General features: G+C 41.1%; 5 protein-coding genes and 5 long non-coding RNA genes across 41 annotated transcripts in view; 4 read left to right on the top strand and 6 right to left on the bottom strand.

The window, feature by feature from the left end:
* LOC310743265 overlaps positions 1-4,083 on the bottom strand; it is an 18,330-nt gene extending 14,247 nt beyond the window's left edge. Inside the window, exon 1 of the long non-coding RNA XR_014538916.1 lies at positions 3,994-4,083. This is a non-coding gene — a long non-coding RNA (uncharacterized lncRNA). The remainder of the gene's footprint in view (positions 1-3,993) is intronic.
* Positions 4,084-13,812: 9,729 nt separating this feature from the next.
* On the bottom strand, positions 13,813-25,811 carry LOC310743270. Its single transcript, XR_014538921.1, has 3 exons — positions 25,765-25,811; positions 16,299-16,383; positions 13,813-13,831 (listed from the first exon to the last, which is right to left on the bottom strand). It is a non-coding gene; the product is annotated as an uncharacterized lncRNA (long non-coding RNA).
* A 4,911-nt stretch (positions 25,812-30,722) lies between these two features.
* On the top strand, positions 30,723-55,448 carry E2F7 (E2F transcription factor 7). 4 transcript variants are annotated; one of them, XM_083573317.1, is made up of 13 exons: positions 30,723-30,981; positions 31,620-31,712; positions 35,652-35,930; positions 38,525-38,693; positions 41,606-41,893; positions 42,864-43,022; positions 44,008-44,145; positions 44,489-44,683; positions 46,146-46,212; positions 47,450-47,918; positions 48,912-49,155; positions 49,831-50,258; positions 51,417-55,448. In XM_083573317.1, the coding sequence occupies exons 2-13, from the start codon at positions 31,620-31,622 to the stop codon at positions 51,591-51,593; spliced, it is 2,706 nt and encodes a 901-aa protein (XP_083429443.1). In that variant the 5' UTR covers positions 30,723-30,981; the 3' UTR covers positions 51,594-55,448. The 4 variants fall into 4 exon arrangements, with proteins under 4 accessions (XP_083429443.1, XP_083429440.1, XP_083429441.1 ...); XM_083573314.1 differs by having other exon boundaries at positions 48,909-49,155; XM_083573315.1 differs by having other exon boundaries at positions 30,790-30,981; positions 31,612-31,712; positions 48,909-49,155.
* A 46,604-nt stretch (positions 55,449-102,052) lies between these two features.
* CSRP2 (cysteine and glycine rich protein 2) lies at positions 102,053-117,988 on the top strand. 2 transcript variants are annotated; one of them, XM_083573378.1, is made up of 6 exons: positions 102,053-102,538; positions 110,853-110,971; positions 113,619-113,787; positions 115,245-115,374; positions 115,724-115,817; positions 116,254-117,988. In XM_083573378.1, exons 2-6 carry the CDS (start codon positions 110,860-110,862, stop codon positions 116,328-116,330), a joined length of 582 nt encoding a protein of 193 aa, XP_083429504.1. In that variant the 5' UTR covers positions 102,053-102,538; positions 110,853-110,859; the 3' UTR covers positions 116,331-117,988. The 2 variants fall into 2 exon arrangements, with proteins under 2 accessions (XP_083429504.1, XP_083429505.1); XM_083573379.1 differs by having other exon boundaries at positions 102,390-102,522; positions 110,839-110,971.
* Positions 117,989-118,892: 904 nt separating this feature from the next.
* On the bottom strand, positions 118,893-166,169 carry ZDHHC17 (zDHHC palmitoyltransferase 17). 2 transcript variants are annotated; one of them, XM_083573359.1, is made up of 17 exons: positions 165,875-166,169; positions 154,956-155,059; positions 152,196-152,318; positions 150,332-150,409; positions 148,607-148,751; positions 146,582-146,646; positions 144,956-145,118; positions 135,913-136,038; positions 135,412-135,554; positions 133,730-133,830; positions 130,202-130,326; positions 128,987-129,052; positions 127,017-127,110; positions 126,029-126,112; positions 125,623-125,780; positions 123,773-123,867; positions 118,893-121,989 (listed from the first exon to the last, which is right to left on the bottom strand). In XM_083573359.1, the coding sequence occupies exons 1-17, from the start codon at positions 165,935-165,937 to the stop codon at positions 121,851-121,853; spliced, it is 1,872 nt and encodes a 623-aa protein (XP_083429485.1). In that variant the 5' UTR covers positions 165,938-166,169; the 3' UTR covers positions 118,893-121,850. The 2 variants fall into 2 exon arrangements, with proteins under 2 accessions (XP_083429485.1, XP_083429486.1); XM_083573360.1 differs by having other exon boundaries at positions 128,990-129,052.
* LOC310744073 (uncharacterized protein) lies at positions 131,635-200,863 on the top strand (the record flags this gene model as incomplete). Its single annotated transcript, XM_083574816.1, has 4 exons — positions 131,635-131,658; positions 132,523-132,574; positions 198,450-199,626; positions 200,779-200,863. 4 exons carry the CDS (start codon positions 131,635-131,637, stop codon positions 200,861-200,863), a joined length of 1,338 nt encoding a protein of 445 aa, XP_083430942.1.
* Positions 166,830-173,254, bottom strand: LOC310743251. 2 transcript variants are annotated; one of them, XR_014538899.1, is made up of 3 exons: positions 173,096-173,254; positions 171,717-171,841; positions 166,830-168,615 (listed from the first exon to the last, which is right to left on the bottom strand). It is a non-coding gene; the product is annotated as an uncharacterized lncRNA (long non-coding RNA). The 2 variants fall into 2 exon arrangements; XR_014538900.1 differs by having other exon boundaries at positions 166,830-168,525; positions 173,096-173,245.
* Positions 177,962-184,094, bottom strand: LOC310743250. Its single transcript, XR_014538898.1, has 3 exons — positions 180,641-184,094; positions 179,937-180,508; positions 177,962-179,865 (listed from the first exon to the last, which is right to left on the bottom strand). It is a non-coding gene; the product is annotated as an uncharacterized lncRNA (long non-coding RNA).
* OSBPL8 (oxysterol binding protein like 8) lies at positions 187,367-258,172 on the top strand. Of its 24 annotated transcripts, none has more exons than XM_083573339.1 (26): positions 187,519-187,785; positions 204,117-204,204; positions 208,612-208,648; positions 213,946-214,083; positions 228,358-228,505; positions 230,852-230,922; positions 231,436-231,462; positions 233,077-233,172; positions 234,998-235,099; positions 236,255-236,458; positions 238,044-238,128; positions 239,403-239,571; positions 241,799-242,024; positions 242,951-243,135; positions 243,861-243,942; positions 245,241-245,339; positions 247,031-247,127; positions 247,381-247,479; positions 248,629-248,726; positions 249,970-250,059; positions 250,554-250,690; positions 250,974-251,159; positions 251,472-251,559; positions 252,272-252,371; positions 252,634-252,736; positions 253,877-258,172. In XM_083573339.1, the coding sequence occupies exons 5-26, from the start codon at positions 228,370-228,372 to the stop codon at positions 254,010-254,012; spliced, it is 2,616 nt and encodes an 871-aa protein (XP_083429465.1). In that variant the 5' UTR covers positions 187,519-187,785; positions 204,117-204,204; positions 208,612-208,648; positions 213,946-214,083; positions 228,358-228,369; the 3' UTR covers positions 254,013-258,172. The 24 variants fall into 24 exon arrangements, with proteins under 24 accessions (XP_083429463.1, XP_083429450.1, XP_083429444.1 ...); XM_083573331.1 differs by lacking the exons at positions 228,358-228,505; positions 231,436-231,462 and adding exons at positions 205,765-205,847; positions 206,762-206,818 and having other exon boundaries at positions 187,578-187,785; XM_083573324.1 differs by lacking the exons at positions 187,519-187,785; positions 231,436-231,462 and adding an exon at positions 187,378-187,469.
* On the bottom strand, positions 217,613-226,256 carry LOC310743244. 3 transcript variants are annotated; one of them, XR_014538891.1, is made up of 3 exons: positions 225,974-226,256; positions 224,038-224,141; positions 217,613-218,167 (listed from the first exon to the last, which is right to left on the bottom strand). It is a non-coding gene; the product is annotated as an uncharacterized lncRNA (long non-coding RNA). The 3 variants fall into 3 exon arrangements; XR_014538892.1 differs by having other exon boundaries at positions 224,052-224,141; positions 225,974-226,255; XR_014538893.1 differs by lacking the exon at positions 225,974-226,256 and adding an exon at positions 225,011-225,151.
* Positions 258,173-288,358: the final 30,186 nt, after the last annotated feature.

The following is a 288,358-nucleotide window of genomic DNA, read 5'->3' as shown; positions in this document are numbered from 1 at the left end:
AGATGTTATCAGAGTGCACCAAAGGATGCAAGGTAAAAGAATGTGGTAAACCTTTGAATTGCAAGGCTTGCAGGAAAGCCAGAAACAAGGGATTTAGCCACCCCAGAGTGGAGAGGGTGACCACAAGGCCTTTTGAGCTTGTGCATGCAGACCTTTTAGGTATGCCACAGCCAAGTCTGGGCAAGGCCAAATGGCTGATGGTGCTGACAGATGATTATACTAGGAACGCATGGGCTTTCACGCTGAAAGCTAAGGAGGTAGCAGCGCAACTGATCAAAGATTGGGTTGCGGAGGTGGAACAGAGGTTCTCCACCAAGGTGCAAGGTTTCCAGTTTGACCGTGGTTCTGAGGTCACTGGGTCTGCTCTAAAGGGTTTCTTTCGCCAGAGGGGGATACGTCACAAGGTGACTTCTCCTCAGAAGAGTGGCGTGGCAGAGCTGAGGAGTAAAGCTCTGGTTCGAGCATCCGAGATTTTACTGGATGACTCTGGTTTGCCTCACAGTTTTTGGGGGGAGGCGGTAAAGATGGCCAATTTCATGATGAACAGGTGCTACAATGCAGTGGTAGGTGACACCCCATATTTCTTGCTCAACGGACAGAAGCCACAGGTGCATTTCTTCCGTTCGTTTGGTTGCAGGGCCATGGTGCCTGTACCAAAGTGGTTGCAGCAAGAGGGTGGTCCAAAATACCAGGAAATGATCTTCTGTGGGTATGAACCCGCGACAAAGGGGTGGAGGTTTGCGTACCCAGAAGGTGATCAGACCAAGCTTCTGGTCAGTAAGCATGCTGAGTTCAAAGAGCAGCAGGGAAATAGGTCAAGGCGCAAAGTTAGCCATGACACAGTCTCAGATTGTCTGTCTGAATCCGAATCTGAGCAGGAGGGAGAGCCAGGTAATGGTGATCTGGTCGATGATCAGGATCAGGACCAGGGGAAGGCGTCTCCACAGATTGTGAAAGGAGTGTCCAAGAGTGAGCCCTCATCTCCTGTGCGCATAATGGAGAAAGCTCACAGACGTGTCAAGTCAGAGGGGGACTCTGATGAGGAAGACGCACAAGCTGGCCCCAGTGGGTCAGGAGAAGAACCCCAGTTTGTGCCCAGGCGGTCTTCACGGGCAACAAAGGGAATTCCACCTGAGAGGTTTCAGGTCACAAATGCGTGGGTTGGTTTCGCACAGTGCGAACCTGAGGTTTGTGAGGTTCAACAGGTGCCTAACAACGATGCCAGGAAGGGGCGGAAGGCAATGGGGAAGGTGTTGAACACTCAGAGGTCCTCTCAGAACGTGATTCGAGAGGGGGTGTTGGGAGTGGCTCAGAACTTACAGGGTTAAGAGTTCTGAGTGATGACGCCTCACATTCTGAGGGCGGGGATAGAACACTGGGAGTGGCCAGTATCTCTGAGAGAGAGAAAGACGCACGCAGTGTGAGAGAGAGTCGACATGAGTTGCGTCTCACCGGGAAGATTTACGATGTGTTGATCTGTACGAGAATAAAGACTTTAAGATAAGGAGAGCTGCGTGTCAGCCTGAGTTATTGCCACCACACGACAGAACGTTTCAAGCTTCTACTTCCGCTGTGTTTACTCTGCTGGAGTCAAAGGTCTTTGAGAAGGGTCAGAGCTGCGCGAGGGAAGTGTGCCGGACCCCCCGGACTAAATTGACTTCGAACATTGGGATCCAAAACATTCGGGAAGTAAGCTGTTCAAATATATTACAGTTGTGAAGTAGGAGCTACTTCACACGGGGCTTCAATCCACAGGGACAATCTTATGGGTCCTTTCCACCTGCTTGCCCGTGAGCAATGATTAAATGGGAAGGATCCATATGCTTGGCCTTGGTCACATTCTCCTGGACCTTCAAATGTTACAGCATCACCATGGGATGAAGCTATGGAAGAATGGCTCCCATGCCACGGCTGCTACTTGGTTATGTCCCCTGGATTCTTCCATCCTAACTTGTCCATCTTGTATGCAAACACTTTGTAATATTGGGTTTGAGCGGACCTGAATTCAATACCATATTGCTATGTGGGTGCATCTAATTTCCGCAGCTACTGAAGGCCTTGAACCAACTGGGAAAACTCAGGCAAGCTGGTGCTTGTATCTGCCAGTCTTGGACTGGACTCCATAGGGAGGAGACAAATGACTCAACAATGACTGAATCTCATTATGTTTACTATTGTGTTCTATGCTAATTCTTATTTACTATTTCAGTGTTGCTATAACGATGTGGTGTCTTGTTATTACTGTCAAAATGTTTGCAAACCTCTGCAATTTGTTTATTCTTAAAGATGCCCTGTGCTGGATAAGAAGCGTGCCTGAAGGTATAATGCACGTATCTAAAACAATTTGGGGAAGCAATTATTACTACCAATGTAAGAGAATTAAATCTACGCTTAATTCATACAAATAAATAGGCAAATGTACCAAAGGAGGAAAATGTGTTGGGTTTGACCAATTTTTGCTTTGTGCTAGTTTGAAGAAAATGCCTCTTCTTCAATGTTGTCTCACATGACATGTGCCTATTAAAAAGGAAGAATGCTTTGTTCTTCAGAAGTGTTTTATTTAGATATGAAGGTGCGCATAGGCGGCACAATGAATTTATATTAACGTATGAATTAATCTACATTTATTGATGTTTTAATAAACTAAAATAATATACTAAATCAGTATTATTTAATCAAGTGACAGCCCTGTAGAAAGCAGTTGAAGACCACAAGCACAAATAATTTAAAATACTTCATGCAGTGCTTTCCCTTACCTCTTGCAATTTGGAGTGATGCAAGATACTGCCGTTTGTTATTAAACATTCACTGCTCTTCTACTACAACATCAATGAAAAGAACATTTGCTACAAAGTGATGTCCAACATCCTGTGGCACCTTTAGCTGGACTGGTCCATATTTTGCAACCATGTGCCACTCAGGCTCTTCAAGAAAGTGCAGTAAAGGTGGTTCTGTGTCATCTCCTGTTTAGGCTACTGACTTCTCTAGAAATGCTAAGAACGAAAAACTTTCAGAAGTCACTATAAACTGACTTGTCTAGCTGTTTAATGACGCTTGTCACAGAGTAGTGCCGGGAATGCAAATGTAATGAATGGTTTTAGGCAGAGTATCATGAATGCATACCCAACATTTTCACCTCATCCATATTTAGCAACCTAACAAGTTAATTTATTTTTTAAAAAAGATTAACAAAGGAAAAAATAGAATTAAATGGTGAACCTACAAATTAGCATAACTTCGGTGATTTATTATTCTCCTTACAGCAGCAGATTCATTCATATTCACTGGTTTTTCGCTTCTTATCATGCGTCCTCTACACTGCGCAGTTAATTTAATTCTCTCTCTTACACACACACATCAATGCGTAGATATGGATTTTGGATAGCTCCACTTCTACAATGATCTTTCCTCCTTTTTCCAGCTTAACATCACTCTGCTGTTTTCACTGACATACATTTTGATTAGCCAGTAGTGCACCTGATTTGAAAAGACGTGAAGAGAGAATTGATGCAGATTTGGTATGCGATATATCCTTTTCCTACTGGAGCGTTTCAAAGTGCAATAGTGGTAAGTGGTACTTTTTTTTTTCCTGTTCTACTGGTGAAAAGTAATTTCTCTCCCCCACTCCTGTTCCACACACACACCCGCCACCCCACTTGAGCATCTCCTTAGAGATGCCATAGCAACTGGTGTGACTCTTTCCAACTGTGGAGGCTGAATGCATACAGAAAAGCGACATTCTGCCACTGTTCCTACACCCAGCTCTACACTTTCATTGGCTCAGTGTGTGCTAAGCCGCTGTGTGTTCTGATGCATGCAAAAAAGCAGTGTAGAGGCAGCTCATATGTATACAACTGGCAAGTGTGTAGGTTTTGTGAACCCTGCTGCGCTCTTGCATACAGTAGTGCCTGTAAACAACAAAGCACCACTTGCTGGGAGGAGATCTAAGGGTGGTTCAGAGAAAACACACACGGGGATTGTAGGGCTGCATACCTGTTACGAAGGCTGTGCAGCACCCGCAATCTCTGCCAAGCAGGAACAAGACTCCAAGGGGACTCCAGGCTCTCACCCAGGGTTGTGTTTCTGTTGGGAAAAATTGAGGCATAGCAGAAACTAGCGTTTTTAAGACATATGGTTTATTGTACACATATTTACACCTAGAGTCTTCAGTAGAGAAGGTGCAGAACATTATACCCCAAGATTCTCATAGATGATAGAGAGATAGATATACGGTAGATCTTCTGCTAAATACTCATTTAAACATCCTTACAATATCAATGACTTCCTTTCTTCTCTTTCCATGGTTCATTTTGCATACCATAAATCCCTGCATATTTTACATAAACTAAACCATGGGTAGGCAAACTAAGGCCCCGGGGGCCAGATCTGGCCCAATCACCTTCTTAATCCGGCCAGCGGACGGTCCAGGAATCAGCATGTTTTTACATGAGTAGAATGTTTCCTTTTATTTAAAATGCATCTCTGGGTTATTTGTGGGGCCTGCCTGGTGTTTTTACATGTGTTGAATGTGTGCTTTTACTTAAAATGCATCTCTGGGTTATTTGTGGGGCATAGGAATTCATTCCCCCCAAAATATATATATATATAGTCTGGCCCCCCACAAGGTCTGAGGGACAGTGGACCAGCCCCCTGCTGAAAAAGTTTGCTGACCCCTGAACTAAACCATTCAGTATTCCATTATTACATCCATCAAAATTTACTAACACTGTTGAATTTATCTTAATGCTGCCAGCGTTTTCAAGTGTACACAATTCCCCCCCCCATATATTCAATAAACATTTTCCAGTCTTCTGTAAACGTATGTTCTTCTTGTTCTCTTATTCTATATGTTACATCCGCAAGCTGTGCATATTCCATCAGCTTAAGTTGGCATTCTTCTTTAGTTGGGACCTCGCTCATTTTCCATTTTGTGGCTAACAAAACACAGGCTGCAGTAGTGGCATACATAAATAACCTTTTTTGAGACCTGGGAATTTCTGTCTGAATTATCCCCAACTAAAAGGATTGTGGTTTTTGGGGGGAATGTACTTTTGAACATTTTTTTCAATTCATTGTGGATCATTTCCCAATACTCTTTTACCCTTTTACAAGTCCAACCCAAGAATATCTCTCATTGCCCCCCTCTCATAGCTTCAGCAAGTGTGGGTCCAGAGCAGCAGTCAGTCATGGCTCCTGGTTCTGCAGTGCAGCCTCCAAGAGGTGCCAAGATGCTTCTGCCTACTTCCTCCTTCTTGTTCCCAGAACCCCATTAGATTTCAAAAGGAACACATTTTCCCATGACATCACACCCCCTGTCATCCTGGCAATCTCCTGTCCACTCCTCAGGATCCCAACTTCAATCAAGTATGAGACGATGTGTGCAGAACTAGGTATACACACAATGGAATATTGGATGTGGGCTGGCGCTATAAAATACTGGTTGCATTGCCATTTTCATTGCTAACCTTCGAGTCTGCTTTCTGGCTTACTTAAAGACTCTTATAAATCCAGATGGTTCCAAATCTTACATAGCAAAATTAGATCTATTGGTATCGACTTGGAACTCTTGTATAATTCAGGTGAGCAATATATTTATCGCAACATTCAAACCAGATTAAGGGACATTGAAAAACAAAACATTGTGTCAGCTGTAAATAAAATGTGCTCCCCCAAGTTTGATGGTTTAAATACAACAGATAACAGGGTCACTTGTATTTCAAAATCAATAATTCCAGTCCAATGCAGGGCCTTTATGTTAACCCGACTGAACGTTTTTCCCCTCAGCTTTTGTCAAGGGCAGATATTGAAACATCCCCAGAAGCGATAGACATTGTGGATGTTCTTTGAAAGTGCCGGACACTGTAGAACATATTCTTTTCTACTGTCCATTGTACAAATGCGTGTTATCCCCTTTTTTGGGTAGTCTAACATCACGTCACAATGATTCTATCTGCCTGACATTAACCCGGAAGTAACTGCAAAGGTGGCTGAGTTTTTGTCACTATTTAGCACTATTTAGCAGGAAGAAACTCCACTGAAAATCCTCATTATTACGTATTTTACGTGGTTGTTTTTGTATATACAGTGGTACCTCGGGTTACATACGCTTCAGGTTACATACACTTCAGCTTACAGACTCCGCTAACCCAGAAATAGTACCTCAGGTTAAGAACTTTGCTTCAGGATGAGAACAGAAATCGTGCTCTGGTGGCCCGGTGGCAGCAGGAGGCCCCATTAGCTAAAGTGGTGCTTCAGGTTAAGAACAGTTTCAGGTTAAGAACGGACCTCCGGAACGAATTAAGTACTTAACCCGAGGTACCGCTGTATTTCAAAATTTTATATATGAATTTTTATGATTGCTTTCATTTGTAATGCCTAATAAAGGTTTGGCAAAGTAAAGTAGCACACGCCTCAGAGGGGGATGGGGACAGTTCTTCTGCATTGCCAGTGACCCCTAAAGGCTCAGTACTTGGCTCCTCATTGTTCCTAGAATCATAGAATCAGAGCTGTAGACTTGGAAGGAACGCACCAATCTTTCACCCAATGTGGGGCGACCTTAATGACTCTGCAACCTTAATGACTCTGTCCCTCCACCTCTGATATACCCAACTGTCAAGGGGCAGTTGTGGGTGTGGGACTAATCCATACAGCCCTACTGCTCCCTTACATGTGCTTTTAATACTTAAAAGCATTTGTCTGAATTATTCTGCAGCCTAAGAATCCTGGAGACAAGGGAAGGTATGGGAAGATATTTGGCCTGCTTCTTGAATTCCTTACTGAATGCTGTAGCAGTTGTGCAGGTTCTGCTTATAAAAACACACCTTGCTTGGACTTAACTCACAGTTCTGCTGCTTGACATAACATATGCAGGCACCAAGAAATCTGCAGAGATCAGGGCTGGACCACTAACAGGATCTTGCTCCCTGTTCAGACAACATGGTGTTCGTGTTCAGTGTTTGTGTACATGTTCAGACCACAGGGTCAGAAAAGTGTGCAAAGTGGGATTAAGAGGCTGAACTATGAAGCAGGGAGACCCTGGATTGAATTTCACCTGATAAGGTGCCCTATAGACAAGACACTAAATCCTAGCCTCACCACAATGGTGCATCTGCAGTATAGGCATCCTAATAATGACCCTATGGATAGCATCATTACAGTAATACCTCGGAAGTCGAACGGAATCCGTTCCAGAAGTACGTTTGACTTCCAAAACGTTCGGAAACCAAGGTGTGGCTTCCAATTGCTCAGGCGCGTTGGAAACAATAGCGGAAGCCGCGCCGGACGTTCGGCTTCCAAAAAAGTTTGAATACCGGAACACTCACCTCCAGTTTTTTATCATTCGGGAGCCAGAACATTCGACTTCCAAGGCGTTCAGGAGCCAAGGTATGACTGTATATAGTTTAGCCACCAGAAAGCACTGGACCTAGTTGTATCTGGGTAGAGTCAGGGGGTTTGTGTCGCTGCCTTCCATGACACTTACATCATAGGGTTTTATTGTGAGGACTATTATTCACATATACATTATATTTGTATGTGCAATGCTTTGAACACTCTAAAGATGATGTATAAATAACTATTATTCATCACTGTGAACCCTGTATGAATAATACCAATCAAAATCTCAAAGTACAGTGGTACCTTGGTTTAAGAACAGCTTAGTTTATGAACAACTTGGATTAAGAACACTGCAAACCCAGAAGTAGGTGTTTTGGTTTATGAACTTTGCCTTGGAATAAGAACATGTTTTGCTTCCTGTTGAGTGTGTTCCATTTGTAAATTGAGTCCCCTGCTGCTATGGGAAAGCACGCCTTGGTTTAAGAATGCTTTGGTTTAAGAATGGACTTCCAGAACAGATTAAGTTCGCAAACCAAGTTACCACTGTATTGTAACAGAGTAAATCCCCTGTATTCAATACAGATTGTTACTGCCGATTTAATAATATAGGTTCATTGATGGCCTCAATATAATGTTATCAATATACAGGAATTTATATGCTGATGTCTGCAAAGTTTGCAGGATTTGGGGGAACAGGCATAATGGGAATAGATCAGAGAGGAATGGTGGCCCCACGACAACACCCGAATTCTCAACAGAAAATAGAAGCCAGCTGCATGGCAAAAACTGTAAGATGTAGACCATAAAAGATGAGAATTGTTATGAAATTGGGGGTTGGAACAGATCATTTCAAAGGTGCCTTTTCACACTATGATTCTGTTGTTCTGATACTGGAATCTGAACAAAAGGAAGATTGCTAAAGTGGTAAAACCAGTGAGCCAGGCCTAGCCTGGCATGTTCTTTTGTTAGTAAAACAGGGTGATATGTTGCCATGGGAACTAACTGTTACACCATCTTTCGGATCAATTAAGAAATAGCCAGAGACTCTTCCGAAGTGGGAGAGCCATTTTGTAGAAGGAAGCTCACCTTCCTCCATCCCTTGGCTGTCATCAAGTTTTCTGAGCCTCAAGAAGGAAACAAAAGCAAAATTTTGAGGCAGCCTGAGAATAGATCTGTTACAAAACCATAAATTTAAAGCAGATTACTTCCCCCCCCCCCCAAAAAAATATCCTGGGTATTGTGACTTGTTAAGGGGACAGGGAATTGTAGCTCTGTGAGGGGGGAACTGCAGTATCCAGGATTCTTTGGGGGAAGTCATGTACTTTAAATGTGAATTGGATGTGCTTTGAATGTATGGTGTGGATCTGTAAAGAGTCCGAGAACCAAGCACTGGGCTATGAAAAGCTAACAACATTTTGGGCTACTAGCTGTCTCCCTGGAAGAAGTGGTATTTGAGTGTCTGCTTGAATGTTTAACCCACATATGAAGTGTAGCCGTCCAGGTGTTGTTGAACACCAACTCTAGTCAGCCCTAATGAGGGATGATGGGAGTTGTAGTCCAATATAATTTGGAGGGCCACTGGCTTAAACTATGCCTTCACCTATGCACAGCCTTGTATTTGTGCATAAATACAAAATACCACAATTTCCCTAAGGCCTCCTTTCAAAGGAAACGAAATCAAACTCCTCCCACAGGACACAGTGACATGCCACACACTGCCCACACTATCTAAATGTGGGAGCATGCCACAGGCACATACAGTGAATGTTCATCAGTCACAATCTCACAAAGGGAAAGGGACAGACTAAATAAAGACCTCCATAGAAAATGCAGCTCACAAACTATTGTCGAGGAACAGGATGCTGAATTGTTTGCATCAGTGTAATTGCTAGTGTAGCAACCGTCCTTCGTAGACATCACAGGATCTCATTATTATTGATAATATTAGCAATGAAGTGCATATACCTGGTACTGTACAGATGGAAGCGCCACAGTAACTTGGAGCAGGGCTTTCCTGTTGAGATATGACAGGAACTTGCTCTCTGCGCTTTCTGGAAACAATAGAAAACATTTTTGTTCAAACAAGCTTTCACAGCTAGATAAATAGGTATCTGCTGTGGATGTCCATTTTGTATTATTGTAAAAGATCCATCTTTATTTTTGTGTTGTTTTGAACTGCTTTTAATTGCTTTTCTTAAATTTCATACATCACCTTGATATAAATATATGGAAGGAGAAGGAGATGTCTTGTATTCAGACAGGCATATTGACCTCTGCAAGATCTGAAAGTCCTTGAGCACTACCTCTGATCTTGTTGGATAGAAAACTAGATTTAGAAATGGGTTCAAATCCCACCTCAGTAATGAATGGATATGGCTGTGTTGGCTGATTTGTTTATTTCGCAGCCGTGCGCTCTCTTGAGTGGAAGTGAAATAACCCTGACCTTACTTCACAGGGTTGTTGTGGGGATAAAACACAATATTGGGTTTGAAATTATCACTCATATTAAAAGTAACCTATTACAATAGTAACATACATGTCAGGGAACTGCCATCGGAACTAGAGGAGGAGGCGAGGCTCCACAGCGATGCTGGAGAGGGGCCAAGCAGGGAGAGAGGCAGGTCTCCGGCTGGGGAAGAAAATTAGCGCAACACCAGGGATAGAGGGGGGCCGATGGGGGAAGCAGAGAGGAGGCTCCAGGACTCTTCACAGGAGACCAGCGAGGAGAGCACAGGTCCTCCGCTGCCCACACCCACCCTGCGCAGAAGACTTCCGCGCAGGGAAAGTAGGCGGCGACTTGGCGTCAAAGAACTTCTTTGCTGGAAGAGGTTCAAGAAACGCCCACTGACGGATTCTGCTAGTGACTGAACAGCCACGGAGTGGCAACCTAGCCCAGAGCGGGGGTAACTTACGCACAAGCAACCCCTAAAGCCATTACAATACACTAAAAATGTTAATGTCAAAATCAAACCAAAATATAAAATTGGGAGGATAGAGGGTGACAGTGGGAGTAAAGTTATCATTGCTAAAGAACAAAAAATCTCAATAATACTGTAATTTGAATTCATTTGGAGGCACCATCTTTGAAAAGTCACCTTCGTTTAAATTCTTGGATCTTGCTGAAGCAGCCATCAAGCATGGCAATTACACTGACCCCTTCAATGTTACCTTGGTTAAACATTCCTCAAATTTCAATTAGTTTTGCTAACTACGAGAGTCCAAGTGAGCTTCGGGCTGGTGACTGGAGAGTAGAGGCTCTGCAGCTCATCCCCAATTCTGTGAACCATTTGTTATGCCCTGTGAATATAAATTTATAGATGTATGACAAATCAGTGAGTGAAATACAACTGAAACAGCTGAGATGAAATGAATGGCATTATTCCCTAGTCCAGCGCTTTGGTCTGAAGGATGGTATTTACATCATCCTTCAATTTACAGCCATCCTCTTTCACAGTTTCATCAAAGCTGTAAGGATAAAAAAGAACATCGCAAAGTACAAAAAGAAAGGCTGCCCTCTCCCTATGCCCTACCTAAGATAAGATGTAAAATTAAATTGGCTACATCAAACCATTTCCTTGCTGATTTTACAGCCACATAAGAAAACAATGAGATGAGATGTTCTGGCACTGAATAATTTCATTGGGTCAGAAAGATGTACTTAGGAAAAAAAATGTGAGAAATAAGTGATGTAGAGAATTCCGCTTTACAGTGCAGCGTGTCTACACCATATAGATTTACTATAGAAATGGTGCTTAATTTCTTAGAGATGAGGAGCCAGATCTCAAGCCCACTTATAAGTAAAGCCCTTTGGTCTGGAAATTATTTCATTTATTCCCAGATGTGTGGGCTATGGTTCAAATTACTCAGCAGCAGCAGGAAAGGGAAAGGATTACATTCTGTTATGAAATTCACTGCTACAGGATGGATTAAACTGGATTAGACAAATTCATAGAATAAATGTTTGTCAATGGCTCCTAATCATCCACGATCTGAAGCAGAAGAGGCCTGTTGCTTCTGTCATGGGCTGAGTGAGTTCTAGCTCCTCATCCCCAACACTTGACTCAGAAGACCAGAGTGTGAGCTGTTAACCTGGCAACTACCAACAAGGAGAGGCCTGCTGCCATCTTGCACTGAGCCAGCCCTTCCAAGTGTCCATATTTTCCAGGGACAGCCCTGGATTTACAGAAGCAGTCCTGGTTTCTGATTTGATCCTGGAATGTTCCACTTTTCCTTAGGATGTCCCTATTTTAAATGGAGAAATGTTGGAGGGTATGGAGTTTTGTGACCCACAAGCCGAGGAGATAAGTAACTATACAACCTTTAGAAGACATCTGAAGGCAGCCTTGTGTAGGGAAGATTTTTTTTAAGTGTTCGATGATTTATTATGATTTTATATATGCTGAGTGGCTGGGGCAACCCAGTCAGATGGGCGGGGTATAAATAATAAAATGATAGTGATGATGATGATGATGATGATGATGATGATGATGATGATGAAATAGGACATCCCTGCCTAATGAAGATTCCACACAAGTTTAAATATAAATAAGCATTTTCCTCTACAGCTGGTCCATTGGGTCTTGTCCTCCCACTTCTTCTGCTTCATTAGTGTGAAGATTATTTCAAATCCTCGGTTGTGTTCAGCAAACTCATCAATACTTCCCAAAAGGCTATTTATGAGGCACCTGAGAGTGATTCTTATGGTTAGGAATGCATTACAAAACGAGATTAAGTGGGAGGATAGTGAGTCTCAATAGGGCATCTATTAAGTGGGATAGTTTAGAGATATACTTTCCTGCTCAAGGTGACCCTAAGCCCCTCAGTGTTAAATATAGGGAGTAAATTACAGGTTAGATCTTTCCATAACTGCCCCTGTAGTTTTAATACGTTTCTTTTTAAAGGCCTCAGGTGGGGTTTTAATGATAGAGAATGGTGTTGTTCAAGAGAAATGAAGAACTGGGAAATTTTGCTAAGCCTACTATTAAAATTCTATGAGGCCAAATTAAGCTTTGTGAGCGATTGCAGCCAATATGGGTATTAGCCTCTCCCTCCCTCTCTCTTTTTTGAAAGTTTCCTCCACTGATCTTAAAGCAAGTTGGATACAGGTTCTTCTCTGCCTTTTAAACTGCTGTTGTGTGTCTACAACTAGACTGAAGGAGTAAACAAATGAAAACTAATAACTGGAATATAAATACATTATTTCACTACATGGAAAAGAGAACTTCTTTTTCCTCCTTCAAGACACAAAGGCATTCAGGCAAACAGGAAGAAGTTAATGGCTCTTCAGTCAAAGTTCTGCCTTTAAGTCTGTGTGTGTGTGTGTGTGTGTGTGTGTGTGTGTGTGTGTGTGTGTTGGGGGTGGGGTTGGAATTGTTGGATGCAATTACGTTTGGATCAAAATTTGATCCTCAAAAATAAAAAATATGTTTCTTCTCCTCACAATGGACTCTCATATTTAATTTTCAGGGTTACGTTAAAGACCTCCCTTGTACAAGTCCTTGGCAGTTCTGTTGAGACCACTTCAAGAGGCTGAAATGGTTTCTCATGCCTTCCTTTTATTTTGCTCAGCACAAAGTGGATGGTGAAATTTGATAGCATAAGGTGCAATCCAACAGGCCGAGTCACTGTGCAGCTTTCGTTACTCTCACTTAAGTTTGCACAAAAGCCCCTTCCCCCGCCCAGTTTACAATAAACCGATTTGAGGAATTCCCACATACCTACGGAATTTGTACTGTTTCCCAAAGATCAGTTATCTCAATACTTACTGAATATACCACAGGACATTGTTCCTTGTTAAGGATGAAGGAGGGGAAAATTCACTGCAGATGGAAGTGGGTCCAGAGCAAGGGAGCAGTGTTTGATTTCTTAACTATAGCTTAGAGATATTGAACCTCATGCTATAGTAGCCCAGTTCAATGCAAGATGCACATATGTGTGTTTGAGTGAACTGGATCATGCTTATTACCTTAGGAAACTGGGATTATCACTCCAGTCCTGATAAGGAGATCCATACATGTGTATCCCTTGCTAAATCAAGAACTATACATTTACCTTTGATGTGTACAGATGCTAAATATGCATGTGGATCTGAACATGGATCCAAATGTGGAAATGGCCTATCCACAGTACATTATTTTAAACTGGATATGCATTCAGAAGCACACCTGCACCCATGACCCCTACATTATGCTGCTTTTGCCTACAGCTGCATCAGAGAGCAACTGAAATTTCGGAACCATCGCTGCTGTTGTCCTGTTGTTCTTCCATACTGCTTGCTTGGCATCTTGATGATCTCATCTTGATTGATACCTGCCACTTTCCCCCTTCATGTGAAAGCATGAATGCGTTCCTGTTGAAATAGATTGGTACCCAAGAGCTACTGGATTTTATAGCCTAGACATCTTTCCATTTCCTATGCATCTACTGTTGCCTTTATAGGGTCATCCACTGTTTTTTCAGAACCACCAGAAACAGATCTTCTCTCAGTAAAAATGACCTGAAAGGCACAAAGGAGACAAAGGTAGAATATAAGTGTAGCTTTTTATAATGTCACGCTTTTGAAGAAGTTCCTAGATTCTATATCCAACTGCAAGGTTTTTTAGACTCTAATCAAATTCTAGGATCAAGTAAAATTAGTGTACTGCATACATATAAGCTAAAAAAAAATGTACTATCTTGAGAATTCTAGATGGATACACCAAATGAATGAATAAACTTCACTTTGAGAGAAAGGAAGGAATTACCATAGTAAATGAAACATTTAGCTCATTATCCTCTTTCCAACAATGACTCTACCAGATGCTGTAGAGCAATATTTCTTTTTTTAAAAAAACTGAGTTAGTAAGATAATCTTTGAATATTTCTCAAAGTTACTGTACACATTCAATGCTTTGTGAATTTCCAAAGCACTGCAGATTTTTTCAATCAGGTCAGAAATTCAACCATCTCCTGCTTGCCAGCTTGTTATCCCCTTGTTGATTGCAGCTATCATGGTTCACACTTCAGGCAAGTAAAAGACATTGGAATCATGGAGTCAGAAGATCTGGACTAATTTTCTGAAATGAAGTGTTGAGTGGTGGGGTAGTTTTTTATCACAAATTGACTGGTATCAGTGCAAAAGCTGCATTGCAAACATGTACCATAGACACAGAAAGCAAAGATTTTCTACCCACTATGAGCTGATTGTTGCTTGAGACCAAGACCTTGTACAAGGGCTGATTTGTTTACTTTTTTTTTTTAGCAGCACAGACATCAGCTTCCTGTACTTCACTATGCTTGTATTATCCCTGATTCTCCAGGGACAGCATGAAAACTGTTCAGACATAATGGAGGAGGAGAATCTTTCTGCAGGGAGCTAGCCCTTCAGTGGGAGAAAGATACCTCTTCCCCCCAAATAAACAAACAGCCAGTGGGATTGCTGGCAGGGAAAAACACACCTCCTTCAAAGTGGGTGGGCGGCAGGAGCAGAAAAAGTTTTTAATAATAATAATAATAATAATAATAATAATAATAATAATAATAATAATTTATACCCCGCCCATCTGGCTGGGTTTCCCTAGCCACTCTGGGCGGCTTCCAACAAAACACTAAAATACAATAACCTATTAAACATTAAAAGCTTCCCTAAACAGGGCTGCCTTTAGATGTCTTCTAAAAGTTTGGTAGTTGTTGTTCTCTTTGACATCTGGTGGGAGGGCGTTCCACAGGGCGGGTGCCACTACCGAGAAGACCCTCTGTCTGCTTCCCTGTAACTTGGCTTCTCGCAGCGAGGGAACCGCCAGAAGGCTCTCGGTGCTGGACCTCAGTGTCCGGGCAGAACAATGGAGGTGGAGACGCTCCTTCAGGTATGCTGGACATTTGTATGAGAAAGGGAATAGCCTTACAATCACCCCTTCCAATTATTAAAAGGGCTACATGAGGACCTGTGCAGAGAAGCTAAGAATTGTGCAACATGGAAAGTACTAAAATAACTATTAGCGAACACAAACCTTTAAAATGCTGGTATGCATGGGCATTAGCAATGATAACATGCACTACTCTGTTCTACTGGCCTGGACATTGTCGCTAGCACTGCTCCTAGATCTGATCTGGGGAGAAGGGTACTTAGCGATGGGGCAGAGAGACAGCCAGAAAACCACCACTGACTTTGGCAAGGGAGGAGGGTAACTCCATCAAGCTCCCTCCTTTCAGGATTCTAGCTGCCATCAAGTCAGTTGTCTGAGGGAAGCACTGTGTGGCAGGAGCTAACCCTGTCTTCCTGGCCTGAAGGTTGCTCTGTTGTTGTTGGATCTGATCTGGGGGTGAGGGCAGGGACTGCAAGACAGCCCAGAAGTGCCACTGAAATCAGCTATAACTTCAAGAACTGTAACATTAAGAACTTGAGCTTGCTTTTATCTCCTCCCTCCCACTTGTTTTTCCTTGTATGCCATGTATTTTTCTGCTCTGAGCCTGAGATCCATCTTAGAACTGGCTTAGAACTAGAGCCAGTGTGGTATAGTAGTTAAGAGCAGTGGACTCGTAATCTGGGGAACTGGGTTCGCGTCTCTGCTCCTCCACATGCAGCTGCTGGGTGACCTTGGGCTAGTCACACTTCTCTGAAGTCTCTCAGCCCCACTCACCTCACAGAGTGTTTGTTGTGGGGGAGGAAGGGAAAGGAGAATGTTAGCCGCTTTGAGACTCCTTCGGGTAGTGATAAAGCGGCATATCAAATCCAAACTCTTCAAACTCTTCTTATGTAAGCCGTTCTGAGGGCCTCTGATTGGATAGAAATGCTGTATAAATAAGCAAACAAATATGAACTTATGGTTTAACTTATTATTTAACATGGAGGTTTCTTTGAAACAAACAAAAAAATCATGGAACAAGCCTAATTTCTCAAAACAAAACAAAAGGAGGGGAAGGGGAAAATAATGTATATATTCATTTCTTAACGAACAAGATGCTGTTACCAAAATGAAGCTTACCTCTCTTGAAGGCTGTTGAATTAAGACTCTTTTTATGACAGTTGATCTATGATAGGTTTTGGGACATAAGCACTTTGAATTGAGCCTAGAAATTAACAAGTAGACAATGAAAATAAATTAATACCGGAGTCTTTTGCTCTAATAGTCTCCAGGTAAGAAACAGGTGGCAGCATTTTCTCACTGAATTTTTTTACACACTTTTCACGGACAGCCTCACATAAAGTGTCTTATAAGCGATATAGTCAGAACGCTGCTAAGACCTGAATTTCGGTGTCCAAGTCTTTCTTCTCTTGGAAGGGGTATAGCCACCATGCCAGACTAGGCTGCTAAAAAAAGCATCCCTAGTCACTACTATCATTTCAGTATTCAAAAGCAGGACTGAATCAAGTAGCACTCCCAAGGCGCAAACCTATTATCAGTGCGACACCATCGAAGGCAGGTCATTGTACTCCTGCTGCTGGTTAAACTAAAATACTGTTATGTATTGAAGTTCTCACCCTGGCCACCAGGAGTATTGTATATGTAGTTTTCACTCAGGTCCACGTCAGTTATTTTAGGCGGGAAACCCTGGGTTGTTGTTGATACAATGCTGACAGCCGGCTGCCTATAAAAGCAGGCCAGCTGAGCTGTTTGCTGTTCAGTTCTGTCCAGCTTACAAATAAAGAGCTGCTTTGGAAAAATCGCTGTGTCGTCTGATATGTTCGCCCACAACTTAACAAATACTATGGAAAATACTTCCACCTTATCTGGATGAAGTGTCAGTTTGTTCTCCTTCATCCCTTTCTTTACTGCCCCAACATTGAGGAGATTTCACCCCTCCCATATCCAAGAATCTCCTGATGAGTCTGGTGATTCTCCAGAGAGAAGGAGACGTGTTCTGCTCTCTACTTATTCTGCTCCAGCACCACATCAAAGAGTCAGTCAGTCAGTCAGTGTGTCGGAGAGAGAGAGACTGAGTGTTAGAGATCGTGTGTATAGATAAGGTTGCTGCTAAGAGCAGCTGCAGACACTCAGTGCAGTGCAGCATTCATTTATGCTTAGACCTCATTTAGCTCTGTATATAGTTGTATAATAGTTGTAGATAGAATAAAGAAGTTATTCTACAGAGCTGCTCTCCAAGTCGTTTATACTCTGCTATACTCTGCTATACTCTGCTGTGCAACGACTGTCTACTTGTGGAAGTGAATCCGGTGCTCACAACTCTAAGCTGTGAGTCCACAGCACTTTGACCTGTTCCTGTGCAGAAGGTGGTCTCTGGAAGTGCTACCCAGCTCGCCTAGCCCAGTCGGGGCTGAAGTGTATGAGTCCAGTTGGTGGCACTGGCTCAAGGGCGATGCTGACAAACATTTCAGTTTGATTTCCACTATCTCCTTAGGATCTGATAAAAGTGAGAGACAGAGCTGAACAGGGCTTTTTTTCAGGAGGGACTCAGTTCCATCACCTCTCAGATGGGTGCCGTTGCCATTTTAAGAGAACAACTGAGGCATTCACGGTGAGTTCCAGCACCTCTTTTTCTAGAAAAATAGCACTGGAGCTGAGTATCATTAGCATGCTGGTGGTAACACTCTGGTCCCACTCAGTAATTTAATGCAGGTGTTAAAAAGCACATGGGGCAAGATGGACTCTTGCTGTATCCCATAGGGCAATGGCTGTGAGGCTGGCCAGCAGTAATTCTTAACAACTTTTTGGCTCCTGGCTCTTAGAAATCAGGTCTTCCCTTAAAGAGGGCACGTGTTGCGGTGAGACCTGGCAACCAAACCCTGTCTTGTGGATGCATATGATTGGATAGCCACAACACCCAATTGGTAGGTCCCTTGATGCTGGGTTTAATCAGGCCGATGAGATGCATGCTAAACAGATCAAGTTTATACCTATGCAGCTTCCTCTTTCAGCACGTGCATTCGGAACATCAGCCCACCTCTCCCTATATTTAGGGCTGTGCGCTTGACCTTGCTATGCCATCGTGTGTCGTCTGTCGTTGGGACAGGGGCACGGCAGGAATTTTCCCCACTTGGCTGATTGGCTGGTGCCATTTGGGTTTCGCCTGCTGCGTAGCAAATCGTCACAACTTGTAAGGTTATGAATAGGCTCTTGCTCAGGTGATAGGGATGGGAAAACGCTCTCGCCAATCCTATGTGAAGGGTATTCCGTTAAAGGAATCCAGGGACTCAATGGTTTGGTCAACCCCTGTGAGGGGGTTGTGCTTGTGCCTGAGTCTAGGGGGGCATTTGGGTGGCGGAGCTAGCCTGTTCCCGGCTTTCTGCTTATCCAGGTTTTCACCCTAGGCTGACCTATGCTGGTGCCCTGGGTCAGCGCTACCTGCATGGCAGTGAGCTAGTCGAACCAGAGCCTATGCAAGCACTCACTTGCTGTAATCAATAAAGTTGTGGCCTAAATTCTGCCAAAAACCAAACCAAAATCTGAGTCTTGTCTGAATTTATTTAAGGGGAGGTTTAAAGGTCTGAACACACAATTGACCAATGCTAGTTGTAGTGTTCCCCAACTCCACTCACGAGAGATAACCCAGAAGACATCATGCATGGTACTGAATGCTACTGAGAATCCAAAGGGATGAACTGCCCCACCAATCTCCCGGTGCAAGTCATCCAAGCACATTCTTCCTCACAAAGGATTCTGGGTGTTGTAGTTTACCCCTATCAGAGTTGCAGTTCCCAGCAGCCACTAACAAACTACAGTACCCAGAATTCTTTGAGGGAAAGAATGTGCTTTGAATGTGCTTTAATGGCATAGCGTGTGCACAGCTCAAGGCAGTTTCGGTATCAAACCAGGATGGAAGCTAGACTGAAAGGGATCCAAATAATCAGCTTCATCCAGGAAAAAAAAATATAAACAATGCCCATTATAATGTCTATAAAAGCATGTTTCTATGCTTGGTCAAGATGAAGACAATGAATTACATGAAATGGTGAAATATAATTGCCGATACTGGACAGAGGTTGGGGCACATGAATCAAAAATGCCTGCAATAACAAAACTGTAAGTGGAAGAGGGAGGGAACATGAGCATAATTTGCATAGGTGATCTGTTGGCATGCATAGCCTCATACACATGCACTCAATACACACGCACCCACACCCATTTGTTCTTTAACCATGAAGAACTGTAACTGCTTTCTTTAAAACCTGGCATAATTTCAAAAAGCAATTTATGGGTTTGACAGGATCGGAGACAAAACAAGCAGAAAACCTCAGAGTTCATGCAGATCTAGGGCATGCGCCCCTGTGGATCCCTGATTGTGTGTTTTTAGGCCTTTGAATTTGCGGCACGAGCCATTCATTCACGGGATGGCTTGAAAAGAGGGGACTGTTCCCTAGCCTGCAGAATTGATTACCTACCCTTTCAAGAAAAGAAAAAGGGGAAGAAGAAGAAAAAAAAAACCCAGTGCTATCTATTTTAAGCAGCATGTCATTTCAGCAAACTGCAAGCTACGTTAGCGACCTCTGTCAGCCCATATTCTGCGGATTTCACACAATTATAAGAGGTCACAGAGCTTTGATAATTATTTTCACTTTTCACCTGCTTTACCAAAGCAGCTGTAAGAGATTAATTTCAAGCTATGAGTGAATTCCCAGAGGTATGGGGAGCATCGGATTGCACAGGCTGCAGCTCATCCACTCAGGCTAGAGACAACATCACTGCAGCATAATTACGCAGTTTATGTCTGCAATGCCAATGGTAGCATTAGCACCCCAGAGGCTAAATCCTAGATCAAGATTCCAGACATGGGCTCTTAATTTTTTTTTTAACCTAACTACAAAAAAACATACACGACAGAATGACCGTGAGCTACAGAAATGCTTCACAGCTGACCACAAACAGATGTTTCAAGGTTTCATTAAAGACGAACACTCAACAGCCATTTAAAATGAATCTGGCTAGCCGTCCTTATGACAGCTATCACTTTATAATAGGATTAGATTTGTGTACAGGGTCAATAGTTAAAAAGCTTCCCTTGCCAGAAAACCTATGAAGCACAACATTTAAATCAGGCTGACTAACAGTCTCTTCTGGTTAATGATGAAGTCTTTGTACCACTGATATTTGGCTTATAAACAAATAGCCCAAGCTCTTTACAATGAGCAGTCTGCACTTATGTGGGTTTTTATCCTGCCCCAAAGCTTTGGGGGTGAATAATAATACATTAATAAATCCACGTGAAGCTTTTGAATATGGTTAGATTCCATCCATAGGGCCAGATACTAAGACCTAGTACAGTGGTACCTTGGGTTACATACGCTTCAGGTTACAGACTCCGCTAACCCAGAAACAGTGCTTCAGGTTCAGAACTTTGCTTCAGGATAAGAACAGAAATCGTGCTCCGGCGGTGCAGCAGCAGTGGGAGGCTCCATTAGCTAAAGTGGTGCTTCAGGTTAAGAACAGTTTCAGATTAAGAACGGACCTCCGGAACGAATTACCTAAGTACTTAATCCAAGGTACCACTGCACTAGGATTCCCAACATGGAACATGTAGAAGGCATCACTATCCTGAGGAAAGTGATATACCTGAATGAATTATTTCATTTATTTATTACATTTGCTACAGATTCCCAGTGTGAATGCCAGTCCTTGCTTTATAACCCTGCTCAGCAACTACTGGTACTTTTGCTGGTGGACCCACACACTTATTTCTATACACCGTTTATATAGCACCTTTCAACACAGTTTCCAAGGTGAGTTACATCATAAAAACTTTTTAAACAACAACATTAGAAACAAACAGCAAAAGAAATTCAGTTTCCAAAAGCTTGGCAGAATGGGAGTGTTTTACTTGCTTCTGAAAGAAAACAAGAGAAGGGGATCAATGGACCTATTGAGAGCCTTGTATAAATTGGGAGCCACTACAGATAAGACCCTGCTCCTTTTAGATGACACTCAGAAATCCATAAAGGGTGGCATTTGGAGCAGGGACTTCTTCATTTATCCCCAGATCATGTGTGTGGCCACTCTGCCTGAGGGAGTGACTTCACTCACATGTTTCTAGCAACCACTTTGAAAAGGTAGGTGGGGACAGCTCCACCCTCCAACATAACCTGCAAGTGAAGTTATGTTGCGACAGCCCTCTGTGCCCTGCCTTTCACAACTTGTTTGACAACTTTAAATTCACATTTGGCCCAAGGGCTGACAGTGGATGAGGTGAGCCTACTTTACATGTCGTTTACCAGTAGATGGAGCCTGACAACTGTCTATTTCCGTTTTAGTTAAGGATATCCCTAGCATGCAGTGATGTTGTTTTAGAATACTGTGTTTTGCCCATTATTAAATGAAATTCCTCCCAACCTTAACCTGTTGAATGAAATTAAGGGTACCTAACTGTAGAATCTGGACATATGTCAATAAATTATTTCTACCTGGAAAATTATGGCCACCATATTTCTTAGAAAAGTGCAGAAGAAGAATACAAGTTCTTCAACAAGAAGAATACATTACTCAGAGGTTCGTTTCACCTATATTTGTAGGAAGCTTTACCAGAGATTTAACCAAGTAAATGACAGGTGGATCATGGAGCAAAATCCAATGCAGATATGCCAAGAATAAAATTTTGTCTTGAGAACGTACTAGACATGATGGTACATGTTTTTTGTTTTGTTTTTGTTTTTGTTTGTTTATGTATTTGTTATATGTTTGTTATTGTTATAAAAACCTTTAATAAAAAATTATTTAAAAAAAAAAAGAGAACGTACTAGACATGTCCTTCCCATATTCACTTATAGAAACTACACTGTTCAGATCCATTTCTTGTGCTCCAATCCTTAGGATTTATGTTTGTCCAAATCACCTTTCCTGCATTCCTCCAAATTACCTTTCATCTTATTTTCGAATGCTTCAGAAATACACTCTAAAACAGAACTGCACATTTAAGCACACAACCGAGTTATGACTTTCTCTGTAAATGAACTCCAGAATTGTTGGTATGGAGAGTGTCAGATGTTGGCTGATCGTACATATTAGCATTCAAGCTAGAGGCATGAATGAGAAAAGAGTTACTAATTTTCAGAAAATGCTCAGGGAAAAGGCACACAGTTTGGAACAGTAGTTACTGCATTAATTTCCAGGAAAATATTCCTTCCCTGCAATTTATTTAAAAGCCACCATGCCCTACATTCAGTTGGTCCACTGCAGAGATTGGCTATTGGAAGGGATTGGGGGGGAAATAAAAAGTTATATCGTGGTATTTATTGGAAGAATGGCTCCCAGGCAAAGGTAATCACAATAAAATAGACAATTTCAATATTTTCACAATATGATCTTTTTACACAGCCCTTTCCCCCTATATGGTTAAACCATGTAGATTAAGTGTCACAAATGGCCCTACACCAATTTCATTGCCTCATTGAGAGTGTTGTTCTACTCAGAAGTAAAAAAAGGTAAAGATAAAGGACCCCTGGACGGTTAAGACCAGTCAAAGGCGACTATGGGGTTGCGGCACTCATCTCACTTTCAGGTCAAGGGAGCCAGTGTTTGACCACAGACAGCTTTCCGGTTCATGTGGCTAGCATGACTAAACCGCTTCTGGTGCAACGGGACACTGTGACAGAAACCAGAGCACATGGAAATGCCATTTACCTTCCCACCGCAATGGTACCTATTTATCTACTTGTACTGGCATGCTTTCTAACTGCTAGGTTGGCAGGAGCTGGGACAGAGCAACGGGAGCTCACTCGGTTGCATGGATTTGAACCACCCATCTTCTGATCGGCAAGCCCAAGAGGCTCAGTGGTTTAGACGACAGCACCACCTGCATCCTTAGTAAACCTAAAAGTAAGCCTCATTGAGTTCAACAGGGACTACTTTCAGGTAGGTTGGTATAGGATTGCAGACATTGCATACATTATAATTATATTCAGTCAATAAATTTCTTTAATTAACCAAAGTTGTCTACTCTTATCCAACTTCCATTATAAAGTCTTGAGAGAGGATAAAAACATTTCGGCTGCGATCCTGCAAAGGCTAGAGTATCAGCAACTGTGGACTGTATTGCAACTTTTGCCAAAATGTTAGCAAAAATTCAGCGTGGGTGCTTAATGGAAGCCTGAGCTCTTGATACAGTGTTCTATGACAAGCAAGTGAGTTTTTATGCGATGATAGCTGATCTCTACACAAATGTTCACTGCACATATATATATAAGTCTCATGGTTAGCTCATGTTTAAACATTAAATACGTAAAAATGCCAAATTTAATTTGAATAAGTACTTCTATAAATATTTTCAGGGGATAAAAAGCAATTTATATTCAGAGGCATTTTTAACCAAGAGCAAAACCAGCCAATGCACCAGGTTATTCAAAACAGTATCGGGCTCTTTCCAGCTGTCCAGCAAAGAGATGGAATAGCATTTAAATCAGCAAGATACATCATATTTATGATCACTAGTGGATGCTGACAAGTGCTTGGACCTCTGCCTCCCTGTCTTTCACCAACCAGAGATTTGCAATTGCAATCAATATATAGTCACACTCTGCTAAGAACACACATACACACACCACAGCTCATGCAATATTTTACTTTAGCATCGAAATTATGTCAAATCAGTGTCACATTGTGGTTGTTTAATTACAGATCAATTAAATCCATCGTTTAACAGCAATATGTTATTAGCCATGGTGAAAGTTCACAGAGCTAGGGCAAATATCCAGTGTATCTATTGTGTCAGTGTGGCAGAAAGTGAGTATCACCATAGAATAGCATGAGGTTTCTGTGGGCGTTTTGGCAATGGTGAAATTGCAGATTAGGACAGGGTGAGTAATGCAGAAAAAAGAGCTTGAGATGATCCGAGCTTGCTCTGTTGGCTAGCCTGAAGGCAGCAGATGTAAATGGTGCTTGGATGACAGAATGCTTCATAATCTGCACCATCATTGGGAATTTAAGGATATACTTCTGCATGGTGAACTCCCAGAAATGTTGGGAACCGTCCAATCTATTTATAACCAGTCATACATCATTGTTTGTTCAATTGTGAGGGTTCCCCCCCCCCAAAAAAAAAATGTACATGGTGTTATTGTGACTGAAAATGTCTGGTATAGTTACAGATTTCTAATCAAATAATTTAAAAAGATTAAATTAAACATTTTAGAAATCCATTAAAATAATTTTAAAAACACAAATAATGTTTTTGGTTTTTTTAAAAAAAGAATGACTGTCTTTCTAGCAAGTTACAACATACTGGAAACCTTAGTAAGCAACTTTGAAAGGAGAAATGTTTGACTTTCTTGAAAGGAATGACTACGCTAAAAAAAACCCTAACAGTTTCCTGTTGTGGTTATTAATTTCCCCATCTCCCAGTGATCAGAGCTGTTCAATTAAGCTAAATTTGAAGTATGTGTTTGATCACTTTGATACTGAAACTAAAAGAAGAAGAAATAAATCAATATTTTATCAATTACCAGTAGTTAAGACTTGTCAGCCTGAAACTGACTTAAGTAAAAGTCACAAGCAACCTGAGAAGGCAATAGAAGTAACCAGCCGAACAAAAAAGGAATGCTGAATCAGCAGACTTCCATCTAGGCGACAAAAAGGAAAACACAGAACACTAATATCCTTAGCAACACAGCTTATATGTTCAGTATCGCTTGGATGTTTTCCTCCCCCAAAGGGTCTCACATTAGAACTTCAGTTCAGCAGTTTGGCTGCACTGGCATTTACTTCCCTGAATGACTTTATGGCGTTTTTTAATGTGTGTTGTGAAAATAACGGCCAATATTAAGCAATTACACGGAATCATGGGTACTACTATTACTTGTAAATCTCAATTAAAGGAAATTCAGTCGACCAATCCTGTGAGTCTTAATAGATTAACTGATCAAATCTACATAGGAATATACTAATGACTCTCAAGAAAAGAAAAGAAAAAGTACTGTTATGGGATGGGATGGTTTGGATGATGCCTCTGGTTTCCAACTAGGTCTGTAATCTTGTATCTGTAAGAAAGGAGTTTGTAGTAGAAGTGGCTGCTGAACTGGTCAAACCAACCTCTTTGTTAAAATAATGGGCCTGGCCAAGTCTGTTAGGCAACCATTTACAGTGGTACCTCGGGTTACATATGCTTCAGGTTACATACGCTTCAGGTTACATATGCTTCAGGTTACATACGCTTCAGGTTACATACGCTTCAGTTTAGACACAATCCGCTAACCTAGAAATAGTGCTTCAGGTTAAGAACTTTGCCTCAGGATAAGAACAGAAATCGGGCTCCGGCGGCGCGGCGGCAGCAGGAGGCCCCATTAGCTAAAGTGGTGCTTCAGGTTAAGAACAGTTTCAGGTTAAGTACGGACCTCCAGAACGAATTAGGTACTTAACTCGAGGTACCACTGTATGTGCCTAAAGAGCTGGTAAAGTACAGATGTCTTGCCATAGAGACAACTGGCTGGTGATCTCTTACGGGAGGGCTATAAATAATAAATTGTTGTTGTTGTTATTTTATTGGGGGGGTAGGCATCCCCCACCTCACCTGACTGGAGGCTGCTTTATCTTGTAGGCAGGAGAACAGTCCATGAGATATTCTTTGTTTAATTGGTATGAAGTTGGGAGCTGGAAAAAGACAGAGAGTGTTGTTATCCAATCTGATAGTGTGCAGTAATGGTCGTCCCCCCATCAATGTAAATACAGTAGTAGGGCAGTGAGAGAGGCTGGTTGATTGTAGCAACAATATACAAGGAGGGGTGGCTATCTCACCTGTGAAGGGATATTGGGATTCTTGAGGCGGGTGGGTTGGTGGCACTGCTGGTACAAACACTTAAATGGGCATTTTATCCTCACAACAACCCTGTGATATAGGTTTGTGCTGAGAGACAGTGAATGGCCAAAGGGCACCAAATGAGCTTTATGGCTGAATGGCGATTTCAAACCCCTTTTGCTCAGGAAATGAAAAAGAAAGAAAATGCTGCTGCTATTATGAGGCATTAATACATAACCACAGCAAATGAATAAGGTGCTTGCTTTTCAACTATTTAAATCTTTAATTTATCCGAGCATGAGCATCTGAACTGAATTGGTGTAAATCTTAAATCACCTTTGCTCCCCTGCCAGGTCTGATCTTGCCCTGAACGTAGTATTGCCGCCCTAAGATCAGCTGATGAAAGATTTACAGTTAACATGACTCACCTACAATTTGTGAAACTTGGGTTCTCCCAAGACTGAGAGCTGGCATTAGAGGAGAGCAGAGCTCTCATGTCTTTAATAGATATGTGGCAGGTAGATGTTAAACAAAGTAAGCCTTTTGTAGTATGGATCTACAATTATGGGGAAAGAATTGCCAGTTTGATAGTCTGTCTGTCGGACATCTTATTACTTGTGCGTGACCCATTTTATGTTTGGGTCATGTGCAAAAAAGGGTAGATATCTTCATGTTACATTAAGTGTATGAAAATTTTATGCAAACTTGTGTCTGATTTGGTGAGTGCCACAGAGGGCCCTAGGGATGCGGGTGGCGCTGTGGGTTAAACCACAGAGCCTAGGACTTGCCGATCAGAAGGTCGGCAGTTCGAATCCCCGCGACGGAGTGAGCTCCCGTTGCTCAGTCCCTGCTCCTGCCAACCTAGCAGTTCGAAAGCACGTCAAAGTGCAAGTAGATAAATAGGTACCGCTCCGGCGGGAAGGTAAACGGCATTTCCGTGCGCTGCTCTGGTTCGCCAGAAGCAGCTTAGTCATGCTGGCCACATGACCCGGAAGCTGTACACCAGCTCCCTCGGCCAATAAAGCGAAATGAGCGCCGCAACCATGACTGGACCTAATGGTCAGGGGTCCCTTTACCTGTACCTTTACAGAGGGCCCTATCTGTGCCAAGAGCCAGGAGCAAGTGGTGAGGCACTGGGAAAGTGTTATGTGCCAGGTGGCCTGCCCTGCACCCTCTAAACCAGCCTGGTGTCCTTGGGTGTAGTGGAAGATGCTGTCTTGTCTAGCGCTGGGCAATATCAGCTTTCAACATCGCAGTGCATTACCAGGCAAACATCACAGTTTGGCAATATACCATGATGCTGAAAAAACAAGATGCACTGGCCCCTGCTCACGAGACACCGGGTGAAACTGCCCCAGCTCTCATCCTTGAGAGCAGAGGCGGTTTCACCCAGGCTTGCAGGCTGGGACAATGCAGCTTGTCCGCCCCCCCCCCAGCCAAGACAGGCAACTGCGCTCCCCTCAGCTGAGCAGTTTCACAGACCCTCCACCCCACTGCCAGCTTGCAGGAGCCAGCGCCGGGCTGGGGGCTCCTTTAACTGCTTGACTGAGGCAAGGGCAGCTGCACACTCCTCAGTTGAGCAGAGGGGGGAACAAGCTGTATCGACGCCTCACTGATACAGCTTGTTTCTCCCTCTCTATAGTATGATGGCAGAGTGGGATGGCCAGTGCCGGATTTATGTATAGGATAAGTAGGCTGAAGCCTAGGGCGTCTAAATCTAGGGTGCCTCGCCTGCCCACCCACTCCGCAGCGGGCAGTCTTCCCTCTCCCAAAATTGCAAACACAAGACTTCATTCGAGGGCAGGACAACTTGGGCCTCTAAATCTATGGGGCCTCTCCAGCCTGCTCACTCCCCAGTGCTGCAGTCTCCTCTCCCAAAATTGAAAACCCCCTGCTGTGCAGATAATGGAGAAAGCTCATAAATTGTATCCCTTCTGGCATCCTGGCCAACTCTATTACGCTGGTGTAAACCCTGGTGCACCAGAAGCCCAGAATAGCAGCAAATAAAATTCGCTCATACGTCAGCGACTGATCAGACTTGTCAACCAGTTCTTCCAGTCTTCCTAAATTATAAAGCTCCAAAATACAGGCCAAAAGAGAGCAGGTCTGGGAAGAGCGAGGCATACAATGGGCACCACCAGTGAAAAGGCCCTGCTCTGTGTAACTCCTGCCCTGTCATTTGATAGGGTGCCCACTTGCCCTCATAGAATGCTCTCGATTGGAGTCTCCAGGTCCAGTACAAAGGTCATTAGAAGGGAGAGCAGGGACCTTGAAGTTTCCAACAGCTGTTAAGCAAGCAAGCAAGCACACAGGTCACCTTTGTCACAGTCAGGACACCTATGTCCTGGACCAAAGCACTCATCAGGAGAGCTAGGAGATTCAGGTGAGGGTCAGATGCCTTGTCAATCCCAGCAGGTATATAACAGGAAGACCCAGCCAGGCCTGCGGCCTGCAGTAGTTCAGTTATTGCAAAAGTTTTTCAGCGTTAATTTTATGCATTTTTTTAAAAATCACCATGGTATTTAACAATAATATCTTACGTTATTTAAAAGAGAAATTGTGAATTGCAGAATTTTAAATACCCGTCGTCATCCTTGGCTTCACTGAATTTTGTTTATAACGCTCTTCCACTTTCTTCTAGTTGTGTGGGTGGGGGAGGGGGAGGGGCCTCACAAGTGGAGTAGCCTAGCACTTCTCTTCATCCAAATCCGGCCCTGGGGATGGAGGTTTCACCCAGCGATACATTGCTGGTGAAACCACCACCGCTCCTGAGTCCCTATGCTAGCATCGCCCACTGGAAGAAGGAACTCTTGACTCCCTCCAGGGGACGCTGCTAGCAGAGGGACTCGGGTGCGGTGGTGGTTTCACCAGCAATACACCACTGAGTGAAACTGACATCACAATTTGCTCCTCATACCGGTCCTGGGCAATATGTCACCTAGGCCTAGTCATGTCATCAGGAGTGAAGATTCAGCTGCCAGTGCAGTTAGCTTTGGGGATGAGTAGGTGCCATGTTGTTATTCTCAGGTAGCAAAATGTATTGGACTGGCTCTGTATAAAGCTACATTTAGAGCAAAACAAGTGCATGGGTGAGGATTCTAACATCTCCCTGTACCTCCTCAGAGTCCATATCCTGTATATCTTTCTCCTACACCAAGCTCCCATACTGGAAGTAAATTCCACTTGAAATGCTTGGAGACAGGAATGTAAGTGTTGGTGGTGGGTGCCTCTTTTGCTCTCAATGTCAGATTACTCAAAAGTCATTTCATACATGGTTAGGGCAGACCAAGATTTAGACAAATGAGTCTGCCTGTTGTCACTGTGTGTCCCTGATGTTAGTGAGGCTGAGTTGGGCCCAGGTGACATCTTCTCAAGACAGCTCCATGTTCACAGTTGCATCAAGTCAACCTTGGAACCTGCCTTGTCCAAACTTGATACTTTGCCATTATCTGGGTCAAAGTCATGAAAAAGATTGCTGTCTATCCAACACTGAAAAGCACCTTAGTTTCCAAAGTGTGTGAAACCGCTTCTATATCTGGCACAGCCAGCTTGTCTTATGGGTCATGCTGTTCCCCAGTTACTCGTTTGGGTGTCAGAAGTGTACTTCGTTATGCAGCTCAATCTTTAACAGGCAGTCAGGCTCTATAACTAAGTCACTACCACTTAGATTTTTAAGGTTTAAGGCTTAGGGAACACATAGATTTGGGCATGGACAGGGGGCTACATTAAAAAAAAAATCCCCAAAGAGATGCAACCTTTTTGAATACTTCATATAACTTTGATTTCTCTCTCTCTTTTTAAATATGGGCATTCTGCTGTACTTGGTAGGGACATCTGGAGACTAATAAAATTGCTTTCTGGTCCAAAGCTGCTACATAAGCACACATGTCAATATGGAACGATCCAACAGGTTTCTTGCTACAGGTGTGCAGCTAGTCATAGCTTTCAGGTAGAGAACGTACTCACAGCAGCGCAACCTCCTCACAAGCCTCCCCAGCTTACAGATGAGCACTTTTTTACGTGTAGGAAATCCCTAACGTGTGAAGAAGCAACTCTGAATGAAGGGTTCATCCAGGCTTCCTTTTGTGCCGCATTTCTAGCCACAGGGCGCCTGGCTTTAATCTGACCTGATGCATTAAAAGGTGGGAATCAAGTGAAAATTCTGCCAGCCAGGCAAACTGGGCGCATTTAAATTATTTATCAAACTGCACGTCTGAATGTGCCTATTTTCCAGAAACGCTTGTCTGCCAGGAAAACAAAAGGGCGCTTCGTTTTATTCTGTATTTCCCTCTGGGAAAGCTCCGTACTTCCTGTCATCGCTAGGCGATTCCAGGCGGGGCCCGAGCTGCCAACGGCAGACTTGCAAGGGAGGGAGGAAGCCGAGCGGTCCCGCCACCCTTCGCAGCGTCGCCTAGGATCAGGTTTCCCCCCCTTCAGCTTTCCCCATCTGTTCCCTTGCGCCGCCTCTCATTATCCGGAGCTGCCCGCTTCTCCTGCCTAGCGACAGCGGCGGCGGCGGGGCGGCCCAGGTGGCGCAAGGTGGGAGGAGGGCGGCAGAGGCGGCGGGGAAACAGCCGCAAGGCTCCCCACCGCGTCGGCGCGGGACCTTGGGACAAGAGCGCGCCGAATGCCGCGCCAAACTCGCCGAGCCAGGGCTTCGATCTGATTGGCGGGAACGCCAGGGGGACGCCCCGTCGGAGAGAGCCTGATTGGCCGGATTGTAAAAATATGTTGCAGGGCGCCAGAATAGAAGCTTTAGCGCCTAGTGGAATCTCGGGGCTGCGGGGAAGCGGCCAGTGCAGGCACGTCGCAAGCGCAAGCAAGGGAGGAAGGGCGCGGGAGGTCAACGCCGAATTGGGGCGGGGGGCTCTTTTTCTTCCCCTTCGGAGGCACCCCCATGAGCCTCAAGCCCGGCTGCGGCTTGAGCGGGCCCGGAGGCGCTGACGCGAAGGGCTCCCTTTGAGAGGACAGGAAGGAAACTCGAGAAAAAATGTAAGCTTCTTGAACTTTTCTTGCGGGGCGGGAAAAATGGGAGGTGGGTCTCCCGCGCTTGTGCCGCCGTCTTCTTTCCTACGGCTGCACCGAGGGGGCGGCCGAGCCAGAGGCTTCATGGCGGGGGGCGGGAGACCACCTTTTTGGGAGGGGGGCCGGGGTCTCTCCCGCTCTCAGGGCGCGAGTCTCGCTCAACCGCCTTGGGCTGCGAGGTGGGCAGTTTCTGTCCCGCTTCAGTTTCAAAGCTGGGATTTCACTTCCAGGTTCTTTGCGCCAAAAGTAACTGATCCCGGGGCGAACACCCTGAGCTCCCAAATGACAGATTCGCCCTCAGAAGATCCCCACTTTTCGGGGACACCCACCTCCTCTCCCAGGCCAATTTCTACCTAGTCTACTGAATCTGAAGATATTTTAATACTGTAATATGTTTCTTCACCGCCGCCTTGGCCCCCAATCTGACCCTTCTATTATTTTGGGTTGTTGTTTTTTTAATTTAGTGTTTAGAAAACACTGTGAACTAAATAAGCTTTGCCCAAATTATTTTAGGTTTGAAGAGGACCCGAAAGCTGATTTTTTTTTTTTTAAGGTGGGAGATGATGTAAGGTGCTGACCCTCTTGTGCAACTTTCAGTTTTACAGATGGAGGTTAACTGCTTAACGCTAAAAGACCTGATCAGCTCGAGACATGGAAAAAGGGATTTTATAGATGAAGATGGGGAAAGTGCTCAAAAGGTAAGCAGGTGCCTAAACACCCAGTTCAGTATTTTCAAATCTGCTCACGGCAGTCAGGCTTTGTTCTAAACTGTGTTCTCATTTATTAAAATCATGGTGAAACTTACAATACTGTATTCCAAAGTAGTAAAACCTACCTGTAATGTCCAACTCAAAAAAACAAAACCATTTTAAGTATGATTATAGTTAGCTCCATTAAGTTTAAAAATAAAATTGTAACAATATACATATTTAATCACTCTTTCAGTTGGGCACTTCTCTCAGAAACTTGCAAAAGATCTTCCCCTTGGTTCTAATTTCACAGAAAGCCAGTTTCTCCACCCTGCCCTTTAAAGGAAATGAGGAGTCATTTTTTTCTATTAATGAGATTTTGTGCAAGACATTTGCCATATGGGCATGGGATTATGGACAATCCTGTCATTCCTGATTGGATGTTTGTGGCAGACTCTTATACCTGTGAAAGGGTTGAAGCTGATGCAGTACTGTATCCTACTAGTGCTCTCACTGAGCAAAATGGATTGATACCTGGTTTCAGATATGAAACAGTAAACCTGAAGAGGTGCTCCTGATTAAACAGAAAGCACAGCAAGAAAAATGTCTCCAGTGTCAAGTGTTTTTACTTTAATGCAGTGGTCTGGATTTGAATGGAGCAGTGGCATTGGGGGAGGGGTACTTAACCCTTTATCTTCCAACCATTCTGAAGCTGCTGTTAACCAAATGAGAGGAGTGGAGTTATATGCTCCGCTGCAGCTTCAGAGATGAGCTTTCCTTCCAGGAAAGGGCTGTTCCGTTCAAACTGGGACACACACTCTTGGCAGTTGCATTAAAGCAAAAACAGAATACATCAAGAGATCTCCTGTATCAATGAGGCGTACAAGTCAATGTAATGGATTGGTTTCTCCTGAGATGCTACATTCTATGTTGACTGGAACCTCACATTATATCTAAGGGGGGAAGCACAACCTTCACCTCAAAATAGCACTTTTTAATCTGCAAAAGCAGTGACTAGCTGCTAGTGGAACAATAGGCCTGGAAATTTACAAGCAATGTGTGTGTAGAAGCCAGAAGAAAGCTCAATTAAGTATACAAATAATCTTGCTCTCTGATTCAATAGTTTTAAAGCATTAAAAATTTTTTTAAAAAAATGCTTGTCTCAGTTTGCTGCCATTGTAGGTATTAATCAGTTCAAGTTCTGCAATCACTTTTGGCTCTTTTGACATTGTCGGTTATCTATAGTAGATCTCTAACACTAGCTAACCAAACAGGCAATGTAAGTCTATATGACTGTTGACTGCTGTGGTTATATTCCCACCAGAAAAGCTAGATAGATGTCCCAGTGAGGGCAGTACAATTTTTTTCAGCCTTGTAAAGTTTCCAAAAGCAGGAGGTTTAAGTAAGAAACATGGTACTGGTACAGCAGTGTGCATTGGCATGACCATATTGGTAAGATGTATTAAATCTGAAGTAGCAGAAAACTAAGGTGTCTTGCAGGAGAAACGCAGTACGAAAGAAAACTCAATTTGGCCCTCACAAAGTGAGTTCTATAGGATGGAATAAGCAGACTAAAGTTTGGGCCACAGCTGAGAGGGAATTCTGTGGCTTCATTTGCATGTCACAGTAAGCCAAACTCTGGTTTATTGGGACCTTGCAGCCCCAGTCTATTTTTACTCCTGAGCTCAGCCAAGGTTGGCTTAGCATGTCATTGATACCTGGGTCCACGGTTATGCTTTTCCTCACTACAACTTGTGTTTAGTGAGAAGAGTCCTTAACTACAAGCCTGGGTTTGAATGACACCATACAGCACATGGTTAGTGAAGAGGGAGCTGAAACATGAACCTGCATTTGTGTGGGATGCTAAGTCAGACTTTGCAGGCAAAGTGACTTGTGGGCTTTCTCAGGAGCCCACTTGCACGGAACCTTTACCACAGTGTGTGAACCAGGCCTGCGTCTCTGGCATTTAAGTCAAGCAAAATATGCAATAGACCAGATTAGTGAGTCTGTTAAATCCCTGCCAAATGAACTTAATCACTGGTTAAAGAATACATGAGTCAGTATGATATATCACACAGAACAGGGATGAGATACTTGTTCAATAGACAGTTTTCTTCAGAGACTTGTACAATCATACCTTGGCAATTCCCACGGATAGAAATGTATAGTTTCAATGTGAAATTTTCTCCAAGTGCATTCATCAACTTAGCAACTATTTTTAACCCAGTTAATTTGATTTTAATTGAGATTTTTTAAAGAGAATTGTGTGTATGTATTTTTGTTATCCCTTCCAGAAAAGAGTGAAAGCATTGCACAATTTAAAAACTGGTTTTCCCCTGTATTTTAAGTATTGGTAACCAATATAAGATTTCAGAATGTACAGAAGTAATTTCCATAGGTTCTGTCATGTTCTTCTGTGACCAAGAAATAGTATCCTGGACATAGCTGTCAACGTTTCCCTTTTTTTAAGGTAAATTCCCTTATTCCGAATAGGATTCCTCGCAAGAAAAGGGAAAAGTTGACAGCTATGATCCTGGATAGGTTTATGAAAATGTCAAGGGCCTATGCTGGTGAATGGCTTCCACTGCGTTCTATGAACAGGGTAAATAGGCTTAAATTTGACACAAGTGGACTCTCCCCACATATTGTGGTCATCAGAGTCTGGGACAAAAAGTTGTCCCCCCCTCCCCCCCCGGGTTGTTCCAATCCACTGTCTGGTTTCAGTCCACTTTTCACCCATTTACATGAAGGGCGTTTAATCCTATGGCAAAAATTAAATCGCTAATCTTAGGAACAATGCTAACCTTGAGCATTGTTCCCTGACCATAAAACTGTATTTTGGTCTCTGCTACTGGACTGACAGGTATTTAGCTCAGGCACAATATGTTTGAACAAAATGCCTGTCATTGTATTGGGTGAAGCGTGTTTAGAGGGAGGGCCTGTGTGGCTGTGTGATAACTTGCTCTTAAAACATCCTAGCACCTCAGGGTAGTGTCCGTTGGTGGGGGCTGGGATGTGAGGGGGGTCACAGATATTTATTTCATTTATTTTTATTTAACAAAATTTACATACTGCTTGGGTGTAATAGAGCCTCTAAGTGGCTTACATGAAATATTAAAATTTACAGTTAAAAACATTTTAAAATGATAGAAAAATTAACAGTACAAGAGACTGAAACACCCCAACTTCTACATGTTGGGATGGACCTGCCTAAACAAAACCTGTTTTGAGCAGGTCCCGAAAAGAGCCAGCAGAGGTTCTTGTCTGCTGTCAGTAGGCAGGGAGTTCTAATATGCAGGTATTAAAATGTCACTTTCTTTCAGTTGTGGAATAATATTATGTGGCAGCTGTAATGGTGCCAGTTCCCCAGACTGAAGCAGTTGAGTGGGCATGTAGGAAGTAAAATATAGTCGTACCTCGGAAGTCGAATGGAATCCGTTTTGGAACTCCATTCCACCTCCGAAACATTGGACTTCCAAAATGCAGCTTCTGATTGGCTGCAGGAAGCTCATGCAGCCAATCAGAAGCTGTGGAAGCCCCATTGGATGTTCAGCTTCCAAAAGAACGTTCAAAAACTGGAACACTCGTGTCCAGTTTTCGATTGTTCCGGAGCCGAAACGTACGAGCTCCGGGGCATTCGAGAACTGAGGTACGACTGTATAGTAGTAGAGTTCTTCTAAAGTGCATCGCTTTATTTCCTGCCTATATGGCTAAGGTAAAGCAATGCACTGGATATAAACTTGTCTCCTTCCTTTGGGACACAAGGGTCTGGGATGAGGTTCTCTCTCAACTCCATCCTAAATTTTAGCCTGTGTATCTTGCCCCATAGATCTCTATGGGAGCCATTTGGGAGCAGGCCACCGTTTCTTGGTACAATAGGACCACAGCATTGATTGGCTGCTTCTCTGCCTTCCAGTTATCTCCAAAGCTATCTTTTCTTTCTAATAGGAAAACATATTTGATCGACCCAGAATGACCCCAAAGACTCCCATGAAAAATGAACCCATTGATTTGTCAAAGCAAAAAACCTGTACCCCCGAGAGAAGTCCAATTACACCTGTTAAGCTGACGGATAGGCCCCTGGCAGATCCATGGACCCCCACAGCTAACCTAAAGATGCTTATTAGTGCTGCTAGCCCTGACATGCGGGACAGAGAAAAGAAGAAGGAGCTCTTCAGGCCAATTGAGAACAATGAATTTAATGACGCTTTTCCCGATTCCTTGCAGGTAAGAGAGACTTTCCACAGCACATTTGTTTTGAATTAGTCATTTATTATCTGTTTAAACTAAATAATATTTCATTTGTAGCTGTCTCGGCACCTTCGTTTATCTGATTTGTGGACAGCTCTCCCAAATTGTTCTGATTTGACTTTTTGCAGCCATTCTCCTATTTCTGCTCACATAACCAAAGTGCCACTTCCTTTGTTGTCTCTTCGCCTGCCATTTTGAGCTGTACTGTCACATATTACTTCCTCTGCACAGCTGCTTCACGGGGCCACCAGCATAGAAGATTTAGAGAATGTGAACCTTCCTTAGAAACAAGAATGCATGGGGGAGCAGGCAGACTCTTTGTGCTTTCCAAGTGACACGAGCAAGAGACTTAATTTTCTAAACCTTCCCCCCCTCCCCAAAATATTACTGCCATTACAAATATATTGCACAATAAATGACTACCAGCTGTTGTGTCACTGGAATCATGAATTAAAAAGATGTAATTATGTATACATAAAATGTGAAAAAATTCTACTCCTGTTTTTCAGAAATCCTCATGTCACCAAGTTGACCCCTCCCTGGTTCAAAGCGGGGTGAGGGAGGGGCGTAGGTGGTAGATTGGGATCCACTGGTAGATCTCTAGATAGTTTGCAGCAGAGCAGTGATTTCTGGCTCCCAATTGTTTTACAAAAGCAGTAACAATGTTATTTTTTAATTTATTTTATTTATATACCGCCCTTCATCAAAAGCTCCCAGGGTGGTGTGCAACATTAAAAACATACTTTATGGAGCATAATAATAATATAATACAAAGAATAACAACATACAGCATAATAATAAAACAATCATAATCATAGCCCGTACAACTTTCCCCTCTGAAATTAGGCTGCCGAAATGAAGAAAGCTCATTAGCATGAGTTAGACTTTGAGCTCGGTTTTTGTACTGAAAAGGGATTCCTTGGCTCACTGTGTATCTTACACCGGACTGTTCGGTACATCCTCGGGTTCCAGCAGCAGGAGGCAGAGGAGCAGTGTGGGTGGGCACTGGCTGCTGCCCCAACCTGCCCATGCCGTGTGTTTCTGCTGCTTACGGAGAATGAGAGGGACAAGGCGCAGGGAGCTCAGGGTGGTAGCAGAGCCAATACACTTGCTGCTGCACACACGCCACCCTGAGCTCCTTGGATCTCCCTCGGTCAGCCCCTGTGACATGCAGCATTGGGAAGTCAGGGTAGCAATGTGGCCCCACCCTGCTGGCTGCTGCTGGGTTCTAATAAAAAGCAAAGGAGGTCCAGTGAGCCTTATGCTACCCATTCGTGGTTTAAAGTACACTCCGATCCAGCTGCTGCATTGTGCCTCTGGTGAACTTCTCCAAATAATGCTGGCTGTTCCCAGTTCGAAGCATGATTACTTGTACTCACTGGCCGTATTAATCTTGCTCCCCTTGGATAAAATCAGCAGTTCCTGTTTAGAAACGCTTTCTGCAAATTCTTTAAAATACAAAGGCATAGATTCCAAAATCTGCCCCCACCATGCAAGGTCCATAAAACATAGTGCTACCTAAGGCAGCCAAAATCTTCCTGAGAATGGTCACTCCCAGAGCCAATCTAGTGAGAACCGCTTTCATACATTATTGCTTAAAATACAACTTCAGGGGGTGGGGGAATGAAAGCTGCAGTTTCTTTCAGCATTTGAGGCTGTTTTAACAAATATTCCTTTTAAGAACCACTTGTTGCACTGCAGTAGCCCTCAAAGTTATTTACTGGAGCCGTTCCAGCATCTTTTAAGATTTCTCTTAGGTGCAGAGGCCAATTAAACTCACTATAGTGTAAGAGGCTTCAGAAGTTTTCTTTTGTGGTACGAAACCTGGCCTTTGGGGTTGCTAAAGATCTTTCTCTCAAAATTGCCCTCTTTCCTCTGCATCCAGTTTTCCTTGTGTTGTGCCTTTGGGGCTGTAAGCCTGCAGGCATCAGAAGGGCTACAGCTCAGTGGCAGAGTATCTGCTTGGCATGCAGAAGCATCTACAGGTAGGGATGGGAATGTCCCTTCTGAAACCCTGGAGAGCTGCTGCCAGTCAGTGTGGGCAAAAGCTAGATGGACCAGCTACTTGGCTTAGTAAAAGGCAGCTTCCTATGCCCCTAGGCCAATTGTTTTTAATTGGTATGGGGTGCTTCGTGAAGTTTAAATGCTCTACTCCTCTAGAGATAGGTGGAAAGGCTCCCGATCAAAACTAATGTGCAGTGTTGCTCATTACGTTCAACACTGGACCAGTTTTATCCTTGCCGCCTTGCAAACCACGACATTCCCAGTACTGTCCTGCTTGTCAGAGGAGCTACCAGTGTCCAAGACCTGTCCGCCATGCTGCTGTCTTGGCCCAATGGTCAGGGGAGATGGGAGTTGTAGTCAAGCAACGTCCGGAGGTTACTTGGCTATCCTTGATCTACAACTCCACTTTCTAGAATTGCTTAATACCTTATGCATGTATTTCGTTTTCCTGCTGAAAGTCCAGATCTTACGTATTAAAAATACAACATGTATTGCTGGTGCCGTGCTATATAACAAAGTGTTATTTAAAAAACCAGGCAACCACAACCCATTTTATTTGTTTCTAGTGTGGCACCGTAGATGATGGAACAGTGGATGAATATGAAAAGCAGAGACCCAGCAGAAAGCAGAAAAGCTTAGGGCTGCTGTGCCAAAAGTTCTTAGCCCGCTACCCCAGTTATCCTTTATCAGCAGAAAAAACAACAATTTCTTTGGACGAAGTGGCTTCTAGTCTTGGTACGTATGCCAGGAAGCAATACTGACTGCAGGAATGAATGCTCCGGTTGAACTAGATAGTAGCCCCTTTAAGGCAAGCAGTTCTCCTTACAAACCCCATTTAAATTAACTATCCCCTCATGAAATTTCCCATGCATTTCAGTGGTGTTTCCATGGAAGAAGGTACGGGGGGGGGGGGTTGGCATAAAAACTCAATGACTGAAACTGAAAATATTCCCCCCTGATGCTACTTATCAATTATCTGAAACAGGATATTTAATATATACAGCACCATGTTTCTTATTGGATGTAAACCTGAGGTGCAAAATCAGATGGACCCAAATATGTTTTATTTAACTAGATTTGGGCTGTAGCATTCTATGCATTTCTTGTTGTGAGCTGCCCTGAAAATTCTGTGGCCTATAAATTACATTAAAATGGCCTGCACACAAGTATTTGGAAGAGCACGTTTCTTCCAAGAATTGTAACTGCTAGGTCTTGCTTCTAAGCAAATTGTTTCAGGACTGAAATAGAAAACTGCTTTGGGGGCAGAATTTGCTCAGTTCAACTCCTGTAATTTCGAGTTAAAAGGAGCAGGTTGCAGATAATAGGGAAGACCTCTGTCGGAGAGCTTGGATAGCCACTGGTAGTCATAAGAGGCAACACTGGGATATGTATAAGGCAAAGCAGCTTTTTTAATGTTCCAGTAAGAGTAAAGCAGTATTGAGCTCAATAGTCTGATCTGGCACAGAAGGAAGTTTCACATAAATATGTATAAAGTTATTTTTCATCTTTCTGTTTGCATAGCATATTTTCTTAAAATGGATTTTTGACATGGTGTTGTTAGGGCAGATTTGTGTAGCCTTTTGCTAAAGGAAGTTTAATGGAAGATGTAATGAGATGTGACAGCGTCAAGAAATATTGAGCAGGGCACTAAGTCATTTTCACTATAGGCTCGCCGCCCCAGATCTGCTGCTGAAAGGGGGGGGCACCTCTCCGCTTCCACTTGAGCACCATTTTCATAGTTCCCTAAACTCCAATTAATAGTGTCATCTGTGGCTTAGCCTGTGAGTGATGATGCAGGGACACTGCTTGGTCCCAGCTGTAAATCTTCACCTGGAGCATGAATAATGGGTGGGTGACTCTACCACAAGTTCGCGGTACCATCCCCTTTCCCAGGTGAATTCCAAGCCTTGTTGAAGCGGACGTCGACATTGTAATTCAAGGGAGCTCTACATCACAGCGACAACTCAACTACACCCAGAGCCCAACAGTTTCAAATCTTCTGCCTGTCCATCCTAGAATAGTAGTAATAAATACTTGAAGGAGGTGGGTGGCAACTGTGTTTTAATACAAAGTAGGCTGCCTTCTCTTGCCCCATCAGCATACCGCTGCACTGCTGTCCACTCCGAATAACCCTAAAGAGCAGCCAATGTAGTGCCCATCAGATCTTACGGACTACAAGTCCAATCATCCCTGACCATAGGCTGTGTTGTTTGGGGATGATGTATGCCAGGCATCCCCAACCTACGGCCCTCCAGATGTTTTGGCCTACAACTCCCATGATCCCTAGCTAAGAGGACCAGTGGTCAGGGATGGTGGGAATTGTAGTCCAAAACATCTGGAGGGCCGAAGGTTGGGGGTGCCTCATGTATGCCTATAACACCTGGAGGGTACCACATTGGCTACCGCTGGAATAACTTTCTCTCTCTCTGAGGACTTGACTGCAGTTTACAGTTTAGTAGCATTTCTTCTGTTAACGGGGATAATTTATGGATGTTGCCATGCAAATTTAAGGATCGTTGCGTAGATTTTAATGCTGTAACAAGCGCCACAAAGCCACATGCTGTTTTTGACTAAGTAACTATACATTATTTACTCTCTTATTGGGGGTGGGGGAGAGACAGAGATTCTAACTACGTGAAGATTTCCTATCACCGCCACACTAATTCCTCAGAAGGCGGTGTTGTTAGGAACTCTGGTACTTTTGTTTGTCCCTTAAGCAGTGGCAAAGGCCGCTTAGTTTAACACTGGGATGGTAGTCAGCAACCTGTTCTCTCTTGTTCTGCGTGACAAACTAATAACTGCCTAATTGATATTTTAAATTAAATTAAATGTCTAGGTATAGACAATCATGAGCTACTTCTCACATAAAGCTTTTCATTCCGGGATTGGCTTTTTTAAATGATAACGAGAGTGTCTAGACATGAAAGGATGATGTAGGGATTGACTATTCATGTAGCACTTCTCAAGCTGAATGCTTCCACCTTGAGGCACCCAAACGAAGATAAATCATTTTAACAGAAGTAGCTATGTAGGCTACGATCCATATTGTGAATAAGCCATAAAAGCCCTCCTATAGGATACCTCTGAGCCAAAGGACCTGGACAGGTTACTTTGAACACACAGTCCTATGCAGGCCTGCTCAGAAGCGGTCTCCGGGGTGCCTCCCTCAAAAACAAGTTGTTGAGGCTGAGGGGGAGACAATATGCTTGGGAACTGTTTTTAAGCCGGAGACACCATATTAACCCTCTGGTGTTACCTAACACACACATGCCAGGCAGACCATGAGACATCACAGACGCTGTGATGCAAATGCTTCAGCAAGAATTATGTGAAAGTCTCTATGACTTGTATAATATGGAAAGTAGCCCCGAAGAGACCAGTTTTCTCCTGTTATATAACTTTACAGCACATCTCTAATGAGCCACTGAAAAGTTTTGCTCTTTTGACAGCTGTTGTGTCTGTATCTTGTCTGGTTGCTAAACAGTAGAACACGAGTCCATAATTGTGTTCCTTGTTTTGGAAGTAGAATACTGTACCACCATGACTTGTCTTGTATTGTGCCCGGGAAAGGGAGTTTTGTTTTGTTTGGTATATTTTGCGATGTTTTGCTTTTATTCACTTTGTCTTGCTTTTCGTTCCACATCTAGGGGTTGAGCGTAGACGAATTTATGACATAGTGAATGTCTTGGAGTCTCTTGATCTCGTTAGCCGAGTAGCTAAGAATCAGTACTGTTGGCACGGTCGTCACAGCTTGAGTCAAACGCTCAAAAACCTCCAGGAAATAGGAGAGCTGCAGAAATATGAAGAACTTATGGCTTCTTTCCAGCATAAAGAGCTAGACCTTGACTGTAAATTTGGAGAACACAAAAAAGAGACCTTTCTAGATTTCCAAGACCGGCAGTTGCTTGACTTCTCGGAGACAGATTGTCCGTCTGGTAAGTTAGCAAAGGCTACTGGCAGAATAAGAGAGAGGTCCTTGCCATCATCAACATGTGACAGGTGTTCGATTTTTATTTTTGAAATAAATTACTGCATTGAAACATGATTGTATCTTTTGGGGGGACAAGACTTCTTTTCGTCCAAATGGTGGAACTATATCAGGGTCAGCTCTTGCGTCATTGCCATCTCCTGTTGCCCCAAACGCTGCCCTGATATTGCAGATAATAATAATAATAATAATATAATATATTCATACCCCGCCCATCTGGCTGGGTCTCCTCAGCCACTCTGGGCAGCTCCCAACAGAATATTAAAAACACAATAAAACATCAAACATTAAAAACTTCCCTAAACAGGGCTGCCTTCAGATGTCTTCTAAAAGTCAGATAGTTGTTTATTTCCTTGACATCTGATGGCAGGACAATCTACAGGGCGGGCGCCACTACCGAAAAGGCCCTCTGCCTGGTTCCCTGTAACTTTGCTTCTCACAGTGAGGGAACCATCAGAAGGCCCTCGGCGCTTATCTCAGTGTCCGGACAGAACGATGGGGGTAGAGACGCTCCTTCAAGTATACGAGGCCAAGGCCGTTTATAAATGGTGCTATATAAATGCTTTTATAAATAGATAAAATAAGTTATCCGACATATCCTTTTTCTTCTGGTGCTTCCTTCTAACTTCTGATTTCACTCTTCTTTGCTCCTATATTATACGCAGAATAAAATCCTCAGATTGTCCTGCTTTCCACATACTCCTTCAAGATACTTTGCTATGACCTTCCTTCTTTCCTTAAGAGAGTTAAAGTGCAACTGCCCATCTGCTACAGGCAATTATTTTCTGCTCATTAAAAAAACCTGCTTCCCAACAAGGAAATGTTTTTCTTTTTTTTCTGCTTGAGAAGCCTTCAAAACGCTTTCTTGGCTGTGATAGATGTAGCATGCTGAGACTTGGGTTGTGTTTGTAATACAGCGTCTGCAAACAGCAGAAAGGACAAGTCGTTGAGGATTATGAGCCAAAAATTTGTCATGCTGTTCCTCGTCTCCAAGACCAAGATAGTTACTCTCGACATAGCAGCGAAAATATTGATAGAAGAAAGCCAGGATACAGCAGATCACAGCAAGTTTAAAAGTAAGATTGTTTCTGGGATGAATTATCATTTAGTCACTGCGGAGAATAACAGTCATACTGACATCACAAGGGAACATACTTGGTTTTTCAGATTTTTTTAGGGGGGTGGGATTCATATGGAACACGATGGCCCTGCATCATGTCATGCAGGTGATACAGGAGCCTAGTTCAAACCTTAGCCTGTGCAGGATGCAAAGTGTGTGCATTCGTGTACACGAATATTAAATGATTACTTGGCCACTGTGCACTGAAAACAGATTTTTAAAACTAAACGATAAAATGATCCCCTGTGGTCCTGCCTAAAATGAAAACAGCACACAAAGCTCTGAAACGAAATTTATTATCCTAGATTGGGTTATGAATGTATTTTAAAGAAGCTGCAATCCTGCTGGATTAAAATCAATTCATTGATTTATGTAGGACCAAGGTTTGAACTCAAGGACTATAATATAAAACAATTAGTTTTATGGTTTTTTTCTTATTGAATATGGCGTATTCATGTTCCAGATATAAATCTTTATGCATAGTAATTTTGCTAGGACATTCATCCACCGGTCAAGAGTAATAGTTCAGACCACATCCACTCACCCCAAAGACCTAAAATATATTATATTTTTTGTACCCAGTCCTCATGGGGAGCCAGTGTGGTGGTGTGGTTAAGAGCGGTGGACTCGTAATCTGGTGAACCGGGTTCGCATCTCCGCTCCTCCACATGCAGCTGCTGGGTGACCTTGGGCTAGTCACACTTCTCTGAAGTCTCTCAGCCTCACTCACCTCACAAAGTGTTTGTTGTGGGGGAGGAAGGGAAAGGAGAATGTTAGCCGCTTTGAGGCTCCTTCGGGTAGTGATAAAGCGGGATATCAAATCCAAACTGTTCTTCATGATTTGACTTCTGGGTTCTCTGGTAGCAGTTCTTCAGCCTGGTTAGTTACATCTTAATGTAACATAATGCATTTGTTCAATAATTAAACTTGTTTTCTTTTAGCAAAGGTACGGAGATTGTACGATATTGCCAATGTCCTGACAAGCCTTGGGCTCATCGAGAAAGTGCATGTAACAGAAGAAAGAGGTCGTAAGCCAGCCTTCAAATGGATTGGGCCGGTGGAGTTCACTGGAGACAATGGTAATATTCTTATATTATGTCATTATCACTTATGCATTTCTTACAGCTTTAACAGCACCAACCTGCCCCAGGTTGGCGCAAATGGTTTTTCATATTTTTGTAAAGGAGACTTGAGTAATGTGAAGAATAGAAAGCCCAACCCTTAACATTGCAAGGGTACCATCCAAGGGGCCTCAGTAGGCAGCTTCCGATTATAACTGTTCTACTTCACCTGCAAAGTGTCTTGCTTTGTCAATGGAACTGGTTTATTGCCCAAGTGATGCTCCAGGGCTTCTTCATGTTGAGCGTGGCTTGCGAATCATCCTTTGGCGAGCTGATTTTAACGAAGAATGCATCTGTTTAGGTGGCATAAAGATGGAGATTCCGACCTGTGCTGCTTTGACGAAAGCGAAAGGGGCGGCACGTGTCCCCCATCAATCCTGTACCAGTAGGAAAGAGCGGCTCTCCCGACATGCTTCTTTTGGCGCGGCTCAGCCTTCCGAAGTGGCCAAGAGGAAGGCCAGCTCAGAACCCAGCAGCCCACGCAGGGGAAAACAAGGTAACCTGGGAAGGGCTTGTGCTCCTCCAACCCACCAGCTCTGCTAACAAGCTTCCAGCTAACAGCCGTGCGTCTGTGCATCTCTTTTCGGGTAAAGCAGCTCCCTTTCCACAAGCTTAAACTTAGAGCGCGCTCCTTTTGTTAGAATTTGGCACAGACAGATTAAAGCCCTTTAAATGGAAAGAGAACATATTATTTTATGGTTGCTGGTAAGATGGAGCTGGCTGGAACAATCCTGTTTATAGTACTTTCACACTTCAGCACTGTCAGGCTTTATAAAGTGATTTGAAGGTTTTACTAGAATGGCAATTGGCCCATCTCTGCCTGGTGCACGGCGCCCAGCTCAGAAAGCACTGTGTTACCTTGGCCTATGGAACAATAGAGTTGCCTCTCTCCAACTGCGAAAAAACTGTGCTTGAGTGTAAGTTGGAGGTATCGGGGCTGAGCTATAGAATATGTTTAAAAAATCAGTCTGAATTCCAGGCCACCATTTTCACGGGGGGGTCCATAAATTCCTGGGATAGGAAGGAGGAAACAGTTTCTGCAATTCCACTGAACCTCAGAGACACTTGGAGGGTACAGCTTCAAGAACAATCCTACACAGGACCCCCCCTCCCAGCTCAAAAGAAATGTGTATCTATATTGTGATGTTCTTCAGGGCCTTTTCAAGGATCTCTGAAGTGCAGCACAATTGCGGGAACTCTGGGCTCAAGAGAAGAGCTGGGCTAGACCTGGGATAGCTCAGTTGGTAGAGAATGAGACTCTTAACCTCAGGGTCATGGGGCTGAGCCCCACATTGGGCAAAAGATTCCTGCATTGCAGGGGGTTGGATGAGATAACCCTCCTGGTCCCTTCCAACTCCACAATTCTATGATTCTATCATGCTTAGCTTTGGAAGAGGAGCTCAACGTGAACATGCTAGAGAGCTGTGGGGTGAGTGGGAAGATGATTATTCTCACAGTCATACGCATTCCCAAGCTCAGCGGCGAGTGGGGAAGCATCCTGGCAACCAGATGTTTTAGCTGTCGACGATGACCAGCCAAAATTTGTGGGCACCTGTATTTTCATATAGGCTAGAGAAGGGACCTGCAGTGTCCAGCCTACTGCAAATCACTTTGAGGGTGACGGTCATCTGAAATCTGATGTCAAGTGATTGAAACTTCAGGTTGTGACTTCAAAGGAAGAACTGGGAGCGTAGCGAAGAATGCTCTCAATACTTCCATTGCAGCCCCATCTGAGACAGAGCCTAGAAAATGCATAATTACCAGATCCTATATACATGGTCCCTGAAACAGTACTCATCAACGGTGCTGCCTGTCTTCCTAAGTCTCTCTGTGCATTCTAGTTGTTTCTCAAGAGAAGACATGATTGGGTGTTTGCATGGCTGTTTCTCATACGGTACAAACATAACCGTCACCCGTTGGTAATTAATTCAGCGTTCTGCTTTTCCTTCATTCTTCAGATGACTGCTGCTCCAAAATGATAAATCTAGCATCTGTTTGCTGCCAGAAGATGGAAGATGACGCAAGGTATGTTGTGGATTTTAAAGCTTGATACTCTGCTAAAGCTTTGGTCTGCATTAAAACGAGCTTCAGTCTTCCAAGTTTAGCTGTTGTGCAACATCCATATGTTATGAGAACAGGCCATGGTTCAGTAACAGTTTGTGCCTTTGCGTGTTACACAAAGAGTTTCATGGGGTACAGCAGCTGCTCCAGTTGGATTGCTCATTAGACTTGAACAAATTTTGGCTTTGCACAAGGTGCAGCACACAGAATAAAGTGAACTCAGGGTGTGATGTTTCCTTGATAGTTGTGAAAATATGCATCCCACTAAGTGAAGTAAACAACTATCTAACGTTTTAGCAAAGGTAGACATTTTGAAGCTCTCTAATTTGAAGTTTTGGTTGCACTAAAATATAATGAATGGCACCTCCGAAAATTATCTGTGCTACCATGGAGAGACTGAATAACAAATCTAAAGAGGAAGCTGGATTTAAATAAAGCTTGTGTTACCCAGTGGCCATTTTATCCTGATAACACAGGTGTTCTAATATTGCGATGGATTAAATCCAAGGATGTGGTCCTTTATGTGAATTTAAAGTTGAGTAAAATGTGTATGGGACCATCTTAAATTTAAACACGGCAGAGACAGCTTGCTGAGAATCTTGTTTGGCCTCCAGTGCTCGTTTCATAAGGCAAATAAAAATTCCTGAAATGAGTACTCATCATTGTGAGTGTTGTCATGAATAACACTGATCAGCTAGCACCTTGGCCACACAGCTCTTTATAGAGTGTCAGTTCTCCTATTCTTTTACAAGTCTAGCATAAATTTTAAACCCCTTTTACCTTTTGCACAGAAAATTGCTCATGTAATAACATGGTGACTTATCACATAATGTTCTAGTTAGTGTCTGAATCTAGGTGAAGCTAGTAAAAAGGGTGGCAATGGTGGTAGGAGGGTGTGGTTTTTTTATTTGGCACTGCCATTTTGTGACAGAACAGATTGTTTATTTTAATTTGTTTTTCTCGCCCTTCTGGTGTGAAGGCCTTCAGTGCACGTCAGAATATTGCAACAAGCCTTCCTCGGGCCTAATCTTGTTCATTGGATTTTTCCATCCTAAACTGGAATAAATAGACACATGCATGCAAACCTTTTGGTGATTTAGTTCTTTCCTAAGCCAGTAGAATAAATCAGGTTTTTCTTAGTAGAGCAAGAATAGCGTGTTCCATGGTTCTAGGCTAACTATCTCTCCCTTTGTCTTTATAGCAAAGGTCTTGAAGCGGCAGGAAACCTGGGCATCATTTCCCCTTTCTCTGTTCTTTCTGGAGACTCAGACTATTGTCTTAACACCTTCCCTCCCTCAAATGCAAGCTCAGACACGTCACAGCCGTCTCTGCCAAATAGGATAAATGACCAAGGATTATCGGCTTCCAAGTCAGAGACTGGCAAAACCACTGTGCTCTCCAGCCAACCTTTTGTTTACTTGCCATCTCCCTCTCTGTACATGCTGTGCGGCAGTCTTCATGAGAGTCTCTCGAGGGGAAGTCCTCCAGAAAAGGGAAATTGGGACCTCAAGGGCCAGGCTTCACCCTGCCCATCAGAAGGGGCCGAGTCTCCACTTAAAGGTCAGAAGCGGAGTTCCCAATGGCGTGTTCCTCCCACTGAAGAGGAACCGACGGCAAAAAGGCAGAGTCTGGAGCAGAGCGATGGTCCCATTTCACTGGTGGTATCTAAGGTAAGAGAAATACATTGGACCAATATCCAGGTTTTGACTGCAGCAGGAGAAATGGAAGTTTATACTTGAAATGACCCTTACCTAGACGAATTAGCATACTGCAGAGAACTAGGCAGCATTCATTGCCCCTGACGTGTTTGCTGTAAAGCGTGAGGTATTTGCTTCCCCTCTGTGCTGCAGAAGTCATCATAGAGACATGTGATAAATGGCAAGGAACGTTTTTTTGGCTAGCGCAGTTTGTTAAGAGCGTGGTGCTGAGAACACCGAGGTTGCAGGTTCAGTCCCGATATGGGACAGCTGTGTATTCCTGCATTGAAGGAATCTCTTCCTTAGGGTCCCTTCCAACTCTATGATTCTGTGTGCAATCCCTCCAGTATTGGAAGAGGAAAGCAAATAAATGAAACGTCTCTTAGAGTTTGAAGAAGTCAAAATGCCATTTGGCCCCCGCCATTTGCTCAGAAGCACCAATCCACCAACACCTCCGCAATGTGCCACATGCCATGCACATAAGCCTGGATGAGTCATTCCAGTGAATCAAATCAGACATTGTAGCAGAAGGATTCCCTAATGAGTGGATTTGGATGCAAAATCACTCCCAAGTTATCAGTCAGACTGAGCAAGGGCAAAACGCTATCTCTAAGTCATTGCCCACCCAGCTTCCTGTTCCAGATTGTGGCAGTCCTTGCTGTATCTCATTCAGAAACAAATAATTGGTTCTTACTACTTTGTCATTTTTTGCCAGTTGCATGAATTAACTCCAGCCAGTTCTGCATTGGAAATCAAAGCTTCATTTCGTTTTTGGGTTTGGTGGGTAGGGGAGGACCCTAATAAAAAAAAGGTATTTTATGATAAATTTATCCCTTGATCAACTATTTTTAACCTTTCAAAGCTAGACATAATTTGTGCTAGGGTCCTAGTCCCATAATAGAGCTGCACCTCTTTTGTTTTGCATTTCTTTAATGAAATGAATTGTGCATTTGTTTTTCTTAGAAGAACGCTAAGCCAACAGATGCAGAATCTGCCTCAGATCGTAACTGCAGTCCCATTGACCAACTTCAGTCCAAAGCAGGGGTGCCTGCTGCTATAGAAGCTGCTAAATCTTTGGAAACTTGGGAGCAAGAAAAGCCTTTTAGGAATAAATGTTTGAAAGAAAATGCAAAGGAAAATGAACAGACCTCTCAAGAAAATGGCAAGCAGTCCTTCTTGCCACAGTATCTCTATGTGCAGCCTGCAGCTGGTAAGGCTACTCTTGGGAACTAGGTACTGATGTAGCATCTAGCCAGAACATACTTTAAACTAGGTGCATGCAAAACGCCGACCGATTACTAGGTAGGGAGGTGGAGTTTCCAAATCGAAATCCTTTCACTGTTACCTATCCCCTTTGTTGTAGCATAGCTTGCCCCAAGTCTGGGGTGGCATGGAGAAGTCGTGCTATCTATCTACTAGATCATCTCTACTTCGTAAAGCTTAGCAGAAGCTGTCCAGATTTTTTTATTTTTCAAGCTTAACACTCATGCCCTGTAGAAAGAGTAGCGGGCAAGGTAGTGCCCCGGATGCTGTGCCCCCCAACTCTCAAAAGCCCCAGCTACTATGGCCACCGGGCCAGTAGTTTGCCAACGTAATCTACAGTAGAGCTGGAGAACCCCTAGCCCATGAACCAACCTTGGCCCTTTCTCAAGAGAAAAGGATATACAGTGGGTGGAATTCAATGTTGCGTTTCCCCAGTATTTTGGTCTGGAGGTTCTCATCACACACACACAACACACACACATCAGTTTGGGGGAGGAGAACCCCATTGTGCAAGCAGAAGTCGAACAGGGCTTACACTGGTGGGGCCAACTAGGCGAATCCCACCAGTTACTGTCTCATCTAACTGCAAATGTCTGCCTCTGTTCTTCTCTCTGTTGTTTAGGATTGAATGGGTTTAATTTCCTGTTTCCTGCCAACCAAGCTCCTGGTCCCGTCAACCTGTCTTCAAGCCGTTTGCCTTCGCTTAACGTTCCCTGTATGATGGTTCCATCTACGGCCTTGGCACCGTTCCCTCTCATCTATTCCCCGGCAGTCACAAGCCAACTTTCTTCCGCTCCTGCCGGCTCCTTCTCAAATGTCACGTGCATGAATTTCAGAATGCCTGGCCTGGCACCTACAACACCTGTTTTCATTGGGACCCCAGCAGCAGTCGTCACTCCAAATTCATCACAGCTACCAACGCTGGAGCCGCACCAGCAGATTCAGCCAGCTGTACACCTGAGCCCTGTCCTCGGGTCTGCCTGCGGCTCCGTTAAAGCAGACTCGCCGGTTTGCATGGGGCACCCAGTCACCCTCCTGAAATTCCAGCAGGTGAGAATGCAAAGATAGGGTGTGAATGAAGCTCAGATTGGGAGCGCGTAAAATGCATCTGTTTAAACCAAATCACCTTATGTTTCAAAACTCTGGCGCTTTTGTGGCAGCTGAAGATCATAAAATTGCTAAACGTTTTATTTTATTATTTTGTAAACAGCAGTTCCTATTTATGAAATCAGCCAGGTGCTTATTTATAAATGAAGCTAGGATTTAGGATTCTCCTCCCCTCACTCGCGCAGGTCGAAGTCACTCATCTTTATAATAAGCTCCAGCACATATATGGACTTAAGACCTACACAGGTTTTATGTATTTATTGCTTTTTCTCCAAGTTGCTCAAGGTTTTCCTCTTCTTTCTTTCATCCCTACATCCCTGCAAGGTGGTTTAGGCTGTGACTGGCCACCCATTGAGTTTCATGGCTGAGTGTGGATTTGGTCTCTGGTCTCCCAAGTCTTAATCTGACACTAGCCCCTAGACCACAGTAACTCTCTTGTTGATTTCAGTAAAGAAATTCCTTATATTGAGTGTCACCCAATCAGGAACCATGCAACTAGGGCGAATTAATGCAATCCTATACAACTGAGTCCATGCTTAAAAGTTAAGCACTCTTGTTTTAATGTTAAACATCATCATTCTCTGGAATGCTTGTGAGTGGAGTCCAGCTTTGTTTTTTTGACTGGAGCCTCTTAAAGGCTGGGATAATTAGATATTTGGGTAAGTGCTGCTAATACAGGGGTTGTCCTGAACTGTTGATAGTGGCATACATTCATTCATACAAGATTTGAATGGTTTCTGTTCTGTGTGGTGGTCAAATTCAAATAGGCTGAGGGACAAACTTCCTTGCACCCATGGTTTTTCCACCAAAACAGCTTTAATGGGGGAAGAGACCGGTTATAAGACCATGGCTATCAGCTAGAAATTGCTCGCTCCGTTCAACCTCAATCTGCAACTCATTTTAGTGATCGCAGAGGCAGGGAACCTCAAAATGATGCTGAACTCTTTACAGCCTCAGCCGGAATAGCCAAGGGTCAGAGATTATGAGAGTTGTAACCTCGCAGTATCTAAAGGGCCACAGGTTCCCCCCACCTCTGAGCTAGATGAATTGGATTTGAGAGAGAACAGCTACTGAATTGCTTTTGTCTCTCCCTACGAATAGTCTTCTGCAGCCCCGCTGACTCCTAAGAACATGCATTCCACACCCCAAGAAGTGTTTTTCAAGACCCCTGGCAGCCTTGAAGACCCTGTGGCATGGCGGAAAAGCGAAGGCAACCAGAGCAGAACGGCAAGCTCTGTTCAAAGAAGATTAGAGATCTCCAGCAACAGCTCTGACTAATCCCGCTCACAGCAGAGGTGTGGGCAGTTTAGGATGCAGAGCCTTAAACTTTTTTTACAGAAATAATCAGTTATTACACAAAAAGGAGAGAAGAGGTTTTGAAAACAGGCACACTTGCCACTGTGCATTTGCCCACTACCCTGTTGACATTCTTCGTCGTGAATCAACCCAGCTGTGGAAATACTAATACCCGTTAAAATCTGAATTATGTGCATGCTGATACAAGGGAGCGTCAGGTTCTCTTTGGGAAGTTTATAAAATTGTATTAGTGATCAGTTATGTGAGCAGGTTTACCAGGGTCTGTCCAAAACTGGGGGAAGCTGGCTAGCACTTATATAGGGGAAATGCTCTTTTACAAACATGTTATCCTGCTTAAGTATGCAGGATAGGCCAAGGGGGACCTCTAAGTAAAAAAAAAAAGTGTAGGAGCCGGTGCTTCTTTGCTACAACATTGAAGTATTGCAACTTCAGAAAAACAGACTTTTGTGGAGTACTTGAATGTTATTGATGTACAGTTTCCCCTGCACTTGTTAAAAGCGGAGACGTCTGATAACTTACAGTAGGAGTGAATGTATTCATGTGAAATACTTTAAGACCAAAACAACTGTGAAGTTTAAAATATTTCAGTGGGGTTTGTATTAGTGAACTTCGTAGTTTCTCTGTGTCCTTGTTTTCTGCACAAAACGTACCAGCCAATTATCAATTGATAAAAAGGCCTGTCCCCAACACTATAGGGGGTGTAATAGGTTGCTTCAAGAATAAGGAGTCTCTGAAGTGTGTATGGTAGAAATTCATCCCTAGTTTAAATATACAGTGGTACCTTGGTTCTCGAACTTAATCCATTCCGGGAGTCCGTTCGACTCCCGAAACCGTTCGAAAACCAAGCTGCGGCTTCTGATTTGGTTGCAGGAGTTTCCTGCAGTCAAGCGGAAGCTGCGTCGGACGTTCAGCTTCCCAAAAATGTTCGCAAACCAGAACACTTACTTTCAGGTTTGCGGCATTTGGGAGCCAATTTGTTCAGGAGCCAAGCCATTTGAGAACCAAGGTACCACTGTAGTGTAATTCTATACTTATCTACTTGGAAATATTCCCCATTAAATAGAATGGGGTTTACTGCCAGGTAAGTGTAAAGGATTGCAGTGACAATCCCATATACAGTGGCACCTCGGTTTTCAAGCATCTCTGAAGCCGAACACCGAAAACCCAGAAGTAATTGCTTCGGAAGTCGAATGGCTTCCGCTGCATTTTTTTTTTTTTTCTCCATTGACTTTGCTGACCGCCCTTTGTGCCTCGGTTGTCTAACGTTTCAACAGTCTTCCGGAACGGATTACATTTGACAACCAAGGTACCACTGTGTTTTTCTTACTGAGCCAAGGTTCAATATACGGCAAAGCATGTTCTGTAATTCTGCCACTGGCTCTGAAGCTTGAAAGAAATTGTCGTTAGTTGGGCAGATTTGCCTATAATGTGGACTTGTGTGAATTACACAATAACAGATCTAGTTTTCATCAAGATAATCCTTTGAGCACAGTATTTATGGCATGAGTGGCTGCTGAGGAAAGATTGGATTTATGACAGAAAGAAATAGAGGATCTGTATCCCGGCATGGAAATAGAAAAATTAGGGAGTGATCAGTGAAAGGGTTGCATTAATTTATGGGCCACTCTTCATTTACTTACACCATAGAAAGGAAACAAGTCAGTTTAGAGTCTGCTGCTGGAAATGGGTTAACTTTTTACAAATTAACTGGGCAGTGCATACTTTTGCATTTATTTCACCAGTTTCCTAGACTAACGTGACACTCATTGCTGATTTTAAAAGAAAATTCATCATGATATTTTTCATTTTTAAATCAAGTAAATAGATAGTGTGGCTGGCTCTCTCTTCTTCTTTTTAACCTAGGGATGACTTTGTAGCCATGATGTACGTTTCTTGAGGTCAGAAAAGTTTTCTGAACTTTCATTTCACCAGGTTTAAGAAAGAACAATGGTTTTGTGTGACAAGATATTTTGGTTCATTTAGTTTTGAATAATGAATGTGTTATGAAAATTAAGTAATTAATTTTAGAGCTGCAAAATAATTTGGGAATATTGTATTTTTATGTTAGAATAGACCAATAACAGCCTTACAAGGAGTGTAGTGCAACTGAATGTTTCTTAAATCTCTTTAGTTCAATCACAATAGGAGATTGAAGAACATGAAGGAAGAGGACCTTAAAACAAAACTTTTTACACTACAGAATTTTCACGTTTTTGTGACTTTTACCCAATGCATTGTTTTATGCACCCACATTCAAGTTTTCCCACATGAAGTGTAATCTTCTGTTTAGTAACAACTGTTGCCAAGCATAATTGCGGCAGGTGCCTGATTTACTGGTGTACTCAAGTCTGTTCCTCTTTTGCTCAAAGGATACTGTTTCTCTTAACAGAAAGACAGCTGATGTGCCTGCTCTTGATTAGTAATCCCTCCTCCATATGCATTACATGTGGCAATAAAGGGGTGGTTCTCAGCAATTAAGGCCGATGGAAAAACTCTTGATTCTAAAACATTAAAAGACGGTATGTCTTGTTTTTTCATGATCAATAGAACTATACATTCAGTAACCAATACAGTAGTACCTCGGAAGTCAAACGCCTTGTGACTTGAAGGTTTTGGCTCCCGAGCACCGCAAAGCCGGAGGTGAGTGTTCCCAAATGTCCAACATTGGTTCTGCAACTTCTGGGTTGCAGAAGCTGTGCCTTGGTTTCCGAATGTTTTGGAAGTCAAACGGACTTCCGGAACGGATTCCGTTCGACTTCCGAGGTACGACTGTACTTGCTTTCTTGGGCATATTTTAGCTGCGTTGGTGACAGCATAGGAAGTGGCGGGGGGGGGGAGGTGAAGTGATTGATTGAACATCCAGCATCACAGAACTACCAGGGCAAAAAAGCTATCTGTAAGGCACGAACATCTGCAAACCGCTGCCACTTTATCCCTAGGCTGGAAGTTTAAGACTGTAGCTGCGCTAGGCTTGCCGCTACCTCTCTCAGCTGTATTTGCAAGCAAGGTGTGGGGAGGAGAGAGAAGTTAAAGATACTCGGGTTGCGTGAACTGGAGAATCGGCTAGATTCAAATTTTCTATGCACCAGCATGAAGTGAGACCTGTTGCATATAGCTAGCGAGAGGGGAGTCAGATTTGGTGGCAGCCAAGGTGAACAGGCCAAGGTTTGCTTCTGGGGCTGACCTTACTATTAAAAGACTGGTTGTAAACAGAAGCAAGTGTGAAACTGCAGCTTTTGGTGGTGAAAGCAGGAGCCTGCAGGTCTGGTGACCCAGAATGTGGTGTTTTGTCTTTTGACTCCTGTTTCACAGAACCTGTGGCAAAACTGCTTCAGCAGAGGCAAGCATTCATTTGCACTGATGCAAGTGCTCATGCACTGACCTGTGCAGGATTTCAGGGCTTGTGAAAAACCTTAACTCTGGTACTATGGCACTAACCCGTTTGCAGGGGGGAGAGTGTGTGTATAACTTAATACTTGAATAATATAATATACCACGTTTACGTATCTCAGTTCCTTTTGTAAAAGGTGCTATTTCTGTATTTAAAAAGCTGTATTGTTTTTGATAATGTAAAGCTGCTTCATGTTTATAACATTGCACTGCTAGTTTATTATCTTTGTATTAACGTCTCAATTGCTTGTGGGTCTTCACTGGTTAGAAATTGCTCTCTGCCTGTCTTAGGTTCTTTGCTACACTCTGCATTCAAAACTATTAAGAGCACACACTATTTGAACGGGGGAGGGGGGCATATTTTTATACTTAAATTAGATAACTCCTAATCTTTGTAAAATAATAAACATAAAGCCAAAAGTAAAAGGGACTGCTTCTTTTTGTTTCTTGCAAAACCACCAGCCACCATGTATTTAATAATTCCTCAGCTCTGAACGCAGTTGATCACAGCGATCCCATGCATCTCTTCCCTCTGACGGGGCCAAATGAGATGCAGTTCAACATGTACATTATAAGGGCTCCTGACATTTCTCCCCACCACAACCACTTTTTATTAAAAGCATCTTACATGGGCAACCACTTTGGGTTGCAGCTGCAGTAGAGGAGGGACATTTAACCCCAGGCTATTTTATTGGCCTAAACTGTAAAGGTAAAGGGACGCCTGACTGTTGAAATAAAAAAAATTCACTTGCCAGCGATGAGGGAGCCAGTCTGGCCTCTTGAGGAAGGGCATTCCAAAGCCTGGGAGCAGCCACTGAGAAGGCCCTCTCCCATATCTGCACCTGTGGTGGTGAAAGGGCAGAGAAAAGGGCCTCTTCTGAAGATCTCTCAGCCCAGGCAGGTTCATATGTGATAATATGGTCTTTCAGATAGCCTGGGCCTAAGCCAGGTGGTCATAACCAGCCCTTTGAATTGTGCCTGGAAATACACTGCTACATGCCACCCCCAAGCTCCACAGCAGTGTGAGATTCCAGGGAGTTCCAGGCACACTTGACAGCAAGTCTGTGTTTCCTTTTGGACAATGAGGCACAGCGGAGACTGCGGTGTCTTTATGATATATGGTTTGTTTTTGTGATATATGGTTTGTTTACATGTACAGTGGTACCTCTAGTTACGAACTCGATCTGTTCTAGGGTGCCATTCGCACCCTGAAAAGTCCGCAACTAGAGCAGCACTTCTGTGCAAGCACGAAAGCACTTCTGCGCATGTGCGAAGCGCGCATGGTGAAACCCAGAAGTATACACTTCCAGGTTTGCCGGGTTCGCAACATGAACCTATCGCAACATGAGTTATGAGATATGACTGTATATACAACCCAAGAGGGCCCCTGATTCTTCCATACGGACAGCAGCATCCTTGCCCTGCCACTTACGTTGCTCCCTCAAGCCACATCTCTTGCTAACCTATTCCCCTGCTTTTTGTAACACTGGGAGAGGCCAGATTCCCCTTTAATCCTCTTTTGTTAACGACCCATTACCCCAGGCTAACTCATCAAAGGAAATAATCATACATGTTAATTTCCTAGGCCTAGAAGTGTCTAATACACAATTTAGGAAGCTTGCCTATGGAATTAGTCTTTCTCACATGCTAATTTAAGGATTAGAAGTGTCTACTACACACTAGCTTTGATTACATTCTAAGACTTGGGGGTCTGATACACAGCTTTAACACACAAGCCTTAAATAAATTCTAGCCTCTACAAGTCCTATAACAATATATATCTACGGACAGTCAAGTTTTTGCCAGCAGCATAGACTGAGTTACATAATGGTCCTAAAAAAAACCTAGGCAAAGAACACATAAGACTTGTCAAAGAAGTGCAGCCCATTCTCTTTGAACAATGTTTCTTAACCCATAGGCTGCATACTCACAATATATTTAAAGCACGTTACTTCCTCCAAAGAATCTTGGGTACTGTAGTTTTACTCTCACAGAGTTACAAGTCTCAGCACCCTTAACAAACTACAACCCCCAGGATTCCTTGGGAGAAGTCATGTGCTGTAAACATTTGGTTTAGTTTGGCCTACAGTCACCCTACATGTATGTTGGCAGTTCTAATACCTGACAAGAAAAGCTCCCTGAAGTGTGAAACTGCAACATCGCCGTTGTTTTGAGGCCTGTGTTAATTGTGTGTGTATGTTCTAGATATTGGGCATGAGTATTTTAATCAAATGAGACATGAGGCTTCCAAGAGTTCTGTTCTCTTTTTGTTGTACCACTCCCGATTCAAAGAATTTGTCTTGGCTCACCACACGATGGCAGTAGTGCTTATGTGACAAACTAGAAAACTAACCATGCATATTTTTAAAAGGGCAGAGAAACATCCTAGTTTGGATATTTCTGGGTGACCCTCTATAATTTTTAGCAACATCTCCTTTGGCTATCCTGCAGCTCTAAGCCTCAGACCAGTTGCTTTATTTCCTGATAATAATAAAAATATTTTTTATTAATAATAAAATAAAATGTAAAGCAAAAGTAGCCCATGCTGGTCCATAAGGGGGAAAAACCTCTAAAATCCACAACTGGGGGAAGAACTTTGTTTGTATCGTACTTTGAAAACCACTTAGAAGCCAATCTTGGCATTGAACAGCAAATAAATAAATACCAACCAAAATGTCACAATATTGGGACAAGCTTTTGAGCTCTCTTTTAAAATGAACAGATATGGTGACTAATAAGATACAGGTTAACAACAGTAGCAGATATGGGTACAGTGATACCTCAGGTTATGAACTTAATTCGTTCCAGAGGTCCATTCTTAACCCAAAACTGTTCTTCACCTGGGGCAAAGGTCATAACCCGAGGTACTACTTCCAGGTTAGCGGAGTTTGTAACCTGAAGCGTTTGTAACCCAAGGTACCACTGTATTAACATTAGCATTATCACACAGCCAATGTTGTGTGGAACATGCTGTCCGCTTGTTTTCTTAAATTCTCTCAAAACATCCCGTCTACTTTATGGGCTGAGTTTTTGTTGCAATGACAACATGCCAGGTGACATCAATGGAGCTTCTGTACTGTTTTTGCTAGGGGTGCCAACCTGAATACAATATGGGGGGGGGGGAGGTAAGCCCCGCCTTGCATAATCAAATCACATGACACTGCATGCACGCTATTTGAATCGCCATGCCCAACAGCTTTTTTGGGGGTAGTTCCTATGGGTTTGGCATTCCTACAGCTGGGGGTATACCCCCTCCAGCTTTGCACAGGCTATGTGACCTAGAGTGCTTGCAATGGTTTGAATTCCGCTGTAGTAAAAGCCAGTGTGAGATTATCATTTTTCTAACCCACCAAAACATAGTTTGCTTGAAACTGCTCCCACAAAGAAATCTGAAACCAAGAGATTTTTGTGACGTGGGGATGGGGGAACTACTTAATAGTCTAGTCTGGACTTTAGCAGCACCAAATTGCTTCTCCTAATGCAATTTCCAGGAGAACCTTTGTGCAATCTGTACAGAAAGTAGCATATTCGTGCTTGCCTGCGCTTGGAAACGTTTCAGCTAATTTCATTCAAACGAACTGAATGTAGCAGAATGCTTCTGCATCTCTTATTTTCATTCCCCATTTTATTGGCCCATTGATTCTATATAATAACATTCCTTGGTGCTGTAGGTGAAGCCATGGGCTGCGTCAGCAATAACCCATAAATCAATCTGAGAACTGATGAAGACATTGGAAACCTCTAAAGTCCCACACATTGTGACAGGGTCATCAAATTTATAATAAAGCAGTGCAGCTGCTCACACAGGAATCAAAACTTGAATGGCTATAATTAAGCACCAACTTAATAGTCAACTGTTTCCTTTTGCATAAATTGCAAAATGTTGGAAAATGTTAGAAAGTACATTTCACATAAGAACTTTGATCGTAAATATGCCTGGCTTTTAGAGTCCCTTCTTTATCAACATGTCCTTCCTTTAAACATGATGAAAGCACCCAAGAAAAATAAACTGTAAGAAAGGATTTCTAAGTCTTTACATATGTAGAAGAACTTGAGATTGCTTGCTAAAGTTCTATGCTGCAGTAAATATATTAATTAATTTAAGTATTTTATGCTGATAGTCAAATATATATGTTGGGGTTTACAAAATACAACAATAAAACAGCATCCAATAAATCTGACAAATCAATAAACCAGCCACAGTAAACTGCAGTAGAATCAGCACAACCAACAGGACAAAGGCAACCAGCCTTTATATAAACAATAAAAAAAATAAAAAAGTCAAAGCCCTTATGAAACACTGTCCAGCTATCTCTAAAACAACAACAGGGAAGAGGCTACCACAAAGAATGCCCCGTATTTCCTTCCTCCACTGTGGGGATCCTACATACAATTTATTACATGCATATTATGTCTCTCCAGAATTGCAGTAAGCTTGCCCTCTGCAATGTTGGGCTTTCTTGTGTTTGCAATTATGGAGGGTTATGATTTCTTGAGGATTATTTTTCTAAATATTCTGAGCCCAGTGCTGGTTTGAATCACATCTATACATCCAGATGTCTCAAATTCTGCTGTACTAGAGGATCACTTGGCTGTCATAGCTAATGTAGAAGATGCATTCCAATGCTCTAATCCAGCAAAGGAGGAATGAATAAAACACCTGCCTTATACTGAGTCAGACCATCTCACTTAGCATTGTCTACACAGGGCACTGATCTCTGGTTCCTCTCCCAGTTAGCTAAAGCTACAAAAATAGCTTTTGTATGCTGATTCCTTTGTTGTGGGATGCATATGCATGTCCAGATGCTCATCTGCATTGCAAGGTGCGTTTGGAGTTGAGTCATCAATGCAGTCCCCATTTATGCAATAAAATACAAGGAGAGGGGGGGACACATTTTCAGAGGCAGTGGAATACAGATAGGAATGCACATCTCCAAGCAGTGTAAACGGAGAAATCGAGCAAATTCTGCTCAGGCATTTTTCCAGATTCTGAACAAATAGGTGAACTAATGTGAATGTCACAGTGTTACCATATCTCTAAACCCTTGCAGCATAAATTCTGTCTCCGCCATGCTAAAATATTCCAACAAGCTTCAGTTTCTCTGACTGCGAACATACCAGCAGCAAGAACAGGCCACAAATGATTACTTCTCATTGTTCCACTCTGTAAGAAACTTGCAATTTTTCATGTTTTGTGGACAATTCAAAATTCAATATGCTTAAAATAAAAAATAAAAAACTTTCTCCTGACATATATTCTATGAGACTATCAGTCTCCAAAGGACTGAAATAAATAGGCTCAGCATGGAGCAGCCGATTTGTGTTTAGAATTTGGAGCAGCCATAAGATAATGCATTCAGGCTTCCAAATGTGTAAAGATTTATCATAGTTTCCCCAGAGCACTTTGGGGGTTGGGTTACAAGGAGAATATAGAGAAGGTTTGGAATGTATTTGTGCTACAAGCGTGGGCCAAGTTTCTGTCCTCTCTGCTTAAAGCTGCAATTATTTATCAGGTCCACTGATCCAATTTTAGTTGTTTAATAATGTGATGCGCCATAATCAAGCAGTTACAGCCATAAGCTTTTCCTCTGAGCAAAAAGTTGAATGCCTCAGAGGTTGGTTGGTTGGTTGGTTGGTTGGTTAAGGTAAAGTTAAAGGGAACCCTGACCATTAGGTCCAATCGTGACCGACTCTGGGGTTGCGGCACTCATCTCGCTTTATTGGCCGAGGGAGCCGGCGTACAGCTTCCGGGTCATGTGGCCGGCATGACTAAGCCCCTTCTGGCGAACCAGACCAGCACACAGAAACGACCTTCTGATCAGCAAGTCCTAGGCTCTGTGGTTTAACCCACAGCGCCACCCTATGGTTGGTTGGTTGGTTTGTAGCAAATGTTTATGACCCACTCTTCATCTATATGAAGACCAGGGCAGGGTACAAAACATAACAGAAAAATAACCCACTGATTCATAAAATGTAACACTACGTATAAAATGGACCATCAAACAAACAGGGCAGCTACAACAGACCAAGTTAAACAATGATCAGTTGGTGCTGCTTACTGTATGAAAAGATCACAGAATAATAAAATTCTGCTTCCCTGGCAGTTCTGACTTATAGAGTGTTTGGGAATAGTCAAGAGTTTCACCCAACTAGTTGTAGCTAGTTGTAGACTAGCAATAAATGGAGCCCCACAGGTCTTCAACACCTATAGTTGAGTATCAGAGCCAGAGCACATTATTTATCATAATAAGTCAGCTATGGGCAAATGAAATCATGTGCTATGCTCAGATTTGGGTTATGATGGTCTTCTGCCAGCACACGGATGTGTTTCCCCCTGACTACTTTGGCACCAAACTTATATTCAATTCAAATCAATGAAGGGGTTCTACTCATTGGGGGACATCACCCACTGAGAACATATCCTCACTGGGTTTGAAGAGGACCAGATCTGTGGAGGAGAACTCCTCTGTTTATACTCAGCCCATTCATTTCAATGGATCTTGTACATCAAATGTTTTCATACTGCCTTGAGGTATGTCGGCTCTGCAAACGTAGAGGAGTGGGAGCTGGTTTCTTTCAACTGTTTGCTCTGAATATAAAACATATTAAGTAAAGAATGTCAGATGACCTCAGCATTCCTATTAAAAAAATCTTTTCTACATATTGTATGGATTATGGCCCACCCATAATACCTCTAAAAATGAAAGCTGATTGGAAATGGTAGTTCCAGAGATGTACAATGGTGCACTCTGCAATTTCTTAACATGAACATTAAAAAATCCATTTGAAGGTTTAGAAATGAGACATTGCCAGCTCTAACCCACCTTTCTCATAACCCTGTGTGTCCACAGAGAATGCCTGTTGGATCAAACAATTTTCAGCTGGCATTAATCACATCTTTCCCCCACCCTTCTTTCAGGCTGTTTCTCTCCTACCGCTTTTACCTTCACAACAACTCGTGAGAGGTAGGCTAGGTTAAAAGATGATGACTGGCTTAGGATCACTCAGTGACTTTTCTGACTTTAATATGGACTGGAGCTTGGGTCGCCTCAGTCTTAATTCAACTCTCCAACCACTATACCATGCTAACACTTCTTAGCATAATTGCAAGGTATTCATCACCTCCTATCTCTGGTCACCTAGCTCACTAGGAATCTTACTTATTCTGGAAATTATTCAGTGTCGAAGGGCCTTCTGTTTGTTGAGAGTAGGGCTAGCTTTGAGCACCACAAGCATGTGAGTGTCTTCTGCTCACTTCCTTTAGCACAAATGTGGAGTAAATGCAATCATAGTCTTGCTCATTGAGCTGAGGGAGTATGAAACAATAGCTCTCAACAAGATTTTAATAGCTCTCAACGATATTTCTTATTGCTTCCTTGTGCTGAAACAGTCTACTAGCAGCATATTAAACTAAATCATGCTGAAACGTCAAGGCCAAAGTCCAACAGCTGACTTTTAAAACAATTCTTGCCAATATTCTCACAGATTCAGCACTAGATAAAGGCACACATTTTAAACTTATTTCGTTTTAATGGTTATTCCTGGTTCTAAATGGGATTTTGCTGCTAGCCAGGGAAATTAAATGCTGCAGGATGCATGAATCATTCCTTATAGAAATGATTTCTAGCAAATCATGTTGAGGCTTGGAGAAGATGACTTTTCCCTTGTGTCCTGTATTTTTCTTTTAAAAGATCCAGGTAATTGATTGTTTTAATTAATGGCTGCAATTACTAACGGAATTAGGATAAAATATGGGAACATGCAACAGATTGGTGGAGCAAGTAGCATAAAGCGCAGAGATGCAACCAGCCCAGAGCCAATGGTGCCTTTCTGCGTTCTGAGGGTTTTCTGCTTGGTGCAGCCTGCGTGAGCTTCATTAACTACGAACCCAAAATCTTGGGATCTCCTCCAAACCTGTGCCAAAGTTTTACAGTCGTTTTGCAGCAAAACTAACCCCTGGCATTTTGCAGTGCCCCCAAACTGAGTAATTGACACTCAAGTTATGGATCATAGGTATCAGCCAAAAACCCAGTGTTGTCCAATTCACTCCAAAAACTTTGGCACAGGTTTGGAGTGGGATCCCAAATTTTGGGGTCTCAACATTCCTTGCCAGTATAGAGTCATTCTCAGCATATCCTATGCCCCTCCTATGGCCTGGAGGCTAGGAATTGCACTGTAACTAGCCTCCAGGCCATAGGAGGGGTATGGAGATATCTACTCACACCTAATCAGCACATCTCCATTGCTAAGAAAAAGCATGACTGGCTGACCACCATAACTTTGCCTGGACATTTTTAAGGTTATCACCCACACCTTGAATTGTGCCTAAAAGCTGACATCCGCATTTCTCTACAGATAAGGGACAGGTGGGAACTCTCCAATATATATTTTATATAGCTTGTGAAAGTTCATATGGAGAGAAGTGCTAGCTAAAATATCCTGGAGCCAGGCCATAAAGGGCTTTATAAATCAAAACTAGCACCACAAATCGTGCCGAGCAGATAATCAGTAACCACTGCAGTTGCCACAAAGGTGGCCTTTCACAGCAGCCCTGACCTAAAGACATAAAGCAGCTGAAACATTTCCAATTGCTTTTTCTTCCTGGGGGGCAAGGGGGAAGGGAAAGAATTCTTCATGCCTTTGGATCAGGCTGCTGTAATCACAAAAGCAAAGTCAGAACGAAGGTGGCAGCAGGCTGGATATGTTATCACTGTCTTCTTACCTGTTATGATGACGACGACAATGATTTCTATACCACCCTATACCCATTGATATCAGGGCCGTTCACAACATAAAATTTAAATATAAAAAACACAAAATACATAATAGAAATATGAACAAAAACAAACCAACACAGTGGTACCTTGGTTCTCAAACTTAATCCGTTCCGGAAGTCTGTTCTAAAACCAAAGTGTTCCAAAACCAAGGCGCGCTTTCCCATAGAAAGTAATGCAAAATGGATTAATCCATTCCAGACTTTTAAAAACAACCTCTAAAACAGCAATTTAACATGAATTTTACTATTTAACAAGACCATTGATCCATAAAATGAAAGCAATAATCAATGTACTGTACTATAAAATAAATAAGACAGTATTGTAGATGATCAAAATTAAAATATATTTTTTTCCCTTACCTGCACTGATGATAGTCATTGTTTGGATGGGGGCTTTTATCCATTTCCACAGTCACACAATCAATCAATCAGTAGCTGAACTGGGTTCCACACAGTCACAAAAACAAATTAACCGAAAAAGCCTCAAAAACAAAAACACAAATAGCAAAAACAAAAGCGCCAAACTTAATCCGTTCCAGAAGTCCGTTTGACTTCCAAAATGTTCGGAAACCAAGGAGCAGCTTCTGATTGGTGCAGGCACCCCGGAAACAATAGCCGACAGCTGCATCAGACATTCGGCTTCTGAAAAACGTTCGAAAACCAGAACACTTACTTCCGGGTTTTCAGCATTTGGGAACCAAGGTGTTTGAGTACCAAGGCATTTGAGAACCAAGGTACCGCTGTAATCCCTCCTTCTACAACCAAGTGCTATTCTTCTAGAAAAAGAGGTGTCACCATGAATGCATCCCTTGTTTTCTTATAATGACAATGGCACCCCCTGTGAGGAGCCAGAACTGAGTTCTGGTGAACTCCAGCTGAAAAAACGCCCTGTCCACAACCCATTTAAAAGGGCATTGGGTGTCAGTTAGCCAAAGGTAAAGGTAAAGGGACCCCTGACCATTAGGTCCAGTCGTGGCCGACTCTGGGGTTGCGGCGCTCATCTTGCTTTATTGGCCGAGGGAGCCGATGTACAGCTTCCAGGACATGTGGCCAGCATGACTAAGCTGCTTCTGGCGAACCAGAGCAGCACACGGAAACACCGTTTACCTTCCCGCAGGAGCGGTACCTATTTATCTACTTGCACTTTGACATGCTTTCAAACTGCTAGGTAGGCAGGAGCAGGGACCAAGCAACGGGAGCTCACTCCGTCGCGGGGATTCAAACCGCCAACCTTCTGATCAGCAAGTCATAGGCTCTGTGGTTTAACCCACAGCGCCTGTTAAAGACGCATGTCTTTGCTTGGCACTTAAAGGTGTATAATGAAGGTGCCAGGCGAACCTCTCTGGGGGAGCCACTGCAGAAAAGCCACTTTGGAACCAACTTGCATCACCCAAATAATTTTCAGTCTCATATTGATGTGCTTAGCAGACAGAGAGATCCTCAGTAGCTGGAGCAGTTCACACTCTGGGTAAAAAGGCATGAATGATGGCAGCAAGACCCCCTGGCACAACCTGTAAATGATGGTACCCTGTGTCCATCTCTTGCAGGATGTGGCCAAAACCTTCCACACCAAACCAGTTATGAAAACCAAAGTCTGCTGATGAGCTGAGCGACAGAAAAGACAAAAGAAGTCACCAACTGGAATCAGGCTTTTGCTTTTTCCCCCTGGTGTTGCAGCCTCCTAAATGCAGACTGTTCCTGGAACTTTAATCACAAAGCGTATAAAATCAAAACAAGCTCTTTTGTCACCAGGAGGATATTCATCAGCATTACTTTGTTATGTAAAGTGCCTCAGGCAGTGGTGAAGATTGATCTGGCTGCATTTATGTGGCTGTTAACTGTGGTGTTCTTCCCCCTGCTGTCAGGCAAAACAAACAGGGGCTAAACAAAATAATGAACCACACACAGAGAGAGAAAGGCTGCTAAAACAAGCCTCTGGTGTCATTGGGAGCCACTGGCATGGATAGTTACAACAAAGAGTTACACTGCTTAGCTCTGCTTCCCCGACAGGCTTCTGACATAATAATCCATCCTTAATTCATGGATGTTGAGCACAACCACCCTTTTGCCGCCGGAGCTACAGGCAAACACATCCTACAAACGGATTTTTTTTCCTTGGTGGCATTGTCTTCTGGGTCCTTGTAGCACCACCAGGGGGCTGAACGTGGCACTCACTTGCTGTGCAGCTTTGCTTGTGCGCTAGCAGAGAAGTTAAATGTCTTTTCTTTATCATTCAGAGGAAATGTGTATTACAGTGAGGGGAGCAGCCTTGCAAACCTGATCCTTTAAAATGGCTTCGGCATGGCGAGAAGACAAATTAAAGTTTGTTATTTTGTACTTCTTATAGCACATATTTTTGGATGCTCAAGGTAACAAACACCGGTCTTCCCACCTCCATTTTATCCTCGCCACAACTCTATGAGGCACATTGGACTGAGCAGCAGTGAGTGGTGCAAGGTCATGGGAGTTGAAGCCTGGGTCTTTGTGATCCAAATCCAGCATTCGTCAAGGGCTTTTTTTCAGCAGAAACTCACCAGAACTCAGTTCCTCTCAAGTGGGCACTATTGCCATTACAGTCAAACCTCGGCTCCCAAATGGCTCCGTTTCAGCTCCCGAATGACAGAAACCCAGCTCCGGTTTTCAAACGTTTTTTGGAAGACAAACGTCCAACGCAGCTTCCACTTGAGTGCAGGAGGCTCCTGCAGCCAGTCAGAAGCCGCGCCTCGGTTGTCGAACATTTCAGAAGCCGAACGGGCTTCTGGAACGGATTACATTCGACAGCAGAATTTTGACTGTATAAGAGAATAAGGGAGGCATTCGTGGTGAGTTCCAGCACATTTTTCTAGAAAAATAGCACAAGCCAGGCATGTTGGTAGCAGGTGGCCCAGGTCCCCCAAGTGACCTACATGCCAATAATAAGAATTTTTTTAAAATTTTAAATCATGTACAGTGGTACCTCAGGTTACATACGCTTCAGGTTACAGACTCCACTAACCCAGAAATAGTGCTTCAGGTTAAGAACTTTGCTTCAGGATGAGAACAGAAATTGTGCTTTGGTGGCGCGGCAGCAGCGGGAGGCCCCATTAGCTAAAGTGGTGCTTCAGGTTAAGAACAGTTTCAGGTTAAGAACAGACCTCCAGAACGAATTAAGTGCTTAACCCGAGGTACCACTGTACACAAAAAGTCAGTGGGGAAAGGCCAGAGCTCAGTGGTAAAGCATCTGCTATCCATGCACATAGGCTCCCAATTTCAATCCTCAGCCTCTCCAGGTAGGGAGAGACACTGGCAGTCAGTGTGACCAAAAGTCTGCCTCTCTATTAGGCAGCTTCCTCTGTTCCTAAAAAGCCTCTCTGTGAGTTAAAATGAATAAACAGCATATAATGCCTTCAAGTACAAACCCTAACATATAAAACAAATACAGTGGTACCTCGGGTTACAAACACCTCAGGTTACAGACTCCACTAACCCGGAAGTAGTACCTCAGGTTAAGAACAGAAATTGTGCGGTGGCGGCACAGCAGCAGCAGGAGGCCACATTAGCTAAAGTGGTACCTCAGGTTAAGAACGGTTTCAGGTTAAGAACGGACCTCCGGAACGAATTAAGTACGTAACCAGAGGTACCACTGCATTCAAAAATCAGCAGATAACTGCATGATGTGCAACACAAATCCCTGCCTGAGATTTAACAAACTTTATAAATTATAAACTAAAATGATGGCTGACAAAAGACTATAAACAGGCAAAAATGCTCAAATCTGTTTAAAAGCTGGGGAGAAAATAAGTCTATCACTGTAAAAATAGCAAAGTTCTCCAGAGGAACTTCCCTGGGAAGAGCTTCTTGCAGCTGGGGGGGTCATCACTGGAAAAGCCCTCTCCATGTATGCTCCAAAATGCAACAAGAGGGGATTCTCAGCGGAGGGACTCTGCAGATGAAATTAATGCCACGACTATGAAATTAACTATCTGAAATATACTCGGAGTTGAGAGTGGATTTCATGCTCTTCATTCAGCTCATTTGTGGTGAGGAGGAATGTCTGCTTTATATACATTATTTACAAAATTGGCCCCATGAGATTGGCTAATTCTGGGATTCTCCTGTAGGCCAATCAGGTTGCGGATTCACTTCCACCTGGAGCTGGATTGGGTGGTTCCTGTGGACCAATCAGACTGCTGCATTCTGTATCCTATTGTTCTAGGACCAATCAGACTGCTGCATTCTGTATCCTATTGTTCTAGGACCAATCAGACTGCTGCCTTTTGGATCCTATTCAACTCAGTACATAACACTATCCATTTTCCTTAAGTTTAGACTCAGTACATAACACTATCCATTTTCCTTAAGTTTAGATTTTTACTCTCTTGCGGTGGTTATATTTTTGGAGAAACGAACCTTCTTGATCATCTATCAAGTCATGTGAAAAACTATCTAGCAATACTAACACAGTTACCAAAAACATATGCATTAATTAGATAATCATGTATTGCAGTGTAAATCTATATCTATGGCTATTGATGTTTTTATATTTTTTTAAAACAAAATACTTTTTAAACGTCATAGATAAAGAATTCTTAGCTATAAATAATATACCAGGCACCTGATTTTAAACAACATGGTGCTGAGTTTCCATTTGACAGAAAACATTATCGAATTTTAAATGTATCACACTTCGCTGAAACGCAATTCAGTTTTAAAATGTAATCTAAAACATCTCAATTACATTAGACATTGGCATGGAGGCAAATTCTGTCTCCTAAGAATATTTAATTATAGTAAATCACATTCCACCTCAGAAATGGAACAAAAACACACCTGGGGAATGGAGGAGACTGTTTCATGAGAGATACAGGAGAAGGAAGCGAGAAGGCAGAATTAGCTATCAATGGCTACTATTCAAAGTGGATATGGTTTCCCTCAGTTCTCAGAGGCCCAAGCTGGGAATCACAAGTGGAGCAGGTACTATTAAACTCAAGTCCTTCTGGACTTGCAATAGGCATCTGGTTGGGCACTGTGAAAACAGGATGCTGGGGCTTGGTGGGTCTCTAGCTTGATCTAGCAGAATTATTCGTATGTTCTTATCTCTTTAAAGCATCAGATGCTCTTATATGTGTCGATTTCCAAGTGAGAAGGCTTTCTCTGTTGTGATATGACTTCGGAGAGACTCGGTGGGCATTCCAGCGCCAGATGAACACTTTTTTAATCTCCCAGGTTTAAAAACAGTAAGCTGTGAGTTTACTGTTTTGAACCTCTCTTTATTTTTCTCTCTGCTGGGAATGTTTAGGCTGCAGGCTGTTTTATTATATTGGTGGGGGGGGTTAATTGTATTTTATCATGTTATGCTTCTGAGCTGTTATTGAGCGGCCTTCTATAAATATAGTAAATTATATAATGAAATAAATAAATCATGACCATTTTCTGATGTCTGTTGAAAGCTGCTTGGGGGATAAATCCCGGAACTGAAAATATATATACCGTATATTAAGCCCAAAGAGATACAGTTAAGGATTTGATATCAAGACACATTAATTACATGTGTGCCATGAGATTTAAATACATCATGGCATCCAATGGTACCGTACAAGCAAAACACCAAACATAGTTTGTAGAAAGGCAAGGAGAGCGTTAAAAGGAATAAAAGTGTTATTTTTCAATAGTTTTTCAAGACTTCACAAGCTAGTTAAACAAACAGATAAAAGAGACCTAGAAAGGAAGCATATCCTATCACCAAAGAGCCATTTTAAATAGTAAAAATATACATCTGGTAAGAAAAGAAGGAAATGCGTATTTTGTACATTCTGTAAACTTCTGGGCTAGTGTGAAAGTTGATATCAGAACAGAGAAGTCCCATATATCCTGCAAATGATAACAATTCAAACAAACAATCTGAAAGCCACCCGCACACTCCTCTCTACTCTTATGAACACTGACATGAATGCCTTCAGAAATGTAGAAGCGGTTTGTCTTGGAAGAGTTATAGAGCAGGTCTGTATTATATTTATATTATGTAATTTCTTCTGTAACAACCAATCTGTATTGCAAATGCACATTATCTGCATCGGCGAATTTACAACTCTGTTGTCTCTTGTAAGCTCTGCTCACTTTGTTCTTTAAATACATGGTTCATACATTTTTTATTCATTTTCATTTCTATCCCACCATTCCTCCAATCAGGTAGCTAACATGGCGTCCATATTGTTGAACCAGAACTCCCATCAGCCCCCATATGAGCCCAGTAAGTCAGCAATTTGGGGAATTGTAGTCCTACAACATGTTTTAGATTATGTTTGCAATTTTTTTAGTGATAACATTATCTTTCTATCTTTTTTGAAAAGCGCTTTGAGGTTCTCTACAATTAAGTGGTATATAAAATTTATGAAACAAACAAACAAACAAACAAACAAACCACAGCTGTAGGGCACCGTGTTGGCTGTCCCCGCACTACCTTCTGACAATGTTGTTGCTGTGGGAGAGACCAAAGAATGCAGTGCACATTCTAAACCAATATATGCGTAGGTTTTCTATCTGCACTGTAGATCAAACTAGTCATGTGAAAGCAACTTTGGCCTGTGGGTGGTGTCTTAATGGACTATGCATTGTAGTAATGCTACAGTGTGTAGGGAAAAGAACCAGTGGGAATGCAGGAGAGGAATAGACAGACGCTAGGATTTATTTCAGAGACAGGAGGAAGCAAGAAGGCCAACTCAGGTAGGTATACAATGTAAAGTTAAGCCACAGAACAGGAATGAACAGGATCCAGTAATGGCATTAGACTTAGTAACAGCATTAAAAGTCTCTTTGATGTGCCTCTCGCTACACCGTCCTGGGATGTGCAGTTCTATGCCTCAGGCTCTGTCACACAAACCCTGGTTGTATACAGCTGTGAGGAAGCAAAAGGTGACTGCTGTTCTCTCCATGGTTCCCCTTTTTCTGTAATCTCCTTATTCTCTCTGTCTATGCTAATATTCAACTCTCCTGGGAATCACCTCCCAGTCTCCTCAGACCCATCCCTTCTGGGCAGCTGGAAAAGGGTAGAAAAGGTTTCTGCTATAGTTATCCCACAGAGAGGCTGCACCAAACAGGATTACACTTACAAATGAGCTATGCTAATTTGAAATAGATGAGTTCTATGTGATTATATCTCAGATATCACCACCATTTTGTATACGTGTGGGGAATGAGAAACCAAGGTAGGATTTCAGGGAGATGTAACTGTGGAATGAAATTCACACACACACACACTCAGGACAAGTGTGTTTGTGTACACACACACTTATCCTAAATTCCACTGAAATCAATGGGAGTTTCAACAAAATATGTTTAGAATTGTGGTGCTATGCTACTTTTCAAGCAAGGGGTAGGAACAGTAATGTCAAAAGCAGTTTTGTCAGAATATAGGCATTGGGGGAAAATATTCTGCAATTGCAAATCAAGGCTCACAATCTACCCAGTGGGGTATACAGTATCATGCGTGCATTTCTTGAGAGTAACCCACCATTAATACCACCACATGGCAAAGCACTTTTGAAACTGAGGGGGAATTTAAAATTTATTGTGGGTGGTGGGGCTGCTGTTCAAGGAATCAAGCCTAAATCCCACTGAGTGCTCCCAGGCTTTTTGACTGCTGCTAAAGCAGCTTTCTGGATTGTGGCCATGGAGTTTTACAAGACTGAAAGCCTGCTTCGGGTCTCTTTCCGCCACTTGTTCCATTTTTATTTTTATTTTGGAAGAAAGGACAAGCCCTCCTTTTTGTCTTGTCTGCCTTACAGAGCTCCACTCAGTAAGTCAGAAACCTGTTACCATCATATGTAATGCTTCCTGCAGCTTGAAAGGTTTTTAAGGCCTCCTTCCTGCCTTTTATATCTGGCAGCATGATTTTAACAGAGCTGCCTTTGTTGGCTTCTTTCCTTATCTTACTCACACACAGGTATTCTCTACCTCCATCAACAGAACTGGGTGTTTCTTGTACCAAAAAGAATGCTGGCGTTCCCTTCACCTCCACTTGCCTTCTGCCACACAGTTCAAGGAATCTTTTCAGTCAGGCTGGCACCTGAGCAATTCTGCTCACACCTGTCTCCCTGGACGCTCTGGCCTCATTTTAACCAGCAGGCTTGTTTTTCAAAAGAGTTTCCATCTTAATCACCTTGCTGGTATTTTTATTTTACCACAGCAATAAAAAAACAAAACAGCCATGTAAATAAGCCCACAGGGGCTAACAGCCCAATTCACACAACTACTCTAATGCCCCCTTATAGCCATACACATACAGCCTAACAGAGCAAGGTTTAAGAAAGGAGCAGAGGAGGGAGAAGGAGGCATCTGAGAGTCACAACTTTCAGCCTCTCGATGAGGATTGAGGGAGAGAGAAGAGTCCCAATTCCTAAATTGGCTAGTAGCATTTTTATGGGCAAATCTGAACTTAATAATCAGCACAACAGGAATACAGTGGTACCTCGGGTTAAGTACTTAATTTGTTCCAGAGGTCTGTACTTAACCTGAAACTGTTCTTAACCTGAAGCACCACTTTAGCTAATGGGGCCTCCTGCTGCTGCCGCGCCACTGAAGCACGATTTCTGTTCTCATCCTGAAGCAAAGTTCTTAACCTGAAGCACTATTTCTGGGTTAGCAGGGTCTGTAACCTGAAGTGTATGTAACCTGAAGCGTATGTAACCCGAGCTACCACTGTATGTTATTGCCGTCTGATAGCTGTTGGGGTACTGAAAGTTTTCAAGGTTGTGATAGCAAGAGAGAATTTGTTATCTAAAATGTGGATCTTCTTCCTGCTATCCAGGCAGGTAAGTGAGGAGAGAGATTAGCCTGTCTTGGGGGCCTCTCTGGCAGGAGCCCCAAGGCATTCCAACTTCTTGTCTGGTAGCTGTAGGGGGGGGAAGAGAAGGCAGGAGAGATGTTTCATTAACATTTTATTTCCTGGCTTTCAAAAGAAGTCCTCTGTCTGGTGCTTTTTGTTTGTTTGATTAAGTATAAATTCAAAAAGTAATAACAGGAAAGAACGACAATGTTGTGCCGTGCACATTTTACACAAATGAGACAGCATTCAATAGATTTAGCAAGAGCTGACTTCCTGGCTTCCATAACAGAGGCCTTTTTGTCACCTCTTCAACCTGAAACGGAGCTTCCTTCTTAGGTGTAGGCTACCATTCTTACCTGGTACCTTCGTTACATATCTTTAGGCACCAAGCAAAAACATTCCTCAACTCCCAGGCCTTTGGCTAATTAAACAACTTATGGCCTTTTGAACTGGGGGAAGGAGAGCGAGAGAGTATTATTTTTATTTGTTACAATAGTATGTATTTCTGTGTGTTTGTATCGTAAACTGCCCTGAAATCCTCAGATAAAGAGCAGTATAGAAATTTAACAATAAATATAGCAAAAGCTGCCCTTTAGGGGTACAATCTCCTCACTCCTGCTGTATCTGTGGATCCTCATGAAGATGCCGACAGGACATGGAAGTACAAGAACCATGGCCCGTGAAGGTTGTTTTGCACTTAGGGTGATCTTTGGATAAGGATTATAGACCAGGCCTGTAGAGCAAGGATGTGGAACCTGTCTCTCTCAAGCTGTTGTTGGACTACAACTCCCATAGGCCATGCTGGCTGAGCCTGAGAGGACCTGGAGTCCAAGAACATCTGGACAGCCACATTTTTCTCATTACTGCTATCCAGAACCCTGTACTAGCCAGAAACAGACTTAGGAACTCATTTGCACCAATGTTGCTGTTCATTATGGCTCAGTATTTGAATATCATGATTTAAAGTCATGTCTGAAGCCCATGGCATAAGCAACACACATAAATAATAAATCAGTCACATAAATCTGAGCAGGATTGCAGCTGGAATTATTTCTACACAGAAAACAATAATATTTCCAAGATGAACACTTTAATATGAATCAAACTTATTTCAACTAAAATATGATGTACTAGGATACATGTATATGCAAATATAGGCATATACATGCACACACATACAGAGTTCAGTATGTTATATGACAATGAACTTGCTAGACTGATAAGTGAAAATCACTTCCAGGATTGTGTCAGTTTGTAATTCTGCATGATTGATGACCCAGTTATAAAGAGGACTTCTCTACTTTACGCTGATCGGTCAGCACAGCACAGCTTCAACTCATTCAATTTTATTTTAAGCACAGTGAAATGCCCTCTTCAAGAAAAGCTCATAGGGAGCTGTTTCATGGTTATATACTTTTGACATTTATTAACTTGAAGCCAATTCATAGGTCACTTTTTTCCAACGCTGAGATTAACGTTCACCTCATTAAAAGCACCATGTGAAATGTTCCTTGAAAAAAGCCCCACAATCATCTGTTTCACTCCCACCATGCACTGGGAATCCAATATGGATATTGATTTCTCAAGGTGTATATTGAGAACAGCCAGCCATACAGCTAAGTAGAGCTTAAGATTTCATTTCTGAAAAAAGACTTTCCTCTATCAGGAAAAAAACACGAAATTTTCAGAGCATTTCACAAGACAAGCAAACTTCATTTTAAGATTTATCACAAGTATCAAATCAGAACAAAACCCATAATTAGAAAGACCCTAAAATGAAAAAACTTGAAATTAAATAGGGTGTTTTACTGCAACTTTATAAAGAGACAAACTTAATGGCAGTACTGCTTGTTAAAATTGCTGAAGGATAAGTACTGATGATACAGTCTCCAGTGATAACATTTTCTTTAAAAGAGGGTAGCTCTTTTTTTTATCTTGCTCCCATATCTTTAACAGCACCCTAACATACAAAAATTAAGAAGAGAATGAAATTATGCAGAAAGCTTCATCAACTAACTTTCTCTGTTTCTGGCCGCTATTAAATGCCCAGGAAAAGGGCCAGTAAAAACCTGGCAACCCTAGTTAAATTGCAGTTGCTGTTAAGACAAAAAATAAATCCTTTCCTTATCCAGTCTATAGTCTGAATACATAAAGACTGCTTCCTACATGAAAAGTTTATGGGTCCAAGCAAAATATTCCAAATGTTTGGATAATGGGTGCTATAATTCCACTATATATACGGTACCTTATTATGGTTTTTAATACGTTGTGGGAATCTGTGTTAATCAAAACTTCTACCTGTTTCACCATGTTTACTATTATAAAGTTAAAGAGATGTTTGAGGAGATGGAGGATTCAGTTAGTCAGTTCAATTAATTGTGTCTAGCGAACAGCCATTACACACATAAAAATAGTAAGAACAATACTACTACTACTCATAGTGATTTACATTTCTACTCCCCGACCTTTAGTAGGAGATGGAGAATTGCGTATTACATATTACACATGAATGGCATACAGTGGCACCTCGGTTTAAGTACTTAATTCATTCCGGAGGTACGAATTCGTTCCGGAAGTACGAAGTACTTAATTCGTTTCTTAACCTGAAACTGTTCTAACCTGAAGCACCACTTTAGCTAATGGGGCCTCCTGCTGCCGCCGCGCCGCCGGAGCCCGATTTCTGTTCTTATCCTGAAGCAAAGTTCTTAATGTGAAGCACTGTTTCTGGCTTAGTGGAGTGTGTAACCTGAAGCGTATGTAACCCGAGGTACCACTGTATTAGTATGTACATTACCGAGCTAACTAGTATAACATATTCAATATGTTTCACATATCTAACAGGACTCGAACAGTTCAACACTGGAGGCAAGTACCATGGAAAAATATGGCATAATTCAACCCCCTTGGCTGGTGTATGGTAAAAACAGTTCTCCAGGGCTATTTGGTAAATGTAAGGGGTGGCCAGATCCAGCTGTCCAGTACTGCTCAGAGCACTGCTGTTGCCACCTACCATCACTGCCAAGTATCTCCACCAAAGCCTAACTCTGGAATGCTGGGGGAGGCCCCATGAGAGGACACTTTGCCTAGGACTCCCTCAGACCTGGAGCCAACTGCTTTTGTTTTACACTGCAATTATCGACACGTTTTTCTACCTCCATGTTTCTGATGTTCTCCAGAAACAGAGGGCTGTGCCTTCCGCTCTGTTTGTTGTACAGCTTAGCATTCACATGCAGCATAGCCAGATATCCTCTAGGGCATTAGTGAATAATAATTAAGCGTTTTGAAGAAGAGGTGTGTGTGAAAGAATCGTACATGTGGAAACCATCACTGCAAACCTTCCCACTATTTGGCTACCTTTACTGGAATAATGCTGAAAGGTACTTCTCCTCCGAGTAGACTATGCTCCTCTTACTTTCCACCCACCATATTTTAATACTAAAGAGCTGCTCAAGAATTCCTACAAATTGTGTGTGTGCCATCTACATCAGTAGAGGCCTGCCCCCTGCAACACTGCTCTCCCAAGTGAAAATTCAAGGAAAGTTGGTTAAATTCTCCACCGTCCACAGCTCAAATCCACACCCTTTCCTGTCCCCCACAAACTTGTATTTCTTCCATTTGTACTTAAAGAGACTCCTGGAGATATTTCCATCAACCTCCTGTTCTCTGGCCAATTTGCTCTCTGCACCACTCAGGTAAACTGAATCCAAAACGATATTGCTAAGGCCAAGATGGTCCCTCCCATCCATCTCCAGGCAGAAAAATCACTTGTTTGTAGCATAAATTTTTTTTTTACTTAAATCGTTTTTGTTTTAAGAATGGAGACTGAAAGGACTTAAACTGTTTTTAAACATGTGTCTGCCAATCCTGCAGTAGTTTACTTCCGATTGATGCTGATGGAATTGGAAAAGCCTTATTCTGAGAGGGTGGAGGGAAAGATGCCTGAAGGATTGCACCCAGATGATGAGCAGAGGGTTCAATCCTGCTGAATTTGATGTTGTGTGTGGTGTGTGTTCTCCTGCTGGGAACAGGCACATGCAGCCAAAGCTCGCTCTTTCTGCACAACATGCCACCACCTGACAGCTCCAGGAGGTGTACCTGTTCAAACTGGAGCAGTCTGTCTTCACTTGGTCAAAGCCCAGTTCCATCCAAATCAACCCAATTTGGTTCAGGATTTGGACGAAAGTGCCTCCCCCTTTAAGAATTCTGGGCACCGTTGTTTACCCCTCACAGAACTACAACTCCCAGCAAGTCTGAACAAGCCATCTTGCAATCCTGTACGTATGCACTGGAATTCAGCAAGACCTACTTCTGAGTAACATATGTTTATTGTGATGTCTCTAGAAATTGTGACATCTGTTGTAAACTATTAGGTATTTATACCACTGAAATGTGTTTACTAGCCTTTCTTTGAACAGCTGGAGGACAGGGCGAGAACCAGAACAGCGGGAGGCCGCATAATTTTTTCTGCCAGGAGACAAGCAACTGTGACAGCAGAGACCGCTTCTGAACCCAAGTAAGACACCTTGCAGTTTAATTAGGTGCTGAGTACAACTGCAACTGCTTAGGTGACTACAGTATCTTTGCAAGGGAGGAGGTTGGGGAGAAAACCAGAATAACTGGGCCACATCTCTGTGAGATCCTAGAGCACTGCCACGTCTACTGATTGCCAGCCCCCACTGGTTTGCATGCATGTTTATGTGCATGTGTATATCTATATTGATAAATTGATAATTCTTCATTTACACACTCCAACCATTTGGGTTTTGGCCCCGAGGAAGAAAAAGGCTGGAAAATTTCAGCTTTGGAATGTGGGGGACATTTCAAGAAATTATGAACAAATTAAACAGGCCTTAAAGCAGAAATGATAGCTGCGGTTCAGTTTCTTTCTCTCTCTCTCTCTCATATATATATATATATATATATATATATATATATATATATATATTCACAATCTCTTTGGCTGTTTCAGGGATTCCTTGTTTTGCACATATGCAGTTCATTTGAAAGGCTCTTTCTATTCATATACCGTAGGAACAGTAGGGAGTTGTTTGTATATGAATCTGTTATGTTAATGATGTAATGTTCATTAGATATTCTGCACTAATGGAAGATTTCTGTAAACTGCAGTGAAACAACAAGCCACACCATTCATAATCCCATGGTCAAAAGTACTGATGTGCACATTTATAACATCACATTAAGACCTCAGTTTTGATTTAGTTATTTTAAAAAAACCCAACAACCTGGAGATGGGTATTAACAGCCTTCACACCTGTAAAAAGCACAAGCCTCCATTTTGTCTGTTATGATAACTAAGGGCTGGTAACATTTGCTCTTGAACCATTCGGGTGTTTTTTTCCAAAAAGTACATAAATACCTGCATGCATATCCAGGACAGAAAAGGATAGTGAAGGGTCAATAATTGAGGGAATGGGAGAAGGGAAAACACTTCCAGATACATTTTGTCAAGTTCTGCCTGTTGGTATGGATGTCAAACAGATGATTAGGAATAAATATTTAAAACTGTGGTTATTTGGGATTCCAGCATTTCTTGGCATCCCAAACACATTTGTTTGATTGGAGTTTTTGTACTGTGGCGCTGGAGGAATGACCTACCTGCCTTTGATGGGAAAAGTGATCAAAATACGCAACTTAATACTGTAAGGACAAATGGCGAAAAAAATTTAACAGAAATGGTGCTTTTCAAGGATGGACCTTCTTGAATAATCTTTTTAAAGGATTTTGAGGATTTACAGCAGGTTATTTGACGAATTACACCTTCAACCTCTATTTCACACACAAAAAGGTCCCTTTCATTAGAGGATTTAATGACTGCTAAGATTCATTAGCAAAGGTAATTTTGGCCTAATTAGCCCTCTAATGTATCTGTTATTCCTTGCAGGAATATGCCCTTAGAAATTAGTAAAATGGCTTATAATTTATGTTAATCACCTTAATCTGATTTGTCTTTAATTATACATGCAGTGGGGGATCTAATAAGAAAATGAAGGGTATTCTGAAAAGGTCCAAAACTTATGTAAATTAGAACAGAAGCAGTATTTTATTTCTTCTTAAAAGGGAATGTGTGGGATGTGTGTGTTAAGCGAAGAATAGTAGTTCAGTTGTGGAAATGTAAAGCGACTTTGTTACAAGGACTTTGCTGTGTCGAGTCTGGTTTATAAATATTATAATCATACTTAATACTTGGAAATTTTTACAGTATGATCATTCAGCCCACTTTATGTACGTTATCTGGTAATCTTGTTGTAAAGGAATAAAAGTTCCCCAACTGCGTAATTAACATTGTTTTAGCATTTGAGTAGTAGGAAGTTCTGGAAAATTTAGCAGTTTGTGACGTAAATAATGAATAGAGGTCATTTTCCAAACTCTGCTACGAGCACTTCCTCCAGGCGAAAAATTTATTCCAGGAAAAGAAAATTGCATTAAATATGGATCTGTAACATCTGGCTAGTTTAAGGAATGACTGAGTCAAAGAAGTCATAGGTACACATATATAGATCATCCACTTTTATTTATGGTAAGGCTCCTGTGTCCTTTCCTGCAGAAATTCAGCATTTCCCAGTTGTGCCAAGAAAGGCATCATTTGCCGAACTGCTTCTTGTGATATAGGCACTAAAGATGCAGAATCCCTACCTGGTAAAAAGTACACATGCACACTGATTTATTATTAAATGTCTATCCCACCCTTCCCTCCCAAAGGAGCCCAAGAGTGGCAACCTTGCGTCAGGATTTGCGTGTTTGGTGGGGTGTGTACATGAATGTTGAACCGAGTACACAGCTAGAAGGTAGAGCCAAAACAAGAGAGACTCACGGCAAGAGCAAACTGCCTTCATCTGGGCAGGGAATCACTGTCAACCTTTTACAGCTCCAACCGCTGGCTTTTGCTCCATGCTGAGTTTTGACGTGCGTTTCAAAGGGCTTTCCCTTCTGCTGCTCCCTTTGTTTCACATCCACCTCCGTTCTATTCCTTTCTCGGTTATTTCCATTAAGTGCCGTCCACAGAAGGTCAAGGAAGGCCAAAGGCAAGCAGGAACCGATGACTGCCAAACCAGAGTAAACGGTTCATGCTCCGAGGAGGAGCCACATGATTTTATTCTTTGCAGAACCACTTGAACTGGTTATGGGATTGTAGACAGACGGAGGACTGCACTTTCGATGACATCTGCTAATCTCTTCAGGAGAGTGAAATATGCAACAGGAACTGCAGTAAGTTTGCAACCCATCAGTAATTTTTCTTTGCTTACTTTGTTGTCGTCATGATGTGCCATTGCACATTTGCCAATTTGGCATTAGACAATGCTGTTCCTTTGATTACCACCAAAACAAACAGAATCGTCATATTTGAATAATATTTCTTACATACACAAGAATTTCTTTATAAGTGAATAATTGCAAGGCTGCTCTAGTGTTCTATGTGTGTTAAACACAACACAGAGAACAGCAGATATATATTTCTAAAAACAATACAAAGTCAACACATGTGGCAGAGACCCATTCATTCAGCTGGGAAAGCCCATCAGAACCAAAATGTCTTCAGTTGTTTTCAGAAACCATTGCGCCTGTTGTATCTCAACAGAAATGCTATTCCACAGAACTAATAATGTACAAATAATGAATGAAGTTTTAACAAATGTTATTTTCATTTCTTCGTTTTTCGGGCCTTTATGCCCAATAATGAGATGGTGGTGGTGGTAGTAGAAGTAATTTTATTATTTGTACCCCACCCATCTGACTCGATTGCCCCAGCCACACATTGAGCCTGCAACCTTTGGAACACTTGGAAGTAAATTCCATTGAATGGATTGGGATTTACACTTACTCCTGTGTAACCATGCGTAGGCTTATGCAGTGCAGTTAAAATAGAATATCAGCCAGCGGGCTCCCCAAGTGTCTACAGGTGGCAGTTTTTGTGGAGCTGCAGTCAAGTTTCCAATTGACAGAAGAACCCCAAGACACCAAGGTGACTTCATGCTTTCCCAAAGGAAGTCTAGTAAGGAATTCTTATAGCTCTGAAAGCTAATCACATCTCCTGAGGCCGTTCACATGCTGGATTGTCTCCAAAGTTCCACTGTGCAAACTCAAGCACCACAGATTTATGAAAAATCAGAATACAAGCACAGCTGTGGTGTGGATGTGAGTAACTGTAGATGGCATTTGACATTACTGTTAATGGTTGTTATAGTTATTACTAAATTTTACCATTTAGGCTGTGGAAAACTTGTGCCTTTGGGAATCCATTTACTTGGAGCCTTTATCTAGGCAACATGACCATTAGAGGCAAATTCTCCTTCGCTCCATTATTAACAGCAGTACTATTAATAAAGTCTGGTATTATGCATGTGGCAGTGATGTCATAGGGGAAATCTGTGAAAAGCCAGTGTTTGCATGGCAAGCAACAGTGTTAACAAAAGGCAGTGCTGTGCGGCAATAGGGCTGTAGCATTTCGGAACTTGGCAAATGTGAACCAATTAAACGTCCCTTTACCCTGTGAGGTACATCTATAAGCAGTTTAGCTCTCTAAGTACCGTAAATTAATCCCAGTGGCTAATCTGTTAATCCTGGTGCTCGCCAGTCATTCTCTGCTAAGCACATTGCTCTCCAATCCAACACCAGTATTACTGGCACATCAGCGGACAGATTCAATATTGCCTGCAGGGGCTTGGAAAGGATCCTTACATGCAGAGATTCTTGAGGGAAGGGAGCAGGGCTCCAGAGCCAAAGAGTATTAGCAGTTAGGCAGGGCTTCCAAGCTGGCAGCAAGCACAGGCCTTGGATTCAATACTGGTGAATACCAAAGGGAAGACAGGGTTCCAGAATGGTGAGATAAGAACAAATGTTGTCTAGGAACTCTTGCATTATTTTATTATATCTTTCAGGCATCAGATGTGTATAATCTACATGTTATCTAAGCAAATGTAAATGTTAAATATGAGTTTCTCGGTCACTCTATGATGAAGATACTTCCTTCTTCTTCTTCGGCGATCGCTTGTAGCCGAGTAAGATTGTCTTCCATGAAAACGATCTTAACCATGAGTCAGTGACTGTGGAGGCCAATTCTAGATTCCACAGTGGGATCATAGGTTTCCGGGTGGGAGTTGATCACGGTGAGGGTTTGCCAGATGTGCCTTCCTCTTAACTCGTTCTTCTTTTCGTTCTGAGTTTGTGCTTCTTCAAAGTCTGCAACACCTTTGGGTAAAGGCTGTTCTCCAATTGGAGCACTTGCAGGCCAGTGTTTTCAAGTAATCAGTGCTTATACTACATTTTTTTAGATTGTGCAGTGGAACTCCCCCCTACTCTTCCTGTGTTCTACTCAGTGGCGTAGCGTGGGGGGTGCAGGGGGGGCGGGCCGCACCGGGCGCAACATCTGGGGTTAGGGCAAATCCATGGGTTAGGGGGCGCAAATCCACGGGTTAGGGGGCGCAAATCCATGGGTTAGGGGGCGCAAATTACTTGCCTTGCCCCGGGTGCTGACAACCCACGCTACACCACTGGTTCTACTGTTGAAGCTTGGGAGGAACCCAGAACAGATTAACATGGGAGAGGAGAAGAAGTTCCATTATGCAGCCAAATGTCCTTGGCTGATGGGATGAGTTAGTTGAAAACCTCACAATGTTTTGTTGTATTGTATTTGTTATTTGTATTGTTCCTTTCTATTATTTGTAGTATCTCTCACTCCCCTGATTGGTTCAACACTAACACTTATTCCAGTCTAACTTGGTATAAGGCAATTTACTATGAAATATCCTGATGGGTAACATTTTGGTTTTAAGAAATACATACCGGCAACATGATCCAGCCAATATTAAACAGTTTTAATGCCCTATATAACTGTGTCCGTAAATGTCCCATTAAAATAAATGGGATTTATACGTGGTTGGGATAGATTATGGTTGGCACACAGGCAGTAGTTTTACTTGTTTTATTTTATTTACTTAATGGGATTATATGCAATTTAATCAACAAATACCTCTAAGCAGCTTACATAAAACAATATAAAATATTCATTAAAAATACCAATAAAAGCAAACATGAAAAGCAAACATTTCTGCTGAACTTTACTTGCCTAAACAAAGCATTTGTCAGTGGAAGCCAAAAAACAAAACAGAGAAGCTGCCTGCCTAATATTCATAGGCAAGGAGCTCGAGAGAGCAGGTGCGGCCACGCTGAAGGACTGATTCCTTGCAAGTGTGGAATGAACATTATGTGACACTTGTTTTAGGCATTATGTTTGAAAAGAAGGAAAACAGATGCAGAAGCCACTTGGGTCTCCTCTTCCCGCTTTCCATGCAGCTTTTAAAGCACTATTATCCGGGAAGCTGCACTTGGTAGATGTCAGACCACTTTAGACTGGGGTGGAAATAATTTCACAAACCAGGGGTTTCTGTCTATCTTGCCTTTATTGCTTCACACAAGAAGTTGATAGTGGACATTCAGGGGGAATTATGCAATTAGCACTTCTCTTTTGAATTAAGCTGAAGTCTCTCTCTGTTAAAACAAACCAACAAACCCCAAAGCAATCTAATTCTTCACTGAACAGAGGAGGAATGGTATTTGCTTTATCACTGCAATAGAGGAGGAATTTTAGCATTTCTAGATACAGGAGGGAGGGGGGAATTCCCCTCGAACACTCCTGATGTCAATCGCTCCTGTCAGTAATTTGATTAATGTGGAACCTACAAAGGCAACAATGTAGTCCGGAAATCTTTATTAGCTGTCACTTGCTACCTCAAAGTTAATGATTGTTAATGATTTATTAACAATTGTTCCAACCCCAAAATGAGTTCCTCTAGCAATTGGATGAAATTATATAGGAAATTACTATGCTGTGGCACATCAGATAATTGATTCCCCAAGTGTACATTTAGAGATGTAAATTGCACAGGAAAAAGCAGCATAACCATTACCAGAACTAATGACTCCTGGAACTTGTGATCTTGTTTACCTTTTATTTTGTGCTTCTGGAACAGACCCATGTAACAGCCATGAAAGGCAGCATTATGTAGAGCAACATCTGATGAAGGCCATCAGTTTAGCTCCCGTCCGTCTCCTGACTAGGAGAGAATAGTCTTTTCATGCTACCTGGCAGATGTCAGGACAAGATGCATAATTGCAGTGGCACTTTAAAAAGAATATTTCTGCTCTAATAAAAACTAAAGAATGGGATGGGCTAGTCATCAGGTTGTTTTTGCCTAAATATTAAGCAACAGTGCTGCACAAAGATCAAAGTCTATTGTCTGGATTGTTGTGTTCTCTACATATTGCTATGAGTTTGGGGGGACAGGGCGTCAGGCTGAATGCCTCCCCCCACCCTTCTAAATCCTGGATCCAGCAATGATTCAATTGCTGGAATAGTCAGGCCAGCCTGGTAATAGCCTGCTAAAGTTGGATCATTAAGGGAAACAAAGGAATGACTCTGTGCCAGAGGGCAAATGAATGGGTCTCCATCCCTCAACTGTCTGTCAGTTAGAAAGACAAAAGGCCAGAGTTTGCTGCAATGTGAGCTAGAAGCTGGGAGGGCGGGGGACCAACAACAAGCGGATGATCAGAGAGCCATGGCTGATTTCTGCTTGAATCAAAGGAAGAATGAACTGGGAAAAGCAGGAACCTTGTGGGGTGTTAATGCTTTGAACCCCTCCATCATAGACTATATATGTTATATATAATTATATAATATATAATATATAATATATATATAATTATATAATATATAATATAGTTATATATAAAGGTAAAGGTAACCCTGACCGTTAGGTCCAGTTGCTGATGATTCTGGGGTTGCGCGCTCATCTCGTGCTATAGGCCGAGAGAGCCAGCATTTGTCCGCAGACAGCTTCCAGATAATGTGGCCAGCATGACTAAGCCGCTTCTGGCGAACCAGAGCAGCGCACGGAAACGCCGTTTACCTTCCCACCAGAGCAGTACCTATTTATCTACTTGTACTTGATGTGCTTTTGAACTGTTAGGTGGGCAGGAGCTGGGACCAAAGAACAGGAGCTCACCTCATCGCAGGGATTCGAGCTGCCGACCAGCAAGCCCTAGGCTCCATGGTTTAGACCACAGCGCCACCCGCGTGGTGTATATATATATATGTATATGTATGTATGTGTGTGTGTGTGTGTGTGTGTGTGTGTGTGTGTGTGTAAATAAACCATGTATCATAAAAACACCACACTCTCCGCTGTGCCTTATTCCCAAAAGGAAACACAGACCTTGGGTAAGCGCCTGGAACCCCTGGAATTTCACGCAGCTCTGAGACTGGGGTGGGTTATTGCCGTTTTAGATGTTCAGCTTCCATTACATGTCCATGATGAGTGCTGGCAGAATGTTTTCCCCCCATCTAGATGTTGAAATATGTAAGGGCTAGCAGAACATTGGTAGCTTAGAAGGCTGCCTAAACCCACCTGCACATGTCTGTCTGCACTGGAGGTCCAGCTGTGTGTTCCACCTCCATCTCAGGTGCCACTGATGGGCATGAGGGACAGGGTCTTTGTGGTAGTTGCACCCAGCTTGTGGAACACCTGACTATGAGAATTCACTAGCCTCTTCTCGATAAGTCCTCAAGTGCAACTTGTGCTTTTTTAGATGTGCCTTTCTGTGATGAAAGCAACTATTTGTATTTTTAGTTATGATGTTCACTTGTTGTTTTTAATATTTGCTACTGTCACTCGTGCTGCTGTTCCACAACAATATACAACCTTGTGCAGACTTACCTGGGAGTAAGTCCACTGAAGCTAGACTTCTTTCTGAGTAAACATGTATGGAAAGGTGCTATGTTTTTTATGTTTGTCAACTTTCCTTTGGCTTTTATTTATTTATTTTTTATTAAATATTTTCTTGATTTACAAAAGTGTTTGCAATGTCTCTCTCTCGTATTCCCCCCCCCCCCCATGTAACATTTTTACAAATCAGTTTCATTTGTTGAGACATTAGGAAGAAAAGGGGGAAAGAGGTGGGGGAGAGATGGCAATGTTTCTATTTTACATACTATATTTCTTTCCTTTCCTTTGGCTTTTAATGTTATGAACCACCCTTGGTGGTCCCATGGTAGCAGACTAAACATATTTTAATAAATGAAAATAAATACCTAAATATTATCTAAAGTGCTACATAAACTGGAGAAAAATTAAGAAATATGAAAAACTTTAATATGTAAATCCAAAATAAGAAGAAACATATAAAGGTTTTCATCATGCAATTGGATCTTGTTTAGCAAAATTGGTTCCTGAACTGAAAGGTGAGTCACACTGGGGGGAAAATCTTCAGATTATTCCACCACTTCCAGCAAGCATTGTTAAAACATGTCAGCTGTAGTTTTAGCAAAGGCTGCCTGGCTCTGGTATTTATAAGAGCTTCAAGCGAAACTTGCTGGAAGTGAATAAAAGGCATATGAAAACGAATCACAGTTTAAAGAAACTGAACTTAACTGAACTTTTAAACACTGATCAGCTGAGGAACTAATTTATGCTGCAATCCTATCCACATTTAATTTGTGGATGGCAGGGCAACAATTCTGCTCTGAAGTAGGCCCTTTTGAGTTCTATTGTTATTATTTTATCCAAGGAGCTCAGTGGGATATATGGTTCTCCCACACCACTCTAATTTTATCCCCACCACAACCCTTTGGGTTTGGTTAGACTGATGATGATTGCTGCAAGGGCACCCAGTAAGTTCCTTGGATGTCTCCTGTCCTAATCCAGCACTCTAACTGCTACATCACTAAACAGCTTAGAAGCCTGTTTTGGCATTAAGCAGCATACCAATTAATAATAAATAATAACCACACTGCCTTACTTTCTACCGAACTCCAGAATTAGCTGTAGGCATTGTGACCCTGGAGTCAGATTTCTCATCTTAAGGGGATGAGGGCAAGGACTCTGAAGCAGAAGGGAGAGGTCAGCCCCAGAAATATGTCCACCAGAAGAGCCATTGGTGCTGTTGTCATGGGCCTGATACAGTATTGTACAGTGGTACCTCAGGTTAAGTACTTAACTCGTTCCGGAGGTCTGTACTTAACCTGAAACTGTTCTTAACCTGAAGCACCACTTTAGCTAATGGGGCCTCCCGCTGCTGCTGCGCCGCCGGAGCACGATTTCTGTTCTCATCCTGAAGCAAAGTTCTTAACCTGAGGTACTATTTCTGGGTTAGCGGAGTCTGTAACCTGAAGCGTATGTAACCCGAGGTACCACTGTATTCCTCAGACGTGGAAGACTCCAGTGCCAAAGGCCCAGTCAGACCAGAGTTTCTCCTGCCCTGTCACAGTAGCTGATGACAGCGAAGGCTGAAAAGCAGAATGTTGCAGGAAAGGTGGTGCGAACAGTTAGGCTGCACCTACTGCTATTTATCTTATACGGGGTCAGTTTCAGCTTGCTGCTTGCTGGAGCTCTGCTTTCGCATGTTTCATAATATGGTGCAGCACCTTGTCTCTTGCCTACTCCTTGCCTTATGCCCAGTCTGAGTCCAACCTTGCCTCAAGTCAATGCTTGCCATGTGATGGTAAGTTCTATCTCTGACCTGGAGCCCATCAAGGTGTGCAGGAGGAATCAGAAAAAATGCCTCCATAAAAACAGAAGATCACAAAAGCTAACTAGTTTGTGCGAGTTCCCTAGCTCTAGGCCAAATTACCGTATAACCCATGTCTAATTGCAAATAAATATAGTTTATTACAGAAGTGCAGTTGGATGGATAAGGTAGCGAATGGAACAGATTCATATTAAATCACAGCAAATGCAAACTTCTAGGCAAGGAGTGGGGAACTTTTACCCCTCTAAAATGCTGCTGAACTACAGCTCCCATAATCCCTGACCCTTCCTTAAAGTGAGGAAAAAATATCCTTTTCTGTAGTGGTTGCTGACCCTATGGACCTGTTCACAAGATCACACTGTTGCTAATACTCTCCTATTACAATAAGCATGCTTGAATTATTAACAGGAGGTATTATTTGATTAGGGACGCGGGTGGTGCTGTGGGTTAAACCACAGAGCCTAGGGCTTGCTGATCAGAAGGTCGGCGGTTTGAATCCCTGTGACAGGGTGAGCTCCCGTTGCTCGGTTCCTGCTCCTGTCAACCTAGCAGTTCGAAAGCATGTCAAAGTGCAAATAAATAGGTACCGCTTTGGCGGGAAGGTAAATGGCGTTTCCGTGCGCTGCTCTGGTTCGCCAGAAGCGGCTTAGTCATGCTGGCCACATGCCCCGTAGCTGTACGCCGGCTCCCTCAGCCAATAAAGCAAGATGAGCGCCGCAACCCCAGAGTCGGTCACGTCTGAACCTAATGGTCAGGGGTCCCTTTACCCTTTACTTTATTCTTTGATTGCTTAAAGTGCTAGTATTGGGGACATGCCCAGGTCTCAATGTTGAAAGAGACCAGAAGGGGTGTCAGGGTTGTACATGGGAACTTCAGGCTTGCATGCCGTCTTGCGCAATCCATAACACTTTTCCTAGCATAGTATTCACTGCCACACGTTGGGTCAACATTTCCCTGTCTCCCTCCATAAAGATCTGTTTCATCAGCTGTACGCTGCAGATTTTTAAAAATCCTCCCACCTCCAGCCAAGGAACAGCAGTGGCTGTACAAGGAGGAGGAGGGATGCGATTACTGAATATACTCAGCTGATAAGTGCAGTAAGCTGGAAGCCACCCTGAAAATTAAGCCCAATGTCGGCTCGATTCCCTTTTATTACTATGCTCTTTCCAAGTATAGGTGTGTCTGCTTAACATACAGCATCATTCCATTTCCTCTGCTCTGTTTTCCTTGCTCAGTTCTCCCCACTCCTTGCTTCATTATTCACTTGGCTGACATAGCCTGGATGTTAAGTTGTGGGTGAACATATCAGACGACACAGCGATTCTTCAAACAGCTCTTGTTTATTCAGAGGCCAGAACAGAACTGACTGAAGGCTTCAGCCAGCCTGCTTATATAGAGCTCCACTAGAACGCAACAGTAACCATTTTCTGTAACTATCCAATCACTGAACGTCACTTTCAATCCCTTATTTGCATATGTGGACCTGAGTGAAAACTATCTACAGTATCCCCCTGCTGGCCCAGGGTGAGAACTTCAGTACATAACACTGGACATTTACTTTTGTGTATGCATCAACTCAAATATTTGATTGTTTTTGTAATTTTGAACAATATATTTGCACTAAGATAACCGTTCCCTCATTTGAAACTGTTGCCTTCTTAATTTGTATTATATATTTTCTTTTTTAAAAAAAAGTTGTAGAAAAATTGTATCTGAAGAAGACAGAACTTTGAAGAAATCCCACTATTTTTCCAACTTTCATTTTCAGAGTCTGTTCAGCGGGAATGGGAGGGATCAACTCAAGAAAATGTAAACAGATCATCACTAAGCTGGAAGTCACACACAATTCCCTCAATATCAAGAAGCAGCACCAAGCTTGGAATATAGCCGAAATGCATAAAGTGAGTGACATCCAGATTGATCACTGGGATAAAGTTCAAGACAATGAGCTTAATTGGAGTCTGCTTTGTGAAAACTAAATAAAGCTGACGGTCCTGAAATGACAACTTGAGACAAACAGCAACAGTTGCTGCACCAGTGAAGAATACAAAAATACCACATGCTCAGTTTAGGAGTGGAAATAGTTTCTAGGTCAATTCACATGGCAGAAGTGCTTGGGATATGCAAACTGTACTAGGGATCAGGAAGCTGCGTTCCCGGTGGCACTTCCAAACCTATTTCACATCTCCATTGGCAATTAGGATTAATATCTGTTCAGGAAACTTAAGTCAGACTCAGACTATATGCACTGAAAATAATGAGCTTAAATTAAGCCCATTGATTTCAGTGGTCCTGTTAGAGTAGGACTAACATTGAGCATCAACCACATTTTGAAATACAGTAGAGTTTACTGGAATAGACTTATTCCTAATTATTGTGTGTTTGTGTTTTATATGAAGTTTGTATATTGTTTTATTATCTTTCTGGCTAAGATTGATTCAAGGTCCCTGCAGAATCCTCTTCACCACCCTCTTTCACTACTTGCTTTGCAAATTGTACAGGGAGTCCTGTCCACGGGAAACAAAAGCTATAAAATTTCCTTCTGGCCTAGAGCAATAGTTTCTGAGATGTCTGGAAATAACTTAAATGTGTATCTGATACTGAAAGACAGTAGCAAGATTGACAGTTGCTACTCCCGAAATAATGAATACTGGCATTGCAAGGAAACTGGTACATTATTACATGGGTTCTGAAGACACCGTGCACATAAACCCTCTGAGACCCCAGCTAATAAAAGTACACCTAATACTGTCTGTGGGAGGGAGTGTTCAGAATAGTCAAAGCCCTGGCGTATCATAGCAAATCTAAAGTCAACAGAAAGTCAGAAACAGAACAAAGGAAATTCATAAATAGCTGCGTCTAGTGCCAAAAAAAATTAAATGGAAGACTTTATCTATTTTCCCAAAAGTACAGTGCTCTGTATTTTGAGCAGCTCTGGAAAGTATCTCATTTTTGCCAACAATAATAGACACCTTTAATCAAATATAATCCCTTCCCTATGACTTATGACATATGGCTACTTAAGACAAAATACAGCAGGCATATCTACATTCTATAACCTTAATTACCTATATAGTCATATTTAAAACATAATAATTCATGATTATGCTTCGTCTGTGTTTTCCATTATACATTTATTTGTCCAGATAGTCTTCGGTATTTTTTTTATAACTGAAATGGAAACAGGGACTTTTAGTCCATCAGTACGTTGTGCTTTAAAGAAGCAGGGGAGGGAAATGAACTGTTGCAAGCAGATGTGAACAATGCACCGACTTGCTCTGAAATATTTGAAATTGTAAATGAATCTCTTTCTCTTTCAGTTCCTTAGAAAAAAGAGAGTCATTCAAAACTGTGAAAGAGAAGAAAAAGGATATGGGCTACATGGTGAACTGAGTCAGCATTCAGCAGAGGAATAAGAGGGCATGAACCTAAGGTAAGAATAGTTCCCAGCTCTGAGGGGAAAAAAACATTGGAACAAAGGCTGAATTGCATTCAGAATGGAAATTGCCACAGGTCCTCATAGGTTATCGCTGCACTGACCTTGGGGTTTGTGACTATCATTACTAGAAGTGTCATTTATAACCTATGTGCTAGATCTGGGGTTCATAGTCCTATGTGGACATTAATGCTCCTGCGTTACTCAACACAGGAGCAAGGAGTTGCTGAGTAACCCTGACCCCCATCCTTTGTGTGAAGAGTGCAGCCATCTGTTGCGACGGGGCTTCAATGCAGACTGCTATAGGTAGCAAAGGCTTTTACATAAACGGAAAGCATGTGCAACTGGAGTTCTGGGTCACATTGATCCCTTCACACATACAACTGTACGCAGCAAGCATGTCACTAAAAACCATCAAGCTCTTCATACAACGGCTAAAGGGCAGGTCTACCTTGGCAATGTCCCCCTCTCCAGTTTTGAGTAACAGGAGCATTAAGGCCTGGCTACTGATATACTTTGGTTTCTGTGAGTGCCCTTCCAAATGGTTAGCCTTACTCCATCTTGCACAGTGAGACGAGTGAGTATCAAGTGCTTCAGGTAGTTGTTACAAAGGGTACAGTTATGATTTTAAAAAGGTAAAGGTAAAGGACCTCTGACAGTTAAGTCCAGTCGCGAACGACTCTGGGGTTGCTGCGTTCATCTCGCTTTCAGGCCGAGGGAGCTGGCGTTTGTCCGCAGACAGCTTCTGGGTCATGTGGCCAGCATGACTAAGCCGCTTCTGGCGAAACCAGAGCAGCACACGGAAACACCGTTTACCTTCCTGCCAGAGCGATACCTATTTATCTACTTGCATTTCGGGCGTTCTTTCGAACTGCTAAATTGGCAGGAGCTGGGACTAAGCAATGGGAGCTCACCCCATCGTGGGGATTCGAACCGCCAACCTTCTGATCGGCAAGCCCTAGGCTCAGTGGCAGTGGCGTAGCGTGGGGGGTGCAGGGGGGGCGGGCCGCACCGGGCGCAACATCTGGGGTTAGGGCAAATCCATGGGTTAGGGGGCGCAAATCCACGGGTTAGGGGGCGCAAATCCACGGGTTAGGGGGCGCAAATTACTTGCCTTGCCCCGGGTGCTGACAACCCACGCTACACCACTGCTCAGTGGTTTAGACCACAGTGCCACCTGCGTGTAATGTTTACTCTCATACAAAAACATCTTAAACAAGAAGTGTCAACTTAACCGCTGAATCTTGTAGACAATCAGGATTTTTTTTTTCTGTCCAGGAAATGAGGGGGGAAATTCTTCTTCCAAACTAAAAAGGGGGGGAAGGGGGGGTCCTAGTATTCATTGGGAACAACCTCCAACTGAACCTGGCTAGAAGCTCTCTAACTACACACTTGAGAATTGATCTGGCTAAGGTAGGTAATTGAACTTGGAATGTACAAAGCGCAGCAACAAATACAGACTCTCACTGGAGAAGCAGTGAGAGCAACAGGATTTACAAATTAAATAAAGCTTGTTTTATATTAGGAAATAGGGGAATAATGCCATAAACCACGAAGAAGACACAAAAGGAGGGAACAGTTTATGTGTGTGTATATCCAACGAAGAACTAAAATGGAACAATGGGTCATACGGGATACAGACAAATAGAAAGTGAAGGGAGCTATTGAGGAGGAGCAAAGAAAGCAGTACATATTATCCCACGTATGAAAAGCAATACAATGAAGCTCATAAAGTGTATATATACCTTTTACACCAGAACATCCTAAAATAAGATATGCATGTATGTTCTGCCTTCTGGGCTTCCCAGAGACATCTGGTTGGCCACTGTGGATGCTAGATTAGATGGGTCTTAATCTGATATGGAAGGGCTGTACTGTTCCATGCTTTTACCTTCTTAAAATGAATCATTAGCTTGCTTATCTTGGGCCTGATCCTCAGTTCAGCAAGGTGTGCTAGAATCAATATCCTCTAAAACAAAAATTCATTCTCCAGCACACCTGTAAAACAGAACTGTAGCTGAAAATTCTATGACCCTGTATTGTATGTCCAGTAGGGTGGTTAGAATGTGATTGTCTAAAACATCTGGATTTGTTTGTTTTCCAAATATTGCTTAAGATAGTTTCAAGGGAGGAAAAGGAGACAGGGAAAGAAACAATAGAAAGGAAGTAATTAGAAAAATCTATGGAGAGTTCTTAGAATTGCCGCTAGTGTGGTGGCTCTATTCATTTTTACTCAAAAATAAGTCCCACTGCGTTCATTAGGGCTACTCCCAGGTAAGTGTGAAAAGGACTGCTGCTGGAAAATTGAATGAAGAGCAACAGAAGAAATATTGTGGACTGTTGTTTTGGATTGTAGCCTAAAGCAGAAAAAACAGAATAGGGAGAATAAGAGCTCAAAAACATTTCCAGGGAATGTAAGCCATATTTCCAAAGGAGTGGTGAGCAAAAGAACTTTTATTTAAACTGTCAGCATTTATTTCGACCAAGAGCTTCAGCAGAAAGCCTGCAATACTCTGCACACCTGGGGATTTCGAGTAAATGACTTTATTATGCATATATCAAAGGCTATTCAATGTTCTTCCTGCAACATCAGCTTCCATAAACTTTACATTTGCACAAATTTATTTTGCTTTCAGGGAATACACTTCTTACAGGTGATGGTAATAGAAAGTCTATAGATCACTCAGCTATTTATTAAACCTTTTAGGTGACAATGAAGGTAACACACATGCAGGCAGCTGGGAAAAGATAGCATCGGATAATGTCCAGACACCAAAGCTAGCATACAGTCAAGTGCTCAAGCCAAATGCCTTCCAAAATAAATGTGTTCCAAAATATGATAAAAAGGTTTCTGAGTTTGAAGCGATCAAGCTCAGACATCCTATCTGGTAGGGTTGCCATGGCGGAAGAGATAGTGAACAAAGAAATCATCACCCAAGATGAGGGGGTGTGGCCTAGTCAAGTCTAGCCAAAACAGCATACTCTACTATCTTAACCCCTTCATGCAAAGCATGCTGGTTTATATTTCCCAGACCAATCAATCCAGATTCTGAGTGAAAGCATTCCAGAATGATATAACTGCACAACCCTGAGTTGGGAGATTCAGAAGTAGAGGTCCAGCTTTTGGCAGGTGCTCACAAAGTAAATCAGTAGCTGCCCAGGGCAGTTCAAGGACTGCATTTAATAATTTGGTTACTCCCTGTCCTGACTGAGAGGTACAAACACTGACCCGTGACAGTTTCTGTTGTTTAATACCACAAAGACTTTCCATCTCTCCAACAAGGAAACAGCAGCATGACCAAATAGCAGTGCAAGTGTATCTTACAATATTGTTCTGTCCTATCCCTTTTGTTGTTTAGCCTACTGAACATTTATACAATTAGAAATTATTTCCACAGAAACTGCATTTGCTCTATTTTCTTCTGAGCAGTCTCCATACAAGTTTTTCCAACTACAGAGAAATGCACTGTACATGCTCTGATCAGCCACAGAAAGCTGCCTTTGTACAGCATTATAGGAGTAAGTGTTACATAACTATTCCCTTTTCTAAGTGGATGGCGTTGTTGGAGGACAATTACCGAGCAAAGTGTTGAAAACAGATTATCATCAGTACACAAAAGAAGCTCTCACTGTCCTTGTCACTCTTCGGCTACTCCAGTTCTCTTCACAGTAAGGGGGAATTGTTGCCAAGGTGGTGCTTTGACAAGTCCTCTTTTGGGTACAAAGCTGTTTTACCTCAGTAGCTGAGTCAAGAAGTAGAGCATTGTATAAACTGCAGGAAACAGAAGTTTCCGTGGGGTGTAGTGGCTTGTATGTGGGACCAGGACTCAGGAGCCCTAGATTCAAATCTCCACTCAATCATGAAACTCACTTTGAGTCTGTCTGTGTCTGCCTGTCTTTCTCTGCAGTAGGTTAAAATGAGGGGTGGGAAACCATGTACACGATCCTGAACACCTTGGAAGAAGACAAGTTGCCATCTGGCTCGCCAGCAAAGGAACATCAACCTGCTGCTCCTTCTATCACTAGGTGGTGAAACAGAAGTCAGTTTAAGTCAGTAGTACTACCAGCTTCCACTAGCTCCTGAGTTATTTCACTGGGCAGCCTCCTCACTTGAGGCCAAACTAAGTCTTTGAGCATAGGTTCCAACTCCCTGGGGCCCTTAGGTGCCTGAGCACACACAACAATTTCCCATGAAGAGGCTGAGCACCCATGAACTCTGCATGGCACCCATGGCCCCAGGCACCCACAGTCATGGGACCAAGTTGGCACTCCTGTCTTTGAGCAACAGGTCTTGCCCCAGCTGCACACCAGTAGTTCCTGCACCCCCATCCTCCTGCATGATCAAGCACTTAAGCTGCTGGTAGTAGTCCTATTGACCCCTTGGGGTAGAGTTTTATCCTCCCAGATCTCCAGATAGGGCTGTGTACCTGCATCCCAAAGCACCCCACCGTGTCCCCTCTGCAGCCTCCAGAAAAAGCTTGGTCTCTTCTCTCCTTCTTTCCTCTCCACCTGCTCCACCTTGCTCCCTCTGGCTCCTAAGGCAATTTAAATGGCCCAGCGCTGGTGAGCAGCCATCTGTGTCCATCGTTCTGTTATGCCGCCTGTTGACTAATATAGACAGTAGACCCACTTTCCTTAAATCAGTGGGTGGCAGCCACTGGTGCTCAAATCACAGCTTTTTAGAAGGCTACTGGGGGAAGGCAGCATGATTAACTCAAAGTGGAGTCAAGGATTGACACTTGTGGGTTTCTTTTAATGATACCACCACCTTTTCGCCCATAATTCAAGACCTGACAGGCTACATTAATGTAGAGCGGAGTATGTTTGCCTCTACTCCACACAATATTTTTCCTGCTGAAGGGGCATACATGTTACTTTCCCAGGGTATACTGAAAGTATAGAAGCCGATATAAACAGGTAATTTAGCCATGACCTTCCTAAACAAGATTAAAGCTGTTAACGTGTACACCATCAGAATAAGTATAACTGCCTTTTAGAAATCAGTGGTGCTATTTCACCTTCCCCTTCAAAGCAGTGGTTAAGATTAGCAAGTGTTGAATTATGCTGCAAAGGGATTTTGAACTATATCTTCCTGGTATCAGGAAATGCCAGAGTCCCCATATGCCCGCCATAAGGCCAACATGCATGTCGGAAATATCTGAGGAAAACTAGATATTATAGAATCATAGAATTGTAGAGTTAGAACGGGCCACATGGGTCATCTGGTCCAACTCGCCTAATACCCATGACATCGTTTCTATTCTCTAAAGTTACAGATATTTTGCTTAAAAGAAAGAAAGAATTTAAGCTGGGCAGTGGAACCAATCTTAATAGGTCCCTATTATTATTATTATTATTATTATTATTATTATTATTATTATCCCACCTCTTTCCCTGACAGGGGCTCAAGGTGAAATATGAAATAATAACAGCTAAAAACTTGGGATTTGTTATTAAAAATAATTGAACACACATATATAAATCTGTTCAAAACATACAGCTAATTACAATAAAGACAGCACAGTACCAGCCTTTCATTAATAGCAGTCATTTCCACCAAGCCTGTTGGAATAAAAAGGTCTTCACCTGCTGGCAAAAGGGCAAAGAGAGAGTTCCAAAGTTTGGGTGCAACCACTGAGAAGGCCCTACATTCCTACCAAGCATTCCTGGGAGGGTGGCAGGACCAAGAGAAGGACCAATAAATCTCAGAACCCAGGCAGGTTTGTATTAGGGAATGCAGTTTTTCAGATAGCTTGTACCTAAGCCTTATAGGGTTTTATAGGTCATCAGCAGCACTTTTAATTCTGCCTGGAAACAGACTGATAGGCTGTGGAGCTATGGTAACAAGGGAGTTGCATGCTCCCTATAACTCGCCCCAGACAACAATCTGGCTGAAGCTCTTTAAGCCAGTTGAACTGCACTGAGTTATCAAAATCAGCAGCAGAATTGGGCAATTTCAGAGAGATTAAGTTTTAGCCCAGGAGCTAGCAACCTTTAGCCTGGAGGGAGAGAAGAAGTGCAAGCAGAGAAACATTGGGACAGGGGGAGGCCTATAACAGATGGAGGGGCCATTCTGTAAACAGTCAATCAGACCTCTGACAAGAGCAATCTATACCCACCCCAAAAGCCTGCTGAGTGGATGAGAGGCAAGAGAAAACGGTTGAGAGAGAGAAAAGATGGCTCTGCCCAGTTCTGGCTGCTGACTTTTGCCTTGCATCCAGCTTCTAACAGTGTTATAAGCTAATGCAGTCTTAGACTAAGGTCCTCCCCAGACAACCTGTTTATTGATCATTCATCCTGGTTTGCTTGTACAGAGCTTACACAGAGGTTAAATTATATCCAGTCTTTATTGCACATCAGTTCCAATTCATTTGTGGGGCAGTTATATGACAATGAACAGGCAGAGGGCCTTCTCAGTAGTGGCGCCCTCCCTGTGGAACTCCCCCCGCCCTTCCGATGTCAAGGAGATAAAGAATTACACAACTTTTAGAAGATATCTGAAGGCAGCCCTGTATCAGGAGGTTTTTAATAATAATATTCATTCATTCCCTGCCCATCTGGCTGGGTTTCCCCAGCCACTCTGGGCGGCTTCCAACAAAATATTAAAAATACATTAAAACACCAGTCATTAAAAACTTCCCTAAAGAGGGCTGCCTTCAGATGTCTTCTAAAAGTCAGTTGTTTATTTCCTTGACATCTGATGGTAGGGTGTTCCACAGGACAGGCGCCACTACCAAGAAGGCCCTCTGCCTGGTTCCCTGTAACTTCACTTCTCACAGTGAGGGAACTGCCAGAAGACCCTCAGCGCTGGACCTCAGTGTCCGAGCTGAATGATGGGAGTGGAGATGCTCCTTTTTAATGTTCGATGTTTTTATAATGTTTTTATATATCCTGTAAGCTGCCCAGAGTGGCTGGGGAAACCCAGCCAGATGTGCAGGGTATAAATAATAAAATTCATTCATCCCACATTTTAAAAAATGCATTTCCCCATCACTTTCAACAAAGTGGGTTTGTTGCATTAGGATGTCACAGACCTTTAATAAACGTCAACCATACTCACCTAAAGTTCCAGCATGTGCTTGAATACCTTCCACAAAACAGTCACACCCTGGAGACTCCCCCACCCAAAAGGTTATTCATCACTGTTTTAGCTAACAGAATTCTTCACAGTACAATATTACAATGATATAATAAAACAAGCTCAACTTTTTAGAGAAATACCTTGTCCTAAATTATATTCCCTACTGCGAATGATTACTGGAGATATTGAAATTCTATGGAACAGGTTCCTTCAATGGAGCTTGTGTTGGGCTAAGCTATTCAAAGCGTTCTGTCCAGGGTTCTCAGATCTTTAATTTAATAACCTCCTTATTTTGCTGTGCTTATCACATCCAGGTGCCATGATAGCATCTGTACCTGCGGTCTGCACTACACATTGTTTCTCTAATTGCATTTAGGATTACATATAAATTGCATGCTGCTCTCACCTTCTTAGATAAACCTACTAGCATCTCAAGTGGAGTTTAAACTACGGGCAAATTTTTTAAAAAAAAGAATTAAAAAAAGATATCATCTCTCTAAACATGCTTCCTAAGTTGCTGAAATATTTTTTCTTTAACTTTGTACTCAATACATTTAACAAGCAGCTCTGTTCTTCATGAGGATGTACCATATTTTTCGCTCTATAGGATGCACCGGACTACAAGACGCACCTAGTTTTTAGAGGGGGAAATCAAGAAAAAAAATATTATTTCCCCTCCCCAGCCCCAAAGAGCTGCGCGCAGCCTGTCCGCTTCTCCCAGAGCTTCTCGGGGCTGCGGGGGAAGCCTGGGTTTTCCCCCCCCCCCAGCCCCAAAGAGCAAAGAAGCCAAGACAGCGAGCGGGACAACCTCTCCAGCTGGGAGCTAAACCTCTCCAGCGCGGCTAAAGAAGTGTGGCTAAAGAAGCCAAGGCAGCGAGCATGATCCATCCCGCTCGCTGCCTTGGCTTCCTCTTTAGCCTTGCGCAACCTCCCCCGGCTGGAGAGGCTGCTATGGCAATTCCCCCACCTCCTGCAAAAGCCCACAGGAGCCGCGCACCCTTTAAGGAGCGCACGGCTCCTGCGGGCTTTTCTACGAGGAGGGAGAAGGGACTGACTGGCCGTGTCAGTCCTTTCTCCCTCCTGGGGAAAAGCCCACAAGAAGCTTGTGTGCAGCTCTTGGGGGCTTTTTCTGCCTGCCTCCCCCCTGCATTCGCGCCATAGGACGCACAGACTTCCCCCCTTAGTTTTTAAGAGGGAAAAAGTGCGTCCTATGGAGCGAAAAATACGGTAAGTTTTATTGCCGACAGAATCATTCACCTTTAAGATTGTTATTTAGCCCAGTCTACTGGCCAGTCTTCTTTTGCCACATTTAGCATTTTACTGTACTCTGTGTGATGGATGCTAGGATATAAAGAGCACCATATTAATTGAAACAAGTTTGTAAATCAACCTGGAGAACTCCAGAGCCGTTAACAGATTTGAAATCACTCCAATACATATAATTGCCTTGGTTTTAACAAGGTTGTGTCTATGCTAGAGACCTTTAGGCATTGCCTTTTCTTAGTCACCTAGATGTGGAATTAAAACAAGAGTATCTTCACAGCACTGTCCCAGAATTTAGAGGCTTTTATGATGTTTCCTTGCCATGGCCTTGGTCTTAAGCTAAGAGTAGGAGTAGGAGACCGCTGAGCCTAGAGCTGTGGTGATACCAGCTGAGGAACTTGACTTATGGCTACAGATGCACCAAACAGTGCCTGGAGCACACCAAGCTGGTGGTCACAAAAAGGCAAGTGATTGTGCTCCTCTTCCCTTTGCTAGATGGTTGGGGTAACTTTCAGTGGCTGTGTGTGCACTGTAGCTTTAAAAGCATATAAAAAACACATTACTTCCCTCAAATGATTATGTGCACTGTAGTTAAGGGTTGCTTGGAATTGTAACTCTGTGAAGGGTAAGCTACAGTGCCCAGAATTATTATTTTTTTTTGGGGGGGGGGAATGTGCTTTAAAGGTACAGTGTGTACATGGCCAGCAACTCATCATCCTACGAAAATAGGTCTATTCTGCAAAATTCTGCAATGGAAGTGGGCAGGCCAGCAACAGTTGCTCCTAGGTGGGAAACCAAAGAGGCTGCAGGTATAAATTTACCAGGGTTCTTGATATTTTCATCTTTCCACAGCAGGACAAGTGATGTGGATTTTACCCTGACTTGAGATTTATACTCAAATACTGCCATTAATTTTGTACATGTCCCATAAATGTATCACGAATAGGAAACAAAACAGCTTGTTCAGCAGCTTCCCAACTGCATAGAACACACACACACAAAAATAATTTAGAGTGAAAAGCATATTAGCGTTCATCCTTATTATCCATATGCCTTTTATACACGAATCCATTCATTGTTTATATAAATGTGATTACTTTGGTCTCTGCAGTTCAACTCCCCCCCCCCCCCAATAAATAATAATCCTTCACTTAGAGCAATTACATTTTTGTATGAAAATACTTACCTTCAATGGAAGATAATAGTTTTCTATTGTGGCATTATTCAGAAGTTATGCCTGTGTGACAAAATAAAACAAAAAGAGCTTTGTGTTTAGAAATACTCAGCTGATACAAAGACTGATCCTCAGAAGTTCTGTTGTACAGACTGAATTAGGGCTTTTTAGTATATCAAGAAGATAAGTCTAGCTGCAGGGCAGCTAGTGTTACTGTGTGTGGCACGGAAGGAGGAGCCACATTCCTGATCTAATTCTTTTTATTCAGTTAATTCTTACATTAATTTGCTGCTGTGCAAAGACCCAGCCTACATAGAAATTTCAAAAAGAAAATGTTCACAAAATGGTAGGACATTGTTCTTGGGGAATGGACAACAATATTTATCTTTATGCTTTTCAAAGGGCTGGATGAGCACTCAACTTGGATATTACAACTAGGGAAATTCAACCTCTAAACTACAGGTGGGGAACAGCCCGTGGCCCACCGGGTCTCTCCATTTAGCTTGCATGGCCATTTTGACCAAACCACACCTACCTGCCCTAAACCTGACATATGCTATCAGGTGTGGGGCAGGTAAGGGCCTGTGGTTTGGTTGAAAGGGTCTTTCCAGACCCTACTTCCTAAGTGCTGATTGTTGGGCACTTTGGAAAGCACTGTGCTTGGTGCTGCAGAGCACTCAAACATCTGACAACCAGCTGGTTGTGAGGTGCTTTGGCAGCACTGTGCTTAAAGAAGAAGATGAAGAAGAAGAGTTTGGATTTGATATCGCACTTTAACACTACCTGAAGGAGTCTCAACGCCGCTAACATTCTCCTTTCCCTTCCTCCCCCACAACAAACACTCTGTGAGGTGAGTGAGGCTGAGAGACTTCAGAGAAGTGTGACTGGCCCAAGGTCACCCAGCAGCTGCATGTGGAGGAGCGGAGACACGAACCTGGTTCACCAGATTACGAGTCCACTGCTCTTAACCACTATATCACACTGGCATTTCCCAAGCACAGGGTTTGTAAAGCCCACCACTTCTGGTTATTGGTCCAGTTATTGGTTGGTTATTTGTCCAGTTATTGGTCCACGTCCACCTTGCCCTGGAATATATACTTCAGTCAGCAGTAGCTCTCTGGGGTGTAAGGTTTTCTCTCTGTCTCCCAAATCTTGCTTTTCAGAACGGGTGCTAGACTCTAAAGAAACCTTTTCCAACCTGGTGCCATCCAGATTTTGAACTGTGGTCAAGCTGACAGGGAGTGAGGGAAGTTATAGTCCAAATTGTTTAGAGAGTACAAGCATAAAGAACACAGCTATACTGAAACAGGGACATAACAATCTGCCATCTCAGACCAAAGGCAAAGGCTGCGGCTCAGTAGAGAATCCACTTTGCCTGCAGAAGATCTCAGGTTCAATCCCAAGCATCTTCACAGGACTACGAGAGAAGTCGGAGAGCTGCTGCCAGTCAGTGTAGGCGAAGCTGGCCCAATGGGACAATGGTCTGTCTTGGCATAAGCCATAAGGCATCTTCCTAGGTCTCATGTAGTTACATTTGTTTTGCAATTCAACTGTTACACAAGTCACTCAGAGAGCGTTATGTTTTAAGGCAGCGTACAAATGTTGTAAATATACGATAATAAGAACAATAGTCCAGCACAGTGCTTGCCACAATGGCCAACCAGGTCCCTTCAGGAAGGCCACAAGCAGGGCTCAGAAGGCAATATCTTTCTCCAAAGAAAAAAGACATTCCAAGCTGATTTTACTTTTTAAGCTGTAAGCCGTACCAAAGAAAAAAGACATTCCAAGCTGAGCCACAAATTTGAATCTTTATTTCCAGCGGGCAGTCAACACTCAAATGGAGAAGAGAGCTTTATTTTCCTTGTCCAGCAGGAAAAACAACCCCCACCACAAATTCCGACTACTAGACACAATACATTTTTTTTTAATTTCATGGGGACCTTTATAATATAGAGAAGTCTGGATCTTCAGGAAAGGCTCTGCTTTGGAAAGCAATGCATGTCGAGCTTCCTCAGCCCTCCCCCTCAAGTCTGTACTGTAAAAGGGGAAAACATCAAAGGCCTATTTCTAATGGGCGGCGCCGCTGGAACGTGTGAACAGTTGCGGGCCGTCAGAACGCTCGCGGGCGGGGGAAAGCGAAACGGGAGCGAGCGAGGGAAGGCAGCCCTTTTGGGCGAGGGCGCGCCGAGCTCCTTGGCGTCGGCCGCTGGAGCGCGCAGGGCGGGGCCTCGCGAGCCGCGGAAAGAGAAAGGGCGGCCCAGAGGGAAGGGGCTTGCTCGGCTACGCTCCGTCGCAGCACCGCCCCCTTGTGGGACGCTATAAACAGCTGCAAGGGAAACCCGGCGGGCTTCTGCGGGGCGCGCGCTTGTCGCACTTGTGGCGGAGTTGGTGGGGAGCCCTGGGAGAAAGAGCTTCCGAAGCAGCTGGTGGCCGCGCGCCCAGGTAAGACGCGGCGGCGGCGCTTCGTCAGCGGCTGGCTTGATTTTGTTCCCCTTCTGTGTTCGTCCTCCACAGTCTCGCCTTTCTGCACAGGCTGGGCGCTTCGCTTTCCTAGGTTTTTAACGGGGGCGCGGGCCACGCTGGGCTGGCGCCTCTGAGATACCTTGTGCCATCTCTTTCGTAAGCGGGCGTCCAAAGCGGCTGGAAATCTCCTGGCGGTGGGCATATCCACGACCCCTGGGACGCCCGGCTCTGTTGCTCCGCGCGTGTGGATGCTCCTGCTGCTCTTCTGCGAGGAAGAAGAGGAGTATAAATCTCTGCACATGCTCGGAGAAGCGAGTTGGGTTCAGTGTATTCCCGTGTTTTCGTGGGCTCTCTTGGTCCTAACCCTAGTCAGAGGCAATTTTATCTTCTCCCTTCTCCTGCCACTTCTCCCCCCACTTTGCGCAGCCATCGCAGTTCATGGAAGCCGGGTGTGAACCCAGCTGTAAGCTGTGCTTCTCTCAAAGCTTTGCATATAGCGCCCAGCAGGGCCCAGTGTTTCTGGAAAGGTGAACGTTTCAGAATTGAACCCATTTTATGGCAGCCTTTTCTTCTGCTCCTGAGCACCTTTTGGAAAAGTTTCACTGGGAACTTCGGGTGGGGTGAGATAATGAGGTTAAAGGAATTTGTTTAACTCTTGCCTGGAAGCTGCTCTGTTTCCCAGCTCCCTGTGCTCATTTGTAAAGTTTGGCTTATTGGTGAGAAAGCAGAAAAGCTACTCGGCGCACTTCTTGTTTCTAAATGATGCTACGTCTAGTGATGTGAGCGAGCAGTGTGTCTGGAAACGGGTTCCCTTTAACGAGCATTGGGTAGAGTCTCTTGGGGACATACAGCTACCTATGGATAGTTGACTGCTATCCTGTTAATAAACCAATTCTTAAAAGCTTATTCAGGTTGGCCCTGCATACTAATCTATAATGGAAGAAACTACTGCTTGGTAAATATCCATGTTACGCTGTAGGTATTTTGCTTCATTTATAGATCCTGTTGAACAATCTTTGGGCAGTTTGTTTTTCCAAGTTTGTGAAATGGCTCTTTTAATAGGCATGGATTAATTAGGAAAAGACCAGCTACGTGTCATAAACCCCTTAGTGGAAAGCTAAATGCTGTAGGTAATGGGATTTAGTTGCAAGTCACATGCCCTGACAGCAAGTTCAAGTCACCTGCTTGTTAATTGTCTTGACCCCAAAATTAGCTACTGCCAGGTTGAAGATAGGCTAGTGGCAGGTTTTTAGTCTTCTAAAAATGAGTGTGCAGCTGTTGACATAAGAAGTAGAACAGAATTGCTGCAAAATCCATTTAAAGTAGGTGACTCTGGAGACTTTTTATTCCAGTGTCTGGATATATAGAATTTAGAATGTATAAATATTTATTGGCTATATGCCATTGTAGTAGTAATCTTGGCCAGTATACGGTATTCTGCTTTTCAAGAAGCCCTTTTATGAGAGACAAAATGCATAACTGTCTCCCTCACTGCAAGGATTTGGTAAACTTCATGCAATACCCCTTCTTCCACACTTTTAAACCATTTTCTTTGGGTTTTGTTTGAAATTGTTGTAAGCAGCGCCAAATTGCTTTTTGACTGAAGAGCGGTGGTACAAAATATTGTAACAGATAATAGTAGATGCAAGAGTTATGGCTTTTGGGTTTATAACCCCATAATTGCTTACGGGGGGGGGACTCCCCATTTTTTTGCAACAGATTTTTATTTCTTCAACACCTAAAACAGGTTCTGTCATGAACTGCAAGAGTCAGGAGGATGGAAATGGAAAACTGAATCCCATTGGCCCTTGAAGGTAGTTGCATAATTCCTTGGCTCTGTCATGCCTGATTCTTCAGACTTGTTTAACAGCCTGGATACTATCCTGTAGAACAGTGTAGATTATTTTCTAGCCTAGAATGCCTTCTCTGTGGTTGCTGTTGGATCAGCACTCTTAAAGTTACTCTAACACTTTTAAAGTTTAACAATTAATATATTTACATATTTTGTTGTTGTTTTTTAAAGCATTTTTACCTTGCCTTCTGTCACACTCAAGGCAGTTTACAATGCAAAATTAGATGCCACAAATTAAAATAACAAAAACAGACATAGTAGCACCACAATATTGTATGGACAAACAGAATCAAATGTGTGGGGACTACTAGAATTACTGAGATCTAGAATCTGTAAGGAGTTAGACAGGGTATTTCTTTTCTAGCACAGCAAATAGTATATTCCTCCAAGCTGGGAGAACTGGCATTGGAATGGTAAATACATAAGACAAATTCATTGAGACTAAAGCTCTCAAATACCACTAGCTATGCTGGTTCCCCCTTCTGAAATTACGGTAGCAATGAAAGCTTCCTTCTTGGTGGAAAAAACAGTAGCTTCGTGAGGACAGGGAGGTATTCCTCAGAATGACAGCATAAAGCGATGTTTGTTTTTTTAAAAAAATGCATCCTGTAATCTTGGTCCTGATCTTGCAGCTGCTACTTATCTTTCTGTTAAATATGCGTGTTAATTGCAGTTGTTCAAGTAAGGTTGCATCTAGTTTAGCCCTGAGAAATGCCAACTTGCTGAAGATCTCCTACTAAACTCTTTGCCAAAGCTGACTTCTTATTCCCAAATCATATGTACTGCTGAATCCAACTGCACTAGCAGGCACTTTCTGCTTACTAGGAATTTCAGAATAGTTCTAGAGTTGTAATCCACAGTAGATCTCTTCTGTAGAGAGAGATTTTTCAAATGGAGCAAGTTGTGTTCCAAGATGGACCGCTTGGTGGTTTCCGAAGTCTCTCCTGCAAGTGGTTCGTGAGTGCCGCCTTCTTGTAGACTTGTATTATTATTTATTATTTAGTTAATTTTCTGTACCAACCCTCATCCGAGAATCATAAGGTGGTTTACAATACAAAAACACAAAAATATAAAACATTCTGACAAACAGAAATAATACCCGCCCAGTTTAAAAAGCCATAGGTTGCCTAATTAGCCAAAGACAGGAGAGAAGAAGAATGCTTTTGCCTGGCACCTAAAAATATGTAACTAAGGTACCAGGCAAGCCTCTCTGGAGAGAGCATTCCACAAATGGGAAACCGCTGCAAGAAGGGGAGATTGGCAATTGGCTAGTAATTAGATTTTCCAAACTGAGGGAGGGTTTTTTGAGGACTGCTTTTACCACTGCCTCCTTCAAGCAGGCAAGGGCCCCCTGTCTCACCAGGAAGCATTAATAATCTCCTTGGCCTAGTCAGCTGTCTCCTCCCTACTAGTTTTTATCAGCCAAGAGGCTGACTGATCCCAAGCACCTTATCCACCCTTACTGAAACTCATCCAACATAACCAAACTAGACAGTGCTCTGGACACCTTTTGAGATTCACCTGTTGTAACATTGGAGTCAAGGTCCAGGCGGATGCAAGTGATTTTATCCTTAAAATGCTTTGCAAACAAGTGACAGCGAACTACCATCTGTTCTACCACCTCCACACCAGTGTTAGATTGCATTCGACTGGAGTTTTCCTCCATCTGTGTTCAAGCTATCTTCTAGCTTGCCTCATTGCCTGAAGCTGTGGAGTATACTAAGGAGCCAAAAGGGCTCTATGAAGCAGGAGAGGTTGCTCAGGAGTGATCATGTCAACAGCCCAAGCCATTTGAATGTACCAGAGATCAGCCAGCACTTTGACAGGAGTGCAAATCATAGCAGCCAGAAAATTCCCCAGAGCTGTCTGGAAACCCATTGGATCCATCAGCCTCTGAAGGGTGGACCATCACATTAGGCCTATGAAGAAGGGAAAAGGTGCCGGAAGCCTAAATCTCAACAGGAAGTGATGTGACCATGACAAGGGATTGTGATATCAATAGCACCCTCTTTCTGCCCAGCCGAGAAAACAAGGTCCAGAGTGTTGCCTGCTACATGCAGTGGCCAATGGCATGTTGGGACAGCCCCATGGTCATGGCAGCCACCCCAGAGTCAGTCACCTTGGCATGGATGTTGAAGTCCTCCAAAACTAGCAGTCTGGGAGTCCTCAACATCGCCTCTGAGACCAGTTCTGTCAGTTCAGGCAGGGAGACTGCTAGGCAGCGAGGTAGGTGGCGTTAATTGAATACTGCTTGACAGGTGTATCAAAGCACTGTATTGTTAGGGAAAGGATTTGAAGAATGGTAGCTTAGAACTCTATGCTGCAGAGCACAATTGGCTCCACATCATGCAAAGGTTTACTGCAGTGTTCTTAAATATGTTATGGGCATGCCATTACTAGCTGAGGGCACATCAGAAATGGAAACAATTACTATAGTAAACCAAATCTGGATGTATATTAAGCACATTCATCTTGAATATAAAGCCCAAGTACAGATATTGGTGTTAATAATGAATGTTGACCAAGTGCCCTCAGCTGCTTATTAGAAGTCAACTCTCCTGACATCTGTTGATAAAATTGGTTCAACGCCATTATTTCCTCTTCTGTACCAAAATGAGTATTTACATTAGCGCAGACATATCGTATGGCAGTTGTGCAGTTCTGAGAGGCTGCGTCCGTGCATCAAATGATGCTACACTTGCCACATGTGCTTATATGCATGCAAATATAAATGCAAAAGTTTCCCAGTGCAATCTTGTTCTGATGACTTGTTTGTGGAATGAGTACCAAAGGCAGGGCCAGCCTACTCATGGAGAATTGTTTTTATGGGAAAGAGAAATAGCCAGACCAGGCAGTTGCCATTTCTTTGTCCATTACTGTTACTATTATTGTACACATTTGTACACCACTTTATGGCATAAAACCATTGAAGCAACATATAGGGTAAAATACAGAATAAAATACAGAAGCACAATAAAACGAATTCAACAAACTCTTAAATTTTTTTTTCATGAAAATGGAGAATTGATCTTTCCTAAATAACTGGGTGACACCTCAAGGAAAGCTTTTCTAAACAAAAAATGTATTCAGTAGGTGCCTAAATATCATGATGCTACATGCCTATCTGATTGTGGCTGAAAAATGAATCCGGAGAGTTGGGGCTAAAAGCCCAGTGCAGACTAATTGAACCTCTGTGTCAGACATATGGTATTCTCAGCAGTATCCTATCTGAGGAGCACAGTCGCTGTACGGGAGTGTCTTGGGCAAGACGATGCCTTAGATATTCTCGTCTCAAGTTTAGGGCACTAAATAGTAAAAACAAGACCTTGAATTGTGCCTGGTAGCATTTTGGCAGCTAGTGCAGCTCCTTCAGCAGAGGATCTGTGATGTTGATGGGGTACCCCAGTCTAGCTGCTGCATTCTGCACCAGCTGCAGCTTCCAGATTTAGACCAAGTGAAGCCCCACGTAGAACACATAGCAATAATCCAGTCTTGAGGTTACCAGTGCCAAGGTGAATTCTTTAGAGTATGTGGTCTTCAAAGTGGAAGGAAATGAACTTATACATACACATTAAAGTTGGTTGCCAACAAAGGAACAACAGAACCCCAGTTAAAATTAAGTTCCTAGTGGGTTTACTCTTTAGGAGATGCTATAAAGTGGGAAGGAATCTTATACTGCAAAGTTCTGGAGAAAGGAATGCAGCTTATATCCGTCTTAGGGTCCTGTTTGCTATGATTGATATCAGCTGCTACATAGTAGTGCAGCCAAACCCTTGGATAAATGTAATGGAATCCCGACATTTTAGATTCCAGTGGTGCCAAGAATGACAAAATAATAGTATATGTCGTAAGTAACCGTTTCAACCTCATCTTGACCATTATATAATGCCAAATCCTGGAAAAGCAGTATTAAACTCTTGAGGACTCTTAAAGGGATGTGCTAAGTAGTTAAAATTAATGTTGCTACCTAAAATGGAGCTACTAGGGTCATGCAGAAGAAGACTTGTAATTGCTGGGTAGGGAATGCACTAAAATGTCCTGATCTGGATTAATCATTAATCTTCTTTTCCTACATTCCAAGAATGGTTTACTCTATACAATGGTCACTTAGCTGTGCAGCTCTGCTTCGTAAGATTTTCTGGGTCACTCTCTCCATAACGACTAAGCTGAACTTGGGTTCAAGCTATCTGAAAAAGCTAATAGAACAGCAATGATTTATAGAAAGATTCTTTTATTTGTACACTTAAAGGAGTTGGCTGCTGTTGTTTTTCGCTGTTTATCCAAAATCATTAGGAGTTGGGCCAGGTTCACAATGTGACCCGACCCAACACACACACACGGAACTGTGTATCAGAGCGACCTTGTCTGCAAGGCAGCAGCTCCAGTATTTCAGCTACACAATATGTGTTCTTGAAGCATCAGCGTCAACGGAAGTGGTTGCAGTTACTATTTCATCTGTGAACTTCTGTCTTACATTGTCTGGTTTGTCCAAAGGGCTATTTGTCAGCAAAAAGAGCTGTTAGATAAGGATGTATGGATAGGTATCATTATTTTCTGGTGACTGGAATGCTGTGCCCCTTGAAACTTTACTAACTGAGAGGTTAATTTGAGAAAAGGTGATTTAAACCAGTTAGTTGTTAAATAAAAGATTAAATAAAATAAGATTCCTAATAGAGGAATCTTCACAATCAGCTTCAAAATCTAGCACAGTCGTACCTTGGATCCCAAATGCCTTGCAACTCGAACATTTTGGCTCCCGAATGCCGCAAACCCGGAAGTGAGTGCTCTGGTTTGAGAACGTTCTTTGGAACCCGAATGTCTTACATGGCTTCCGCAGATTCTGATTGAGTGCAGGAAACTCCTGCAGCCAATCAGAAGCCGCGCCTTGGTTGTTCGAACATTTTCAGAAGTTGAATGGACTTCTGGAATGGATTCTGTTTGACAACCAAGGTACGACTGTAGTTGAATGAAATTGAAAAACTTCCCATTCAAAAATTAATGGCCCATGGAAGACGGGCAAACAAGATTGCCTTATCAGCAGCTCAGAGGGAGTTTAGCTTCATTGAGTATCAATAGTTTGAGGCCTGAATATCTTGGGGGCAATTGCTGCTTCCAATGTGGACTTCACTTGACTTAGACTCTTCTAGTTGTCTCTCACCCACTAAACAAATGTTTAGTGGGACAGATGTTCTCTCTGCCCCACATCGCCCCCGCTAAGCAAGCAGAAACTGTGTTTCAACAGGCATACTAAAAGATTTTTAAAAGCACCTTTTATTAGTTTTTCCTTGTTTGTTCTTGGGCTGCATGTTAAAATGGAAAACAAAGGTCACCTTTTCGCCACATAGAGATGTTCCATTTACCAATTTTAAAAATTTGGATACACCTTTCTAAGCAAATACCCACTCCAGGCAATATTTTAAAATATTTGTTTTCCTTTTTACACTTTCTAGTTGTGTGCTAACCCCCACTGGAGGATAGAAACTGGCTTTGTGTTTTTGAGGCATTTCTCTCAAAACTAATCTGTGTCCTTGGTCAGTAGAGTTTAATAATGTTCCTTGCTCCTTTCCACCCCAAAATATATTTTCTTTTGCGCCTTCAGGATCTGCTCATGGTTCCAGCTTGCATCCTTCTCTCTTCTATGGAAGAGGGAGCTGTGAAGAGTTTACTGATGTTGGATTAGGGAGACTGCACCAGAGACATTTAGGAGAATGAGCCATTTGCTATTGTCCCTTGCACCCCTCCAGTGGGGTATGGTGCTGCACATGTTCACTTCCTCTGCTGATTGGAAAATAGGTGTGTGTGAGAGACAACATGCACTGGGGCATGCTGTTTCTGGTTCCAGTTGTGTGAATGAGGGTGAGGTTACTCCCCTGCTTTCTGAGCATGATGGAGTTGTCTTGAACAATTGCTGCACTCCAGTGGATACTCCCAACTCTGCTTTCATCACATTGCTATAATCATTCTCTTACACGGAATATCTATGGAATGCTCTTACGATGTTGTAAGAAATCTATGCATGACAAATGATTTGTTCCCTTAAACCTAGTATGAAGGCTTTACTGTTTGAGAAATGTATGAAAACTTACCTCAGCCTGCAGTTACTCCGGGCTGTAACTCCCAACTCTCTCCCCCGCCTTCCCCCCAGCAGCAAGATATCTATGACAAAAGTGTGTCTCTCTCTAAATGTAAACGAATTGTGAAAAAGACTCTTAGGAATTGAAAATGGAGACGATAGACGTACCCTTCCCTGTTCATTTGTTTTGTAACACACACAAAAATCCTTAATAAAACTTAAAACAAAAACTGGTGGAGTGGGAGTTGGAGGGAAAAATTAAGATTGTTCTAGAAAAGTTATTGTTATTTTCTACAAATGTTAGCAAAGCTCCTGCTATGGAAACACAACCTTTACCTTGTTGCTAATTGCTAGCATCTCTTTTGCAGACTCAAAATGCCAAACTGGGGAGGTGGCAACAAGTGTGGGGCCTGTGGCAGAACAGTGTACCATGCAGAAGAAGTTCAGTGTGATGGGAGAAGCTTCCACAGATGCTGCTTTCTTTGTAGTAAGTACTTTTTTCAGCTGAAACAGTGAATGGGCAGTGCAAGTCGTGAGCAGCAGGACCATAATTTTTGCTATTCAGCTCCAAAGACAATCTTATGGCCTCGAGGAACAAACAGTGTAAAATACCAAGCACTATCTATGCTGCCTTGAGCAATCTTGAGTTCCTTTCTTCTCAGGATGACTCGAGAGGACTGTATCTTCAGCAGAGGAATGCAGTAGTCTTTGTCAGGAGAGCATTTTCAGACACTGCATTACCACCACAGGAAGTGGACCTACTTGAATGTCTCATATAACTGAGCACATAAACAATAAGAAGCTGCTCTAGCTGTTCTTTGGAAGAGAAGTGGACCAGCTCTGTCCAGTACTGAGAGTATTAAAAGGACTAGAATTAGCGGGATTCAAGACTGAGCTATATCACCATCTTTGCAAATGAAAGGCTTAGGTCAGTGGTTGGCCGGTTATGGTCCTCCAGTTGTGTGGGGGCTGCAACTTCTATTGGCCTCAGCAAGCATGGTCAATGGAGTTGTAGTCTCAGAACATCTGGAGGGCCACAGGTCCCCCATGCCTGGTTTAGGTTTTCACTTTGCTACATGTTGGTCACTTCAAATCAAAGCCACCATTTCAGTTGGCTCTGAGCTGAATTTATATTCTAAGATTAAGCATGTTAACAAAATACCAAGTTTAATCCATAAAAATGCCTGTTTCACACTGTAAGTTGTTCCAGCAGTTTACATTTTAAAGATCATTTTGTGAGAATTCATTAGTTGGCTCTCTTCCTCATCCATACCAAATAAGTTAATTGAATGATCTGGTTGATTTTCTATTTCAGCACAGTGGAGCCAAAATTCTGTTGGGCTTTGGCACAGGAGGCTGTTGATTGTCTTAAATGAGCAGAGTCTATGCGATTATGTTTCAGGCCAACAGCTTATTGAAGAATTGCATTTTTGTACTAAAAAGCATGTTCATTAGATACTAAGCAAAGGATTGCATCAAATAACTGCCTTGTGATGCAGCTGCCACAAAGAAGAGCAATATTGTTGTGACATTAAATGTGGATTGTAGTTTACCCAAGCTCATGTCATGAAATTAGTAAGAGCAACAAGCAATTTGGGTGGGGGAGGCAGGGCCTGGAATTTTCAGTAGCTGCACTTCAGGAAAAGCAGGGCAGTTGATAACAGCTGTCAAACCTCATGGTAGCAAGAAAGTCAGTGAGCTAAGCAGCAAGGCTGGGAAGGTAACAGAATAAGCTCAAACTATTTGCAGTTTAGGTTCAGGATTGCTTCTTCCTGTTTAGGCTTAGACATGGAAAATATGAAGGGATAAGTTTCTGAGGATGCATAAAGAATTCAGCTGTGAAGGAATTGGTTATCTCATTTGGCCTCTACAAATCTAGGATTAAAGGCGAGAGCCCTCCTAGTCAGAAGGTATGACTTTTCCGGACAACTTTTTTCATGAAACTAAACAGTGTCTTGTGAGATAATAATGGAACACATTGTACACTATACAATTCGACTACAGGAGTCAAAACCCAAAGTGTGGCACTGCTCTGCTTCAAAAGGAAGCAAAAACGCACACAATAGAATCTAGTTCTGCAATGCATCTTGACTCACATTTGATGTGGAATAGTGATGGGCAGGCGAGACATGAGCAGAAATGCATTTGTATCTTCGTAACCTTTGCAATGCCAGTTAAAAGGTGGGTACTGTATTTTCATTGGGCGTGAGAAATGGCTAGTGCTGGTGTCAATCCTCTGTGCTGTGATCTTGACTGCCACTCCCCTGTGGCTGCAGTGTGCAAAAAATTATAAGAGTGGAGATACATTTGTGCACCTATTGTTATGTCACATTTTGTCCTGATACAGACCATTAAATGCAAAAGCTCTTGCAGTCTTGTGGATCAATATATATATTTTTCTTACTAGGTGAGTTCTGAACTGCCTGTTTCTGGTGATATGCAAAATACTGAATTTTGAAGTGGTAGTGGTGTTAACTAAAGCATGTTGCCCTGAAGTAAACTTCTTGAATGTGAATGGTGGAGAGCACATGGACTCTGTTGTGCTGAGTGCTCATATAGAACTGCCCATATTTTCTCATTAACAGAGAAATTCTGGCCTCATTCCCAGGAAACAGAACAAGCAACTTAAAATTGTAAAAGCAGAAATAGGTTACTAATGGTATTTCAGGACATGGATTTAAGTTGGGTCAGTATTCCCAGTAAGTTTCTCAAATGGAGTACCCATAGAAGGTGCACTAATTATTTTTTTTTAGTGTCTCTAGTTATGGATACTTTGTAAAGTAAAAGTGGGAACTGTTGCATAATTAAACATGTTGTGTGGTTTTAAAAAAAGCAGGAGGGAAAATTGCTGACCTCAGTTCCTGGCTTCTTTTGTAGCCTTGTTAATTAAACTGCATCAAGCTTCCATTCTGTAAATGTCACAATTAAGAATGGGAAGTAGGGACAAGTCCCTCAGCAGAGCAAAATATAATCCAGCAATTCAAAAACATTCCCCTCTTTTCATTTTCCAGTAGTCCGCTAAGGTTTAAGAACTACCAGAAGCACTTCCCCCCCCGGCACTTAATGTTCCTTTCTGTTAATAAATAGGCATCCGTTTTTTGAAGAAGTAAATTATTTATTTCTTTCTTTTCCAGTGGTCTGCCGGAAAAACTTAGACAGCACAACAGTAGCCATCCATGACGAAGAGGTCTACTGCAAATCATGCTATGGAAAGAAGTATGGTCCAAAAGGCTATGGCTATGGCCAAGGAGCAGGCACTCTTAATATGGACAGAGGGGAGAGGCTGGGCATCAAGCATGACAAGTAAGTGTAACTTGCATTCTACTTGAGCTACTTGTAACTGCAGCTGGCTGTGTGACCCTACATGAAACAGCCTGCAGCCATGCTTTTGTCATGTCTGTATTGTGTATTGTCCCTAAGCAATGGTGGAATGGTAAAGTTCACTCTGATTATATAACTAAGCCTTCATTATTAGCAGCTGTCCAGGGAACAAACATCTCTGGAAATGAGTCAACCCTGGTTTGCTCTCTGTGTGTAATAGTGATTCAGTTTTCTCAGAAAGCTGTTTATTATGGAAGTGACGCAGCTAGGCTCTGCTGGCAAGTGTTTTATAATTAAGGGTCCACCTCTTAAATCATGTTATGTTACTTTAGAATCTCATGAATATCCAGCCTAGTATATATAATGGGGTAAACCAATGCCTAATTCACATGTGACACCAAGCCATGGTTTGGGCACAATGAGAATTGTGCTTGCTTGCACTTCCTCCTCTCTTTATGCACTCGGCTTCAGTTGCTTCCTCTTGAATCAAAACCAGTGCACATTGGCTTGTGCAGCAGCAGCAGCAGCAGCAGTTGTGGCTTCAGTAAGCCAGGAGCATTGGGGGCGGGTAGTAATTGCGAGCAAGGCTTGGTATTTCATTTGAACAGTCTCAACATGTTGGATGCTGAGCAGTTCCTTCTGTTCAGGTGAAGGCTTCAAAGCCTTGATATTATGCCTCAGATGAATTTATAATTCTCAAGGCTATAGAGCACCTTCACTGTAAAATGAAAAGCCATGATGTAGTCCACCATAACCTCATTGATTGTAGTAGGATTTTCAGGGCCCTCTAAATGGATAAGAATACTTGGCTGGTGAGGGCACCTCCCAAATGACAGGGGATTTGTTTTAAAGACAAACAAGCCACAAGGCAAAAAGAAACTCAGATCTGTAGAACGGCTGCATTTTAAAGAATACAGGGAATACTGTGGCAGTCTTTATCATAGCCAGAACTTCAGGCACAAATGAGGCTGTATTGATGTGGGCTTTTGATAAAAGTTGTTTTTATAAATTCCAGTAAACTTTAGAGCAAAAATCCTGATGTGAGGCAGTCTTAAATAAGTACATTTTTAGCAGTGCATATTTGTAAACCTAGCCATTGTTCAAACTAAGGGATAATTTGCGAACATGGCTGTCTTTAAAAACCTTTCATATTACAGGTGCGAATTGAGGGGAAATCGTTACAACAGCATTGTGAGAGTTCAGTGAATCAGCATAGAGAAGTATAACTATGGGCTAGTATGCATCTAAACCAGGTTATTGGTTTGTGGTGTTTCCCCCTGTTGTTTTTATTATGTATTTTGTGTTTTTATTTTGTATTTTTATGTTGTGAACCGTCCTTTGATCTATGGATGAAGGGCAGGACACAAATTTAATAATAATAATTAATGGATTCCACTGAAATTGGATATTCACGCGAGGGCAACTTTACTTTATTTTAGCGCACCTTCTCACCGACCTACAACAAGTCCAAATACTTCAAAGTTTGCCCAAAAATTTGGAGGAGCAGAGAAATGTTCCAGGTGTGGTGATTCTGTGTATGCAGCCGAGAAAGTAATAGGAGCTGGAAAGGTAAGGTGGCATAATGTTGCAGATACCTTGCCAAGCAACACTGACATTTTTCAGATTCATTAATTGTAGATAAAATCTTGGCTTGTTAAGAGTGGGGTAGCTTGCTCTCTTACAAGAGGTGAGCAAGTCGATCTCTTTGAGGAGGAAGAGATTTGCAGTCTTGAGACAGTGGCCAGCTGAATCCAGTTTCTCAAACATTTGTACTTAAGTGCTTTTTACTAATAGATCAAGCTCATATGAATAGCAAGATAACTCTAAGAAGACAACTTTTTTTTGAAAATAAAGATTTGGAATTTTTTTAATGGTGCAATACAGAAGCCTAAAATAAATGTGCTCTCTTTCTATCTAGCCTTGGCACAAAAACTGCTTTCGCTGTGCCAAGTGTGGGAAAAGTCTTGAATCAACAACTCTGACAGAGAAGGATGGTGAAATCTATTGCAAAGGTAAGAGGCTAAGGCAAATGGCATAAAAATTGCTTGTTCCGGTGAAGAGTTGTATGGTTTGATTCCAGGAAGGTGTGGCCAATAGGTCAAAGGAATCTATTCTGCAACTGTTCTTTAAGTGGATAAATAGTTTCTCAATTTAAGTGATAGTTGGAGAATAATGAAGGTATCAGGTTTTCAGCAAAGGAAGTAAATCTTAAATCATTGCTGTGGATGGTGTAGGGACAACTATTTTACACCAGCCAAAAGGATTTGTATAGCAGTTTCCTTCTTTTAGAAGTGACAGCTCTATAGGTATAAGGAATAGTTTTGCCCTGGAAAACAATAGAAACTCATTTTAAAAAATGTTCTGTAAATCTGCTCGAGTACCTGATTTTATTATTTCACCAAAACAACTGCTAGAATTGAACTGATAGTCTACTATTTATCCTTGCAGGTTGTTATGCGAAGAACTTTGGCCCCAAAGGATTTGGCTATGGGCAGGGAGCTGGTGCTCTGGTTCACGCTCAATGATTCGTTAGTGCCATTGCACTGAAATGGTTCTATAGTTACAACTTAAATGCCACTAATTACTGTGAAACTGATAACTAGTGTCCTATGCCGTTGCTTGTCTTAAAGTATTGCATTTTCTCAAGCCTTAAAAGCACACTTTTTACATGCACTGTCAATTGGGTTCAGTAAATCTTTTTTGCTTAGAAGATTAGTGTGTTGAAAGGCCCCCTGGAGAAAATTGTTCTGTTTCTACTGCCTACAGATCTGCATCTATATATTGCTTTGCCTGCAACATTTAAAGCATGGTATGAGTTGCTTGCTGCCTAAACAAGCACTTCATCAGGCAATAGGAAGACTGGGAGTAAAAAGCATGTTAATCCATTATAGCCAAGTCTGTCATTGTAGATTTGCAGTAGCCCTGCTCAGGCATTAACCTTCCCAATTATGCTCACTGGTCTTGCCTACTCCACTCTGGAGAAGTAACTTCTAAAACAGGAACCTGCTCTACTCATGGAGTCCATAATTTAGAATCCTGGTGTTACTCCACTAAGTATAGCAGGCTCCCTTCTAGGGAATGATGGGATAATGGCAGAGTTAAGGCCAATAAGCTGACAACCACCCATCCCTTGCTCTGCCCCTTTTATAGGGGATGAACACCTGAACAGGGCTAGTGCAAAATGGCCATCATAGCACTATGTTAACTGTCCATCTCAGTAGTTTCACAGACAACATATGTGAGGTTACCTTGATGTCAGAAAGGCAGCAACTTCTAAAAATGCAACTGAGGTATCTTCTGCAGTAGATCTCTGCTCTGGCTATTCTAATTCATGGTATCCTAAAGAGAGACTGGGGGGGACAGGACCATAGCTTGACTCACAAGGAAGTTCCCTCCTCTCTCCTTCCCTACTCCCATTTCAGCTGCACATGCTGTTTGGGAAGAGGTTGGATGGAGCACAGGGGGAACTCTATGAACTCAAGTTTACTATAAGATCCAAGTCTATGATATATACTGCAGTTATGAGAACATTAAGAGTCTGGAGTAACTTCTAGAAAGCCTCAAATCTTGTTATTACTCTTTGAATACTGATGTTCTGAATTGCTTGTAGAGTTAGCCCTACAACTATTGCTACTCTATCCATAATTGGCCAGGGTTATAACATTTTGGAATATACACAGTAACAAAAATGTCATTTGTGATTCAGACTTCTGCAAAGGGACCAGTACTTCTAACCACTTACTAGGGTATCTTCAACATTGTGGATGAGGCAAGTTCACCAAGGCACTAATTTCTGGGGACAGGGGAAGAAGCAGACAGGACAGTAACTAGAAAGCGTAGGGAAACTAAGGTTTCACTTGTTAAACAGTTTCTTGTGTTATAGACAAAAACAATTTTTGTCAGATTTTATTCATTTGGTAACTTGTTCCCATATCCCTACTCCATAGTAGACTTCACTACAGAGATTTTAGACATCTAAGTATATATGAACTATGGGCTTTGCTATTTTTGCAGTATGAACTGGGATAATGGACATCTTATTTCAAGCCAAGATGCTATTTTGCTTTTGTTAATCATGCAAGTTTGCTTGGTATGCTTATGTACATGTGGGTCATTTTGAAATTTTTGAAGCAAGGACAAAGTATGCATGTCTCAACAATAAATGGTTAGGCTGCCAAAGAAATGACTTCATATCTCCTTTCAACGTCATCTGTGTGCACAGCACAATTCTGAACAAGGATCCCCAAATCAGAGTACTAATTATTCTTTAACTCTGTGTTCTTACAACCATATAATTAACAAATCGAGGCCAAGGGCATATACAATAAGAGCAAGAAATGCTTATGCAATAACAACAGTTAAAGCTATTTTCACTACTTAACCAGTCATTTTGGCCAAACTGCAGCTACCTGACAAACTAGAGATCTGCTGTTCCCAATCTAAGCACCACAGTAAGTGTTACTATTCTTTCATAGCAAAAAGCAGCTCTGTCACCCACCTCAGAAATTATTCTTTTGCCTCCCCAGCTTTCAGTTCAGGCTGGGGGTGCAAAAGGAGAGACATGGCTTTAACTTTGCATCACCTCTTCTCCCCGTGATATCAGGTGGGTGCAGTGCAGGGCCGGGCCTGGACCAGTTCTTGATTCAACTAGCCCACCCCCGCTATAGAGCATAATTGCTATTAAAGCCTTCCTGCATGATCTTGGCTCTCAAAGGCTGGAGGGCAGGTGGGAGAGGGAAAGTACAAAGTTGGTTTAAGAATAACCTGTGGATCAGAGCTCCCCAAACTGTTTCTCGCAACATGTTAAGTGTGTCGCATGAACGCTCCCCGCACTTCTCCAGAGGCTGGAAAACCGAAGAACTGTGTGGTGAAATGATGCATGTCTACAAAGTGTCACCAACATGCAAAGTTTAACTCCAATACTGAAAAAAAATGCTCTGCCAGTCTACTTACTGAGGTAGCAATGGGCTCTTTGGCTCCTTTTCTGCTAATTAGAAGGTTACTCCAATCTCCTAAGAATAAATTCCTGAGTGTTCTGAGCAGGAGAACAAGAAACTCTTGCTGAAGTAAAGACAAATGCTAGCATCTAGGAGACAAGTATTTATTTGATTAATAACTTACAAAAAATGACAATTTTAATTTATGTAAGGAGTGCTATTTTTATTAAACATTTTACAGATTTTGTTCACCATGTAATACATCAACATTTTGACAGTAGTAAAATAATGCTTGGCACAGTTATAAATAAGGTAAATTAAAAAAATACTCAGTTTTAAACAATGATGCTCTTATGCATATTAACTGTTAAAACAACTTAGGAGAGCATTGAGAAACTTAAAACCTGCAAAAAGAAAATAGCTTATGTAGGGCAGAAACAAATTTTTCATTTGCTTGTTCTGAATAGATCAATGAACATCTATCCAGTATATTTGGATCGCTTTCATGCAGCCCTCTAGAATGGTGTGGTCTGCTGCAATAAATAACAGAGTTCTTGGTAGAAAAAAATGCTGCATAGATACTCCCCCCCACCCAATCTGTCAGATTTCAGAAAAAAACCCTTCAGTATTTCAGACTACTAGAATTATTCTAGCTGCCTCAGATGTAGAACCTTCTTCTGGGCAATTCTAACTCCATTATATTTTCTTTTTGCAGCATAGAGTTAAGCAAAATTTACACCCAAGTATTTTGGCTCAACTGAAGTAGGATTTATTTTCACTATCAAGGACACAATTATTTGTACAAGGAATCCATATGGTGCACATTACTGTAACTTGCAAAAGAAATATAGATGTATATTACACAGATTTTTCTGGAGCTATGAAATATATTTAGCAAATAGATTACGGAGGGCTTTCAACATCAAATGAGATTCTGCAGAGCTACGCTTTCTCCAAAAGGGAGTCAACTCCATGTAATGTAAAATAAGAAATAGATGGCTCTGCTCAAACATGTTCAGCTTGAAACTAAAGTTTACAAGTAGTGTTGTAAGAATAATATATTCTTATTATAGTTCTAAGTTGTATCTGACAAAATGGCACAGGCCTCTTTTGCCATCCCTGCACCCAACTTCATTCTCTTTCCCTCAAAAATAGTGTGTCAAAGACAAAGTTGAATTTTTCCAGTATTAAACATTCAAGTACACTAATGTTGCACTTCTGTAAATCTTGATATCTGGTACTTGCAAACTATGCACACCTGGTGATCAAAGAAACGGCTAGAGGGAAAATGCCTACTTGAAAATACTGAACATCAACTATTTACAGTTTCACTGCTCCTCTTACTAAGGCAAGGGGCGGGAATACCACTAGATTGCTTTAATACCTGTAATCTGCATATTACAGGAAATGCTAGTTTTGCCAAGCATCAAACATGCAGTGAAGTTGCAGTGTACAGTGCCTATTAACAGCAATATTGATCATTACTAACAAGCCCATTAGATATCTTCCTACATTTTTGGTTGGATAAAATGAAATGAGCAGCTTTTAAATATACTAACACACACACACACACACACACACACACACAAAGAGAAAACTATTTGATAAATTATGTATATACAGATAAACATTCTTTACACTGGTCTCGATCATCTGTATTAAGGTCCCCTCCCCAAATCCCCCTCACAGGATTCTCGAACCACTATGTTGCTACAGCACTTAAAAAGAGAACTTAACCGATTTTTCAAGTCTCTCTGTAAACAATAGTTAAGGAAGCAGTGAATAATCCACAAGGAATATATAAAAATGCTGTAACATAAAATCAGTGCATCACATTCAACAACATAAAACTCTTCTGGAATGCAACTTCATACCACTCCTTACCTTTCAAATATATCTGGTTCTGGTAACTTTGAGACAAACAAAAGTTAAGGGTGTTTTCCCACTTGTCATTACCATATTCTTCAAGAAGCCATGTAATTTTTCCCCCCACTTAAATCTGCTACAAAGGAATTATAACTTTCTTTAGCTTGAATTCCATCATTTTATGTAAAGCAAAAGAGTTATTTGTTAATCAGTTTTTACTTCTCCAGCAGCCACATTCAATTTAACTGCAGTCATATCCTTCCCCGCTCCCCTATTACTGAGAGCTGGCCCTTTCACTCTTTGGTTCCACCTACATGACTTTGCACATCTTCCAACGCTCCAATGACTGTAGACTACCTCATGCAGAACTGTACCTACTACTTAGGTACCAGCATTTCACTGACTGCATATATTATACGTATTTATTTAGTTTTTGCAGATTATTATGCTATATTTTGTTTTGTGGTCTAATTTTCAAAAGTCGTATCATGCACCTAAGTAGGGCTTTATACTGGACGAGAGAGATGTAATTTTGTGCAACTTCACCCACCCTCCCCGAATATACATCTTCACACAAGGCTTATTACGAGTAACTCAATATATCGGAAACAAGACAGCTTTAACAGCCAACAGCCATTACATTTACGTAACAGTTTTGTGACTAACATCCTTCTGCGTCCTGCTTCCAACAACTTCACGCTTTATGGTGGATTCCCAATAAGACCACATGATTCTTCGGAGTACTGAATGCACATTTTCAATGCACATAATACTATAGCAAATCTGTACAAAAATTCCATTACAGGAAATATAATACATTGATCTCAAAGTCTGGCTGCTTTGTAAAATTTGACTTTAATTCCAATGAAATTGTTCAAATTATGAAATAAATATTTCATGTTCAGCACAGCATGACTTTAGTATGTTTGTATTTTAACAATCTCATGCTCCATTGTGAAAGCAGTTAAAAGGAAAGAAAATGGCGTGAATATGTCTTTGTGAATCATTCCCACGGTAAGGACAGTTAAAATCCCTTTCTTATCTTCCTCCTCATTGTCAGGATTGGCAGTTTATTCTGTCCTTTGATTACATCTGTTAATAAAACTGATGTAGAGAAGGTACCATTAGATTCACTGTTAGCTCTATTCATAGCATGCTACTGTTCAAGGGATGTGGATTTGAGAGAAACAAATTTTCAGGCACCACTCAGATACGATATGCTCACAGGTTTGGAGGTGGGTGTTACACTAGCTGGTAGCCACTTCCAGTTGTTTGGTCATATTCTATTGTATACTGCCTTGTCCAGTCCACAATAACAGGACGAAAAAGACCGCAGCATCTGAATTCAAAGAAGTCTATAATGTTTCTTATGCATCCATGGCTAAAAAATACAAACAGAAACGGTTACATAAATATATGTTAGTTCAGCAAGTGCAACGATGTTAGTCAACATTAATGAGGACTCACCCCCCCCCTTACGTATAACTGTGCTTGTTGATACTTACAGAAACATTCACTGCTATGGAGGAGTGAAAAGCGTCAGCTATCAACCAAGAAGCCACACAGGGTTGTAAACTCTCAATAGGAAGTTTTAGGAAAGCTATGATTTCTTGGCTTCAGTTTATCTGCCCCCTTTATAATGGGGATAATACTTCTGACCTAGTGTATTGGGTTTGGGGAAGGACTGATTACATAGCACATGTGAGATATTACAAATACCCATTTAAATTGGCTAGAACTGAGTGAATTCATGGTTCTGACGGAACACAATTCACATATCTAATGTGGTTGCACAGTCTGGCCACTCCCACAAGTGAGAGTATGATCACTATTTCATCAGATATTCTATAAGTCTCTGGATGCTGCTTTCAACAGCTCTGGATATGGTCATGTTCCCCCTAAAACAGCTTGCCAAACTTTTTATGTTGGTGACATACTTTTTAGACATGCATTATTTTGCGGCACAGTAATTCAGTTTTATTAGCAAACTGGAGGTTAAACTAACCCATTTCCCCAGGAGGAGCGTAGGGAGTGTTTGCATGGCACACCTACACACTGCAGCTGACACACTAATGTGTCGCGACACACGGTTTGGAAAGCTCTGCCCTAAAAGTTCAGGTCTGTGGTTTGTGGGTTCTCATGGATCAATTACTATCGCCAGAGACAAAAGTGGTCTCAATGGCTTGAGTGCCTTTATAGCTTTGTCTGATGGCCCACTCCTTATGGATAATCCGACTTCAGTGGTTTCCTCCTTGTTAACCTTATTTAGACAACTACTGGAAAACTGTTATATGTAGGGCTGCCTTTGAAGACAGTCCAGAAACTGCAGCCTGTGCAAACAGACTGCTGATTAGACTTTTACTTTTTGATGTTATTAGATTGCTGCTGTTTGATCATACTATTGGTGCCCTTAATTCCAAAGGAAGAAAGATACACAAGAGGAAGAATAAGGCAGGGTGAACGGGATAAAGAGGTTTGGGGAAAGAAGAAAATGTAGGAGTCTTTGTCAATTATTAATGGGATCGTAGAGAAGAGAAAATGGGACCAAATTAGGGAAAGAGAAAGCAGATGTCTGTGTACTCTAAAGTATTTTTTTCTAAGGAATAATCTTTCATTTATGATAATGTTTATTTTGAATGTTACTAGGTGGCTAGGATTTTTTGTGCACGTCAGTACTAATGGCGTAATTGCTTCCAAGAGAATCCAAGTATGTGAACAATATGAAATGGTAAATATTTGCATATGCATGCATATGCATGAGGGAGAGAGAAAATGAAGTGTATGCTTTTTAGTTTTAGTTTTGAATTTGAGGGTGCTAAAAGAGAAATGTGTTTCTGCTCATGTTCCAGTTATTTGTTTAAGGAAGTTGTAGTCCACATTTCAATTTGTATAAAATTCCCAGAGCAGGTAAACTATACAACAAAAAATACTTTTGATACCCTTCAAACAGTTTTCCCAATCAAGATCACAACTCTAGCTCAGCTGCTTTCCTGGGAACAAGTGGAAAGAGATTCACATTTCTGTGGCTACCTTTTAGGAAAGGGGGGAAACAACCCAGTACACAGAATCCATTCACATGCGCTATTTAAGCTTTCCCTAACTTGTGAATACCACCCGCATGTTTGTATAAACACATTTCCATGTCTCTTTATCTATGTACTTACTTAAATGGGCTTTCGATAGATGTTGTCGTAACTTTAAAGTGCTTATATCGTCTTGCATTCATCCTTTCATTTGTAGTAATACCTAAACAAGAGATCTGGGAGAAAGGGAGGAGGGGAAGTATTCAGAGTCTTTGAAGATGTAGCATATAAACCCGCTAAAGGAGGCATGGGGAACTTCCAGCCCCTAATTCTTATTAGGCCTGGAACAGGTCCCAATTTGGTCCACAAGGTGGTTCCACCATGTCCATCTGCCCACATCTGATATCATATACACATCAGGCGTGGGGTAGGGAGAGATGCAGCTGCCAATATACAACAGGGAGCCTTTAAGCACTTTCCCAACTGCTAATTAGCAAGGGAGACTTACTATCACCACCAATCGACTGTCTACTGGGATCAGCAGGCCTGCTGGTATAGACTGTGCTATGCAGCTTCTCATGGGGCACTCCACAGCACAGCAAACTGCCTGTTGAACTCGATAGTGCAGCAAATCCAAATGGCCTTGAAGTGAGAACCTAGCAGCTGACAGGTAGTGACGTAAAGCCCACTGGAATAAGATGCACTATCAAAACCCCTAAAGGGAAATCTGTAGCATAGGCAATCCCTGCAGAAAGTGGAGGTTGAAGCCAGAACTGTTCTGCTGTAACTTCAAGACCACCTTTGACAGCTTAGTACAAAGATGGAACAAGTTATAGCTAAATGGAATACTTTTTCTGTATTGCATGCTAATGTTTGCTGTTAATGCACAAAAAAAACTTCTTTGATACACTGGATATATACTGATGGTTGCTCTGAACCATGATGAACTTAATAATAACTGTGAGTTAACAGGTTCAATGATTTATTTTCAAAAACAGTCAAGCAGTAACTTTGGGCCTGCTAAAGAGAAAGTTTGTCATGTTAACATTTTCCTTTCCCTACCCGACGAAACATTGTTAGTGTTATATTACTTTGCCTATTATTTTGAGACACTGACACAAATAGGCTGTGCTTGGATTATCATAGTACATCTTAATAATCCAAGATAAGAAAGAGCTTAGCGCCTCCATTTCTGCAAGTGAGGGAACATGCCAGGACGTCCCAGTTAACAATAGTTTCTTTTTGTGTCTTAATTGCTGACCATCATTATCTAAGCAAACCCTCACCCCCAAACACTAATGGCTACTTGGACCAATTTCTTTAGTGAGACTTTGCATGCTCTGAACTTGCCTGGGTAAAGTCTTTATTGACTGTGTAAAAACAGTCAATTGCGTTTCAGTGATGCAAATTCCTTGCCAGCAGAACAGCTGCATCCAATATGTACTTGACGCCAAGTCTTTTCTATTCTCCTGTGTGTTTCTGTCACTCATGATCATTTATGATAAGAGATACATGAAAACAGATTTGAAACTAGCCACTTATTTTTTTCAACATTTTTGTATACCAAACCCAACCAAGTTCCATAGTGCTGGCAATCAAACCTGGTGGCACCCAAAGGCTTGGGAAATAAGTGCATTTCAAGCTTGATGCTTTGCATTAAAGAGAGAAACAGCCAAGGACTTCAATATGCATTCAGATCCTCACATATGCAATGGAATTAACCCCCGGATTCTCAGGAAGGTTTCTGTCAGCAGAATGAGGAGGTAAGCACTTTTCAGTGATTTCCCATCTCCTCTGCAGCCCTCCCTCAACCCCAAATCTGCTCTGGAGAATCTCCCATCCCTCTGAAGCAGATTTAGGAGGCTGGGTGCAAGGGGAAGGGTGGGGAAAGTTCTCTTGTCCCTATTCAACTGGCCTTACTGCTTTACTGTCAGTGAGCAACACTGCTGAATGCAACCCTGCTTGTTTGCATATTAAGTGCTTTCTCCTACCTGATACATCTGACACATTAGCAGCACAGCCACCCACATGAAGTGAAACACGCTATTCAAAAACATCCAGAACATCCAAGGTGAACAGGTGGCTATTTGTGTAATATATGTCCAAAATCCATCTGCTGTGTAAGTAGTGTGACAGTGGATTCCCCAGTCTGGAATTAAAAAATACGTATCATTGGATTAGAATATGATATCATTGGATTAGAAAATGTTCCTGAACATGAGCCTGCAGAATACAGGGCATGTTGCATGGGGAACATTTCCAAAAGCATTTTTTATGAGAAAAGAAAAACCCTACCAGGGAACAATCAAGGTATAGGTTAACCTTCACACAGAACATTGCAGTCACAGTAGGACTTAAACTAGGCATTAAGAAAATGGTTCAGGAAACAATACTCACAAGAGATACATCCATAAATCATCCAGCAAATCATGAATAGTAAAAAGAATAGATAGCCCATGAAGTAACGATGGTTGCCAGCTCCTGAGAAGAAAGAATGGAAGTAAATGTATTTGTTTTTAATGCTGTTTTAACAAGAGACCAGAAAGGGTCTTCTAGTAATACATAATATATAAAGCATAGCTTTCCCTGCCACAAGACTAGGAGAGTCTAGAAGAATCTTATTTCAGCACGGCAATGCAGTTCATCACATGTTTTGCAAATAAAGCACAAGCTCCCCTGGGGAAAGAATTGGGAAGTATTCAAGAAGTAAATGAATAAGTGAGCATAAATATGCAATATGCAAATATACAATACAAAGCTGACCTTCAGCCCAGTAACCTTTTCTTCTCCAAAATAAAACTATTTCATTTGTTTATGAATACTAATATTACCCTGAAATTTATTTATTTATTTGAATATTTATAAACCACAAACTCAAAAAAAAGAAAGTGGTACACAATAAAACTATTAATGCATCATAAAATTGTAAAAGAAAAAAAGACCAACACTATATCAAATCAGTTCTCTAAAAATGCTCAGGCATTCTGTTGAGATGAATCCATTTGGAAGTGCTTCAAATGCAAAGCTTAAAGACTGTGTCTTAGCTTCACAGTCACTAAGATTTGTGACCATACTTGCTTCAAGATCACCTACCAAACATTCACATGAAAAACCTGTGTTCCCACAAAAAAGCAACCCTGCTCTCTGCTGTATTCATTTGCTATACTGCTTTAGCTCCCAGTGACAAAGACCGTTGGAGGTCAAGAGGCAGGCTGAGCTTGTTTATGTTTCTAAACTATAGAATAAAAAATGTTTGGCATCTTCTTGGTCTGATAGCAGTGGTGAATACATGAATACTAAGAAACTGTACTATGCTAAATGCACATACTATTTGAGATTGAAAGCTAAACATGATGGAAATTTTCTATTCCTTATCAGTACTTACCTACGCAGTTACCAACCCAGGGGCAGTGATGATCAAACTTGGCTATACATCGATTGCACACACCACAGTGTTTGGACCTCACCGGTTTCCGTATCTGTTCAACAGATTTTTATATGCATACAATGTAACCCGCTTTTCATATTATCAATCTTTAATACGAATTTTGAACACAATGTTGCTATTGTTGCTTCTACTACTCATGCATGTCATGATACCAAGAATTTAAGAATGTAACCACGTGGAGCCTGTAGTTCTAGCTTCACCTAGCAAAAACATACCTCCCTTACTTTAACTTTCCTCTAAACAGAAGCTTTGTATTTGTCACCTACACCCACTAGACAAGTCTTATATCCTATACACAAGTCTTACAGCATTTGCAATCGCCAATCTAAATTAAATTGAAACAAGAAAATTCTCCTTTTCATTGCGAAACAGAATTTCCCACCGTTCTATTTACTGCCGACACTGAAACTCTGAATTAGAGATCAAAGAAACTGATGACGATACTGATGGGAAAGCTTGCAGAGTTTACAAAAGATTAAGTATTTTGGTGATTTTTATCGTCTGCAGTTAGATCAGTTACTTATGGGTGGATGCATAAATAACTTGTATTCCATATAGAAAAAACTGAGCAAAACACTGCTGTAATGCTGTCGGTGAAAACATTTCATCAAAACAAATGTTAGCGCACAAAATACATTTTATCTTACACCTACAACGCTTAACATTTGCATTTTAAAAATAGTGTATCTATCAAGTAATAAACAATTTGTCTGAAATACAAAATACTCAGATCTGTAGTCAAGACTATCTTATCAATGTCCCAAAGTAAGAGAACACTTATGTTTCACCATATCTCAAGTTCTTAAAAGATTTTCATACAGAGCAACAAGTTTTTAAGTACCATTATAGTATCAAATAATTTATGCAACATGATATATGGTATTTAGTTTTAAAGGTTTTATATTAAAGAGTCCAGAGTTGCATGTATTTAGATTCTGGATAGGAATATAAATGTATCATAACAATCTCACAATTCCTGTATATTTTGAGAACATTATTATATAAAGCACATTCTGCTTACTTCATTACAGATGTTTTAGATAAGGCAAAACTTTTACTGAAGTGCCAGTTGATAATAACTAATGTTGATATTTACTTTATACACACCACAAACTGAACAACTAAATTTCCTACAAAATATCCAGTATAAGATGTGTGTGTATCTAAAATGGCACTGTAAATTTAATCTGAAGTTGTTAATGGAAGTATTTTCATGGTTTTGCTCTATACTCGGAGATCTATGCACTTGTTTGATTTAGTCACAATCTGAAGTAGTCCTGTTCTCTCTCCTATTTTTAGGATTCTAATCCAAGGTTGTCATTCTAATCCAGGGTTGTCATTAAGATACATAGGAACAACAATAACTTTAAGAATTACTAGGAACTCTTGTATTGCTCCTGCTAAATACTTTGGTAGTGGAAAGTCTTACCACAGGGAGTGGCAACAGATACCGTAGCACACCTAGTGTACTAGAACATATCTTTTTCTATTTGAAGCTCTGGAACGGTCTGCTGCCCAGATTTCTATACTGACTTAAGAGAGCCACTGTATTTTGATATAAAAACCTGTGGGTGTTTTAAGTTAAGCTTCTACCCAAATCCATCTGAACTTGTGTCAAGGACATCCCACTGGAATACAGAGTCCTAACACGGTGGGACAGGGACTCCAGTAAGGAATTTTGATATCCTGCTTTCTTCTGGATCCATCACAACCACACTATGGACTTGCCTTTTCCTATCCCTAGGAAGCGTGGCATTCATAAGCCCAAATACTGGCTTAGTATTTTAGTTGGCAGAGGCTCACTTATACCCTGTATGAATATTGCAAGGTCAAAGAATACACACATTTTCTAAACAGACGTGATGTTAAAATTGGTAATTTAATTACATGTAAGCAAAAAAGCATACTACCAAACAGGTACTGCAGAATATACTAAGGTCCAGACTTCCTGTCTCTGCAAGTTCCACTATTGTCTGCAGAAAAGCAAAAAGAAGAATATTTAATCATTTAAGAACCATATTCATACATGCTTCATAAGTCGACAAACTTATGTCATAAAACAATTTGTTAGCCTTCAAGGTGCCAGGAGATTCTTCGTTGTTTTTACTGCAAAAGCTACCCCACTAGAAATCCAAACTTCTATTAACACACTCAGATTAGTTTAACACCATCTCAGGCTTGGGCAAAAAGATCTTAATGCCATTTTATTCACATCAAAGAAATTCGGCACCACTAGAGCCTACATAAACACACGTGTAATTGGTTCTGCCCCACTTGCCTCTAAGATACAAGGGGACTCTATCCAGCAGCAAGATCAGTAGTTTCTGGCTGCTTCTCAAGATTGCACCAGCATTAGGGCTGTTGGGTCACTCCCGTAACAGGCATATCCTTCCCAACCTCAAAAATGTATCCCCTTGCATTCAGTTTGAAGCCGTTACTACCACCCTACGTTCTGCTGCGGTGACATGAAGAGGATAGCTGGGATACATTAAAATCTCCCAACACACAGAACACTATATCGGGAAGGAGAGTATACAGCCTAGTCTTTTTTCTGGACGTGCTGGTTTCCTTTCAAGGATGACATCTTCACCTTCATTTTCAACTGGTTCAAAAACAATTACACCATGTGATGAGTAATCTGTCTGGGCTTAACCTTCAAGGTGCCACAACTCTTTCCACAATTATTTCTTGGAAGTTAAGATGCATACTTGAGGGATTGTGTGTGTGTGTGTGTGTGTGTGTGTGTGTGAGTGAGAGAGAGAGAGAGAGAGAGAGAGAATGTGTGTGTATCTACACACACACACACACACGCACACAAGTTTTAAACAAACACCAGAAATATCTGGATGACCTCAGCAGATTTCTCAGTAGCAAAGCATTCACTCTGCTTAGACTACAATTACCTCTGATGTTCTTAAATGGAACAACTTGGCAAAACAGAGACAGAAACAATTTTCAGCAACTCTCTGTCGCCTCTGCAGCCCCCTGTGCCCCTCTGCGGGAGGCTGGGTGAGGGACACTTTCCTGTAATTGCTTTGATTAGAAAACACTTTGAGTGTGTACACAGAAAATCTAAACAATATCTTCAACCACTAACAAGAATGGACTGTTTTGCTTTTTACCTTTTTCTTTTGTTCTTCTGTGGCTTTAATTATTCCTGGGTCTGATTTCCAAGATTTTCCAAAATTGTAGAAAAGTGCAACACTATTAGCAAGAAATGGAAGGTGGATGAACACAAAATTTAGATGTATTAAATGTTAAGGAATTTAAATATGTTTTCTTTCCTGTTAAAAATAATTATTATCTGAAAATAATAGAATTCTGCAATACACTTTTTTTGTTGCTAATGCATTTCACAGGGAATGTACTAGATGCACGTCAAGACATCTAATAATCCTTTTTTGTCATTATATGCTGTTCAAGTGTATCATCTTGTCTTAATTAGTTTGATAGCTCCAAAATTAACAGTGCAACATTATAAATGTTCTCTCAGAAGTCTGAATTCAGTTGAGCTTATTTCCTAGTCAATGTGTTTAGGATTGCAGCTTTTGTATCTCTTTAAATCATTTTCTGACAGAAAACATTCAAATGGTCAACCATTTTTTAATATATTTTTTACTGTTTATGCCTATTAGTGGCCTGAAATTCCAGCTAAATCACAAAAAACACTCTATAATAAAAGAGATTATACAGGGAATGATGAATACAATAATAATCTCTTTTGGGGGGAGGATTACATTCATGTTAAAGATTCCTCGCCAGTATTTGAATTCCAGCTGCTTCACAATTTGAAATTAACTTTGTTAATACCTAGGTATCTGTATTTTCTTCACATTAATTTGCACATAGTAAAAGCTAATTATATTTTAACAAATATTTTCTACCATGAAATTACAAATGGCCCCAGTAGCACCTTTTCTGCTTCAGTGCCTCAGCATTTATACACTCCATTGCCAAGGGAATGGCAAGCTCTAAACACACACACTTAAAACCTATTTAGCTAACATCACAAATTTCAATGGTAACCCATCAGTTTCAAGTACAAATATGACACATTGGAAAATATTTTTAGCATATGTAAAGGGGTTCTATAGCACTGAAATCAATGTGGGAAAGAGTTCCCTGAAGTTAGAAAGCCTGAAAAACCACTGTGTTGTTGCAGATCATCAACAAGAAAACAATGAGCCTTAAACTTACAAGCCTGGTTTGCACATTAGTGCCAACACACAGCATGTTGGTGCAACACGGCTGAAACTGTGGGTGCTTCATTCCCTGCTTGTTCCTGCCATGCTGCTAAGTGCTATGTCCAGATCCAGACTCATGGTTTGTTTCTGAGAGCAATTCCCGCAGAGGCTTGGGAGGGAAGCTGCATGCCCGCCAGCCGTATGGTTGGCGGGGCGCAGCTGGTGGGCGGGCAGGGAAAGGGGAGGCCGCCGGCAAAGCTGTGCAGCTCCCCCACTCGCTGGGGCGCCCCTGAGAGACCGGCGCCCTGGCGCGATGCACCACTAAGCCCTATGGGAAAGACGGCTCTGCAGACAAAACACCAAGTCAAACCATGCACTTGTTTCTCAGCAGTCTGGTAGGAGGAGCACACTGCGTGTTCACATTAAACCATACTTGATTTAATGTTATATGCAAAGAAAACCATGGTCACTTAAGCCCATTTAGCCAAGACACAAATTTCAATTGGACTTCATCACCTTTGTGTAGAAAAATGTCATTATAACAGGGCTTTTGAGTCTAAGTCTCATGCAGTTAAAGCTCCCAAAAGAATACGGTACAGTCATACCTTGGAAGTCGAAAGGAATCTGTTCTGGAAGTCTGTTCGACTTCCAAAACTGAAGTGTGGCTTCTGATTGGCTGCAGGAAACTAAACCACATGTTTAGACCACTAAAAAGAAGCTAGCAGAGAAAACTGTATTATGTTCTACTATGAAAAAGGAGATGCCCTTAATTGTCTGTCTGGCATTAAACCTCTGACAGAGAGATGCTTTCAAAACTGGACAGTATGTTCCTGTGACTAAGAAGCAAGAGATAGGTCCAAGCCAAAGGAAGAGATTAGATGGTTCCCCCCTACCCTTGTATGGTCACATTTGCCTGCTTTTAGTGCTCTACACAATGTGCTAACAGAACTACCTCTGCGGTTGGGCCTCTGAACTTATATAAGTGGGGAAAGTTAAGAAGACATTGCTACATGAAATGCAGACATTTTGAAAAGCACTTGCTTTAACAGGAATAGAGGACAACATATCCTTTATCCTAATAATGGTGAGGAAAGTACGTAAGAGTACTGAGGGGGATTGCATGGTATCATCCAACACAAATTTCTCTCTTTTATAGGTTGTCTTTCCTGCTGTTATAGGCTATTATTGAAGCTAACCAGATTCCCTCTTATGTTAAGGTTTATAAAACAGTATCAAAGCCTGTTTTGATGCAAGGTTAGAAGGGAACCCTAGACAGCACAGAAATAACTAAACAGACCTCAAGAGTCCCAAGTGGAATGCAGTGAGTAAATACAAAATATTACTTTTCATCATAATTCTAGTGACAAGTTAAAAGTCAATTCTAGATATTTAAATTAATCAATCTGGATGCCCTTTTATTTCTGATCAAAACATATTCCAGAAACAGATTTATAAAAAGCTGCCACAGAGACATTTAGTCAGATATCACATTATTCTTCCTACTGAGAAGAAAGAAGGTACTGTTCTCTGATGCAACTGATTTCATCAAACTGTAAGACATATGAGAATAAATTCTTACCCTGACCACAATTTTTCTACTTCATTCTATAAAACAGAGCACATGTCATATATTTTTTTCTAACAAGTTGCAGACAAGCTGACTGACAGCAGAACTTGAATGGCTAGAAGAACTAATAATTGAGGCTGGCAACATTAATCAGTTAAAGTAAACTGACATGTAGGATTTAGAGGGGACTGTTCTGGCAGCACCCACATCACAAACGTAGTATCTACTTGTACTCTGCTATAATGTCATTAAATGTTCATAAATATTAACTTCAGAAGGAGCCAGTAATCGGGATATGACAATCAGCACAGCTACTGAGAAAGCAAAGTCAACATGAGCAAGAAGGAAACACTTATGTAGAGCCAAAAAAAAGGAAGAGACTGAAAGCAAGGGGTAGAAGACTAGGACTAAATATTGCTAGGTTTAAGAACTTGTTCAAAAACATCTTATTTTAACTTATTTTGCCACAAATCAGTAAAACCTGTGAGCTTGTGTTTTGAGTAATTTAACTAATGGGTATACACACACACAATTAACCATGTTGTCTGGGGATAATGGGAATCCAACAAAAGATTCCCCATCCCTGCCTTATGTAATTAAGTCTGTCCCCTTCAATCTGTATGTCCTACTATCTGCTTTTACTTGTTCCATCTGGCCCAGTCCCCTTTTACTTACTGTCATGCTTCACTCCCTCTCGTGTTCGCTTGTCTCCTGCTTCAGCTTCACTGAAGTCCCTTAACCCTTTTTCATGACCAGTCTGAACCATAAAACTTCCACATCCTCTTGCTAAAACTTCAATTTCTTAAAATTCTAGCCTCTTAATTTTCTTGAATGTGAGCACTGGAATATAACCCACTAAAATGAAAAAATTCAAATGCTGAGCACAATATAAAGGATATCGTTCCAAAACCAGAAAAACCATGTCACATACATCCAGAATTTTGTTGCTAGGTAGATTCCAAGGGGCAGTGCACTATGCATTGAGTGATCAAAGAATGATCTGTGAAACAAAGAACATAATAGGTTATTGCATATTCAAATATGGGTGTGCTAGCTCATTCACAAACAAGTAAATATAGCCTTATTTTTAAAAAACAAAGAAACAAACACTAGAGCTTTAAATAACCTGTCCGTTTGCTACAAAAGGTCTTAATAATCTAAATTACTCAACAACCAGCAAGCACTTTTTTAGACCTCAGAATGTTGCAAGAGTTCATAATTACAAGGTTCAGAACATGAATCTGTTCAGTTTGTAATGTTCAAATGAAGAAGATTTTACATATGCATGATCAGAGTTCAGGATGACCAGGCTGCTTTGTAAGCATGTTCACAAATGTTGTTAACCACTGCATTAAATTATTAATTTAAATTACGTGACCACCTGAACAGACAGATTTTATTTTTTTGTTTGTTTGTAATTTTTGCTTTTTAGGTCAATTTTCCCAATTGTTACTTGCATACATATTACTTATCCTGTCCCCATACCAGGTCTAAAACAGTTTCATACTCCTGCTTGCATGTGTTTTGTCAAAGTAGATTTGGAAATAAAGTTTTCTTCTAAAGCCACATTTTGACAGCAGTTAAAAATAAGGCTGAACAGCACACTCAGCAAAACTCAAAATGATAGTTATTTTAACAGACTTTGAAGAAAAAGCCAAACCCAGAACATGAGCTGTAGTAATATAATCTCTTATACTTACACAAGAGATTCCAGTGTTTAAAATATTTATCTGACATGTGCTATATTACACTGACAATAAATAAATTTAAGATACTCAACCATGCAAACTTTCTTTGTTTAACAATGTTCTTACTACGAATGGATTTCTCTTTGCCATTAAAATTAGAGTCATAAAAATTAAGAGGCATATACAGGCTATCATTGTGTTGCACAGGGTTTCTGCTCCGAAACCCTGTGCTTGTCAGTGGAGCCCGTGTAAGCCCACCCCACCCCTTTTGTGATGTTTTTGGGCCCCTTCCAGGTTCAGAGCCATGCACATATGCACAATCAAGTATCATTTGAACATGCCTAAACTGGGCATTGCCTGTAATAATTCTTGTCCTTTTTTATCCACTCAATGAATACTAAGATCCCTTTAAAAAAATCCAAAAATATCCTCCTTAAAGAAGTCTGCTTATTACAGACCATTACGTTATGGAAATAAAAGAGTAGGGTATTTTCATTTCTATAGAAAATAAGCTAATCATTTTATTGAGGGATTTCAATATTTGGTTTGTGAAAGAGAAAACATTAATGTTGGGCAGGCAGACACATTTTCATACAACACAACTAGTTGATGATTCATAATGTGACTGATGTGGTATTTAAGGTTCTTTTTGCTCAGAGCTAAAATATGAATGCCACTTCAATCTAGCACAGTAGGTCTCCTATAAACTAACTGGAAGACAGGATGGAAGGGCATCAAAACACAATTTTCTTTACTTATCCTGAACAATCATTTAATGGAAGAGTGATTTAGGTAAAATATTTCCCCCCAAGAGCGGGGCTTTTATACATCTGTCAGTATTTTATGTAAAACCAAACCATCTACTCCAACATATTCCCTAATTAAATACTTACTTGGAAAGAAATTGAACCATAGCCCAAACACCACCATACATTAGTCCTTTAATGAGCCAAGAATCAATATCAAGGTCGGCTATAAACCCAACTAGCCAAATAACTAGGAAAGGTGTTCCCAGCATCACTTTCTGACGAAATTCCTACATAAAAAGACAAACAACAATTAATTAGCCTGGATCTTTATGAACTGTATAAAAAGTTAGTGCTTCATTTTAACACTCAGATACTGCATAGCAAGTTTAATATGTACAAAGAGGGGTTTATCTGCAAGACTAGGAAGGATCCTAGATTCAGAAAAATGGAAGATGCCTAGGATTGGTCAATCATTTCTCACTGCAGTGAGAGGAGAATGGCAAATTTGGGGATGAGAAAGACGCGTAAACCCAAGACTCCCAATACCTCCTGGTATAAACTGTAGTGGGGTGTCATCTAAGCAGGGTCAGAAATTATTTTTAAAAGAACACATTACATGAGTCATCACTTAAAGATTCTTCTCACCTTATCAGCCCTCAGCTTTCTGAGAAATGATGGATTGTCATACCCCTTTGCCTGCCTTGCCTCCTGTAGATGATTTATCATCCAAACATTTTTTCTTTGCTTTGCTAAATCAAGTGGTGATTCACCCTGTCAAGAGTATGAAAGATTAACAATTTTAAAAAGGAAAAAAAGCACAACAATTTCACTTTTAGAAATAGTAACTTAAGCATTTAAAACTATTTAAGAGTTTTAAAACATGTAATATTACTATGTTGCTGTTCTTATAAAGCATTATTTTGGTTGCTAATTTATTTTATGCTACGGAGAGTTACTTTCTTCCAATCTTTTCTCAGTTTAATCAGTTTCATCAAATGAAATAACATCTTTGCTATTTCTGTGTATTGAAACAATGAGTTCATTCATTATCCTTAGTGTGCACATGTAATAATTAATGGGAGTTTAAAAGTTGCTTAGCTCTCTAGTTTGGAATAATTGGTTCTCCCTCAAATATTAACAAGCAGCAATATCCATTCATGGAATTTCACAAACAGTGAACAATGCTTATTGCTTAGTTATCAATGCCATGTACATTCAGTTGGTACAGATGTTCAATCTCTACCTCTTGTGGACTGCACGTGTAGGTGTGTATTAGGTTGTTGTTCTGATGCACTTACATGCAGTGAAAAATCAAAACTATACTTGCTTACCCTACTCCTACGAGATTTTCACATTTTGGATTTAACACTTTGATGGGTAGAGTCACACACACCTAGGTTCTACCAGAATGTTCTATATATCTTTTACTGTGTACAGATTACATATTTGTAGGATTCTACGTATGTAAGCCCTAAAGCATGTGGTTGTTAGAAGCCTTTCATGGGGACCCAGAGCTAATCAGGATTACTCAAATGTGAAGAGAGTGTTCCTTTTGAGTTCAGACATGCTCTCTGGCTTGCCCAAACTCAGCACTAAACAGGTGGTCCTGCTTACTGCTGGCCCCATTATTTTAGCATTGTTCCAGGTTTAATGAGGGTGGGAGATACTTCAGAGAGAAGGTTGGCAAACCACTCTCTGAGTGCCCCCTCCCTGTTAAACGTCCTGGAACACTGTTAAAAGCAGGGTGGGATGTGCTTCAGAGAGTGATTTCTGAAGCATTCTCTGAAGCTCCCCTTGCCCTCCTTTAAACATTGCTACAGCAAGGGATTTTGACATGTAGGTGAAGCAGTCCACCTGTATGCAGATGGAACATCTGCATGCGTGGATCTGGTACACACATTAAAAGCACATGGAAACAGATAGGTTTTTCACAATTCACTAGTACTCTAAACAACCACCACTAAAAGTCTAAAAAATGAAACAAACTAATGTATTGATTGCGGATACCTGATTGGCAGCTTGTATTATTCACCGAGCATTCAGAAATACCTTTACTAGCCAAGCAATGACTAATTTTTATAATCTCCTCCCCAATTCAGAAGGTTGAACAAAATGCCCTATAATAGGTACCCATCTACAGCTATTTTAGGCAAATGTGATTCTCCATTCTTCCTCCCCACCCCACCCCCAGTGCATGCACTGCTAACAATTCGTGGTTGCTTCCCTGAGCAAGCCCCACCCACTTTGCGTAAAATAACAATGTCAAAGGACAAAGATATGTGAAGTTATGACTCCAACTGCATGAGTTCAGAGCAAGGTAATTCCTTTAGATCACTCTACTGTAGAAATCCTCCCTATCTAAAAAGCAAAAGAAAACCCCAAAATGAAAATTGCCTCACAATATATGGGGTTGTACCCTAAATCTATCACAGTGATTTCTTACAGAACCGTACTGCCTCAAGAAAGAAAGAAAAGGTTGTGACTGTTCTTGTAGTATAGAGGAGGCAAAAAACAACCAACTGAAGGTACCTCCAGCTCCAGTTTTGCACTCCTCCACTCTTCTACTGAAGGTAACTCCCCTCCTAAACAAAGCATTCATGGAGGCTTGAAAAATGGCTGAATCCTCCATCGTTCGGCCCCCGCCTAAAAAAAAACGAGACAGGTACCAGAAACTGAAAAATCACCCAAGGAAAGGCAAATAGCCTTTGAGACAAGAGTACAAATGCCAAGGAGTACACGTTTAAATTCCAGCATCAGTAGAGACTAGACACCTAATCAGAGTTAGGCATTTAATTTCTATTGATAGGATTTGTGCACCAAAACCTTATGGGTGACTTGGAAATTTAGCCCAATGATGATCCCGAAAGCAGCAAAAACCAGGCAACAATATTTATTGGTCTCCAAAGGGAGAGTTTCCTTCCACTTGAACAGTGTATTGAAAAAGCTTAGGCCACAAAGATATCAATTTACCAAACAGGACTTTCCCCACCAGAAGCAAAAGAAATGAGCTCAAAAGCACCAATGCCCTGCTAGTCAGTACATCCACTCATTTCCTATATTTGCACAGCTTCGGAAACAATTATCAATGATACAGGGTGAGTTTTTTAAAAGAGGCCCCATGGAACATGTGTACTCTGTATTCACAGGGCCTCTTTTAAAGGACTCACCCTGTAGATAGATAGATAGATAGATAGATAGAGATGATGATAGATAGATAGATGATACATAGATAGATAGATAGATAGATAGATAGATAGATAGATATGATAGATAGGAGAGAGACACCATACAAATCAACTAACCAAATTTGAGGCTTCTCTCAGTAATATGAAGCCATGGATGGGGAACCCTCCAGAGCAGATGGGGGGAGAGGGGCAGGGAATGGAGGACTGACGAAAATTCCCTCCCTCCCAGTTCTGCTGACAGAAGCCTTATTGTCAGCTGTGGGAATAGATACAATAGGTGACTCTTAAAAGTAGAATTACAGGTTACTTTTAGAGGAATAACTAGAGTTGCAAAACCAAAGTTAAAAGTAGATATGTATGCTTTTCTTTCAAATATATGGCAGGAAAAGACCACTATATATTAATTACGAATATATACCATGTTCTATATCATAGCAAATGAGATCTGAATCACCAAAAAACTTCCTAACATAAGCTTCTAGTGTATATTTGTATTTTTACCTAGCAAGTTCTTTAAAGCCACTCCTGTAGCACATTCACTATTAGTATGCATACTTTCCTATTATTTTTCCTGGTCCCCCCTCCCCCATAATCACAATATCCAAGATAAAAAAAAGTAAAATTATATCCATACTCAGGCCCTAAATTAGATCACACCAAGATACCTCTCATATTAGTTTTTTTTTAAAAAAAGAGGGAGCATGCTTTTGCTCACTTCGGTGCCCTGATGTCTAACAAAGGCACAATACTGCCTGTTCAAAAATAAATTTATGTTACTGAAGTCATTATGTACTTGCTATCCAATCAAAAAGGCAGGCTTTTCTTTTTCTTTTTAAGTATTAGGTTTAAAAGTGTCTCAGAGGAGATGTTCCAGTAAAAACAAAGAATTCTGCAAGTTAAGGGCATAATTTATTATAAGACTTATCACGCCTTTCAAGGATCAAGGGGGGGAAAAACCCTTAAAAGGCTAAAGAATGACAGTAACTTTATCCCTACAATTTAAGCTGAGCGTCAGAAGATACAGCCAGAAATAAAGCAACAGTTTAAAAAAAACGTTATTACTCCCCTCAAAGGGTATACCACAATTCAATGGGTATGATCTGCCACCCTGTTGCAGGGCTTAAGATTCTACAGGCTTCCTCTTGTTACAAACAACCAGTAACATGTTTGTATCTCTTACAATTTAGAGAGGGGAAAAGAAAGAGAAAATACTTAAACCCACCCCGAGGCCCTAGGACAGGCAGAAAGCCAAGATGATACTCATGAAAAAACTGAGATAACCTACAGGGAAGAAGCTTGCCAAAGTACCCTACTACTCACTTGACTATTTCATTACATACTTCTATTATACACTGGCCAAGGTACCCAGCCATATGCCTAGAAACTCCATGCTAAAACTAAAAACAGCTATTTGATTTCAACCCAATCAAATCAAAATGACGTTCCTGACAGCTTAAAAGGCAAATTCAGGCAGAGGGAACATCCAACTTTTCACTCATTTCTCACCGCAGCCTGGGGAAGTTTGCTTTTCTCTGTCAAATCCCTCTGATAACCACATGTAGTGTGAAACACACACAAGAAACCTAACAGTCCATTTTAAGAAGTTTACTAAGGATGGTGGTAAGAGAACAAAGGGGAAAGGGAGAATGGTGATTTAGGAAATAAGGAAAACCTTTTAGAAAAACAGGCTAAGTCTATGATCTGTATACTCACAAAGCTAGGGCCTTCATCATAAATAATGCAGCATCTTGGGTGGTCAGAGGGGAGGGTAATGGATGACAGAATGTTGGTAACATTCCAGTTTTTAGGGTTCTCAACCCAAGTAAGATTTGATTGACAGATGGCTTTAAACAGCCGATCAGATAAGTGGCACACAGCCAAGAAAGGTGCTACCACCTTTGGGAAGTTGGGAGATGGGGCTGATAAGACCTTAATGACTGCCAGATTTAGCCAACTTCCCTGCTAGATAACAGGCTTTCCTTAGTTGGTGTATTTGGACTTGGTGTGGAGCTACATGGTATGTCTGCCTCTATGTCAGCAGTGGCAGAGGTGTATGGTGGCAGCACTGGCCATACTGAGTTCTCCCACCACCAAACTCAAACACATCTTCACTGCAGCAGCAATGATGAGTTGACTCACACCAGAGGCTGGCAGCACAACTACCATTGGGAGCAAGGCCAGTCTTACTACCAGAACCACCAAGAGTTCTCTTATTGTTAAGCAGGAGGCAAGGCTGTGTCACTGGCTAATACTGGCAAGGTCAGCTTGTAAGGTGTGGAACTTGAGCAGGGTATCCCAGAGGAGCTGTCAGATGCAGTGTATATCTCACCTGTCACCTGGGAGCAGCCAGACTGCCTCAGTGGGACAGATGGGAAACACGGATCACTCCCAACAACCAGCTTGATCAGTCACCTCCTACCACTGAAGTGTGCTGCTTGGTCATTTTAAGAACAACTGCTTAAGAATTAATGTTGGACTTTGATTCCCCCCCCCCCCCTTTTCCTTCCCTTTTTCCTTGTGCACCATATTTTTGTAGATTGCAAGCCTGTAGCCTTATTTTAATTGATTCCATGTATGCCACTCTAGAAGCCTTTTTAGCTGAAAAGCGAGCTACAAATCCTCTTAATAATAATGATGATCTTCAGTATCCTTTCCTCAAGAGAGGCAGCAGCATGGCAGTGGTGGGCGCTGGGGAGGAAAAGGAACAGCAACCAGCAATTCTCTCTCCTATACTACCACCACTCATCCTGTGAAAAGCCACCAGCCCATCACACCAAGCACATGAGATGGGATTACTTTGAGCTGGCAGTGGACCCAAACTATGCCATCTGCCTGCACTGCAGGAAGCAGCTGAGTAGGAGGAAGGTTCCAAGGCATTGCATCACCAGCAACTTTATAATGTACTTGCACAGGCAGCACCAGTCCTCTTGATTAGGGAAAAGGCAGAGCCCAACAAGTCAATCAGGAAGGGCAAGAGGTGCACACGGCAGAATGACTCTCAAGCTGCCCCCCGCCCCCACAAACACCCAAAAAAGCAGCAGCTCAGGCAGTAACAATGCAGGATACGCGGTAGGGAAGTATGGATCCACCAGATGAATGCTTCCAATTCCTATGCCAACCTACTACTCAAATCACTTTTCTTGCCGCTTTGTGTGCACTGCTACCTGGGTGCCCATAAACAAAACCACTAGGAGAAAACTGAATCTCTTCAGCCACCCCACCCGCAAAAAATCAACTTTAAAGGCGGCTAGTACAAAAACCTTCTTGTCTAAAATTTGGCAGGTTCTAAACCTAGGGGGCCTCATACCTCCCCTTTTTATAACAATTGCTGACAAAACACATGGGGAAACAGAGGGAATCTTTTTCTTTTAGCCATTTCCCAAAAGGCTACCCTTTGCAGGAAGAGTCATCCGCTCAGTAAGGAACAAATTTTATCCAATTCTCTTAAAAAAATAACACTGAAGATTATCTATAAATATAATTTAAAGGAGCGCAGCACTAAATCTCCTGGACCTATTTGCAGGCTTTATCCACTCTGAATAGGCTACAACACCTGCAAATTTTACATCCAGTTCTGTCAAAAGGGGAGAAAAGAAAGGTACCATCATTTTTTACATTTTCCTTTAACAGTGAAGTGGGTTCAGCCTCAGACCCTGCTCTGAATCAGGCAGACTCTGGAAGCACACACTCAAGTTGGTGTAACATCTTGACAACACTTTCCCAGTCTGGGCAAAATGGGGAGCTATGGTTAGTTAGAGGTTTCCTGCTTTGTTTGCTCACACCATACAGGGAGATTTGAAGTAAAAAGTTCATTCAGACCTCAGATACAATCAAAGATGGTCACTGTGTCACTTCAACTGAATTACTCTTTTTGAAGACACAATGCCCTTAGAAGTCAAAAGCAGCTCACAACACATAGTTCGCAACAGCTAACAGTTCAAGGAGTCACCTTTTTTCATATTGCATAAATCCAATTCTGCATTAATATACACCAGTGTTTTACTGAGAGTAGGATCGGTATACTTTTTAGACATCCTAAAAAAGTAATTCAGCAACTAGCTCTGCAGGCAGCTCAGCCAGGGAAAGGCAATGATGAATACTTCTCCATTGCCTTCTTTGCTTCTCTTCCCAGCCTTCTTTATACGGCCCAGAGGGAGAGAGAGGAATAAGGCCACTTTCAAACTTTTGCAACCTCCTTTCTCCTTCCCTCAACCTGGGCCATTTGAGGTAACATGGGATGAGACTTTGTGCAAGAGTTCTAAAGATTAGGATAGGGAAGAAAAAATGAGTAAAGGTGTATATTCTTTACTCTTGCAACACTTGCTTTGCAATTTCAAGGAGCACAAAGCAAACTACAGCAACAGGTCACCTCAGGAGTCTGAATTTTGCTGGCTGCAACTAGTACTCGCCTGAACCCTACAGGTAGGCCTGCTATACGTCTGGAAAATTCTGACATACCAGGAAATTGGATGCCTAAAATGGAGTCCTGGGGAAATTTTTTGAATTTTAAGAAATGTCTGAAATTTCCTGTATGTATGGAAACCCAGTTTTTTATTTCTGTTTTCTGTCCCCCACCCCCACGCCCCACTGAGTAGTGGAAGGAATGTCCCCTCTTATGTGGGAGACCCAAAGCACGCTTGTGACCCCAGCCTCCCCACAAGCAGCAGCCCCAACTGAGGAGGAGGAGGAGGGGAGCGCGGAGGACAGTGGAAAGAGGGCAAGAGCAGTCCCGAGCATCCACCAACCATCAGCAGAGGGAAATAAAGATGACTCAATTATGCTGCTCCCAACTTCCTCCTCCCCTGAGAGCCACTGCGTTATCTTCTCGAAGCTGCCATGGCTGCTGCCTCGAGGAAGACAATCACTCCCCTTTTCAGGATGCAGAGCAGGAGGCAAGGAGTCCATCTAGAAGAGAACAGGGCACCTGTGGCTACTTGCTCTGGAGCAGGTCCAAAGGAACTTATCTCCTCAGTCCCACTCTCCCAAAGCAAGGGGTGGGGACTCTCAACAAGGAATCTCCCTTTCTTTCCCTGCTAGAAGAAGAAGAATTAGCTCTTGGAGATGCTGGGGGGGGGGGAGTGTTGGTCTTTTTGGTTTTTTGGGAGGAGGCCGTGCCAATGACTCTTCCCCCTGTTTTTTTCCCTTTGGGAGTGTCAGGAATTTTACTTTTTGAAATATGGCAAGCCTACCTGCTGTCCTAGATGCATTTAGATTACAACAGTTGTGTATTCTTAATAGGTGGCAATATTTTGTATCAATCCATCAATATTTTTACCAACAGGCAGTGTAGCAGAACCAATGTGTACTGTCCACTGTGCACAGATTAGGGTGCAGAGACAACACAGACATACGTCTACTCTACCCTGGGTCTATTAAGGATAAAGAAAAGAGAAAAAACAACAGGTAAAAGGAACAAAACAGCATGGGCCGGCAAAATATGGCAGAATACCTACGATTTTGCACAATACTTGCAAACAAAGAGAGAGAGAGCTTTTAATCCCCAATACAGAGTCAACAAAAGGCACAAAGATACATAATTTCTTCTACTGTACTGACTGGAAGGGAGGGATTATTTAGCTTCCTGGTGCAATCAAGTGTAAGTGGCCTGCTGGCGGCTTCCAAGAGATACCGGCTTCAAATTTTTGAGAAGTATTAACCTGCAGCATTTTACTAATATTATGAATAGGAGCTTTCAGTTCAAGTATCTGACCACTTTTGTTTATTCTCTCTTCCAAACATTTCAAAGACTAAATAAAATATTCTCCCTGCAACTCTTATCTGCCAAGATGGAGAGAGCTTCCTGTGTTTTCTCTATAACGTATTAATATGGTACTTTATTTATGTATGTGGTTACATGTTCTTATATGTTGTTTCTTTTTATTGGTATCCCATTGCTTCGTATGAAAAAGTATGTCTGCAGAAAGGTACCATGGCATACTGCTGCTTGCCATTAACTGAAGAGAAAACACAAATGTTCCAGACTAGAGGAGCTGTATTTAGGGAGATCTAGAAGTAAACGAAAACATATTGACAGTAGAAAATTTTAAGTGAAAATTGCTTTGTATGAAAGCAATGTTATAAACACTGGGTTGTATCCAACTGGATTTAGGTTGGTCATTAATTTAACATGGTTTATTCTGAGAATAACCAATGTTGGATACAACTGGGGTGGCAGGAAGCTAAGTGGGAAAGGGCTCAAGGAGATAAGGGAGTTAAACTAGCCCAATCCAAGTCATGGCAGCTCAAAGAACAAAGGTGGAGTACTAAAACCATGAGTGTGGGTGGGAGGGACGGGAGGATGTGCATGAAATGGTAGGGACTGAGGGTAGAAAAGCATAGCAGTGAGCATGGGTTTAGAGTAAGAGGAAAGAGGGTTCATGGATGTACAGGATGCAAGTGGGAGAACCTCCCATAGTTGTATGAACAGGAGTACCTGATTTTCACATGGCTCAGAACCAACCAACCGAATGTGCAGGTTTCTGTTAGAACAAACATAGATTTACCTTGATATTTTGGGCATCAACATTTGCTCCAGCTTCTAGAAGAAGACTAATCACTGTGGTATTTCCTGCTAGCACTGCCCAATGTAGTGCTGTGTTCTTATGATATTTGTCTCCCAGATTCACTGAAACGTTAAAAGTAAGTAGCAACCGAGTGGGGTCCACACTGCAAAATAAAAGCAAAATTAAATCCATAAAAACATGTACTTATCATTATCTTCATATTAATCCAGGGATCAGATCCCCTTGGAGATAATTTATTTGATCAATACTAATCAGATTTCTTTCTCCAGTATTAAAAGCACTAATGAGCAGGGGGAGGGGATTTTCTTCCATGGAACTCTATAAAATACTCTATGAAATAAGAGTTAATGATTAGGGTTGGGGTTTTTTACTCTCTGAGGCAGCATTTTATACAGAGAGCCCCAATTCCCAGAAGCGGTAAAAAAAAAAAAATCATTAGCAATTTTAAGACAAGACTAGATATTTGATCTGCATTGCATGAATTAATATTCTTCCCCCTCCTTATCTCAGATGCCCAGGGGTCAATTTCAACATGAAATCACAAAAATGACATTTCAGCTTATATCTAGGATATTAACAGAGGGAGGGAGAACACATAGTTCAGTGGTCCCCAAATTGCTATGTGCTAGATGCCGTATGATTCCTAAATGTATTGTATTGCTTCTTTTATTTCTTGTATTGTATTTTATTTCATTGTATTATAATTTGAATTCCATAGAATTAAAATTGTGTGTTCTTCACAGCCACAGACCATAGTCTGAAAACACCCAACCTGGTTTAGACATACAATTGGACCTGCCTTCAAAATGTGATGTTCCTTCTTTCGAAAACAGTATTACTATTTAGCCCCTTTCCAAAAGTTTTATTTTTCTTAACACAGACAATACTGGTGACAGTTTAATCTGAAGAATATTTGCCTACTCAGAAAACACACAAAAAATAGCCAGCTTCTGCTCAGAGTAGACTACTGAAATTAGCAGGGTTAGGTTAGTCATGTTCAAGACTTTCTTTCAGCCAGAGCTCACCAGAACACAGTTACAGCACCTTTCAGGTGGGTGCCATTGCCATAAGAGAATAAGGGAGGTGTTCATGGTGAGTTATGGTACCTCTTTTTCTAGAAAAATAGAACTGATTATGTCCACTCATTTCAAAAGGGCTTTATTGTGAGTAGGTTTAATGTTGGATGCAGTCAGAATATTTTGACTCTTCTTCTCCATAATAACCTAAAGTTGGGACAGAATCAAATTTTGAAAATGAGGGAGGTGTGCTGAACCTAGAAAATACCTTGTGTCTGTCTCTGAAGTTGATAACAGGAAGGAAAGTGTGTAAAAAAATCCACTTTGTGTAAATGCCACAAAGACAAATATTTTCAACATATGTCAACATAACATGCTAGGAATGTTGGTCCCAATGTGACATTCCTGTAATGCTGAATCAGTTTTCCTGCTCATGAATTCTTAGAAATAAAGCTCCCTTTACTAAAATAACAAAAAAAGATTAATCACCTCTAAGGTAAAAATATATTACACATTTTGTATAGTTCATTATTCTATTTGATTAGTACAAAATGCTTCAGATTGGTTTAGTTTTCAATGAGCAAATTACCTGTGTGTTCTATAAGCTGCCCACATCAAAGGAGTCATTCCATTTTGATCCATCATATCTACATCCTGATGAAAAGAGCAACAGTAATCAGACATGCACATTTATTGAAGTTGAAGAAAAAATATCAAGGACAAACTTCCAGATGTCTAGTCTGGAAGGGGTCAATAAATCATTATAAACCAGGGGTAGGAACCTGTGGTCCTTTGGATGTTGTTGGACTCCCAACTTACATAAGCCCCAGTCACCGTAGCCAATGGCCCCAGATGAAGTGAACTGTAGTCCAGGAACATCTGGAGGACCACATGTTTCCCATCTCTGTTAAATGGTGTTAAATGGTACAGTGATGTAAATAAGCAAATATTTTAAATAGTGAGGTTTTCACACACTGCAAAATGCATAATAAACCACATTGTATGCATGTAATATAAGAGATCAAACATCATAATATATGCTACAGCACCATCTGCTGTTACAACTCTGCCATTTTTGCAAATGAACTACCCAAATAATAATATGTACATCTTCCAATCAGAATTAACAATGAAGTAGGAAGAATGAAATAATCACACTGGGCAGGATCCAAATAAATGTTCAACTGGTTCTGTGGACCTACTTTTGTTTCTTGAACAGATGGCTTCTATGCCACGTTTTAAACAGCTTTCAAAGAGGAGGGAACCTTGTTATACATCACAGAGTTTTGTGCAATGTAAGAAAGTTAAGAATCAAGAATATTCCACTCTATAGGTACAAGACTTTGGCAGTTTGACTAAAGGAATCTTTGGATGCGAACAATAATTTGAAACTCCTCGTGTTTAACAATATCATATTGGTTAATCTACAGTTCAATCCTTTTAAGAGTCACAGATGCTTCAGAAATAATCTGCAAACTTGAAAACCATGAAGATTTGATACAGGTCCATTAGATGTAACTTTGAGCCCTGCTTGTCCCATGATAATGAATGCTTTTCAACTTGTGCAGCTCAAGGACATGGAGAGGATCTTTGGAAATCTGAGACTTACCACATCTGTGCCAGAACCGTGCCCTTCCTGGCTCATTAAAGGGCCAGTGGGTCATGGGTTGAGTGGATAAAGGGAGTGATCAATGCCTTGCTTAACACAAGGCAGGGTCTTAGCATTTATAAGACCTATACGAATTGAAAAAGCCCTCCCTGAATCCCACCATATTGGATAATTATTGGCAAGTTTCCAATATCCCATTTACTGTATGGGGAAGGTACTGGAATGTGTGGTGGTATCTCAGCTCCATGGGTTTCTTGATGAGGTGGATTATCTAGATCCATTTCAATATGGTTTCAGGCCTAGTTATGGGAAACAGACAGCTTTGGTCACCTTGATGGATGACTTACAACAGGGAATTGAACTGGGCTTATGTCTTGATTCTGCTAGACCTCAACTCTGCTAGACCATGGTGCTGCATCTGCACAGACCTTATATTTCATACATACATTTTATTAAGCAGATGCACTATCTAGAATACAAATCTAAGAAAAATATACAGCCAGCAATCAGCAACAATCCCTCCACAACCGGAGGGATCGCTTCCGCGAATGCATGCGGCGCGGTAGAGCACTTCTGTGCATGCGGCGAAACACTTCCAGGTTTGCCGCTTTCACAAACCGAAGTTTACGTTACCCAAGGGTAATGTAAGCTAAGGTGCTACTGTATGTGATCCTTGAATAATGAAGAGCTCAGAGAGAAACATGGAGTAAAATGTGGAGGTCCTACTGCATAGGTATGGTACAACTGATCAAGGGCTTTTATTCAAACTATGCAAAATTGATGGTGCAATCCTAAGCATGATTAATTCAGAAACAACTCTTACTGAGTTAAACAGGATTTACTGTGAGGTAAGTGTGCAAAGAATTACAGCTCTAATAGTAGCTTATTAATGTGGAGAACAACTTCATTTTGTGATATATAAAGATGTGTTTTAAAAACCCAGGAAGACTGGGTCTTTAGATTCTACCACCACTAAAAACTACAGAAAGTTAAGTACATACATACCTGCCCCTTGGCTATTAAATAAGCAACTATCGAGGTATGTCCAAACTGAGCTGCCAAGTGAATACAACTACATCCTTCCCCATCAATTAATGATGGATCTGCACCATATTTCATTAGCTGTACAACCATTGATAAATGACCCTGTCTGAAATAATAAGAATATAAGATTGAAAAAGCTTTAGACTGTAGTAAACCACATTAAGAACTTTACATTGACAAACATTAAGGTTCAACAAATCAAGAACTCAAAAACAGCGTTTGCAATGTATTTTGAATCCTAGTTAAGCAACATAGGTTCATTTTTATTTTGGTACAAAAAAAATGCACATATAGAAGGAAGCAAACATGAATCTGATCCCCTGATATCTGGCAGGGTCATCTATCCACTAGACACTTTGTCCTAAGTTAAGGAAGACAACAAGGTTCCACAAGTAGAAAGAAGATGCAATGGAAAAAAATAGTGCAAACTCTTAAGAGTGAGGTCATTTCGACACCATAAATTTAAAGCAATCTTATAACAGCCATGACTTCACTCTAAGAATCCTGAGAACTGCAGTTTGTTGCGGGTGCTGGGAATTGTAGTTCTGGGAGGTGCCTCCAAACAACTCTCAGCACTCCTAACAAACTACAGCTCCCAGGAGTTTTATGGCAGGGCAAGCCATGACTGCCAAAGTGGTATAAGGGTGTTTTAAATGTATGGCGAGGATGTGACCTGAATAAGCCACACAATACAATAGATGTGTTTGGAGCCCATCTGTGCCAGCGGTTTATTCGAGTCACACAATCCTGCGTGGATAGCACTCTACTTTTGGGTTTTGTTCCAAGGACTCAAAAACATCCTCCCACCCCAATTTTTTTAACTGCTCAAGAATAAGCTACTTTAAATTTACTTAAGTCAACTTGTCCTGTTGTCAAAACCACACAGAAGATTAGAATTTTATTTGGGGTATTTCTAGTCATTAAGAATTTGGACAGCCAAGCACCTGGGAGTTCTATCTTTCTGTAACTTAACCAATCTGTTTTTAAAACTTCTACATGGTTTTTATTGTCTATGCTCATGAAAGATTTTTAAATATTTCGTTCTGAATAGCAGTATACAAATATATTCATACTATCTATAAACAGACTATCTATAAATAAAATCAAGAGAAGGACATGAGTGAAAGTGCCTTTCAGCAGCATGCTGCCTCCAAGCCTAAAGGCAATATATAATCATCATTAATATTAGCCATTGACAGCCTTATCCTCCATTAATTCACTTAATCCCCTTTTAAAGCTATCCATGTTGGTGGCCATTAATGCATCTTTTGGTAATAAAAGCCTTAGTTTAACTATGTACTGTCATGTTGCACCTACCATGTTGAATGGTAGGTGAGTCAGGGCAGACAAAAAGAAGTACTCACCTACCATTCAACATCACTGGATGACCCAGATTCTAGCATGATGACAGGACAGAAAAACATCTTCATATCCATTTTCTCCATACCCTGCATAATTTTATTTGCACATATCATGCCTGCCCCTACCCCTTACCTCCCCCCCAACTAAGAAACCCCAAACTTGTAACCTTTCTACATGAGGACATTTCTCCAGCCCCTTGATAATTTTGGTTGCATTGGCTGCATCATTTCCAGCTCTTCAATGTCCTCTCTGAGATGCAGTGATTAATAATCAACAAATTTCCTCTGACAAAACAGAAGAGAAAAACGCTGAAATCTTCCCCACCTTGTTGCCCAGTGAAGTGGTGTGGAGTTCAGGTCCCCTCCTAGCTGGTCAACAATAGCACCTTTTGATATGTAGTACCTGCAGTCATAAAACAGGTGCAAATGTAGTAATGCAAGATAGTAATTAAAGACATGGGTATAAAGAGGTGTAACACATTAAGAGCAACTATGGAAATGAATATAATTTCACAGCTTGCCCAGTAATTATGTTCTCCTTTATAACAGTGGCTTAAGATTAAGGAGAAACCAGGTACTTTTAGTGACTAGAGTTTAAATAACATATTTATAATTATCATTTATTTTAATATACAGCAATTAACTAATGAAAAAAGTTTTGACATGGGAGAGTATCCATGCTGTCAGCATTACTTTTTGACTGAGGAAAGAAAATCACACCACACACAAGTCCATATCCACTGTAGAGAGTAAACACTGCAATTGAAAACATCACAACTCAAGGCGCATCCTCAGAAGTCTTACGGGCAGTGTAAAGCCAGTGTCCAACATCAACCTCCTTGTACACTGAGGTCATCTGCAATGCTTTCTTTTGAGTGCCCCTCACTGATGAGGTGGATGATGACTGGAGAAAGGATATTTTCAGTTGTGACACACCATTTATGGAATTTCTCCCCCAAGAATGCTTGCCTGATGCCTATGCATCTATCTCTTCAGTGACAAAACAACACCTTTCTATTTTTCGGGGCCTTAAAAGCAATGTTTTTCATTTGATGGTTTTTCTACATTTATCTTATTTTTAAAAAAATGGTCTCCCTATTCTGCTTTCTTGAGGTTTTTTGTTATTGTTCACAGAATATATATAATCTTATGAATAAAATCTCAGAAGTTGCATTTCTATAGAGCTCATCAATATGAGCAAACTGATATCTACAGTTCTAGTGAAATCCATAGCTATTAGGAGGCTGAATAAGAAGCCTGTTGATGGTCCGCCTCCGCTCCGCACTAAGCAGTGTTCCTGTGATTCTCTGATGACCTGCCTAACAGCAGATCCTTTTCAGATCAGTTAACACATGTAATGGAACATCACTGCACAGGAAAATTGAAATATACTGTTAAAAAAATGACAACCAAAAGCCATAAGTAATGTTGACTTCATTTTTGGTATCATCTATATTTATTTATTTGGAAATATATATAAGCTATTAATCAGAGCAGTATGCATCATAAAATTGTAGTTAAAACACACCTAACACCTTCAAAACTATTTAAAAACAATATACATGAAATAATTATCATTACCACACAGTTAAAATCAATAGGCAAGGAGTTGCAAAGGACATGTACTGCTACACTAAAACAGCGACTCCTTGCAAATGCAGAACAAATACTATGTGGCACTTGTAAAAGTGCAAGTTCTGCAGATATAAGCAGTCAACTAGGCATGTGTAGGCAATGTGATTCTTGAAGTAAACTGGCCCTAAGTTGTTATGGCCTTTATATACAATTAGTAAAACCTTGAATTTGGACCAGAAACAAACTGGCAGCCAGTGCAAATCTTTGAGCACATGTATAATATGTTGACAGAATCTCATTCCCATCAGTAATCACGATGCAGCGTTCTGCACTAACTGCAGTTTCCAGATCAGCCACAAGGCAAGCTCCACATAAAAGTGCATTGTAGTAATGCAACCTTGAAGGAACCAATGTGGCCAAGAAGGGTCAAACTCTTATACCTGCAGAAGTTGGTAGAATGAAGCTTTGGGGAGTGACACAAAACCATGCAGTATAAAAAGTAATAGCTATTTAAATTACTTTGCTTTGATGCACTCATTTATTCTAATATAGCAGGGTTTTATTGATGTATGCTTCTAATGATGAATTCATTTTGTTAGCAGAGTACTACTTACTTCACTAAATCTAATCTATTGTTGATTGCAGCCCAGTGAAGAAGTGTAACATTTTCTTTATCTGGTTGCCGTACATCGTAGCCTGCTTCCACCAACTCTCGACAACGTTCATAAATTCCATACCTAGACAAAAGATTCCATTATGATAATCAGATATTTTCGACAAATAAAGACAAAGCAGATTTGAATCCTAATATCTTATTTTATATATACTGCGTCTGTGATTTTAAAAACAGGACACAATCTATAAAAAATACCAGTGTGTCCCCACGGAGCTCAGTTACTTTATTTTCCTTCCTCAGATGTTCCTTGATGCGAACTGTAGTTTATTCACAATCTATCCTTCACATACTTCCAAGGTCCCAGATGTCAAGTTGTGCTTGCCCTTCACAATCAATTACTTCAATAAAAACTGAATACATTTTCAGTACTGAAACCAAGGTGAGGCCAAATTTGTTGGTCATATTAGATTAATCACAGTAAGAATGTATACTTTATGATACTGTTGCAAGCCTTGCATTTTACTGTTTCTAAATACTTAAGCAAATGGAGCAAGATCTAATTAAGTCATACCTGGAGTAAGCCTACTGAAATAAGTGAAAATTCACCTGCCCATTGATTTCAATAGTTCTACTCCAAGTAGGACAAACATTGGATATCACCCATGCTTAATTACCCTCAACTACATTTCTGCTCTTCAAGTACGTTTTTCTATAAATGTGTGTATGTACAGAAAGAGAGACATAAATATCTGAACACATAAACGTATTCCACTGCAACTATGTTAAAGTGCAGTGCATGTAATTCCCAAATACAGGAGTTCACAACAGCAAAAGCATCAGTACTCCATAGAATGAAAAGAAAAAAGGCTCTTCAGCTGAATATACAGTAGATCTGCAACTTACGTGGCAGTTATGCCAAAATTGTGTATTGTCAAAACCCATTTGATTCAATGGCAGGTGGGATTGCCAAAGTCATTTTCCCCCAAACCCCACCCTTTTTCTTTTCTTCTTTTTTTGCCACTCAGATAATGTTGAATGTGCACAAGTTAAATGCATGCAAGCTGCAGGCTTACTGTACCACATTTTAAGTATTCTAACTTATTACAGTGTCTTGTAAGACTCCATACTACAGTGGTACCTCGGGTTAAGTACTTAACTCGTTCCGGAGGTCTGTACTTAACCTGAAACTGTTCTTAACCTGAAGCACCACTTTAGCTAATGAGGCCTCCCGCTGCTGCCGCACGATTTCTGTTCTCATCCTGAAGCAAAGTTCTTAACCCAAGGTACTATTTCTGGGTTAGCGGAGTCTGTAACCTGAAGCATCTGTAACCTGAAGCGTCTGTAACCTGAGGTACCACTGTACTTCCGCAGTTTAGACAAAATGGTTTTCAGGTTTACTTTTACACATACAAATGCAAAATTGAGGTTTACTTTGCATAACTAAAGCAAAAGTAACATAAACCTTCAATCTACTATAAACCATTAATTTTGGGCTTTATTATTAACTAAATGCACAATCTTAGCTTGTTCAGGGACAGCAGAAAAGAAAATTAGTGTTCAGATATTAAAACATTGTTGCTATTTTTAGGCAAAACATTAGATGGTGCTCACTTCCACATTTCTCTTAAGTATAAAACAGCTTTTACTAATATCTTAAGGTAAAACACTATCATCACCATTTATATTTGCATGAAATCTTCTTCCAGCTGTTATCCAGTTTAACTTACAACCTTAACTGGATCTTGGGAACAGAAGGGAGATAATTCATCTTCAATTTTATCTCATTTTGCTCTCTAAGTTATCACATTTGTAAGACAAACACCTTTATTCTAGTATTACAGCTATGGGAAGAACAATGCATACTCTGCATGACCGTGATTCTATTAAGTAAATCTTAACACTAGACTGTGAAGAGGGGGGAAATATAGAAGAGATTAAATACAAATTCCTCTTCTCTTGGCACTTCCATTATTAAAACTGCTGTTGGTGGCTCTCTGCATAGGTACCTGCTTGAATGAAGAGATATGATTCAAGTTAAGTATAATCACATCTGAGAAATGAGAGAAGGCAGAAAAATAGCTACATCAATCAAGGTGTACTGTTTCCATGGTGTAGTGCAGGGGTCACCAATGCATCACCTACAAGCACCAGTGTGTCTGCCAATACTTCCTATGTCTGCAAAAGGTCTCAGTAAATGTCCTCTCAAAACTCCACAATGCACAAGTGACTGTTTGCTCTTCCTTTGTTTCCACTTGTGCTGGGTTAGTCTCTCCTACACTGAACACAGCCCCTTAAACATGTCCACATTTCAGTGGATACCAGGATTGGACACCCACCCTCCCATCTTCCTACTTTCACACTTTAACAGTTGGTAGCAACAGCTGCAGCATTAGGAGAGTAACAGGGCAAAAGCATATATTGTAGTAATGGCTGCTGTCTTTGCAGTGTTAAGTAGCTGGCAGGAAGAGGGTAGTAGGGCTGGCGAACAGAGGACTGGTGAAATGTAACTGGGCAAATATACTCTGTGATGCTCTTATTCTAATTATTTTAACACTCACATTATTGGATTCTTAAACTGAAGCTACAGACAAACAAGACTGAAGTGTGTTTGCATACGCATTCTTTCCTCCACAGACTTTTCAAGAAGTACCAGTCCAAAATTGCTGTTCCGTTCCTCAAAATCTTTATGCAGACACTTTCAGAGGATTGTTTTCCACATGGTGCCAAAATAGACAAGCTGTCAAATAAACCCACTTACTGTGTAGCTTTGACGATATCCCATGTGCTATAATCATCAATGTGACTTTTGCGCCCAAGAGATTCACTGTATCCATGGGTATAATGTGCTTGGGGCTTGATTTCCTACAAAAAGAAGTTCATTACACTATTAGATTCATTTTAAGATTTCTAAAACAGAAGAAAAGCTCTGCTGCATCAGGCAATTGGTCCACCCATTCCAGCATGCTGTTTCCCCAGAGTGGTTGCAGCGAACCCCCTCTTAACTACAGGCTAATTTATAGTTATTTAAAGTCTGGCACTTGGAGACTTGGGGAAGTTAAGCAAGAAAAAGACTTTGTTTTAGAACAAAACTGGTAAAACATAAAGTGTTTCTTCAGCTAATTATATAGGTGTTATTCCTAATACTTGGGTTCCTAAACAAGGTGGTTCTTTATGTGAGTTTCCCAATCTTCTTTAAATCACACTCCTGAGGCTTCTCTAGCAGTATAACAGACCACCACACCCCTCCAACTGATTTGGGATTCTTCTCTTTCTCTATCCCCTTTTTACTGAATGGAGAAAAGCTGAGCTATGGAACTCCTTGCCATGAGGAAAACACTATGACAAAGCAATATCCAAAGATAGATTAGATATCAGTACAAAATGGTGCCAGTAATTCTCAACTGATTATGCCACATTCTGCTTCTATCTGCCGTTACGTTGAGACTGGCTGTGTCACTGAACCACCATTTTGTGACTGGTGGGCATCAGCAATTTTCAGCCACCTCTAGTGGGCCCCAGACAACCCCTGATTTAAAAAGAATTATTTCAACAATTCTAGGTTGATTTCAGTGCAGTTTATACTATTTAAAGCATTTGTTTCTAAATAGCAACCTGTGCTAATTACGAGAGAGTAAATAAGGTATATATGAACAACCTGCAAGTGTTGACATTTAACAGAAAATGGATTTAGATTTAACAGATGCACTAGCCTCTAGGGGGCGGGAAATCAAAAAAATCCACAGTTGGGAAATGTCACAAAAGTATGGCAAGTTTTCAAGTTCTCTGTGAACTCTTCCATCAGGCTAGATGTCACACAAAGCAGGGAGTATGGCAAGTTAAAAGCTTGTCACATGTGTGTGACTTTTCAGTTTGTCCTAATAAAGATACTGTCTAACTCTAGATTTTGGAATTTATTCTCATGGACCAACACAACTAGCTTTAATTTTTCAATGTACATTTTAGGAAACCATTTTGGTTTGCTTGAAATAATTGATAACTAGTTTAAAACACCTACTATTAGGAGGAAGGAAATACACGTTACACAGCAGACACAGAATAGCTTCATCTTTTGCCTTGTGCCAAAGCTTTCCAAACTTCCAAGCTTTCTACGTAATGGAACCCTTCATCAAATTTGGAAACCACAACCAATGCCAGTGATGAATTCACAAAATGGACTGATGGAAAAGATTCTACAGCATTCTATTAACCACCCCTAATTTAGGGAAAGTTGTGAACAGTAAAATGGGCCAATCCCTACATATAATGGAGATTTAGTACGAGCCACTGCTTCCCTTATATGCATGCTTCAGTAAGATAACCCAGCTTCTGCTGCTGGATAATTTAGAAGGGTGCCTGGCAGTTGAATTATTTGGCAAGAATCTCTTCATTTCAAACCCAATTATAGATGATAACCAATCCTTCAGGAAAAGAAATCCATCTAATGTCTAGTAACAAATATTCAAATTCAGTTGGGAGAAGCTGCAAAATGTACAGCAGACAGTATATTGCAAGTACTAAAGGAACATCTTGATTGCACCTCCTAAGGAAATGGAAAAACACTGCATCATTGCTTTTATTTTTCTATCCAGAGCACCAAGAATAACTCAATCTACTATAATTCCAAGATCTTCTTTCCCTTGCTGGTGACCACAAAAAGTGACACTAATCAATATATTATTGCATTCAGTCTATTAAAGATGAGGCGCCACTAGGCAGAGTTGTGGCTACTACCTTTCTAACAGTATAGCAGCTGTGTATGTAAACTCATCCTCCTCTTCCAGTGCATCAGATGCCCAGAGAAGAGCTACCATAACTAGCACATCCCAAACTCTTCCAACAAAGTCGGGAAAGAGTACAGAGCACACTGAGCTGAGGAGCTCTCACAGTCACCATCAATGCGTGTTGGAGTAGAAGTGGAAAGAAGAGGAAGGAAAGGCTTGCCCTGGCCAGCTACTGCTAGGAAGCTGCTAAGCATGCAAGCACCCTCTGCCTTCTTGTAGTCGTACCTTGGAAGCTGAACGGAATCTGTTCCGGAAGTCCATTTGACTTCCAAAACATTCGATTTCCAAGGCACGGCTTCTGATTGGAAGCCGCAGAAGCCCCACCGGACATTCGGCTTCCAAAAGAATGTTTGCAAACCGGAACACTCACTTCTGGGTTTGTGGAGTTCAGGAGCCAAAACGTTTAACTGCTAAGGCATTTGTCAACCAAGGTATGACTGTATCTTCCCATAGTCCAAAAAGAGTGAGGTGGAATCAAAACTGATATGTACATCAATCAAAATGGAAGGTAGTTGCATGCAAATATGTGGAAAAGTCAGCCAGACTGCAAGCAGGAAACAGTGGCTCAGTTTGCATGTCATTATGAAATAAAGTTAATCATTTATTAGGAACGCGCTGATTTCACCTGCTTTGCTCCTCCTCACTAGCATGACAAACAAACCACAATTTTTGGCTTAGCATTACATCTGATTCAAAGATTGTGGCTTGTTTTGCTCGAATAATAATTTCTTGCGTATTTAGTAAAATCCACAAACTTCTTTTTTAACACAACTACAGTTTAATGTGACATTTGAACAAAGCCAGTAGTTAAGAGTTTTGTTTTAGCTTACAAAGTTAATGTTAAGACAGGCTTGCTCAACCTCGGCCCTCCAGATGTTTTTGGCCTACAACTCCCATGATCCCTAGCTAGCAGGACCAGTTGTCAGGGATGATGGGAATTGTAGTCTCAAAACATTTGGAGGGCCGAGGAAGCCTGCGTTAAGACTTTCAAAGACTTTTAATTATAATTATTTATTTGGGGGGGGGGTTATTGTTAGTCAATGTTCTATTAGAAATGTACTGAGGCCTATTTGGTTATTGGGTGAGATACAAATAAGGTCACCACTAGAAAGCACTTCAGCTTGGGCAAGTCAGGGCATCTGTTTTCCCCCCAATTCCCCTACGCTGCACCAGACTACGCTGCACCAGAAAAAAGCTTTTCATAAAAACTGAGACACACTCTTCAACAATATGGAATACAGTAGAGAAAGGTGCAGTAGATGTGGCCAGTGGTGGCAGTGGAGGCAGAGATCAGTGAAAACTGGATGGCATGCACTGCATAAGCAATTTCCACTAGTGCAAAGCCACAATGGATGTAACCCAATTGGCTACAGTTCAGTGGCCAATCACATGCTTTGCAAGCAAAAGGTCTCAGGTTTAATCCGTGACCTAGAATCTCCATGTAAGGTTGGGGAAATATTTCTGTCCGATGGACCAGTGGTCTGACTTGGTATAAGGCAGCTTCTTATATCCCAAACCCATTATACTGACTCGAACAATGTACTCCAATGCTTTGCTGTGGTTGTGCACAAATTATTACTCTTGCTACCAATTATCTTTGTTTAACTAACAATTGTTTTCAGTTTGGTTTCAGTTATTTATTAGTTTACAAACTTGGCCAATTATTTTGAAAGATGGAATATGCTATTAAAAAATAACTGACTACATGCGTGTAACATGGGCAAAAGGACTTCAGACTGATATTCTGTGAGTGCTAGCTTTGCATAGAGAAGAGAATATGCTAGAGATCCTTAGGCTGTTTTTTCTGCAGGAGAAAGTGTGTGCCATTATAAATATAAAAACTAAATCGCTAACTGCAGAAACAAGAAGCACAATGTTTAAAACAATTTATGAAAGCAAACAGCACCAACAAATCACATTTTTTCAAAAATATTCAAAAATAGTTCTCATAAACTAACAGAAAACAACGGGGGAATTTTATTCAGCAAGAATCAGTCATTTAACTAACTGATTAATCCTGCATTCTCCAATGTGCTTATGCTGTTTTTACATAACAAAGGGATGGACAGATGCATGACCAGAGCTTTTAATCCAAACACTGCATTTGGAGGTCAGAAAGATCATGTGATTTCATGCACAGCTGGCATGGAATAAGCTGTCACTTTTTTTTTTTAATGGACCATTCAGATTAGTTAAATTTTACTCATTCAAGCTGAAATACACATGCATTAAAATCAATGGGAGATTTTCCTCTATTGACTTCACCAGTCCATAGAATCTGCTGTGTCAATCTATGTTTTTTTAAGAAGTATTAAAAGGGTCAAGTATTCTTGTCAAAGTGTTCTTCTATACTTACATAACATCTTCAAACATTTGTTTACTGAGAACACCTCTTTAACAGCATATGGATTTAGTTAAATTTCTAAGAATAGCATTTGTTCATGTAGCATAAATTTAAATGGGGTAAATGTAACAAAGACTTTACAAAAAAAAACCTGGGTATAATAGAATCTACAGTTAAGCATGCTTAAATCCTGTTGATTTCAGTAAGATTTACATGTGCTCAACTATGTAGTGTATTATTACCATTCTCAAACTTGAGTCTTTAGCTACTGTTGAACTACAACTCCCATCATGCCTAGCTAGTAAGACCAGTGGTCAGGGAGAGTGGAGTGGAGACCCAACTACAAGTGGAGTGGAGATCCAAGTTTGAGAAACGTTGTCCTATTCCATTGCCCCACCAGAACCATCCCAGTCTCTACTGTAGGTCTTCAGAAATGGGAGGCAGTGAGGTTGGAAAGCGGGGAAAGTTATGAAGCAGCTACACAACTAGAAAAGGAAGTTGAGGGACATGGAAGAGACACGTGGATAAAAGAGCAGGGTTCTTCCATCTCTACATACACCACACAAAATTACAAGCAGTATCAGACAGTCTTTAATATGCCACAGGAAACCCTGTGTTAAACACAAAGAGCTATGTGAAGAATTAGAACAGCTGCTAGTGCTGTTTCACAGCCATTTGCACACAAAGAGTTCCTGGTACATTCATGCAGGTAAATTATCCAGCAATTCTTTTGATTCCACTTGAGCAGCAGCCTGCACACATGGAAAAACCTATTTGGGTTTTAGTTTCACTTTTCTAGTTCAACACACAGGAACAGTTTTGGATCCAACCCTCTGTTGTTTTCGTTGCAATAGAAAACCTGACTGCTATTCTAGCATTCGTCACATTTTCTTTAAATCAGTGCAGCCTATTTTGACATAAAAGCAACTGTCCAGCAGGGAACAATGGAAAGGAGACCACTGAAAAACTTTATGGCATGCACCAATGTTTTGTGCACATAGGCTAATGAATGTCTTACAAGCCAACTCTTAATAATTTCTGCTTCAGAAAATATACACTAGAGATGAGGCACAGTAACTCTTAACGGAATTAAACAGTACCTTGCAGGGATAGTTCTTACACTACAGACATGGGCTGGAGCTACCAAGTTTAGACAGAGGATCTTAGTCACATTTGTTAAATAAATACTGGTATTTATCAAGACTACTTACTATCTCATGAACCATGTTTGAAGTTGTTTGTATAACAAAACAGTATGAATATTATATGTGCTAATGTGTTCCGTCGTATCTCAGGTGAGGCCTAAACCAGGGTCCAGATGCAGAAATGGACTGGATCCTGGCAAGACTATGGGTGGGTGGATTCCAATCCAGGAGTTGGGTGATGAAACCAACCTATTTTAGATGGAGTTGCGCTTCCTGCAAAGGACTATATATGCCATTTGAGAGTACACTGTGACTCTTCTTTGTTCATAGGAGTCCAGGTGGCTATGGTGACTAGGAGTGCCTTCTACTGGATTGGCTGATATATCAAATGCTCCAAGTCTTGGACCAGGACAGCCTGGCTTCTGTGACCTATGCATTGGTAACTTCTAGACTGGATTACTATAATGCCCTCAATGCAAAGTTCCCTTTGAGGTTGGTTTGGAAGCTCCAGTTGGTGCAGGATACTGCAGTGAGGTTACTTGGTGGAGCATCCTACTGTGCCCAGGGTCAGACTTGGGGAAACCTGGATGGTGAGGGATGTCTTCCCCATATTCAGCACTTCCACAGGAGCTGTTGCTAGAAGTGGAACCCAGACGCCTTTGGTAGCAGTTGTGGGTTGCCACAAGGCAGCCGCTTGGCGGTACTGCTGCCATGTTTCTTTGTTCTTGTGCAAGTTGTAAACCCTTTAAGACTTAACGCTGAGCTCAGCAAAATCCTAGCCGTTTCAGACCACAGGTGACCTGGCTGGGGGGGGGGCGCTAGGTGATGGAGCCCATTTGCAAAGGAGATAGTAGGAGTATACTCCACGCACACCCAAAAACACCGAGGGGTATATGGATTTCAGAGGCCCTCTTTGTTGTGCCACAATCTTGTTTAGTGACAACTAGTGTCCGCCATCAAGGGATGCGGGTGGCGCTGTGGGTTAAACCTCAGAGCCTAGGACTTGCTGATCAGAAGGTCGGTGGTTCGAATCCCCGCGACGGGGTGAGCTCCCGTTGCTCGGTCCCTGCTCCTGCCAACCTAGCAGTTCAAAAGCACGTCAAAGTGCAAGTAGATAAATAGGTACCGCTCCGGCGGGAAGGTAAACAGCATTTCCGTGTGCTGCTCTGGTTCGCCAGAAGCGGCTTAGTCATGCTGGCCACATGACCCAGAAGCTGTACGCCGGCTCCCTCGGCCAATAAAGCGAGATGAGAGTCGGTCACAACTGGACCTAATGGTCAGGGGTCCCTTTACCTTTAGTGTCCGCCATAGCTGCCCACTTCCTATAGAATTACTTATTTATGGAGCTCCAATAAGCACAAAATGCTAAGGATATTTCTGTATTCCCTAAAAATACACCTGCACACTCAAGGCTCTTCTGATGTTTAATGTCAAGAATTAATTAATGGTGTGAGACTTTTACATTCTAGCTAATCACCATTCATCAACAGCACAGAGTTAGGGCTTCCATGTTACCGACCCAAAAGTAAGAGTCACTCAATTTTACACTTTTTAGGGTGTTTAAAAATGTCCAAACTTACGTTTTAATTCTGCATTTAAGAATGTGTGCATTTATTTCGTGTCAGTTACTACTGACACAAGTGCTACTACAGTCAATCATGGTCACGTACCGCCTGCAGGTTAATAAAAAGTGTTATGCTGATATCAGCTGAGACCCACTCCTTCCATTAAAACCTCTACTCACAGTTCCATTTACTTGGCAGTCTCACACCATCTCTGTGTCTACAGACCATATGCTCCATCTCTATAATTACCTCTGAAGTTGTGAGACTGGAACAAAATATTCTTATCTGCCTCTGCCAGGTCTCATACCAGAAAAAAGCAATGAAAGAGCCCTGCTGGATCAAACCAAACACCTAACCAGTCCAACACTCTGTTTTTACAGGTGCCAACTATGGGAACCCTGCAAGCAAGACCCAAGTGGAGCAGTACTCTCCCCACTTGTGATGCCCAGCAAATGGCATCAGGTACAGTGCCTCTGACTGTGGCGGTAGAACACAGCCATCATGACTAACAGTTATTAATAGATCAATCCACCATGAATTTGTCTAATCCTTTATTAAATCCATTCAAGTTGATGGCCATCACTTAATCTTTGGGAAGCAAGATCTAGAAGTAAACTATGTGCAAAGTGAAAAAGTATTTTCTTTTGTCTGTGCTGAATCTTTCAACATTCAGCTTTTCTTGGGTGGCCACCAGCAGCATCTCTCCTACATAAAGAAAATACCTTAAGAAACCATGTTTTGGAAAAAGCTGAGGATATACACTTTAACTTACAACAGCAATCTAGAGAATGTTAAAATCTCACGAACTCAATCACACTCTTGATCAGTCTCAACTTAGAATCAGAACCACACACTATAAGAAGACTACTTAAATCAACCATCAGTCTTCCAGCTCTGCCATCTCTGTTAAGTTTTAGTTTGATCTAAAAAAGACCAGGAATTGTTGAGAATGTTCAGATCCAGCCCCTCCTCTCTCCACCTGCTTCCCCATTATCTTAGTTTCCCTTTAACATTTCCTTATTATATATCCATCATTAAAATGATTTAGCTATCATTAAAAGGTTAATCAACATTCAATGACCGGATAGCCTTTAAATGTATCATATGTGGCTTTCTCAACAAAAGACTACTTGTAGTGGAGCATGAAAATAACTACACAGAAAAAGTATTATGGCTTTCATTAATTGTAGAGACTTAACTACACCATGCATGGACATCGCTGAGAACACAGGCTCAGATACAACAATCAAAAATTGTCTTCTTTTTCCCATTTTCTTTTTTGACATTCAGTGAATGTGTTTGGGGATCATGCTAAATCACAGTTTAGCATCATGGGAATGAGCTGCAGTGAGCCTTAGACTCAAGGCAGCAATGCTTCTGAATATCAGCTGCTGGAAAACACAAAAGGGGAGAGTGCTCTTGTACTTGAATCCTGATTGCAGGTTTCCCACAGGCAGTCACTATGAGAACAGGATACTGAACTAGATGGGCCATTGGCCTGATCCAGCAGGGTCTTCTTATGTTCTTACATGTTCCATCATTCCCATTCTTCCTCTGGTATAGCTGCATCAAGTTTGGAAGCTTTTGCTTCTTTTTTTATTTAACCACAGTTTGTTGTAGTGTACAAACTAACGAACAGTGATTAATGTTAACTCTTTGTCTGAAACAAGCTAACATCCAACACAGTTCATTGGCTCATTTTCATGTTGGCACTCTCACTGGCAAAGTTCCCAACTAGTGGATTGTATTGATGTTTCTAGAGGTGCTGGGCACATATCTGCTATTTATATGCCATTTTTAAATTTTCTGATTGTGTATAGCCAGCCCTGGAAGCGGGTGGGTGAAACACAGACTATGGGGGTGATTACACTAGTACAGTGGTGATCTCCCCAGCTCCCCTCCCCAATTGGAGTATAGGATTGCTATGTAAAATACTCCCAAGTGTATGGCATTTTCTTAGCCATGTCTTGCTATTATTTTACTTCTTTTTACCATAAATATTTTATTGTGTACATTCAATTACATTACTTTCACTGATGAAATCAAAAGGAAGGAAAAGGATTATTAAATTTAAGATACAGCCTTAGACAAATCCTCAATAAGTTGACTAAGAAAAATACCATCTGCTCAGTAAAAAAACAAACCCAAACACCCCCCGATATTTGGCACACCTTTTAGTGACATAATATTTCATAATTAACCAAAGCATGTCCTTCATTATACTATGCAGGAAGCAGCTATAAAACTAAAAAAAAGGCCTTCAAGACCATTTATTATAGGGCTGCAGCCCTATAAAGTGATTAGATTTTGAGTACTAGAATATTGACAAGTTAACGTTTCAAAATAAGATGACTACCAAAGGATTTTCTTGGCACAGGTTATCTCTGCTACTGTTCCACCACCAGCATCTAAACAGCAAAATATAATATGTCCCTGCTATACTGGATGACTAGTCTTTCTGGGGCAGGAAAGACTGGATTTTTAAAATGTAGAAGACTTATAAATCTTCAAAAGAAAGGTAAGCACAATGGACAGAGAAACAGTTGGAATTTGTTTTTTGTTTTTAAGTGCACTGGCATTTTTAAGTACACTGGCAGGTAACTGACAGCTAAGGCACCTATTAATGACAACATAGAGCACTATTCATTAGGTGCCCATAACACCACTGCAGTCATCTTCCTGATAGTCACGCTTATGAGAGTAGAAAAGAAATTGGTGTTTCCCAGCAACTGATTGCCTGGAAGCCAGTAAATCTTACAAAGAAGTCTATTCTTTGTAAGTCTGTAACTAATTAGTCTGTAACTAATGCAACTTCCAGAAACTCTGTTAATCTGTCAGAGAGAAAAACATCACTTTCAACACCTTTAAAAACAAATATACAAGGTGAGTCCTTTAAAAGAGACACCGTGGATACAGAGTACACATGTTCCACGGGGCCTCTTTTAAAACACTCACCCTGTATTAGGTCCTCAAAACCAACAAATACTTTACGCCTTAAAAAAATTAACAAAAGTTTATCCCATAATAAATATGCCCATCTTCAGAGAGCTACCACATTCTTTGTTGTTCCCCTAATTTATAGGACCAAGCTGTAAGCCACAATAGGCCCCAAACTCTACAGCAAAAAGGGGGAAAGGAGATCAATGACCCCACGAGACCAGAGAGAGTATTGCTCTTGTTTAAATCTAGCTCTGAATCCTTTTACTCAAACAGGCAGAGAACAGCCAAACCAGAAAGCTGCCCTGCGGGCCCCTAAATTGTGCAATTGCGCGCTTGGGCCATTAGCAGGTTCAAAAGCCTTTTTCAGCGTTTAACTAGAGGAGTGTGATACTTCTCTCTTGAGGTTTTTGAGTCTCAGGACACCCCCCCCTTTTCTTTTTTTCAAGTAAACTCAAGGCACCTGCAGTTCCTCGCTCCTTTATGTGTGATTAAGGGAAGGTACGGATTGCCAGGAGGACACCCCCTCCCCATCCAGTTTCCACCCCAAATATCCTTGTGAGGGAATCAGAATTAACAAAAGCGGGGGGTCAGGGCAAAGCCTCGTCCTCTACCTACCCACCCCTGCTGGGCACTGGGGAGCTTGCCTGCCCAGCCTGTTCCCTTCCCCTCCCGGCAGCCCAGCCAAGGCGCACCCGCCGCCGCCGCTTCTCCCTCCCAGACAATCCTGCCCGCGCCTCCGGGCCAACCTCCGCCCCCGCCTGGGAAAGGAGTGCCAAGAGGAGGGCGGAGGCCTCCGCTGCCGCCGCCACTTTCCGCTCCTCCTCCTCCCTCTCACCGCCACCCAGCTTCTTCTCCAGGCTGACGGGATTGCGAGGGAGGCCTTAAAGCCAGCAGGGCCTCACCTCAGGGTGCAGGATAGGGACGCAGCCCGCTTCTTTCTCGTACTCCTCCAGAGGCGCCGCCATCTTGGTGCGAACGCGCCTCCCGCTGCATGCCGGGTAACGCGCTCCCTCGCGACCTCGCTCCTGCTCTCTCGCGCTCTGCGCCGGTGGAAGCGGGGGGGGGGGGGAGAGAGGGAGAGCGGATGGGCCGCCAGACGGGGAGAGCCGAGGCGCGAGAGAGGAAGCGAACGCTCTCCAGTAGTAGCCGCACGGCCCCGCCGCTCACGCCTGTGGTTTTGCTGCGCGTGGATTCCAGATAGGGCCTTAGATTGGGGTGGGGGGAAGGCCGCCTAGGTCCACCCACGTCACCCAAAGCAAATGACAGCGGCCCATAAGTAGAGGGGGGAAAGGTAGACTTCAGAAAAGTGCCTTGCGTGGGCCGATACCCCCGAAGCCAGGATGTCCCACACTCAGGTCATGCAAGCGAGTCAAGCCATGTCAGTGGCAGCAAAGAGTCGGGGCTTCCAACATGCTGTTGACCCAAAAGCAAGTTTTTGCACTTTTAAAGGTGTTTAAAAATGTCCGTCTTTACGTTTTAATTCTGCATTTAAAGAATGTGTGCGTTTCTTCGGTGTCAGTGACTGCTGACACAAGTGCTGTTACAGTCAATCACGATCACGTACTGCCTAGAAGTTAGTAAGTGTTATCCCGATATCAGATGAGACCCACTCCTTCCATTAAAACCTCTACTCACAGTTCCGTTTACTTGGCAGTCTCATTTGGCAGCTCCCACCACCACCACCCCACACACACACCGCAGCTGTAATATTCAGACCTGCTCTGCCACTTTTGCCTTCTTTTCTCCATCTGGCAGGTTCTCTGTGGGCCAAATCTAGACTTAGCCCTGTAAGGCTTTGCCCCCAGCTGCCTTTTTTTTTCCTGGCTCCCCCCGCTCCCCCCCCCCAGCCCTAGGGCTAGGCAAAATCCTTTATGTAAAACTCCCCTGCTTCTATAGCCTAGTTTATTCACTGGACAAACCAGATATGGAACATTTCATTGCCTTGTCTTCTGTCCTCATACACAGCTGTGTTCCTGAATAGGCTTTTGCCCATAAATGCTTGAGTCAGGAGGATAGCCAGGCCATTTCTAGTGCACAAGAGAAACTCTGCCTCAGATTCAATACATAGGGGGGGGGGGAGAAAACACTTGTCACATATATGAGTGCAATGCATCACACAACCATTGTGTTATATGCTTCAAGTGCCATGGGAGTTGCTGCTCCTTACAGACTAAGGGAGGCTAAGCTGCTGCTCTCCGGATGTTGGGCTAGAACACCCATCATCTACAACCATGCTGGCTGCGGCAGATGGGAATTAGAGTCCAACAACACCTGAAGGATTACAGGAAGATTCCCTAAGAACATATGACAACATAATAAGAGCCTGCTGAATCAGACCTATGCATCTCAATTCTAGCATCCTGTTCTCACAGTGGCCACTCAGATGCCTGTGGGAAACCAGCAAACAGGTCCTAGCGTACTCTCCCCTCCTGTGGTTTTCCGCAAGTGGTATTTAGAAGCGTACTACCTCCTACTGTGGAGGCAGAAAACAGCTATCACGGTTAGTAGTCATTGATAGCCTGAACCTCCAGGAATTTGTCCAATCCTCTTTTAAAGCCACTCAAATTAGGATTATTTTTATTATTTTATTATCTGTGCCCTGCCCACCCAGCTGGGTTGCTCCAACCATTCTGGGCGGCTTCCAACAAGTTCTATAGTTGGCTTTGGACAGTATGAAGAACTTCCTTTAATCTGTCCTGAATTTCCCTTACCCCTGTTATAGGCAAAGAGCCAATGTGATGCATGATTAGTATATTGGACTAGGTTTGTGGAAACCCAGGTTCACATCCACTTGAGTCAATATACTTATTGGGCAACTCTGAGCCAATAAATCATCTTCAGCCTACCTAGCCCATGGGTAAGCAAACTAAGGCCTGGGGCCCGGATCTAGCCCAATCGCCTTCTAAATCCAGCCTGTGGACAGTTCAGGAATAAGTGTGTTTTTACATGAGTAGAATGTGTGCTTTTATTTAAAATGCATCTCTGGGTTATTTGTGGGGCATGGGAATTTGTTCATTCCCCCCCCAAAAAAAATATAGTCCCGTCCCCCACAAGGTCTGAAGGACAGTGGACCGGCCCCCTGCTGAAAACGTTTGTTGACCCCTGGCCCTGTCTCACATGTTGGATAAGATGCAAAATTCTAATGACAAACTTGTGTCTGTCCTTGGATAAAATTTATTCTAGGTGTCCAGTATGCTTTAAATTTATTAATGAAAACTTGGGACTCCTCCAGACAACCTGTTTATTGAGCATTCATCCTGATTTGCTTGCCAGCTATACAGCAATGCACATTTATCCCAAATTCATCCTGATTTATATGTCCCAGTTGCGCATCCTACCCTTTTCAGTGCAGTTCACCAACACTTTCCTAACTCCAACTAAGTGTTTGGAAGTGGTGATGGGCTGGATGTGGGCAAATAAATTGATGCTGAATTCAGAAAAGGCTGAGAGGCAAGGTGGAGTCCAGAAAACTCCAGGAGGAGGAGGAACTGGAAGAACCTGGGTGCCCAATGAACTGCAGTCTTTGTGTGAAGAAAGGAGCCACCCAGGGTCTCTGAAGGAGGTAAGTGTAGACAGGGAAGCAGATCTCATTATGTAGACCCTTTTACCTCAGTATTTACTTATGTAGAAATGTGGGGAAAATCTGGAATAAAAAAAGAGAAAGATTTTCCTTTCTTCATGCCTATTCCAGAAAAATGCTGAGTCTGAGATGCCAGGAGAAAAACTGCCTTGCTTGAATAATAATAGTAAGGCTTACTGCTTGCAGGACAGCTCTTGAATGTGATCAGTGGTATGAACTGAGGTATTTAGAGTGTGCTGCAATACCGAATGCCTAATAGCTTTTGAGTTCTATATACGATACTTTGTGGCTGTGTCTACGTGTATAAGGAAGATGTCAGCAGTAGAAATGCACCTGCCCAGAGATGCCCAATAGGACAGTACAATTTTGTACTTTTTATTTTGCGCCTGGGACCCCCAACATGGAACCTATGAGCACCATTACACTCTCAGACACTGCCCTCGGCATCTACCAAGACTGCCTATCCCTCACAATTTTTATTTTATTTTAAGTTTTGTGCCCCCCCCAAAGTTGGGAGCCTTTGCTTTCTACCCTGCTATAGTGAATCTGCCTTACCTGCAGCTTAATACTGCAAGCTCACCTATAGGACAAATTGAGCATTTATCCAAGGTACTGCCTGTGGTGGGATACTGACTGAGCACCCATATTTACAGCCTCTATGCCGACTGAATGACTGGGGGTTTTTACAGCTGCAATTTTGATTTGTAAAACCAGGTGGGACGTGAGAAGACATTCTGGGACAGAGCAACAGTTCCAGGGATCAGCACCTGTCCAGTGTCCCAAGGACCACCAGAACTGTCACATTTACAGTATGTTGTTCTAGTGTAGTAAGACTGTGATGGAATTAAGTAATGGAGAGCTGCATTGTTCTGACTGACTTGTTCAGTTTAAGCTGCTGATTAGCTAAGTGGTCTAAAACACATTTTTGAAATAATAATAATCACAATGCTTTTTCATTAATTGCATTGGAGTTTGGGGGGCCTTCCTCCTCATTTTCTATGCTGTTTTCCTCCACATTTGTGAAGAGTGGGTTCTTACATAATTTGTATTATGCTATAATGCATTATGCTTATGAGCTTAAAAAGTAACCCGGATGATCCACCTCTTTATTACTCACTGTTTATCTCACATTGAATCTAATGTAAGAGCACGGGGGTGGGGTGGGGGAGAGAAAGATATAGAATGCCAAAGCTGTAGGTGTAAATATATATATATATATATATATATATATATATATATATATATATTGGTAACTATAATAACATTGAAGAAATTGTTAAGCAGAAGTAGGCAACTGTATTTGCCAATAGATTACAGTGGTACCTCAGGTTACAGACGCTTCAGGTTACAGACTCCGCTAACCCAGAAATAGTACCTCAGGTTAAGAACTTTGCTTCAGGATGAGAACAGAAATCGCACGGCGGCAGCGGGAGGCCCCATTAGCTAAAGTGGTACCTCAGGTTAATAACAGTTTCAGGTTAAGAACGGACCTCCAGAACGGATTAAGTTCTTAACCTGAGGTACCACTGTACTTGTGAACAAAGGCAGCAGGCTAAGCCTCACCATCCCTGCCTCTGAAGTGCAAGCATTTCCCTATAATTCATATTGATTCAGTGAACGCACAGCAGCTACCCAAAGCCCTCTGCGTCTTCACCTTTTGGGGCAATCAGCAATCAAAGACCTGGATGCACACACTATAGCCACTGGCATGTTACTCGTTCAAGAAACTCTGAGCTGCTGGACCATTCTCTGCTTTGTGAGGAGTGAGGTGGTGGTAATAGTCTGGGCATGACTTGCTTGTACACTTCCCGTAGGCCAAAGGTGCGGAACAGAATCTGTCCACCCCACCCACAAGAGTCATTTTGAGAAGTCGGTGGGGCTACGGACCTGTCAATCACAAAGGAATTTTTTTCCCCTTTGTGGATGCAGCTCGAGGTCCTTTGCACTGCAGGCTTGAATTAAAGTACAGTGGTACCTTAAAGTTCTTAACCTGAAGCAATTTCTGGGTTAGCGGAGTCTGTAACCTGAAGCGTATGTAACCCGAGGTACCACTGTAGGTGATTCCAAGGAAGAATCAATAACATCTTCCTTTGCATTGTGACTGTGGGGATGGGAAGGAGGAGGTGCCAGTACAGATGTCTTGGGATCTCTGCTAACTTCAAGGGAATGTTTTAACTTGCACCACTTCGTTTGAAGGTGTAACATGATGCCAGGTGGAGAGGAATGCATGGTACCAACCTCTAAATAAGCCTAGGGTTTAAAGCCAGGCTTGTTCCATCCCCACCAAGCCCCAGCCACCTTGAGTTTTTCCTGTTGAACCACTAACGTAACAGTGGAGTTTACAGTCATGCTGGCATTATGTAATGCCTACACAAAATAATTGCAACAGCAGTCTACATCTACAACCCCATTATATCTTTGTGTTGCACCCAGCAAGAGATTTTTTTTTACCACAATCCTGTTCTCTTCTAGTAAGTGTAACTCGAAGAAAGGATTGCACTGTTAGGTTTTTAGAGATCTCATATTTAACAATGTTATTTGATATGTCAGTTGCCATTGTATTTTAGCTGCTGTGTTCAGTTGTAATCTTATTATGATTATGTTAACAACTTGTTGCATTTTATGTGTCTGGGAAGCATATAAATTTAAGAAACTATAAATATTGAAAGTGGAATCTGTGTCTTTTTCTTGGTGGAGTTCCTTTGTCAATTTCACTCCAAATGGTATCTGACAAGCCCCATACTAGTCCTATGTGATTTGAATAATGTTTTAAACTCTTTTTACCCATCTCTTTCATCCAATGGGAGGAAGATCTGTCTAACAGCCAGCTTTGTTTCAGCACCCTCCATAGCAGATCTTATCAAATATATTTCAAAGCCTTTGCTGAAGTCATGACAGCTGAAAGCTCCCTTCTCATATGTCTACATTTTACAGCTGTGATTTCCATTATTTGAATTGGAAACTGTCTTCATAACCTGGGTACTACAGGCTGTAAAATTATAAGAGAGTCCTTAAAATTAAAAAAATGAATATATTGCATCTCTGGCTAAACATTTTCTGTCTATATAGGAAGGCTGGTAGGTATTTACTTTTAATGTTTTTGTTAGTGTCTGGATGCTTTGCTAACACACAGTATACATGCAATCAACATTTTCTCACTTTACTTGTGACGATTACAGGTGTCAAGATGTACAGGCAAATTTAGATTTTAAATCAGGGTTTCCACAATGTATACCAAGGGCATTTTTAGAAGTAGCACCAAGAACTTTCTGTTTCCAGAGCATCACTCCTATCAATAATATGAAATTGAAAATTGAAAGATTATTTTAAAATGGAAAGTCATTTTAAAAGGTTGTTTGTTTGTTTGCTTGCTTGCTTGCTTGCTTGCTTGCTTAGGAGAGTTATATCCTGCTTTTTTACTTGAGTCCTCAAAGTGACTAACAGCATTTATAAAACATAGCAGATACATTAAACTCCACTGAAGCAGTGTTCAAAAATATAAAACAAACAAAACAAAAAAGCCAGGACTCTCAGTCACCTTCCCCTTGCCAAAGGAACTGAGTACCACCCATCCTACTACACTAGTCCAATGGAACAGAGAGCAGAGCAGGTAGAAGGCTGAGGAACACAGACATGCCCATCTAGGGTTGGCCCTTAAGGATTGCAGTTCTCATAAAGTGGGTGGAGCCCAAGAGATGGACTGGAGGCAGAAGGCCTTGGTCCACCTCTGTTAAGAGTTAAGTTGCTCACTCGGACATCTTCATGGTGCTGCTGCCTTGCCCAAACCACTCACCACACCACCAGTCTGCTATGTAATGGAAGAGTTCCAAGGAGTAGATGCCAGATTTCCATATTGTGTATATTCCATATTGTGTGGAATGGACCTCTTGATAAGATGGTATCTGGAAGATGCTCTCTCCTGCAGAGTTGGAAGAGACCATGAAGGACATCTAGTCCAAGCCCCTGCAATACGGGAATCTTTTGCCCAACATGGGACTCAGACCCACAACCCTGAGATTATGAGTCTCATGCTCTTACCAGCTGAGCTATCCCACTGCCCTCAAGTTGAGTATCAGTTGAGTGTATAAGGGATGAGAGCATCTTTCAGGTATTCTGGTCTCAAGTTGTATAGTTTTGTACACCAAGCCCAATACTTTGAATGTAGCCCAATTGCTGACTGGCTGCCAATGCAAATTGTGGATTATAGCACTTAAATTGTATGCATTTCAGTAGCTTACCATATTCAGAGAAGGCCAGTTTGTAGCACATCAGTAAATAAAGACAACAGAGTTGACACAAGACAATTTGTTGCCTGTGGCACATCAAGCAATGAAGCCCACCTACCTCAAGTCAAGGTGCAGTATCCAAAGCTGGTCAAGTAATTTTGGCACCCGAGGCAGAAAAGTGTCTATAAGAATAATATTATAGATAGCAATTTGCTATCCTTTTTGACACCCAAAAACAGCTACCTGAGGCGACTGTCTCATTCTGCCTAATGGTAGGAGCATCCCTTTTAATTTTTTAAAAAATGTCACTTTACAACCTTTACGATCTGCTTCTTTTCCATTCCCAGTAATTAGGCCAGCATCACTACAGCCGCTCCAGGCAATGACAGGCAGGGGCTAGCCAGTGTGTGCTGTGGTCCAGCCCATGCTCTATTCAGGCACAAAGCCTCATTGTTAGCCAGAAAGTGGTAATTCATTTAAATAAATGAAATGTAAGGTGTTATTTTTCTTTGGACAGGGTACAATCTCCTGCTGTTGAACATATATAAAGGATCTGTTTACTGTTTGCCATCTAAAGATTATACTTGCAACACCATGTTTCGACATCCATTTCTTCCTGTTCTCTGTTGAAGGAAATCCTGTGTTTGTAAAGGAAGCTTGTCACAATCCATCACAGCTATGAATGCAAGGAGTGAGGTTTGCTTCACACAAGAAATTGTGTTTGCCACAGCTACACAGGTTTTGCACCAGCATCTCCTCTCAGTAAATGTGTGTAGTGTGAAAGGTAGACATTTCCAAAATAAATAATAATAATAATATTTATTTATTTTATTTTTTTACCCTACCCATCTGGCATGCATCAAGAATCCTGGCATGCCTTCTTGAATATTTAAGGAGGTGGATTCAAGGTTCAAAGCAATGTAAGGAAAGATTATACCCTCCATAAATTATTAAGAGAATCCTTCATTGTGTCTGTCAATGTTACTGAGAATAGCCTGCCACCTGCTGGACTGTGGAATAGAGAAATACTTTCTCTCTGAAACTTCTGGACAATAGCAGGGATGAGGAACTGGATGAAGCGAGCTTCATGGCTGAGTAGAGATCTCCCCCCACCCCCAAACACAGGTCACACTGGTCTTAGTCTGGACCAGGATCAAGTTGCTGTCCTGACTTGTCAACAAATTGTGACTTCAACAAACCACCATTTAGATCTCTTCCTCCTGCACATGATGGACAAGGAACAGCATGCAAGTCCAAGGCTCATACTAGCTTGTTCTTATAACAGCAAAACCACAGTTACTTGTTTAGTCTCTCTTACTACTCAATAAGCCATATACTATAAGCTAACTGCGGTCAATTTTTAGACTCTTAGGCTGCGATCCTATAGTGTGTAGAAACCTACCTGGGAGTAAACCCCATTGAAGTCAATGGAACTTCTGAATAGACTGTGCTGTTGAACAATTTAATGGTCTCACTTACTCCTTTTTTTTACTCTTCTTACCCCAATTTTCATTCCTCCATTGGGCATTGGGTTTTTCCAAACCCCGATTGAAATTCCAGCTGTCTCATTGCAGTGATGCTGCTAACTACTTAAATGGGTTAGAGATTCTCCTTTTTGTTGGAGTGATAATGTTCCAAACAATTTAGTTGGTTAAACTCCATGGCTAACTGAAAAATAAAACATTCTTCTGAACAAAAGGAATTCCTAATATAGCCCATTATATTTGTAGAAATTATTATAGATTCTGACAGACATTGGTGCCAACAATATTGGAAATGCATCGAGCATGGTGTGGGAAAACCTCACTACTAAAAACATCGAATCAATAGAGATGCACCTTCTGTACCTAGCAATATTTTGTTTATGTAAGCAAGTACTACAGATAGTATGCCCCCAAAGGGGGGGGGGAGCTGTAAGTGAAAAAGACTGTCAGAGGCTGCTTGTTATCATCTCCATCCAGCTGCAAAGAGAAGATTAATTCTTCCACCTGGCTGAAACATGCAAAATGCAGAGGGCAACAACAACAAACATATCCTTCCCTCTGTAGTGAAAAAAGAAGCAGAATGCTGATCCAAGCAACACGCTGATAATTGGAGTAGTGACAGTTGCTTGAATCTGGGTTGGGTTTCCCTGCTGCTTTATAACACATAGAAAGCATGCTCAAGAGAACATCATACTAGAGACAGCCTGCAAAAAATTCAAACAATTTTATTTCCAGTAGTGATATAAACATAATAGTCAACTGAATCACTGACAGTTTCAGTGTCTCTTGGAAGACCTTTTGATGCCCATAGGCCAATGCTGCTTCTTATTTTTATTTTATTAGCCAGTCACTTTAATGATTCTCTGTATTGTTTTTAATGGAGTTTTCTGTTGTACACCACCCCAATCTTTTATGAAATGACAATACATTCATACCTTTATAAATACCTTTATATAAAAGGGTCATGGCTCATTTGCAAAGTTCTGCAGATCATCAGCAGAAAATCTAAATACAGTGGTACCTCAGGTTACATATGCTTCAGGTTACATACGCTTCAGGTTACAGACTCCACTAACCCATAAATAGTGCTTCAGGTTAAGAACTTTGCTTTAGGATGAGAACAGAAATCGTGCTCCGGCGGCGCGGCAGCAGGAGGCCCCATTAGCTAAAGTGGTGCTTCAGGTTAAGAACAGTTGCAGGTTAAGTACGGACCTCCAGAACGAATTAAGTACTTAACCTGAGGTACCACTGTAGTAAAAGAAGAAAAGAGATGTCACTGCCTTAATTGAACCAACAATATGGCCATCAATTGTTACCTGGTCCAGAGATGTGAATATATGCAGTAATGCAACAAATAATGGAATACTCCCTCTTAAAAAAAAAAATGGCGCTGAAGCAGCAGCAAATCAAGGGGCTTTGAACAGTCATGAAAAATGAGTGCAAACAGCAGCACTTACTTTTGTGGACCTTTTCACCATGTTGAATTGGCAACTTTCAGATTGAAAATCAAATCTCACACAACTGCGGCACAGCAGTCAAGAGTAGTATAAAAGAATGAAGCAGCAGCTGCCAATTCATAGCATCAATAAAGGGTGTTGTTGAGAAAAACCACAAAGGGGCCTCTTTTAAAATAAACAACGTTTAAAAGTGAGTTGCTGAGCTCTGCGATAGCAGCAACATGGTTGACTACCCTTTTGTGAAAACCCATACCATTTTAAAAATGGAAAGTTATCAGCAAATTACTTTGTGAACCTGCATGAAAACGTAGCAGTCTCCAAGCAGATGTTCTGCAGTGCTGATGGGCTATTTTCTAATTGACTTCTACTAATTCCTATCAGATTGCTGTAAGGTTCTTGTTGGATAAAATCTGAGAGAAAGTCTGGGCTTAGTGACGCCAAGTTGTAAAAAAAACCCTCATCCACTCACTCGCATTATCAGGAAAACTGATATATGCATTGGCACAAACTTAATTGCAAACTTAGAGAGCAAGGGGGAACAGAGCATTGTGCCTTGGGATTTAGCAGGGAAAGCATAATATCTTATCTCTATTCCGAATTTTCTTCCTTTACTCCTCTTGCGGAACCCAAAACAATCACAGACACGTGGATTGTATTGGAGAATATGTTTTCATTTACAATGTCAATGATATGAACGTGGGGTGAAGAGAAATCAAGTCTTCCTATTGCTACTCCAGAATACTATTTATCTAAATGGATAGCCTGACCTATCCAGATGACTCAAGGCAGGTACCCAAAGCATAAGCTTTCTAGTAAAATTTAATGCATCATGAGCTGGCATGATGACTGATAAGAAGCAATCAAAATAAGGGAATTAAAGGGGACTGGGTAAAATCCAGGTGGGGTTTCAGGATGGAAAACCCTAGTAATGTAATGGGGAAGGTTCTGGTAAGTGGTAGACTGTGGCATATAAACAAGCAAGGATGGCTCATCTGGAAGGTTTTACCTTGTGTATAGTCCTCCTGAATGGATTTGCCTATCAAGAACAATGATTACGGCAAGTGACTTCTTGTTGCCTTGCACATGCTACTGTTTTATCTGGTCTACATTTCTACCGAATTTCTGTGTGGTAGAGGAAGCTTGCGCCTTGCATATGAAAGTGATCTTTAGTTCACCAGTACCTTATTACCATTATTGCAACATAGCTTTCTAGTGAGTCAAATGAACTTTCTGGATCCTCATGATCTTACTGGCAAGAAGGTCAAGCACAGATAAATCAATGGCAAGATTATAAATAAGGTCAAACCCATCTTTGGTTCACCCCTGAGCACAAAATGGAGGCTAACAGTGAAATACTCATAACAGTTTCCATGTTTATCCCATATGAGATGAGGCAAAAATAGCAGTACTCTGAGGCCAATGTCACTGATTAATTGGCTTTTGAAATATGTAATTTCACTGACACAGCTACAGCTCTAATAGTGACTGTGCTTGGCATCCCAACAAGCTTAATCCATTATCAAACAAACACAGGATATTACTAACTCAAAGCCACAGCTCTTTGCTATCAAGATGAGTATGCTACAGGTAAGTAAGGATACAAATATTTAATATGCGAAAACATGACAAACCCATTTTCAACACAGCTAAATTATGATAAAACAGATTTAAAAAAACAGATACTGGAGCCCAGCAGTTGGAACAGGAGGAGAAGCAGGTGTACTCTGCGCTTTTGCTGCCAAGCAATTCATCTCATCAAGGCTCTCAAATTAATAATCTGCTGCAACAGCTAAATATAGTATGATGGAAATGTCATGTGCTATGAGCAAGTAAGTCTTTGTGCAGGTAGAGGTGACTATATTTGACTGGGGAAACAGTCAAAATGTGGAAAACGGGGAATGTGGCATGATAAATGTTGGTGAGAAAAAAATGTTTTGTTTTAGCTACAGCTAAAATAGATTGTTTTGGAGGAAAGGACCTCCTTTTGGTACTGGATAGTGGAAAACTAGAATTATCTTGCTGAATTGTCAGAAATGATAACTGTGCTGAAATCAGATAATGTCCATCATAGAATTCATATGAGAGCCGTGGAGCTCCTTTTACAAAAACACACCAATGTAATAATCTTATATTCAGCTTTCAGAAGCAGATAGAATTAAAACAAGGCTCTATAATAATTTTTTTATTATGAAAAGAGGTTGTGTTTATAGCAGCTAAACAGAACAAAGACCTAAGATAGGATATGTTAAAGGTCAAGGATATTTAGATATTTAGCATCTACTGGTGAAGTTAATCACTCAATCAAAACACAGCTAAACAATGATGAATTTGTATCCATTTTCTTAGCCATGTGAAATTGTTTCAGAATTTTTTGTATAGTACCAAGCCAGCATACAAAAGACCTTAGTAATGAGATATATTGTGTATTTAATGGTGGAAATATCAAGGTCCCGTGTCAACAAAAACAAAAGATTTGTGTTCCTGCATAAGCCTTCTCCATAAGGCATGCTCACACAGAATCTTTCTCGAGTTCCTGTTCTAATGATTATGGCATGACCTAATTCATGAATTAGGTCATGTTCTCTAGAATTCTCTAGAATGGAACATAATGAAGTGTCCAGAAAAACACTAGGACCTAGATTTTGCAGCTCCATGCCCTGTGTGGCCCTAACTGTGCTGTTCATTATTTTCTGGCCTGGTTCAGACATAATGTTAAGCCATAGTTGAGTGATCTGGGAATTAACCTGCCTGAGCCTTGAGCATAACCCCATGTTTATCTCCTTTGGTGAGAAAAGATGGAGGTTGGAAACATCTGCTTCCTGGTTCAAACTAACTGCAGATTGTCATTATGTTGAACTCCGAAACTGAGGTTAGTTTAAACAAGGATTGGGAAATCTTACCACTAAGGTCTGCATTTCCCTAAGAGGAAATAGGTTGGGGATGATATGATAGCTATTGGCAGGGCTAAGGACGGAGCCAGTGGAGGTTGAGGCCAGACCCACCCAACCCTCTTTCTCTCTTGAGATCATCACAACCTCACACCATTTCTTTCCCTCTTTTAAAAGTATCTTGAAAAAGAGAAATAAACTAAGCATTGTGGGATGATGGTAATACCAAATCAAATAATTATTTAGATCCCTGTAAGGACTGCTGACCCTTGATGCAATCCAGAAAAATTATTTAAGTCAAATATGCTTAAATGACATTACAGTAGATATTGTGGGTGGTATTCAACTAAGTTTTACTCAAGAGTAGACTGACTTAAATTAATGGACCTAATTCATGTTCATTAATTTCAGTGGGTCTGCTCTGAATAAAACTTAGTTGAATACCACCCTCTATAATTCTGGCTTAATTTATTCTGGAAGTAATTCTTTAAATGCCTTGGAGAGGTCAACTGGAAACTTCAGAGAGTATGTGTTCTGTATCAAAACTACTGATAACATAACCACAGCTTTTAAATCCAGCACTGTTTTAAGTCAAAACAAGAACTAGAGTCTAGCTCAGAAAAGATTCAACCTGGGACCATGTCCTATTCTTATTTAGAGCATCCGATTCACTCATAAATAGACTGAAGGAAGCCTAACCGATTGCCAGCATAAGCTCCAGGACCATCCTGTGTGAGTAATGAGTCAAAAGTAATTCTAGTGTAGCCATATGTCCTAGTTCATAATGACAGTTCCCTGTTTAAAGGCTGTCAAGTCTGAGTCCAGTATACAGACAAAGTACCATTAAAAAGGGGCTTGTCGTTACTCATCATCACTTACGCACTTGGACAACACACTGAGACGGCATTCGGTCATCTGTCATCTGTCTTCCCCATGGTGGTGAAGTTGTTGCATTTCTATTTAAATTGCAGTAATTATTTCTAAATTTCCATCAATACATATACTTTGGCCCATGCAGATATTTTGCAAATCTGTGTCCTCTATTTTTGGCCGGGGGGAGAGGTTTGATGCATTACCTCTCTTTTTCTTTGGTGATGCTTAAGTAGCTATCCAAAGTGTGTTAACTGGGGCGTACTCCCAGGTGTGCATAGAACTGCAGCCTGGCTCACACATACTTTAGCTAATACTTGGCTTTTTATTATGGAGAGATAGAATGGTTGTGTCTCCAATCTCCCACACAAATAATATCACTTGCAACCTGGGTGCTCCAAGCACTGACCATGTAGAGAGCCTATTCATGAGGTTTTCCACTCCTCTCTCAAAAGAGACCTTTCCAATAAATGTAAGGTGGGGAGAAGAATCGCACAATTAGGACTTTCATGCAATCAGTCTTTCACATGAGTGCCCAGCTCCCAGGTGACATTATCTGCTTATGGAGGGTTGGTGTGCCTATGCTTCTCCTCCATGGCATGAAGCTGTTTACCAACCTAGGTACGTATAAAATCAGGTTTATGAGAAAAGACACTGGGTTCAGTCAAATGATAGTTACTTAAAACACACCTGTGTTTGCCAATGGGTGTAAGCTAATCAGACACCCAAGCCGGGGCTTTTGGCAGGTGTATTTGTATAATACACAAGTTCAAACAAGCTTGTCATGTTTATCCTTTACATTTTCACATGTACATGCAAAATTGTTTTACCTTACAAATGCAGTATATGAAGCAGACCTGAGAGAGCTCACTGCTGCCAACCTCTTCCAATTTTTTTGTCCAGAAAAAGGCAGTGGTTAAAGTAAGTACTATTATTATTTTTGTCCTAGGCAGAAGTCTTTCCCAGTAGAGCTTCTTAATTTACCTCTCTTCTTCAGCAATTCTTCTGTCAGGGATGATAGAAGAGATTGCCTGCGGAATACAAAATGGAAATTTTAAAAAATGGCTCAGATAGAGCTACTTCTTAGCTAGGAAGTAATTTTTCATTCATGTTATCATTCATTCTCATCTTTTTAATTTGTTCAATCCTTCACGGTCCCTCACCCCCAATGTAAAGATGTCCATTTTCATCATACATCTGATGCAGTAGACTTGAGTATATAAAAGCTCGTGTCCCAGTAAACAAGGGCTGAGGAATCTCAGATCTGCTCTACATTCTTCTCAAGTATTTTTGCCTGGCTCTAATGTGTCCTTGAACTGCAATAATGCTTCTTGCTTGCCTGGGTGAAAGATGTGCACGTGAGCGGTGAGTGTATAGAAACTGCTAACACTTGCATAACTGGAATGTAGTTTTCTGCACAAAGGTAGGAGTTACTCTGCCCACTTTTTTGCTTCTGACCCTGCCTACCTGTGGCATGCAGTCTCCACAATGTAATAAAAACCTTGGGCTGAAAAAGTTTACCCACTCCTGTCACAAACCACTTCATATCTGAAGTGTTCCAAGATTCATTTGTGTGCTTGCTTCATCAAAAACACAGTGCAATAATAAATGGCCTCCATGTTTCCTGGTTACAGCTGAGAAGCCAGCAATCTCAGCTTTTCAGTGCCTTCACTTTTGGAATTTGTCTTTTCCTCTTGTGTATGAAATATCCCGAAGGAATTCTACTGAATCAAGAAAGGCAAAGACTAGTAGAAGCATTCAGAAGTGAGCTTATTCCAATGCAGTAAGACTAAATATCCATGACTGGAGAAAGGTAAGCAGGACTTTCATAGTGGCAAATTAGTATAAGGGAGATAAAAGAACACAAAAGCACAACAGAGAATGAAGCTTGAGCCCAAGAAGTATTTACAATTTTTTCCTACTTTGTCACTAGACCTCATGATGGTTTGGGGTCCATCAATCCCTGTTTTATTAGTACGGTACAAAGAGTTTCAACACATTGCCAAGTTAATCAAGGAATCTAAAGGGATTTGAGTGTGGTTGTCCCACATCAAAGGGTATGCTGCTGTATTAGTGTTAATTTTGGATTTTGTAAAAGTTCAGGGTTAGCTAGCAAATATTAACTGCCACATTGGAAGTGCCTAAATAATGTATTTTCCTTCAGTGAGCTACTGAAATCTTTACGGAAGGAAGCATTAAGTCTTCGCGAGGGAGACTGTGCACTCAAGGGCTTTCTCCCTTTCCTGTGGCTGCAATCCAATGAAACTGACCTGGGAATAGGCCTAGTTGAACATAGTGGAACTTGTTTCTGAGTAAGCATACACAGAATTGGGTTGTAAAAGCTGTGTCCACTCACCACTGGGATATTCCTGGAATGAGGGCAGCCAACGGCCTTCCCTCTGTCTTTATTAGCCACACCAAACCAAAATTAGAGCAGGCATAGGTTTTACTAGTGTAAAAATGCAGTGGGGACAAAAACTCACTTGTTATATTCTGCTTGCCTTGTGTTTTTCAAAGTCACAGGAGATTTCTCCTCCCCAAACAGGCAACTTTAGCACATAGCCTTTTCAGTGGAAAAGGCGAACAGGGGGATTATGTATGTATTTGTTGACAGTCAAAAGCATATTTCCCCCACTTTTAGGGAAATCTGTTATTTATATTGTGTAGGTCTATTTGTTTCATGGATTGACTAATAGGGTGGTTTCCAGCTGTATTTCTAAGTAGTTGTGGCTGCTGGTTGTCTTCTTCCCACTGATCCTTATCCACACAATCTAACTACTTTGAAAAATTCTATGTATTAGATTTTGACATTTCAGGATCTGAAAGGCTGAGGCTCTTGGCTTCTCAGTTCTGTGTTGCCAGGGACTATAAATCGATTAATTATATTGTGCTTTTGTTAGAAGTGTAACTCATGCTGATGAAATAAAGAGATGAAATCATACCACTCAGGTCTAATGTGATTTATTTATTGTCATGTGAACTAAATTTTGCTCTTCCTTCATTATGAGTAATTATTTTAACAGTTGCTCTAAGACTCATGTTTTTTAATCCACTCAAGCCAGCAATGTTAAGAGAATGGAATCTACTTTGTGATAGAATAAATGAATGTGCCCAACTTAGCAACAGTCCCTTCTACTTTTGTTAATCAATCTTATACAGTACTGAAGATCTGTTGGCTGAGGGATTACAGCTGGAACACTCAGATGGCAGAAAATGGAGTCATGAGTGTGTCATGATGAAGTAGCAGGCCTCTTAAACACAACTGTCATATAGTGCTATAAAATGAGACTGCAAAAAAGGCCTCGCCTTGGAGCTCTGAGGCTTGCAAAGCACAGGAGCTAAAGAGATTCAAAAAGCATTACAATGAGACACAGGATCCCCTGGCATACATAACACCGAGTGGCACAGGGGAGGAGTATACACTTACATGGGACCCACAAACGTTCAGTCTTCAACCACACCCTCATCAAAGGTATGACTTTACACTAGCCCCAGACCCAGGAGAAAAAAATTCCATTCCAAATCATTGCATTCAGTGCAAGGGGAGATATTGTTCTCTTTTGCTCCAAAGTTGTGGTTGTGAGAAGCGTGAAGATGATTGGAATGCTTGAAAGGGTGGCTTTGGAATTGGAAGTAGCATTGTTGGCATTGCCACTAGGGTTGATGAATTGTGGATGCTCTGGCAATGTTTGCTTGCTGTGTGTTATGACACTGGGGACATGTTCCCACTGTTAAGAGTTCATTTCAGTGTTGCATGTGGGCTATGTTGCTGGAACAGTCCCTGACTGGTGGGCTGTGGAAATGTTTGATTTTCTGGTTGTGTGTTTTCATCCTCCTCTCCCAGACTTAGCACGCACTGAATGTAAGAGCTGCTCATCTGGCATTGTGCTTAGTGTATGTCTGGTTCTGGTGCAATGTGAGAAGAGAATTGCTCTGTCCGGTTTCCTGCTTGTTTTTGTTCTGATCAGTTTCACTTAAGTAGTATGCTTAAGCATTTAGGTCTCTAATGAAGTTTCATAAACATTATTATTCTCAATTAGAAGATTAGCATTGCATCACTTGAGCTACTAGATGAGAGCAGAACACCCATGCAGATGTTTCTCAGCAACTCCTCTACAACTTACTTAAATGTAAATAGGTTAGCCAAAGCTACACATCATGGAGCTATTTTTAACAGCCTTTTAATTTCAAAATATTATGTACAATTTATTTTAAAACTTGCTTGTAGTGTCTCCTAAGGAACAGGATCTGAATGAATTCCAAGTATCAGTGGTTGCTGGGCTGTCCAATTTTCTCCTTAGGTTGAACTGATACAGTATAAACAACATCTAAATGGCATCCAGCACAACAAAGTGATCCCTGCTCAACTATTTTCTCAAAAGCCCTTTAAAAGCTCACAAGTGAATATATTTAGCAATTTCTACTTGTGCATCAAATAGTCCATCCTTATCTCACACCCTCTTGAGAAAACAGTAGAGTGGTACCTTGGTTCTCGAACTAAATCCGTTCCGGATGTCCGTTCAGTTTCCAAAACGTTCGACAACCAAAGTGTGTTTCCCAAAGAAAGTAATGCAAAATGGATTAATCCGTTCCAGACGATTAAAAACAACCCCTAAAACAGCAATTTAACATGAATTTTACTATCTAACGAGACCAATGATCCATAAAATGAAAGCAATAAACAATGTATTGTACTGTAAAATAAATAAAACGGTATTGCACATGATAAAAATGAAAATGTAATTTTTTCTTTCCTGCACTGATGATAGTTGTTGTTTGGATGGAGGGTCGGGGTCCTCTTCCAGAATCACAATCGGTGACTCCTCTCCTACCATTCCTTCCCTTGCTTTTTTTAAACCACTGACATCTGGTTCAGACCCGCTAATTCTTTTCCTCACTAAAAAGGAAAGTTGCTTTTTCCAATGTTTTAAAAATTGTCTAAAGTGAGACATAACATTTTCATTGAAAGTGTAAGTGGCATGAATTACAGCAGCTTTATCAGGGTGATATTTTTCAACAAAAGTTTGCATGTCAGCCCATTTTGCAAGCATTTCTTTCATCATTGCAGTAGATATACTTTTTCTGCTCTCCTCCTGCTCTGAAGATATTTCCTCAGTTGCTGTCTGTTGCTGCTCCATCATAATGTTTTGAAGTTCTTCTGTGATGAGCTCAGTTTTGTGGTCCTTCACTAACTCCTCCACATCATCACTACTCACTTGCAAGCCCATGGACTTGTTGTTCTGTTAGTGGTTCTCTTGGTTTTGCAGCTTTTATCCATTTCCGCACAGTCACACAATCAAATTGCAAGAGTGCTTCTGAAAATACTGTAGCTGAACTGGGTTCCACAGTCACAAAAACAAATAAACCGAAAAAGTTGCAAAAACAAAATCGCCAAATAAGTCGCAAAAACAAAATCACCAAATATAAGCTCCAAATATCACCTCTGTGTTGCGTGGGTGCTCGGGACTCGCCAGCCGACAGACCTCAGCAGAAGCACTCAGAACAGAAGCGTAGCACGTTTGGCTTCCGAAAAAAGTTTGCAAACCAAAGCATCTCCTTCTGGGTTTGCGGCGTTTGGCTTCCGATTTGTTCATCAACTAAGCCATTTGAGAACCAAGGTTCCACTGTATTCCACTTCCATCTAGAAGACAAGATAACTGGGACAGGGAAGGTAGATTCATTGGCCATCTTCTCCCCCTCCATAGCTCACAAGCCAAAGCCGTCTAAAGATAGGGAGTTAGCAAATCTATTGAAATCTTACACTTGGAGAGCATTTAATGTTTGACTCTTGGGAATATTTCTGTTATGTAGGAGTTTTATTTATAGAGGTTTGCTCTAAGGGAAGAATTATTAATAAAATACACCAAAGACAGCAAAACCTGTCTTCAAGGAACAAAACTGTGATGTAAACAAACATTAGAATCAGATAATGAAGCTTTTGTGCTGCAGTCATATCACAAAGGAAAAACAGAAAAATGCTTACTGAAAAGGTTGCTGAGCTGGAAAGCTTGTTATAAAGGCCAAAAACGCAGAACAGTTTTCTGAATTATGAGTCAAGCAACATTTTAGTTCACAGTAAAAGCAGTGACAACCCATCCTATTCAGCTGCCCGGGATGTAATTTTCTATCTCATCCTTATTCAACAGGGACCCTCCATATATTTTGGACAATTTCCATTACCCTGACGATTAGCCATGCTGGCTGGGGCTGATGCCAGTTGTAGTCCAAAACATCTGGAGGGTACCTGGTTGGGGATGCTGCTCTAACTGCAACCTGGCATGGTAGTTCATTTTACCACCTCCTACCACTGCATTTAGATCCAGCCTCTCTTCTACATGTTATCTAAAGCCAGCCACACTTAAGCTAGTGCTTGTGAGCAGGGAAGGAGCAGTTTCTTAATTCTTTCCCTTCACGTATTAGTTGAAACACTAAAAACACCCACTCACCTTATATGCTTTACGATCAGCTGGCACTTCCTTGTCTCTCTATATTTCAATTCTATATAGCTGCTCTCAACAGTACAGTGGTTCCTCGGGTTACATACGCTACAGGTTACATACGCTATAGGTTACAGACTCTGCTAACCCATAAATAGTGCTTCAAGTTAAGAACTTTGCTTCAGGATGAGAACAGAAATCGTGCTCTGGCGGCGCGGCAGCAGGAGGCCCCATTAGCTAAAGTGGTGCTTCAGGTTAAGAACAGTTTCAGGTTAAGTATGGACCTCCGGAACGAATTAAGTACTTAACCTGAGGCACCACTGTATAGGTTAGCCCAATAAAAGTGGTAAGAAAGCAAATTCTCTTGGAGCTCTCCCCACCCATTTCTGGAAGCCTTCTACAAAAACTCAATTTGGTAGCCCATTTCGAAGGAAAACTCTGTAAAACTTTAAACTGCACCACAGTAGGTGGGTGTCCAGTAACTAACAACCATCAATCAGTCAGTCACCAACTATGATGTACAATCCAAGCCTATCCTATCAAGAGAGGCGTGCCTAAACCCGCTGAACTCAATAGGCTTAAGCACACATAACTCTTCTCAAGCTTTTAGTCTTAAGCAGCCATCACTAAGCCATCCATGTCCATTACACAAGTATATTTAGCTATTAAGCTACATATAAAAGTAGGCGTGGGGGGGGGGCAGTGTAGAGAATCACACATCCAAAGAGTATGCTTCCAAATTAGTGCGGCTTGTCCGAAAGATGCACAGTGTTTTAAGAAGTTTCTAGGGAGGGGGCTGCAAGATCAAACACGAACTCCGATAATGATTTCAGCTATGTATAGGAAGCAGCAGCTAGCTGGATAATTGCATAACCAGACGTTTAAATTGTTAACATAATTTCAGGTCCCGGATGAATGAGCAAAAATTTGCTTTTAGCAACAGTTCAGATCTTACATAAAACATTGTTTTAATGGAAGAAAACTAATGGAAAAAAGATTACGCTTATTTGAGCTTATTCCACATCTTCCCTAGTAATGCCTAGTAATGAAGTTCCAGAGGTTGCAACCCTGATGGGAGGGAGACGGGGGTGTGATGATCTGGGCTAAATATCCTGCTGCGACGACTGCAGCAAAAGCTCAAAAAATTGCCTTTTCTGTCTATGGGGTGGCACCCTGAACGCGCACCGGCCCCCCTAAGTCCTGAGCTGCTTGGCCCTGGGGAAAGAAGAGAGCGCGCGCGTGTTTATATGCGTGCGTGTGAACTCGAGCCAAGTACGTATTCTCTCGCCAGGCTGTTCTGCGCAGGGACACCGGGAGACAAAAAGGGCGGGCCCACAGCGCGAGGCCTGCATGTAGCTCTGCAGAACCAGCGGATTAAAAAAAATTAAAACCCCAGAGGGCGGCGTCTCCGCCTGTTACCTCAGCGCCGTGCCCAGGATCCCCTATCACGTGATCCCAGAGAAGGGCGTGGTTGCGCGCGAAAGGCTCACCCTCCCGCCCTCCGCGCGCCGGTCCCCTTCCACAGCAGGGTCTGTGCGCAGGAGGCGATAGAGAGGTAGCGCGGCGGCCGTTGATGAGAGCATCAAGCGGCGACTCCGAACCTGCAACGGCAGCGAGTCCGCGAGGGAGAGTGAGGAGGGGAGGGGGAGAAGAGCGAGCAGGCGGGCGCGCGGCCGACCGGCTCCAGTCAGCGCGAGCGGCGGCGTGAGGGGAGGGCGGCGGAGGCAGCGCTTCCCTCAGCGGCGTCCCGCTTTTCTCCTCCTCAAGCCATCTCTGGTCGCTCTGGCCCGGCCCCTCTCTCCGGGGGTGGCGGGTCCGGGGGACGGAGGGGGTCACTCCGCCCCTTCGCCCGGGGACCCCTGGGAACCGAGGTAAGAAGGACGGGGCTGGGGTGGGGTGGGGGGCGTTGCCCTAGCGAGCCGTGGGGCGCCCTTGTCCCACTGGGCGTTTGCTGGCTCAGAGTGAGGATGCGCGGCGGTGGGGAAGACGCGGAGGTGGGGCCCCTGCGCATTCAGACGAGCGTCTGTGGGAGGGGGGTCCCGGGTTGGGCGCTGGCGCGGCGTGACCTTGGGCACGTCTCCCAGCCCTGGCGGTTTTGACAGCAGCCACGGAGGCGAGAGGGGACTCCGGTGCTGCTGTCATAAAAAAAAGTTAAAGAGCTGTTGTGGCCCAAGGGAGCGGGGGTGGAAGCGATGGAAACTGGCAACTACTGGGAGTGAGTCCTAATTCTTATACCTGCTCTCTGGTCTTGCCCACGTGGGTTTTATCTCTGTAACAATAGGTCAGGTGAATAAAGGTTCCTGACAAGGCACATTTTAATGTGCCGTACTCTACTTGAATTCATCATATTTATATATTCGGTTTATAACACGTGTTTTCAGTTTTCTGTAACTTCCTGTAAATAGAGGGCAATCAGGCAATTTTTCTCTTGCTTCCTCCACCTATAACTAAGGGTGCCAGTTACCCTGCCCCTCTGCAGAGCTGCTAAGGGATATATATATATATATATATATATATATAACCAATTTGCGGGCGGAGGGGAATTGAAAGGTGCTGCAAGAGGCTTAAGCAAGAAAACCAGGCAATAGGGTGGTGCCATATAAGTTGCAAAGTAATCACACCCTACCTTGTTGTTGTCATTGCCAATAATTGGCAGGTCCCACAAATTGACATGGATTTTTCAGTACTTGCTTTCCTTCCTCCAATTAGTCAACCCTGTGCAAGTGGGTTGGTCAGTTGTTTACTAGGAGTCTGAGTGTATGACAGCAGCTGGGTTATTTGTTCTGAGGATAGGTATGTATTATGTGCTCCTAAATAATTATGAATGCAATTTCTAGTTGGTTCTATGCAAATTTATCTGCCAGCATATCCCTCTAATTTATATAGTGCTTGTTTCTGAAGGGGTATATGGGGTGTTGTGGTGGGAAATACTACCTCTAGTGGGACATGTTGTGCCCTTTGTCCCCACCCTGCACTCAGTTCTCACCTGTGGCTCCTAGAAGCTGTCAGCATGTGACAGTGGCCACACCCAGGGAACATCTTCAACTGGCCTGCTAAACCAGGTGAGTATAACTGATGTGTCTCAAACCCTCAGTGAGTTAGGGACTTCCCCTGCATTCAAAGACAGGATCCAGCAGATTAAGAGGATGAGACCAATAACGGGTCCAGTGGTCAAGAAAGCAGTTTCTTCATGTGCTGCAGAGGGAAGTGAGGGACAAATGGGGCTTGTCAAGGTAAGGTAAGGGAAGGTAACCCATCTAGGAGAAGGAAAACTATGATTCTAAACTTCTGCTGCTTTGCGGGATATCTTTGGGAGATGAAAAGGCTAAGGAGTAAATCCTACACAAATCTGGAGTCCCTAAGACAATTGGATGGCACCTTGTACGCCTCCTTCTATCAACTCCTGCATCCAAGCTGGTGCCAAACGTATTGCTTTTCTTTCCTTTGGACCACATCATCAAAGCCAAGAGGAGGGATCTTTTCTTCTGGACAGCCCAGGACCTCCATACACACTGTTCAGGCTTGCATCCCAGGGAGGTCACTCAGGTGCTGCTAACGCAGCGGTTTGACTTTAACCCCGGAGGTGCACTGCTTTGTCTCTGGAGACAGATGCCAACAACATGTTTCTAACTAGACCATGATTCTGTTCACACTTTAGATTTTGTGACTGGTGTTATAACATAGAAACAGAGTTGAATCAATAGAAGCTTTCCCTCAGTTCTGTGGTGCATCCTTGCACCATTCAGAAATTCTGCAGCTACAGAAAATAATGGAAAAAATGAGTTGTAAAACATCTGAGGAAAGGATGAGTTGTTGCAAGGTCAGAGGACCAGCTAGACTTTCTGTATATGGCCTGCAGTTGTGTTTGGCAAGATTGGGCAATTTTTTAGTACCAAGCCAGGTTTAAGAATACTCTATAGTTGGTTTGACTGTTTAAAACAGCCTCCCCTGTGCTGATGTCGCCTCTATCCTAGCAAACATCAACATGTCTTTTGCACTCACTGCAGGTGCAGGAGGATATATTTTTGTGGTGAATCCAGCATGATGCACGCATACATAATTTGCCAGTTGTCGTGGCAATGAACAGGTCTCTGTTTGCATGAATCTGTAGAGGCAGGGCTGTTTTTACCAGCAGTGTCACCAAGTTGAGGTAGGTTGCAAGTACAAGAGTTTTACAGCCTTTTATTCGGGAACCTCACCAGAATCTAGCTTCTGGATACTTTGCTGTTAAAAAATAACATAAAAAATGCAGTGGGGCATAGGAAAGGAAAAAGACAAAAGGAAATTTAATAGGGGTGGGGAAAAGAGAATTATCAGCAGTGATGATAGCAGGTAAGGAGTAGTGGGATTTTTTAAATCCCATTTTCCACATTGCCGACTGCTCATGCTTGACTCTGGAAATGAGGCTAGCTCTAGTTTCTGGTGGCTCATTGCCACTGGCTCACCTTTTATAAATTAAACAGCATTGATTACTGTATTGTGTCCATGATCCAGTGAATTCTTCTGTTACAACATCTAGGATGTATATAACACCAAACATTTATTTATTTGTGGATATATCACCTTTCTTCCCTAATAATGGCTCCAAGACAGGTTACAAAAGTTAAAATGAAATAAAAACCAATTTAAACAATATCAAGATTAGAATATCAAAAACCAAAAAGAGCAGTGTTAAACTTTCAGTCTCAAGTTAAAAAAAGGCAAGTAGAATAAAAAATACATAGCCCACCCTAATGTCATGGGGGCCAGTGATGGAGACCGTCTAACTTCCCTAGTAAGAGAATTCCATAGCAATGTGCTGCCACAGAAAAGGCCCTATCCCATATTTCTGCTAACTAACCCTTTGTTGGTGGTAGGGTATACAGCAGTGTCTTGGGTTATTATTTTATCCGACAGGCAGGTTCATATGGAAGAAGGGAGTGTTTCAAATATCTTAGCCCTGTTTAGGGTTTCAGTGGTAAATACCAGCACCTTGAATTGGGCTGTAAAAAATAGAGCTTATTTACATACACAAATCTCTTTAGTCTGGTCAACTAATACTGTTTTGTGAAGAGGCCAGTTTAAAGTGATTAAAACCTTAATCCTGATTTTTGTGAACTTGTGATCTAGATCACTTCTGCTTCATGGTTCTGTGTAACTAAAAAACTTGCACATTTCCATGTCAACACAAGTTTATTGAATTTAATAAGGAGACTGCTTTGTCTGTTTTGTTTTTTGTAACTACAGAGACCATACAGCTGTGGAAGAATACTTCAGCATAGATGTTTATAATATATGTGGTTGTCTTCAAAATCATTGTACAAGAGACAGGATTTTGAGTGTGTGCATGCAAGTGTATAGTTCTGTTTCTGTGATTGCCCAGGTGCTTGAGGGCTGACTGTTGGAAAAAGCTATACGTCCTTCAGTAATATGTGCATTTATCTCCTTTGCCCCACGTTTACTGTATTCCTTCCAGTCTCCCTGCTGCCTCATTTCTTTAGTAACAGTTATTGCAGTAAAGATTTTTTCGTTCTTTATTGGATGTCTTTCTGAGGTACCGTATTTTTCGCCCTATAGGATGCACTGGCCCATAGGACGCACCTAGTTTTCGGGGGGGGGGGGAATCAAGTAAAAAAATATGATCCCCCCCCCCCCGCAGCTCTGGGAGCAGTGGACAGGCTGCACGCAGCCTGTGCGCTACTCCAAGACCTTCTCCCTGCTTTTGTGGGAGGTGGCGGAATTCCCCCACCTCCCGCAAAAGTCCACAGGAGCCCAGCGTGACTCCTGCGGGCTTTTTGACCAGAAGGGAGAAGGGACTGAAATGGCCAGTCAGTCCCTTCTCCCTCCTCGAGGAAAAGCCCCCAAGAGCGGCGCGCTCTTTAAAGGGTGCGCGGCTCCTGCGGGCTTTTCTAGGAGGTGGGGGAATTCTCCCCCCCCCCCCGTAGAAAAGCCAGCAGAAGCCGTGGAGCCCCTTTAAAGAGCGCACGGCTTTTGCCTGCTTTTGCGGGAGGTGGGGGAATTCCCCCATCTCCCACAAAAGCCCACAGGAGGGTTGGAGAGTAGCGGGAAGGCGTCGTGCGCCTCCCCGCTGCCCCCCATCCTCTGGGGCTGGCGATGGGGGAAGCGCTGCTTTCCTCACCGCCAGCCTCGAAGCTGGGTTGGAGAGTAGCAGGAAGGCGTTGCGCGCCTTCCTGCTGCCCCCCATCCTCTGGGGCTGGCGATGGGGGAAGCGCTGCTTTCCCCACCGCCAGCCTCGAAACCGGGTTGGAGAGTAGCGGGAAGGTGTCGCGCGCCTTCCTGCTGCCCCCCATCCTCTGGGGCTGGCGATGGGGGAAGCGCTGCTTTCCCCACCGCCAGCCTCGAAGCCGGGTTGGAGAGTAGCGGGAAGGCGTTGCGCGCCTTCCTGCTGCCCCCCATCATCTGGGGCGGGCGATGGGGGAAGCGCTGCTTTCCCCACCGCCAGCCTCAAAGAGCAGACTCTCCTGGCTTCAGCGGAAGCAACGCGAAGCCTCCGGAGCGCAGGCTTCGGAGGCTTCGCGTTGCTATCACTGAAGCCAAGGAGCCTGCATTCGCCCCATAAGACGCACACACATTTCCCCTTCATTTTTGGAGGGGGAAAATTGCGTCTTATAGGGCGAAAAATACGGTATATCTTTCCCCACTGGGCTGCCTTTCTCAGAAATCTCAGTGATTTTGCTTCCATATAGCAAAAATGTTTCTTTCCCATTTGAGAGCAGACAGGATTTCCTTGTACAAATTCAGTTTGAGTATGATTTAATCTGTGACTCTACCTCCAGTATCCTTTTTCCAAGTTCTACTTTTTCAAGCATGTCGGAATCAGCTTATGATTGGAAAGTTTGTCTGCTGACATTTGCTTTTCTATTGCACACTACCTTTAATATATCTGGGAGTCTTGACAGATGCAGGGCTTTTAAAAAATCTTTTTCCCTGTAAAATGATTCTAATTCCATTAGAAATTTTGCAAACATTATTTTCGTTTCCTGTGGAGTAATTTTACTTTTACATTTTTTCAAGGGCCCTCAGTCCTAAAAAATCTCATGAAAACTAGTCATTTCACATATGTTGCACATATACTACAAGTGATTTGTTTTCTTTCTTTACCTTGCTGGCATTTTTGTGAATCCCCAAAAGGATGCAACTGGATCTTGGCTCTCTGAAGAACAGAACTCTAAACCAAAAACAAATATTGGTTGGTTTCACTGCTGTGCAAATATCTGTAGCAGCCAACAGAACAATATGCTAGTTTAATTTTAGACTGCAGCTCAGTCGTCTAGTGTGCAATTCAAATATGCATAAAAAAAACCCCTTTCACTGAATTACATAGATCAGATTACTATCTGATATAAAATGTAACATTTCATTAAAAAATATGTAGTTGCCCAGATTTGTTCCTTATTCCCTAAATATGATTGTTTTCACATAATATTTTTGCATAATAGTTTTCTCTAGCGGTCAGAGATAAATTAGTGTGCCACATATAGCACCAGTGTTCTATTGTTTACTCTTTTTCTTATGCAGAGTTACCAGGCAAATTTTCTTCAAACTAGAGTGTATGAGTGCCTTTGGAACCATGCATTCCTTGTCTTAATATTATTTTGTATTCCTCTACTTTCCTCCCATCCTTTAAAGTGTTGATTTAGTTTCAAATTTCTCAGTGTATGCTTACAATTCTCAAATGGTTTTTCCTTTGGGGATTCTATCTGTACAAGTGCTTTGAGGACTGTCTGTAAACTTACTTTACTCTATTTATCAGGTCTTCAAGATCTTATTCTGCTTTTGCCGCCTTTGGAAATAATTTGGGAAATGGTTGCCTTGGCTGACTTGCATAGATTACTTAGAAAAATTTACACTTGTTATGATATCTTATCAAAGATTCTGCAGCACTGTTGTTCAAACTGCAGATTCATATAGCAGTAAGGAGGCTTGTTGTCAGTTTAAAAACATTAGTTTTAAGTGTGGAAAGCGGAAAAAAGACGGGACGGTTTGCAAACTGAGCTGCATGTGCTGCAATATACACAGATAATTTTATGTTATGCTAATAGATTTATTTATTTATTATGTTAACTAACATGGAATATTATTGCAGTGGCTTACAAAAATAGTGAAATGTTTATACAAATAAACAAATAAAATACATTAACTCTAAACTAAATCACTTACAAGTAAAAATGAACTAGCTGTCTATAAAACTCATTAAAATGTAGCAACTGACAGCCTTCTTGATTTTTTTTATTTTGCTTTATCAACTGTGTGAGAGGTAAGAGAAGTAAGGCAAGTGGATCTCACAATTGAGGAAGCTACCACAAAGAAGGCCCAAGTCCATATGGTGTTTTGAGTCATCTGGAGAATTCCTGGAGAAGGTGGTATCATTCAGAGGAAGAATGGGAGGAGCTCAGGGACCTGGAGGAATCCAATCTGGACAAGGGCTCTAGTGGGTTGGGGATTGATGATTCAGGAACCCAAGAAGTGGGTGGTTCACAGGAAGTGGGGGGGATGAAGAGGTTCAGATCCACAGGAGGGATCTGTGAATTGCCTGTGGGCCTTCTGAAGGCTTCAGTACTTGCAAGTGAATTGCCTGTGGGCCTTCTGAAGGCTTCAGTACTTGCAAGTGAGCTGCCTTGAGTCCCTTTTCCTGTGAGGGAGTGGCTGTCTGCTTTGAGAGAGGCACCTGGGTAGAAAATGGATAGTGAGCCAGCTTTGATGCCTTCATCTTCATCTTCACTCATGACAGTGCTGCATGCCCAGTCTGCTCAGAGGCGTGCTTGGCCAGTCTTCAGACTTGGGCTGCTTGCTGCACAAATAGTCATGCCCATGCATTCAAAAGCAGAGTCTAGGATATGTGTCACTTGTTGGATAAACGTCTTAGCAATACCTAGTCATGCACCTTAGAGGTCTTCTGTGCTTTATGACATTGCAACCTGTAGGCTCAAGTTTGTGCGCCGTACTGAATTGCTAAATAAAAGCTTTAAACAACCTGCTTGTGGTGACAGTGTGAGTTCCAAGTCCAATGATGGGGATCAGGATATATAGCTGCACTCCAGAAAAAGTGCTCCAAAGCTTTTAGACAATCTTAAAAGTATGTCTTGGAGGTTCTCCTTCTAGTGAAGTCATTGTTATGTGGTTCTGTTCCTCTGTTTAAAATTGTATAAAGCTAGTTGTTGACTAAGGATTTGTAAAGTTGAAGGCAGTGGTGACTACCTTTTGCTTCCTACTATCCTGTTTCTGCTATGGTGTCTTGTTCTGCATATGTTAGCTGCTCTTGTTTCATTTCCATTCTCTCGTTTTCATCTTGACTCTGCTTTTATTTTACTGTCTTTGCCCACTTGTTAGAGAAGTGAAAGAAAGTGGTTACTGGCCATTTAAAGGATCTTGGTGTGTATTATTGGAGGCAGAGTAGAATAAATCTATAATTTGTAGCATTTGTGGTAATAGTGATCTCCTAATCCTACACATTAATTCCCCTTCTTTTCCCCAGCTGCCCTTTATCTGAAGGCTTTTGCAGCAGAGGTGCTGTGTGGGGCATTCTCTCCCTGGATATGCTAATCTGATGTCAAATTTAATGACCTTTTGGTACTAAAGATCTTTTATTTATCTTGATCTTTAAAAATCTTTAATTCTTACAATTCTGCTGTCTGCTGATGGTTTTATTTATCTATTATTAAAATCCTCAATGGCTAAGAGAAAGGCTGCGTCAAGACCTCACTAACATAGTGCAATATTTTGTCAGTGGTATTCAGTTTCTGCTAGGAAAGACTTTGTGAGTTGCTCACTAGTTTGCCCACAGCTATGTATTTTCAGGAACAAGCAGGATCAAAGGTTATACAGATTATTTGAATTTGTCTAAAATGTTCGCAGGTTGCTCAAGAAACTGCCTAGAGGTATGGTTGTTTCTTCTTTGCAGAAAGTCTCCAGTTCACTGCAAGAGACTTCCATGTTCTTTTTTGTTGTTAGTGAAACTTTTCAGCATAATAATAATAATAATAATAATAATAATAATAATAAACCTTTAATGTCACTACACCACCTGTGTGCAGTGAAATTAAACAATACAATTAAAAAATTGAGACTCACTTAGGCAGTTATTGTGCTGTCTTGTTGCCATTATATCTCTTGTAGCCTGCTCATCATGTCCACAGCTTGGACTTTACTCCATAGTAAGGTAAAGGTAAACGACCCCTGGACAGTTAAGTCCACCCAAAGGCGACTATGGGATGCGGCACTAATCTCCACTATCAGGCCAAGGGAGCCAGTGTTTGTCCACAGACAGCTTTCCGGGTCATGTGGCCAGCATGACTAAACTGCTTCTGGCGCAACGGAACACCGTGACGGAAGCTAGAGCACGCGGAAATGCCGTTTACTTAATTTTATTACATTATTATTTTTTTATTTCTATACCGCTTTATATTTTTAATAAAAATCTCAAAGCGGTTTACAGCATACTAAATCAATAAATCAATAAAACAATAGCTGGGCGATGTTCCTCTGGCCTCATGAGGAGCCTCTTTTGTGGGGCTGGTAGGTGTGGGCCCCGCCCCCCTAGGCCAGGTGGAAGGGGCCTTGCGGGGAGTGGCCTTCCCGCTGCAGTGGTACCTGTTTATCTACTTGCACCGGTGTTCTTTCAAACTGCTAGGTTGGCAGAAGCTGGGACATAGCAACGGGAGCTCACCCCCTCGCATGGATTCAAACTGCCGACTTCCAATCAGCAAGCCCAAGAGGCTCAGTGGTTTAAATCACAGCACCACCCGTGTCCCTTACTCCTCCATAGTATCTCTGTATGGTAAAGAGTAAAAAGCAGTGTGATTTGTCCTGAACTCTGAAATATGAGAGGAACTCATTTTTGTTTAACCCAAGCAAAATGGCTATTTAATGGGGTAAAACCTATTTATCTGGTTCACAACATTATATACTGCTTGATTGTATTTTTTTATTAAAAAAAACCTCTCAAAGCGTATGATTATGAGCTATGGGATTCAAAGCAGTGTGCTTTGCAGCTGAGCAATCCTGAGACATTAAGTTTGGCATTGTCTCTTTTCTGTTCAAACATTTATCTGCTAAATGATTTGGCCTGAAAATAGAAGCTGCATATTGCTACAAGCCTCCTGGTCTCTCAGCTTATTGTGGGAGCTGCTGCATGCCATGCTGGAGTTGTTATGAAGAGTCAGTTTACTGTTTGGCAAAGGAGATGTAAATGTCCCCCTGGAATTTCCCTTTGCCACTTGGTTGCTAAGTGATCATCTTTATGGGCATAGGAATTCTGCTCTCCACCTTCATGACAGGGTAGTGGAGCTCCTAGAAATGGGATATCGTGAATGTGTGACATGTATACAAAGTACTTCCTTGCACATAGCATATGGGATGCCTTTTTGGAATGACTGCTTAACATTATTGTCACAAAGTATCTCTGTGATTTGGTACTCTGATTCATTGCCCAATTAACACTTGACAGCCTCTCATTCTTACCTTTCTATTTGTCTTGATAAACTGGAAAGCTTGATTTTCAGTAATTCCAAAGAAGCCCAAGGCTGTAACAGGGCTACCTTAATTAGTAGCCTTTCCAGTAGATTATCCAAAGGGGTGATATCGTTTATTGGTAATATTATCTTCCTTAAAGCTAGTAACTGTTTATAGTCTTACCTTCTTCTGATCAGTAATATTTTTTTCATTAATTACAGTAATAAATTGAATTGCTCATTTATGAAGCATTGCTGACTTTGATCTGTGATAGTGTGAAAAATTTAACATCTAATATTTCAGAAGGTAATTGTGTTGAAAATGCAGTGGAAGCTATGCTGCATACTATAGCCACAATGTAAAAGTTTTGTCAGAAATAACTACTTTCTGACTTTCCCACATTTACTCACATTGTTACTGCTTCCATTATAACAGTTTGAATGGATTTGTGGGGTACGATTCCAAAGACACCATGTTTAATCATGTATTTAATTTGTTTGCGGCACTTAAATCAAGTTTGCTCATTGTAGTTCCTTGGGTCATTTTGAAGCCCATAAGGGACTGACTTTAAATAAACTATAGTAGTGAGAAAAACAAGCAGCCATGTCTTCTTTACTGAAATTATTTGACCACTAGGGCCGCTTATTTCATGAATTCACTGGTCAACAACAAATTTGTTGTCTGCGCTTTTTCAGTTGATTTAGGATGAATCTGATGTGCTGAATCCAAAAATCACATTGGTTTTGCTCAATCAGGTCAAGTTTTTGAGCTATGGCCACATGTCTTTTTTTACATTTTTGTTCACATGTACACTTGTGTGGAGCATTTTAGAAGAAGTTGGTGGGGGTAAAATGCCATGTCGAATAATTGTTTTGATTGGAAATGATTATTTTAATGACAAGAAGTATTCAGGTCCGATAGTTCTGGATGATTATGTCGAAAAGGGATCAGTTTGAAGTCATAAAACCTCGAAATCTTCCAGAAATTGGTGCAGCAAAGCATAAAGTTGGGGGATCAAAACTAAGTTAATGGGGCAGCCGCCCCACGAAGTATCCTGATCTTCAATCAGCACATCGTCCTGTAGCTCATTGTGATGAAATTCCAGTGCCCATCTTTGGAGAAGTTCCTGACATTAGTGACGAAGATGCCTCCAGTGTTGAAGGACATGAAGAAGAAGTGGTTCTTGAAGATGATGCTCCACATCCATTTTCCCAAAAGGAGTTGAATGATCTAGTTCGCGACCTCAGCTTGTCAAAGGACTCTGCCGAACTGTTGGCATCCAAATTGAAGGAAAAAAACCTCCTCTCTGACAGTGCTCGCATCAGCTTCTTCCGCAACAGGCATCAAGAGTACCTCCGTTTTTTCTCGGAAGAGAAGGACTTGGTGTACTGTGCAGATATTGCGCAGCTTCTGCTCAAGCTTGGAGTGCCACAGTACGAACCCAAAGATTGGAGACTGTTCATTGACAGCAGCAAGCGATCACTGAAATGTGTTCTGCTACACAACGGCAACCAGTTTGCCTCTATACCCCTGGCTCACTCGACTACACTGAAGGAGAACTATGAAGCGGTGAAGTATGTGCTGGAGAAAATTGGTTATGATCAGCATAAGTGGTTTATTTGTGTTGACCTGAAGATGGTGAACTTTTTGTTGGGACAACAGTCTGGCTTCACCAAGTACCCGTGTTTTCTGTGCATGTGGGATAGTAGGGACCGTGCTCAGCATTACACGAAGAAGGACTGGCCTGTGCGGGAGGAATGGGTGCCTTGCAAAGAAAGGAACGTCATCAACGACCCTCTGGTGGACAGAGACAGAATACTCTTCCCACCGCTGCACATCAAGCTCGGCTTAATCAAGCAGTTCACCAAGGCTCTGGACAAGGATGGTGACTGCTTTACTTACTTGTGCCAGGCTTTTCCAGGATTGACCATGGAGAAGTTGAAACCTGGCATCTTTGATGGTCCTCAGATCCGTCAGCTCATCAGAGATCCAGAGTTCGGAAACTCAATGAACGAAGTGGAACTGGAAGCGTGGAAGGCATTTGTTCTGGTAGTGACGAACTTTCTTGGCAACAATAAGGCCAGAAACTACGCAGAACTTGTCAACAACATGCTGACTGCTTTCAGAAACCTGGGCTGCAACATGAGCGTCAAGATGCACTACCTATTTTCACATATGGACCGGTTTCCTGAGAACCTGGGTTCAATGACTGATGAGCAGGGGGAGAGATTCCATCAGGACATGAAAGAGATGGACACCAGGTATCAGGGTCGCTGGGACGCAGTCATGATGGCAGACTACTGTTGGACTCTGAAGAGAGGCCTCCCTGCCGCTGAGCATTCCAGTAGTTCCAAGAAATGGAAGTTCAAGCCCTGAAGTTTAAAAAATGGTGAAGCAACATGCAATTTATGTGTACTTACCTTTATCAATGCCCACCATTCAGTTTACAGTAAACCTGACCTGATGGAGAGAAACGGATGCCATTTCCTGATTCAGCAGTGCAAAAATACCCTAAATCAGTTGTAGAAATCTAGACAACATTCAAAAAGTAAAAAAATTGTTGCCCAGTGATCTGTAACAGGTTGGCCCAACTTTTCATACCAAGTGGACTGCAAGAGTACTTTGACACAGAATTTGTGATTTTTAAGGAAAGGGAAGTAACATTATTGCCACGTAACAGGGAAGGTTATATTATGGTAACTTTCCTTTGTGTGAGACTGTTGGATATCATTTTTAGATTTCTGTTTCTCGTATGTGTTGTTTAAAAGCTCAGTAAAAAACATTTTAAAAATGGAAGATTATAAATAGAGAAGAAACTTTTGCTTGAAAACTACTCAGAGTAAATGAGCTTATACATCTCATCTGAGTGAATGAGAAACATTGTAATTATGTAGACTTCGTAGTACTAAATGGATAAAATGACCATGCAAGTTTCATAAATGTGGTAAGCCATGGGATTCACAGTAAATACATATTGCTACATATTGCAACTTCTGGTTGACAGAAGGTGTTTTTAACTATGGTGTTAGGAATTTGCCTAATGGTTAGGTATGGGCCGAATAGGGAAAGAATTCAAATATCTGTTCCTCTGCTTCTGAAGATACAATATGACAATTTGCATTTTCATGTTTTGGGACTGAATGATTATGCAGGTTAATTATAAACAGTATATAGAAATAGGTGGCAGTTGCATGTTGAAAGCGTTGGAGGTGTTACTTCATTTTCTTCTCACTTAAGCCTTAATTGCTGAATGAGGAAAATACTTGTAAATGCCCATCTGTTGGATTAGTGAGTGTAGTATTTTTCCCCCATTTATAAATTTGAATTTTACATTTCTGTCTAAGTGATGTTAAGCATAAATATCTTTGGCTAAGAGAACATGTATCATTGTTTAGAATTGTCTTTATTTTTAGAATATACAGCCAAAATTTTTGCCTGCAGAAACTTCTCTCTGTAACTGATTGGAGAAGAAATATGTGTTACATGACCAAGCAGTGACTATTTTGAAGTCCTTTGCTGGGGATGGTGGAGACTTCATTTGACCCACATTTTAAGCAAATTGACTTAAATCACAGCCCCTGGAATATAAGTATCTTCAGGTTTTGCACTTCTTTAAATTTTGTGATACAGTTCTCAGCTTTATAAAGTGTAAACATATTTTATAAATGCATGTTTTAGGATAAAATATGTTTAGAATGCATACATTGAGAGTAAATACATTTTAAAATACATATTTTGGTATAGATTTTGTGGTTTAAATGTGAGGCTGGAATAAACCAATGAATCCCTACCCTTTGCTGTCCCCAAATGTGTAAGTCCTGTGTCCTAAGCAAATGACTAAACTTAAAACTTTGAAATAACATGAAATTTGGCCATTCTATTTTAGTATGTATATTTTAATTCAAATTTCATTTTGGTGGCCATGTAGAGTTGGTATATTCCAGAAGGCAGTATCAAATTCACCCCTTCCTTCTTCTTTTGCATAGATAACCTATGGGGGTAGATCCTGTGGTTGAACTGTGGTGGAGTTACAGCAAAATGCATGGATGCATGAACTTGTAGCCTTGCACATTGCTGGGTGGGGTGGGGGAGTTGCTAACATTACCATGGCTTCCACTGCTGTTCGGAACAAAATAATCAGGGCTTTGCCTGTTCTGTGCAGTAAGTATGAGGCCTTACCTCTAAAAGTTAAATTCAGCTGAAGTTTTCTTTAGGCCCAGTGCAGACATTAGTATCTTCATCTGATAATGATAGTGTTCACATATTTTTCCTAACGCTTCCCTCTCCCTTTGTGTGTCCACCTTTGATGGAATTTTCATGGTTTCTTTAATCCAGTTTTCTAGGAAGTTTGAACAAAAAAAACCACCTCATTTCAAACCAGGATCTGATTCTACTTTCAGGTCTTGATTTGGGGGAAGCCTTAAAACTACTGTTTCATGGTTCAGACAACACAAGAAGCTGTGGCTTCACAAACCAGGTATCTTAATCAATGTTGAGTGTATGATGGAAGGTGGGAAGGAATGACTAGAAAGGTACAAGGCTTGTTCCTGAATTGATAAACAGTGGTTCATTGGAGTGGGGTCTTTATACTTCAACTGGACCTCAATCTGCAATGCTATGTGCACTGGCACCTCGGAAGTAAATTACTTCAGAGGAAATATGCATATGATTGGGTTGTTAGTTGCGTAGATTTTTATTGATTTGTTTTTGTCCTGGCATTGCTCAAATGCATTGATGCAAACAAGCTTTTGATATCTGTCTCTATCTAGAAGTTTGTGTGTTATTAGAGAGAATGAAAGAAACATTTCCTGCTGGGATGTGTTTCTTTCACCATCTTGCTGCTTTGATTTTAAGGATTTAAAGACTCTTCTTTCTGTTATGGCATTTCTGTTGTTGCTAACATCAATAACAAAATTATTTTGGCTTCTTTTATAGGGGAAGGGTGGATTTATAAACTTTTTCCAGCACTAGTCACTGTCAGTAGTTCTTGTACAACGGCAAAAAAATTCTGTGTGTTGTGCTTTCAGTACTATTGGATAGTACTGTTTATATTCAATACAGAAAATTTAGTGGAAACCACAATTTCTGCGAGCAGTTCACATCATGGCTGCAGATACTGTAGACCAGTTGTTGAGGATGGTATACACAGGATTGTGGGAATTTAATTGGCATTGATAATGATGATGAAATTGTACTTCAAAACTTCTTAAACAGAAGTGATTTATATGCAAATTGGTTACAGTAGGTATGGGAAACCTTTTTCAGCCTGAGGGCCACATCCCCTTATAGCTAACCTTATGGGGGCCACATGCCTGTTTTAGACGCACCCAATGCAAAAAGTCGATGGGGTCATTCCCTCTCTTGTACACACACACACACACACACACATACACATGCATTCATACAACCCCACACATAGCACCCACTCACCCCTCCTCTCTTTCTTTCACTTACCACACCACATGGAACTTTAGCTTTTTTAAAAAAACATAATTGCTGGAGGACTGTGTTATTTTCATGGAGATTGCATCAGATGAAAAAGTGTTGACCTTTCCTTCCTCAGTTGTAACCCCCAACTTCCCAGTGCACCAATTATGCTTAAAACAGCTTTCTGTGTTTTTGCTCGTATAACGTCTTGAGGGGAAGTCCTTTCATGATTTCCCAAAAGCTAATAACATCAACTACAATAGTGGTTTTCAAACTTTTTTCTCTGGGCCACACTCTCAGGAAAAAAAATTGCTCTTGCAACACCAACTTTTTTATGGATAAGAAATACATTGGAAAGCAAAAAGAAAGAGCTCCTAATAGTGCTTGATTTATAACACGGGACACAATTACTTTGTAATATGATCCTGGGACACCCAGAAAGTATAAAACATGAATCATTCCCAAAATATAATTATAAATGAGCCTCTTACATATGTACCTTAAATATTTATACAAACTCAATGAGAGATGTGAGCTTGTAGTATCACTTGGTTAGGGTTGCCATATTTCAAAAAGTTCAAATCCAGGCACAAAAGTTGCTGAGGTTTTTTTTGAGTTATTTTTTAGGAAATTCACCCCCCAAAAAGGGCTGCCATATGCCCAGATTTTCCTGGACATTTTAATCGCTTTCTGAGAAATCTGCCCGGACGCTATTTTCGGAGGATGAATCCCAAATGTATGGCAGCCCTACACTTGACGTTCTTGCTCTCATTTTGAAAAGCTATCTATCCATATTCTGCAAATTAAAAAACAACAACTATTTTGATACTATATGCTATATTACACTGAAATGTTTAAATATTTCTTTGACTGTCCTTGAATTTTCCTGCCACACTTGCCACCCCCTCCTGCCACACCAGTGTGGCTTGCCACACTCTTTGACAACCTCTGAACTGCAAAGAACTATGAAATCGATTCTAGCTTGTTCATTGTATCATCAGCTTATTTTCATCAACTTATTGATTTAAATTGAGAGTCAAGTAATCTTCACATAGCCTATTACTGAATAGCGATCTGTATCCAGTTAGCTATCGTGTAAATACTTTGGAGAACAAAATTTGCTCACCTATCTACCTTTTCTTTATTTTCTAACAAAGTCAGCAGTATATCATCTACAAATACTGCTTTCTTGTTTATTTTTAGAAATAAATAGTATTGGTGGTGAACAATGTGTCCTGCTGTGTTACTCATCAAACGTAATTCGTTCAGTTGCAATATGTTACCTATATTCACAGTTAATTTTAGGTGTGTTTTTTCTTGATAGATACAGAATGGAAGGACTTTAAGTGAAAGACAAGTTCTGCTTCATTATGGAGACAACTAGCTTTGAAGGGGAGCCGGATAGAACTTCGGTAAGTAATTTTGTACATAGTGACTGGCAATGGTTAAATCCTAAACAAAGGGCATTTCCTCAGACAGCCATTTAGCTTCACAACCAACTAATACTGCAATCCTAAACATGTCTACTCAGAAGTAATTCCATTGAGTTCAGGAGGACTTAATCTCAGGTAAGTGGGAATAGGGGTGCCCCTTCCCATTTACAATAAACATCAACAATTTTCCCCACTGGGAAGGTGTGTAAAAGAGAGTTATTTGAGGTTTGAGCACATATCGTCAGAAGAATTCCCTACCCCCAAAAAAGAAAAAAAGAGGGAAATGCTTTGGTGGGTTTGTTCTTTTGGTAGCACCTAATTTAAACCACAAAAGCAGATGAATTTTAGTAGAAAGTGTAGAGTAGAACCTTGCAGTGTTTCATAACTTGCGTGTCTACAATGTAAAAACTTCCCAACAAATTGAATATCAAATATACTTTTTATAAACTCTTGCAGTTTGCTTGCTTTTTCCCTTTTCACACTTCTGATTTAATTTAAACCAGCCGCCACCAACCTGGTGCCCTCCAGATCTCTTGGACTAAAACTCTCATCAGCATGGGTGGGCTGGCAAGAGCTGTAGTCCCAAACTTCTGGTGGGCCCCAGGTTGGTGACAGCTGGTTTAAACTGGTCCAGTAGAAAACTCATGTTGAACCTGGTAGGAAATAAGAAATAACAGGGTTACACAAGAAGCAGAATATATAGCAACTGCAACAGGAAATGGTAGTGGTAGATAAAGAATTGTGAAAGCAACCGCCTTCCATCATGTGGTAGTTTGCAAAGATTTGGAATATTGTTAGAACAGAAAAAGCATAGAAGAAGCATAGAAGATCTCAGTGTTAAACAAAACGCCATTCTGAAAATTGGGCTGCTTTTCCTGAACTATGTGGAAGGTAAGAGTGTGAGATAGCACTACCAAATTGGAATATACTTCTTAATTTAAAGCTTCAATTTAATGATATTGTGGCCAGGACAAAAAAATCAAAGGCAAATAGATGCCACTGACTAGTGAAATTATTCATTTTTCCTGTCTCTAATGGATGCGCCTGTATTCTAGGCTCACCAGAATCAGCTTGAGATTTAGAAAAATGTTTAAATGAACAAGTGAAAGAAATAACTATATCTCCAATCTCTATATCTCTAATTAGGTAAGCAACATGATAGAAAATGTTGAATCCCAGTTTTTGAAAAAGTCATTTTCTTCTATATAAATTGTTATATTCAACAAGTAAACTGCTACATTGTAAGAGTTTGAAAAACTAAATTCTTGCTTATTTTCTACATAATATGAGCTGTAATATGAGCTGTCAAATTGTAGTTTAGCTCTTTTAATTAGTTTGCGGCAGTACAGTATATATAGGGATTTTTTTCACGAGTACAATATAGCAGTAGCAGATCTCAGTAGACTTGTGTGTTAGCCTGTTGCTTAGGAGCTCCTTGAAAGTAATTAGCTATGCAGTGCTGAAATATTTACATACTGGCCATTACAATAATCTTGGACGATCAGCTTTTATCTGCTTCACTCAGCTTTCCCATTTCAGTGCTTCTCTTGTTGGCATTTGCTCAGTTGTACAGGCTTGTGGAGGTCTTAATGGCTAGACTATCCTCTGCTCTATTTTATCATGTAAGTACTGATAATATAGTTGCTCCATTGTAAGACTCATCTGAGTCATTTATGCTTAAGATGCTATTTCTGTCTTTCTCCTCCTCTTTTCTTCAAAGCATTGCATGAGAGATGACATGTAGTTTTCACAATGAGCTTGGAAGACATTCATTTAGCAAGTGATTATTCTAGTTGATTTGCAACACTCGATCTATTGTTTCATGACAGTTTGACTTACCATTATTATTATTTAAATCTATAACTAAAATAAAAGTCCGTTAAAATGTGTAGCATTGCTCTCAGATGTGTTATGCTAACTTCAAACAGTCCCAAAGTGCCTCCATAACATTATCAGTGCAAACATATTCCATAATCTTGAACATTATTTAATTATGTTACCGCCAATGCAAGGCAAAAGTTCTCTTGTAGCGAGTTGTTTTTCAAACTTTTCAGATACTGAACTTGCTTATAACCTTTTATCTGCAATACGGGACACAGTCCTGATTGTTATTTTTATTTTTGACTGTGTGCAGATCTTCCTACTTTTCTTAGCAAAAGTGTTGCTAGTTTAACCTACTTCAGAGTGCGTCATGATCCACTCCCCATGTTTTTGAAACATGGGGAGCTGCCTTATACAGCCTGACTAAGAACTACATAGCTCAGGAGTAACCAGTGTGGTGTCCTTTAGATGTTGAACTACAACTCCCCACTCCCACAAGCCCTCACCAAAAACTGGAAGGCTACCCCTGATCTAGCACACTATTGTCTGCACTGACTGACAATAGCTTTCTAGGATTCCAGACAGAGATGTTTCTCATCCCTCTCTGGAGGTTTTAGGGATTGATCCTGAGACCACATAGTCTACCACTGAGCTATGCTAGCCCCCCCCCCCAAAAAAAACTTGATTTAATATGGTACATTTTCTTTTCCTTTAGTAGAGATAACAGACAGGAATCTTTAAACAGAGAAGGAAGTATTTTAATAGATTTGAGGTAAGGTTTTTAGTTAACACCATAGTTTAAGCATAATGAATTTCAGATGCATACTGAATATTATTATTATTATAGTAATGAACATGTAAATATTCAGCCATGCAACTATTTAGACAGTTGCTTATTAAGGTAGGTACGAATCAAGTTTAGACTGCATAGCAGATCTTTCACTTTTAACAAAAGAACACCTCCAAAAGGATACTATTTTAAAAATCATACATTTCTGATTTTATCATGATTTTTTTTTTCTTTCTCCACTAAAGTGCTGAATGACAAAGAACTGTTAGACACATGTGTTTCTGGCTTTCCCATATCTGTAAGGGCCAAAAGAGATGTGTGTGATGGTCTGTGTTTCTTTTTATATTAAAAGTAACCATGGAAGAAAGACTACACTACCCTCCCTTCAGAATGTATTGTTCAAAATCCCCCACAGCTAATTTTCTTCCCCAAGGAAGAACTCCCCCTACCCCTGTACTCATCTCTAAACCCCCCCCCCCAGTGGAAAAGCAGCTGGGGGAGACATGTTTGAACAAGGGGAGGAGAGACGAAAATGAAGAAGGCCAAGCATCTCTTCCTCTGCTTAGACTGACAGCCTTTTACAGCAACTCTTGCTAACAGTTTTGATGTACTATTAGTAGTTGTTTGTGCCGGTCAGGTTTTAAATAATTTAAATGCATGGTGCAATTTTAAAACAATGCTTAATAATAACAAAGGATATTGTATAATTCTTTCAGTATGTAATTTTATATCATTCAAGTGGGAACCCAAAGAGTTGTAGAACATCCCGTCTATGAGAGGAGTTCTATTCAGAGCTTTAGCTGAATGGAAATGGGAATCTTCTCATGATGTTCAGGTTGCATTCTTCATCATGCTAAGAAAACATGCCAGTTTAGGGGTACCCAGGAGAGGTTGTGTAGCAACAAATGGAAATGGGAGTTGCACAGAATGAACATTTGGTGGTGGTGGTGCTTCTGCTTGGAGCAGTTGCCTCACTTTGCCTAATGTCAGGGTTGACTTATCTCACTGTAGTTGAAGGAAGGAAGTATTTTTAACTTTCATACTATTCATCAAACGTTTTTCTCACCCACTTCCCCAAGGCTGCCTATGGACTACCCCCCCCACTTCACCCCCCACCTTTTTTTGGGTTACCCTGTTTTGCTTCCAAATTGATATTCATTCAATTACCACAGTTTGCTATTGGAAGAAATTATTATGCCTAGTTGAAATCCATATTTTTAATAATATACTTGACAATATTGTATGCATCTCCCTCAGAGCAAGATTTCATTCTAACTCACTATATTTGATGTAGTATTATACAGTAGAATTTAGTTAGCTGTTGTCAACTGAAGGTAAAGACTTGATTTTAAGTTCTGCAGCTACTTTCTACTATTAATAGATTGAATGAAAATTAAACTTCCTTTATTGTAAAAGGCATCCCTTTTACAGTGGAAGTTGGTGTGTTATGTGATTGGATGAGTGAAAAATAATTTTGAAAAGTATTTGTACTTCTGGAGAAATTAGTCATTCATTAACTGTAGCAAAGCTAATAATGGCCTGTTGCTAAGCACACTTGTTTTGTTTTCTCTCTTTTTTTGTGCTATGTTGTTCTTAAGAAAATTAATCGGGACTGATGTGCATTTTTTATTTTTAGTTTCAAACTAACATGCTGTTTCCCTTTCTCTCTCTTGCCTTTAATTGTGGCTGCCTCCTCTGCTAAATTCTCCCTCTCCATTTTTGGCCTTGCTGCTTTTGTCTGCTGTTCTGCGTACTCAATTGCACGTCACCTCAAGCATCATGATGAGATCAAAGACTGCCAGGGATCCTCAAGTAAGTAAATGATTTCTGCTACAACATGTAAAGAGCTATATTATCATATTCCCAGATCGTGACATGATTAGCTTCTTCCACTAGACACTGTCAAGTGCCGAGCTTTTAATGAATGATCAGACACAAGAGTAGCAGAGGGAGGTGGAATAGCTGAACTACAGAAACTGCACATTTGTGTGCAAGCACATGTGTGTGTACATGCGCACAAGCTTAAGTCTGCTGTGACTTAAGAAAATAAACAAGAATGTGAAAATAGTAGGGGCCTTAGGTTTTTTTAAAGTTGGAAAACTAAATTTAAATCATTCTCAAAATGGAACACGTATATATGGCTCGGTTGATTAGAGTATAATTTAGTCTGTACGATAGTGACTAGTAACCTTGTTCTGTTGGCGATAATCTCCCTGTTTTAATAGAAAAGTGGAAGCTAGTAGCCATCCATGTGATAGTAAACAAATAAAAGATCTTGCTAATAGATAAAGCACAGAATTGTGTTGTTTCTATATTGACTTGCTGTCTTAAATATCTTTAGCTATTTTTTAATTAATTATTTAAATTTGCTAAGGTTCTCTTGTGGGGTTATATCTCAGTATTTTGATTTTATTACTGCAGTGCTGTTGCTTGATGAAGGAAATCTTATTCAATTAATCATCTGAGTTTTGCTTTAAATCTGCCTAAGTTTGCATGTGAATAATGCAATAGTTCTGAAGAATATTTCATTGGCCTAGTTCGCATGACCCAGTAAGCCGAACTATGGCTGTGGGACTGCACAGGCTTTTGGAGAAGTCACAGATACTTTGCTTCTTCAAGCCTTTTTTATTCCCATGTTTAGCATGCCACCGAAAACCAAGTGTGTGGTGAAGTTCTCTCTTAACTAGCCATGAGCTGTAGCCAGGGTTTATTCTTGTCTACAACTCAAAATTAACAAGATGAGAGCTTAACTGTGAGCCCAGGTTTGAACACCACACTTTGCCAAACCGTGGATTAGCTCAGTGCAATAAAGAAGGACTAGAGAGAGAAGCAAAGAGGGATGAGCTCCTCTTCAGGAGCCTATGCATTCCTGGTAAGCTCTAATTAGCTTACTGTGTAATGCAAAGAATCATGGCGTTTTGGCGGGGGCTAAACAGTGTGTTACTTGTTTTAAGCTTTTTTAAAAGTGTGCATAATGCTGCTGCTCCTATTTTGAAGAGAGAGCAGCTGAGAGGCCTTGATTCAGTACCATGTTCCTAATCCAGCCAGGGGTTCTTGCTAGAACCCAATATTGGAGAGATAAATGAAAAATATATAGGCAGCTATCAAATGTTTCTCTTGGGACTATAAATAAGCAATATTTAGCACTACTCCTGTTGGAATACAATTAAAAGGAACTGCCTGCTAAAGTCTTCTCAGATAGCTGACACCATTCTTTTGAAGAGCTCTTCTCTTAACTAATTGTAACACACTACTATAGTGAGCAAGGTTGACAAGCTCTTTTTTGTACTGGAAAAGTCTTGAGACATCATATGTAGAGACTGAGATCCAAAGTTTCACACAACTAGTTCCATTGTGTGAATTTCTGTTTTGAATTTGTACTTCTTAAACAGTTTAGGCACTCTGTAGTCATTTTAAAAAAGAAAAATGTATAGTTGCGACTATCAATATATCTGCTCGTAACTGAATTTCTGCTGTGTGAATGTTGCATTTACTCAACATTCAAACACCAATATTTTGTCACTTGTTCTCGCCCAATCCCAGCTTCTCAGTTGAGATTGCCAGGGAAGTGCTGAATGGAATCCAGTCGTAAGTGCATTGTGGGGCTCCTGTTGGATAGTGTCTAGTCACAACCGGGTGGGGCAGTTACACAAATTTTAGCCTTGCACAGGGTGCCATATTTTCAAAGTGTGCCCTGCTCGGATATTGCTTCAGCAGCAGTTAGTCTTAGACTGAGCCCTATATAGGAGCAGCAGTTCTGTCTCACCTGGAAGTTCCACCGTCACTGAAAGGTGCCTCTTCAGTAAATCATGTTACTGGAACTGAATGGTGAGAGTTTGGATTCCTGTTTTTCTGGTTTATGTTAGTGTCTGGGATCTCTTCTCAGTATCCACATTCAGTGTGTGTGACTGCAAGTTGAGAAGAGGATTTCCCTTCCTTGCCTAGCAGATTGTACCCCAAGGAATGGGGAACCTGTTAAACACCAACTCCCATCAACCCCAACGAGCATAGCCAGTGGTCAGGTATGATGGCAGTTGTATAGTCTAGCAACATCTGAAGGCCACAGATTCCCTACCAATGCGGTAGCTCAGCTCACTTGTTCTTTGAACGCAAGTGGGCTTCAAGCAACTAAAAGCTTTTATGGTTGCTTAATAACATCTCTGAAGGAACTCCTATCCAAGACTTTACCTCATAACTAAATGCTTAATCCTTCTAGTGGGCTAAGCCTTCACCTTTTAAGTATAAGACTAAACTATGTGTATTTCTTATTATAATTACTGCCCACATTACACTTATATTAAAGAGCCATAGGCGTCATTCTGTAATTAAGGTGTGAGACAATCTATTAAAACCACAAATTCTGTTCCTTTATAAAAATCAGTATGACTCATATTACCCATATGAAATTTGAAATGGAGGATTCAGGGAGGGGGGTGGGCTGCAAGCCTTTCAAAATTCAGAATGAAAAATTAGGTATATATGTTAATTCATTTCCCTTCCCTAAAGTCTTGTGTGCTCAGTGTTATAATGTTTTTCACTTGCCACGTTGAATCAATGAAGAAAAGTGTAGTTTTGTCATATATACAGAGTGGCAACTGCCACTAGGGGATGCAGTGGGTTTATATTGCTGTGTTTATAACTGGGACAGGGTTTGGTAGTTTAGTAAGAAGAGAACAGCTATGCAAGGCCAGCTCAAGTCAACCTAGGCAAGATAAATCTCTACTGACCCCCTGCTTTCCCAAAGGAAAGAGGTTGAACTGAGTGGGAAGCAAAGGATAGATGGTTGCTGTGTGTAAAAAGAGGCTGAGGAAAAGAGATTTTGCTCAATCTTCAGGAAGAATAGGAGGTTCTGGCAAAGGGAGATCTGAGGATTCATTCTTAAATTTTGCAGATAAATCAGTGGCTTAACCTGTCATGTCAGGATCTTCTCTACGGTAGAGTAATCTTGGTAATTACGCCCTAATTATCATTGAGGGGGTAAAATCTCTGAGATGTTCTGCTTCTAAGTGCATGTGACCAATTGCAGAATCAAATGTTCCTCCATCTGAAAAATATTTAAAACCCCATGCAACTTTCTCCTTGATACCTGCTTTTCTATGTGGATGGGATTTACTTGTATCCTAAAATATTCAACATGGGAGTTTCCACTTGGAAGTGGTACATCTCAGATATTCTACTAATGCTTTGAGAACTAGGATGCTTTCATGCCTATGTGTGTTGGACAGCTGTATGTTGGAGTAATTTAATTACCGTAGATATTTTGTACATACACAACCCTTTGGTGAGCTTGTGGAGGATCCAGCCTGTATGGTTGTATACCTATATGGTTGAAGCCTTTGGGATTTTATATCCCAGCAAGTATTTTATATAAAATGGAGCTGACCTTCTAGGTAGTTCAGCCACTTTGGGCAATCATTTGCCAATAAGCTCCAGCATAAACATCACAAAAATAAAAGGAACGTGTTCCACAGATTCTTTGTTGTTGTTGTTTAGTCGTTTAGTCGTGTCCGACTCTTCGTGACCCCATGGACCAGAGCACGCCAGGCACTTCTGTCTTCCACTGCCTCCCGCAGTTTGGTCAGACTCATGTTTGTTGCTTCGAGAACACACATTCTACCTCTTGGTTATTATGAGTAAAAGCCACACTGTGTTTAAATACATGCATACTCCTAAAATACTCCTAAAATAAGCAGCTAACTGAAAAGGAGCATAATAAAAAAATGTCTAAGGAACAAGATGAGCAGGTTGCGGATGAGTAATCCAAAAGGTCTGGAAAAGAAATATCCCTTAGAATTTGCTTTACCTAAGCTTTTGCTTTGAATTTTGCCCTATACTTAAGAGTATGGTACATTGTATCGCTTTATTTTTGGTCTTATCTCTGGTCTGTTAACCACAATAAATTTATGGTGGATATTTTAATATTGAGAGTACAATATTTTCCAAGAGCAGAACAGAATCCCTACTGGTGGAAAAATTGAAGAAATTTGCACTTTCATAGTGAAGTCTCTAGAGGGCAATATAGCAGTATTGAAAGATTTAAAAAGTGGGGGCTTTGAAGCAACATGGCATGACATCAGAATGTGCAATTCTTATTAACAAAAAGCAGTATCTCAAAAATAAACAGGTATGTTTTATTAGATTGGAAGTTGATGCACTATAAAAGCTATACTCTTGGGATTGAATCTATGAATGGGTGTTAGGATGTTTTGGGTATTACTTAAGCTGTTAATTAAAATGTGTACAACTCTTAAGACATAGCTATTTCATTTTTTGAACATGGAAGAATCTGTCCAGTTTGTTGGTACCACTATTTGGTTAGCTTTAGAAATTTAATATTGGGAATGTTTGGTCTAAAGGTTATAGGAAGATGTGATTAATAGTATAGGTAGGACTGAAAATGCTGCGCAAAAAAAATTCTGAAATTGATATAGGAAGAAGTTTTATAGACCTCTGGATTGGGAAGCAGCTGTGTTCATAGGCTTGTGCCTGAAATGATATTTTAAAGCTATCAGAGTGGCATGGGATGACCACATGGGACAGCAAATCCCATTTTACTCTTAGTAACACTGGAAGACATTCATATGTCTTTACTCATGAAATGTTGTAGGGAGTGAGGAATAGCATGTCTATTGTGAGGACTAATGTGTCCACCCTGATCTTCCCACTCTTATATCCAGTGCATCCCTACCCATAATTTTACCTCGTCCAGCTCCAGCCCCTGAAGAAATCCTGCTTTCTCAAAAGATGCCACCCTTTCCTCCCATATTTGCAACCATTTCCCAGAACAACTGTGCGTTCTTACTTTCCTTTAAATCCTCCCTCAAATCCTACCATTTATGTGAAGCCATTGGTGTAAGCCTCTCATTCCCATGCCATACTGTAACTTGGCCTAAGCTCAACAACTCCGGGGCATCCCCCCCCCAAAACTCAACTCTGGTAGACCACTGCCAGTTTTTTTTAATTGGAAGTAGATCGCAGTCTCTTGGGAGTTGGTTGGGCCTCCTATATACCCTGCCTTCGGTTTGTCCCTTCTCCTTGTGCATGGACCTGTACTCTGTAAAACACCGTGTGCAGTGAATAATTAATTAATAATCCTCTTTGTTTTTCAGGTGTGGTAACAAACAACGATGAAGCTCATGTTCTGAGTCCAGGAAAGATGAGCCAGCGTCAAGGAAAAGAAGGCTATCTTACTCCAACCAAAGATCTACAGCAGCCATCATTTAGTCCAGGAACAGTCCATGGCCATGGTAAGAAGCATTTCATTAGATGACTGGAATGTCAAACTGGATAAAGGGTGGAATTCAACCTAGCCCTAAATAGATTGTTTCATCAGCAGAAGCATTTCTGCTTGTCTGATTGAATAATCCCCTCCTCTCCCCCCGCCCCCCGCTATTCTGGGAGTTCGCCCAACCCTCCAGAGCAGATCTGGGATAAGAGGAGGGAGGAAATCTTCATTGTGCCAATGGGAACCCTTGCACAGGCTTCAATAGTCTTCAATAGTTACTGCAGCTCTTGCAGCAAATGTGTTCATCTACATGCCAGTAAAACTGTTTAAAAATGTGGAATCCTTTGGATGAGCTGAAAATTGTTCTCTGTTCTTTGCCTCTCATCTGGTTCAGAAAATAATTTCTTACCTTAATAAATGTGTAAGTTTTTATCTTCTCTTTTCAGTCTGCTGTTTCAGGTTGCATTTGTATGCATCTTAAAAGCATTTGTAAGACAGTTTTGTACACCATTAATGGCTATTCAAATTTCTGAAATTTTTAAATAGAATGAAGCGTCAAAAGGTTAAAATTGGGAATTTGTGCTTTGTACTGCTTGAAATTCCTTGCAGTTTGTGAACAGTTTCCACTCCTGCGATTCAGATTTGAATTGATTAGAATGTTTCTTAATAACAGAGAACACCAATTGGTTGAATTAATACCCTCTACATAAATTAGGGGGTGGGACCAGATATTGGTGGATTACAAATACACTCATTCCTTACCATTGAACTGCTATTGATTGGGGTGATGGGAAATGTCATCCAGTAACATCTGGAGGCTTGCAGATTAGCCTGCCCTTTGCTAAATAGTGTTCTGAGACTTTAGTCCTATTCGTGCTTGCATGATCTCTGTTGGAGTAAGCATACTGTATGCTGTAAGGCTGTAAGGCTGCTATTCTGTGCACACTTACCTAGAAACAAGCCTCACTGTCCAAAATAACACTTCTGAGGAAATGCTAAGGATTTGGGCTGTAAATGTTTAGGTGCTTCCAGTTGCCTCAGAACTCTTCTTTGAACTGAGGAAAAGCAATTCTACTTTTGGGGAATCTTTTCTCCAGCTTTCTGATGCACGGATTGATAAAGAGAGAAAACTTAACTTGTGCTGTTGTGCTGTTCATTTTTTTGTAGCAGAGATTATGCTTGCCAGGTTTCCAGGCCAATTGCAAGCTGAATAAACTACCAAGAAAATGGAAATATTTCAAATTTTCTAATTCCAATTACTGTAGTTTTTGTTTCTTTTCAAAATCATAGTGAGATGGGTTGTAAAGAGGCATTATGACGATTTTAGAGAATATTTAGCTTGAATGTGTCTGTTTGGTGCCATTACTTGCCCTTTCTTCCTTTTATCAGTTGTCACTACTAGCCCCTATGGCTAGTTACCCTTGGCTTTTTATGGCAAGTTGTCTGTAGAATAATATGTGTACATATTGTTGTAAACTTATGCAGCCTTTGTGGGCAAAACTTGAAGAGAATGGGCAGGTAAAGCAAGCTGAACTTGGTATATAGAAAGCTGCAAGTCATTTCTTTCTTCCTGTAACATTTCAGATTACTTAGAACAGTTGTGCTCTCCAGAGATTCTTAGACTCCAACTCTCATAAGCAGCAGCCAGCATGACCGGCAGACAGGGATGATGAGTGTTGTAGTCCAACAATATCTGGAGGGTTCCATGTTGGTATCCCTGACCTGTATTATAATTTATTTCTGGCGTGCATCATGGTTCATTATTCTTAAATAACAACAACTGTTTTGTCCCAGCAACCTGGTCTGAAACTCATTGTGTTGCTTAAGCATTTCCTGAGTGAGGACACTTCCAGTCTGTTGCCATTTTCAGGTGACCCTTCCAAGTCTACAATTCTATGATTCTTCTTCTCAAAGCTGTTTCTTTCTTCTTCACTCTGCCTTGGCACAGCCCCATCCTCACAAAAACAGAGTATCAAACAAAAATGAAATGCCTGTGAGTGATAGGTCGAAGTAGGGCTTGATATTTACTGAGCAAACCAGAACAATTTGTTTTCATGAGATGAAAATGAAATGCCTGTGTAAATATTAACATTTGAGAAGTGATCAAATTGGTTCATCACTTACGTACAGACGCCTCCTTAAACTATGTCTCTGGCAGAGGTATTGATCAGTTGAGATGTAAACTATATAGTTAACATCCTTATACTATATGATACCAAAATTTAATATTACCATACTTAATTAAAGGAAATTTAGTATTCACAACATTTTGTGAAAATGTCATTCTGACATAATTTTTTTAAAAATTTAATTGAAAAATACTACATCATTGATTTTTATTCCCCCTGCTTTTGGTCCCTGGATCCTCTGGGACTGACTTAGAGCCATAGGAAGGACACGCCATATACATATGGATACTCAAGTTCATGTGGAGTAATGTGGTTGCTTTATTAACAGGCTCTCACAGCTTAGAGATGAAGTAAACATCTGCCAATTTTGCAGAACTGTATCCTCAATCTCATACAACTTTCCAAGTGGTACAGTCCAAGGGAAGATTACATATATTCACCTTCCACTGCATTGTAACATTCCCAGACCCAGTGACCTGTCTCATTTTTGTAACCACCCTCCCTGTGTTTCCCTCTTTAGATTGCAAATTCACTTGTGAGACCAATTACGTTCTCCTACCCAAAATGGCAGGGCCCCCCTTCCCCTCTATCCACGGTACTTTCATGGGCTATCCTATAAGCTTTTTATTTGCCACTGCTCTCAGAATAGGTCATTTTTGGATCCATACATTATGGATGAATAACTTTGTTCCTCCCCACAGTAGTGGTAGCCAAAGGGGCATGCTATGTTCTCAGAGGGTAGTTTCATTTCAGTTCCTTCAACCATGCTAAGCTTATGCTTTGGTGTAATCCATGTTTACAGATAGCAGGACAACTGCGTTTACTGAGAACAGCTGTATTGGTGTTTATGTGCTGGAAGTTTTCATTTTCTGTTATATTCCTCTCGAGAGGGTTTGGTATCTAGACACCCACAAGTGTCATTTGTGCATAGGTATTTTTGATTTGTTAAGTACAAGAAAGACTTATCAAGTCCTCCAGGATTGTTACAGACTCTGAGGCAGTACCATACTTTTTCAAATTCAAGTATTGCTAGCTTACTGTGGAAGGAAGGCTGAATGTAGTCTTGTAAGAGAAAAACAGAGCTGATGTTCATTGGTTCTTGTTCGCAAGCTTTTTTTCCTCTGACTACTTTATTATTATTAATCAAATCAAAGCACATACCACAACTCATATTTTAAGAGCACTTTTTCTTTAGCACCAGCATAATCAAATCAGCATCATATTGTGAAAATCATGGATTTCCCTATCTGATAATCCAGCTAAGTCAAAACAACCTTGATCTCCATCAGAAAAATAATAATCAAGTGCAGGACCAAGCACTGTTCTGCAACCTTTTATGGATCACCTGAATTGAGTTTGTGATTTATAGGCCACAGTTTGAGGATTTTTACATCAACTCTTGCCACTATCTGCTTTTCAGCATTGGACCTTTTGATTGCATTTAATACAACAAAAACTGATGTTTGGAACCGACTTGACACAATTCTGTTTCTTCAGAACAATAAACAACTTGAAGTTAAAAGCTGGCAATGTGGATTCAACCCTGACTTATTGTTACACATGATGTGGCAATGCCCAGTAGTGGCTTTCTTCTTAGAAGAGATGTGCTTTCAGATAAATCATGTGAAAACTGGTCTAAGATTCTCCTACATGAACCTCTCTCTAAAATATTGAGTGGTCTGAGGCCTTTCAGAAGCCCACAAGAGGTAGATGTTTATGCCTTCTATTGTTAAAATGGCTAGCACTCCAATACTTGAAGAACAAATCCTCTGCATCTGCTTACCAAAGAGTAGAAGTCTTGAGTGCTGCACCCTTTTGAGTGCATGGCATACCACCACCCATTGTCTCATAGGTACCTCTTCAATTCTGTGAACAGTTTTTTTTCTTGTTGTAACTATTTTTGGCTCCTTTCCCCTGATAAGTGAATTCTTACTCTTCTTTCTTTCTTCCTTTCTACTGGCTTTGTTTATTTGTGTCCTGTTTGTTTTATAAAAATATTGGAAATAAATATGACAATAAACCTACATTCTAAAATGTTAATTTCTGTTGGTCTCCTGTTTAAGTTTTTCTTAGAGATTGTGGCTGCTCAACTAACCATTTTGACCTTCTCTAATACATTAAGTAGGCAGGAACATTCATATTGCTACTGTACAGCTAATGTCCAACATTTTAGACAACTATGTTTGTAAAATGCCTGCTTATATATTGCTATTTTTAAATTGGTTAACATTTATCAAGCTAGCAGAAAGCCAGCTCCATCTACTTTATGGAAATTAAGAACAGTTTATAGTTGATTCACATGTCTTTGAATGTAGTACAATGCCTTTGAGTCATTATCATACATGTTGCCGCATTTGCAATCTCAACAACCTCTGTACATACATATCTGGCTGGTCTATAATGTAACACAGCAGCTCATTGACTAAAATGTATTCTGCATTGTAAGTGAAGAAAATGATTTTATTGTGAGTAGAATTGTGGGTGCCAAGGGATAAGGGAACGGTCATTTAACTGGGAAGAACAATAAAAGGTAAAGGTAAAGATACCCCTGCCCGTACGGGCCAGTCGTGACCGACTCTGGGGTTGCGTGCCCATCTCGCTTAAAAGGCCGGGGGCCAGCGCTGTCCGGAGACACTTCCGGGTCACGTGGCCAGCGTGACGAAGCTGCTCTGGCGAGCCAGCACCAGCGCAGCAGACGGAAACGCCGTTTACCTTCCTGCTATAAAGCGGTACCTATTTATCTACTTGCACTTAGGGGTGCTTTCGAACTGCTAGGTGGGCAGGAGCTGGGACCGAAAGACGGGAGCTCACCCCGCCCTGGGGATTCGAACCGCCGACCATACGATCAGCAAGTCCTAGGCACTGAGGTTTTACCCACAGCGCCACCCGTGCGTGTCCCAAGAGGGAAGAACAATAGACCTAAGGAATTATTACAGTATTGTAGTTTTGGGTCAATCTGTCTAACAGTACTGTAGGGGAATGGAATGGAATGTGTTTTTTGTCAAATGTAGGTATTTGGGGAAATTTTATTCAAGGACTTTTATGCCACCATTTCATTAAAAATATCAGGTGGTCTACACTCTAAAACATAGAAGATCATTCAGAAATTAAAATACATATGCAGATAATCATTCAGGTGACAGACTAATAAAAAATTAAACGACTGTAGGCACAAAACATCTCTGTTGGAAGAGTGTTCCATGGACTAGCAACACTAAATGCCCAACTTCTAATTATAGTCAGTTAGTCCTTTGTAACATTGGGGACAATTAACAGTGCTCCTCCAGATGATTTCAGTGGTTCTGAAGGTACACTGGACCCAATTCTTTAAGGGCTTTGTACAGGCAACTCTCAACTTGCGTGGGGGGTCATGTTTCAGGGATAGCACATAAAGCCCAAATCACATGCAACTCAAAGATTTTCACTAGTTCCTAGAAAAGTGTGAAAACTATTTTAAATACCTTCTTCTTTCCTTTCAACTTGATCTTTTATTTCCTCAAACCCCAGAACATTGGGGCAAAGCATTGGACTAGAATATGTTTCATTTTCCTTTCAAACCATTATATCTTACTTTGATTGGGGGAGGGGGACATCCCTGTATTGTACCAGTACATGTTTCTGTGCTTGCACAGTGTAAAATCCATTTACCACTAAAATATGTGAAGGTGGTATCCACACGTCCTGTGACATGTATATTTCATAAGCTTTCTGCAGCTCTAACTATTCCATTCTTCTCAGATGGGATCCCTTTCATATACGGCTCTTTAAAAGATTGCCACCTTATGGGTTTTTTTGTTGATAATGACTGGGAGTGGAACCAAGTTACAGAGTAGTCATTTAGACGCTGTGCAATAAAGAATGGAGCATTTCAGACATGGCACAGCAAGGATCCTGAATTTCAGCTTTTTCTTAATTTTGTAATTAAGGTTACCAAGATCTGCACTTGGTAGCAAGTAGCAATAGTACCATATATATGAATCAAATCAAATCAGGCTGCAGTTTCCCTTGCCCCACTGGGTGACAGGGCAACGCAATGGTAGATGAGAAAAAACAGAGTAAGCACATTGTAACAAAAGTCTAAACTGAGTCGAACACAAGTTTATAGAATTACACATGGTTTGGAGGAAGTAGATAGAGAAAAGTTTTTCTCATTACTCTAGAACTCATGGACATTCAGTGAAGCTGAATGTTGGAAGATTTGGGACAGATAAAAGAAAGTACTTTTTGCAGCACACTATGGAACTAGCCCCTACAGGAGGCAGTGATGGACACCAACCTAAAAGAAGATTAGACAGATTCATGGAGAAGAGGGCTATTAATAGCTGCTAGCTATGATGGCTACGCTTTGCCTCCACAGTTGGAGGCAGTAATGTTTCTGAATACCAGTTGCTGGAAACCACCGGAGGGGAGAATCCTGCTTGCAGGTTTCCCACAGGCATCTGGTTGGCTGCTGTGAAAACATAATGCCATTGGCCTAATCCAGCAGGCTCTTCTTACGTTCTTATACCATGCCTCATATTTTATCTAACCTCCCCTTCATGAGAAGCAAGCTCTCTGTGGGTTATTTGGGGATTGTCTGTTTTGCTGAAACTGTCTAAACTAGTTTTAAAGTATCTACCAGAATGCATTGAGCAGAATTGTGTGTGCTGTGTCCAACCATTTTGATTGGGTATTAGCAGAGGAACCCTGTGTGTTTAAAAGGCATCTGAATAGCATAGAGCAGTGGCAAGGCTGCTGCTGAGATCCCGTTTTCCTCTCTATATGTATTTGTTCACCCTGGATATATAATTAGAATAGTGCTTTTTGTCTTGGCTTATTGTTCTCTTGTTGTAAAGAAAGGACTTGTCAACAAATCTTTCTTTAGGAATTAAATTTGGCCAGTTTGACCCATTTGAGCCTAATCTGTTGTCCTTGTAATTCAGAGGTCTTGCTTGGGATAAAATAACTGAAACCTGAGTAGTCAACAAGTGTGTGGGAGGAGTTGTGGAACAGAGCAGTTTGAGATGCAAGTCTACGGCCAAGCAAGCTGCTTTTATAAAAAGTGCCAGAGCTGTAACCCGGTGTACTGAGAGGAACTGCTTCAGGAGAAATTCAGATTGCATTGATTCTGTCAACCTTGGGAATACTAGTTTTTGGGTTGTAAAACAGTTTGCCATTCTTGTAATATACAGTTGTTTTGTGTTTTGGATTTCCATTCGTGTGAGTTGGAGACACATCTCTAAAGGCAAGTATATCTCTTAAATATCTTTTAAGTTGGATTGCATATTATACAGCAGTAGCTTGATAGCTACTAGCAGCTGACTTTGTTTTCCAAACAAACTCATTGCATGAGGAAGGTCACATGTTGCACATAGATGTAGGTAATGCAGATTTAATTACAGGTTTCTTTCTTATGGTAGGTTTGTTGATGTAATAAGTTTGTGTGTTGTAGTGTTTAATCATATTAACCAGAAAAGTGGCTTGACAGTAGTGGGACTAATAAGCTGACTCTCCACAACACCACCACCTCAGGATGAACACAGAGTCACAAATTGATTTTGTGAGCTGTCTTGGATATCTAACACATTCTAATATCTGTTGCTGCTACAGCAGCAAAAGGATTAATTTTGGGGGGGCCGGTTTCAAAAAGCCCTTATATTTCAAGTTGAGCATATGTCAAGGTTATGTCCTATTTTGTTCTTATTTCAGCTTATGTTTATTATTTTGAAGTAGAAAATCTGCATTTTTAACATGCAATTGAACTTTAATTTCTAGATTAAAATTCATTGATAGCCAAATTAATGAGTGTGGCATATGTATAGCAATATGCCATGTTACAGTACAATTAGCGCTATATGTTAAAATAACTAGTACTGATGGAATTCAAACCCATCTGAATAGCTGTCGGGAACAGAGCACCAAATATATTTTGAAAATGAGCAATGATGTTTAATTTCAATAGTTTAAAAGCATCAGTTATTGGGAAACAACTAGGAGGAATAGTTGTTGTACTCACGACGTGTTTGTAGACTTCTAGTCAGCCGCTGTGAGAACAGAATACTGGATTAGGTAGACTTTTTATCTGTTCCAACAATGCTCTTTAATTATTCCTGTAATAATAATAATGACTAAAATCATGCTGAATATCAAAACTGGTAATGTTCAGTAATGACTCCCTAGGGAATCATTTTTGGAAGCTGTTCTTTTAGATACAAATAAGCAATGAACCATAATATGTGAATGTTATTTCTGCGTAACTGAAAACCATAGGCATGTCATTGTTACAAAAAAGTATATAAATACATCAGAAACTATCAACATTTTCAGCTACACTGATTTTTGTAATACTTAAAGGGAGAAACAAAAGGACAAAGAAAGATCAGTTACTTAAGTTTAGTGTTCTAGCAAATGGTTAAAGTGATTTTTGTGGCAAAGCTCATGCCAAAGAGAGTGACTTCGCAATGCTGAATACCTTTGTAATAACCTTACTTTGTATATGACACCAAAATGACTCTTCTTGTTAGGTATTCTGCATCAGTGTTGCTCACCCCCATAGCCAAGACTCTTGTTCTTGATCTTGTTAGCTACAGTCTTGTAGCGAAGAATCTCCATCAGTTCAATTTTTGTGCAAGTACCAGGCAGTGTTGGGTGGCCATTCCTAAAGCAGGACTTGCAGACATCAGGGTCTGCAGTTCCATGCCCTGATTACCTGCAAAGGCTGTTTCCCCGTCACATAACTCCTCACCCAAGTGAGTGGTGGCACTTCTGTATGAGGGCTGCTTAGCTCCCATATCCTTTCAAAGTGGGCATTATAGAATCCCCCAAATTCATTGCGGTTCCCATAAAGAAATGCCACTTCCACCTGCTCTGGCAAGGACATGGGGGCAGCGGGTTAGGACATGGGGGTAGGGGGAGGTGAAAGTAATGAGGGGGAGGGGAGGGAAAATTGGAGGAGGGAAAGGAGTGACCATGATTGGTACAGTCATGATAGAGTTGATGGGGAAGATTCTGAGAGGTTTTTTTTGGGGGGGGGAGTTAATCTGGAGAGGGTATCTTAAGTGGGAGGCAGTCATTTTGTGAATAGTTATGCCTCAATGGCAGTGATTTTGTGGTTGTGCCCTTGTCAGTTTTTCAAAATTCTGAATGTGTCCTCGGGCCCAAAAATGATTAGGGAACCCTGGTATAAGGCTTTGAAAGTAATGGCTAACACAGTTTGATGATTTTCACTGATCGCCTTCTGTATTCATAGTCTTAATGACCCTGCAATCCTTACAATTTCTTTGCTCTTTGGGCTTCATTAGACAGAGAATCTTGTATGGTTTTGTCTCACTGGCTGAACAATACCATCTTAATAGTGAACCTGAATTTTCAAGGTAGCAGTCACCAGAGTGGTTGAAGGGTTCCCCCTCCCTTTTTTTCTTTTACCAGCAACCACTGCAAATGTTTTTTACTTGAAACAGATTATTTCTGTGCGTACAATAATTGACACCCATTTGTTTTTTCCAGTATCCTGTGCAGAAACTATACTGTTAATTGTGTTTTCTGTGGAGTTTAACCATGCCTCAGTTGCATTTTAATGAGGTTTTGGAACAGTAGCCTATTTTCTTACAGCACAATCCTAACCATGTCTACTTAAAAGTATGTCCTATTGAATTTAAGGGGGCTTACTCCCAGATAAGTGTAGTTAGGATTGCAGCCTTAAATGATCCAATGGTAAGATAACTTGTTTTTTGGGTCCTGAAACTTTGCATTGCTTAAGTCGCCATGTTTCAGTATTTAAATCTTGTACTTTTACTGGAGTAAACTGGTGCACATATAAATGTAACAAATAAAATAATAATTGTTAAGTAGCTATCATTGTTGATTACCTTCTTGAATTTACCTTGGAGGAGCATCGATGATTATTTTTGCTGCTCTGCATGCATCTCTGTCTCAGATTGCTGTTCTTCTGGCTCTTTCTTCATTTTGTCCCCTGCCAGACCACAAGATGGAGGATGCTTTATCTTTACTATTTGTAATGAAGATTTTTCAAAATACTAACCCTTTCCCTATAACATTATATTTAATTGCATTGAATAGGCAGCATATAAATGTCAAAGAATGAAATAAGTTTTGTTGTGAAAGAGTGCTGAGCCCGTTTTCTCCTCTAGAATCTGATGACTGCTGTGAGGTTCTTATGCCTTTCAATGCACCATGCATGAGTAAGAAAATGAATTAACAGAGGAAGTAGCAAAAATAATAATCAAAAAATCCCAAGAATGGATGTTTGCCAAAAGCTGTTTGTTGTGGGTTATGGAAAAGAATAATAGAATATTGTTGGCACTGAAATGTATTTCCACAGTGTAAAAAAACAGTCTGCAAAGAGAACCATCATATTGACATAGGAATACACAGTGGAAACAAATCACATTGCACTTTGTTCCTGCTGCCTTCCTGATGTAGAGAGTGCTCAGGAGGGTGGGGCAGCAAAAGAGGAAGGGGAGATAGAGATCAATAAAGAGATCAATAAAGATATCAGGAAGAAGAAAAAGATAGATAGTGAGGAAGTTAGGCCTGGGAATTTGGAGCAGGGATATAAGGAAAGGGAGAAAGATATGTAGGATTTAGAGGTAAAGCTGATATAAGGCTGATATAAAAAAGACTTGACAATGGAAATTGATACAAGAAGGATATATGTAAAAGTTCACCACTTTATACCTGACAAATTTATTTATGTATTTAATAAATAAATAAAAACTAAGTTTGGGCAGTGGTGTTCCACTATCAGCTTTGGCCTGGAGATTTAAAAGCGGCAAATTTGTGTCTTTGTTGAACTGTTTCAGACTGCAAGTGAGGGCTCACATGATGGCAAGTTGCTCAAGTTTAAAAACAACACACACACCTTGCCTATAGAAAGTTAGATGTTGCAAAGAAGGATTACAGTGTAGCTTTGCCCCTGGTATGGTGCCTTTCTGTGTGTCAGAATTTTTTGTCATAATGGAACATTCCATCTTGCAAGTAAGTCTGTTTCTACAGCTAAAAGCAGAACATCACAGGCATGTATACATCTCGGCAAAACTAAGTCCGAGTGCGAACTTCCTTTCCAAGCAGGCATGCCAAATCACCAGGTGATTAGAGACCTCTTTAAGCAGAAATAAGCTCCAGTAATAGGGATTAGTATGAGTGTTCAACATGTGACGCCTGGGAAAAAATCTGTAGAAAATATTGGTGCTGTAGCATAGATGTAAAAAAACACACCAAACCACAACAACCCTCTGCTTCAGAATATTGAATCAAAATTACATTACTTAATAATGATGATGCTTTCTCACTAGATATCTTCTGATCCATGTTTATCTATAATCATAATAATAATTTATTACTTGTACCCCACCCATCTTGACTGGGTTGCCCCAGCCACTCTGGGCAGCTTCCAATAGAATATAAAACATACACGATACACCAGACATGAAAAGCTTCCTGATAGAGGGCTGCCTTCAGGCTATCTATGGGAGGTTGTACAATTTGTTATCTCTTTGACATCTGATAGGAGGGCATTCCATAGGTTGGGTGCCAATACCAAGAAGGCCCTCTGCCTGGTTCCCTGTAACTTCACTTCTCGCAATGAGGGAACCGCCAGAAGGCCCTCGGAGCCTGGACCTAAGTGTCTGGGCTGAACAATGGGGGTGGAGACCCTGTTTTTTTTGTTTTTTTTTTGAGTAGTTAAACCATATGACAGATTTGGGGTGCACTCCTTTTTGAATATTTACCGTCCATTAGTGTTTTCATGGCTAACAAGCATATTATAGGGTAAAAGGCACTTACCAAGGAGGGTCAGTGGCAAGAGGGAGGGGGGTGCTTAATCCTCCCATGCAGGGTGATTTATTTTCACAAATGTTCTTGGTTTTCTCTCCGTTGAGCTTATTTCCTGTTTCATGGCCTGGCTGGGGAGATACAAATTTTAAGTAGCCAGTTGGGGTGTGTGTGTGTGTGGATTTGTAGGGTAGAACTCGTGAATAGAGAACGGATTAAATACTATTATTCCCCCACCCCACTGATTTTCTCCTTCAGGTGCCTCCCTTTCCCACTTTGCTGTTGCTAAGGAAACCATTGTTTCTCTTGTAACCTCAAGTTCCGTTCTTAGATCCCTATGCTCAAGAGCAGGTTCTGTGGGTGTGTTAATATTATAATACGTATCATTATAATAAATAGTCAAACTGCCCTTTTTTTCTTTTTAAATAGCATGACATTTCCCATTATTAAAGTGAAAAAAATATAATGCGAGCCTTTGTGGTGCAAAGGTTATAACAGATTGTACCTATGAGAACTAAGCTCTGTCATAGCTTTCAGTTAACAGTTTTCTAGCTGTTAAGGGGATCTAAGCTGTGTCCATATGTAGAGTTATATGGATTTCACATACAGCGTGAGAAATTGAGAGTGAGATGTATGAAAGGTATCCAAAGCAGAATATCTTACTTTGGAATGTTGGCACTGTCTTGCTTCTATACTGGAAAAGCAGGCAGGAGGGAAAGGAGTCTAATAGGATGTGTGTGACCTTCTGTGTGAGCTCAGAGGATGAGGATTCCCATCAGGTCAGGGAGGGATATATTAGTGGTTTGTGTTCTGTTAATGGGCCAGAACATTTGGTATCTAGTAATGAAAAGCATGAGATCCAAAAGAATATGAATAGAATGATGGTGGGCCCTTCTTTTACATACACACATACTCACTCTCTCTCTTTGCCGTTTTGGGAGACAGTAATTGTCTGAAAAGCAGGATAAAAATATAGTAAATTAATATATTTTTATTGTATAGCTTAAACCTGACAGTTGCCAGATTTATATGGTACAAATAGTTGGATCCAAGTCATTTCTGTTTTGTTAGTCATTGAGATTAAATAGTTTGAAATCTTAAGACTTTTCTTGATCATCATCTAATATAAGAAAAGTATTTTATTGGTTTAATCCCCCCCCCACTGTACAAGCTTTTAGATTTCTTGCTATATTTCATTTCATGAATTCAGGCAAAATGATGGCTTAAAAAACAACCTTGGCTCTCAGCTATAGAATATCTGTTGTTGTTTTTTAATGACTCATCAAAGCAAGGGGAAATTGACTAGGAAGGGTTTTTTTAATTAAAAATGTTGTGTAAAGTTAGACATTTCGAATGGAAAGCAGGCAAAACTGACCACCTAACTAATTTGCATGATGAGCAAATGAAGCATTCAAATGCTTGCAAAATTTTGAATGAAATTTTAAGCTTAAATTCTGTTTCAGTTGTTTCCATTAAAAGAGTTAGCCTGTGGTTTCTAAAGATAACATTTTTACTTATATTTATTGAGTATTGTTGTTGTATAGTGTTGAGCAAATACCATAGCTTGTATTTAAACACGTTGAAAACATGTCAAACTATTTAATGAAAAAGTGACCCCCTTTCTCTGGAGTTGTTAATTATGTTAAAAAGCAAAGTCATCAATAAACACTTTACACTTTTTTGATACTTGTTACTCTGTACTAAATTCTGGAAATTGCTGACGGAAGTTCTGACTCCTGTATCAGAAATTATTTTGGCAAGGGTCTGTTTGGTGGTATTGCTTAAATGATATGAGTTAGTGCCTGCCTTCTAAAATGTACCCTAATACTGCATTCAGAAGCAGTGCTTTTTCTTTCAGGGCCATTTATGTGAGTTCTTGCTGGCAAATGCTATTTAATCCACAATAAAAAGTACTGAAAAGAAATGGGTTTCCATTTAATGGAAATTCCTTCTCTGATTCTCAGTAGTACTCTTAATTTTCTTGAGTGAATTTTAGAAGTATACTCATAATTGTTCTGTGTGCAATAAAATAGAACTTGAATGATTAGGCAGCAAAGGAATTTCTTTAATAACTCCTCCATTCTGATGTACTTTGTCATGACAGTTGTCTGGTGCCTGCAAAACAATGAAGAGTAACAGCTTGTCTCGGGGCATGCTGACTGAAATATGACATGTTATTGATGGAGGAATGGTAGCAGCTTGGATTGAATTCATAAACATCTCTTAGCTTGGTTACAAAGTTCAATAGCCTCTGGCATCTCTCCTTGTTCAAAGCGTGCACATGGCACTTGATCTTTGTGGGTCTTGCATGCTGCTAATCTGAATGTGAAGGGAAAAGACTTTCTGCAACGTTCTTATTCCCGTCATCCTTCTGAATGAAAATAATCATTATACAGAGCATCTAACTCATGAAGGCAGAAGGTCCACAGCGACGTAGGTTTTCTTCATGTGCTGGAGTTTCGCTGCCTCCACGGGCTGATGGTCGGAAACTTGTCCGGAATGCTTCATTCGGAGGATACAATGCACTTTCACCAGTCTTCCGAGGTTTGTTTTGTCTCACTTTTTAATGTTCTCATGAAAATATTTATTGTAAAAGCTTCTACAAATACCACTTTTTTTAAAAAAAGCAATTTTCTAAGCTGAAAAAGCACTTGGATTCACGTTGAATAAAATAAAATGAGGTTTGGAAATAATGATTCATGGTTGGCATGTGTTCTTGGGCAGCGCTTTCTTTAAGTTCAGCATTAAGAACGAAGTGCTTCATTGTAGATTGCGTGGGATTGTACATGATGATGATGATGCTGATATTATATAATGAGAATGATACTTGACTGAATATGGGTGGTGTCTTTCTTACCTGCAATTTAAGAGAATTTTCAACATACTGGAATCTACAACCAAATGATTTTCAAGTAAACGGAACATGGCTTCTAATTAGGTGCAGGTCCTTTTGAAATCTGGAGTAGACAACACAGCAGGACTTTTGACTGTTAGAAGTAATCTTAAAATGTAAAATTTGAGGCCATGTTAATCAGTGTTGTGTCCTTTAATCCTTACATTCCTTAATAATGTAAATAATAACTTGGAAATACTCATAATGTTGTAATCTAGTTTGCATTGGTTCTAATGGACTTGATCAGTCTTGAAAATGCACAATTGCAAGGTTACTGTAAATGTGTGAGTTAGTACTACTGTAAAAATTGATTTATTTAAGACAATTGCAACCTTCAAGCTAATTGCATTTTAATGTACCTATTAGTTGTCTACCTCTTCTTTTGTGGTTAGTAGTTTCAACACAAACATGATGTGAATCCCCTGGAAACTAGAAATAATGTTCCCTCTTTTCATGTTTTTTTGTGTAAGTAATAAACGTTTATACAACAAAACAAAGGACAAGCAGATTTGCTGTACTTGTATAACTGCAGCTTCAATCACTTATTGCAGAGTTCTGAATGTGACCACAACATTGCATGTTTCCTTTTCATAGTTTGGTTTTCAGGATATCTGAACCAAGCCAGTAAGTTGCATAACAACTCTTGTAAGGAAGTATGTTGTTATTTTTACTGAGTTTTTGCCATATCTTACTAAAAGTCCAGCTTGACATTTAGAGTGGTTTAATACTCACAGATGACAAAGTGAGATGTATGTGTGCTAGATCTCAAATGCAAGACAGTGTAGTTAACTTAGGTACTGCAACCTTACCTTAATTATAGCCTTTTAGATGAATTATCTGGGCGAGGGAAACACAGTATCTGTTGTTATGAATTTCATGCTGTTGAATATGTCAGTGGTTGGCATTTGATTCACATTCCTTCTTTCTTTTTTAAAACCAGTTTTTGTGCGTGTAACTTGCTCACTGACTTTGTATGAAGAGTAGAGCACCCTAGACATTAATTATGGTGTCATGAGCCCCATTCTCTAGACATATCACAAGGTACATGAATGCTTGGAGCAGTAAGATGTTGCGCACTGGCCCTTGCCCATACAAATGTCCAAAGACATTTGGACACATACAGGCTGTGCATGTAGAAGTTGCTGCCAAATCTCAGTTAATCCCAAATTGTTCTAGGGAATTTCCCAAGCTCCTGGTAAGTTTACCAGGAAGATAACATTTGCAGCTAATACTTTGCTGAGGAATTTCTGATTAAGATAAGTGAATTCACTTGCCGCTTTGTGGTTACTCCGATCTGCCTTTATTAACACAAGGAGTAGAAATGGCTTGTTAGCACTACTCTCCTTACTTGGCTTTGCACAAGCTCTGCTTCATTCTGTTTTATGCTCCATTGATTAGTTCACATCCCTGGATGTGTGTGGTGGTATGGTGTGAATATGATAATGCCTAATCCTAGCGGCTTACTCGATCATGAATTTATTATTAGATCCACTTCCATCTTATTTTTCTGATGCCTGATGAGAAGGCTTTGCATTGTTGGAACTGCTGTAACCTGGGGCTGGGCTGGCAAGCCAGTTCTCCCGTGGACTGAAACTCTCTGTGCTTATCTATGTTGTGCTACGTGCTACTAGTACTGTAGTTGGATATTTTCATATAACTGAGTAATTGAGGTAGCTCTGAATGCCTGGAAGGTAAAATACAAATGCATTAAATTGGGACAGGGTTGATAACTACCATTCATGCTTGGAACTTTGTAGGTTGGGAACATAACCACTTTTGGACCCTAGGTCTCACACAACATGGCTTTAATATTAAACAAAAAAAATCCTAGTTGTAAAGGAATTACAAAAACATTTGGTGAACAAATGGTGACATATACACCATGTCCCTAAGTATATTTGGTCAGAGTTTTAATAGCTTTGACTTATTTAGGATTTCAACCTTAATGGCATATGGGATACACTGATTTTTTGAAACCATTTCAATTTCTCTTCAAGGTTTTGACAGAGGGAAGGATGATGCCTCACAAAGTAAAGATGATTCTACACAATCAATGTCAAAAAGCAAGGTGAGCACCTTAACCTTCAGACAGCATAGTTCAGTTTGATGCATCTAAGTGAGCTTGGGTACGTAGTTGCAATTAATTTAATCTTTTCCCTACCTATCTCATTTGTGGCTTATTTTAAATAGTAAGGTGAATTATGTTTATGTGTAATCTTTGGTTATAGCACAAAAACAAGCACTAATATTTGTTTTTAAAGCCAGTTTGTGAAAAAAAGTGAGGGCTGCTCAGGAGATGCAGTGGGCCTTTGGTGAATTCTATTAGCTACTTGGTTAAGTATGAGGCATATTATTTTAGATGAACTAGCCATAGCTGGCAATAGGCATTGGAGCCTCCAATGACAAGGTAGAATCCACAAGTAAACCTGCAATTTATGTGCATTTCACTTGTGCACATTCAGCTTTACATGCATGTCAATTAAAAAATAGAAAGGGGATGGGGTTCTGGGGAAAATGACTTTGGCAATCCTCTCTGCCGTTGAATCCAATGAATTTTGACTATACATGATTTTGGTTTTAGGCGCAATCCCCAGAACATAGCCCCCAGGTAAGTTGCGGGTTTTACTGTACTACATGCTATATGTTTTATGGTGAGTGCAACTCACACTTGAACAAGATACAAACTACCAAGCCATAGAACGCTTCTCAGGGTTCAGGCTTGGTTTTTGGCTCCCATCCAGACCACCCACTCGTCCCCACCCCAGGCACAAGTTCAGCTTCTGAACAGCTTCATCTGCTTCTGTTGGAAAAGATATAGAGCAGAGTGCCTTGATGATGACTCATCCAGAATCCTTTGATGATGGCACCCAATGACTTCACTTAGGTGTTAAACAGCATGGAAGACAGAATTGATCCCCACAATATAATTCCATGGGAACAAACAGAAATCTCCCAGAGCGGTTCTCTAAACTTGGGCCATCAAATAGGGACAGAACCACAGTAATACACTGCCTCCAACTTCTGTTTAATGGAGCCAGTCCATGAGGATACCATGGTCAATGGTATGAAGAGCCATTGAGAGCTCAAGGAGAAGCAACAACGTTGGAGTTCCTCTCCTCATACAAATAAAAAGCCAAGGTGACCAAAGCTTTCACTGTGCCAAATCCAGGTTAAGAAAGTATGTACTTTCGTATGTGTACATGTGGCTGAGCTTGGTAGATTAGAGTTTTTGTCTCATTTTCTTGAGATTGGTGGGTGTTTATGTGTGTGCTCTCTCGCTTTCCCTCCCTCCCTCCCTCCCTCCCTCCCTCCCTCCCTCTGTCTGTCTCTGAAAACTTAGTAAAATAGTTTTTTTTGGGGGGGGGGAATAGCCTTAATTTTAGCCAGCAGATTTGGCTGGCTCCTGGGCATCTCAGTATTAAACAATTTGTGTCAATAAAACGTGTTTTCCTATACAGGGTAACAAATGCCTTGTAACTCATCCAAAGTTTATTTTTAGTCAGTACAAGATGCTGAGACGTTCCTAATGAGTTAACTTGGTTACATTATCAACCAATGTTGAGTGATGATAGACTGCTAGAATAGCTCTGCAACTCTGCAGGGTTCATCTGTCATTCTCAACCAGCCCCCCCCCCAAGCTATTGGGTGGCACATGCAGAGAAACCATTTTTAGAACTTTCAAGGCAGGATAAATAAAAGCCATGTGATGCCACAGCAGCATGTTTAATAAAGAAATATTTTCAGTGGTAAAGGCACTTAAGTGAGGTGAAGTTATGGATCTCTAGAATTAGGGTGTTTTGGGGAAATAATAATGTATTTGAATAACACCGATATAACAGATTCAGGGAGCAGATCTTAGTCTGGAGAAATTCCATGTTTTACTTGAGGGGCCAGGGGGTAAGTAAGTGTGTAGGTGGCACTGGACAAGAAAAGCTATTTGTGTTTGCATGTGTAAAGCTCAGTGGACAATGTCAAGTTTTTGACTCCTTTCTTCAAACTGGGTTATTGTTAAATGATATGACAGAAGAAGCCAATGTTTTGAAGTACCACACGAAGGATTCATTTACAAGCTCTTTCTATGCCTTGATTAAATGAAGCGACATAAAGGGAGCAAGCAGCAATCTGAAAAACTTGTAGCTTCTATGTTTCACTTGAAGTTTGACTGAACAGCAACTGCTCTAATCCTTCATTAATTATTTCCTTGTGTTATGTATATTTTCAGTCAGAATCTAAGCTTTATAATGGCTCTGAGAAGGACATCACTGCCTCCTCCCCCAGCTCCTCTACTACCAAGCTCACAAAGAAGGAGTCTCTTAAGGTGAGTTGCTTTCCAGAATAGAAAACCTACCATCTCCAGCCTTTTGGCTATAGAATACGACACCTCTAAGTGGTCTCAGAAGACAAATGTGAGATACACAATAACTTTAAAGAAATGCTAGAACATTCCAAGATGTGCTGCTGTTTCTTCAACCAATGTCGTAATTTTCTCTAGAATTCACTGTGTTTTTCTAGCCTGAACATAGCCCTCTAGTTCTAGAGTGTGGGAGAGGACACAGAAGAAGCTAAATTACTTTTTGCCCTCTGCAGATCTGGTTCTCATTTGAGTTTGTAAACCTGTTTATGGGCTCACTTTCATGCAGGTATTATTCAGGCTTATTAACTCCCACCTGTGGTCTAAAATGGTGTAGCCCAGACATGACTTCATCACCTTTGTAAAAACTAGGCTACAGATAAAGTATATATGGTGTGCTGGTTGCTGCTGCTAGGGATGCACAGAAGCTGTCCACCACTTTGAATGTGGCATGACTTGTTTCTGCTGGAAATATTAAATGTGTTACCAGCCCATTACTACTTTGCTGAGTGAAAAGCCTTCCATGGGTTCTTCCACCCCACTGCCTCTCATATTATTTTATTTATTTATTATATAACATATTTATATCCTGCCAAGTTGAAATTCAAGGCGGCTTACAACATTTAAAAACACCAGTCATAGAACAAAGAATAATAAAAACAAACTGCTTAAAAAACAATACTTAAAATGCACCACTATATATCTAAAACCAGCAATTAAAATTTGAACTGGCGGCAGCAGCCCAGTCATCAGCATCGTCCGCATCTTAGTTTCCAAATGCACAAAGCCTTTACTGCAAAAGTAAATTGTTGCTTCCTTGCCTGTACAGAAGCAGGAGCCAAGCCAAGCCAAACTGATCGTATCAGGAAGAAGAAACTTTGTTTGCCGATTCTCTGTCCACAGCACTGCTGAGGACCAAAGATTCCTATAAGCAAGCAAATAAGATCCACAAGGCTCTTGTAGAGACTCTAATGTCTGCTTAGCCTGATAATATGCTGGGTGTCTATTCTGTCATGTGGATCTTATGAGGGGGAAAGAAACATTGTTTGCTTATCAGATCAGCCAGGAAGCTGGGTCTCTATTCTGCCTAGCAAGAAGTGAGGTGTGTGCCTTAAACCAACCTGCATAACAAAAGCAAGAGCAAAGCCACGTGGATATTTGCTGATCAGAATCTCCCTCCCTTGGCAGGGAAGCTTATTGCTATGCTGGGTCTGTCTTACGCCTTACAGATTTTGCAGGCAGAAAGCAGCTTTTACTTCAAAGTAAAGCCTTTTACTCTGCAACGCCAGCTGGGAGGCGGCATGGGCTTATGCCTTGCAGATTGGGCAGGCAAAAAACATGGCCTTTACTTTGCAGTAAAGTGTTGCTTCCTGCCTGCAAGCTGGGCAGTGCATTCTCAATATATTACAGGGTAAAAAAATATGAAACATTTATTGCGGTCTGGAGTTCATAGCAGTAAGAGACAAAATATCAATATATCATAACCCACCCCTACTTCAAGTCTCCAGATGTTGCTGAACTCCCATCATCCCTGACCACTGGCCATGCTGGCTGGGGCTGATGGGGGCTGTAGAGTTAATATCTGAAGGGTCTCAGGTTCCCCAATTCCTGCTTTATATGAAATTGGTTTGAAGGCAATATTATGTAATGCCACTGTTTCGTTTTCTTCATACTACTATGGATTGAACTAAGCATGTTGCAGTTTGTTTTGACCTTTGCATTTATGGCTCCACGACTTCCATTTTCTTAAATTTCTTACCCTCTGAATTTATTGTTCGTTCATTATTTACAGGTTCAAAAGAAAAATTACAGGGAAGAGAAGAAAAGAGCCACAAAAGAACTACTTAGCACAATCACAGACCCATCAGTCATTGTTATGGCTGACTGGCTGAAGGTCAGGAATTATGTGTAATATTGAGTGAAAGTTGTAGCTGTTGTTTATTTGTCAGAATGTAAAAGAATTCAGATCCTAGTTGGTTGCTGATTGATGTTTACCACTAGAAAAATCTCCATTAATTATATCCCAGAGGCTCAGTACTTGATGCATAGGGAACCAACGGGGACACCTTGCCACTGCTTTACAGTGGTTGCCATGGCTACATCTGTCTGCAGTGACTAATTGAATTGGTGATCACTTTATATTCAATACAATGTGAATTATGAGTGATTCCTCTGGAAACAGGAAACTGTTACTTTAAAACAGATTCCTTCTTGCAGACTCACCAAGCCACATTTCATACATGATAGCCTAAAGCTCTGGGAGTTTCAAATGTGTGAATTTCAATGATGATATGAATAGCTCCAGGAAGAGGACGTAAAAGTAGCACGGGTATCAAATAATCTAAGCTGCTTAATGTCAGTGTGTTTCTTGCACGTCACAGGAGAATTAAATTACTTCTGCTGATCAATAAAATATTCCACCTGAACTTGTTGTTTGTACCTTGTTTTACTGTATTGGCTAAAGTGTAAGGGCTGTTAACATACTACTTTTTTTCATTGATTGATTACATTTGTATCCTGCTCTTCTCAAAGGCAATGTTTTATCCTCACAAACCCATGAAAGTTAAATTAGGTTGAGAGAGTGTGATTTGTTCAAGGCTACAAAGTGATCTTTGTTTCTGATTAGGGATTTGAACCTGCATTTCATATTTCAAGTACATTCCCTAACCAGTAGGTTCTACTGGTGTCAGTTGAGACATATTCTGCAGGCATGGGAATCATCTCAAGTTTCTGTATTTATTTACATATGTAAAATAACGTCTGACATAGTAAATTAGTTTTCATTTTAAAGGAATACTGTCTGCATGGTGCAGTTGATATCCTTTGGTAATTTGATTTACTAGTTACACTCAATTACCAGTATACAAACATTAAGATGTGTTGTGCCTATAAGTATTTGTGTGAGATTTGAATAACTCTTCTTCATTTTTGCAATTCTGAACTGGTTGTGTATATTGTAAGAAGGGTCTTACTGCTTAGCCAGGAGGGATTGGGACTGAAATGTACTTAAAAATGTACTTACAATTAAAAGTCTCTTTTTTCTGTTAAGATTCGAGGTACACTGAAAAGCTGGACCAAACTTTGGTGTGTGTTGAAACCTGGAGTACTGCTTATTTACAAAACTCCCAAAAACGGCCAGTGGGTGGGAACAGTACTTCTGAACGCTTGTGAACTCATTGAGCGGCCTTCAAAAAAGGATGGATTTTGTTTCAAACTTTTCCATCCTTTGGAGCAATCCATCTGGGCTGTTAAGGTAAGTGAATATGTATTCTTAATGCAGGTGGCGTTGAATAGAACATTACACCAATGACACATTAAACCTATCTGCACTGTTAAATATTAATGATCTCAGTGTGCTTTCAGTTGTCAGCTCAGCTATCCCTTTGCTAAATTTGCTTGATTTTCTGACATACCAAAGCCCTGAGCAGTGTGGTTGCATTGGAGAAGTATTGGCCCTCTGCATAATCCTGTGTGGTCTTTATTGTGAAAGCAGCCACTAATCATAATCTTTGCCCATACAAAATGTGCACAGTAATGCTGTGTAACAGCGCCTGAATCCCTAATGGTACCTATTTTATTATCTTGTAGGCATTAGGATAATATTTTTTCATTCTCTCAGGCTTTTTAATGATTTGTGCTTTAAAATTGTATTGGGAAGATTCTCTTTTAAAACATCAAAAATTGCCACATTTTTACTTTGCTGTTTTAAGTTCCTGTTTGTTACTTTTTATTGGTCTTATGTTGTGCCTCCATACCCCACCTAGAGTCCACTTAAAATGGGTTAGCAGCAGAAATCAGCCCTGGATATTAGGAACAAAGGCATCACCTGAATTACATGTACTTTCATCCCCAAGACAGCCAAAAAGGGCCCAGTCCATTTGTGGATGGATCTCTTGTGATAATCCATAATTACACTTAATGATGTTTGGATCTCTTGATACATGAGGCAGTATAACTTCTATGCCTTTTGGCTCTGCTACTGAATATTCTGAATGCTAACCAGTAAACCCAACCAAAATGTTTGGGCGGTTGTATGGGGCAGCTCCCTTGTGAGGAAAGGTTGACTTCTTCACACAGCGTATCGTTAACTATGGAACTCGCTACTACAGGAGGAAGTGATGGTCATCAATTTAGATGGTTTCTAATGAAGATTAAATAAATTAATTAATTGAGAAGACTGTCAATAGCTACATGATGGCTATGTTCCACCTCCACTGCCAGACGAGAAGTTGTTGGGAGATCCAGCAGACTCTTCTTATGTACTAAGTTGTAGTGTCCTCTGTCCACCCCCTCCTGTTTATCTACACACATTTGGGAGTCCATGAGCTTCAAATGAGGATCATTCCAACTCTCCAGACGTTTTTCTTGTAGCTGAGCTACCTTCCAATTTCTCAACAGTGATTGAAGAAAGGAAGCGTACAGATGGTGTTGGCTGTGCCTTTCTTCTTCGCCAGCTGCATGTTCTGCTTAAATGTATTCTTGCTGTCATTTCTTTCTTGCTTCCCACCCCAACATGAATGAGTAATCAGAGTTTTTAATGCCACCAATATTTTGGCCTCTATAATGTTTTTTTCTTAGAAAAATAATAATACAGGAGTGAGTGTGAGAAGCACCTGGAAATTTTAGTTCTAAAGATCTTTTAAGAGGAGGAGGGGGATCCAAAATAGGAGATATTTTTTAAATTAATCTGAAGAGCAGATTCCAGTGAAGTATGACCATTGGTCACATAGTTATTGCAATAGCAATTGCTGATTGACAGAGAATCCTAGATATTTTATTAAAATTGTGCCTTCAAATTTAATCTAAATCTCTTGCATCTATATTGTTTGTATTTTAAGGGTCCTAAAGGTGAAGCTGTTGGATCCATAACACAACCATTACCCAGCAGCTACTTGATCATCCGAGCAGCTTCAGAATCAGATGGTAAATAAAAGCACATTCTGTCAATAACATTTTCTGCGAAGGGCAACACAGTAAATCCTAATGTGATTAAACAGTTTCAGGAAATATTTTTTTACCAGCAACACCGTGTGTAGCCCAGATGTTTTTTGTCCCCAGATTTTTTTTTCTCAAAATATTCACAGTAAGATAAATGTGGATTAAAAAATATGAAAACCAGAGCTAGGTAATACAAAGATAGTGCAATATAGGTACAGCTTCCCTGCAGAAGACTTCAGCCTTATAAGACTTATAAGGCACAGCTGGTCGAATGTACATGACTCATTGATTCTGTGGCTATATATTCAGACTCCTGCCTTTGCAACGAGACTTCCTTTTCCCCACCTCTGCTCCATAGGGGGTTTTTTTTGGGGGGGGGGAACCTTGAGAACAGATTGGGGGGATTTGCAGAAAGAGAAGAGGGAGAGGAACTCCTTGTGCTAACGAGGAAAGACTTTTTTGGATACAGACCAAAGTTCAGTGCCTCCCCCCCCCAGTATATCAGAAGCTACTAGTGCTGCAGTCCCAAACATACGTGAATAAAAACATGTCCTATTGAAGTAAATGAGACTTAACCAAAAATATACCGTATTTTTCGCCCTATAGGACGCAATTTTTCCCCTCCAAAAATGAAGGGGAAATGTGTGTGCGTCCTATGGGGTGAATGCAGGCTTTCGCTGAAGCCTGGAGAGCGGGAGGGGTCGGTGCGCACCAACCCCTCTCGCTCTCCAGGCTTCAGGAAGCTATCCGCAAGCCTTGGGAGCCCAGTGCGACTTCCCGCCGGGCTCCCAAGGCTTGCGGACAGCAGCCTGCAGCCCGAAACCCGGGAAGCGCAGCAGAGCGCGCCCCGGGCTTCGGGCAGATATCCGCAAGCCTGGGGAGACCGGCGCGACTTCCCGCCGGGCTCCCTAGGCTTGCGGATAGCAGCCTGTTCTGGGGGCAGGGGTCGGGGGAAGCTCGGGCTTCCCCCGTCCCAGCCCCACGCCTGGGGGAAAATTTTTTTTCTCTATCCCCCCCCCAAAAAAAACTAGGTGCGCTCTATGGGCCGGTGCACCCTATAGGGCGAAAAATACGGTAGTTGGAATCTGGCTATGTGTTGAAAGAGCACAGATAATCATTTCTGGTCTTAAGAGGTCAGATACAAAATCCTAGTTCTGTGCTTTAAAGGTACATCCATATGAAATGCAGATCTAGCATACTGTTCAAATGGTGTACTCAATTACATGGGGTATTATACTAACCAAAATATGTATTTTTAGGTAGGTGTTGGATGGATGCATTGGAGCTGGCTTTGAAGTGTTCAGGTTTGCTCAAGCGCACAATGATTAGAGAAGGTAAAGAGCATGAAGTGACCTTAACAGATGGTGCACACGTGTCTTTCTATGGTCTGCTACGTGCAAACAACGTGCATAGTAGTGAAAGCTTCCCGTAAGTTGTTCAGATTTACAGCCTTTATTGTGGTGGGGGGGGGGTCATGAAGCCTATTCCAAGGTTAAATTCTTACTGTCGTTTAAATAGTTTTCCAATGTTTTCTTTTATTGGTTACTTTTTTCACTGTCTTGGCAAAACTGCTGCTTGCCATACTTACTGAAAATATCACTAGAATTTTTAAATAAGCACACAAAAGGCACATTGTATGAAAATAATGGTATCTAAAAGTAACTTTTTAGTTTCTTTATATATTCACATGTTAACCTGTTGAGTACAGATATGCTTAAGGATGCAATTGTGTTCATATATGTGCTAGTTTATGGTTGTGGAAGGACATAAGATGGAGGGAAGAGACGTTTTCATCCTTCCCTTTTTCTTTTACACCCGCCTCATATTCTTCTCATAGGCTGGTGAAGACCTATCCTAGAGGGCAGTGTTCGCAACTCCCATTGTTCTGGGCACATTTTGTGACGGGGAAGTTCATTAATGCGCAAGCAGTTTCTGAGCTCTGGGTGCAGTACTGCGCCTAAGATTTCGGATTAAAACTGCAGAGTGATAGGAAAGGAGGGCCCACTTCCAGCTACCCTCTGAAGACTGGAGAAGAGATCCTCTTAAGAATATTAGGGGCAGGGGAAGGACAAGACCATGTGAAAAATGAACACAATATTTTAGCTGCAGTTCATTCATTTTCAGCTTTGTATTTTAATTTTTTAAAAATGTGCCTAGACATTCCGTTGTTGCGCCCATAAGCCAGGTTTAAGGTGCTTCCATATCTCAGTTTCTAACACTGCTAGAGGGTCCATGTAGACAAGGTAAATGGGCAAATGAATGACTTAAAAGCCGCCTCCGGCCCTGCACCCTTCACCAATGTTACAATTCTTTTTTACTGTTCCCTGCTAACACAATAATGATTTCCTTTAAAAAAAACCCCAAAAACCCCCAATTATCAATATTATAGAGCTGACTTGTAGAGGGACCTAGGAAATAGAATTTCCTGGCCATTTCCACCATACCTTGAGGCTATACAGGTAGCCCCCAGTTTACACAGGGGTTACGTTCCGAGGCATCACACACGTTGGTGAAATCGTGTATATTTGAAAGCCATTGGAAAAGCCTGCAAACACCCCATTCTGCCCCCTGCCCTGCTTTTTTAGTGAAATTTCAGTGATGTCTTTATGATGTTTCCTGGTCACTTCCATATACATAGTTCCATATACACTTCCATATACACAGTTGGACACATATTGAACGTGCATAAATGGGGAGCTGCTTGTAATCTTCTCCCTCCCAAAGACATTTAAATAGCTGAGTACCACCAGTTCTGGAATAGGGTTTGCACCTGTAGTAAACATTCATTATGATATGGAACTGGTTTGCTATTGTTTTGCCAGAAGTTATGAAACAGCTACAAATAGAAACTATTGCCACACACCTACTACTCCTCTTCAGCTCACTTGTTATGTTTCAGTCACTCAATACAACTGCAGGAGCAACAAACTACAGAGCGGTGATTGGTTGAGTTAGCTGTGAGTCACAATGCTGGTACTTACCAGTGGCTTGAACTGCTCAAAGACCCCACACTGTGACTGTAGCACTCAATTCAAAGATAAATTATTGCAATGATTTCTTTATTTACAGTGTTGTAGCTGTACAAACATTTCTGTATTAACTCATATTGATGTATTTTGCAAGAAAAGCCATATATTTTAATACTAAAATGTTATCTACAATTTTAATTGGCAAGCTTAATACATTCTTAATTTGATCACTACCTGTGTATGTGTAAATGTATTTTAAACAGCTAAAATGGAAAGTATGGATTGTTTCTCTGAGTCTATGGGGTAAGGTCTGTTATAAAACCTAAGGAAAAACATACAATTGCAGTCTAAGCTGTAGTAATTGCAGTTCTTTTTCTAAGCATAGTTACTTGGTTAGTGATAAAGTATTGATGCTATAGTATAAACAGAGGTAAAACCATATGAAAAAAGGTTAGGAATTGAAGTTGCATAAATTAAAACTTAGGATAGATCCCAGCCAGATGTAAGTGTTCCTATGTCCCACTCATTTAAATATGCTTTTAATTTTTCCATTAAGTGAGACTGAAAAGTGCTTAAATTTGACTTTATTGTGCCTAATGTTTACTGAACTGACCACTCAAAAGCCATAAGGTGAGTTGAGTTGCTAAATTGTATAAAGGATTGAAACCTATCTCTTCTTTTTTTAGGCTAAATGATAGTGAAATGGAAAGGCATCACTTCAAAGATCCAGATCTGTATTCTGATAAATCAGATAGGGAAAATGATCATGATCGCGATGAATCGGATAATGATGGCTTGGGAGAAAGTGACACTGACACATCTGAGCGGCAGGATGACTCGTACATTGACCCTGAACCTGATCATATCAAGGAAACAACGTATTTGGAAGAAGTTCATGAAGAGCTTGGAGAGGTTAAAAAAAAAGTGTTTTTATGCAGTAGTAATGTTTTGGTTTTAAGGTTTTGAAACTAAAATTGTACCTTGGAAAGGCAGTCAGTTTGGCAACATTTGAATTGCAAAATGGTTTCCTTTGCCTTTTTAACACACACTTTCTTGTCTAATGTCCCTCTAGCTGTAGGTCAATTTTCAGACCATTGGTAGATTAATTGCTTTGGTTGCTTAATTTTTAAAGCATATCTAAGCATAAGAGGCCACCATAAAAAGCAAAAGAAACTGGTAGGATTTGGCCAAGGGACTATGGCTGGCTAAAGTTGATGCAGATTTAGAAATAACTTGACAAATCAAAACACTAAGAGCCAGCCATTCACCTGAACCGACCCAAAGGTAAACAGAGATTATTCTAGATTGACAACGGATAACAGCAGCGAGGACATGCCCAAGGGCATTAATCAAGGTGAAACAGAAATTTTGAATCTCATGGTTGAGTTGGAAGTTGTAGTGTGTTGCAGGTTATCTAGCCTTGGTTTGATAAATAGCTGTTCGGTGTTTTTTAAAAAATAGTTTACGTTTCCCAAGTGCAGCATGTGAATTGCTTCACATGTTATATTTTGGCCCTTGCTCATTCAGGGTTGCAGGCTCCGGGTTTTAATTTAAAAAAGCAAAACTGCTTAGGAATAAATTGCCCAAAGTTGAGTCAATTGGAGTGCTTTCTCTTAAGTTGTCCTCTGCAGCATTATGTATTTTTGATGGGTGGGTAAAGCAAGTTTACTAACAAACATGGGCTCTGACCAATGCAAAATAAATATGAATTCACCCCACGTCATAGAGAAGGCAATGGCAGTTTTGAACCACAGTGACTGAAACCAAATACCTTCTGCAAATGTGCTCTTTCAATTAGTATCATGTTTATGTTCTATTCTGCTTTGTTGTTGTTGAAGGCAGGAGAAGCTTCCCAAACAGAAACAGTATCAGAAGAGAACAAAAGCTTGATATGGACATTACTAAAACAAGTCCGCCCAGGAATGGACCTCTCCAAGGTGGTGCTGCCCACGTTTATTTTGGAAACTCGTTCTTTCTTGGATAAACTCTCTGATTACTACTATCATGCAGACTTCTTATCTGAGTGAGTTGATTTCATTCCTCTACAATAAAAACTAACTTGATGTATCCGCTCAGTATTTTGTTTTCAGAAGCATTTTTTAACATTGCTTTCTTAATAAGTTGTAAAACATGTCAGGCCTGCAATAAATCATACTTCTAGCCCCTGGAATTTTCCCTTCTTTTGTGGGGCTTACCTTTAAAGTCCTAAGCACCTTGGGATTCATGTATCTGAAGGAGTGTCTGTTCCCACACCAACCTGCCCACGTCTTGAGAGCAGCAAGAAAGGTGCTGATCCAAGTACTGCCTTTAGTTAGGGGTTCATTATGGTTTTTACAAGGTAGAGGGCCTTTTATGCTCTAGACTTTGCCCTGACTTTAGAATTTCTTTCTAAAGGACTTCAAACAGCAAGTTTTTCAGTGTTTTGAGAAGGCTTTCTTATTTGCTCAGGCATTTTAGCGTTGTTATTATTTCTAGTTTGTACACGAGATATTTTTTTTAGTTTTAATTTGTTTTGTCTTCTGCCTTGTTATATATATTTACTGGCTTTAATTGTATTTCCATCTTGCATTTGAATTAGTTCTTATTCACACTTTTGTACACTGCTCTATATTGTGTGCAGACAAGATCTGCTTTTTACTCTATTCACATGTTAATAGTTTCAAATTTTATTGTACATTGTTATTTAATTAAAATAAAGACTGTGTCCAAAAAAGTACTTAGATTTGCCTAACAAATCTTGTTTTCTAGAGCTGCCCTTGAAGAGAATGCTTACAATCGTATGAAACAAGTTGTGAAATGGTATTTGTCAGGATTCTACAAAAAGCCAAAGGTAACACTTTCCAAACACTTTTTATGGTAGCAGATCCCTTCCCCTTTCACTCTTTTTCCTTGCCCCCACCCCCATACACTTTGGTGCAGATCAAAATTTGCCTATATACTCATGAAGGATATTTCTGGATACTAGTATAATAAGCCTGTAGGATGGTAGGGTGGTGGCTTTAATCATGGTGTTTGTTGGTTATATCTGTAGCAGGCAGGGTGGGTTAAAGAGGGCCCTTTTCTGCCACTCTTCACCTTCCTGAATTAAAATTTTAATTTAATTATAAAGGTCTTCTGTGACCATAAACACTTTTGGCTCACTATGCCATGTGGCTTCTGGAGGGTGGGCCGTTGGTCAGTTTTACCCTCAGCCCCAAAATAGTGACAGCTCTTGTGGGAGCTTAAGGGTGAGAATAATGGTTGTGCAGTGTAAAATCTAGCACAATAGTTGTGTTAGCAGTAGCTTGTTGTGCAGCAAGTTGTACATCAAAAAGTATCAGGGCTTCAGCAGTCTGTTGCACAACTACCTTCGAGAACCATCCTGGCTTTCTATCCTCCTGCACAAACCATTCTGCTAGCACAACTAATATACAGCAATCAGTACATATAGTCCTCTGTGTTAAGAAAGGCATACTTTTTGCACATTATTTTTTCTCCCTAAACACTCGTAATCAGTCATCTCTATGTCTGGTTGACTGACTCCTCAGACACCAAATAGCAGCTATGGCAAAGGTCCCTGTGAAATACATGCCATATGGAGAGTTGGCATGGCACTGTGTTGAAATGAGACATGGGAGACCAGGATTCAAAGCTCCACTCAGCCATGAAGCTCACTGGTGACCTTGGGCCAGCCACAGTGTCTTTGCCTAACCTACCTCACAGGGATGTTGTGATAATAATATGGGGAGAGGGACCATGCATACCACTTCGAGCTCCTTGGAGGAAATGTGGATTAAAAATGCAGTCAATCAAATACTTAACTAGTATTTGGTCAAATAAACACACAGTGCTGTCTCTTCTGCTTTTGATGTGAGCACTGCGGTACTACAGTGCAAAGTTGGCAGGCAGCGTTCTCTAGTGATTTGACTACTGGACTGGTTTAATAAAATGTAATGTGAGTCACAGAAATACATTTCCATAGTTGCTGTGCCTCTATATGCCCTACAAATATGAAATTTACCTTAGCTTATCCTGAGAGAGAATGTCACCATAGGGCTTTCCTTTAAATACTTACGAATTGAAAACTATTAGGCCCTTCTTTTTACAGTTGGAATGTATTTTCTTAGCAAAAATTGTCTCTCTTTTCAGGGACTTAAAAAACCCTACAACCCTATCCTTGGTGAGACCTTCCGTTGCTTGTGGGTTCATCCAAGAACAAATAGCAAGACTTACTATATAGCTGAACAGGTATTGCCAAAGATGTAACAATTATTATTATTTTATAACTAACAGCATTTCTTCAAGTTTTGTATTTCTTTACAGTGTCATCAAATAAATGAAGATGACCAGAGGAGAGCTTGGCATAATAGAACCATAACACTTCTATTTTAGCATGTTTCATTTTTCCTTCTTTCCTTTCCTGTTTTAGGGATATTGGTTAGATTACGGTTCTTACTATTTTAGGCCTAGGGCTCTTTCCTATGTTGAAGGAAACACCAAAAGGACAAGTGACTGGTTTCTCTTCAGATCATATAAATCTTTCATACAAAGGTGTACAGGACTGCAATTTTTAGGGTGGAAGACCCATAAGACTTGGGATATACATTAAACATATTTTCCAAAAGAATCTTAACTGCACAGATTAGACAGATTCCATTGCTGATGGCATTGATTCCAAAATACTCCATGTGACACTGTGGAGATCTCCTTCAAATGTCAGCAGGAATCTCTTAGCCAACATCATCCTAAGTCTTTGTTGAGGAGTTGTCAGGAGTTCAGCCTACACTCGAGTAGGACCCTGGCAGAGACACATGCCCGACTGGCATGTTCCCTCCCTCCTGGTCGATCGTTCGGGAGCTTCAAAAGCTTTCTTCTGCCCGAACATCACAGCGACCGATGCCAACCAGCGCACTTAGGGATCCGCAGAGTTTGCGCATCATGCGTGTGACAGACCTCAGCAACTTAGCATGTTGGCTAATCTACTTTATTTACATATCAACACACACGGAGGACTGCAACATGGCTCCCTCTCTCTCTAGCATCAGACAACAAAGAGAAAAAGAACAAAGGGCAATAGTCCCACTTCATGGAACACAGTAACACAAACATCCTGTCTCCGTCACTTCCCACTCTGTGGAGTCAAAACATATACTGTCATGTGAAAGACAAAAATCCCATGACTGCAATCATGGAGCCGGGAATTCTAACAAAATTTGAGGTTCTTTCTGATACGCTAGGTGATGTTTTGAAACCCATAAACTTGTTTCACAAAGTTTGATAATCTGAAGGCAAGCGTTGTGGTGATATATGTGTCTATATGCAGGACATGCGCAATCAACTCACTTGAGAACTGACTTGTGAAGTTTGAGAACGGTTCTCTATATTTGGATATGACTTGTTTGTACTTCCCACCTTAATTAAGAATAACATGTTACAGTTCTCAAATTTTCTAGCCCATGTGTAAATATTCTTTTGGGATATATGTTTGAGTATCTCAAGTTTGATGGGTTCTCCACAACAGACTAGAGTTTATGAGTGGAATGCTAATTTAAGGGCAAAATAATAAGTAATTTTTAAGAAAAGATGGTGGCTCTGTCTAGTAGTAAAACTGGTGCCTGAAATGCAATAGTGAGGTATGTACATGTGTATCTCAGTTTGACTCATTTGTAACTATTACTTTCTCTTTAACAATAAGCCAGTTATCAGCAGTCATAACTACTGCAGGTTTCTGGTTAGTTCGTTAGTTTAATTATGTTGATGTCATGTTTTTGCACAAGTATCTTCAATAATACTTGGTGTGTAGCTGCAAATTTGGTAAATTACATCCACTTGCCTAGTGATTAGGATTCCAAAAAATAATTTTTCTGCACCCTTTGCTTGTTGCCACAGATTTTCAGAGCAACTCACCTGCTTATATTGAATTATGTTGCTTTCAACAGGTATCTCATCATCCTCCAATATCTGCCTTCTATGTAAGCAATCGAAAGGATGGATTTTGCCTTAGTGGTAATATCTTGGCCAAATCCAAATTTTATGGTAAGATCTTGGGTTAGTTTTTTCAGTGTCTACAAAAATGTGCCTATTTTTAATGATGAAAGTGTGTTAAATAATAAGAATTTGATGAATGCAGTGATAAAAATGAATTGAAATAGCTTTCTCTCCACAAAAAAGAGTGCCATAGTTCTTTTAAATTAATATTAGTCTACAGAATTTTCTGTGAGGACACTATTTAGTCTTGTACACTCTCTGGATGTGCTTCTTTGAATCTTAACATTTTATTGTCTTTCAGGAAATTCATTATCTGCCATTCTTGATGGTGAAGGACGGCTGCTGTTCCTAAACAGAGGAGAGGAATATGTAATGACCATGCCATATGCACATTGTAAAGGTAAAAATACCAGTTTGGCTAATCCAGCCTACGGTACTTACTTCTGGCAAGCACAGGTAGCTTGAGAATGAGACAAAGTCTGGGCCGACTTGTATGGAGGTGTGATTAAGTGAAGAAACTGGAGAAGAAATGACTACTGTTTCTTCTTTTGCTCATAACCATAACTCAGGGAGAAAAAGGATTGCTAAAAAGTAACTGTTGCTTGTTTTGGCCCGTGAGAAATCATGGACTAGAGTATGACCCAATTTTCACACAAAAAATCATTTTTTTGTGGGAATTTGGTCCTTCCCTAATTTGGCAGACACATTCTGTCTGCAAAAATCCTTCAATAAATATTTAGTTGTGCTGCACAAAGGCCACTTCTTCATTCAGCAGTGTCCTTTATTTCATGTAAGATTGAATAATGGGGTATACATGATAGATGGAACTTAAAATATGCTAAAACCCTCCTACTCAATGCAAAAGTGAGCCCTCTCTGTGAAAGAACAGATAGTTTGCATCATTTCTAAAAGAAGATTAGGGTTGTGAGTCTCCAAGGGGAGAGAAATTGATAGCTGTAGGTCATACTGAGCTTTGCACAGCACTGGGACATTTGGAGGGCGTTCTCTGTATACCTAAGAACAGGACAATGAAGGACACAGTGCTACATACAGTGAATGATAGCAAACATTGGTCACACTCAGAGCAGACTCATTAAAATCAGCAGAGTTACTCCGTATATGGTGCTGTTGGTTATCACACAGTAGTTATGCATATTTGAACTTATAAACAATCTGAATTTCTGCAGTGAAGATAAAGCAGTAGAATAAATAGTGTCTTCTAAATAATTACTTCCAATAAGTAATGTCTTCCGGTGAGGATTTAAGTATTTTTGAATTTAACCAGCTGAAGATTTCTGCTGACTTTGTTTGTTGCTTGAGGGCTTATGAGCCTTTGATAGACAGTGGCTTTTTAAAGAAAAGGATTAGCCATGTTGGTGGATTTTTCCTCTTGTTATCCATCTTGCCGTCAGTTATTTTTTCTTGGAATGTAACAAAAGGCATGGGCTTTAATATACCATCTTTCATTATACCTTAGGTAGAAATGGAAGTACAAAATGGAGGTAACTTTGTAACAGAATTAGAATTAAAATGAGTTCTTTCTTAACAGGAATTCTGTATGGCACAATGACTTTAGAGCTTGGAGGAACTGTTAGCATCACATGTGAAAAAACTGGATACAGTGCAGCACTTGAATTCAAGCTAAAGGTTAGTTAAACCTGTTTATAGGCACAAGAGGATTTAGCGTTAGAAAATACAGAGTAGTGCATTCATTCTTTTGGTTCTGCAGAGGAAATGAGACCTCTTTTACTGGCCTAGTTTATTTTTGAAATGCTGGAAACAACCTTTGAATATTAGTGGTGATGGTGATAATCATCATAATAAACCCTCCAGTACCTTGTAATTCTTTTCACACTTACCTATTGAACTAAGTGAGACGTATTTCTCAGTAAACCGCACAACCTTAAGCATATTACAGTTTTGGACAAAAAAATCACTCTTTGTATTTAAAAAAAAAATCTGACCCAAAGTTAGCTGTATTTATTAATCAGTAGAATAGTTCATAACATTTATTTAGAAACTATGCAGAAAAACAAGACTTTTATATTAATCCATTCGTTTTACCCAGAGATGGGGAACCTGCTGCCTCCCAAATGGTGTTGGACACTAGGGATTATGGGAATCGTAGTCCAACAGCATCCAGAGGCCATAGATTCCCCCCAGCACTGATTTAAATAAAAATAAAGTAGTAAATTTAATACGTCTGTAGCTCAGATATAGTGCCATAGTTATTAGTTGCTCTAGTCATGATGTGTTCTGTGCACTTCCAGCATAATTTTTCTTTGTGGATAATTTTCTTCGGATATCTCTCAAGGAATGAAAGAAGAGTTCAGTATTTGATTCTACTTAGTTCTGGGGGAATGATGACAGACATTATCTTTGAAATACATTAGGCTGACATTTCAGAAACCTCTTAGCAGCTTTTAGTAGCCTAATTTGCTTGTCACACAAAACCTACTTTAAATAAACAGTACATTGATGTGAATGAGCAGCGTGCTGGTGCACACTGCTCAGAAGTTCCCAAAGAACTTCTCTCCTACTGCTGTCATTTTCTGCAGACCAAACATGCCAGAATCTGACTTGTTGTGTCCTCTGAACATGAGCTTTTGGTTTCTCACCAAACAAACCACAAGCAGTAGAACAAATATTGGTTTCCGCTCATGATTTGGGAATAAACAAACCACGTGCCTGGGTCAGAAGACATGGCAAGCCTCCCTTTGGCTTACTTCATCTGCAGCACAATAGGTGTAAGGAAGGAGCACTATGGGAACTTTTACGTTAAACCCATCATTTGTTTTAAAATATTGGCATAATGCAATGTGTTAACTGAGACATTATCTTATAAAGTTCTATACAGCATTATCAAGCTGTAATCTTTTTTCTTTAATAGCCATTTTTGGGCAGCAATGACAGTGTTAATCAGATAATGGGGAAAATTAAGCTTGGAAAAGAAGTGCTAGCTACTCTGGAAGGCCACTGGGTGAGTAGCATGTTTATTTTCAATTGTTGGGTAGCCCTTTCAAATTTCTCTTACATTCATTGAATTATTGGTACATAATGCTGTTAAGAATAGCACATTCCCCCCTCCAATCCCCCTTTGATTACCCTAATTGCTGTTCAGATCAAATATTTATTGTACCTTTTCAGAGGCCTTTCAAGAATTTGAACTTCCACCTCAGATTCTTTGTTTTCTAGATTCCATTGGTAGCAAAAAGTTTTGCAGAAGTACTGCATCTGAGGTCAAAACCTGACTGAAAGTAAATCAGGTTCCCTTAAATCAAGTTCCTCTTGCTGAAATAAGAGATCTATTTTCAGATTTGACTTTAAATTGTCCCCAACCACGTATGCCAAACTGGCAGAACAAACCTCATGGTTGCAAAAAGTGACTTTCTGAAGGAAGTCTTTGTTCTTATTGACTTTGTAAGATTGTTTACTCTTTGACTACAAAGTAATCTAATATGTTAAACATTACAGGACAGTGAAGTTATTATTAGGGACAAAAAGACAGATGTTTCAGAGACATTCTGGAATCCAACACCTGAGATCAGACAGCGCAGATTGAGAAGATACACAGTGAAGTTTGAGGAGCAAGGTGACTTTGAGTCAGAGAAGTAAGTTCATATTAAACCTGTTTTCTTATAGATTAATACATAGCAAGCATCTAATGGCTAGAAGCAGGAAGGGTGGAGGGTGAAAAACATAGTACAGCAAAAAATACAGGAACTTGAGTTGGAGTAAATTGGAGAAATAATTTCTAAAATAGGTAACAAATTGAAATCAGGCTTATGTGGTAATTGTAAGTTTTGTTCAGATGATACAGCAGAAATAAACTTGCAATGAATATATTTGGACCAGTGTCTGATCCTTAACAGTTGTATTACTTGTATGTGCTAGACTTTGGCAACACGTGACCCGAGCTATAAATAACAAAGACCAATCAGAAGCAACTCAGGAGAAATGTATTCTTGAAGAAGCACAGAGAAAGGCTGCCAAAGAAAGGAAACTTGCAGATGAAGAGTGGGTATGCAAACTGTTTGAGCCAGATCCACTCACAGGGGAATGGAACTACAGATATGCAGAGTAAGTTTTGGTTTGCTTTCCCTTTCTACTTGGGATACTAGCAAACAATTTTGAAACAGCTTGTCACATACTACATACTTGGCTGTGGTATATAGTCTGACTGGTAATATGATCCTTCATGCAGATATATCAGATAATGCTTTCCTTTAGATGAAATGACCCTCCAGATCAGACAAGATGCATATTCCAGTCTTGATCTTCTTCATGAAATGCTAGTACCTTGCATTTTGAAAAGAAACAGGATTATTATTTTTTTCTCTTTTTGAATAGACTTACTTAACTTGTACTGTGTCCATTCTCTGTTGCCCACAGCACAAGACCTTGGGATCCACTGAATGATATGATACAGTTTGAAAAAGATTGTGCTATCCAAACAAAAGTCAGACATCGGACACCAATGGTAAGCTCTTGTATGATATTAAGTGGGCAAGTAAAAAACAGTAGATTATCCTTTAGAATGCAGAGTCCAATATTTGTCTCATGGCCAGTTGCCTTGGAGAGATTAAAACTCTAATGAAATCCTTCCTTCTTACCTGATGATAAGCAAGGAAAGTTCACTGTTAGCAGAACTGAAGAAGCTAAATGACAGTCAGCATAACTCCTTCCCATCCCTACCTTGCATTTCAAACATGAAAGCTGGTTGTTCATTTCTTCTCCTTTTTCCTGGGTTTAATGGTGTTGCAAGGCCAAAAGGAAAGGCCCCATTACTGGAAACAGTATTATTTCACTTCATTTACAGTCTTTTATAAATCCTTGTATCTCTCAAAAACATCCATAGAATCTCCAACACCAAGCCCCAGAGGTTTTGGTCTCAAAGAGCAGCCCTTAAGAACAGATTAGCAGTACCCAGTTCACAAATTCTATGAAGCAGAGGCTCTCTTTCTTCCATATACCTCAAACAGTCTCATATAACATGGTCAGATGTTTCTTCCACCCCACAACGTTCACAACAACCAGAGTCAATCCCTCCAGCCTTACAGAGACCACTCTAAAGAGCACAATGCCTCGTCAAAATGATGAACAGACTGCCCTCTTTCTAATATCAAAGCAGGTTGTCACAGCAAGTGTTTTATCTGTCTTGTTACTGAGCAGATAAGTCTTCTGAATTGCAGGTTAGTGTTGCAAAAATAAAGAGGTCTGCAAAATCGAAGAAAGGGGAGAGTGGCTTCTCATCGCCAGAACCTGATAATCAGGACTCCTCTGGTAGTGAAGGTAAGTTCACACTATCCTTTTTTCTTTTCGGATAGAATGCAGTAGTAGTTACATGCCTTTACTTCGTTCTCCTTTAGACTAAAGAGGTTGTGTTGTAAAACGGTGCATTTATTTTAGGATTGGGAACAGTTTTTTTGTCCTGTTATGAAAGGCAGAAAAAGAGAAAAGTTGTGTGATTTTATTTGGTGAACTAAAAGCATTTGCCGCCTTTAAAGATTTCCATTCTTTAACCTATCTTGCATTATTTGAATTACTTCTGAAGGGCAACACAAACACAGTGCAAGAATCCGAAAGAAGACACTAGACCTTGGTGAACTGCAAAGTGCCATTGAATCTATAAGAGAGACGCAAGAAGACATTAGAAGGTGTGTATTTTTGAAAGCTTTTCGGTCTGTTTTTACCGCGAGTGCTTTGTTTAGAATAAAAAACGCCACTTATTTATACATGAATCAACTGCTAAATAAATACATTATATCAAATCATGCTCGTAGGTCATCAGTTCTCAAAGGTGTAAATCAGACTTCTTTAGTGAGGCATGACCAGTTTCTTAAATGAACGCAATATAATCTCTGAGGCCAGTTTCTTTGTACTTGTGTGGTGGACCAGGAATTCACTAGTTTTATTGTTTCTCTACCCGTGTTTTGTTCAGTAGTAGGAAAATTCCATGTTTGTTTCATGGAGTACTTGTCTCAGGTGCCTCAGTGCATCCTTTAGATCTGCACAATATTCATCCTCTGTTTTGTTTCTTGTGTTTGTCTTGGCCAAAACAAGACAACATTCGATCATAAGATCTCTTATGTTCTTAAGAATAGTTATCAGGCATTTTTGTCTATGGCATGAGAGTTAATATCTAGGTCTAATCTTCCACATTGAAGAAGTGGATTACCAGAAATTTCTGTATTATTATTATGGTAGATTAACTAAAACTTTAGTTGATAGATCTACTACTGAAACTCATTAAAGCTTCACAGACCAAAAATGTGATTCTGTTTTAGCTTTCTAAATAAGGAGTCGATCTAATGTGTGTTTCTCGCCAAAACCCTTTGAAATTAATGGCAACTGTATAGGAGCATTGCTTAGAGGATAGTCATGTGGTATTTCTTTTTGTTCAGTTTTTACCATCCCTAAAACAGTTGTCTTTTGCTTTACTCATGCCCCAAATAGCCAAATATATGCTTTTGCAGAAGTTACTTTGGAGCAGAAATTTCCAAATATTTCACTATTGGAGCTTGTAGAAGTTCGGCCCACATATTTGTGCCAGCTCTAAAGTGAACCCCACCCCCTTTGGTCTCCCATTTTTAGAACTTGGGGTTTCATCCCAAGGCTCTAATTGTGGCCTCTGATGCTGGTGAAAACCAGTACTGTAGGAATTTCTAAAATAGCTGGAACAAATCCTGATCTAATTGCCATGTATTTAGTATGTGATATTTTAATAATTTCTGTGGTGCTGATTTCAGAATTAGTAACCTTTTGAATTCACCTCTTTTGTTCATACATTTTTGCAGAGACATCACAGCTCTAAGAACCAGAATGACTTCAAGCTCACAGACTCCAGATAATAACTTCTTTAACTTCAAGCACTATGTCTTCATTTTACTGATGATTCTCCTGCAGCTTGCAATCAATTACTGGTTTAAATAGAATGACTGGACAGATGAATATATGAAGTGGAAATATCATGTTCTTCGTGGGACCATATTTTCATCTTGGTTTGGCGTCAAATAAGGCAATATTATCTAAAACACAGGGACACAGAAGATTTAAGTCTTGGCCTTAAAAGGCTGTGCTCACATGGAGCAATGTTTGTTATATTCCGTCCTATCCAGATGACATGGACAATGCTTACATACCAGTACCTTTCTCTTTACATCTTTAAAACGCTGGATAACTGCCTTGCATATTCTAAAGTGTTGTAGACTGCTCTGATAAATACCAGTACAGAATATAGCAGTCTGGGAATTCAAAAACACATATCTTTCTTCACTGTAATCATATAATCTCCAGTGGTCATATTAACAAAACAAGTGAATTCTAACCTAAAACGTCTTCAGAGTTTAGTGGGAATTATGGTCTTCATACATTCATTAGGAAAATTATATCCAGTGATACTCATTTGGAAACTTAATAGTGGTAAAAAGATTAAACTACTCAGTTGTTCATTGCCATTAAAAGATGTTTACGCAATTAGTCCAACATTTCATTAATCGCACATTTCTGTGATTGTTACTTATCTGCAGTTTTCCTTAGTTTATGAAAATGGAATACCGTTGATCACATTAGTGAATTTAGGAGAAATACCATTACAACAGTCCAAAGAGAGAGATTTGTGTGCTCAGCCACATTCAATTCATTTCTTCCCAAACAGCATCGTCTGTTGGCAAATTGCAAGGTGCTGTATTATACAGTGAACAGTTTCAGAAACTCATTATGTTGAGGTGTAGACAGTGGAAGCCGTGGTTACTGTTGGGGTAGAAAAAGGGTTCTGTTTGATACCAGAAAAGACTTTCTAGGGTAATGAAGCATCAGCATGGTTTTCAACAAACATTGGGTTTAATGGAGCCATTTGAGCCATTTGAATGTAATTGTGTCTGAACAGTTATGCTATAATATACAGTCTTGGGTAGCAACCTCAGCGTTTCAAGAATAAATCCCAGGAGCCAGGTAATTCCCACACAGTGCTGTTTATAAACATTTGCTTTGAGGGGGCCTAGATCCTAGCGCTCACTGTAAATGAAAAAAACCCAGTCTTCAAATCTTACTGGATGCTTTCAAATTTCCAAAAGACAAATCTGTTCAAAACCAATTTTTAGTCCTGCTATTCTGCTTGTTTACATGACATATATAGTATGAATTTAAGATGCAAGGCAACATGCAGAAAAGTAGGATGTCCCAATTTTCAGTGATCTTATTTTACAGCAAATATAAATTTTTTCAGTAAGACATGCGTATGTGGCACGCTGTCGATCAATTTAGCAGTCAAATGTTATATAAGAAGCTGTCAATTTACTACTTTCGTTATGTAGTCTAAAACAACTTAAGCAGAGTAAGATATCCTGGATTCAAATCTTTCTGGTTTAATATTTGCATATGTCCAGCCCAAGATGGAGAACCTGTGGCCCTCCAGATATTGTTGAACTCTTAACTCCCATCATTACTGGCTCTAAAAGTGAAGAGTGAAGAGTCCAGCAATATTTGGACAGGTTTCCCATCCTGGTCTTGCCTGTCTTTCAGGTCTTTCCCTTTTGTTCTGCCTTGTGGACTTTTTGCCAAATCCAAATTTTTAAAATCATCTTTAAATACGCATCAAATAGTGCACATTTAACACACAATTCCATAACAGTGTATTAACAGGTTTCTAGTGCTGCAAATCAAAAGTTAAGATTTAATGTGGTTGTAGCAGGCAGTTTAGTCTGCATAGCTGGATGCTTTACAGATTGTCTGGGATGCTGTCATAGTTACAAATACAAGTTGGTAAAAGAACTCCAGTGACAGTAGCACCACCAAATATTTATGCTGAGGTTGATGATCTATATGTATTAGTGAGCATTTGGGACAACTAGCTGTTCATACACTGCAATACCCAGTGGTCAAAACTGTTATGTTAACTTGCTTTCACTGGACTTTCGCCCCTGTCTGCTTAATGTGCATAGCTAATATATTCTATGTCTGCCTGCTTGCACATATGTTCTGTTCGTGCATTTTTTTTGTAGAGCTGGAAAACGTGTTCAATTGCTTTATTCTTTGGGGCATTTCATTATTTATTTGCTTTTAAGAAAACGTTCTGTGGCAAAGTTAAGTCACAAGAGTCCTGTCTTCTCCTGTCTCAAATATAAAAAGCACAGCTCTTAAAATTTAAATTCCTGCTTTGCTCCTTTACAGAATTCCTTGGCTGAGCAAAACAAAGGAATTTATTGCCTGATTAATTTTTTTATACAATGTGGTTGATTATAGGCCTAGTTTGTTCATATATAATATTTAGCTATGTGTATACGACCTTAAATTCCTTCAGACCAACTGTTTTCTGCACATAGTTCTAAAAACCCTGATTGTACAGTTTGTAGAACTCTGAAGGCAATGACGTCCCTGTTAATTTTTAGTATTTAAAGCAGAGCACTTGATTTCTCACTCAGTTGTGTATATTTTATGTACAGAAGTAGAAAATATTCAGAATTGCTTGTTACTGCCATATTTATGGCTGTTTGTTTAAAAGAAATGCACTATAAGCCTTTAATATGCCATGTAACCATTAACATACCTAAAAAGAAACTAAATGTGTTGGGTGTAAAGTAGTAAATAGAGTTCTGGCAATACACAAAAACTTGTGACTCACGTGTTAGGTTAGTTTTTAACTATTAAGCATCCCTTATAGGAGTACAGCATGCTTCCTTTTCATGAAAAGTTCATTCTAACAGCTAATCTGTATGTATCAAAGGATGTTACAGTTCACTGCCCTCCTGTGCCTTTGGGGAAAAACTTCTTGCCAATTCAATGTTAATGAAATGGAATGAGAGTTAAATACATTCATCTCATCTACCACGATGGTAGTTACTTGCTTTAACAACTACTTTCTTCATGGTTTTTATCCTGTTGTAAATAGAATACTTAACTGCTAAACTCTTGTGACTGCTATGTTTCTACTGTATCCTCAATTTTTGGGCATCTTTTGAGAGCAGGCCATCAGAAACTTGAGTATTGTAATAGTGCCTTGATGGAATTCACACAGAGATGAGGTGTGTTTATGATAACAATGTTGTCAAGGTTGTGCCATATCTATTCATTAAACTTGGAAGTTGCTATATTTCCAATATTAACTATCAGACAAACAATTTGAAAAAGATATGGTACATTTATTGAAGAACACATCAAATTTTTTTCTTTGAATAACTAGTAATGACTAGGACCCAACAAGATCTCCAGATTTTGGAGTGTGTCTTCTTGTACAATGAAGCTGCAATGCTTTGTTTGTGATACTACAAAAATAGCCATAATAAAAATCATAACATCACAGACAGATTATTTTGGCTTCACTTTGGTTTTCATGGGTCAAAACATTCTGAGAAAATAAACTTTTGTGAACAAAAGTGTGTGTGGGATGTGAGGAGGAAAATTACTAAGAATTGAAAGAAAACTAGGTCTCCAATTCTTGATGGAGCTTGTGGAAAAGAACACTTCTAATCAAATAGCTTCCTTGTGTGAACCAAAAAACACTTTTAGCGGATTTAAACTTTGGCTCAAATCTGGAAAGCACTTTTAAATATAAAGCATTCTGCTATTCTTGAACTCTTGTTCACATTCTTTAGTTTTTGAGCTTCACACAGTTCCCACCACATTTATTTTTTTTTTACTTTAACACATTGCTTGGATTTTTATACTGTTACACTTTTTTAACTGAAAATGGGCTGTTTTACTAAAGCTGTACAGACCAGTGGTTAATCCAGTGCATACAATATATGTAAGGAAAAGTAAGAAGTTATGTCAGACAATGTGAATGTTAATGCACATATTTTATATATATAGAGAGAAGAAAACCCTATTCATGAAAGTTTTTTGTTTCTACATATCATGTAAAGTAGCATTATTATTGCACTGTTTTCTTTTTAAAAAAAATCATGCTGCATGCAGTGTGATAAGAGAAGCAAGTAATTCCTTTAAAAGAAGTGGAAATTGTGTGCTGCATGCTTAAATGTACAGCTGAGTTCCAACTTGTTTAAAAGGCCATTTGTAAATTTAAAGCTCTACCATTGGTCAATAGTTTTGTACACTTGAAGAAATAAAATAAAGAGCTGTGATCAAGAACAGTACACTTGAGTTGTTTTGTATGGCTGAAACCAGCACCTAAAAGTCGTTGCTACTCTTGAGAAGACTCATTTATAATTCAAAGTTAAAATATTGAGTTAAAAAAACCCTGCTACTGCACATTCATATAAAAACTGAAAAGCTACAGTGAAATATTTCTCTTCATTAGACCTCTCCTCTTTGTGCACCCCTACGTGAATTAGTCACTAAGCCACGCTTTAGTTTAGGGTTGATAATTGGTGAAAACGGGGTTCTCGTGCCTTTAAGAGCTGTGTGCCAGGCAGAAATTCAACAGATTAAGCCTTTTCTGATATGGAAGCACAATTATCGGTGAAGCTTCAGCCACGTACTCTCTCATTCTACGTTGTGCCATGCCTTCCTTCTGGGCAGCCATGTTGCATCGAGCCATGCCATTTTGTGACTGGAGCCCACAACAGTCTCAAAACTTGAAATGTCCCCACTAGCCCCCAAAAGCTGGCCCATACCTGTTCCAAAGCAAATGGCCCCCCATTGCAAATAAGACCATTCTGGCCCATTATATGCTTTTTAATTTTTCAGCAGAACCATTTCAAAGCCTCCCAACGTGGATGCAATAGGTACCTCGAGGGGTCGAGGGGAAAACAAAAGGCCAGCGTTAGAAGTTCCAGTTCTTCAGTGCAGTGCTTGGAGATAATGGCGCCATCTTGCCCACCTCCTCAGCGGCCCCTGGAACAGAAATTAATTGGGCTGGAAGACGACAGCGTGGAAGCTCAAGAGCCTGGTTTGTTGTAAAAAGGTTGAAGGATAGGCAATTTGGAAATGTAGTACTCCGACCTGGCTGCTGCTTCTTTTCTTTAAAAGTAATTATTTTTATTCAGTTTTTTATAACAGCAGTACAGTAAATAATAACAACCAACCTTTGTAACAAATTGGATCCCTGAGGAGTACTCTGCCAAAAAAGTCATGCTATTCTTATACAAGAAAGTAAATCATTACTAACATTGCAAACACCTCTTTGCTTGCTGTTATATGATGAGAAACATATAATACTAATCATTTTTTAAATTATGTAAAATTTAATACAGCCTCCAAAAACAAACCCATAGCATTTGATTATAGCGTCATTTTACATAATATTAAAACAATAATGGTCAGAGAAACATATACAGTGCTTTTTCCTGGGGGGACGCAGAGGGGTGCATACCTCTAAACGTTTTGTGACTTAACAGGAGAAGAAACTCTTGAAATTTTCGTTTCTTTAGCACAGTGAATCGTCACTTCCATTGCTACCCCCGATGACCGCCTCATTCCCTGTCATGGTGTTTCCTGAGTCTCAGACGGAAGCAAGCATTTAATGTGTGAAGCAGTGTGGAATGTGGATGTGTGATGATTTATTGATGAAAGTTTGGCCTCATTGAGGGCAATATTTCAATATGAGTAATGCATGTTCTTTGTACTTTTGCCCATTTACTGTATTTATTTTCCCTGATTTGAACTATAAAATGGTGGTTTTCTTGAGTCAAAATGAAAGTACCCCTAAACATTATTATTTTTTTAGAAAAAAGCACTGCATATATAATACTAAGAAATAGTAATAATATTTGCAATAAATCACCAGTGCTCCCACCATTTTTCAACCCAAGTGCTGCAGTGCTGCTATCCAACCAGCAGGCTTTCAAAGCAAAGGCCTGGGGTGCAAATCCTGAAGAGACTCCACATTGTCAGGATGGGAGTCTTGTCATTATCAGGCTTTTAAAGGTACAGGAATCCTGCAAAAGGGCATGAGGTAAAGTTCCATGTTTGCCTTTCTTTCCATCCCCACCCCTCATTGTGGAGGGCAGGTGGCATTAATTTAATTTGCTGCAATTGAAAGGATCCTTGAACCCTGCCCGGTATTTTGGAGGGTGGCAACATGAGAACGGGCCTTTTGTGTGGTGGCTCCCCATCTGTGGAATGCTCTTTGCAGAGAGAATCGCCTGGCTCCATTACATGTCTTTATGCGCCAGGAAAACGCATTCCTCTTTACCCAGACCTTCAGCCATTAAATAATCTATGGTCTATTTAAGGGGACGACGACGACTGTTATGATTATTTTATTATTATGCTCTTTATTATTATGCTATTATTATTATTATGTTCCTTAAAAGATGTTTTTAATGTTGTCTACTGCCCTGGGAGCTTTTGATAAAGGGTGGTACAGAAATCTAATAATCAACAACAACAAGGTAGGTTAGGCAGAGAGGCAATGACTGGCCCAGGGTTACCCAGTGAGTTTCATTGGGATTTGAACCCTAGTTTCTCTAGTCAGTCCAACTGATGAAAATGTGCACACTTGAGCAAAACCTTATCCAGCCTGCTCTTTCTGGGAGAGATTTGCCCCCCTTAAAATCAGTCTTAGGCTTTTCGAATCTGGACTGCAGAAACCAATGAAACAATAGAACAAAGAACAATAACATCAAAATAGTACTATGAGGTGTGAAACGACAGGAAAATGTTAATGACTGTGTAAAAGAAAAGAAAAGAACAGTTTATCCATTTTAGAGTGTTTGTCAGTAGAGGAGAGCTTTTTGCATGTCACAGGAAAGTAATTGTTCAGGCCTTCCTAGGCTACTTAGTGGCTGGGGCAACTCAGATGGTAGGGGTGCAAATATTATTATTATTAGGCAATGTTTACTATGGAACTACCTCAGGATTTTGCCAGCTTCTACTGCCTGCTGCTAAGAGAAGTGTTTGGGTTGGTTTGATGAAGTGGCCTGCTCTTCAGCTGCACTCTGTTACTTGCTTTGGGTTGGTATTTCGTGTTCTTGAGCAAAGTGCTTGTGCTTTCCAGAGCACTGAAAATGCTACAGAAAATGGTGAGAATGCTAGATATGACTCAGGACTGAAAGGAGAAAGTCTGAAAATCGCAAGGTACGCATGAGAGTTGCGCAGCAGCATTTAGTGAGATACACAATGCCTCTAATTAGTGTTCAAGCACATATTCTGCAGTGAGACACTGTTGTGTTAACAGAAAACAAAACAAAACTAGGAGAGTTAAATCTGCTAGGAAAATAGTATGTGCATACACAGATAATCAGAAGTTTTCTATTGCTCTGTCCTTAGCAGATTTACAACATGATCCTATGTACTCCGTGCTAAAATAACTGAAAATGGCCGTGTCTGGAAAGCTTACCAAGCTATATCGAAGTGTGAATATTTAGCAGGAAGGGATGAGAATGAACCATTTGTACATGCATCCTTATACAGCAGTAGTAACAAAAGATGCCAGTTCCAAACTCACAGCAGCCACTCCCCAGAAAAATAGCTGGAATGGAAACATCCGTGCACATGCACTTAAAAATAAGAAGATAATTATAAAAGCAATATCCAGAGCTTTTATATTTTTATATATATTTATATTATATATTTTTATATATTTTATATTTCCACAAGGAAGCTCCGTTTTGCCAGTAGGGGGTATCTTTGAGTTGCTGTTAACATTGCTGTCTGTCTTGCTATGCAAAGCAGTGCCGGTTACCAAGCACTGGCAACTGCTGATATGCCGCTAAACATTTGAAAAACATCTAGAGGGTGCAGAAAAGGAACACTTAGTTAGCTTTGCCTCAAAGTCAGTGGTGCTCTTGGAAAATAATCAACAGATCAGGACACATTTTATAAATACTGTACCTTTTTTACTTTATTTAGCTTATGTATTTCCCTCACCTGAGCTGTGCGCAAGCAGGCGAAGACTACGCCTGCGTGTAACCTGCTACTGCTTCTCCCTCTTCAGTTCTCGCCTGCTCCTAGGAGACAGTGGAGCAGTGGAGGTGGGAACGGCGACGGCAGCAGCAGCAGCAGCAGCAGCAGCAGCAGCAGCAGGAGGTGTGGAAGCCTTTACACCAGCCTGACCTACCTTTCCCTACTTCTGCGCCCATTCTTCACTCTCCAGTCCTGCAGCTTCTCCTGCCTCTGGCTCTTGTCCCTTGGCTGTCACAGGCTCCCCCAGATCACTGATCCTTTCTTCCAAGTCAGGATCCAACCTCCCTTCTCCCGGTGCCCACTCCTCAGTATCCTGCCAGTCTCTGACAGGCATTAAAGGGGGGGGACCCCTATCATGCCTGCAGTACCTATCTGCTAATTAATGGCAGGCATCAGTGCCCCTTTTGTTCAGGAGAGGGGACATTATTTATCTCCTTTTTGAAGGCATGTTATTTGATGAAATATGCTAAATTGATTTGGATTTCCCCATCTATTTGTGTGTGTGTGTGTATTGGTGGCCTATGGAGCTGAACAATGAAGATTCAGCAGTAGTTTATTATTTATTCATCTTTAAAAATTGTATACTGCTACGCCATTAAAATATAATCAAAGCGGTTCTCAGCAATAAAAAGGTAAAACTATACAATAAAAACCTAAATTTAAAATTTTGCTGTATTTATGCCCCGCCTACTAACTAAAATTTTTTTGAGGCAGCTTACCATATATTTAATACACAATAAAACAGACAACTGTACAGTAGTCACCACAGCAGGGCAAAGGTTTATGCAGTGCTTTTTTTTTCTAAAAAAAAATGTTTAGGGGTACTCTCATTTTCCTACTCATACTGAAATACTGCCCTTCAATGAGGCCAAACCTAGGTTCACAAAATGTTTAAGGGTATGCGTCCCCCCCCCCAGAAAAAAGCACTGGGTGTATGTAAGTTCCCCTTCCCGTTTGCCAGTGTCCCAGCAAATGCCATTCTGCAGCTGAATCGCCTGGCTTTTGAAGCAAATGGGTGTTAGCCCCACATAGGCCATGCCTTCTTCACTGGCTGGGTTAGCAAATGTGTTACATCCCTTCCTCCCAGGTATCAGATCTAAGAAGGGAAGCCTCTCATTAAATTCTGCTGCCCCTCTGTTTTCTTTATTACTCTCAGGAGAAGAGCAGCCTTTCGAAAATTTTCATTCTACTTACCGAGCAGCCTCTTTGCCTGCCCATCTGAGCTGTCACTTATCCTTCTTCTCTACATAAGCAGAGCAAATTCATTAGGATGCACAGAGTCTGCCTTTCATGTAGCATCCTATTTGTTTCTTCACCTTCACTGGAATTAAGCAGCTCTTGAAATCTAGGCAATTCAGAACAAGCTGTAACGAGGATATCTGGCACAAACATGCACTCGGGAGGAACACTCCCATCTGTTATCATCTGCATTCACAATTGTTTTGAAGCGGAAACCGTCGCGGTGTTAAATCTTCTGCCTCAGTTCTGAAATGAGCAGTATAAGTCAGGGGACCATTGCACACCGATATAGGAAACTCCAACAATGTGGATATAATCAAAATTCTATGAGCTTCATGCTAGCAGAATCATAAGATGGGAACAAAACAAGGATGCAAGTAAGTCTGCTTTCCATCACACAGTAGGATCAAAAACAGTTTTCTCCTTTGAAATTACTCGAATCAGTCCCAGGAAAGAAAAGTTTGACTGCCTTCTTGGGTACATATAGAACAACTAATCAGCAGAAGACAGACAACTTCAATGAATATCCAATTCCGTCTGTTCAAAACAACACATATCAAGTCAGATGGCATGTTACAGATGTTCTTAATTTCTCCAAAAATGTATTTATTCTGCCGACACAACATCTGTTGATGGATGATGGGGGATTCCTTTTCACAATCACATTCCCTTAAGAACGTGGTGCTTCATAGGTCAAGTTTCACCATATCTAGAAGAAGAGAAAGGAAGAGTGCAAGGCTACCAATACTTACATATTAAAAACCGTTTCAACTTAGAGTGTATACCTCCTCTCCAGCTCTAGATCTAGCATCACATGGGATTAAGAAAAAAAATTAAAAGAGACAACTGAGGGGGGAGGGAATAGCTCCCTCTCCAGGGATATTCCTAGATACAGTAGTTAAAATATTTGGGGCACAGATCATGACATAAATTTGCATGTATCCATTTGTATGTATAGATGCGAATGTAAGCTGATTTTCTGAGTGGGTGGCAGGGGAGTCCACCTGTTAGGATGTACTCTGAGCTATGAGTATCTGCAGGTTTTTCTGGGCCTGGTACACTTTGGGTGTTTCCAGGCAATCTATTTATTGAGCATTATTTTTACTTGATTTAACAGATGTTAGGTGATGTTATGTCAGAGCGAGTGTTATCCCACACTTCCCAGTGCATTTCCCCTTCATTTTCCTTACCACAAGAAGCCAGCTCTTTGGGGAAAGTTGGTTTGTTGCACAAGAGCTTCAAATCCATTCTAATTTTGCAACCTGAATTTCCTTCTGTGTGATTGGATCCCACCCACAAATAGTGACAAGTCTGGAAATGCCCTGCATGTAGTGGATTGAGCCCTCCACATGACCTTTCAGTCTATTAGCAAGAACTGCTGCTAATGCACATGTTAGAACTAAAGCAAAGGCTTCTGGGTCAATTAAGATGGAGAGTGGCTGTCGTTTCACTGACATTGCCGTTAGTAGTGCACTCAGATTCCCTATAAGCAATTTTCTTTTTCGGGGGGAGGGAGTTGGAAAACAGGAAGGGTCTGGAGACCTCAGGTCCAGCAAAAAAGATCTGGGTTTTGAGAGCACTAGACCATCCCATAACATGGCGCCTGTTCTCCTCCATCATTGCATGTTTACTTATACAGTAGTACCTCTGGTTACGAACTTACTTTGTTCCGGAGGTCCGTTCTTAACCTGAAACCATTCTTAACCTTAGGTACCACTTTAGCTAATGGGGCCTCCCGTTGCCGCCATGCTGCTGCCACACGATTTCTGTTCTCATCCTGAGGTAAAGTTCTTAACCCGAGGTACTACTTAGCGGAGTCTGTAACCTGAAGTGTTTGTAACCCGAGGTGTTTGTAACCTGAGGTGCCACTGTACTACTTGGAGCAAGTTGAGGGTTAGAGGCACTGTAGCAAGAGATGGAAAATTATCCCCCTTGCTTCACAAAGTACTTGCACGAAGCTTAAGAGCAAATAAGAAATCTCTCTTTGAAATGATGAGGGAGACTGGCTAGGTCATTCGGAGATAGCAGCATCACCACAGCATGATTTGTCCCTGCCATTTTTGTGCAATACAGAGCTCTAAGTGTAGGTCCTGGAATGAGATCTGAGATCTCCTGTGTCATTGAGATCTATTAGAAGCAAATATTCCTAGGGCATAAGAGATACCAGAATTCCCTGTCTGCGTATAGGTGGCTGGGAGATGCATCTGAAAGAAATGCTCTCAGGGAAGTTTCCCCCCTGCAAGTTCAACTTGTCAATATTTTGCAGGAGGGATTCAAGCATATACCAGAACTTTAAGCACGTTTAAAGTTAAAGCACTCTATCACCCTAGAGCAGCAAGTCCACTTTTTTTTTAAAGATCTTTTTGCAGTTTGGAAAGTGTGGGATGAATAAACAGCAAGGAAATGGGTAAAAAGTGGGACTTATTCCCAGGTACGTGTGCAAGACTGCAATGCCATGCACACCTACCGGGAGGGAGCAAGCTCCTTTGTACACTGTAGGACTTATTTCTAAGGAAAGCTCCACAGGATTGTGTTGCAAAATCCACTAATGCAAACCAATAAATAACCACCAACTTGGATGGATTTCAAAGAGAATTAGGCAAATTTATAGATGATAGGTTACACTGGTCAACAACAAATTTGTTGTCTGCGTTTTTTCAGTTGATTTAGGACGAATCTGATGGGCTGAATCCAAAAATCACATTGGTTTTGCTCAATCAGGTCAAGTTTTTGAGCTATGGCCACATGTCATTTTTTTACGTTTTTGTTCACATGTACACTTGTGTGGAGCATTTTAGAAGAAGTTGGTGGGGGTAAAATGCCATGTCGAATAATTGTTTTGATTGGAAATGATTCTTTTAATGACAAGAAGTATTCAGGTCCGATAGTTCTGGGTGATCGTGTCAAAAAGGGATCAGTTTTAAGTCATAAAACCTCGAAATCTTCCATAAATTGGTGAAGCAAAGCATAAATTTGGGGAGTCAAAACTAAGTTAATGGGGCAGCCGCCCCACGAAGTATCCTGATCTTCAATCAGCACGTCGTCCTGTAGCTCATTGTGATTAAATTCCAGTGCCTATCTTCGGAGAACTTCCTGACATTAGTGACGAAGATGCCTCCAGTGTTGAAGGACATGAAGAAGAAGTGGTTCTTGAAGATGATGCTCCACATCCATTTTCCCAAAAGGAGTTGAATGATCTAGTTTGTGACCTCAGCTTGTCAAAGGACTCTGCTGAACTGTTGGCATCCAGACTGAAGGAAAAAAACCTACTCTCTGACAGTGCTCACATCAGTTTCTTCCACAACAGTCATCAAGAGTACCTCCGTTTTTTCTCGGAAGAGAAGGACTTGGTGTACTGTGCAGATATTGCACAGCTTCTGCTCAAGCTTGGAGTGCCACAGTACGAACCCAAAAATTGGAGACTGTTCATTGACAGCAGCAAGCGATCACTGAAATGTGTTCTGCTACACAACGGCAACCAGTTTGCCTCTATACCCCTGGCTCACTCGACTACACTGAAGGAGAACTATGAAGCGGTGAAGTATGTGCTGGAGAAAATTGGTTATGATCAGCATAAGTGGTTTATTTGTGTTGACCTGAAGATGGTGAACTTTTTGTTGGGACAACAGTCTGGCTTCACCAAGTACCCATGTTTTCTGTGCATATGGGATTGTAGGGACCGTGCTCAGCATTACACGAAGAAGGACTGGCCTGTGTGGGAGGAATGGGTGCCTTGCAAAGAAAGGAACGTCATCAACGACCCTCTGGTGGACAGAGACAGAATACTCTTCCCACCGCTGCACATCAAGCTCGGCTTAATCAAGCAGTTCACCAAGGCTCTGAACAAGGATGGTGACTGCTTCACTTACTTGTGCCAGGCTTTTCCAGGATTGACCATGGAGAAGTTGAAAGCTGGCATCTTTGACGGTCCTCAGATCCGTCAGCTCATCAGAGATCCAGAGTTTGAAAAGTCAATGAACGAAGTGGAACTGGAAGCGTGGAAGGCATTTGTTCTGGTAGTGAAGAACTTTCTTGGCAACAAGGCGGCGCAGGTCAGTTCTGTGTCCAGGGCAGCTGTCTACCAACTCCACCTGGTACACAGGCTGAGACCCTACCTGCCCGCGGACTGTCTCGCCAGAGTGGTGCATGCTCTAGTTATCTCCCGCTTGGACTACTGCAATGCGTTCTACGTGGGTCCACCTTTGAAGGTGACTCAGAAACTACAACTAATCCAGAATGCGGCAGCTAGACTGGTGACTGGGGGCGGCCGCCGAGACCACATAACACCGGTCTTGAAAGACCTACATTGGCTCCCAGTACGTTTCCGAGCACAATTCAAAGTGCTGGTGTTGACCTTTAAAGCCCTGAAAGGCCTCGGCCAAGTATACCTGAAGGAGCGTCTCCACCCCCATCGTTCTGCCCGGATGCTGAGGTCCAGCGCCGAGGGCCTTCTAGCGGTTCCCGCCAGATGGGCGGGGTACAAATAATATATTATTATTATTATTATTATTATTATTATTATTATTATTATTAGGCCAGAAACTACGCAGAACTTGTCAACAACATGCTGACTGCTTTCAGAAACCTGGGCTGCAACATGAGCATCAAGATGCACTACCTATTTTCACATATGGACCGGTTTCCTGAGAACCTGGGTTCAATGAGTGACGAGCAGGGGGAGAGATTCCATCAGGACATGAAAGAGATGGAGACCAGGTATCAGGGTCACTGGGACACAGTCATGATGGCTGACTACTTTTGGACTCTGAAGAGAGGCCTCCCTGCCGCTGAGCATTCCAGGAGTTCCAAGAAACGGAAGTTCAAGCCCTGAAGTTTGAAAAATGGTGAAGCAACATGCAATTTACATGTACTTAGCTTTATTTATGCCCACCATTCAGTTTACAGTAAACCTGACCTGATGGAGAGAAACGGATGCCATTTCCTGATTCTGCAGTGCAAAAATACCCTAAATCAGTTGTAGAAATCTAGATAACATTCAAAAAGTAAAAAATTGTTGCCCAGTGTTATCATTGACAAGCAACCCGTGATGGCTATGCTCTGCCTCCAGGGTCAGAGGCAGCAATACTTCTCAATACTAGTTGCTGGAAACCGCAGGAAGAGTGGTCTTGTGTTCAAGTCCTGCTTGCAGGTTTCCTTACGCATCTGGTTGAACACTGTGATACGGGATGCAGGACTAGATGGGCCATTGGCCTGATCCAGCAGCTTCTTCTTATGTTATTTTCTCTATTTACTGTACTGTACTGACTTGTTATTCTAGGGATTAATAATATTTTGAATTCAATGCAAAATATGCATCAGAGGGGAATTATTAGCAATTCACTAATGTGTGCACTCCAATAACCAGCTTGAGACATGGAATTCATAATAGTATGGCAAACAAAAACAAAAAAATTATCCAGGCAAGTCTTCGCAATTCAAACAAGGGAGGAACAAAGACCGAACGCGGAATACAAATACAAATATCCATTACGGTTTTGAGAACAGAGATGAAAAGGCTCAATATTTGCTAGGCATTAAATTGAATGATGATTGTGGAAGGAGCGATCGTAAAAGGATTGGTTGCAGCAGCTGAAAGTGAAATCAGGTTATGTAACGATGCTGTGATTTGCTAAGAGCAATGCTTTCAAATCCCTCCCTCCCACCAAACTTAATGGTGTGATCTTTCTTGTTGCTATGCAGCAAGGCTACCGTAAAAGAATGGTGAGCAATGAAAAAGCTATGGCCTAATTTTGCTAATGATCACTGGAGTCCTCCTAGTGACCTCTCTTGAGCAGTCTGTGCCTAAGTTCTGCTCTGATCCAGATTTTTTAATAGCAATCCCACTCCAGCACAACAACGCAGTATTTATCTCCTTAGCTACATTAAAAAATAAATAAATCTGACAGCAGAGTCACAACAACATCTGTTTAATAGATGGCTGTAGTATGATAGCACTCTAAAGCTAACCTATTCATCTTGATTAAGTCATGCTTCCAATAAGAAAGAAGAAGATCCAAAGTCCTTTCAATATACAGTATATATTTGTGTTTTCTTGAAGGTGTACTCACTTCTAGACAACCTGTTTACTCAGCACTCATCCTGATTTATTTGTCCAAAGTTTTCAGGGAGGTTATTGAGCAGCTAGTTCTTTCCAGCTGTTTATTCAGCATGCAATCTGATTTGTTTGTGGGGAGGTTATACAGTGTCACATCAAGCAATTTTTATCCTGCATTTTCCTGCCACCTAAAGGTAAAGGTAAAGGAACCCCTGACCATTAGGTCCAGTCGGGACCGACTCTGGGGTTGCGGCACTCATCTCGCTTTACTGGCCGAGAGAGCTGGCGTTTGTCCGCAAACAGCTTCTGGGTCATGTGGCCAGCATGACTATGCCGCTTCTGGTGAACCAGAGGAGCACACGGAAATGCCGTTTACCTTCCCGCCAGAGCAGTACCTATTTATCTACTTGCACTTTGACATGCTTTCAAACTGCTAGGTTAGCAGGAGCAGGACTGAGCAATGGGAGCTCACCCCGTTGCGGGGATTCGAACCGCTGACCTCCTGATCGGCAAGTCCTAGGCTCTGTGGTTTAACCCACAGCGCCACCTGCATCCCTAGTTTCCTGCCACCTACCTTCATACAAAATCCACTCTAATTAATTCATCCCACTTTAATACTTGAATTTAATACCTGAATTTTCTTTCATTGCTTTTGTAAAATAGTGGCAGTCTGCCACAGCGGGGCAATTTGATTTTTAAGAGGGGCAATTCGAGAATGAGTTAGACCAAGTTAATGGCCTTTTGGGCTTCCTTCATGTGAATAGGAGTTCACTTTTTGAATAATAAGAATTATATGTCACAGGGGGAGGGCATCAGGATTTTAGAGATGCTTAGGTGGGGCATGGCCAAAAAAAGCTTGGGAACTACTGATCTAAACTGTTTGAGAAGCACTGAAACTAGATATGTATCTTCCAGTTGCTTGTTATAATCACCCTGTGGCTGTTATCAGAGTTAACCACATGTTTATTTAGTCACATTCCTTATAGTGGGGTGAGATTGCTGAAAATAATGCCAATATATTTCGCATCTGGCAGGCAACCAATGCACCGCTTTGGTTTCAGATAGTACATAGGTAGATTATTTTTTTCAGCTCTCCCATCCCACTATTAGATACAGAGAGGCTGACAGAAGTAAACTATAACTGGCAGCCCTTGATACAGTAGACAGGACTTTTTCTCTAAACAACTTTAAAAGAAGCTGTTATACAACTGTACCTAAAGAAGAAAAACTGTGCTGGACAATTGAAAAACTGTGCTGGACAATTATCAGCCAGCTGCTAACAGTGATGGTGGCAGCACAACCACAGACATTCTTGGAAAACACCAATGATCTTGAACCATTTCAGTCCAAATTCAGGTCTGGCTTTGGAACCCAATCAGTCTTGGTCACTGTGATGAATGGCTTTTATCAAGAGAGGGGTACTGCAAGCGTTGATGACGCTTGACTTCTCGGTGGTGTTCAATACCAACATTCTCCTGGACTGACTCTGTAGGATGGGAATTGGTGGCACTGAACTTTAGCGGTTCCGTTCCCACCTGCAAAAATGTTCACGGAGAGTAGCTTTGGATCGTGCTCCTCACAACCTTTTAGCAAGAGTAGCCAAGGGAACCACAGCAAATGTAAAGGGGTCAAGGGACCCTCTGAGCCCCTTGATATTTGAGAACTGGACTTTGTTATGACATGGGACTCGCTTAGCCATGGATTCATTCCATGGTGTTTCCACAAGGTTTCAGGCTGCACCACCTTGGCAGCTGCAGTCATATGAGCCATACAACTATCACTCAACCTGGATTGGAGGCAACCATTGGCTAGAAAGGCCCCAGGTCATTGGCAGGTGTGGCCTTTAACCATTACAGCAGTAGGATGGATGAAACTACAATCCAGCAGGTTCCATATGAAATGCAACACTGACATCAGCTGATGGGGAATAAGTCTGATATGTGCAGGCTATATTCAGCTATATTCAGTCTTGTAGGGTGCCCTTCTCAAGCACTTTCCCACTTGATACCCCATCTCCCAGCAGCCCCAGATTCAGGATTTGGCTTCAGCCAAATCCAGTGCACAGCCCAAGGAAATCCCCCAAGCCCAAATTAAGCAAAGCACATTGAATATGTATCCCTCATGTGGGGTTTTCATTTCTCTGCACAGTTTAGGTTTAATAATATCTGTTAGGTCATGGAGCCATTTTGAAAGAGCAAGCCTGTTTTCCAACCCCAGTTTAGGACACAGTGTTGCTGTTTCTAGCAGCTAAAATAGAGAGATCCCACAGCTACAAAGTAGAGAAAGTTAATATACAGATAAAAACCTCTCCTACGAAGCTCAAAAGGGAGATCGGGAGCTTTGAAATGCTAATAATTGGATAGGATGTAAGACAAGTTCCAGGGGAATGCATCTCTAAAGCCATCGAGCCTGATCTGATTTTATATTGCTTAATAAATTTATGAGGCACCAATTTCACCAGCTAAGCATTCTTTTTTAGCTAATTTGCTGAGAGAAAGAATTCATGTCTGGTACAGCTTAAATTGAAAAATATAAATGAAACTGAAGCCATGTTCTATGTTATTTTGTCATTATTACTGAATCCTAAATATTATTCAGTGCTTACAATAATTGCCCTCGACAATATCCACAGGGGAAGAAAATGCTCTAAAGTGTTGATTCTGCTCCCCCCCCCAAAAAAACCCTTTGGTTAGCGCAGGGGTGCCCTCTCACTGGTATGATTTCAAGTCCCCTAGAATAACAAGTTTAGGCCAGAAGCATAAAAAAGAAGGGCTGTGAGAGATATGAGTTTAACTGAATGAAACTAGTAATGCTATCTCTGCTATGAAGTTTCCAGAATATAAAAGTGTATATGACCACCACAATGAGGTTGATCAGATGATAAGAACAGGACATGAAGGAGAAAAGTACAGGACTAGCCAGCCCCTGGGAGATTTTTAAAATGTTTTTCATAAGTTTCCATTATGACCAATTTGTTTATGCAGATATAAATTAGAAAATTTCTATATTGGAAATGCTTTAGGAACATTGCCTGCCAAAATAAATAAAATAGCGGGTTGTGAAACTGTTTCCTCTAATGCCTCACAATTTCATTTTGTGGAAGTAGAAATTGTTTTGCATGTCTCTCAAAATAAATGAAAACTCTGTATGGTACACGGTGATGCTTTTGTGGTTGGCCACAGAGTGCTGGTTCAGAGTGCTGCAATGAACAAGACGTCCTCACATTTTTGTTCCACACAGAAACAGGAGTAGGGAGGGACAAGAAACTCAATTCAGTTTGCATTTAAAATAAAACTGAATTCACCTGCTCTTCCTGAAACATGATGCCAAACAAAATGCAACTGCTCTTTAAAATTCACGCTTCTCCAAATTTTGCAATGCGGTTCTGCAGGCAAGTTATATGTAGAAAAATGAATTTACTAGGGAAGTGTGCATAAAAATGTGCACATTGGATAAAAAAAACATACAAAATGCATCGCTTTAGGTAAATTGCTTGCAAAACTGTGTATTAGGCAAAATTGCACTCCAAAGCGTATATTAAGAGAGATTCACACTAAAATTCAAATGCATTTTCATTATGACTTTCTGAAAAGATAACAAACAGATGTAGAGAACTGAACTTAATTTTGGAAAAATGAGGAACCATGAAAAATAGAAACATAGGTTAGTCCATTCCTATACAGGAGCCTTAATCTCCGCAACAATGCTAGTTTGCCAATGGAGGGAGCTGTTGGTCTGCTCTTTTCCATGTTTCAGTGCTGCCACTGCAGGTGGCAAGAGGGTGCAATTGCATCTACCAGCTCAACTAGGATAGACACTGAGTCAAGCAGGTCCCATTTGATCCTATAAAGCTGCTCAGGCCTATTTGAATATAAGCACAAGAAGTCCAAGACAGGAAGCTGCCTTATGCTATTGAGCTATCTAGCTCAGTATTGATATTGACTGGAAACAGCTCTCCAGGACAGACAGGCATTTTTCTCATCCTTATCTGGAAACAGTAGGGATAGATAATAGAACTTTTTGCAATGCTGTCTCTCTCTCTCCCCCCCCCCCCACTTTCTTCCCTCCTGTAGCTGACTGGCTCAGAATGTGGTGCTCAGAGTACCAAAGGTTGTTGATTTGATCCCCGTGCTGGCTAATACAAATGAGGGTGGGGCCTCTGCATTTTCAGGCAAGTGTACCTCCTGAGCTAAAGATGGAGACTGTTGCCACTGCCATGCAAAGCTCTAGCAACCCTCTAGAGCAGGAGTGGCCAATGTTGTGCCTTCCAGATGTTGCTGGCCCCCAGCACCCATCAGCTCCAGCCAAGGGTCGGGGGGATGGGAGTTGTAGTCCAGCAACATCTGAAGGGAACCACTTCTGCTACCCTTGCCCTAGAGGCAAACCGCTTAGACAATGGGTTGGATTCAGGCCTAGTCCTGTTTAGAGTGGGCCTATTGAAATCAACGGGATTTAGGCTAATCACAACTAGCTTATGTCCCATAGTTATCAGTGGATCTGTTCTGACTAAGTCGGAATCCAACCTAAAACGGGCTCTAGTACAATAGCTTTTTACATGCACAGCAACTATTCTATTTCAGCTTCTTCCCAGATGCGACTGAGATGCTTAAAGCTTACTGACTAGCTTACTCTCATTTGTCTCTGTATTGATAGTTTTAAAGGTCTTCTGTTTATTTAGTTAGGTAGCAGCGTGCCTGTTTTAACAGAATGCTCTCCATTTTATGGTACATTTTATGTTCCTGCCTTTCTTTGACCAGGGTACAGAGATTTGGGTATGTGGTGGTATAATAGCATGGAATAATAAGGATTAACAGGCTCAGGTTCTCCAGAAGGTCAAGTACCTTGGATTGATTGAGAGTGTCCAAGGCTTGTCTGGGCTGTAGAAAATCCAGGTGGTACAGAGGAAAGGGGAAGCAGGAAACTGGAGGTGGGAACTTCATGGTTTATTTTCCTATCCAGCCAGCTACTGTTAAAATATTTATGTTGAAGTGCTTTGGAAAGAGAACATTGCTTTGCATTGAGGTATTAGAGAAAGCGTCCCAATTCTCAAGAAACTGATGGTGCTGGCAGGTTTGTTTACAAGGACTGCATTCTCAATAAGCATGCATTTATGTTTTTCCTGACTATTCTCTTATTTAAAAGGCCATAGTGGTTGTGCACTAGCCTGGTAGGAATTGTGAATATTGTGCTATAATGCGTTGTTTCTTCAACCCACAAATATATTATTACTGTTATGTCAAGTATATTCCTATGACTTCTTCAGCTTTTGTTTCTCGTCACCTTGTTGCTCCTGAGGACAAAGGAAACTTTCCAGCAAGATAAATGTAATTGGACTTGCCTCACTTGCCTGACCCAGCAGAAAGATGATTCCTGTTTCCAGCCTGCAACAAAGAAAATACCTAATTTAGCAGTGATGACATAATCTGCGCCAACTCTGAAGTCTGGAAAGGATTTCTGAAACCAGTAGGCTTGAATATGCAAGGGGTCCAATTCATTTATTGTTCTAGAGCAGCATTTCTCAAGGCGTGAGCCTCATGGCTCACAAGCCGACCCAGGCACTACTGTATTTCAGATTTCAGGATCTGGCTAAGCCTTCCAGATGCCCTGCAGATGTTTCTGATTGCAGTACCCATCAGCCCCAACCAGCATGGCTGTGCAGGCAATGACTGATGGGAGTTGCAGCTGAAAAATATATGGATGGCAGCAAGCTGGGCAAGGCTGATCTAGAGGCACAGCTGCCCTTAGTCCACCACTCTAACTAAAACTGCCAAATTTCATGTAATGATGTGTGTGGCACATATAGCCCTAGAACCATATATTCTCTTTCTTGATCTTGTTTTTGTTTTACCCATGCTATCTCTCAAAACTACAGAAAAGGCTAACAATTTGAAAAGTGTAAAGGGACCCCTGACCATTAGGTCCAGTCGGGACTGACTCTGGGGTTGCGGCACTCATCTCGCTTTATTGGCCGAGGGAGCCGATGTACAGCTTCCAGGTCATGTGGCCAGCATGACTAAGCCACTTCTGGCGAACCAGAGCAGCGCACGGAAACACTGTTTACCTTCCCACTGGAGCAGTTCCTATTTATCTACTTGCACTTTGACATGCTTTCGAACTGCTAGGTTGGCAGGAGCAGGGACCGAGCAACAGGAGCTCACCCCATCGTGAGGATTCGAACCACCGACCTTCTGATCAGCAAGTCCTAGGCTCCGTGGTTTAACCCACAGTGCCACCCGCGTATACTAGCATTTAAATATCTTCACTGTAAAGCATACATGCATGCAAAAGACAAGGAACCCTCAAGTGGTACTGTGCTGCCTCATTTTACCTGGCTTTTGAAGGTAATTCTAAAGGAGAGATATGTGGGTGGCGGCGGCACCTCAATTCTCAGTTGAGAGTGAGCACACAGAAGGTGCCATTGTGAAGCTACCCTCCACTAACTGCAGGCATGACACTGAGAGAAAGGAAAGGGAGCGATCTCAGAGTTGCTGAGTGGAGAAGCCATCTGGGAATCTGTAAGGTAAAATCAGAACGGTGACTGGAACGCTACTGCAAAGTAATATGCCTCTTAAATCTGCCTTGTTAAAGATTGGATTGACACACTAGTTGAAGTCTCTGAACAGATTTCGAGGGCAACCACACCTCCAGCTGCAATAATTTCTGTAGAATCTAAAGGCATGAAGGATTCTGATAGCAAGGTCATTAAAAATTGAAAGCCAATATCCCGACTTTCTCTCCGAGTTGACTCTGTGGTGCTTTTGTCTACTGCTGCTTTCAGATGGTCAAGATGGCTGAGGAAGCACAATGGGCAACTTCTGTTATGCGGTCATAACATTTCTGTCAGGCCTCATCAAGAGTATGCTTCTGCTTGTCAGATGTCAAGACATGGGTGCAGTCCAGAAAGGCAAGGCTGAGGCTGGAACCAGCAAGACAGGGGCCAAAGGACAAAGGCAGGTGTAATCCAAACAGGCATAGTCAAAAGTTGAGTCCCAAATGAGGCAGGGCACTAGGAGTATAAAACTATTCATAACAATAAGTTGCTGTGGGACTGATGGACCAACGCCTGAAGCCAGGGCTTCATAGGCTAAGGTGAGTCAAGATTGGCCTGTTTAAGGGTGGGGATGTCACCTGATGATTACTGCTGCCTAGGTGATCCTCTTTCCCTGTGGTATATAGGTTTGCAGGAAAGGCAGAGTACTGGTAGTATAGGAGGCAAGGTGCCAATTGCTGAGTGTGCTAGTTCAACCCTCACTCTTCTGTCACCCTCCAGTTTCATGGCAGGAATGTGCTAGATTGTATAAAGGGCATGCATACATGCAGCCTTTCCCCAAAAGTTTAGTATTGTTATGGGCCACACCAATCTCCAAGCGGTGTCAGATTCCAGGCGTCTTGGCACTTCACCAGGTTTTGTGTTTCCTTTGGGAGAAATGAGGCACAGCAGAGACTACAGTGTCTTTAAGATTTTATAGTATTATTAACACATATATACACCTTAGCTTTGATGGAGAGTGTTCAGAATACTGCACCCCAATAGTGTCTCTTGTTGCATCTCCCATAGCTTCAGCAAGCTTGGGTTCAGAGGAGAAGCCAGCCATGCTCCCTGGTCTCTGGGTACAGCCTCTCCCTGCCAGCCCTCACAGAGATCTGCCCACTTCCTGCTTCTTCTTCCCAAAATCCCAAAGCAGAAGGCATAATGATGACAGTGACATATGGCCAATAGAGTTTACCAAGGTATGCATGCATCATGTTAAGTTACCATATCCCAAATTCTCAGTATTTGCCCATTCTCTAGGTTCACTGTACAAGTGCTGGTATATGCACCTTCTAGTGACGTTTTCAACACCAATGTGCCTCGTGGTTTTTTTAGTGAATAGCTAGCAGTTTCTTACAGAGAAGAGAAGCAGTTTTAAAGAAATGAACACCTCATGTACCTGCTTAAAGGAGTGCTCATGTGGTGACCAGGTGGTAGGGCCATGCTGCCTGGAGACTTCCATGCAACTAGGACTCATCCTGTACTCCATCACACATCTGGTGCATTAAATGGGCTTAAGAAATATTTAAAAGTATGAGCTGAGGAGTTCCCAGTTCAAAGCTTGGACGAGGAAGTAGCCATATGCAACTCACCATCTCAGCCTCAGAATCCTACTACTGAACCTGCAATATGGGGAGCATAATATTGACCTACCATACAAGGTTGTTGAAAGGATTACGTAGATTATACACGTGAAATGCTATGAATATTCAAAGTACTGTATGAATGCTAACTTTTGTCTAATCCATATCCTTAATTGGGCTAAAAATGGATCAGAGAGGGAAGGGATGCTCTTACAGAAAACGCAATTGATCCAAAGGCACAGGACACTTTAAAACAGACCACAGCCAAGCACTTGGATTTAGCATTTGATCCATACTGTTACAGAGGATGAACTGTGTGAGTTGACTTCAAAGCACTATTATTGCTCATGCTTTTAGGAAGACAACTCTGCGGCGAGTGCTTTCAGCTTTTGTAGCAAGGAGAGGTTTTTTTTGGCAGATGTCAAATAAAAGAAGACTGCATTTTTAAATCAAAGGAACTGTTTCCAGCATGGAGGGGAAAGTAGGCTAATCAGTTAAGTATCGGCAAACAACTTGGCCCAGCAGTCTTAATGCTCCCAGGAAGATGAATCAGTAAAGTTTGATCTACTTTCCCATCCATCAAGTAGAGAGCAAAACAACCACTTTGACAACAAAAAGCAGAGTCATGATTGCAGATATGTCCTACTTTATTGCTCAGCCTCTACATTAATAGTCTCAGATTCAAGTTGTAGGTGAGAGAATACATAACTAAATGCAACTGATGCTAAGACTAATTGAATGGCACAAGTGACATTTTTTCTTTTTCATTGGTATATGATTTCAGAGATGTACATACATGCTGGACATTATAAGCCCATCAAACATGCTCTGATTATAATCAGTTTTAATTTGAGTCATCAACTGTTGACACAATCTCTTACATGAACTCATGTTCAGAATGGTGACAATGCAAACCAATGAGCTTTGAACTTCCCACCTTCCAAGCCATGTTTGCTGAGGGGTGCAATGGCAAAAAAGAAAAAAAAAAACCCTCATTAAAAATAAGTGATGAAATATGACCTTCCTTTCTGACCACCAGTGGTTGACAAGCCTCAAGAGGGTTCCCGTTTGTCTCTCCATACAAAACAGTTGTCTATGATTTCCCAAATTATGGCTTCGCAAACAAGCACCATGACCACACATTCCTCTTTCACCCCTTCTGTTTCCTCCTCCCACCCCTTCTGTTTCCTCCTCCCATTGCATGGATTTTTCTTGAAAAGAGTTAATCCGAATTAAATGGAGAGAAATAGTGGCTGGCATTTTGATGTCATTGACATTGTGTGGACTCTGCAAAAAACAAAAACAAAAACAAAAAACCTTTCATGTGTGAAAAACACCAGTCCCATAATTGGCACTCATTTGAAAGCACCTGTAGTAACAATTAAGATCTCTAGTGCTGGACAAAACTGGTTAAATATTATATTACAGTGGTACCTCGGGTTGAGTACTTAATTTGTTCCGGAGGTCCGTTCTTAACCTGAAACTGTTCTTAACCTGAAGCACCACTTTAGCTAATGGGGCCTCCTGCTGCCGCCGCGCCGCCGGAGCACGATTTCTGTTCTCATCCTGATGCAAAGTTCCTAACCCGAGGTACTATTTCTGGGTTAGCGGAGTCTGTAACCTGAAGCGTATGTAACCTGAAGCATATGTAACCCGAGGTACCACTGTAGTTTGGACTCACCTTGTATCAAGGATTTCCAGTTTCACTGGGAAGTCAGTTCACAAAGCAGCTGAAATAGCTTTTTATCTGGAGCTGCACCAGTTTTTCAAAGGGGCATTTAGACACCTTAAGGAGATTAAGCTAGCATCACTTTGACAATCAGAGCAAAAACTCAAGTTTTTGAAAACCTGACAGGTAGATCTTGCTCTCAGAGTGGCAGTGACTAAGGAACTGGATTGACAACAAAGATTGATAGAAGTGACTGGGCAACACGACTGGACCTAACGGTTAGGGGTACCTATACCTTTTTATTATTCCTGTTATGAAGAAAAAGTGGATCTGTGGTGTTTTCAAGATGATAATAACAGTACTGAGAAGAAAGTACAGTATATTGCTTACCTCACATTGAGGACTTTCCCCTTTCATTTTGCCAGAGAGAAGCAATTCAAAATTTTGGATCTGGCAGAGTCTTATCACCAAATGCAGAGCCCCCAAAGTATGATTATTCTGGCAAAAACACTTGGGCAACTTAGAATGGTTTGATCAATGATTGGTAGGGAAAGGGTTACACTCTACTGTTTCCCTTCTCTTCCTTTATTCAAGAAAGGCACCTTACCAAAGCTGCTTTTCCATTTAAACAAAAACAGAAACATGCATTGTGGTGTGTGTGCAAAGGGCACTTTGTCCCTGAGATCTGTGGATATGCTAATACACCGAAGGTGAGACCTAGTGATCCATGCAGCTGTTGTCATGACACGCCACCCACACTGGGCATTAACTTCCAAGGCTATTGCTCTGCATCAGGGGTTGCTTATGCAATATGTAACCAGTCGCTCCTTCTCTAAATAGAGCTGTATAACCTCACAGTGATCAGGACTGTTAGATGGCAAGAGATTTCCACTCTTGGTTCCATCATGATGATCAGAACAATGTATGGTCTTGCCCATTTGGGATTTGTTCTGTTGGGCAGTGAATATTCAACATGTATGGAAATATAATATGGGATTGTGCTGCCTTCTGGATGTCTTGGGAGTGAATGGCAGGTGCTAGCAATTGTTGATATTTTCACCCCTCCCATTGACAGAATCTCCTGATCTGATGTTTTGAGAAAGGAGGGGGCGGAAACTGCTCTTCTACTCTTTCGCTCCTGCCTGACTGCCTGACTCTCTGTGTGGAGAGAGTCTTATCTATGTAGTGACTAGATGGCTGCATGGGAGATGTAACACTCATGCAAGCCAGTAGTTCTTTAGTTTGTAGTAGCTATTAGAAATAAAAGGAGTTATGCTTCACAGCTAGCTTCCGCATTATTTATACTCTGCATGAGTCTGGTGCTCACATTGCACAGTTGTGGGTCCAGTGAACTGGGACCTGTTTTCCAGGATTGGAAGGTCCCTGAAAGTGCTCCAGTCGCCTAGCCCAGTTGAGGCAGAACCAGTTATTGAGCCCAGTCGCTGACATCGGTTGAAAGGCGTATCGACAGCAATATCACTCAACTGAATGTGAGAATTCAAGCAAATAGAAACCATCTCTTTGCTCTCCTCTATGATCTATCCTGGTGAATTCTATTTATACATTCTTATTACTAAGTCCTGACATTTAAAACAAGAGAGACTGAACTGTGGTCCAGGATAGTGCTCTCTCTCTCTTTGAATGTGTGTTTGTGTGTATACACACACACGCACACACACACACACACACGCACACATGCACACACACACACACACACACACACACACTCCCCATCGGCTTTATTCACAACATATGAAGTCAAAATTAAAAGCATGAATTCCAGGATCTTTCTATGGCAGCTGCAAAAGCATCCCATAAGCAGCTTTTTGTTAATGGCCCACATATCAGGAATCTCTCTCTCTCTTTCTGATCATGTCCGGATGACTTGTTTATTCCTGTCTGCAGGAAGGTTAGATGACATGGTGTCAAGCAAGTGTTGTGCACACTTTGTTCAGTGTATTTCCCATCCCTTTCCCCATCTGAAAATGCCCAATTCTTTGGGGGAAGCAGGCTTGTTGTGCAAGTGTGACACTCCAGTTAAGGAAGCCTTTAATTTTACTCTCTGGCTGAATTATTCCTTCAGTCTAACAAAGGCTTAAACAAAGGACCTTGTAGTCGTATAATTCCTTCTCAGATGCCCTAGAGGTCCACAGCTCCCTCTTTTCTCAGCGTTCACTTGAAAAGCTGAATGCTAGGAGCTGCAGACATAAGAGACATGCCTTGCTCTGTGCTGGGTCCAAAGCTGTGACGAATGGAGAAGCAAGATCCTTTGGGGTGTTAATGCTGTGTTAATACTCCCATCTGATGTTCACTTTGTATATATGTGTAAATAAAACCATACATCCTGAAGACACCACAGTCTCCACTGACCTTCATTCCAAGGAAGCCGAATGCTGGGTAAAGTACCTGGAACTTCTGGAGTCTCTCACTAGGAAGATTGGGGTGGAGTGTAATGGATACTACTGGCAAGAGGACAAGTTTTGTTGCCATTTTCCATGGTTGTACATGGTTGTTTATACTTGAAAAAAATACACATACTGTATGCTCTTTTAAAAAAAACCAACACCCAGCATTTATAAATAAATGCTGTGCTATGTTGCTCACACCTGATGGTCTGTTAATTGATATCTGAATAAAGAAGGAAAGAAGAACACCTAATTCTGAGGTATTGAATGCCTTGGGCCCAACTCTTCTTTGTTGGGCAACATTGGTATAAAACTAACATTAACCGTGCACTTCAGAACCGGTCATATAGATGGCTGTCTAAGGGGCCTCCCCTTCAAGGCCAAGTAAATCCAGGGTCTAAAACTACCTAGCTGTGCTGCTGCTTCCAGTGTCGATGGAGCAACACTGATTTTTCCTCTACCAAAAAAAGCTATGCAAATGTTTAACAGGAGTCCATAGAGGATGTGGCTGCTGAAAGATGCTTCAGGCTGAACTGTGTCCATGACAGGGCTCTGTCAAAATCTTTTAATGTTAACAGTTGGAAGGGAAACTGTGCAGCTGGTAAAGCCTTTCATGCTAAATGCATTTTCAATGAGATAAAAGTAAGATTAATGTATGATGATTTTGCAAAGCTCCTCATAATTCTGGAATTGTAAGAAGAGGCCTCTTAGAACACAAATAACCCAGCAATTTTCCACATACGGCAACAACCATTTCAGCAACCCATGAGAGTAATCCTAGTGAGAGGAGATGTGAGCTTAGTTTCCCCTGTGAAATTCATTAGATTGCATTAGAACAATGGTTCTCAAACTTTGGGCTACAGGTTTCATCATGAAGGCACCCTATGGGTGATTGGTAGTTAAGGATGGATGAATCTGTCAATTTTGGTTTCTCTTTGTTTCTCACTTTTCCAATCTGAAATTTTGGCTCTCCATGTTTACACATCCAATTGTCTTTTTTGTTTGTTTGTTTAAAAAAATACTCACTATGCAAATTTCTAATGTACTCATATTTGTATGTGACTTGGCCTAATATACACATTTTTGCAAATCATTTTCACTAATACATGCATTTTTACGCACACTTTGCCTTAGTATGTGCATTTTTGAACCCATTGGCAGGAGAACTTAAGAAATTCAGACAAGTACAACGCTGGAAAGATAGCTTTTTTTCAGTCCACATATTGTTTTGAGAAAGGCAAATTAAATACATTCACCTTTAAATGCTAATTGAATCCAATTTACCCCCCACCCCTGTTTGTAATAGAAGATCTGGGTTCATCTTACTTTTTGCCCACCCAGCTCCCAAAATCCTTGGCTATCCTGCTAGAAAAGTAGGCCATGTTCCTCCTAAATGGAACTCATCAGAGGGATTCCCAGATGATTGGTTTAATAAGCCCTCGTGGCAGTTCCCCCTAAGTCACCATGATACTCTGTAAATATTCTGAACTTAAAAACAAAAACAGGAACTAAATGCTAATGGCAATACACTCACATCCAAAAGTCTGCCCCAAATGCTCCATTGGCTTTTTCATTGCTCACTTGGGTGTGCAGAGTGTCCTACTGCATTTCTGCCCCCCACAATCCTCTCCTTTTGCTCAGCTTGTGTGAGTTTCTGCTTCTCAATTAAGCAGGGATATGTTGGGGAAGGGAAGCTGGGATCAAACATCAGCTGCTCTACATTCAAAGTATGATAAGATAATTCTTCAGCATATACCGTATATGGTATTTTTTCAGGTGTACACTTAGGGATGAGAAATTCCATTCAGTTAACATATAAAGGCAAATCTATCCAATTCTCATTTTCGGAAACAATACAAGAACCAAAACACAACCACTTTTCAAAATTCATTCTTATATGAATTCTGCAATTCAGTTCTCCAGCCAAGAAATGTGTACAAAATGTCAATATCTCCCCCTGCTCTGCAGCCTGATGGAATGTCTGTAGCCAGGTGACCATTGAGAAAAAGCCAAGCCCCAAGTTGATGGAATAGCTCTGCTTCCATTCTCTCCCTTGCTACACAGCCTGATAGAATGCTTCCCCATTAACATAGCATGTCATTACATTCAAAATTCTCCCACTCCACCTCACTGGCTGCTACTTGTACAGGGAGCTCTGAGTGCAATGATGTCACCATAACATGAATCGTCTTCAACTAAGCATTATTGGGGAAATATGGGTAGAAGATAAGGAGCTATTGTTCTCTTAACCTCTAGTTTTAGGGCACTAGTTCAGACCTTATAAAATCTAGTTTAGGTCTCAGGTTTCAGCCACTATTTTAGACTTACGTAAATGCCCTGTACAGTGGTACCTCAGGTTAAGTACTTAATTCATTCCGGAGGTCCATACTTAATCTGAAACTGTTCTTAACTTGAAGCACCACTTTAGCTAATGGGGCCTCCTGCTGCTGCCGCACCACCGGAGCCCGATTTCTGTTCTCATCCTGAAGCAAAGTTCTTAACCTGAAGCACTATTTCTGGGTTAGCGGAGTCTGTAACCTGAAGCATATGTAACCTGAGGTACCACTGTACTACTTTTCCCTGTACAGTATCTCTGTATATTGCTTTTTAAATAGAGATTGTAAAAGCTTTGCATGCAGCATAAAGAAATTAATTTTGCCTCTATTGCTCTAATGCAAGGGAGGGAGATTCAGCAATAGCTGAATATTCTGAAGATCTTCAACTGAATCCTTACACTTGCTGTGACTGAACCAACTCGCTCTAATTAAGCAAATGCCTCTTTGCAAATGAATAATGAAGGATTTTATACGAAAATTAAATTTTAATATCTGAGTAACTAAAGGCAGTGTTTGTGTAATGAGAGATTACATGTTCAGTTCTTAAGCATTAAGGATGTAATGTTTGCTTAAAATACAGCAAAAAGTCTTCTACATGATTTGCTACAATCACTTAATTAAATGGGCTTTCGTAGGATTTACCTGCAGCACATATGGGATGGCGGTGTTTAAAATCCCACAATTATCTGCATGCTTAACTAGCCAGTGAAGTGTTCAATACAGTCAGCTACTTCATGTTCATCATAACTGAAAAGGGCTGGATGCCTAACAAAAAGCAGGAAAGTATCTGAAAATGTGTCTCAAGACAAATGGGGTTCAGCATACTCCTGTTTCTTCGTTGGTGTCTATTGCTGTTGAACAGCATTGCTCAAATAACTCATTCCTTCCCCAACCCCTTCTACTGCCTTCTTAGCAATAACACTCCAGATCTGGAAAACTTCCCCCTGTAAGCTTTGGTTGTCCCCGACTCTGAATATTTTTAGGTGGCAACTGAAGGCCTCTGTCTTAGCAGGCCTTTGGGAAACAGTGTGCTCAGAATGAACGATTGTAATGTTTTGTGACTATTGCTTTTAAAATGTATTTCTTATATCTGTTCATTGCCTTTGTGCTGACCTGCTACAAGAGCCCATGTGTGTGGAATGATGGACGGGCGGGCTATAAAACCTATAACCAAAAAGACATCTTACTTGGTATTGAAGCCAGCATGTCTGCATTGGTCAAAAGTTCATTTTTTGTTGTGTATTTTTGGAAGGGTGTAGCTGTGGGGATTGCCATGAAGAGCAACGGCGCTTCAGAATTTACCACTGCTCCAAAGAGGATTTGTCCTCTGAAGTGATGGCGAGATTCCAGTGATGTGATAATCAATGTGCTGCCCTTCAGATGCTGTTGTGCTACAGCTCCCCTGTTATCCCTGACCATTCACCATCTTGGCTGGGGCTGGTGGGAGTTGTGCTCCCCAAAACCTGAAGGCATCACTTGCTTGCTCCATAGCCCCTCCTGATATTACCTCACCAGTGTGCGACAACCCTGTAGAGAGAACTGTGCTGTAATCATAGTAACTGTTTTATTTTATGCTTGGATCCCTCTTCTTTACCTAATATGACTGTAGGTGCACGAGCAGTTTATATAATGCTTGCTAGAAGTACACCCACGTATTATTTTATTTCTCAGCTGTTTCAGATGACTGGGCATTTTTCTTATCAGGTTTCTCCTGATCAGAAGTGATAGAACTAGATTGTTCTTCCACACTGGAGACCTTTAGCACTGCTGAAGCATTGCTTTGCTTGAATTAGCTGGAATGGCCTATGCTATAAGGATCTTGAAAGGCAGGTTAGAAATATTATAAATACATAATATGAGCATTCAACACAGCACTTAATAAAGATGGTATTATCTAATGATTCATTTCCCCATGTTCAAGAGCTTTCTAAAATAAAGTAAGTCCCATTCAGCAAAAGTCCTTTCTAACAATCATTTCAAGGTTTTCTCTGTGCAGTTCTTGCCTATTCTGTTTTTATTTCTCTTGATCATGGTTAGGGTAGTGATATATAGCATATAGCAGCAATATATAGCCTTTTAATTGCCCTAATCCACCTTTATAGCTATCTAAGGCGATTGCACTCAGCACATCATGTGGTAGTGAATTTCACAGTCTATGCAGTGGCGTAGCGTGGGGGGTGCGGGGGGGCCGGCCGCACCAGGCGCAACATCTGGGGGGGGCGCTCGCACTCGCAGCTCTCTGCCCCCTGCTAAAATCCACGGGTTAGGGGGCGCAAATTACTTGCCTTGCCCCGGGTGCTGACAACCCACGCTACGCCACTGAGTCTATGTGCTGTGAGAAAAAGTACTCAATTCTGGCTGTCCTGAAACTCACACTATTCAACACCATTCAGCTTCCTTGGGATGACCCTAGGTTTTTACACTACAACAATTAAGAGAAATTATTCAGTTGACAAGAAAAAGACTATTCATCAGTAATCCACCAGCCATCGCCAATAATTTGATTCTTTGCTCATTAGAATGGGCTGAACCTGCAAACAGGAGACTTCTAATCCAAGGTACAGGAGCTCTGAAAGGTACAGGAGCTCTGAAACTAACAGCTTGCTGTCTGCACTGGACAGGCTGATGCTGCAATTGTGTTTTATTGCACACACAAATAACACAGGAGTGCAACACAGAAAACACTGGAATTGTAATGGTTTGATAGCAATGTTTGCATACTCCATAAAAAGCGAATGAGCTAAACATGGCAACTTTTGAGAAAGAATCCGTGGGGAAGCAACCGTAGTTGTTAAGATTGTTTGATGCACCCAGTTTCAGAGAGTGATGTATCTGTTGCGGCGTGCGAGGCTTTTATGGTGCTTGTGGATTGCTAAGTTTAATACTAGTTCCCAGAATACCCAGTAACAAAGAATAGTTCTAGAGAGAAAGGCAGCTATTATTCATATGCCTGCTAAGTAGGCCAAGACAGAGGAATGCTAAAGTAATGTATTCTGTATATTCTTGCCTAAAAAGAGTGTTTTATAATTGGGGTTATCTGTAAAAGAAGAAACAAAAGGGGTGGGTGGGTGTATATATTTAATGCAATCAGCAAATAACTGCTATAAAACTATAGGAGAAACATATAATAACATGATTGTATTACTGTGAACTCATTTTTTAAATAAAGTGCATGCATTGTTGTGCGAGATCCTAATAGTAAGTTCTTCTCTCTCATAATTATTAGTAATGCATTCAAAAGGAACACAGTTACATTTTGCCACCACACTATGAATTCATTTCAGAAGCTAGTATCACAGCTGGATGATGGCATATTACTACAGTGGTACCTCGGGTTACATAAGTTTCAGGTTACATACGCTTCAGGTTACAGACTCCGCTAACCCAGAAATAGTACCTCGGGTTAAGAACTTTGCTTCAGGGTGAGAACAGAAATCGTGCTCCGGTGGCGCGGCAACAGCAGGAGGCCCCATTAGCTAAAGTGGTGCTTCAGGTTAGGAACAGTTTCAGGTTAAGAACAGACCTCCAGAATGAATTAAGTTCTTAACCCAAGGTACCACTGTATAGGACCATCATTCTTTCATATTTAAATGCAAAAGCTATGCCAAATGCAAATATGCCTATTCTTGAGTCCTATCACTAAGAATTCAAGCTTTTTATAATACAACTGTGCGGGAAAGTCAAGCCTTTCATCCATCCGTTACTTCCTTGGTTGTTGTAAGACCATACCTGGATTTTAAAATATGGCCATTTGACAGATGCTTGATTTCCCTTATAGGCCATTTGATGATTTTAGTAGACATAATAGCATAGCTTTACTGAAGGCATTAATTGCATAGTCTTCTGTTATATCACTTATAAATTGTCTCCCCAGATGTGCAAACTCCTTGCAACCTGTGGGTTAGGTAGCCCAATGCACAGAATACCTCCAGAGGCACTGTCTGTAAAACAAACAAATAAAAAATCTGCCTTTTACATTGGCACTGAGACCATGCAGATGTAATGCCCTGCTTTGTGGCTTTGTCTCAGTGGTCTGTCAGATTGTATTTATGCATTTGTTTATCTATTTATTCTGGAATACGGACTCCCAAAGCAGTTCATAAATGACAGTCATGAGACAGTCCCTGCCCTCAGAGTGACAATCTAAAAGACATGGCACAAAAGGAAAAGGGATTGAGCAGGAGGAGAAAATAGGCAAACTCAAGACACTGTTCCATATGTTTCAAAGTTTGACCAGGTAGAACTAAGTGATTTTAAGGTGATAAGCCAAAAATTGCTGGTCTTGCAGCAGAGGGGGCCCTACAGTACCATCGCTCTCCCTCTCCCATCCAATTTTAACCCATACTGGAATATCACTAGTTCTTCTAAAAACCTTAAGGCTGTGTGGTACTGTACATGCAGGGGTGGGAGAAGAGAAACACTTCCCAGGGACTGTGTGTGCATCGTTGATTGGTTACACACAACCACTGTCTCTAAATACTATTTTCAGCGTAAGCTTTTTGTTCACACACTCTGTGGGATCTCAGCTCTTTTTAAGATAATTCTCAGAAAACAAAACACCTTCTTTCTTCTCATTATCAGATATTTGTCAAAAAGAAACATAAGTCCACAATTTGCAAGCTGACTGGTGAACGGTGATAGTGAACCCATTTCGA

Source organism: Podarcis filfolensis (genome assembly GCF_964270895.1).
Source record: "Podarcis filfolensis genome assembly, chromosome: 10".
In the NCBI taxonomy this organism is placed as follows: domain Eukaryota; kingdom Metazoa; phylum Chordata; class Lepidosauria; order Squamata; family Lacertidae; genus Podarcis; species Podarcis filfolensis.
Note: the sequence above shows the minus strand (reverse complement) of the source record. Positions and strands in the feature narration are given on the sequence as shown.

Excerpts from the sequence above, each read along its gene's own strand:
- OSBPL8 (XM_083573318.1), top strand. The coding sequence starts at position 204,163 with ATGGAGACAACTAGCTTTGAAGGGGAGCCGGATAGAACTTCG. Across the intron at positions 243,943-245,240 it reads GATTCTACAAAAAGCCAAAG|GGACTTAAAAAACCCTACAA; the intron begins GTAACACTTTCC and ends CTCTCTTTTCAG. Across the intron at positions 247,128-247,380 it reads GGCCAAATCCAAATTTTATG|GAAATTCATTATCTGCCATT; the intron begins GTAAGATCTTGG and ends ATTGTCTTTCAG.
- ZDHHC17 (XM_083573359.1), bottom strand. The coding sequence starts at position 165,937 with ATGGCGGCGCCTCTGGAGGAGTACGAGAAAGAAGCGGGCTGCGTCCCT. Across the intron at positions 148,752-150,331 it reads CCACTTCACTGGGCAACAAG|ACAGGGTCATTTATCAATGG; the intron begins GTGGGGAAGATT and ends TTATTATTTCAG. Across the intron at positions 127,111-128,986 it reads TCTGCAGTACCTGTTTGGTA|ATACGGAAACCGGTGAGGTC; the intron begins GTATGCTTTTTT and ends TCTGTTGAACAG.
- E2F7 (XM_083573314.1), top strand. The coding sequence starts at position 31,620 with ATGGAGGTTAACTGCTTAACGCTAAAAGACCTGATCAGCTCGAGACAT. Across the intron at positions 38,694-41,605 it reads CGAAGTGGCTTCTAGTCTTG|GGGTTGAGCGTAGACGAATT; the intron begins GTACGTATGCCA and ends TTCCACATCTAG. Across the intron at positions 49,156-49,830 it reads CTATGTGCAGCCTGCAGCTG|GATTGAATGGGTTTAATTTC; the intron begins GTAAGGCTACTC and ends TCTGTTGTTTAG.
- CSRP2 (XM_083573378.1), top strand. The coding sequence starts at position 110,860 with ATGCCAAACTGGGGAGGTGGCAACAAGTGTGGGGCCTGTGGCAGAACA. Across the intron at positions 110,972-113,618 it reads CAGATGCTGCTTTCTTTGTA|TGGTCTGCCGGAAAAACTTA; the intron begins GTAAGTACTTTT and ends TTTCTTTTCCAG. Across the intron at positions 115,375-115,723 it reads AAGTAATAGGAGCTGGAAAG|CCTTGGCACAAAAACTGCTT; the intron begins GTAAGGTGGCAT and ends CTTTCTATCTAG.